This window comes from Canis lupus, chromosome 21, assembly GCF_003254725.2.
Source record: "Canis lupus dingo isolate Sandy chromosome 21, ASM325472v2, whole genome shotgun sequence".
NCBI lineage: Eukaryota > Metazoa > Chordata > Mammalia > Carnivora > Canidae > Canis > Canis lupus.
In genome coordinates, this window is record NC_064263.1 from 29,289,433 (window position 1) to 29,552,500 (window position 263,068).

At 37.3% G+C, this 263,068-nt stretch overlaps 17 protein-coding genes and 3 pseudogenes across 20 annotated transcripts; 12 read left to right on the plus strand and 8 right to left on the minus strand.

Annotated features, from left to right (window-relative positions):
* Positions 1 to 19,329: 19,329 nt before the first annotated feature.
* Positions 19,330 to 20,292, minus strand: LOC112667523 (olfactory receptor 52N1). Its single transcript, XM_025459257.2, has one exon. The coding sequence runs from the start codon at positions 20,290 to 20,292 to the stop codon at positions 19,330 to 19,332; it is 963 nt and encodes a 320-aa protein (XP_025315042.2).
* A 5,616-nt stretch (positions 20,293 to 25,908) lies between these two features.
* On the plus strand, positions 25,909 to 27,093 carry LOC112667377 (pyruvate dehydrogenase (acetyl-transferring) kinase isozyme 1, mitochondrial-like). Its single transcript, XM_049098959.1, is given in 1 exon segment — positions 25,909 to 27,093. A coding segment is annotated over 1 exon segment (1,059 nt). The 3' UTR covers positions 26,968 to 27,093.
* Positions 27,094 to 50,835: 23,742 nt separating this feature from the next.
* LOC112667913 (olfactory receptor 52N2-like) lies at positions 50,836 to 51,837 on the plus strand. The gene has a single exon (XM_025459972.3). It carries the CDS (start codon positions 50,875 to 50,877, stop codon positions 51,835 to 51,837), a length of 963 nt encoding a protein of 320 aa, XP_025315757.3. The 5' UTR covers positions 50,836 to 50,874.
* Positions 51,838 to 62,787: 10,950 nt separating this feature from the next.
* Positions 62,788 to 63,998, plus strand: LOC112667915 (olfactory receptor 52N2). The gene has a single exon (XM_025459973.3). The coding sequence runs from the start codon at positions 62,833 to 62,835 to the stop codon at positions 63,802 to 63,804; it is 972 nt and encodes a 323-aa protein (XP_025315758.1). The 5' UTR covers positions 62,788 to 62,832; the 3' UTR covers positions 63,805 to 63,998.
* Positions 63,999 to 77,523: 13,525 nt separating this feature from the next.
* On the plus strand, positions 77,524 to 85,895 carry LOC112667379 (olfactory receptor 52N1-like; annotated as a pseudogene).
* A 7,861-nt stretch (positions 85,896 to 93,756) lies between these two features.
* LOC112667916 (olfactory receptor 52E4-like) lies at positions 93,757 to 94,809 on the plus strand. Its single transcript, XM_025459974.3, is given in 1 exon segment — positions 93,757 to 94,809. A coding segment is annotated over 1 exon segment (1,053 nt).
* Positions 94,810 to 98,844: 4,035 nt separating this feature from the next.
* Positions 98,845 to 100,973, minus strand: LOC112667917 (olfactory receptor 52E8-like). The gene has a single exon (XM_025459975.3). It carries the CDS (start codon positions 100,920 to 100,922, stop codon positions 99,981 to 99,983), a length of 942 nt encoding a protein of 313 aa, XP_025315760.2. The 5' UTR covers positions 100,923 to 100,973; the 3' UTR covers positions 98,845 to 99,980.
* A 10,981-nt stretch (positions 100,974 to 111,954) lies between these two features.
* Positions 111,955 to 171,867, minus strand: LOC112667529 (olfactory receptor 52E8-like). Of its 4 annotated transcripts, none has more exons than XM_049099033.1 (4): positions 171,551 to 171,867; positions 128,198 to 128,273; positions 114,227 to 114,259; positions 111,955 to 114,132 (listed from the first exon to the last, which is right to left on the minus strand). In XM_049099033.1, the coding sequence occupies exon 4, from the start codon at positions 113,197 to 113,199 to the stop codon at positions 112,261 to 112,263; it is 939 nt and encodes a 312-aa protein (XP_048954990.1). In that variant the 5' UTR covers positions 113,200 to 114,132; positions 114,227 to 114,259; positions 128,198 to 128,273; positions 171,551 to 171,867; the 3' UTR covers positions 111,955 to 112,260. The 4 variants fall into 4 exon arrangements, with proteins under 4 accessions (XP_048954990.1, XP_048954989.1, XP_048954992.1 ...); XM_049099032.1 differs by having other exon boundaries at positions 128,120 to 128,273; XM_049099035.1 differs by lacking the exon at positions 171,551 to 171,867 and adding an exon at positions 169,277 to 169,333.
* Positions 123,506 to 124,794, minus strand: LOC112667527 (olfactory receptor 52E8-like). The gene has a single exon (XM_025459261.3). The coding sequence runs from the start codon at positions 124,682 to 124,684 to the stop codon at positions 123,731 to 123,733; it is 954 nt and encodes a 317-aa protein (XP_025315046.3). The 5' UTR covers positions 124,685 to 124,794; the 3' UTR covers positions 123,506 to 123,730.
* On the minus strand, positions 134,645 to 135,586 carry LOC112667533 (olfactory receptor 52E8). Its single transcript, XM_025459272.3, has one exon. The coding sequence runs from the start codon at positions 135,584 to 135,586 to the stop codon at positions 134,645 to 134,647; it is 942 nt and encodes a 313-aa protein (XP_025315057.3).
* Positions 141,013 to 142,354, minus strand: LOC112667531 (olfactory receptor 52E4-like). Its single transcript, XM_025459269.3, has one exon. It carries the CDS (start codon positions 142,281 to 142,283, stop codon positions 141,348 to 141,350), a length of 936 nt encoding a protein of 311 aa, XP_025315054.3. The 5' UTR covers positions 142,284 to 142,354; the 3' UTR covers positions 141,013 to 141,347.
* Positions 147,081 to 148,025, plus strand: LOC118349915 (olfactory receptor 52E8-like). Its single transcript, XM_035704145.2, has one exon. The coding sequence runs from the start codon at positions 147,081 to 147,083 to the stop codon at positions 148,023 to 148,025; it is 945 nt and encodes a 314-aa protein (XP_035560038.2).
* On the plus strand, positions 154,615 to 155,626 carry LOC112667528 (olfactory receptor 52E4). The gene has a single exon (XM_025459263.3). The coding sequence runs from the start codon at positions 154,659 to 154,661 to the stop codon at positions 155,592 to 155,594; it is 936 nt and encodes a 311-aa protein (XP_025315048.3). The 5' UTR covers positions 154,615 to 154,658; the 3' UTR covers positions 155,595 to 155,626.
* On the plus strand, positions 167,532 to 168,473 carry LOC112667532 (olfactory receptor 52E5). The gene has a single exon (XM_025459270.3). The coding sequence runs from the start codon at positions 167,532 to 167,534 to the stop codon at positions 168,471 to 168,473; it is 942 nt and encodes a 313-aa protein (XP_025315055.1).
* A 12,902-nt stretch (positions 171,868 to 184,769) lies between the features above and the next one.
* LOC112667918 (olfactory receptor 56A4) lies at positions 184,770 to 185,711 on the plus strand. Its single transcript, XM_025459977.3, has one exon. The coding sequence runs from the start codon at positions 184,770 to 184,772 to the stop codon at positions 185,709 to 185,711; it is 942 nt and encodes a 313-aa protein (XP_025315762.1).
* Positions 185,712 to 192,428: 6,717 nt separating this feature from the next.
* On the minus strand, positions 192,429 to 193,387 carry LOC112667920 (olfactory receptor 56A3-like; annotated as a pseudogene).
* A 15,296-nt stretch (positions 193,388 to 208,683) lies between these two features.
* On the plus strand, positions 208,684 to 209,643 carry LOC112667380 (olfactory receptor 56A3-like). The gene has a single exon (XM_025458957.3). It carries the CDS (start codon positions 208,684 to 208,686, stop codon positions 209,641 to 209,643), a length of 960 nt encoding a protein of 319 aa, XP_025314742.3.
* Positions 209,644 to 220,408: 10,765 nt separating this feature from the next.
* On the minus strand, positions 220,409 to 221,356 carry LOC125753286 (olfactory receptor 56A3-like). Its single transcript, XM_049099102.1, has one exon. It carries the CDS (start codon positions 221,354 to 221,356, stop codon positions 220,409 to 220,411), a length of 948 nt encoding a protein of 315 aa, XP_048955059.1.
* Positions 221,357 to 238,686: 17,330 nt separating this feature from the next.
* Positions 238,687 to 239,634, plus strand: LOC125753259 (olfactory receptor 56A3-like). The gene has a single exon (XM_049098960.1). It carries the CDS (start codon positions 238,687 to 238,689, stop codon positions 239,632 to 239,634), a length of 948 nt encoding a protein of 315 aa, XP_048954917.1.
* A 16,595-nt stretch (positions 239,635 to 256,229) lies between these two features.
* Positions 256,230 to 257,173, plus strand: LOC125753279 (olfactory receptor 56A3-like; annotated as a pseudogene).
* Positions 257,174 to 263,068: the final 5,895 nt, after the last annotated feature.

Genomic DNA, 263,068 nt, shown 5'->3' on the forward strand with positions numbered 1-263,068 from the left:
AAAGAGACTATATCTTGTCTAATTCTATTAAATAAAGTTTAAAAAAATACAAGGGAGTCTATGATGCTGCGAAGTTGTGGTTATCTTTGGGAACCAAATGAAAGTCACTGCATGTCACTGCACTCCTGTAGTTGGGTCTGTCAGTATAGGTATACTTAAGATCTGTGCACTGTACTCTACAGAAGTTATATTTTAATTAATTTATTTATTTTTTTATTTACTTATGATAGTCACAGAGAGAGAGAGAGAGGCAGAGACACAGGCAGAGGGAGAAGCAGGCTCCATGCACCGGGAGCCCGATGTGGGATTCGATCCCGGGTCTCCAGGATCGCGCCCTGGGCCAAAGGCCGGCGCCAAACCTCTGCGCCACCCAGGGATCCCTATATTTTAATTTAAAGAGATGCATGACAATAAAGACCTCATAGAAATGGTTGACATAGCTGAATTTACTCGTATGTATTAGATCAGCAATTCTTAAAATTATTGGTCTTACTATTCAATTTACACTATTAAATCTTACTAAATTCTAAAGTGCTTTCGTTTTTATGGTTCACATCCACAAATATTATATACGTTCAAAATTAAAACAAAAATTTTTGCATTTTACATATTAATTTTTAAATAGAAATAAAACTATTACCACAAAACTATTTATGAAAAATAATATATTTTTAAAAACAAAAGTAGTAAGAAGGGTCATATTATTTTATATTTTTGCATGTATTTTAACCCCTGGCTTAATAGACAACTAGATTCTCATATCTATTTCTGCATGCAACCTCCTGAAATAAGTTTTTTGTTTGATATTTATGGAGAAAGTATGACTTTGCATAGATATATATTTGTAAGAGGGAGGAGTTGAGATTTTAATACCTTTTTCAGTTAATTGTGGATATTCCTCTTTGATACTACATCTCAAATCAACAACGGTAGTTTTCTAAAGATTAGTTGCAATGTAATAACTGAAACTTATCCATGAACTTTGGTACTCTGTTGCATTAAAACCCATTGGTCTATAAGAGACATCCGTATTAGAAAAGAAGTTAAATTGTCACTATTTGCAGATGGCATGATATTATACATGGAAAGTTCTAAACATTCCAGGAAAATGCCACTAGAAATAATAAATTAATTCAGTAAAATTATAGAGTACAAAATCAATCCCTAGAAATTGGTAGCATTTCTATACCCTAGTAACAAATTATCAGAAAGAGAAATAAAAAAAATAACATTTAAAATAGCACCAAAAACAATAAAATACCTACAAATAAATTTAACCTTAGAGATGAAAATCTGTACTCTGAAAACTAAGAAACCTTGTGAGGAAAAAAATTGAAGATGACACAAAGAAATGGAAAGACATTCCATGCTCATGAATTGGAAACATGAATATTGTTACAATGTCCATACTACCCAAAACAATCAACAAATTCAATGTAATTCCTATCAAAATGCCAACAACATTTTTCACAAAACTATAACAATCCTAAAATTTGTACAGAACTTCAAAAGATCCTGAATAGCCAAAACACTCTTCAGAAAGAAAAACAAAACTAGAGGTCTCACAATATGAGATATCAAGATATACCACAAACCTGATTAATCAAAATATGGTACTGACACAAAGACAGACACATAGATCCAAAGAACAAAATAGAGAGCCAAGAAATAAACTCATGCTTATATGGTCAGTTAATCTATGACAAAGGAGGCAATAATATACAATGGGGAAATTCAATCTCTTCAGTAAACAGTGCTGGGAAAACTGGTCAGCTACATACAAAAGAGTGAAAATGGGCCACTTGCTTACGCCGAGTTCATACACAAAAATGAACTCAAAATGGACTAAATACCTAAATGTGACACCTGAAACCATTAAGATCCTAGAAGAGAATACCAACAATAATTTCTCTGACATTGGTCTTAACAACATTTTTCTAGACATATCTCTTCAATCGAGAGAAACAAGAGCAAAAATAAAGTATTGGGACTACACCAAAATAAAAAGCTTTTCCATTTGCACAGTGAAGGAAACAACAAAACAAAAAGGCAACCTACTGAATGGGAGAAGATATTTGAAAATGACATATCCAATAAGGTTAATATTTGAACTATATAAACAACTTACACAATTCAATACCATTAAAAAATGGGCATGGGGGACACCTAGCGGTTGAGCATCTGCCTTCAGCTCAGGGCGTGATTCTGGGATCCGAGTCCCACCTAGGGGTCCTTGCATGGAGCCTGCTTTGCCTTCTGCCTAAGTCTCTGCCTCTCTCTCTCATGAATGAATAAATACATCATTTAAAAAATGGGTATGGGACCCGAATAAAATTTTTTCCAAAGAAGGCATACAGATAGCCAAAGAACACACGAAAAGATGCTCACCATCACTAACCATCAAGGAAGTGCAAATCAAAACCACAATGAGATATCACCTCACACTTGTCAGGTGGCTGAAATAAAAAAGACAAGAAATAACAAGTGTCAGTGAAGATGTACAGAGATAACAACCCTCATACACTGTGGGGGGATGTAAATTGGTATAGTCTCTGTGGAAAATATTATGAATTTCTTTAAAAAAATCTAAAAATAGAATTAGCATATGACCCATTAATCACTGGGCATTTACCCCGTGAAAATGAAAAAACTAATTTGAAAGGATACACACACCCCTCTGCTTATTGCAGCATTAGTGACAATAGCCAAGATAAGGTTAGCAATCTAAGTGCCCATTGATAGACAAAGGGGTGAGGAAGGGGAGTGTGTGTGTGTGTGTGTGTGTGTGTGTGATAGTATATTACACAGCCATAAAAAAGGATGAGATTGTGCCATTTGCAATCAATAACATGGGTGGACCTAAAGAGTATTACGGTAGGTGAATTAAGTCAGACTGAAAAAGACAATTACCATATGATTGCACTCATACGTGGAATCTAAAAAACAAATGAATAAACAAAGGTGGAGTGAGTAGAGGAACCAGTGAAATAGGTGATGAGGATTAAAGTCTACAATTATCGTAGTGAGTACTGAGTAATGTATAGAATTGTTGAATCACTATATTGCACACCTGAAAATAATGTAACTCTGTATGTTAACTATACTGGAATTAAAATAAAAAAGTTAATAAAAACAAATGAATAAACAAACAAAAACCAGAATCAGATCTATAAGTACAAAGAGTACAAACAAACAGCATAAGTAATACAGTCATGATATTGTAATAATGTTGTATGGTGACAGATGGCAGTTGTGATTGTGGTGAGCGTAGTACAATTATAAACTTCGTGTGTCAACTATCCTAAAAAATGTGAAATAAATGCAAAAAATTGGTCTACCCATGCATTGGAATCAATCTTTACACATTCATCATCTTATAACACCAATCATTTGTTATTTAGAAATATTGACCTCTGAGTTATACGGATCTTCCAAATGTTGGTATAGTTTATTTTACAATGTGGACTCTGAAAAACTCATTCTAAAGGTAAAAGGATGAAACTGAAAAACCAAATAATAGTTTAATATTACTGTGAAAATTTTTGTGACTTCCTAGGTTCTCCAAGATGGTCTTGAAGCCCTCAGGGTTCATAGCTCAAAGTGCTTTAATTATTACTCTATCCAGGTCACTTCAGCAAGTCTATTACCTATTACTTGTCTTCTATTCTCAGACAAGACAAGACTTCTATTTTTTTAATCCAGAAATATTTCTAATACTGGCCCTTCCTAACACCACTCTTACTGTCTTTGAAAGACCACCTAGAATATCCACCTATTTCTTGTTTTGCCTCTTGTATTTTTCAATTCAAATTTGTCCTATAGCTAATTTTGAAGACATTTTAATCCATGGCTAAACAATCTTCAATGTTTTCCCATCAGTTTGATGGTGGGGCTCAAATTTCTTGGTATGACATTTAATAAGATAAAATTTAGGTTTTATTCTGTCTTTCCATTTTATTTCTTTACAATCCTTAAGCACCCAAAGCAAAAGTGGTCCTGCTTTGGACAATAAATTATATGGTCCTTGTATCCTAGTTTTTCATGCTTAGACTTTGATAGCCCACATCTCAATCCCCAAATCCTACATATACTTCAAATTTATGTGACTTTGCTCAATTTCTTTTCCTTATTTGCAAATTTTTGTCCTGTACTTATCTTGATAAGTCTTTGAATATTGCATGAGAATGTTCCTTCTTTCCTTGATTGATTGATTTTGTCTTTTTCAAGTTTTTATTTAAATTCTGGTTAGCATACAGTGTAATATTACTATCAGGTTTAAAATTAAGTGATTCATCATTTATATACAATAACCAGTGCTCATCACAAAGACCTTCCTTGATAACTATCACCCTTTTAACCCAACCCCCACCCACCTCCCTTCCAGCAACCCTCAGTTGATTTTCTATAGTTAGGAGCCTATTTTCTGGTCTGCCTCTCTTTTTCTCCCTGCACTATATTCATCTGGTTTGTTTCTTCCTTTAAAGAAGCCTGTGCATCCTGGAGTCCAGGGTAAGCTACTGTCACTAAATTCCAACAGGTCCTGGATGTATATTTGCTTCCAAAGGTATTAGTGATTAATTCAGAGTGAAAACCAAGTTTCTCTACCTCACACTTTTCATCTGTTCCATTAAAGCCAAATCCTTTATAAGGATAACAAGGAGTACATCAGTGAGTTTTTTTTCTCACTTATTTGTTTTTGTGTTTATTTGTTTGTTTGTTTCTCTTGAAGAATATGAGGTTTCATGTTTCTAACTTGAGATGTCTACAGCTCTTGCTTCTTATCATTTTCCCTGCCCAGTACTCCAGCTATCTTTAAGATAAAGAACAGGGTTGTGTGGGTTGATCCATACTTTATCTTTCAAAGAGGGAGGTAATTTGATTATAAGTACCATTCAGACTTAGCTTGGAACTCCCCTACCTCTTTATTCTGCCTATGATTCTGGGGGATTAATAAGCAGACAGAATATAGAAAAGGATTGAAAGTACAATAATTACAATGGTACAGGAAGAGAAAACCACCTCAAGGTCTTCATTCAATCTTCTGTGAGCCTTTTGAAGAAACAAAGCAACACACTCTACTACCAAAAGCATACTACACCATATATACTGTACCAAACAACCACACATCAGTCATAATTTCTTTTCTCTCCTTGATGATATAGACTTCATTAACTGGCCCAGGTGCCTAAGACTCCAGAATCTGATGGACAGTACAGTGATTAACACTATCACTGCTGCCTCTGTGTTCCCTCATCCCACACTGGGCAGCCATTTGACACAAAGTGTATGTAGCACCCATTGTTGCTTCTGGCTGTTTAAAAGAGAAAATGGCCTGCTTGGTATCATCACTTGATCCCAGCAAACCCCTAGAAAAATCTGGATGAATCAAATACTGCCTAGGATGTAGGAAGGCCAAGAAGCCTGACTTTTTCACTTTCTTCTTCCTTCCATTCTATGCTTCCCTAGAAATGGCCAATGTGAAGTGTTTTGTTGTTGTTGTTGTTGTTGTTGTTGCTTTTAGGAATTCAGGGTCTGGAATACAAAATAAAATCCTATCCAGAACCTGAAGAATCCTCTCCATGATCCTCTGGAAAAGAATATCAGGAAAAATCTAGATCCAGAAAAGAAAGTTCTAGATTCTTTGAGACTGTTTCAACTTTTTTGCTGTTGTTATTGTACTCAAATGTTTTCCTTGAAATATCAAATTCAATTTTTTGGTGATATATGGTATTATCACTGAATATTTCAAGCATGAATATTTCAAACTATGGAATATATAATTTAAGCAATTCTGTATGTTACATTTTTAAATTTTCCATTAAGCACCCAACATACATCAGGCAATGAATGCTTTGGCAATGAGAGTAAGACCTTTCTGTGCCTGTGCTCTGGTTTTTTTAGGTTTACCTTGTGCATAAACAGTCAACGTGCACAGAAACTCAAATATTTACTCACTTGCCTTTAGAAAAAACAGCAACAATATCAAATGGTTGTCTATACCAAATGGTTGTCTATATTTACCTATTTAAATATACTTACCTGCTGGGAGGTGGCGAGATGGCAGAAGAGTAGGGATTCTCAAAATCCAATCATGAAATGGGCAGAATATATAAACAGAAATTTCACCAAAGAAGACATTCACATGGCCAGCAAGCACATGAGAAAATGTTCCGCCTCACTTTCCATCAGGGTAATACAAATTAAAACACAATGAGATACCACCTCACACCAGTGAGAATAGTAAAAATTAACAAGACAGGAAACAACAAATGTTGGAGAGGATGTGGAGAAAAGGGAACCCTCTTGCACTGTTGGTGGGAATGTGAACTGGTGCAGCCACTCTGGAAAACTGTGTGGAGGTTCCTCAAAGAGTTAAAAATAGACCTGCCCTACGACCCAGCAATTGCACTGCTGGGGATTTACCCCAAAGATTCAGATGCAATGAAACGCCGGGACACCTGCACCCCGATGTTTCTAGCAGCAATGTCCACAATAGCTGTGGAAGGAGCCTCAGTTCCCATCAAAGATGAATGGATAAAGAAAATGTGGTCTATGTATACAATGGAATATTACTCAACCATTAGAAACGACAAATATCCACCGTTTGCTTCGATGTGGATGGAACTGGAGGGTATTATGCTGAGTGAAGTAAGTCAATCGGAGAAGGACAAACATAGGGTGTCATTCATTGGAGAATATAAAAAATAGTGAAAGGGAATAAAGCAGAAAGGAGAGGAAATGAGTGAAAATACCAGTGATGGTGACAAAACATGAGAGACACCTAACTCTGGAAAATGAACAAGGGGTAGTGGAAAGGGAGGTGGGCGGGGGGTTGGGGTGACCGGGTGATGGGCACTGAGGGGGGCGCTTGGCGGGATGAGCACTGGGTGTTATGCTATATGTTGGCAAATTGAACTCCAATAAAAAAAAGAACGAAGCTAATTGAAAGCTGGCTTCAAGACATACTTTAAAAAATAATAATAAGGGGGGAGGAGCAAGATGGCGGAAGAGCAGGGTCTCCAAATCACCTGTCTCCACCAAACTACCTAGAAAACCTTCAAATTATCCTGAAAATCTATGAATTCGGCCTGAGATTTAAAGAGAGACCAGCTGGAATGCAACAGTGAGAAGAGTTCGCGCTTCTATCAAGGTAGGAAGACGGGGAAAAAGAAGTAAAGACACAAAGGCCTCCAAGGGGGAGGGGCCCCGCGAGGAGCCGGGCTGAGGCCGGGGCGAGTGTCCCCAGGACAGGAGAGCCCCGTCCCGGAGGAGCAGGAGCTGCACCGACCTTCCCGGGCGGAAAGGGGCTCGTGGGGAGGTGGAGCAGGACCCAGGAGGGCGGGGATGCCCTCGGGCTCCCGGGGACAGTAACAGACACCTGCGCCCCGGGAGAGTGCGCCGAGCTCCCTAAGGGCTGCAGCGCGCACCGCGGGACCCGGAGCAGCTGGAGGGGCTCGGGAAGAGGAAGAGGCTCCGTGCGGAGGGGGCTGCGCGGTTCCAGGAGCAGCTCGGAGGGGCTCGGGCGGCGGCTCCGCGGAGGGGGCTGCGCGGCCCGGGAGCGCGAATCCACCAGCGCAGGCTCCGGAGCACAGGGCGCCGGGACACAGCCCAGGATCCGGCCTCCCCCGGGACAGGCAGAGGCCAGGAGGGCCCAGGACAGCAAGGACGCTCCTGCCCCAGCTGAGCAGATCAGCGGCCCCGCCCCGGAGCCTCCAGGCCCTGCAGACGGAGAGCTCCGGAGTTCCTGCGGGGGCTGAATCCAGGTTTCCAGAGCTGCCCCGCCACTAGGGCTGTTCCTCCTGCGGCCTCACGGGGTAAACAACCCCCACCGAGCCCTGCACCAGGCAGGGGCACAGCAGCTCCCCCAACTGCTAACACCTGAAAATCAGCACAGCAGGCCCCTCCCCCAGAACACTAGCTAGACGGACAACTTCCAGGAGAAGCCAAGGGACTTAAAGAACACAGAATCAGAAGATACTCCCCTGTGGTTCTTTTTTTTTTTTTTTTTTTTTTTGTTTTTGTTTTGTTTTGCTTTTTGATTTGTTTCCTTCCTCCACCCCCTTTTTTTCTCCTTTCTTTTTCGTTCTCTTTTTCTTCTTTTTTTTTCTTTTTTCTCATTTTTTTTTTTCTTCCCTTTTTTTTTTCTCTTTCTCTTTTCTTTCCTTCTTTCTCTCCTCTCTTTTTCTCTTTTTCCCAATACAATTTGCTTTTGGCCACTCTGCACTGAGCAAAATGACTAGAAGGAAAACCTCACCTCAAAAGAAAGAATCAGAAACAGTCCTCTCTCCCACAGAGTTACAAAATCTGGATTACAATTCAATGTCAGAAAGCCAATTCAGAAGCACTATTATACAGCTACTGGTGGCTCTAGAAAAAAGTATAAAGGACTCAAGAGACTTCATGACTGCAGAATTTAGAGCTAATCAGGCAGAAATTAAAAATCAATTGAATGAGATGCAATCCAAACTAGAAGTCCTAACGACGAGGGTTAACGAGGTGGAAGAACGAGTGAGTGACCTAGAAGACAAGTTGATAGCAAAGAGGGAAACTGAGGAAAAAGAGACAAACAATTAAAAGACCATGAAGATAGATTAAGGGAAATAAACGACAGCCTGAGGAAGAAAAACCTACGTTTAATTGGGGTTCCCGAGGGCGCCGAAAGGGACAGAGGGCCAGAATATGTATTTGAACAAATTCTACCTGAAAACTTTCCTAATCTGGGAAGGGAAACAGGCATTCAGATCCAGGAAATAGAGAGATCCCCCCCTAAAATCAATAAAAACCGTTCAACACCTCGACATTTAATTGTGAAGCTTGCAAATTCCAAAGATAAGGAGAAGATCCTTAAAGCAGCAAGAGACAAGAAATCCCTGACTTTTATGGGGAGGAGTATTAGGGTAACAGCAGACCTCTCCACAGAGACCTGGCAGGCCAGAAAGGGCTGGCAGGATATATTCAGGGTCCTAAATGAGAAGAACATGCAACCAAGAATACTTTATCCAGCAAGGCTCTCATTCAAAATGGAAGGAGAGATAAAGAGCTTCCAAGACAGGCAGCAACTAAAAGAATATGTGACCTCCAAACCAGCTCTGCAAGAAATTTTAAGGGGGACTCTTAAAATTCCCCTTTAAGAAGAAGTTCAGTGGAACAGTCCACAAAAACAAAGACTGAATAGATATCATGATGACACTAAACTCATATCTCTCAATAGTAACTCTGAATGTGAACGGGCTTAATGACCCCATCAAAAGGCGCAGGGTTTCAGACTGGATAAAAAAGCAGGACCCATCTATTTGCTGTCTACAAGAGACTCATTTTAGACAGAAGGACACCTACAGCCTGAAAATAAAAGGTTGGAGAACCATTTACCATTCGAATGGTCCTCAAAAGAAAGCAGGGGTAGCCATCCTTATATCAGATAAACTAAAATTTACCCCAAAGACTGTAGTGAGAGATGAAGAGGGACACTATATCATACTTAAAGGATCTATTCAACAAGAGGACTTAACAATCCTCAATATATATGCTCCGAATGTGGGAGCTGCCAAATATATCAATCAATTATTAACCAAAGTGAAGAAATACTTAGATAATAATACACTTATACTTGGTGACTTCAATCTAGCTCTTTCTATACTCGATAGGTCTTCTAAGCAAAACATCTCCAAAGAAACGAGAGCTTTAAATGATACACTGGACCAGATGGATTTCACAGATATCTACAGAACTTTACATCCAAACTCAACTGAATATACATTCTTCTCAAGCGCACATGGAACTTTCTCCAGAATAGACCACATATTGGGTCACAAATCGCGTCTGAACCGATACCAAAAGATTGGGATTGTCCCCTGCATATTCTCGGACCATAATGCCTTGAAATTAGAACTAAATCACAACAAGAAGTTTGGAAGGACCTCAAACACATGGAGGTTAAGGACCATCCTGCTAAAAGATAAAAGGGTCAACCAGGAAATTAAGGAAGAATTAAAAAGATTCATGGAAACTAATGAGAATGAAGATACAACCGTTCAAAATCTTTGGGATGCAGCAAAAGCAGTCCTAAGGGGGAAATACATCACAATACAAGCATCCATTCAAAAACTGGAAAGAACTCAAATACAAAAGCTAACCTTACACATAAAGGAGCTAGAGAAAAAACAGCAAATAGATCCTACACCCAAGAGAAGAAGGGAGTTAATAAAGATTCGAGCAGAACTCAACGAAATCGAGACCAGAAGAACTGTGGAACAGATCAACAGAACCAGGAGTTGGTTCTTTGAAAGAATTAATAAGATAGATAAACCATTAGCCAGCCTTATTAAAAAGAAGAGAGAGAAGACTCAAATTAATAAAATCATGAATGAGAAAGGAGAGATCACTACCAACACCAAGGAAATACAAACGATTTTAAAAACATATTATGAACAGCTATACGCCAATAAATTAGGCAATCTAGAAGAAATGGACGCATTCCTGGAAAGCCACAAACTACCAAAACTGGAACAGGAAGAAATAGAAAACCTGAACAGGCCAATAACCAGGGAGGAAATTGAAGCAGTCATCAAAAACCTCCCAAGACACAAGAGTCCAGGGCCAGATGGCTTCCCAGGAGAATTTTATCAAACGTTTAAAGAAGAAATCATACCTATTCTCCTAAAGCTGTTTGGAAAGATAGAAAGAGATGGAGTACTTCCAAATTCGTTCTATGAAGCCAGCATCACCTTAATTCCAAAGCCAGACAAAGACCCCGCCAAAAAGGAGAATTACAGACCAATATCCCTGATGAACATGGATGCAAAAATTCTCAACAAGATACTGGCCAATAGGATCCAACAGTACATTAAGAAAATTATTCACCATGACCAAGTAGGATTTATCCCTGGGACACAAGGCTGGTTCAACACCCGTAAAACAATCAATGTGATTCATCATATCAGCAAGAGAAAAACCAAGAACCATATGATCCTCTCATTGGATGCAGAGAAAGCATTTGACAAAATACAGCATCCATTCCTGATCAAAACTCTTCAGAGTGTAGGGATAGAGGGAACATTCCTCGACATCTTAAAAGCCATCTACGAAAAGCCCACAGCAAATATCATTCTCAATGGGGAAGCACTGGGAGCCTTTCCCCTAAGATCAGGAACAAGACAGGGATGTCCACTCTCACCACTGCTATTCAACATAGTACTGGAAGTCCTAGCCTCAGCAATCAGACAACAAAAAGACATTAAAGGCATTCAAATTGGCAAAGAAGAAGTCAAACTCTCCCTCTTCGCCGATGACATGATACTCTACATAGAAAACCCAAAAGTCTCCACCCCAAGATTGCTAGAACTCATACAGCAATTCGGTAGCGTGGCAGGATACAAAATCAATGCCCAGAAGTCAGTGGCATTTCTATACACTAACAATGAGACTGAAGAAAGAGAAATTAAGGAGTCAATCCCATTTACAATTGCACCCAAAAGCATAAGATACCTAGGAATAAACCTCACCAAAGATGTAAAGGATCTATACCCTCAAAACTATAGAACACTTCTGAAAGAAATTGAGGAAGACACAAAGAGATGGAAAAATATTCCATGCTCATGGATTGGCAGAATTAATATTGTGAAAATGTCAATGTTACCCAGGGCAATATACACGTTTAATGCAATCCCTATCAAAATACCATGGACTTTCTTCAGAGAGTTAGAACAAATTATTTTAAGATTTGTGTGGAGGGATCCCTGGGTGGCGCAGCGGTTTGGCGCCTGCCTTTGGCCCGGGGCGCGATCCTGGAGACCCGGGATCGAATCCCATATCAGGCTCCCGATGCATGGAGCCTGCTTCTCCCTCTGCCTGTGTCTCTGCCTCTCTCTCTCTCTCTCTCTCTCTCTCTCTCTGTGACTATCATAAGTAAATAAATAAAAAAATTAAAAAAAAAAAAAGATTTGTGTGGAATCAGAAAAGACCCCGAATAGCCAGGGGAATTTTAAAAAAGAAAACCATATCTGGGGGCATCACAATGCCAGATTTCAGGTTGTACTACAAAGCTGTGGTCATCAAGACAGTGTGGTACTGGCACAAAAACAGACACATAGATCAGTGGAACAGAATAGAGAATCCAGAAGTGGACCCTGAACTTTATGGGCAACTAATATTCGATAAAGGAGGAAAGACTATCCATTGGAAGAAAGACAGTCTCTTCAATAAATGGTGCTGGGAAAATTGGACATCCACATGCAGAAGAATGAAACTAGACCACTCTCTTTCACCATACACAAAGATAAACTCAAAATGGATGAAAGATCTAAATGTGAGACAAGAGTCCATCAAAATCCTAGAGAAGAACACAGGCAACACCCTTTTTGAACTCGGCCATAGTAACTTCTTGCAAGATACATCCACGAAGGCAAAAGAAACAAAAGCAAAAATGAACTATTGGACTTCATCAAGATAAGAAGCTTTTGCACAGCAAAGGATACAGTCAACAAAACTCAAAGACAACCTACAGAATGGGAGAATATATTTGCAAATGACATATCAGATAAAGGGCTAGTTTCCAAGATCTATAAAGAACTTATTAAACTCAACACCAAAGAAACAAACAATCCAATCATGAAATGGGCAAAAGACATGAACAGAAATCTCACAGAGGAAGACATAGACATGGCCAACATGCATATGAGAAAATGCTCTGCATCACTTGCCATCAGGGAAATACAAATCAAAACCACAATGAGATACCACCTCACACCAGTGAGAATGGGGAAAATTAACAAGGCAGGAAACAACAAATGTTGGAGAGGATGCGGAGAAAAGGGAACCCTCTTACACTGTTGGTGGGAATGTGAACTGGTGCAGCCACTCTGGAAAACTGTGTGGAGGTTCCTCAAACAGTTAAAAATATACCTGCCCTATGACCCAGCAATTGCACTGTTGGGGATTTACCCCAAAGATACAAATGCAATGAAACGCCGGGACACCTGCACCCCGATGTTTCTAGCAGCAATGGCCACGATAGCCAAACTGTGGAAGGAGCCTCGGTGTCCAACGAAAGATGAATGGATAAAGAAGATGTGGTTTATGTATACAATGGAATATTACTCAGCTATTAGAAATGACAAATACCCACCATTTGCTTCAACGTGGATGGAACTGGAGGGTATTATGCTGAGTGAAGTAAGTCAGTCGGAGAAGGACAAACATTATATGTTCTCATTCATTTGGGGAATATAAATAATAGTGAAAGGGAAAATAAGGGAAGGGAGAAGAAATGTGTGGGAAATATCAGAAAGGGAGACAGAACATAAAGACTGCTAACTCTGGGAAACGAACTAGGGGTGGTAGAAGGGGAGGAGGGCGGGGGGTGGGAGTGAATGGGTGACGGGCACTGGGTGTTATTCTGTATGATAGTAAATTGAACACCAATAAAAAAATAAATTAAAAAAAAATAATAATAATAATAAAATTTCCTAATGAGTAAAAATAAAATAATAAAATAAGTGTTTAGTGCTTTGTTACTCAAATTTCTAAAATACTACACTTCTTAGTTTAAAATGAGAAAAATGTAACAATTAAAACCTTTATAAATAACGTATACTTCTGACACTAAGAAATACACGCTACTATGATTTAGTGGTTCTTTATTTCCTGTGTATGTAATTTTTAAAAATCAGGATCCTAGGATTCCTGGTGGCTCAGTGGTTAAGTGTCTGCCTTTGGCTCAGGTCATGATCCCGGGGTCCTGGGATCAAGTCCCACATGTGGTTCCCCATAGGGAGCCTGCTTCTCCCTCTGCCTATGTCTCTGCCTGTCTGTGTCGCTCATGAACAAATAAACCTTTAAAAATATCAGGATCCTAATTCACAGGCTATTTCAACACTGAATGGTGTATTTATATATACATGATGGAATATCATTCAGCCATAAGAAAAAAAAAAAGAAATCTTGCCATTTGTGACAACATGAATGGGCCTTGAGGGCATTATGCTAAGTAAGACAAATCAAAGAAAGACAAATACTGTATGATTTTATATGTGGAATCTAAAATAGTCAAACTCATAAAAGCAGAGTAGAATGATGCTTACCAGAGGGTAGGGGAGTGCAAAATTTGGCATATGTTGTTTGACTAATTAATAAATCCTGGAGATCTAATACACAGCATAGTGATTATAGATAACAGTACTGTACTCTAAACTTCAAACTTACTGAGAGAATGGATCTTAAGTATTACCACATAAAGTAATGATAATTACGTGAGGTGACAGAGGTGTTAGTGAACACTTTAGTGATAATCATATTACAACATATAAAGGTATAAAATCAACACGTTGTAACACCTTAAACTTGTACAATTTTATATATCACTTACATCTCAAAAATAATTTTTTTAAAAAAAGAACAAATTAATTCTCAGTGACTTACACATTAACTTAAGTGAATATATTCTAATAACTTATAAAATTTATATAAGACAGTCTTTCTCAAGAAAATGTAATAAAGATGTGATTATTGGGACGCCTGGTGCCTCAGCAGTTGAGCATCTGTCTTCAGCTCAGGGTGTGATTCTGGGATCTGGGATGGAGTCCTGCATAGGGCTCCTTGTGAGGAGTCTGCTTCTCCCTCTGTCTCTCTGTCTCTCTGTCTCTCTCTTTCTGTCTCTCTCTCTCTCTGTTTCTGTCACAAATAAAGAAAAAATATATTTAAAAAACTATGTGATTATGTGTTAAAACAAAAGAGAGTGTTGTCTTCCTTCTGACATTCCACCTATCATATTGCAAGGAGATACTAATAGCAAAATATATTTAAGAAAAGCAAGAAAGAGGAGTGATTAGTAATGGATGAAAGATTTCAACCTTTGAAAGAAATAAGATTTCATCCTTGGAAGAGATAAGATGGAAAGATGTTAATGAATGAAAGGATGCAATCAACAGAGTGAAAAAGCAATCTACAGGATAGGAGAAGATACTTGCAATCTGTAGGCTAATATTCAAAATATGCAAGGAACTCCTACTCAACTCAATTTGAACCAAAAATGAGAAAATGGGCAAAGGTCTTTAACAGACATTTCTTCAAAGAAGACATACAAATGGCTAAAAGGTATATGAAAAGATGCCCCATATCATTAATCATCAGATCATCAGGGAAATACAAATCAAAACCACAATGAGATGTCATCTGATATCTCTCAGAATAGCTGTTAATTGAAGAAACAAGAGGAAAATGTTGCTGGCAAAAATGTAAAGGTATTAAAATATTTGTGTGCTGTTGCTAGGAATGCAAAATATTTCAGCAATTATGGAAAAATATAGATGTTTCTCAAAAATTTTTAAATGGAGCCACCATATATTTCAGCAATCCTGCTTCTGATGTTTATCCAAAAGAACTGAAATAACGATGTCAAAGGGATACCAGCATTCCCAAGTTCACTATATCATTATTCATTATAACCAAAATGTGGAAACAACCTAAATGTCCATTGAACAGATAAAGAAAATGTGGTGTGTGTGTGTGTGTGTGTGTATAAAGAAGAACATTTTGCAATATACACAACATAGTGTTATAGATAACAATATTTTACAGTAACACGGATGAATGTGAAGACATTATGCTGAGTGAAAACAATCACAGAACAACAAATACTGCATGATTCCATTTATATGAGGTATCTGATATAGTAAAAATCATAAGAATAAAGAGTGGAATGGTTGTTTCCAGGAACAGAGAGACGAGAAAATTACTAAATAAAAATCATAAAGTTTCAGTTAAGCAAGATGAATATGCTCTGGATATCTGCAATACAACATTGTACATATAGTCAACAAAATGTATTGTACACTTAAAATGTTTTAAGAGTATAAATTAAAAGTGAAGTGTTTTTACCTCAATAAAATAACATTTGAAAAAAGAAACAACATGGATTTTCTGGGTTCAAATCCCAGATCTCTACCTGAAAATCATTGTAGCCTACGGCAAATTAATGAACCCATCCAACTCTCAATCTCCTTTAAAAAATTAAATGAATAATGATAATCTGCAGAATTCATTCAAAATTAGAGATAACTCATGTAAAGCATCCAGAATAAATAAAATCCTAGTTGTGTCTAAATAAATGATACTTAGTCTTGTCCAGGAGAGAGAGAGATAGAGAGAGAGAGAGGGAATGTATAAGAAATCTCAAAAGGAACTACAATGATCTTTAGAACTGATCTACTTAAACTGCCCTCGAGATAGGTTGTGGTAATAATGGTTAAGTTTCCAGTAATGTAATAAAAATAAATTACTGAACACAAGAATAATCATTAAAAGTTGGTCTACGAGCAATTATTCTCATCTTCAATCTTCATTCAGAGTGGCAGGAATACTTTTTTTTTTCCTTTTCTTAGACTGAAACCATTAACTCAGGAATTCCATGTATCATTATATATTGGTTTATTTTGGTATTTTACTGGAGTACATACTCAAATAACTTTGTAAGAACAGTTATGCAGATCTCATTTCTTCATTTTTTTGCATATCTAAAATAACTTCACCATTCACATAATTATAAATTGAGAACAGAGTTGTAGTCTAGTAATTATTTTTTATGATCTTCCAACATCAATATTTGTTGGCAGAAATCCTTTTCAATTCTGTACATATGAATTGATCTTTAAAATATTTTAATGTTTGTTGTCCACTTGAAATTTTTAAGGGTTTTAAAATTATGTTCTTTAATTTCACAGTAAATGTCCAGGTGTAAGTCTTTTACAAACAATATTCTAGCTATTTTGGTATTTCTTGATATTTTTTAAGCACACATTTTTAATTTTGTTATAGAAAATATTATTTTATAGTTGTTTGGAAAAATTCTGCCTTTGCCTGAACAGTTACCACTTTTAATGTAAATCTTGGAAGTCAGACTTTTACCCTCCTGGACAGAACTTCTATATTTCTTGTTTTTCTTTCATATTTGATACTGCCTTGTATTTTTTTCTCTTTCTGTGAGACTTTGCAGCTCTATTTTCTTTCCTTTACACATTTTTGCCATTGTTCATTCTTTTCTATTATAAAAGGCATTTTCTAATTGTCTGCTTATCCCCTTTCCCAAATCCTTTAATTGTTTTATGGGTGAAATACATTATCAGACATCTCTGAAAAATATTGATGCTGGAAATAGTCTTCTGTAAAGATAAGATTGGTGACATTGGACAGATGTAGAAGCGAATGTAATCCTGATCTGGTTGTAAAGTAGTACATATTCATACTCAATATTCATATCAATATTTGTGTCGTTAGTGGTAATGATCTTAAGGACAGGAAATTAAAAATATATCTGATTAACACTGAGGTTGGAAGTAGTAGGGAAAGAAACTACAGACACATACATTTGAATATATATAAATATGTACAAATTTATGTATATACATTTACACACCATATCCACACACACATACATAAATCACACACACACAGCAATGTATATAAATCACACACATTGACAGATACTGTAATTGAGTTACAGTCCTTATTGTCTATAACAGGGTAGTTTGTAGTCAAATTAAAGTTCAACTATAACTTGCAGGAAAAGAAGAAATCATCAAAAAGAAAAAAAGCCATACACATACACACACAATATTTTTAAGAGGCTATTATGCTGAGTGAAGTCAATCGAAGGACAAACATTATATGGTCTCATTCATTTGGGGAATATAAATAATAGTGAAAGGGAATAGAAGGGAAGGGAGAAGAAATGGGTAGGAAATATCAGAAAGGGAGACAAAACATAAAGACTCCTAACTCTGGGAAACGAACTAGGGGTGGTGGAAGGGGAGGAGGGCGGGGGGTGGGGGTGAATGGGTGATGGGTACTGAGGGTGGCACTTGATGGGATGAGCACTGGGTGTTATTCTGTATGTTGGCAAGTTGAACAACAATAAAAAATAAATTTATTATTAAAAAATAAAATAAAATAATAAAATAATAAAATAAAATAATAAACTAAAATAAAATAATAAAATAATAAAATAAAGTAAAATAAATAAAATAAAATAAAATAACATAAAATAAAATAAAAAAGAGGCTATCTCTGGAAAGAAACTAGAAGATATTTTCAAGATGGAGGTTTTTGAGTTTTTTATGATTATCTTTTCTGTGTTGTTTGATCACAATTTGTACAAATATACATGTTATTTATACTAAATTTCATATACTCTGGAAAGAAAATAAAGTAGATATACTTCATAAGCTATGGATAGACAGCACAATAGTTGAGAAAGAAAATGCTTCAAGTTTAGAGAGATCAGGAAATCTTCTCAAGACATATTTTAGTTTTTATAAAGATTTTATTTATTTATTCATAAGAGAGACACAGAGAGAGGCAGAGACACAGGCAGAGGGAGAAGCAGGCTCCTCGCAGGGAGCCCAACATGGGACTCGATCCCGGGACCCCAGAATCATGCCCTGGGCCGAAGGCAGGTGCTAAACCACTGAGCCACCCAGGGATCCCCTCAAGACATATTTTAAATAAATATTTTGTTGAACTATAATATGCATGCCAAAAAGGGCACACATCATAAAAGTATAGCTTCATGAAATATCATCAGGTGGACACACTTTGTAATTACTGTTCAGGTCAAGAAATGAATCATTGGTGGCACACTTCAGAAACACTCCTCATACTTTATTCAATCATTCCTCAGGCTTTCATTCTCAAAGTTAAACATCAGCTTCATTTCTAACACCAAAATTAGTTTTGCAACCTTGTGAACTTTATCTAATGAAATCACACGATGCATATTACTTGGTCTTTTTCAGTCAACATTTTATTTGAATAGGCTACTATTGCTTATTTATTCAGTTTGGATGTTAATGGAAATACATTCTGGGTATTATGAATATGCTGAAACTTACACCTTTTAGAAGTTTTCTGGTGGACATATGTATACACTGCTAGATATACAGTTGATAAACTTGTGAAAGAAAGGAGAAAAGAACTTGGGAAAGAAGAATGAACGCCAAATGGTTTTGGCAGAAGAATGTTGAGATAAATTAATTAACACAGACATTGATGAACACAGCTCCTGTTTTGCCAGGGATTTAAATTTTTTAAAAAGTTCAGAACTCCAGTCCTAGTGGTCCAATAATTGTCCCCAATGAGTAAGAGGCTTTTAAGAACACAGAATTTCAGGAGAGAAAGTCTGCCTAATGGGCATAGTGGTACCCTTTAAAGGAAGTAAAAGAACTAAAGTTCCATGGAAGTATTTCCTGTGGCCAGATATCTGTTTTCATTTGGAGAATTCCTTATAGACTTGGTGATTTCAGCCTGGCTAAGAGAATCAAACTTCTCAAAAGATTCTACTTAAATGCTATGAGAATTGCCCTTTCCCTTAAGCAAGAATCTAATGACACTTTCTCGTATCTGCTTGGTTTTCACCCCATACACAATAGGGTTCATTGTGGGAGGCATGAGCAGATAGAGATTAGCCATAATAATGTGTATGTGTGGAGGAATGGTGTGTCCCCCAAACCGGTGGGTAAAGAAGGTGAAGAAGGCTGGGACATAGGTGATGACAATGGCACAGATGTGGGCAGTACATGTGCTGAAGGCCTTCTGCTGAGCATCTGCTGATGAGAGACTCACAACTGCTCGAAGGATCATTGTGTAGGAAATTGTGATGCATAAGATATCAAAGCCCCCAATCAGAAGGGCAACCATTAAACCATAGATGGCATTGATCCTAACATTGCCACAGGATACCTTGGCCACAGACATGTGGTCACAGTAGGTGTGCGGTATGACATTGCCCCTGCAGTATGGCAGGCGCTTGGTAAGGTAAGTGAAAGGGATAACAAGCATTACACCTCTAAGAAAAGTGAGGAGTCCAGCCTTGGCAATGACTGAATTAGTGAGGATAGTAGCATAGCGCAGGGGGTAGCAGATGGCCACATAGCGGTCCAGAGCCATGAGCATGAGCACCCCAGACTCCATCCCTGTAAAAGTGTGCACAAAGAACATTTGGGCCAAGCAGGCCTTAAAATCAATCTCCTTGAGGTTGAACCACAATATGCAGAGTGTGTTGGGAAGAGTGCTGGTGCACATGAGCACATCTGTGAAGGAAAGAAGAGCTAGGAAGATGTACATAGGTCTGTGCAAGGTCTCTTCAGAGTAAATGAGGTACATGAGGCCAAAGTTCCCTGTGATGGCAATGCTGTACATGGTGCACAAGGGCAAGGAGATCCACAAATGTACTTCTTCCAGCCCAGGGATGCCATTTAAGATGAATGAAGCTGGAGTTAGGTAGGTACCATTTAGGAATGACATAACATCTGTTGGAATTTCATGGTACATCAGTTACAAAATTGCTCTGTAAGCAGGAAAAGAAAATGGTTCAAAGAGTAACTGACCAGCAGGATTTTGTTCCTAATAATGGCAAATTTGTTTTTCTTGTAGATTAATCACTAGATATGGTCTTTTATGTTGACTTTTATGTTGACTATGTGACCCACTGATTGAGTCCATGTCTTAAGCATTAGATATTGACAAGATAAACTGACTGAATTTAGTGGATGTGCTGGATCTGGATGTATCTAGGGTGTTTGGTTATCATGGTTTTGTTATCACAACTTGCTGTCCATTCTCCCAGCTGAAGCTGGTTACAAACTGACCAATTGGATGATCAAGAATTGATTAAATATTTGCCATGTGCTAAGGGCTCATCATTTTAGTCAGAGATACCTATTCCATTCTGAAATGTTAACAATTTTCAATGCTTCTTGTAGGCTCACCTTTCTAAAATAATCAGTTTTATTAGTGGACACCATGACAATGATTTCAAGGCATTAATTTTAGCATAAATTTCTCCCCTTTTGGTTTAAAGGAAACTTAAATTCAGAAAACTACAAATCATAGAATGATCTTAAAGGTAAAACAATAATTATCTTATTAATATCATTAAATAGTCACCTATTATTGATTTTGGATCACTACCACTGTAAATAGTGGGTGAAGAATCACTGAGAATGCAGTAACTTATGAGACATTAATGTTGTTCTAAGGTTAGAGTCTAATCCAATGTGAATAGAGATACTCATCACTTTAAAACAATGGACATTTACTTTAAGCACATAAAACTTTATTTTCTCTCTGTATTACAGTTTTAGGGAGCCATAGAATTGAATATTTCTCAGCCTATATAATTTTCAAAACTTATACTTTTTCTAGTATAAGGGATATATTCAATACATTTTTAAAGCCCATAAAAAAGGAAGCTGTGGAAGAATAAGAACTGACAAAAACATTTAAAAATAGTAAGGAGGATATTTGGTGTGATAGTATATTGTGAGGAGATAAGAACAAAGTTATGAGCATGTGGTGGATGCAAATAGGATGGAAAAGTCTGATGAAGTGGGCTATGTGGGGCTGGAATATGCTAATTTGGAAAAAAAATGTACGAGTAGTGAAATAAGAGGGTAGTCCTATCAAGGGGTGTTGAAGGGAAAATAGTCTCTGAAAAAAAAAAAAACTCCAAAATTTATAGTGTCTCCTAAACATATGAGAGGTGACCTCCCTGCCACTTCAGAGGTGTCTCTGTTGGAAGTCTAAGATTGTAGGTATTTGGCTCTGCTCTCCTCATGTCTTTTATAAAATTTTATATCTTTATTTTTTAAAAGATCAAGGCTGAGTACATGAAATCTAGAAGCGCTTAGAGTTGAGAGATAATTCAAATATCATAACTATGAGATGAGATGAAACCAATTTCCTGAAAGGAAAAGTGGACCAGAAACAGAAAACTATGGAATAAGGCTGTATCACTCTTCTGTTTCCTTCCACTGCATCTTGGAAATACTCGTTTTAACTTCCATAGCCAGTGGGACTGATTACCTCTCTTTAGAATACTCCTCACAAGGATTATATCTAAATAGCTGAAACACTAATGTTTTAATCAAAAGTGAAAATGGACCAGATAAGCCAGTATGTAAAAGCAGCTGTATGGTAGGGTACACTGTATCTTTTCAAAAGTTAGGGGAATAACTCTACCTGACAACTATGTTATGCCTCATCTCAGCTCAGCTTTCATAATTTGCACCCATTCCCTTAACAAGAATGCACCCCAAATTCAGAAATCTGCTCACCCTGAAAGCTACTGGAGTTCTTCAAGGAACTGAAGACATATCCACAGATTAAGTCATATTCATGTCTATGTGATGTTTTTGGTCCTGCAGGAAGGATCTGAGACCTATATTGAGACCATGAGGAGGTAGGAGGAGGGAAGTTTTCTATTCTGCATGTCTGTGTGTGTGTGTGTGTGTGTGTGTGCATGCAAGTGCATGTATGTGTGTGTTAGGTGTGTGATATAGTCTAAAGTTGGGAGCTGGGAAAACTTAATTGCTACTATCTCTTTCTACTATAGTCTCAGAGGAGAATGATTTCTTGTGTGTGTTCATAAGAAAAAAAAAGACTTAGGAATCAGATATATCTGGGTCCTAAGGACCCTGGCTCAGCCATTGGGAATTGTCTTAGGGATTATTTTCTCCCAAATTATAGATTAAGGCTTTTGAGGGAATATTTTTACAGGTACAACAAAGCATATGTATATCTGAAATAATTTAGACTTTCAGAATGAAATCTTTTTGGGAGAAAGACCCTGTCTTCTACCTTTTTCAAAATTTAGAACAATGTCATGCACAAAATTGGTATGGAAAAAATATTTTGAGGGAAAAATTAAATAATCTTGGTATACAAAAATTGAGCTTTATATGTGATCTTGTATTTAGTGTTCTTGATAAGTTTACTTTTTAATGTTAACATTTTATATAGATTATTTTGAATTATCTAGATATATAGCATCTCTTTGTGAATGATGAACATTTTATTCCCCCTTTCTTGTATTTTTTTGGTATTTTTTTCTTTCCTTATGACACTAGCTACAACACTCCTCTTGTGCAATATTTAACAGGAGGAGTGATCAAGGACATCTTTGTTTCTTCTAGTACTAAAGCCTACTAGGGCTAGAGAAACCTGGTTCTAAACAATCATGTGAAAACATGAATTTATACTATAACTCAAAAGCACAGCAGTACAACAATAAAAGTTATTATAAAATAAAAAGAGGTCACTTGTTTGGAATAAATCTTATTTGGCTAACTACTTATAGTAACATACAATAATTTATAATAATGTGCCTGTGCTTGCTGGTTGATAAATTCACTTGGACTTTCAGGTGTACCCCCATACCCTCCACACACATATACCTTGATACAAACATTTGGGATGTTCAGGAGAGTGTAATTCATTGCTGAGAAGAAAATTCTGGATTAATATCAAATAACTCACCATCATGAATATCTGCTATAGATTTTTATAGGTATGTTTTTTTTCCAGCTCTATTGAGATATAATTGACATATTGTGTAAGTTTGTGTAAGATTAAGGTGTACAATGTGATTATTTGATACAAAATATTTGCCACAATACTATTGTTTAACATGATTAGCCTCATATAGTTACCATTCTATTGTTGTTATTGTGGTGAGAACATTAGAGCTCTACTCTCATAGCAACATTCAAGCATACGATACAATATTGTTAACTACAGTCATCATCCTGTACATTAGATTCTCTAAAACTTCTTCATTTTACAACTGTATAAGTTTGTACCCTTTGATCAACATCTCCCAAATTTCCCTAACCTTCCCCACTGGCATCCACCATTCTACTGTTTCAATGAGTTTGATGTTCATAGATTCCACACATAAGTGAGATCATAAAATATGTGTTTCTCTGCCTGACTTACTTCACTCAGCATAACGCCATAATCTTATCATAAATGGCAAGATTTCCCTCTTTCATATGAATGATATTCTGTCAAATACATATGCTACATTTTCTTTACCCACTCATTCATCTCTGGACACTTTAGTTGTTTCCATGTCCTGGCCTGTTGTGATAATGCTACAATGAACATGAGAGTGCAGATATTTCTTTGAGATAATGATTTTATATCTTCAGATATAAACCTAGAAGTGAGATTGCTGGATCATATGGTATTTCTATTTGTAATTTTTTGAGGGAACTCTATGCTGTTTTCCACAGTGGCTGCACCAATTTGCATTCCCACCAACAGTGCACCAGAATTTCCCTTTCTCCACATCCTCTCCAAAATTTGTTATCCACTGTTTTTTGATAATAGCCATGCTAACAGATTTAGGATGATCTCCTTGTGGTTTCAATTCACATTTCCTTGAGGATTAGTGATGTTAAGTATTTTTTTTTATGTTCTTGTTGTCGATTTGTATGTCTTCTTTGAAAAACATCTATTTAAGTCCTCTGAACATTTTAAATAAAATCATGAGGGTTTTGCTTTTTTTCCTGAGCTATATAAACTGCTTATATATTTTGGATGTTAATCCCTTACCAGATATATGGTTTGTAAATACCTTCTTCCAGCCTTCAGGTTGCCTTTTCATTTTGTTGATTGCTTGTTTTGCTGTGCAGAATTTTTTTAGTTTAATACAATATCACTTGATTTTTGCTTTTTGTGTCATATCCAAAAAATCGTTGCCAAGACTTAAGCCAAGGAGATGGTCCCCTACATTTTCTTCTAGAAGTGTTATGGTTTCACATCTTGCATTGAAGTCTTTAACCATTTTGAGTCCATTTTTTGTGAATATTGTAAGATGGAGGTCTAGGGCTCTTGATTATGTCCAATTGGTCTAGTCTGTTTTTATGCCAATCCCATACTGTTTTGAGTACTATGTTTTGTGACATAATTTGAAATTAGAGAGTGTGATGCTTCCAGCTTTGTGAGTGTTGGCGACTTATTCTTTTTAATTTGCTTCTTTTATATCATTTTATGGATTTATAATTCATTTATTCACTCACTTGCATTATTGGATATTTTTTTTGTTTCCTTTTGGGGGCTATTATGAGTAAACCTGTTCCTGACATTCATAGGCAAGTCTTTGTATAGACATATATTTTCAAATTTCTTATGCAAATATCCCAGGAGTAGAATTGCTGAGTCATATAGTAGGTGCATGTCTAAGTTTTGAAGCTAGAATTGAGGAACTCCGGGAAGTTCAATATGGTTCTAGATTTATACTGCAATGGACACCAGACAGTTCCTATGTTCCATCAGAGAAAGGTTGTTAAAATTTGGAAATAATTATTGAGGATTTTCCCTCTGGCTCAAATATATTCTTTTTTTTTTAATTTTTAAATTGGAGTTCAATTTGCCAACATATAGCATAACACCCAGTGCTCATCCCTCCAGGTGCCCCCCTTAGTGCCCATCACCCAGTCACCCCAACCCCCCCCCGCCCACCTCCCTTTCCACTACCCCTTGTTCATTTCCCAGAGTTAGGTGTCTCTCATATTTTGTCACCCTCATTGATATTTTCACTCATTTTCTCTCCTTTCCCTTTATTCCCTTTCACTGATTTTTGTATTCCCCAAATGAATGAGACCATATATTGTTTGTCCTTTTCCGATTGACTTAATATATTCTAAATTCGTGTATCCTCCACTTTTTGAGAGTTTGTGTTATATCACTTCACTTTTACAAAAGATCTACATTAGTACTGTTTTTACTAAATGAAAAAAAAATGAAGGAGATTTTCCCTTGTACCTAAAATGGCTAAAACCAAAACTAATGGTCAGTGTTTGCTGTGCAATGAGGTGTTATAGAGGCAGCGCACACCTGAGCAGCCAGAGCAGCCCCACTTGCTCCTTCCTCAGGAAACACACTCAGCATCTCAGCATCAAGCCTTCATGGCTTTGGAGTGTGTCTAGGAGCATCTGTGTTTTGTCTCCATGTATCCTGTGCACCCATTAACAAGATGTACCTTAAAGTATCAGAAAAGCTCAAGAGATCATCTCAGGGTCTGGAAATGCTCACAAAATTTTCTATATAAATTAGTGGCAATTGTCTCTTTGTTTTATGCCACTAAGTCTTCTCCCAGATTATCTTCTCAGGACTCCATCAGTTCAATTGGTACAAAGCTGGTATATCCAGAGTCTTCATGAACTTCTTGAATTTAAAGGCAAAAGTGCCGAAGAGGCTAAAACTATTTATGACTTTACAGATACTGTGATTCAGATCAGGAATCGACACAACGATGTTATTCCCACGATGGCGCAGGGTGTGATTGAATACAAAGAGAGCTTCGGGGTGGATCCTGTCACCAGCCAGAATGTTCAGTACCTTTAGGATCGCTTCTACAGGAGTCGCATTTCAATTAGAACGTTACTCAATCAGCACTCTTTATTGTTTGGTGGAAAAGGCAAAGGAAGCCCAGCTCATCGAAAACACATTGGAAGCATGAATCCAAACTGCGATGTAGTTGAAGTCATTAAAGATGGCTATGAAAATGCTAGGCGTCTGTGTGATTTGTATTATATTAACTCTCCTGAACTAGAACTTGAAGAAAGAAATGCAAAACCACCAGGACAGCCAATACAAGTGGTTTATGTACCATCCCATCTCTATCACATGGTGTTTGGACTTTTCAGGAATGCGATGAGAGCAACGATGGAACACCATGCTGACAAAGGCGTTTACGCTCCTATTCAAGTCCACATCACACTGGGTAATGAGGATTTGACTGTGAAGATGAGTGACCGAGGAGGTGGTGTTCCTTTGAGGAAAATTGACAGACTCTTCAACTACATGTACTCAACGGCACCCCGGCCTCGTGTTGAGACGTCTCGAGCAGTGCCTCTGGCTGGTTTTGGTTATGGATTGCCCATCTCACGTCTTTATGCCCAATACTTCCAAGGAAACCTAAAACTATATTCTCTAGAGGGTTATGGGACAGATGCAGTCATCTACATTAAGGCTCTGTCAACAGAATCAATAGAGAGACTGCCAGTGTATAACAAGGCTGCCTGGAAGCATTACAATACCAACCATGAGGCTGACGACTGGTGTGTCCCCAGCAGAGAACCAAAAGACATGACAACATTTCAGCAGTGCCTAGATACACTTGGGACACCGTGAACATCCAAATGTGGCTTTTGTATTAAATTTGGAAGGGATGACGTTCAGAACTACATTATACCAAATACTTCACGTGTTATTTTCAAAATTAACTATTTGGGTAGAATAAATGGGAAGTGAATTCCATTTATGTCTGTTAAACCTCCTAAAGGATGAAATTGCACCTATTTTGCACTTATATTTTCACAATTAATTGAACATATTTTTAAACAACTGTAGTTTTGGTCAACTTTCCTCTTTATGGTAGACTTCAGAAGCATGGAAGTCTTTGGGTTTCTAACAGAAAGCTGTGTGGTTTTTAAAGAACTTTTCATTTATGTGTGCTAGAAACATTTTCTTAATGATACTGATTAAGCTAGTTAGCCATCCGTTTTTTGGAGTTGTGACCTCCATTATTAATGCGTAATGACAATTGTAAAAAGATGGTCCTCAGATGTACCAGTGACTAACTATAAGTAAAGCAAAAGATAGTTGCTCTGCAAGTCTAGCATCAGCCACCTTTCAGCATCTACATGCATCATCTTCACTCTGAAGTTGACTTACCATTTTTTAATTTCATTGCAAAGGATTGCAATAGGTTCCCTATGTAGCTAAGCCAAGATGGTGGGCAATCTACTCTTAATATGCATGTGATTAAATGCAGGGAGAAATTTTTACACTAAAAACAAACTAGCAGCTGCTAAAATTCTAGAGAAGAAATTGAGGTCAAAGTAGTGAGTCCTCAAACTATCAATTATTGAGTTTACCTGGGGGATATTTTGAACAGAATTTTTCTGGGTCTTACTCCAGACATATATATAATCAGACTCTACAGCTGGAGCCCAGAAATCTCAATTTTTAGAATGCTTCCTAGATGAGTCTGATGCCTCACCTAGTTAGGGAACTACTCCTTTAAAGTGAGTAATGTTACCACATTTGCTAAGGTAACAGAGATCTTTAGATTTTGATTCTTACATATTGAAAGGTCAGACTTCTAGACTCCAGGAGAGACCAACAGTCTCAGGCCTGGTGCAGTTAAAAGCAGGAGACACAGTGACTACCTGCAGACAGTCAGGTAACTGAAGAATCAGAACCACAAATGCACAAGGATTGACGAAGTACATTTATTTTATGAGAAATACCTAGACTTGGTTATCAGGAAAAATTCACCTAGGACTTAGCAGCAGTTCTTTGCATTCATATGATAATTTGCATTTTACAAATACTTTGGTATAATATGATCGCTCCCTTGGGCTTTAAAACAGGTACAGAGCGGGTGGTATCATCCTTGTTTTGAGACTCAGAGTGTGGCCAGAAGTTGCACAGCATTGGAGTCAGGGCCTGAACTCTGCAGATCACTGCCAGCCGCCAGCTCTGGGAGACCATGAGGACGTTAGGGGAGTATGGGGTCAGTCACAACTCAACTTTTAAAGTGACAGGGAAATATATCAAAAATAAATTTTAAAGTAAGATTTTGAATTTTTAAAGAACAGCTTTACTACTTAAATGTGGGAACTTTATCTGGAAAATACATCCGGTGGCAACACCTCATTCTCAAAAGGATTCCATGAGTTTAACAATTCTATATAAATTTATAAATTAGAAGGGTTGTAAAAGGGCAGTCCAGGACCCTCATTTGAGAGGTGACAGCCCTGAGACTCAGGGCTTCTTAGCTAATTTGACCAAATGTTGGAAAAAGATCCTTTACCTAATCGATTGTTCCTTAATTATGGATTTTGTGAAAAATAATAAGATATGCTAGTGGATGATTTATATTAATTCAAGGTATTACCGTTTTTTAGCTTTAAATTACACTTTTTTTTGTAATGATGAAATATTTTAGAATTGTTTGAATCAAAATACTTTCTTTCCTAAATGAGACATTTGTACAACTGACATAAACTTGCTGTTTTACTTCTGAAACACTTCCCCTCCCCCCAAATTAAAGCTTTTCTCTATTTATGAGCTAAGAAATGATGTTTTTAAAGCAAAAGTGAAATGTTTTCCTTTAGCTTCTTTTTAAGGTATAACAGCTTTTTTACTTTATTATGTGGTAATGGACAGAAGATTACATACAAAAATGTCTGGGGGGCTAGCATTCTCCTCGGTGGTTTCAAATCATTGCGTTTTTAGATCCTTAGGTTGTTTTGTCCACCAGCATTTAGTGTGCTGCCATGTAGATATAAAAATATACAGAAGGATAAGAAGTGGATACTAAGTGATTTTTATACCTGGGCATTGAATAAATGTGCCAACATTTTTTAGGAAGATTCGCAAAAATATTCTGACCTATACTTAAATTACTGGCTGGCTTTAGATGCCTTCATACTAAATAGTGATCACTTTCTTGCACTGTGAAGTTTTTACATGAAGATGTTGATGTGGAAGTCTACCATATTATTTTATAAAATGTTTTGTGTGTGGCAATAAACTGAAAACATGGGTCAAAAAAAAAAAAAGCTAAATTTTACCTCTTGTCCATTAGAAGAGACCCACAGGACATCTATTTGTGAAGTGTCAAAAAAAAAAAAAAGTTTTCTTTGGCTTAGAAAATCCCCAGAGAAGCCACTAAGTGCTGATATATGGGGTTCCTAACCAATGTTATACAACTTCCTGAACAATACCACTCAAGAATGGAGACTTAAAAGCATCACACATCAGGGTGAGTTTGGGCAATTCAGAGGAAAAAAATATATAAGATGCACAGAAAATCTGCAACTAAATAGCAGGGATTTGAGTCAGAAAGTGACTGAATGTGAAGGACTAAATTATCTCACTCTAGACTTCTGAATGAATTTACAAACTGCCTGGAAGAGGGAGAAGTGGGGAAAAATAAAGTGCAATTAATAGCACCATAGTCTAATGTGCTAAGGACCAGAAATAATGTTACGAACAAGCAAATATCTGCACCATAATAGAAAAACTCTTCTCTTTGTAAATGGAAGAGTCTTCCTTAGGAAGTGCTAAGATCTCTATGAATGAAAATGAAATAGTCCAAGAGTTGAAAGGAATTCCTGTGACTATGTACCCCAACTTCTTAACAACATTCATGACACATGTTATTCCCCCTTTGATGATAGTAATCTTGTTACCTTATTAGAGATGTATGTATGCATGAATGAATAACAATATTTGATCCCAGACCCATTTTCCTATAACTTTTCTTATTCATCATATGTGTGGTTAAAGTGTGGAAAATAATACAAAGGGCAATTACTTGCACTCCATGTACTCGTGTCAGTTTTATCTCCAGTTTGACTAACAGACAAACAAAATACCTGTAGGATTCTAGATATCTTGAAGTCATATTACCCACCCTCCAGATATTCTGATTTTTCAATATGCGCACTAGTTTGTTAAGGTATTTATATTCAATCAAGAAGACCAACCAAAAAGGACATTTTTAAATTAATTCATTCATTTATTCTAAAACTTTTTTCTTGTGCCAGTTACTACATTACATGCAAGAGACAGAGCAGTGAACAAAGTAGACAGAAATTCTGAGCATATAGATGTTATATTCTAGTGAGGGATTAAGTACAATACTATTTGCTGTGGAATACAGAAAATCTGGAAAGCAAGATGTTATGCCAAGATTGCCAAGATTGGCAGAGGTCTGGGGCTTGCAATTTTGAATTAAGGTAAGGAAAACCTTACTTTGAGTCTGACACTGAAACTATTAAAGGTATGTACCATGGTATCTGTGGAACAAGAGCAGGTAGTGAAAGTGGTGAGTGGAAATTCTTCAGAATTTCAGTTCACTGTGTTCATTTTTGCTAAGTTTGAGAAGCCTCCAGTAGGTATGGATAGACTGAGAGGATCAGAGTTAGAGCAAGGGGAGATTGAAAAGAGTTCTAATTTTACAGGATGTTGTAAACAAATATAGAAATGCTGGCTTTTGCTCCGAATGTGATGTAAGGCTACTAGAGGTTTTGAGGGGTGCCTAGACATTGTTTTGTTTCATTCATTTTTTAAAGCAAGATAATGTAATATTACTAAAGGTAAGTACGATAGTATTATATATATTGCTTATTATATTCTAAGTTGTGAAAATTTCCGCGATTTACTTAACTTTTCCAGGGTTTGTGTAATGTACAGTCAAGCAAATTGCTTCAACAAAATCATCAGTTCTAATCTTTTTCCGTTTCTTAGAAAAAAAATGCTTTTATCTTTTTTTAATATGTTGGTATTATTTATACAGCATCATTTGAAAAGTTTTCCACTTGTTAAAAGTAATGAGTAAAAACAAACAAATTACTTATATAGAAAAATCTTAGGCTAAATTATCTCCTTTTCTCTATCTCTCACATACACAGACATGCGTAAGACAGAGAAAACAGAAGTAATCAAAATTGCAACTTTGGTAAAGACTGTTATACAGGGGAGATTAAAATATAACAAAAAAATAAAATAAAATATAACAAAAGAATATATATTTTTGAGAATGCAATAAAATATACAACATAATGTTGTGGAAAATGAATAACTCAAGTTGCAAACAACTTGAGAAGGACTTTTAAAAAATAAAAGTTAAAGATTTTTTCAAAACAAAACAGAGAAAAAGATCATGGAGTCATAATTTTAATCAAAAAGCTTTCAAGTTAAATACATACCCCAGAACATAGAAGAAAGGTAGAAAACTAACTGTTAAAAAAAAAAACAAATTAATAAAGAAAGCTTTCACTACATAGAGCTTAACAAAGCAATTGGCTAACTGTAAAAACTAAAATCTTTCATGTTTACCAGCAACTATCAGATATACAGTGTAAAATGAACATGGCCATGATTTGTAAATTGTAACTTATTATGTAATTTTTAGCTCATCAACCCCTCTGTGACTATTCTGACTTGGAAAATCCAGACTCACAAAGCTTAGACTTATAAAGTCTAGATCATACTAAGCCCCACAACAGCTGTGTGTAATAAGTAGGTGCTCACATTTCTTAATTGACTATAATATAGTAAACACATCTACAAAGAAAGACCTCTTAGAAGAAGAGAAATTATGTGAGGAGTTTAAAAAATCAGTGTTTAAACAGGGCCTATACATTGAAAATCTTTCAAGGGGGCAAAAACAAGCACTAGTGAATGGCCTGAGAATATGAACACATACACCGAGACAGTATACAGTATAAAACCAAGGGAGATCAGGTCTCTATTATAATGTTTGCATCATTTTTAGTATTCTTTTGATTCATTAAGAGGCCCCAGACTACTTAGTAGGATCACATAACATAGTGTGGGTACAAAAAGATTATTTTTCTCCTAAGTTTATAATTTATGTCATGTAAAATATTTGTTCATCTTTGATCTCAAACTGAAATTAATCTCACTACTATATTCTTGTGTAGGACATCCATTTTTACTGGCACAGAAGTAACATGCTTAGCAGTTGACTACCATGCATGGAGCCAACAGCTCCAGCCTGACACCAAGATACTTCATCCTTAATGGGATTCCTGAACTAGAAGCCTTACACACTTGGATCTCCCTGCCATTCTGCTTCATGTACATCATCACTGTCCTGGGGAACTGTGGGCTCATCTACCTCATCAGCCATGAGGAGGCCCTGCATCGGCCCATGTATTACTTCCTAGCTTTACTGTCCCTTACAGATGTTAGTGTGTGCACTTCATTTGTTCCTAATATGTTATGTATCTTTTGGTTCAACCTCAAAGAGATTGACTTTGATGCCTGCCTTGTGCAGATGTTTTTCATCCACATGCTGACCGGTATGGAGTCTGGCGTGCTCATGCTTATGGCCCTGGACCGCTATGTGGCCATTTGCTACCCTCTACGTTATTCTACCATCCTCACCAACATGGTAATTACCAAAGTTGGGTTTGCCACCTTCAGTCGAAGTGTGTTGCTCATGATCCCATTCACTTTCCTGATTAGGCGTCTTCCCTACTGCAAGGGCAACCTCATTCACCACACCTACTGTGACCATATGTCTGTAGCCAAACTGTCTTGTGGCAACATCAAGATTAATGCCATCTATGGTCTCATAGCTGCCATACTGATAGGAGGATTTGATATGTTCTGTATCTTCATGTCTTACACCATGATTATCCGTGCTGTAGTGAATCTGCCATCTTCAGATGCTCGGCACAAAGCCTTCAGCACCTGTACATCACACATATGTGCTATTGTCATCACCTATGTCCCAGCCTTCTTCAACTTCTTTACTCATCGTTTTGGGGGACGCACCATACCTCACCACATTCACATTTTTATAGCCAATCTCTACCTGTTGTTGCCTCCCACCTTGAATCCAATTGTCTATGGAGTGAAAACCAAGCAGATCCGTGAAGGAGTGATCAAATTGTTTTTAGAGAGAAATATTTTGAGGATGAGCTAAATTTATGGTATATAATTCTGTATGTAGCATAAAGGTAAAGAAAAAAGTTATGAAGAAAAAGAATAAATGAAAAATTCATAACCATGAGGTCAGAAGAAAACACTTGTCGATAGTCTGTTACAATATTTATGAAACAATCTCAAAGAATTTATAATTCAAGACCTCTAACTTGATAGAAAAAATAATATATGAAACGATTGTATTTCCTATATAGTTTAACTTTAGTTAAACCTGGTGGAATGAATTCACAGAATGGGAAATCTAGAATTTGAAGTAAGCTCTTGATTACTCCTCTTTGGTCTAGGGCATTCTGAGGGAGTACACAGAAAAGAAAAAAGCAGGTCAGACAGCTGAGAGACTCCAGAGTATTGGAGAAAGCACTTATACTAACTGTCTTGGTTATTGTAGGGAAGTCAGAAATATTTCCCCAGAATGTTTGTGTTGAATTCCATAGGTCCTGTCATCTTTTTTTATTTAATATTTAAGTGCAACTTGTATAACTTAAGAAAAAAATCTTCCTTGTCTGCTCATTTATTTCTGACATTTTGCTGCCCCAGTAATTATTTGTATTCTTAATAATGTAGTCATGTATATACAAATGCAGCTGGAGTAGATATGATCATGGGAGTTCATCACAATCTGTGAAGTACCCCTTGGAGTTTATATCAAGAAGAATTTTGGAAAACATAGTAGATATATTTGATGGGTATTTTAATAAAGGCTTTATGAGTAAAGGAAAGGAGACTTAAAGAAAATTTATATAATTTTCCAAACAAGATGTCTGGGCTTACCAGCTTTACTTGACTTTAATACAGGAGAAGAAACAGTTGAGTGATCAGGGACAAAGAAGATTGAATGAAAAGTGAAAAAGAGCATTTTCGCATGTGCGTGTTGGCCATGTCTATGTCTTCCTCTGTGAAATTTCTGTTCATGTCTTTTGCCCATTTCATGGCTGGATTGTCTGTTTCTTTGCTGTTGAGTTTAATAAGTTCTTTATAGATCTTGGAAAGTAGCCCTTTATCTGATACGTCATTTGCAAATATCTTCTCCCATTCTGTAGGTTGTCTTTGAGTTTTGTTGACTGTATCCTTTGCTGTGCAAAAGCTTCTTATCTTGATGAAGTCCCAATTGTTCATTTTTGCTTTTGTTTCTTTTGCCTTCGTGGATGTATCTTGCAAGAAGTTACTGTGGCCGAGTTCAAAAAGGGTGTTGCCTGTGTTCTCCTCTAGGATTTTGATGGAATCTTGTCTCACATTTAGATCTTTCATCCATTTTGAGTTTATCTTTGTGTATGGTGCAAGAGAGTGGTCTAGTTTCATTCTTCTGCATGTGGCTGCCCAGCCATCAGGGAAATACAGATCAAAACCACAATGAGATACCACCTCACACCAGTGAGAATGGGGAAAATTAACAAGGCAGGAAACCACAAATGTTGGAGAGGATGCAGAGAAAAGGGAACTCTCTTACACTGTTGGTGGGAATGTGAACTGGGGCAGCCACTCTGGAAAACTGTGTGGAGAGGTTCCTCAAAGAGTTAAAAATAGACCTGCCCTACGACCCAGCAATTGCATTGTTGGGGATTTACCCCAAAGATACAGATGCAATGAAACGCCGGGACACCTGCACCCCGATGTTTCTAGCAGCAATGTCCACAATAGCCAAACTGTGGAAGGAGCCTCAGTGTCCATCGAAAGATGAATGGATAAAGAAGATGTGGTTTATGTATACAATGGAATATTACTCAGCCATTAGAAATGACAAATACCCACCATTTGCTTCAACGTGGATGGAACTGGAGGGTATTTTGCTGAGTGAAATAAGTCAATCAGAGAAGGACAAACATTATATGGTCTCATTCATTTGGGGAATATAAATAATAGTGAAAGGGAATAAAGGGGAAAGGAGAAAAAATAAGTGGGAAATATCAGAAAGGGAGACAGAACATGGAAGACTCCTAACTCTGGAAAATGAACCTGGGGTGTTGGAAAGGGAGGAAGGTGGGGGGTGGGGGTGACTGGGTGGCGGGCACTGAGGGGGGCACTTGACGGGATGAGCACTGGGTGTTATTCTGTATGTTGGCCAATTGAACACCAATAAAAAATAAATTTATTATTTAAAAAAAGTGAAAAAGAATAAGAGCATAACACAAGAAGTGATTGGAGTAATAGAATGTGATCAGGAAATAAATAGAAATAGATAATGAGGTAGAAAACTTAATTATATTAAGATTATATTCTTATTACCTGCTAATATGAAGACTATATTTTAATATTATGTTATATATAGTCAAATGACTATAGAATGTATTAATCACATCATATATTTTTGCAATATAATTTCACATTTGTAAGAAAAATTGTTTTTTTAATACTAACATTATGAAAATGCCTCTATGTAATGTAAAATTTAAACTTATAATCATTAAAGTTGCTATATCTTTGAATTATGTTTTTGGATTTTGCGAATTTTATTCAATTCAGGAATTTTGTTTAAGAAATACTAGCAATAAAATACTAGCAAACAGATCATGAAGTTGCCTTTCCTAAACTGCCATTTTAAAATATATTGTGTCAGGTGTTATAATAATGATGCATATACAGTATTGCATTGAATTTTTAAGTTAAAACTATGGGATAGAGGGAGGAGCAAGATGGCGGAAGAGTAGGGTCTCCAAATCACCTGTCTCCACCAAACTACCTAGAAAACCTTCAAATTATCCTGAAAATCTATGAATTCGGCCTGAGATTTAAAGAGAGACCAGCTGGAATGCTACAGTGAGAAGAGTTCGCGCATCTATCAAGGTAGGAAGACGGGGAAAAAGAAATAAAGGAACAAAGGCCTCCAAGGGGGAGGGGCCCGCGAGGAGCCGGGCTGAGGCCGGGGCGAGTGTCCCCAGGACAGGAGAGCCCCGTCCCGGAGACGCAGGAGCTGCACCGACCTTCCCGGGGGAAAGGGGCTCGCGGGGAGTTGGAGCAGGACCCAGGAGGGCGGGGATGCCCTCGGGCTCCCGGGGACAGTAACAGCAACTGCGCGCCCAGGAGAGTGCGCCGAGCTCCCTAAGGGCTGCAGCGCGCACGGCGGGACCCGGCGGGACCCGGAGCAGCTGGAGGGGCTCGGGCGGCGGCTCCGCGGAGGGGGCTGCGCGGCCCCGGGAGCAGCTCGGAGGGGCTCGGGCAGAGGAAGAGGCTCCGTGCGGAGGGGGCTGCGCGGCCCGGGAGCGCGAATCCACCAGCGCAGGCTCCGGAGCACAGGGCGCCGGGACACAGCCCAGGATCCCGCCTCCCCCGGGACAGGCAGAGGCCGGGAGGGCCCAGGACAGCAAGGACGCTCCTGCCCCAGCTGAGCAGATCAGCGGCCCCGCCCCGGAGCCTCCAGGCCCTGCAGACGGAGTTCCTGCCGGAGCTGAATCCAGGTTTCCAGAGCTGCCCCGCCACTGGGGCTGTTCCTCCTGCGGCCTCACGGGGTAAACAACCCCCACCGAGCCCTGCACCAGGCAGGGGCACAGCAGCTCCCCCAACTGCTAACACCTGAAAATCAGCACAACAGGCCCCTCCCCCAGAACACCAGCTAGACGGACAACTTCCAGGAGAAGCCAAGGGACTTAAAGTACACAGAATCAGAAGATACTCCCCGGTGGTTCTTTTTTTGTTTGTTTGTTTTTGTTTTTGTTTTTGTTTGTGTTTTATTTTGCTTTTTGATTTGTATCCTTCCCCCACCCCCTTTTTTTCTCCTTTCTTTTTCTTTCTCTTTTTCTTCCCTTTTTTTTTTTTCGTTTTTTTTTTCTTTTTCTTCCCTTTTTTTTCTCTTTCTCTTTTCTTTCCTTCTTTCTCTCCTCTCTTTTTCTCTTTTTCCCAATACAACTTGCTTTTGGCCACTCTGCACTGAGCAAAATGACTAGAAGGAAAACCTCACCTCAAAAGAAAGAATCAGAAACAGTCCTCTCTCCCACAGAGTTACAAAATCTGGATTACAATTCAATGTCAGAAAGCCAATTCAGAAGCACTATTATACAGCTACTGGTGGCTCTAGAAAAAAGTATAAAGGACTCAAGAGACTTCATGACTGCAGAATTTAGAGCTAATCAGGCAGAAATTAAAAATCAATTGAATGAGATGCAATCCAAACTAGAAGTCCTAACGACGAGGGTTAACGAGGTGGAAGAACGAGTGAGTGACCTAGAAGACAAGTTGATAGCAAAGAGGGAAACTGAGGAAAAAAGAGACAAACAATTAAAAGACCATGAAGATAGATTAAGGGAAATAAACGACAGCCTGAGAAAGAAAAACCTACGTTTAATTGGGGTTCCCGAGGGCGCCGAAAGGGACAGAGGGCCAGAATATGTATTTGAACAAATTCTAGCTGAAAACTTTCCTAATCTGGGAAGGGAAACAGGCATTCAGATCCAGGAAATAGAGAGATCCCCCCCTAAAATCAATAAAAAACCGTTCAACACCTCGACATTTAATTGTGAAGCTTGCAAATTCCAAAGATAAAGAGAAGATCCTTAAAGCAGCAAGAGACAAGAAATCCCTGACTTTTATGGGGAGGAGTATTAGGGTAACAGCAGACCTCTCCACAGAGACCTGGCAGGCCAGAAAGGGCTGGCAGGATATATTCAGGGTCCTAAATGAGAAGAACATGCAACCAAGAATACTTTATCCAGCAAGGCTCTCATTCAAAATGGAAGGAGAGATAAAGAGCTTCCAAGACAGGCAGCAACTAAAAGAATATGTGACCTCTAAACCAGCTCTGCAAGAAATTTTAAGGGGGCCTCTTAAAATTCCCCTTTAAGAAGAAGTTCAGTGGAACAGTCCACAAATACAAAGACTGAATAGATATCATGATGACACTAAACTCATATCTCTCAATAGTAACTCTGAATGTGAACGGGCTTAATGACCCCATCAAAAGGCGCAGGGTTTCAGACTGGATAAAAAAGCAGGACCCATCTATTTGCTGTCTACAAGAGACTCATTTTAGACAGAAGGACACCTACAGCCTGAAAATAAAAGGTTGGAGAACCATTTACCATTCGAATGGTCCTCAAAAGAAAGCAGGGGTAGCCATCCTTATATCAGATAAACTAAAATTTACCCCAAAGACTGTAGTGAGAGATGAAGAGGGACACTATATCATACTTAAAGGATCTATTCAACAAGAGGACTTAACAATCCTCAATATATATGCTCCGAATGTGGGAGCTGCCAAATATATCAATCAATTATTAACCAAAGTGAAGAAATACTTAGATAATAATACACTTATACTTGGTGACTTCAATCTAGCTCTTTCTATACTCGATAGGTCTTCTAAGCAAAACATCTCCAAAGAAACGAGAGCTTTAAATGATACACTGGACCAGATGGACTTCACAGATATCTACAGAACTTTACATCCAAATTCAACTGAATACACATTCTTCTCAAGCGCACATGGAACTTTCTCCAGAATAGACCACATATTGGGTCACAAATCGGGTCTGAACCGATACCAAAAGATTGGGATTGTCCCCTGCATATTCTCGGACCATAATGCCTTGAAATTAGAACTAAATCACAACAAGAAGTTTGGAAGGACCTCAAACACGTGGAGGTTAAGGACCATCCTGCTAAAAGATAAAAGGGTCAACCAAGAAATTAAGGAAGAATTAAAAAGATTCATGGAAACTAATGAGAATGAAGATACAACCGTTCAAAATCTTTGGGATGCAGCAAAAGCAGTCCTAAGGGGGAAATACATCGCAATACAAGCATCCATTCAAAAACTGGAAAGAACTCAAATACAAAAGCTAACCTTACACATAAAGGAGCTAGAGAAAAAACAGCAAATAGATCCTACACCCAAGAGAAGAAGGGAGTTAATAAAGATTCGAGCAGAACTCAACGAAATCGAGACCAGAAGAACTGTGGAACAGATCAACAGAACCAGGAGTTGGTTCTTTGAAAGAATTAATAAGATAGATAAACCATTAGCCAGCCTTATTAAAAAGAAGAGAGAGAAGACTCAAATTAATAAAATCATGAATGAGAAAGGAGAGATCACTACCAACACCAAGGAAATACAAACGATTTTAAAAACATATTATGAACAGCTATACGCCAATAAATTAGGCAATCTAGAAGAAATGGACGCATTCCTGGAAAGCCACAAACTACCAAAACTGGAACAGGAAGAAATAGAAAACCTGAACAGGCCAATAACCAGGGAGGAAATTGAAGCAGTCATCAAAAACCTCCCAAGACACAAGAGTCCAGGGCCAGATGGCTTCCCAGGAGAATTTTATCAAACGTTTAAAGAAGAAATCATACCTATTCTCCTAAAGCTGTTTGGAAAGATAGAAAGAGATGGAGTACTTCCAAATTCGTTCTATGAAGCCAGCATCACCTTAATTCCAAAGCCAGACAAAGACCCCGCCAAAAAGGAGAATTACAGACCAATATCCCTGATGAACATGGATGCAAAAATTCTCAACAAGATACTGGCCAATAGGATCCAACAGTACATTAAGAAAATTATTCACCATGACCAAGTAGGATTTATCCCTGGGACACAAGGCTGGTTCAACACCCGTAAAACAATCAGTGTGATTCATCATATCAGCAAGAGAAAAACCAAGAACCATATGATCCTCTCATTAGATGCAGAGAAAGCATTTGACAAAATACAGCATCCATTCCTGATCAAAACTCTTCAGAGTGTAGGGATAGAGGGAACATTCCTCGACATCTTAAAAGCCATCTATGAAAAGCCCACAGCAAATATCATTCTCAATGGGGAAGCACTGGGAGCCTTTCCCCTAAGATCAGGAACAAGACAGGGATGTCCACTCTCACCACTGCTGTTCAACATAGTACTGGAAGTCCTAGCCTCAGCAATCAGACAACAAAAAGACATTAAAGGCATTCAAATTGGCAAAGAAGAAGTCAAACTCTCCCTCTTCGCCGATGACATGATACTCTACATAGAAAACCCAAAAGTCTCCACCCCAAGATTGCTAGAACTCATACAACAATTCGGTAGCGTGGCAGGATACAAAATCAATGCCCAGAAGTCAGTGGCATTTCTATACACTAACAATGAGACTGAAGAAAGAGAAATTAAGGAGTCAATCCCATTTACAATTGCACCCAAAAGCATAAGATACCTAGGAATAAACCTAACCAAAGATGTAAAGGATCTATACCCTCAAAACTATAGAACACTTCTGAAAGAAATTGAGGAAGACACAAAGAGATGGAAAAATATTCCATGCTCATGGATTGGCAGAATTAATATTGTGAAAATGTCAATGTTACCCAGGGCAATATACACGTTTAATGCAATCCCTATCAAAATACCATGGACTTTCTTCAGAGAGTTAGAACAAATTATTTTAAGATTTGTGTGGAATCAGAAAAGACCCCGAATAGCCAGGGGAATTTTAAAAAAGAAAACCATATCTGGGGGCATCACAATGCCAGATTTCAGGTTGTATTACAAAGCTGTGGTCATCAAGACAGTGTGGTACTGGCACAAAAACAGACACATAGATCAGTGGAACAGAATAGAGAATCCAGTTGTGGACCCTGAACTTTATGGGCAACTAATATTCGATAAAGGAGGAAAGACTATCCATTGGAAGAAAGACAGTCTCTTCAATAAATGGTGCTGGGAAAATTGGACATCCACATGCAGAAGAATGAAACTAGACCACTCTCTTGCACCATACACAAAGATAAACTCAAAATGGATGAAAGATCTAAATGTGAGACAAGATTCCATCAAAATCCTAGAGAAGAACACAGGCAACACCCTTTTTGAACTCGGCCATAGTAACTTCTTGCAAGATACATCCACGAAGGCAAAAGAAACAAAAGCAAAAATGAACTATTGGGACTTCATCAAGATAAGAAGCTTTTGCACAGCAAAGGATACAGTCAACAAAACTCAAAGACAACCTACAGAATGGGAGAAGATATTTGCAAATGACATATCAGATAAAGGGCTAGTTTCCAAGATCTATAAAGAACTTATTAAACTCAACACCAAAGAAACAAACAATCCAATCATGAAATGGGCAAAAGACATGAACAGAAATCTCACAGAGGAAGACATAGACATGGCCAACATGCATATGAGAAAATGCTCTGCATCACTTGCCATCAGGGAAATACAAATCAAAACTACAATGAGATACCACCTCACACCAGTGAGAATGGGGAAAATTAACAAGACAGGAAACAACACATGTTGGAGAGGATGCGGAAAAAAGGGAACCGTCTTACACTGTTGGTGGGAATGTGAACTGGTGCAGCCACTCTGGAAAACTGTGTGGAGGTTCCTCAAACAGTTAAAAATATACCTGCCCTACGACCCAGCAATTGCACTGTTGGGGATTTACCCCAAAGATACAAATGCAATGAAACGCCGGGACACCTGCACCCCGATGTTTCTAGCAGCAATGGCCACGATAGCCAAACTGTGGAAGGAGCCTCGGTGTCCAACGAAAGATGAATGGATAAAGAAGATGTGGTTTATGTATACAATGGAATATTACTCAGCTATTAGAAATGACAAATACCCACCATTTGCTTCAACGTGGATGGAACTGGAGGGTATTATGCTGAGTGAAGTAAGTCAGTCGGAGAAGGACAAACATTATATGTTCTCATTCATTTGGGGAATATAAATAATAGTGAAAGGGAAAAGAAGGGAAGGGGGAAGAAATGTGTGGGAAATATCAGAAAGGGAGACAGAACGTAAAGACTGCTAACTCTGGGAAACGAACTAGGGGTGGTAGAAGGGGAGGAGGGCGGGGGGTGGGAGTGAATGGGTGACGGGCACTGGGTGTTATTCTGTATGTTAGTAAATTGAACACCAATTAAAAAAAAAATTTCAATAGGGGAAAAAAAAAAACTATGGGATATCTATAATTATCCTCATTTTATAGAAGAGGAATATGAGCTACACAAATCAAGACTGGGTGAATCTGAAAACATTAAGACTAAAATGTAAATATAATCATGTTGATAGACTTATGCTGTAGGGTCGGGAGCAACAACAGCAATAGCAACAAAGCAAAACCAGAACACAAACATAAAAATCTGGAGAAATAAAATGTAATAAAAAACATTTATTTAAGGCACCTGAGTAGCATTCCCTATTAATTTTATGTCATCTTCCCATTACAAACTTAAAAATGGGTTTTATGGAAACAACAACAAAACATTAACTCTGAAAACTAAGACTCGCAATCTAATATGAATGAGCAGGCCAAAATAATTGAGATTTTTTAAAAATTAGAAGGTAGACTTGATAGAAATAAATTCTATTCAGTATTCATGGGGAGAGAGAGGAAGAAGAGGAGTAAAAGAGAGGAAAGGGGTGCAGCCAGAGTGGCTCAGCGGTTTAGCACCACCTTCAGCCCAGGGTGTGATCCTGGAGGTCCGGAATCGAGTCCCACATTGGGCTCCCTGCATGGAGCCTGCTTCTCCCTCTGCCTGTGTCTCTGCCTTTCTCTCTCTCTGTTTCTCATGAATAAATAAATAAAATCTTAAAAAAGAGAGAGAAGAGAGGAAAAGATGGGAAAAAATGGTGGGAGATTATTTTATTTCAAAATTCCATCTCCAGCCCTAGAGACCAAGTCATGAGCAAACCTCAATGGGCTTGGTAGAAAGGCCTAGCCCTCCCACATCAACCTCACACAGTTTGATTAGCTCTAGAACCGAGGCAGCAGGTATTAAGTACTCACACTTAGATTTCAATTTAGTTAAATCAAATTCCTTTTCAAACTAGGATATATTATTATTCCCAAAGGAAAGAAAGTAGAAGGAAATTACAAGATAATACAGCATAGTGAAAATTATTCTGTTCCTGAAGAATCTCCAGAACCATTGGCCAACCATTTCAGACTGGTCATATGTGCAGATGTATAGAGATAAAGACAAGGTAATGATAAAGCAAACCATACAGATGGGGGGACACAGAGTACAGTGAACATTCTCTATGCCCTCTTCATAAGACTCCAGTAACAATTGTGTTTCTGTCTTATTGAACTGGTGAAATTAAGCCAAAATATAATTAGAATCTTATCTCATCCTTTCCCTGAGTTCTGTCTCTCCATTAGCAATGAACAGCAAATTTACTTTTCCTTGAAATAAAAATGCTAAGGACATAGCTTGTGTTTCAAAATAACTTAAAACTATTTTCAAAGCAGTTTTATTATCTTTTTTTAAAGACTTTATTTATTTATTTATTTATTTATTTATTTATTTATTTATTTATGAGAGACACAGAGAGGCAGAGAGAGAAGCAGGCTCCATGCAGGGAGCCTGACGTGAGACAGGATCATGCCCTGGGCTGAAGGTGGCACTAAACCGCTGAGCTACCCGGGCTGCCCTCAAAGCAGTTTTATAAAAAGTCTGAAAAATGAACAAGATTGCACAAGATTTGTTTAATCGTTTTGTGAGATGATTATACATAAGAATTTTGAATTCAACATTTCTATATTTGAGATAGGAAGTCAAAGACATTTCAGTCAGTTGAAAAGAGGTTTCATATGGGTCTGGAATTTTCCCCTGATTCCTTTGGAGCAATAAATATCAGTAGAAACTAAACAAGTATGCACATCTATCTACCTGTTGGTTACTTTTATGTTAAATAATAAAATTTATTATGTTAAATAATAAAGATTGATTTGTCCAGGCAATGCCATCTTCATGCACCTGAACATACCTGGAACCTTTGGATAACAATAAGGCATAAAGAGTTTGTAAGCTAATGTGCACAGTATTGAAGGTGAAAAATGATGCCAGATGCACTGTGGAGGAAGAGTCGCAGATATGGAAAGTGGTATTTTGCTAAATATAACTCTCAAAGGTAAAACACTGCAACCTGCTGTAGTGATAAAAACTCTGGTTGCAATTAGAGCTGGAAATTTTGTGGTCATAAAAAAGGAAAATCAAGAAGAAAGAGAATAAGAAAGAAGGATAGGAAGAGAAGGAAATGGAGAGAGGTTATCACAATCCGAATATTGCACAGGAAGACATAGTATGATGAGATAGAGCAAACAGCAATAATCTTAAGGAAAGAAAAAGGAGAGATTAGGAGGAGGGGTGAAATTATTCTCCTCTTATTATTATTTCAAGTTTAGGTACTCCATTTAGAGTAACATCATAACTCATTATTTTAAATCTCATGCCTCCGAATAGGAAAACCTCTAGTTATGTGCTTCATAAAATTGTTGACATTTTGGTGTCAATTTCCTTGCCTCCTATGTGTCTCAGCACTGAACTGGAGAAGAAGGAATGGAGTTGTTAAGAATAGACCATTGCAGGGGCATCAGGGTGGTTCAGTGGGTTAATGTATGACACTTGATTTCAGCTCAGGTCTTGAGTTCATGGTCATGAGTACAAGCCCCACCTTGGGTCCTATGCTGGGCATAAAGCCTACTTAAAAAAAGAAAAAAAGAGAGAGGAAAAATAGGCCATTGCAAAACCAAAGTTTTAAGATGAAATTAGGACAAGATGGAAAGATACATGAGTAAGATAAAGAAAAAATCAAATAAAGCAAAAATATAATTAGCATAGTTAATTTTACAGATGCAATGATGTCTCCAGCACAAATTACAAACATAAGATGTTTCCAGAAGAAATTAGTGTCGAAGTTGATGCTGAAGGATAAACTGGTGGTAATTAGGTGGAGTGAGGCTAGGAGGTGACAATTGATCCAAGAAGAAGAAATGGCCTGTATAAAGGTCTGAAAGGAACTATGGATCACACTCAAGGGACTGGGAAAAAGAGTAAGTTGGTTCAAAGGAGGGGCCAGTTCTTTATAAGTTTATAGCATATAAACACTAAAAGAGATCTAATGCATTACCTTTCTGTTGTTAGTTATTGTTTCTGTTTTGTTCCATATAAAACAAAGTCCTATGCATAGGAAGTCAAATGACTTCATGGAGTCATTTTTTAGACTCCATAGTAAAAACAAGAGAGAAAACAAAAGTTCTAAATAGATAACACAGGCTTTCCATTGGGAATAACAATTTTTCTGTGATGCAGAAAGTTGAGGATTTTTTTTCCAAAATAAGCTATTGACAAGAGTGGCTAAAAATATAGGAAACATATTAAAAGTATTTGTAGTAGGTGCACCTGGAAGGCTCAGTGGTTGAGCATCTGCCATTGGCTCAGGGTGTGATTCTAGGATCCTAGGATGGAGTCCTACATCAGGCTTCCCACAGTGAGCCCACTTCTCTATCTATCCATGTTTCTGCCTCTCTCTGTCTCTCATGAATAAATAAATAAAAACCTTTTTAAAAAAGTATTTGTAATAGATGTAAATTAAATCTTGGCCTCAAGATTTCTTGTGTGTGGGAAACAGGCCTACTGTATCATAAATAGATCTAAGAAAAGAGGCTGTTAATATATGATCCTGAGAAATGCATCCCATGGTGTGACAAAGAGAAGCTTCTAAATATAGAAGAACAGTAAGTCCTTAAGGCAGGATGTAACCAACTGGAACACGAGAATGCACTGTTCATCATACTTGAAATGTCCTTGTGCACTCTATATGGGAGGGATGTTTGTTAGAAGTTATTTTCATCTTGCCTCTTTGTATTACCCAACTTATCTAATGTAGATATCTCTCTTTCAAACACATAGGGTTAAGCAATGTACCTAATAAAAGCAGCAACCTTTATGAGCTCAGGACCTTCGCTCCTTTGTGTTGGTCCCTGATCCCAACACTATTTTGTATCTGTCCCTTCTTTTATTCCTAGCACACATTGCTCTTTCAGTTCCTGAAACTTCCAAGCTGAACTTGGAAGCAATACTTGTGTATATAATAAAATATAAAATGAAATTCATAAAAAATGGAAATGAAAAACAACTTTATTAAGAATGGTTAGTTCAAAAAAAAAAAGAATGGTTAGCTCTGTCAATTCCTAAACTCAAAGAAAATATTTTTTAGCAAAGTGATAGATTATAGGATGCCCTATTACATCTCTTTCTAAAAGTCCCCTAGATTTTGATGCAGTTTAGTATAACCAGTTTGAGGACCACAGTCACCAAGTTAGGAATCCCTTCTCTGTAGTTAACTAACATTCATATTAATTCTTATTTCCCTAAATTTCAAATCTAAAAGGAGAGGATTTATATTGAGACCCATATGTAATTTTGGAATATAGTTGCATCAATTTAAATTTTATCAAAATAATTTTATGTGTGTTCTATTGCTTTATAACAAAACCAAACTTGTTATTGAATTGAAATCTGTCTTTCCAAGTAGTGAATTTGAGAGTTTCTTACAGTTGCCCCCCCCTTATCCATAGAGGCATGCATTCCAAGACCCCCAGTGGAGGCCTGAAGCCATACATAGTACCAAACTCTATGCATACAATGTCTTTTTCCTATACACAGATCTATGATAAAGTTTAATTTATAAATTAAGCACAATAAGAGATGAACAACAGTAACTCATAATTAAGTAGAACAATTATGATAGATAGTGATAAAAGTTATGTGAATGTGGTCTCTCTCAAAATATCTTATTGTACTGTACTCATCCTTCTTCTCGTGATGATATGAGATGATAAAATGCCTACCTGATGAGATGAAGGGAGGTGAATGATGTAGGCACAATGAATGATGCATTGTTAGGCTCCAACTGACCTTTTGAGGATCATCTGCTTCTGGACCACAGCTGACAGGTAATTGAAATAAGAGAAAGCAAAACTGCAGGTAAGGGAGAGAATTTCGGTATTCTTTTCTAGCAATATTGAGAATGCAAAAAGCTAAACAAAACAATATCAACTATACAGTTAAAGGATGTCCTGGGTGGCTCAGCCGTGGAGCATCTGCCTTTGGCTCAGGGCATGATCCTGGGGTTCTGGGATCGAGTCCCACATCGGGCTCCCTGAAGGGAGCCTGCTTCTCCCTCTGCCTGTATCTCTGCCTCTCTCTGTGTCTCTCATGCATAAATAAGTAAAAATAAAAAAAAACACAGTTAATACACTAAAATTGTGTTAAATGCTTAATATAAGAAAACTTCTGGAAATATATACACCAGAAGTTAGACCTTAATAGCATTCACTTTAGGAGTTAGGTGAGATGTGAGTTTTTGGAGTAGTGAAACTTTATTTTCTCTGTATGTCATTGCACATGGAGGGGTTGAAGCATAGAAAAATTTTCCTTCAATAAAAGAGAGGAAAGGGAAAACATTTTAATCTCTGTCAACCATAAACAAAATTTTAAGGCCAAACACTATTTTAGAAAAATATTTGCAGACTATGACAGCAAATGGGTTTGTGTTTCAATATTGAAGGTGCCTAGCAAGCAATAAAATACAGACTAACACCTCCACTAAAAATGGATAAGGAAGATGAGATGCCTCGGTGGCTCAGTTGGTTCAATGTCTGACTCTTGGTTTCTGCTCTGGTAGTGATCTCAGGGTCATGAGATCAAGTTTAGCAGCAAGCTCCATGCTCAGCAAAGAGTCAGCTTGAGATTCTCTCTCTCCCTCTTCCTCTGATCCTCCCTCGCTCATTCTCTCTCTCTTTCTCAAAGTACAATAAAATCAAATAAAAACTTTAAGAAAAAATGGATAAGAAGGTGAATTAATAATCAAAATATGAGAACAACTACTAAGCAAAATCACTTGAAAAAAGTTCATAATCACCACAAAAGAAGTTAATTTTAATTGAAGCTAAAATATCAAAGAGATGTATTCTCACCAATCCAGCTGGGGAAACGAAAACATATAATAATCAATAATCAATATAATATAGAAGGGGTAGCCCACTAACACTGTATGGAAATAAAAATCAACACAGTTGTATGAAGATGATTTTTTTCCAACATTTATAAATATAATTAAAATTGTCCATGCCTCTGGTCCCACAAATTTCAATCCTATTTCTTATTATCTTTTTTTAAAAGATTTTATTTATTTAATTTAGAGAGAGAAAACATGAGCAGGGGGAGGAGAAGAGGCAGAAGACAACTGGCCACCCAGCAGGGAGCCTGCCATGGGCCTCAATGTCAGGACCCAGAGATCATGACCTGAGCTGAAGTCAGACACTTAACCAACTGCCACCCAGGCGCCCCCTATCTCTTATTATCTTAAGAGAGGAAAAATCAGTAATGCAGAATGGATTACAATATCCATAGAAGAATTATTTTTTTGTAAAAATAAGAGAAATAATTAAATATCCAGGAGTAATGAAATAATTATATTGGGTATAGCTATTAGGTGAAAGAAGTTTAGCTATTGAAAACTTTGATTTCAAAATATACAGAATGACATAAGAAAATGTTCACAAAATAATATTATGTAGAGAGGAAAAACTATTCAAAAGCCCATATACCCTGAAATTTATACAAAAACAGAATATTACACATAATAATTATAAAATGAGTAAATGCAGTACAGAAAACTTTTTAGAGTGGCTATTCCTCTATGTTGGATTTACAAGTCATTTTCCAACTTTTTATACTTTTCTGAGGTTTTCATATTTTTCACAGCATGAATGTATTTCTTTTGTAATAAATTTTTTTTGCATGATGTTCATATCCACCAGGTTTGGTGGTCATATTTCCCACTTGGGAAAAGGCATTAATTTTAATGTGGTTTGTTTTTGTTTTCTTTTCTAATCAAAAGCTTCTAAATATAGATCTGTTACTACTAGGCTGAAAGTTTCTTCTCTTTCAATGAGAATCCTTCCGAGACATCTACTTCTGGAGACTCAATCCACCTGGGACATCCTGCTGGAGATTCTCCAGGGAAACTAAAAGTCCTATGTAAGAAGATGCCATCCCAGATTTTGAAGAACTCCTAAATATTCTCAGCCATGAATAGAATTGTGTCTAACACTGAGGTGAGTTTGGGCTTCATAACCTTTGGGCAAAAACAGTTATTTTAGGAAAAATAACAATATTTATGGCTAACAATATAATGGCCTAGAATATGCAGGCAGTTTTTTAAAGGCAATATTAGCAAGAGGCAATGTATTTCTCTATCCCTTTCACTTCTGCAGAGGTAATGAGTCTCTTTCTTCCTTGGTGGCTTCCACATGACTTGTTCTCACTTTCCAGTCACCCATTCATTTCACTGTGGCATTCATATAAAAGACGGTGGACACTGGAGATTGTAATCTTTACATTCCTCTGGTCTAGGATTATGAAACAATAGTTTCTCTACACAGGGACATTTCTGGAGAGGTCTGGGAGATCTCTCTCATAAAGACATTTATTTATATAAGAGGCAATCACCTTAGGAACCAGAAACCATGAGCCTGTGTAACTTGTATTCTTTTGTATCTTCTTTCTGTGGTGACTTCTATGTATCCTGGCTAGTAAGATTGTACACAACTGTGATTTCCAGGTTATTTAGGTGACAGGAACCTATGTCTGTTGTCTTCACAGCCATATAATACATGTCATCACACCGCAAGTATCTATATAGTTCTGTTGGATGGTAGGAATGTTTGGCATTCACCTTGATCCATGGAAAGGTGCCCATCCTGAGCTTTATTTTTCTCAATTGAAAAAAATATTTTAATCATTTGGTGACTTCAACGTTTTTCAAACATCCTTGAATCTGTAAATTCCTTCAACCATCATTCAGTTCTTTCTACTACCTTTACGAGAAATTGCAATCCAAAAATATGATATTGTCTTTTCTACTAATAATATGTCCACTTATAACAAAAGAAATACTATTTAAATTAAAGCATTACAGACAATTAGTAATCCTTAGAACTTCAAGGGCTTCTTAAATGCAAGTCTTGCATTGAAAATGGATAGAAACCTAATTTTTAAAAAGTAGAAAAGCAGAGAAGCCAAATAAAAATGATACTATACCTGATTGAATTCACCCCTTTAATAAAATTTTTACTAAAATTCCATAAAACTTGCTAATGATTTAGAAGTATACTTTTTTTTCTCAAGATATGTCTTTAAAATACCATAGTGTAAAAAAGCATGATAAAGATGTCAGATACTAAGTCCTTACTAATTCAAACATTCATTTATTCATATATATTTTATTGTGCATCTACAATGTATCATCTTAAGCAAGTTATGTGGAACATTACTGGGAAATTTTACATGCACTAATAGCTTTTTCACAATCTTCAAGGCAGGATGAAAGTCCCTTGTTAGGGACTGGTCATATTAGGGTGATCCTCTAAATATACACATATGATTTTAGTGACAAGATTCAGGAGGAATCTGTGGGATAAAAATAGAAATGGCTTATTGGGAGGAGGAGATCATTATAGCACAGTTCACTGGAATGTGGTGGAAAAAAAGAGATATACTGGGGGGAAATTTAGAAAGTGAGTGTAGTTACTTAAAGAATATACCAATGAGACATGGAGTAATACTGTGTAATTATTTTTAGATACCATAATTCAAAGAATCTCCAGCTAGAGTAGGAGGGAAAAAACTATCCTATCATGACCAGGTTCATGGAACTTGTGGGTATTATTATCCAAACCACTCTCTCTTATCTGGTTTTGAATCCCATTTTTCTCCTATGTAGAAAGCAATCACTGATAAAGCATGTAAAATGCCTACCTCCTATCAGCCATTATGTGTGGGGAAAACAGCTCCAGCCTGGCCCCAGGATTCTTTGTCTTGAATGGTATCCCTGGGCTGGAAGCTGCACACACCTGGATCGCCCTGCCATTCTGCTTCATGTACATCATCACTGTCCTGGGGAACTGTGGGCTCATCTACCTCATCAGCCATGAGGAGGCCCTGCATCAGCCCATGTACTACTTCCTGGCCCTGCTCTCCTTCACAGATGTCACCCTGTGCACCACCACGGTACCCAATATGCTGTGCATATTCTGGTTCAACCTCAAGGAGATTCACTTGAATGCCTGCCTGGCTCAGATGTTTTTTGTCCATATGCTGACTGGGATGGAGTCTGGGGTGCTCATGCTCATGGCCCTGGACCGCTACGTGGCCATCTGCCACCCCTTACGTTATTCCACCATCCTCACCAACCCTGTCATCACCAAGGCAGGTCTTGCCACGTTCCTGAGGGGTGTGCTGCTCATCCTCCCATTCACATTCCTCACCAAGCGTCTGCCCTATTGCCGAAGCAACTTTATTCCCCATACCTACTGTGACCACATGTCTGTGGCCAAGGTGTCCTGTGGCAATTTCAAGGTCAATGCTATCTATGGTCTCTTGGCAGCCCTCCTGATTGGAGGCTTTGATATGTTCTGTATTTCTGTGTCTTACACTATGATACTGAGGGCAGTAGTGAGCCTGTCATCTGCAGATGCTCGTCACAAAGCCTTCAGCACCTGCACATCCCACATATGTGCTATTGTTATCACTTATGTTCCAGCGCTGTTCACCATTTTTACTCATCGTTTTGGGGGACAAAGCATTCCCCACCATGTGCATATTCTTATTGCTAATCTCTATTTGATGTTGCCTCCTACTCTGAATCCCATTGTTTACGGAGTCAAGACCAAGCAGATCCAGGAAGGAGTCATCAAGTTATTTTTTAAAGAGAAAGATGTCTTAGTTATGAAATAGATTCATGAGTTAATTATCCAAAATCAAGGAAAGACAAGAAATATTTCAGAGGAGATTCTTGAGCGTAAGTTCAAAATCAATGGATTCAATGCAGAAAACAATATTTATTGAACACCTATTATAATATTAACTGAATTATTTTTTTGTAAAATTCATCAACGATAAAAATTTGTTTAATAAAAAAGTATCTCCAGAACTTGAGACTTTTTTTTCTAGAAAGGAATTTCACATCAATGTAATTTCAATGTTTACATGCCTAATGTGTTTTACACATGAAACAAATTGTAAATGGGAAAAAAAATCCTGATCCCATATTGAGGATTCATTCATTCTTGGCAGGAAACCCACTGTAAAAAGAAGTGTCAGCATCTGTTTTCTAAAGACGTTTCACACATGTTTTAGTGACTTCATTAACCTCTATTCTTTTCACTGCATAATTTGGTGTGACTTGTTTCAGTTACAGAAATTATCTCATATCTATCTAACCATATTGAATTTCCACTATCAAGGAGAATAATTTTCATGTATTTCTATCAATACTATCTAAATAATAGATGGGATGATAAGCAAGGGAATAAACCATAAAATCTTAAGTCAATTTCTTGAGGATAATTCTGGGACACTTTTGAAGCAGACGTAGAATAAGTCTTATAAATGTTGTGAAGTAGTAGTAGAAAATAGAGGAGATTCTCCAGCAAAACTGGTAAGCATTTGGGTTTGGCTGACTTCATAGTTTTTTCCAACCTTAGTAACTACAGCTGAAAATGTTCTCCTATAATTTGACTCCCAAGTGAAGTTGGTCACTCAAAGAAAGTTTATATAATGGACAAGCCATTTACAAACATTGGCCTTGTCTCTTGTAACCAGGCCCTGTTCCTACACAGTAAAATATGGAGAATTAAGAACCTGCATTCATGTCACTGTGGGGCACTTAACAAGCCTGAATATACCTTGCATACCGGTTTCTGGTCTCTGTATCCTTCTGCACACTAAGGAAATCTAGTTTTGAATGAAAACTTTCTGAATTTTATAAGGTTATTGCCAAATCAAACCTTATACCAACACTGGCAGATGTGAAATGCACATTTATTATTTAAGTGCACGACTGAAAGTAAGCAAAGTATGCTATCCTTCCACTAGAATGTTGAAAACAGTGATATGTAATATGGAGTTTTCTGACGTTATATCGCACTAAAAATGCTAGTTTGTTATTACATGATACTAAATTGGTAGTTTGAGGGTCTCTAGCCAGAGTGGCAGTTTGAATATAAACAGGAATGTACAGTTTCCCCAACACTGCAAACACAAGGAAATGCTAAATTAAATACACTTATGAAATGATAGCAAGTAAAACTAAAATCAAATGAATTAATAAAGAACTTTAAAAGATAAAAGAGGGGAATCCCTGGGTGGCTCAGTGGTTTAGCGCCTGCCTCCGGTTCAGGGTGTGATCCTGGATCCTGGGATCGAGACCCATATTGGGCTCCTTGCATGGAGCCTGCTTCTCCCTCTGCCTGTATCTCTGCCTCTCTCTTTCTCTGTGTGTCTTCCATGAATAAATAAATAAAACCTTTAAAAAAATAAATAAAAGATAAAAGAAAATCACAGAGGCACTCAGGAATGAGAACTCACAGCCAATACAAAGACTTTTACTCAAATGACTTCAGTGCTGAGACCCTATTGCCTGTGTGTAAAGGCTGGACAAAGTGAGAAGTCTAGAATCTGGGATCACTACACAATATTTGTATGGGAACTAAAATATCTATGCCTGGGATCCCTGGGTGGCGCAGCGGTTTGGCGCCTGCCTTTGGCCCAGGGCGCGATCCTGGAGATCCGGGATCGAATCCCACGTCGGGTTCCCGGTGCATGGAGCCTGCTTCTCCCTCTGCCTGTGTCTCTGCCTCTCTCTCTCTCACACTGTGTGCCTATCATGAATAAATAAAAATTAAAAAAAATTAAAAAAAATAAAAAAAATAAAATATCTATGCCTGACAGCCTAAAGACACAGAAAAAAAAAGTACTACTATTATAATCTGATAACACATCTGTGCAACACATCACTAGAGATGAATCCAAACAAGATAAAAACATACAAAGACATTTTCTGGCAATAGCCTTTCTCTATACATTCATTGCATCTCTCTTAACTGCTTACCTCCACATGGACAAACATACACACATCTTCAACATAATGAGAAAAATTGCAAATACAGAAAACAATTATATTGGAAGTGGGTATCAAAAGGGAGGGATAAGCATAAAAGGGTTTATATTACATTTAGTCCACAAGTCTTCTAATAATTACAATAGGTGGGGTTATGGGTGTGATGGACCTTGATTTTAGTAACTTCTGGGAATTGTATATTGTGCATTAGCAGAATGATAAGAGAAAAACGCTCCAAGTCGAGAGAGACACTGATCAAACGTGGCTAGAAAATAACCTTTGGTGTAGGAATCTGTGTATTATCCTCCTCTTCATGTCTACATATGAGAAGGATGAAGGAGAAAGGAAACAAAGATATTTATACTCAATGCTTTGTTTAAAAACACCAAGAATAGGGATCCCTGGGTGGCGCAGCAGTTTTGCGCCTGCCTTTGGCCCAGGGCGCGATCCTGGAGACTCGGGATCGAATCCCATGTCAGGCTCCTGGTGTATGGAGCCTGCTTCTCCCTCTGCCTATGTCTCTGCCTCTCTCTCTCTCTCTCTCTCTGTGACTATCATAAATAAATAAAAAATAAAAAACACCAAGAATAAACAAATCCAGTTGAAGATGAATAAAGAGAGGAAAGCAACACCATCATAGACAAAAATAATTTTATTGTGTCTATAGTAACATCCTGGTAAATAAGAGGAAATGACAAGAGTATCATAGTTATCTAAATTCTTTACTATTAGATTAAAAAGACTAAACAATGTTCCAAAAATGGGGATGATTTCATATGAGCCACAAAGAAAGTAGAAAAATATCATAAAGACAGAAATGCTTAGGTGATAAGATTAGAGAATGAAATAATAAGGTAGCAGAATGGAATCAAACAATGATAAATGAGTAAAAGAAAACTTAATTAGGAAAGTAACATGATAAAAATTAAAATATATGATTAAAGAGTAAAGAAAATGTTATGCTTTTCAATCAGTAATTACTATAAATTAGTAATTAGCAAATATTAGAAGCTATTATACAATGCATGAAGAGGAAACATAAATATCCTTGGTATAGATAAAGCAGAATTCAGAATAACCAGAACAAACAATATTCAAAGCCATAAAGAAAATAATGGGTCTAAAGTTAATATTGATGCATGTATGCAAGTTTAAAGTCTATCACAGGGATCCCTGGGTGGTGCAGCGGTTTGGCGCCTGCCTTTGGCCCAGGGCGTGATCCTGGAGACCCCGGATCGAATCCCACGTCGGGCTCCCGGTGCGGATCCTGCTTCTCCCTCTGCCTATGTCTCTGCCTCTCTCTCTCTCTCTCTCTCTCTCTCTGTGTGACTATCATAAACAAATAAAAAAAATTTTTTTTTAAATAAAGTCTATCACAGGGCACCTGGGTGGCTCAGTGGTTGAGCTTCTGCTTTTGGCTTTGGGTGTGATGCGGAGTTCAGGGATCTAGTCCCTCATCAGACTCCCTTCAGAGAGCCTGCTTTTCCTTCTATGTCTCTCTCTCTGTGCATCTCTTATGAATAAATAAAATCTTTTTTAAAAATAAAGTCTATCACATACAAAGAAAAAAAAGCACTCCAAGAAACTCATTATAATACACAGTTTAGCTTTTTTTTTAATTTTTTATTTATGATAGTCACACAGAGAGAGAGAGAGAGAGAGAGAGAGAGGCAGAGACACAGGCAGAGGGAGAAGCAGGCTCCATGCACCGGGAACCCGACGTGGGATTCGATCCCGGGTCTCCAGGATCACGCCCTGGGCCAAAGGCAGGCGCTAAACCGCTGCGCCACCCAGGGATCCCTAATACACAGTTTAATAGCTGAACTATAACAATGATAAAAAATACAGTTCACATATAAACAGGAAATAACAGGTTACACGTAAAGAAAATAAAAGATAAGAGAAGATTATGGTACTGGAGAAACAAAAGAGAGGTAAGGAGAAGAGAAGGGAGTTAAGGGAAGGAAAAGGGAGGAAACAGAATAAATAAGAAATGTCTAGTTATATGCTGCAACACCAAATTTTGGAAAACTGGTATAAGTTGTTCAGAATTTTTTAAAAGACAATGATTATAATTAAAATTACCCATGTTATATTAAGCATTTGTTTGATCACTTTCTTTCCTAAATAAAATGTCAATTTATGAATATGCAATAATTATACTCTCAAAGAACATCTTTGATATGCTCCTATGAATAACGCTACTCTGAACATTCTTTTATATGTCTTTGGGAGCAAATATTTGTACATGCCTTTGGTTTAATATCTAGGAGTGAGATTCTGGATCACACTGTAGTTTTAGGTTCTCTCTTGGTGTACTATATCAACTGTATTCCAAGGCAGGTTGTACCAATTTAAACTCTTGTCAAAACTATAAAACTATTTACTCTATATCCTTCCCAACATTTGGTATTGAAAGTGTTGCAGCAGCTCATTTTCATTTTAATTTGCATTTTCCTGATGACAAAGATGATGAAATATGTTTTTATCTGTTTAGATACCTTTGTAGGGATGGCAGCTAAAACTTTTACCCTTTTCTCTTTAAAATTTTCAATTCATTATTGATGTATAAGATTTCTTTATATATTTGGGATGGGATTTTGTCAGTTACATATGTTGGCATATATTTTCTTCCAATCTACTTCCATTTTTTAAGTTATTTTGATGGGAAAATTTTCTTTATCTTACTGTAGTCCAATTTTTATTTTTATTTTTATTTTTTAAATTTCTATTTAACTTCCAGTTAGTTAACATACAATGTAATATTAGTTTCAGATGTGGAATTTAGTGATTCGACATTTGCATATGTTACCGGTGCTCATCACAAGTGTACTCCTTAATCCCCACCAACTATTTAATCCATCTCCCCACCTACCTCTCCTCTGGTAACCATCTGTTTGTTCTCTATAGTTAAGAGGCTGTTTTCTGGTTTGCCTCTCTCTTTTTTCCCCTGTGTTCATTTGTTTTGTTTCTTAAATTGTACATATGAGTGAAATAATATATTTGTCTTTATCTGACTGACTTATTTCACTTAGCATGATATTCTCTGGTTCTATCCATGTTATTGAAAATGGAAAAATTTCAGTCTTTTTATGGCTGAGTAATATTTCAATATACATGTTTATATATAAATATTCAATATTTATATTCAATATATATGTATATATATAAACATGTATCCCTTCAAATTACTATTTTTATATTCCTTGGGGAAATATCTAGCAGTGTAATTGCTGGATCTTAGAGTAGTTTTATTTTTAACTTTTTGAGGAATCTCCAGACTATTTTCCAGAGTAGCTGGACCATTGGCATTCCCACCTACAGTGCAAGAAGTTTCCTCTTTCACTACATTCTTACCAACATCTGTTTCCTGTGTTGTTAATTTTAGCCATTCTGACAGGTGTGAGGTGATATTTCATTGTAGTTTTTATTTGTATTTTCCTGATCATGAGTGATTTTGAGCATCTTTCCATGTGTCTGTTGGTCATTGTAGGTCTTCTTTGGAAAAATGTCTATTCACATAATCTGGCCATTTTTAAATTGGATTATTCATTTTTGAGTGTTAAGTTCTTTACATATTTTGGATTCTAAGCACTTTATTAGATTTGTCATTTGCAAATATTTTCCCCCATTCTATAGGTTACCTTTTAGTTTTGTCAGCCGTACCCTTCACTGAGTAGAATGTTTTTATTTTGATATAGTCCCAATAGTTTATTTTTGCATTTGTTTCCATTGCCTCAGGAAACATATCTGGAAAGAAGTTGCTACAGCTGATGTCAAAGAGCTTACTGCTGTGTTCTCCTCACAGATTTCTATGGTATCAGTTTTATCTTTTAAAGTGGCATTCCTCTGAACCTTACCATCTCTGAGGTGGGATGCAGAAGAAGAGCACCAATTTGGGAGTAGGAAGACCTGTAGGGTTTCAGTTTGGTTCAGCCTGCTAACAGCAAGGTGACCTTATCAAGTCAGTAGGTATCTTCAAAGTGTGGCTTCTTCATCTGGCAAAATGAATGCCAGGTTGTGTGCAGAAGAGTGGAGGAGACAGGTATGGGAAATGACTTTCAAAAACTCTGTGAGTAGAATGGTTGTTATTAAAATAGTATATAGTCACCCAAAAAATTAGCTCTTAGTTTCATTGATCTTTTCTAATGTTTTTATAGTCTCTGGTTCATTTATTTCTTCTCTGATTTCCTCTGATTCCTGCTATCTCCTTTTTTTCTGCTAACTTATATCTTAATATACTCATCATTCTTCTAGTTCTTGAAGTGTAAAGTTAGGTTATTTATTTAAGATCTTTCTTTCTGGGCAGCCCAGGTGGCTCAGCGGTTTAGCAACGCCTTCAGCCCAGGGCGTGATCCTGGAGACCTGGGGTCGAGTCCCACCTTGGGCTCCCTGCATGAAGCCTGCTTCTGCCTCTCTCTCTCTCTCTCTCTCTCTCTCTCTCTCCAATAAATAAATAAAATCTTTTTAAAAAATCTTTCATTTTTATAATCTTTCTTTTTTCTTAATGTAGGCATTGATTACTATAAAATTCCCTCTTATAACTGTTTTTTCTGTATCACTTGTTTTGATAATTTGTGTTTATACTATTATTTGTTTCCAGGCATGTTTTGTCTTCATCTTTGACCCACTGCTCTCCAGGAGTGTATTGTTTAATTTCTACATATTTGGAATTGTCCAGCTTTTCTCCTGTCACTGATACCTAGTTTTATACCATTGTGCTCAGAAAAGATACTTAATATTCTTTTAACTTTCTTAAGTTTGTTTTTTAAAGATTTTATTAATTATTTTATCTATCTATCTATCTATCCTATCTATTTATATAGAGAAAGCAGGATCAGGAGGAGGGGCAGAGGTAGGGGCTCCCCACCGAGCCCAGAGCCTGATACAGGACTCAGTCTTAGGACCCTAGGATCATGACCTGAACGGAAGGCAGACACTTAACCAACTGAGCCACCCAGGTGCCCCTCTTAAGTTTTCTCAGACTTGTTTTGTGGCCTAACATGTCATCTATCACAGATAATGTTTCATGTGTGCTTGGGGAGAATGTGTATTCTGCTGCAGTTGGATAGAATGTTCTGTATTTGTCTAAGTTTGTTTGGTCTAAAATGTAGTTCAAGTCCAATTTTTCCTCATTGCCTTTATGCCTGGATAATGTATCTATCTTTAAAAGTGGGTAGGGAATTTCCTTACTATCATTGTATTGCTGTCTCTTTTTTCTGTTTGTTAATCTTTGCTGAATATATTTAGATGTTCCAATATTGGGCACATATATACTTATAACCATTATATCTTGTTTATAAACTGACCCCTTTATCCTTATATGATAACCTTATTTGTCTCTTGTAACAGTTTTTGACTTATAGGATATTTCAAGTGTATGTGTGTGTGTGTATGTGTATAATGAACATATATGTAATATATGTTATATGCATTGAATATACACACAGAGACACATAGACATACTCAGGGTGGTAAAATGAACCATTTACTTAGGGGCTAAAAGGAAACATTGATATTATAGGTGTTTTAGTGCATTTTTGGAATTTTATAATTATGTACTCAGACCATTATTTTATAAATCAATAAAAATGGAAAGCACATCATTTTTTGAATATCAGATCTCTTAGAGTCCACATCAGGAGGAAGACATTTAACTTTGATACACTTATTGTTTTATAGTTTCACTCCTGCTTAAACAGCTGATCAATGTAAAATAACCTCAAAAGTCCCAAAGGACCTTTACTTCAGAGCCCTCTGAGACATCAACTATAGAGATCCAATCAGATGCAGACACTCAAATCTGGAGAATCCTCAAAGGGCACAGCAATACTATGTAGAGGCGGAAACTGGTTGTTATAGAACACTGACATGCTCAGGAGTCTCAGTCATGTCTATGAATCTGGTCTTTGCTGATACTGAGGTGAGTTTGGGTGATTCCCAAAGACTTACATTTTCCCAAAATATAAAACTTATAATCCAAGACATATCACTGTTTGAAATGTGGTTGATTGTAGGCTCAGTATTTCTTCTTGACTCCAACCAGAATAAATGACCATTTACTTAGAGGCTAAGAGGAAAAACAGCATACCCCTACTCATGAAATAAATTTAAAACTACCTCAGAATTCATTCGATAAAAAAGTTTCAACAATAATGGGCTCCAATGGGAGGAAAACAAAAGCTTTTGCCTTTATAGATATCTGTACTCAGAACTACTTCTGGTGGAAATGGTCTTTGCAAGCAAATGGAAAGTAAGAATAGACTTGAATCCTAGAAGGCATTGAGAGGAATTTCTGAAAAAAGGATTTACTATGGAAAGCTTCTTGTACAACCCCCCTACCAGGTGCCATACAGTGTTTATGTGAACAAGTCCAGAAATAGGAATCCAGCTATCTCACAGATTCTCTCTTACAGGAAGATTTCCTCTGCAAAGATACCTCCCTTGACTAGAGACTGGTTTTCTGTAACTTTATACATTTATACATTTATTCTTTCTCTTCCCTAAGACACTGTTAAGAACAAGTTTTCTCCTCTTCCTATATCATAATGAACTGTGTAAGCTAGTTAGGCCCAGAAACTTTTCCTCAGGATTATGCCCAGAAACTATTCCTCAGGATTAGGATCACTAATTTAGGACAATGGATAGATATTAATTAAACATATGACTTCAAAGTCAAACCAACTTAAATCTTGGCTCTATCAGTTTTCAGTGTTGTCAAATTACACATTCTATTGAGTTATTGTGCACTTACCTTCACTTATATATAAAATATATCCACACATTTCCCCAAATGAATGAGAACATATAATGTTTGTCCTTCTCCGACTGGCTTACTTCACTCAGCATAATACCCTCCAGTTCCATCCACGTTGAAGCAAATGGTGGGTATTTGTCATTTCTAATAGCTGAGTAATATTCCATTGTATACATAAACCACAGCTTCTTTATCCATTCATCTTTCGTTGAACACCGAGGCTCCTTCCACAGTTTGGCTATCGTGGCCATTGCTGCTATAAACATCGGGGTGCAGGTGTCCCGGCGTTTCATTGCATTTGTATCTTTGGGGTAAATCCCCAACAGTGCAATTGCTGGGTCGTAGGGCAGGTATATTTTTAACTGTTTGAGGAACCTCCACACAGTTTTCCAGTGAACACCAATAAAAAATAAATTAAAAAAAAAACTACATATATCCATGGCATTATTATAGGTTTGAATACAAGAGTCAACCCTGCTGAAATAATAAGTCCATTAGTGGAGCAGATGTTGTTTGTTTTTTTCACTAATGTATCCCCAAAACTAGAATGATACTTGGCATGTATATCAATCAATAAATACCTGTTAAGTGAATAATATGTATTTTAGCATATAATCTGACAATTATTATCTATTATTATAATAGATCACATATACTGATTACTTACTAAATGCCAGGCAACACTTAAAGGATTAGCTCTCATTTAACCATTCTAATACCTCTAGAGTCTATACTATTATCACCTTTACTTTAAAAATGATGAAAATTGTACAAAGCTTTGAGATTTGTTCAAGACCATCCAGATAGTTAGTGTTGGAAGCTCATGGAGCCCCAGGGTCTATTTTTCCATAAGCAACCATAGAATAAGACTCTGCTCTCACATTATCAGATGGCAGACATGTATACATCTAATTTTCTTCCTTTTTATGTCTTGAGTTTAAAAATAGAATTGAATATTCTATTCTAGAATAGAATACTCAATAGAATTTACTCAATAGAAGAATTCACATGCATCTTGGGGAATCATCTGAGAGGGATGGTATAGACAGAAATCTTTTCCTGACAGGGAAAAAGAGCTGGTGCTGTTTGATTATTTATGCTCAATGATTATGGAGTAATTGTTGAGTTATATGGTGTTGATGCTTAGAAGAGCCTGAGAATTTTCCATGACATAATTCATTTTAATTTATAAGCCAGTTATGCAGAATGAAATATTCTTCCTCCTTTGTTATCTTAATATCTTGGTCTTTTAATCTTGTGGCTGTAGTGTTCCCTTAGAAGGAAGTAGGCATCAGTAGTGACCTCCTATGGATACCATTCTCCTTGAAGAGGTTCCAATGGCCACATGCTTAGTTACCTAGAGTTACCAGGAGACTTGCAAGGATATAGCTAGAATAGATGTCCCTGGATATCATTCAAATGACAATAGATATTTATCATTTTTCTGCCTAAAATACAAATTTGAGATATGAGAATATATTTGCTTGTCTTGAAGGCTGTACTAACAAGTATTTTCTTTCTAAAGTTCGATTCTCAATCATCCAATATAACTAAGGTTTTCAAAATCTAATACTACCTTCACACCCTAAGTGCACCGTGACACTTGAACTACAGCAGGGCTCAACAGCTCCATTTGAATTTATGTATATTAAATAAAATAAATTTGATCACATAGGATGCCTTATACAGAGGTGAGAATAGTAATAATAGTAGTATTATTGCTAATATTCATTGAGCATTCACTATATACTATGAACAGTTTTAGCACATTATATAAATGTATGATAGAATAATTCCAACAACTTTCTGGGGTTGGCACAATTATTGTCCTCATCTGAGATTTAGAAAACTGAGGCACTAAAATGACTAAACAATTTGTCCATGTCACATGCAATGTTAAGAACCAAAAGCAGAATCTTATGATACATATGACTGTAGAGGAACTTACTACTTTTCATTAAAAAAAAAGTGTTGTACTCAGTTTCCAAGCCCCCTACTCACTTTTGAGTTATTTTCTTATCCAGGAAATCACCACTTTTAAAGAATATAAAATGCCTACCTCCTATCAGCCATTATGTGTGGGGAAAACAGCTCCAGCCTGGCCCCAGGATTCTTTGTCTTGAATGGTATCCCTGGGCTGGAAGCTGCACACACCTGGATCGCCCTGCCATTCTGCTTCATGTACATCACCGCTGTCCTGGGGAACTGTGGGCTCATCTACCTCATCAGCCATGAGGAGGCCCTGCATCGGCCCATGTACTACTTCCTGGCCCTGCTCTCCTTCACAGATGTCACCCTGTGCACCACCACGGTACCCAATATGCTGTGCATATTCTGGTTCAACCTCAAGGAGATTCACTTTAATGCCTGCCTGGCTCAGATGTTTTTTGTCCATATGCTGACTGGGATGGAGTCTGGGGTGCTCATGCTCATGGCCCTGGACCGCTACGTGGCCATCTGCCACCCCTTACGTTATTCCACCATCCTCACCAACCTTGTCATCACCAAGGCAGGTCTTGCCACGTTCCTGAGGGGTGTGCTGCTCATCCTCCCATTCACATTCCTCACCAAGCGTCTGCCCTATTGCCGAAGCAACTTTATTCCCCATACCTACTGTGACCACATGTCTGTGGCCAAGGTGTCCTGTGGCAATTTCAAGGTCAATGCTATCTATGGCTTAATGGTTGCTCTCCTTATTGGTGTGTTTGATATATGCTGTATTTCTGTGTCTTACACTATGATATTGAGGGCAGTAGTGAGCCTGTCATCTGCAGATGCTCGTCACAAAGCCTTTAGCACCTGCACATCCCACATATGTGCTATTGTCATCACTTATGTTCCAGCTTTTTTCACATTTTTTGCCCACCGTTTTGGAGGACACAATATCCCCCACCACATACACATCATTGTAGCCAACATTTACTTGCTACTGCCTCCTACAATGAACCCAATTGTTTATGGAGTTAAGACCAAGCAGATCCGGGAAGGTGTGATCAAGTTTTTAGTTGGAGATAGGTTGTCTTTACCCAAGACAAATAAATCATAAAATAGACATATTGTTTAGGAAGAGGGGGCTCAAGAAGAGTGGAGAATACATTTGTAAATGCTGTGAGTAAAATTGTATTAAACATATGAGTCCCTCTAATATGTAGATTTTCTGAAGCCTTTGTAAATTTATATTATGAAATGTTTCTTCTGTGTAAAGATCTGCCAAAGAAGAGAATGCAGAATAAAAAAGAAATGTACCCATTCCTTACAAGTTTTATGTCTTACAAAGGGATTATGTATTTCTATGTCTAGTGAAAACAGTCAGGGAACAGAATGAGGGATGCAGGCATGGTGTTGATGAGTGCACCCTAAGTGAGAAGAGGAGACTATAGTGATGGGGATGTCCTCTCCATAAAGAACAAATTTACACAAATGAAGCACATTGCCATGCATAATGTGGGCCTGCTGTTGCAATATTCTTCAGTATTCTTTTAAAGATTGTATTTATTTATTCATGAGAAACACAGAGAGAGGGACACCTAGGCAGAGGGAGAAGCAGGCTCCTTGGGAGCCCAATGGGGGACTCTATCCCAGGACTCTCAGATCACACCCTGAGCCAAAGGCAGACACTGAACTGCTGAGCCACCCAGATGTCCCTCTTCAGTATTTTTTTTAAGATTGTATTTTACTTGAGAGAGAGAGAGATGGAGACAGAGACAGAGATAGGGAGAGAGAACACGAATGGGGAAGAGAGAAGCAGGCTCCCTGCTGAGCAGGAAGCCCAACATCAGGGTTTGATTTCAGGACCCAGCACACAGGACCCTGGGATCATGACCTGAGCCAAAGGCAGACACTTAATCCACTGAGCCACCCAGGTGCCCCTATCTTCCAGTATTTTTAAAGATGATCTAGATTTAAATATTTTCTGACATCTCCTGATTTTGATTATTGGATAAATGGTTTTTTTAAAAAAATATTCTAATTTCATTCAAGACATGTCTTGGAATTGTTTTTTGCCCTTTTCATCAGTTTAGGATTTCCATTTAAAATGGTACAGTCAGTTGAGCATCTGACTCTTGGTTTTGGCTCAGACCATGGCCTCATAGTCATGAGATGGAGCCCCACATTAGGCTCTGTGCTCAGTGTGGAGTCTGCTAGAATCTCTCTCTCCCTCTCTCTTCACCTTTCCCCTTACGCATTCTCTCTCTCTAAAAAATAAATAAATAAATAAATAAATAAATAAATAAATAAATAAATAAATAAAGCAAGCAGGAGGAGCAAGATGGCGGAAGAGTAGGGTCCCCAAATCACCTGTCCTCACCAAATTACCTAGATAACCTTCAAATCATCCTGAAAATCTACGAATTCGGCTTGAGACTTAAAGAGAGACCAGCTGGAACACTACAGTGAGAAGAGTTCGTGCTTCTATCAAGGTAGGAAGACGGGGAAATAAAGGAACAAAGGCCTCCAAGGGAGAGGGGCCGCGAGGAGCCGGGCTGAGGCCGGGGCGAGTGTCCCCAGGACAGGAGAGCCCCGTCCCGGAGGAGCAGGAGCTGCACCGACCTTCCCGGCGGAAAGGGGCTCGTGGGGAGGTGGAGCAGGACCCAGGAGGGCGGGGATGCCCTCGGGTTCCCGGGGACAGTAACAGCAACTGCGCGCCCAGGAGAGTGCGCCGAGCTCCCTAAGGGCTGCAGCGAGCACGGCGGGACCCGAAGCAGCTCGGAGGGACTCGGGCGGCGGCTCCGCGGAGGGGACTGCGGGGCGGGAGCGCGAATCCAACAGCGCAGGTCCCGGAGCACAGGGGCCGGGACACAGCCCAGGATCCGGCCTCCCCCAGGACAGGCAGAGGCCAGGAGGGCCCAGGACAGCAAGGACGCTCCTGCCCCAGCTGAGCAGATCAGCGGCCCCGCCCCGGAGCCTCCAGGCCCTGCAGACGGAGAGCTCTAGAGTTACTGCGGGGGCTGACTCCAGGCTCCAGAGCTGGCCCCGCCACTGCGGTGGTTCCTCCTGGGGCCTCACGGGGTAAACACCCCCACTGAGCCCTGCACCAGGCAGGGGCTGAGCAGCTCCCCCAAGTGCTAACACCTGGAAATCAGCACAACAGGCCCCTCCCCCAGAAGACCAGCTGGACTGACTGACAACTTCCAGGAGAAGCCAAGGGACTTAAAGTACACAGAATCAGAAGATACTCCCCCGTGGTTTTTTTTTTTTTTCTTTTTGATTTCTGATTGCTTCCCCCACCTTTTTTTCACCTTTCTTTCTTTTTCTTTCTCTTTTTCTTCTCTTTTTTTCCTTTTTTTCTTCCTTTTTTCTTTTTCTCTTTTCTTTCCTTCTCTCTCTCTCTTTTTCTCCTTTTCCCAATACAACTTGTTTTTGGCCACTCTGCTCTGAGCAAAATGACTAAAAGGAAAACCTCACCTCAGAAGAATCAGAAACAGTCCTCTCTCCCACAGAGTTACAAAATCTGGATTACAATTCAATGTCAGAAAGCCAATTCAGAAGCACTATTATACAGCTACTGGTGGCTCTAGAAAAAAAGCATAAAGGACTCAAGAGACTTCATGACTGCAGAATTTAGATCCAATCAGGCAGAAATTAAAAATCAATTGAATGAGATGCAATCCAAACTGGAAGTCCTAACGACGAGGGTTAACGAGGTGGAAGAACGAGTGAGTGACATAGAAGACAAGTTGATGGCAAAGAGGGAAACTGAGGAAAAAAGAGACAGACAATTAAAAGACCATGAAGACAGATTAAGGGAAATAAACGACAGCCTGAGGAAGAAAAACCTACATTTAATTGGAGTTCTCGAGGGCGCCGAAAGGGACAGAGGGCCAGAATATGTATTTGAACAAATACTAGCTGAAAACTTTCCTAATCTGGGAAAGGAAACAGGCATTCAGATCCAGGAAATAGAGAGATGCCCCCTTAAAATCAATAAGAACCACTCAACACCTCGACATTTAATAGTGAAGCTTGCAAATTCCAAAGACAAAGAGAAGATCCTTAAAGCAGCAAGAGACAAGAAATCCCTGAATTTTACGGTGAGGAATATTAGGGTAACAGCAGACCTCTCCACAGAGACCTGGCAGGCCAGAAAGGGCTGGCAGGATATATTCAGGGTCCTAAATGAGAAGAACATGCAACCAAGAATACTTTATCCAGCAAGACTCTCATTCAAAATGGAAGGAGAGATAAAGAGCTTCCAAGACAGGCAGGAACTGAAAGAATATGTGACCTCCAAACCAGCTCTGCAAGAAATTTTAAGGGGGACTCTTAAAATTCCCCTTTAAGAAAAAGTTCAGTGGACCAATCCACATAAACAAGGACTGAATACATATCATAATGACACTAAACTCATATCTGTCAATAGTAACTCTGAACATGAATGGGCTTAATGACACCATCAAGAGGCACAGGGTTTCAGGCTGGATTAAAAAGCAGGACCCATCTATTTGCTGTCTACAAGAGACTCATTTTAGACAGAAGAACACCCACAACCTGGAAATAAAAGGTTGGAGAACCATTTACCATTCAAATTGTCCTCAAAAGAAAGCAGGAGTAGCCATCCTTATATCAGAAAAACTAAAATTTACCCGGAAGACTGTAGTGAGAGATGAAGAGGGACACTATCTCATACTTAAAGGATCTATCCAACAAGAGGACTTAACAATCCTCAATATATATGCCACGAATGTGGGAGCTGCCAAATATTTAAACCAATTAATAACCAAAGTGAAGAAATACTTAGATAATAATACACTTATACTTGGTGACTTCAATGTAGCTCTTTCTTTACTCGATAGGTTTTCTAAGCACAACATCTCCAAAGAAATGAGAGCTTTAAATGATACACTGGACCAGATGGATTTCACAGATATCTACAGAACTTTACATCCAAACTCAACTGAATATACATTCTTCTCAAGTGTACATGGAACTTTCTCCAGAATAGACCACATACTGGGTCACAAATTGAGTCTGAACCGATACCAAAAGATTGGGATCGTCCCCTGCATATTCTCAGACCATAATGCCTTGAAATTAGAACTAAATCACAACAAGAAGTTTGGAAGGACCTCAAACACATGGAGGTTAAGGACCATCCTGCTAAAAGATGAAAGGGTCAACCAGGAAATTAAGGAAGAATTAAAAAGATTCATGGAAACTAATGAGAATGAAGATACAACCATTCAAAATATTTGGGATGCAGCAAAAGCAGTCCTAAAGGGGAAATACATCGCAATACAAGCATCCATTCAAAAACTGGAAAGAACTCAAATACAAAAGCTAACCTTACACAAAAAGGAGCTAGAGAAAAAACAGCAGATGGACCCTACACCCAGCAGAAGAAGAGAGTTAATTAAGATTCGAGCAGAACTCAACAAAACCGAGACCAGAGGAACTGTGGAACAGATTAACAAAACCAGGAGGTGGTTCTTTGAAAGAATGAATAAGATAGAAAAACCATTAGCCAGCCTTACTAAAAAGAAGAGAGAGAAGACTCAAATGAATAAAATCATGAATGAGAAAGGAGAGATCACTACCAACACCAAGGAAATACAAACGATTTTAAAAACATATTATGAACAGCTATACGCCAATAAATTAGGTAATCTAGAAGAAATGGACGCATTCCTGGAAAGCCACAAACTACCAAAACTGGAACAGGAAGAAATAGAAAACCTGAATAGGCCAATAACCAGGGAGGAAATTGAAGCAGTCATCAAAAACCTCCCAAGACACAAAAGGCCAGGGGCAGATGGCTTCCCTGGGAAAATCTATCAAACGTTTAAAGAAGAAATCATACCTATTCTACTAAAGCTGTTTGGAAAGATAGAAAGAGATGGAGTACTTTCAAATTCGTTCTATGAGGCCAGCATCACCTTAATTCCAAAACCAGACAAAGACCCCACCAAAAAGGAGAATTACAGACCAATATCCCTGATGAACATGGATGCAAAAATTCTCAACAAGATACTAGCCAATAGGATCCAATAGTACATTAAAAAAATTATTCACCATGACCAAGTAGGATTTATCTCTGGGACGCAAGGCTAGTTCAACACTCGTAAAACAATCAATGTGATTCATCATATCAGCAAGAGAAAAACCAAGAACCATATGATCCTCTCATTAGATGCAGAGAAAGCATTTGACAAAATGCAGCATCCATTCCTGATCAAAACTCTTCAGAGTGTAGGGATAGAGGGAATATTCCTCACCATCTTCAAAGTCATCTAGGAAAGCCCACAGCAAATATCATTCTCAATGGGGAAGCACTGGGAGCCTTTCCCCTAAGATCAGGAACAAGACAGGGATGTCCACTCTCACCACTGCTATTCAACATAGTACTGGAAGTCCTAGCCTCAGCAATCAGACAACAAAAAGACATTAAAGGCATTCAAATTGGCAAAGAAGAAGTCAAACTCTCCCTCTTGGCTGATGACATGACACTCTACATAGAAAACCCAAAAGCCTCCACCCCAAGATTGCTAGAACTCATACAGCAATTTGGTAGCATGGCAGGATACAAAATCAATGCCCAGAAATCAGTGGCATTTCTATACACTAACAATGAGACTGAAGAAAGAGAAATTAAGGAGTCAATCCCATTTACAATTGCACCCAAAAGCATAAGATACCTAGGAATAAACTTAACCAAAGAGGTAAAGGATCTATACCCTAAAAATTATAGAACACTTCTGAAAGAAATTGAGGAAGACACAAAGAGATGGAAAAATATTCCATGCTCATGGATTGGCAGAATTAATATTGTGAAAATGTCAGTGTTACCCAGGGCATTTTACACATTTAATGCAATCCCTATCAAAATACCATGGACTTTCTTCAGAGAGTTAGAACAAATTATTTTAAGATTTGTGTGGAATCAGAAAAGACCCCGAATAGCCAGGGGAATTTTAAAAAAGAAAACCATATCTGAAAACCAATTTTAAAAGAGAAAACCGGGGGATCCCTGGGTGGCGCAGCGGTTTAGCGCCTGCCTTTGGCCCAGGGCGTGATCCTGGAGCCCCGGGATCGAATCCCACATTGGGCTCCTGGTGCATGGAGCCTGCTTCTCCCTCTGCCTGTGTCTCTGCCTCTCTCTCTCTGTGTGTGTGTGACTATCATAAATAAATAAAAATTTAAAAAAAATAAATAAAAGAGAAAACCATTTCATATGGTTCAGAAATTTCAGATTTCTGGCTGAAATCTACAGCCAGATTTCAGGTTGTACCACAAAGCTGTGGTCATCAAGACAGTGTGGTACTGACACAAAAACAGACACATAGATCAATGGAACAGAACAGAGAACCCAGAAGTGGACCCTGAACTTTATGGTCAACCAATATTCTATAAAGGAGGAAAGACTATCCATTGGAAGAAAGACGGTCTCTTCAATAAATGGTGCTGGGAAAATTGGACATCCACATGCAGAAGAATGAAACTAGACCACTCTCTTTCACCATACACAAAGATAAACTCAAAATGGAGGGAAGATCTAAATGTGAGACAAGATTCCATCAAAATCCTAGAGGAGAACACAGGCAACACCCTTTTTGAACTCGGCCACAGTAACGTCTTGCAAGATACATCCACGAAGGCAAAAGAAACAAAAGCAAAAATGAACTATTGGGACTTCATCAAGATAAGAAGCTTTTGCACAGCAAAGGATACAGTCAACAAAACTAAAAGACAACCTACAGAATGGGAGAAGATTTTTGCAAATGACCTATCAGATAAAGGGCTAGTTTCCAGGATCTATAAAGAACTTATTCAACTCAACACCAAAGAAACAAACAATCCAATCATGAAATGGGCAAAAGTCATGAACAGAAATCTCACAGGGGAAGACATAGACATGGCCAACATGCACATGAGAAAATGCTCTGCATCACTTGCCATCAGGGAAATACAAATCAAAACCACAATGAGATACCACCTCACACCAGTGAGGATGGGGAAAATTAACAAGGCAGGAAACCACAAATGTTGGAGAGGATGCAGAGAAAAGGGAACCCCTTACACTATTGGTGGGAATGTGAACTGGTGCAGCCACTCTGGAAAACTGTGTGGAGATTCCTCAAAGAGTTAAAAATAGATCTGCCCTATGACCCAGCAATTGCACTGTTGGGGATTTACCCCAAAGATACAGATGCAATGAAACGCCGGGACACCTGCACCCCGATGTTTCTAGCAGCAATGTCCACAATAGCCAAACTGTGGAAGGAGCCTAGGTGTCCTTCGAAAGATGAATGGATAAAGATGTGGTTTATGTATACCATGGAATATTACTCAGCCATTAGAAACAACAAATACCCACCATTTGCTTCAACGTGAATGGAACTGGAGGGTATTATGCTGAGTGAAGTAAGTCAATCGGAGAAGGACAAACATTATATGTTCTCATTCATTTGGGGAATATAAATAATAGTGAAAGGGAATATAAGGGAAGGGAGAAGAAATGTGTGGGAAATATCAGAATGGGAGAGAGAACATAAAGACTCCTAACTCTGGGAAAGGAACTAGGGGTGGTGGAGGTGGAGGAGGGCGGGGTTGGGGGTAAATGGGTGACGGGCACTGAGGGTGGCACTTGACGAGATGAGCACTGGGTGTTATTCTGTATGTTGATAAATTGAACACCAATAAAAAATTAATGTATTTTAAAAAATAAATTAAATAAATAAATAAAGTTTAAAATGCACCTACAAAATGTAATTGTCATGTTGTCAGTGAAACAGACAAATGCAACAGTTAAATGATGAGTATGTGTTATAATTCATTCACTTATTCACTCATATTGAGATACTTATATAGGTCATATTATCTGTTATACCTTAGGGTTAATGAGAGAGAGAGGCAGAGTCGACTATGAAGTAATCCCTGAGTTCAGGGTGCTCAGAATCTGGACTCAAGCCAGGAACACTTGAGAGGAAATGTAAATGAAGTAAAGAGGATAGATGATAACAATGGACACAGTATAGAGAGAATAAAATGTTAGTTAGGAAAGAGTTGGGGGAAACATAAGTTTTGTATTCAGATAGTCCCAAGATTTAAATCTTATGTCTTCATTTCTAGGCACTAGACTTTAACAGGCTATTTAATCTGTCTAAATTTCAGCTTCTATACTTTTAATAAAATGTGAGAAAAACATACTACAAAGATTTATCTGGCTTGTTAAATGCTTTAATGCAAGAAAAAAGAGCACTTAGCATAATATACGTACTAACCACTTCAGAAATTATAGCTGAGATTATTGTTATTATTGTAACTTAAATGTTTCAACTCTGATTCATTCCGAACATTATAGTTTGAGGAGAAATCTTTCCAATTATAAAAGTAGTAGATAATCAGTTTTATTTTATCTCCAAAATTATAAAAATCAGCCCACACAGTTCTCTGGATATATTCTATGTGACTAACTCCATGTTATGCACTGAAAAACATAAGTGAATACAAACACACTAATGAATTTCTAATATAGTATAAGATATAAAATGCGATGGAATCATTATTATAAAATGGTAACAGGGTATTGTACAAAAAAATGTTACAAAATTCATGAAAACTAAATTATTATCAATAGCCATTGTGGTGGTAAGTAAAGATTTTACAGAGAAAGTAGCAGATGAGATGAATCTTAATAAGTGTATAAGTATTTAAAGAGAAAGCCTGGTGGGGATTATTATTTTTTAAAAATGAAAAAATATATGCACATTATTAAGGCTAACCAAAGCATAGCCAATTTAAGCCTAGAAATGTTTTGGAGTGACTGGAGATAAAAGAGAAAGGAGGAGGAACAAAAGACTCAGAAAGACAGATAGAGGTTGGACCTAGAAGTGCTCTGTCTGTGAGTTTCTGTGTGACCTCAGGCATGACAACCTCTGTTCTTGGACTTTGAGAGATACCAAGTTCTTAGAACTGCCCTTCATCTGAAAGTAGCTGCCTGGCCTGTCACCTGCCGGACTGATCAGATCTCCAGCATAATCTCTGCCCCTGAAGCCTTTCTCCCTCTCCTTCCTCCTCCATCTTTCTTCTCTCATTGCTGGAAACTCAGTTTTTTCAGTTTCTACTCACTTCTCCAGCATCTCACCTGGCTTCTCAGTCTTTGAGTCTTTCTGGCAGAGTGAAGATTCCTTACAAATTCCTCCTGAGTAACTCTTTGTTGAAGGGTTGACAGCTTGCCTCCACAAAAAACAGTTTTCCAGAAAATGATAGTAACAACAAAAACATACACGTTTATTTTCTAGGTACTTTTCCAAAAAGTATATCCTTATTTGATCCTAAAATAACTATGAGGATGATGCTATTTTAGGCTCAGTTTGTAGACAAGCAAACTGAGGTACAGAGAGATTAATGACTAAATGAAAGTTACGTATCCAGTGAGTGATAGAGAATGGACTCAAACCCAGCCAGCTTGGTTCCAGAGTCTTTGATCGTAATGTCTATGATATACTGCATGATGGGGAGGAAGCAAGATACCGGAAGAGTAGGTCCCCTATGTTTTACCAGGTACCCTGAATTTATCTAGATAACCATCAAACCATTTTGAACACCTATGAATTCAACCTGACAAGTAAGAAAAGAATTGCTGGAATTCTACAAATAGAAAACCAAACACTTTTTGCAAGGTAGGAGTGCTGAGAAGGAAAATGAGGGAATATACTGGAAGATAAATGGCTGTGGTTGGGGTGGGAGCCTCTGAAAGCCAGCTACTAGAAAGTGATATAGTACCAGAGCACAAAATCGGAACCTTTAGAAATCTACTCCAGTGAGAGATGTCCCTGGCTGAAAGATGCTCAGTGGTGAAGCAGGCCAGAATCTTAGGTGGGACTATGTGGTCTCAAGACCCCAGAGTCACAGAAAGAACAGGGGTGCCTGATCCAGCAGGGATGGGATAGCAATCCTTGTATCAGAAAAATTCGATTTTTTTAAGGTTTTTAATTTATTTATTCATGAGAGACGAGAGAAAGAGAGAGAGAGAGATCTGTCTCTACACAGGCAGAGGGAGAAGCAGACACCATGCAGGGATCCAGACCTGGGACTCAATCCCTGGTCTCCAGGATCACTCTGTGAGCCAACGCCGGCGCTAAAGCGCTGAGCCACTCGGGCTGCCCAAAAAAACTAGATCTTAAACCAAAGACTATAGTACTGGATGAAGAGGAGCACTATATCATACTTAAAGGGTCTTTCCAACAAGAAGATCTAACAATTATAAATATTTATGCTCCTAATGTAGGAGTAGCCAGTTATATAAACCAATTAATAACTAAAATTAAAGAAATACATTGATAGCAATAAAATAATAGTACAGGTTGTTAACACCCCACTCATAGCAATGAACAGATCATCTAAGGAGAAGATAACAGGGAAACAGGGCTTTGAATGACACATTGGACCAAATGGATTTAGGAGATATATTCAGAACATTCCATCCTAATGCAAAAGAATACATATTCTTCCCTAGTGCCCATGGAACATTTTCCAGAATAGACCACATACTGCATCACAAATGAGGTCTCAACTGATACCAAAAAATGGGATTATTCCCTATATATTTTCAGATCACAATGCTTTGAAACTTGAACTCAATCACAAGTATAAATGTGGAAGGAACATAAACACTTCAAAGTTAAAGAACATCCTACTAAAGAAAGAATGAGTCAACCAGGAAATTAAATAAGAATTTTAAAAATTCTTGGAAATAAATGAAAATGAAAATGAAATTGTTCAAAACCTTTGGAATACAGCAGAGTACATTGCAACACAAGCCCTTCTCAAAAAATTAGAAAAATCTCAAATATACAAGCTAACCTTACACCTAAAGGAGCTAGAGAAAGAACAGCAAATAAAGCCCAAACTCAGCAGGAGAAGGTAAATAATAAAGATTAAAACATAAGCCAATGAAATAGAAACCAGAATAGTAGAACCAGTCAGTGAGATTAGAAGCTGGTTCTTTGAAAGAATTAAAAAGATCAATAAATCCGTAGCCAGACTTATTGATAAGGAAAGAGAAAGGACCCAAATTAACAAAATCATGACTGAAAGAGGAGAGATCACAATCAATGCTAAGGAAATAAAACAATTTGAATAATATGTTATGAACAATTATACGCTAACAAATTAGGCAATCTAGAAGAAATGGATGGATTCCTAGAGACTTATAAACTACCAAAACTGAAACAGGAATAAATGGAAAACCTGAACAGATCCATAGCCAGCAAGGAAACTGAAGCAGTCATCAAAAACCTCCCAACAAAAAGGAGTCCTGGGCCAGATGGTTTCCCAGGGGAATTCTACCTATCATTTAAAGAAGAAATAATACCTATTTTTTTGAAGCTGTTTCCAAAAAAATTAAATGGAAAGGAAAAATCCAAACTCATTGTATGAGGCCAGCATTATCCGGATCCTAAAACCAGTTAAAGACCCCATCAAAAAGAAGAATTCATCTCTGATGAATGTGGATGCCAAAATACCTACCAAGATACTAGCCAATAGGATCCAACAGTATATTAAAAGGATTATTCATCATGACTAAGTGCAATTTATTGATGGGCTGCAAGGGTGGTTCAACATTTGCAAATCAATCAGTGTGATACAGCACGTTAATAAAAGAAAGGATAAGAAACATAAAGACTCCTAACTCTGGGAAATGAACTAGGGGTGATGGAAGGGGAGGAGGGTGGGGGGTAGGGGTGAATGGGTGACGGGCACTGAGGGGGTCACTTGATGGGATGAGCACTGGGTGTTACTCTGTATGTTGGCAAATTGAACACCAATAAAAATAAATTTATTATTAAAAAAATAAAAAAGGCTAAATAAATAAATAAATAATCTTTAAAAATGTAAACACTTCTAACTTCATTTAGAAGATGTTATTTAGGGCAGCCCAGGTGGCTCAGCGGTTTAGCGCCTGCCTTCAGCCCAGGGCCTGATCCTGGGGACCTGGGATTGAGTCCCACGTCGGGCTCTGTGCATGGAGCCTGCTTCTCCTTCTGCCTGTGTCTCTGCCTGTGTGTGTGTGTGTGTGTGTGTGTGTGTGTGTGTGTGTGATGAATACATAAATAAATAAAATATCTTTAAAAAAGATGTTAATTAAAAAAAATACACCCCTACAGAATTGTTCTAAGAATGAAGCAAAATAAAGTATTATGCCAAAAAAAAAAAAAGAAATATGCAATCCTCTCAATTGATACAGAAAAAGCACTTGACAAAATACTAGCATCCTTTCTTGACTAAAACTCTTCACAGTGTAGGGATAGAGGATCTGTACTCTAAAAGCTACAGAACACTTATGTTCCATTTAACAAAGAAATGGAAAAACATCCCATGCTCAGGGATTAGAAGAATAAATATTTTTAAAATGTCTATGCTACCCAGGGAAATTTACATATGCAATGCAATTCCTATCAAAATACAATTGACATTTTCCAGAAAGCTGGAACAAAGAATCCTAAAATTTGTATGGAACCAGAAAAGATCTGAAATAGCCAGAGAAATGTTGAACAAGAAAACAAACCTGATGGCATCACAATGCCAGACTTCAAACTATTACAAAGCTATGATCATCAAGATAGTGTGGTACTTGCACAAAAACAGACACACAGGTCATTGGAACAGAATAGAGAACCCAGAAATGGACCCTTAATTCTATGGTCAACTCATCTTTGACAAAGCAGGAAAAATATGCTCTGGAAGAAGGACAGTCTCTTCAATAAACGGTGTTGGAAAAATTGGATAACCACATGTAGAAGAATGAAACTGGTCCATTTTCTTACATCTACACAAAGATAAACTCAAAATGGATGAAAGACTTAAATATGAGACAGGAATGCATCAAAATCCAATAGAATAACAGAGGCAGCAACCTCTTTGACCTCAGATGCAGCAATTCCTCCTTAGACACATCTCCAAAGGCAAGAGAAACAAAAGCAAAAATGAACTATTGGGGCTTCATCAAGATAAAAAGCTTCTGGGGGCCCCTGGCTCAGTCTGTTAAGTGTCTGCCTTTGGCTCTGGTCATGATCTCCGGGTCCTGGGATCAAGCCCCATGTGATGCTTTCTGCCCATCAAGGAGTCTGTTTCTCTGTCTCTTCCTCTGCCTCACCCCACCACTCATTCTCTTTCTCTCAAATAAATAATTTTTTTTAAGGATGAAAAGCTTCTACACAGCAAAAGAAACAGTCAATAAAACTAAAAGGCAACCTACAGAATGTAAGAAGTTGTTTGCAAATGACATATCAGATAAAGGGCTGGGATCCAAGATCTGTAAAGAACTAATAAACTCAACACCCTAAAAAACAAATAATCCAAAAACAAAACAAACAAACAAAAAAACAAATAATCCAATCAAAAAATGGACAGAAGTCATGAACAGACATGTCATCAGAGAAGACCTACATCTGGCTAACAGACACATGAAAGATGTTCCACATCACTTGGCATCAGGGGAATACAAATCAAAACCACAATGAGATACCACCTCACACCAATCGGATGGCTAAAATTTACAAGACAGGAAACAATAAATATTGGTGAGGATGCAGGAAAAGAGGAGTCTTCTTACACTGTTGGTGAGAATGCAAACTTGTACAGCCACCCTGGAAAATAGTATGGAGGTTCCTCAAGAAGTTAAAAATAGAACTACTCTATGACCCAGCAATTGCACTATTAGGGATCTACCCCAAAAATGCAAATGTAGTGATCCGAAGGGGCACCTGCACCCCAATGTTCATAGCATCAATGTCCACAATAGCCAAACTGGGAAAGAACTGAGATGTCCTTTGACAGGTGAGTGGATAAAGATGTGAGATATATATATATGTGTGTGTGTGTGTGTGTGTGTGTGTGTGTGTATATATATCACATATAGAATGGAGTATCATTCAGCCATCAGAAAAGATGAGTCTTTACCATTTACATTGATGTTGGTGGAACTGGAAGGTATAATGCTGAGCAAAGTGGGTCATTCATAGAAAAACAATTATCATATTGTTTTATTCATATATGAAATAGAAGAAACAGTGCAGAGGATCATACGGGTAGGGAGGGAAAACTGAATGGGAAGTCACCAGAGAGGGAGGAAAACCATGAAAGACTTAACTATAGGAAACAAACTGAGGGTTGCTGGAGAGGAGAGGGATGTAAGGAAGGAGAGATTAGATTATGGGCATTAGGGAGGGCACATGATGTGATGAGCACTGGGTGTTATACACAACTGATAAATTATTGAACAGTACATCTGGAACTAATGATGTACTACTGTATGTTGGTTAATAGAATTTAAATTTAAAAAAAAATACTGCATGATTTCTCCAAGAGATTAAAAACTTAAGGGTTTGTGGCCCATTCTTTATGACTGGGATGGTGAAAAGTCACCTGTTGACCCTGTACTACTTCAATGGATTCTTTTAAATGGCTTATTAAAATACAGAGGGTCTGACATCAGATTCTTCAGGTGCATCGTAGGACAGTCTCATGCACCAACACTATTATTGCCTCCTTTCTGGTTCATCCTGACAGAAGACTCTTTCAAAGGGTCAAAGGGCCTGAAGACAAATATTAACAATTAAATACTTACATTGTAGCTACTGTAACTTTCTCTCATCATGAATGGGAATATCAACCTCTTGTTCAAGTGCAATCATATCAAAGATATCCAGTCTAACATCATATTAGGAAAGTCCTATCTAGCACTTCCTGATTTTCTTTGTACTGCTCTCATTTTTTATAGTGCATAGTTCTCTCTGTTTTATAATACATCTTACCTAGTCACTATGTTACTGTTTATTAGATGCCCTCTCCAACTCTGCTCTTTAGGATTTTAGTATCATAAGACAGTACACCTTATTTGTTTACTGATGTGTCTCAAACTCCAGAGTGATTGCCTGCCATATGGTAAGTACAATGAAAGCATTTTGTCAGGGACTTAATCTAGAAAAAGTGAGTAGGAAACTATGCTGAGAAAGAGACATTTAAATTGCCATGTGAAAGTAGAAAAAGAGCCAACTAGAAAATAGATAAAGAGGGAAAAAAAGATCCATATCTAACATGTCTTAAAATGTGTTTATATCATAAAAATTTTTAACTCTCGTTTTATTTCATAACATATTATGAACATTTTCATGCCAATAAATATATTCCCAACTTATAATTTGTGTTTTAGATAGTGGTCATATATTTTGTTTTGTAGGGGATGGGGAAGTTTCTTCTTAGGTTCCCTGACAGGTCTGAAATTAAACTGAGAAAGAGAGACAAACAGAAGAAAAGTATGCACATTTCATTGAATTTTTACATGTACATGGGAGCCTTCATAAGAGAATGAAGAAATGACCAGAGTAGGAAGCTTTTAAACTTTTTTAAAGTTTTATTTTATTTTACTTATTTATTCATGAGAGGGAGAGAGGCAGAGACACCAGCAGAGGGAGAAGCAGGCTTCATGCAGGGAGCCCGATGTGGGACTCGATTCCAGGTCCCCAGGATCACACCCTGGATGAAGGTGGTGCTAAACTGCTGAGCCACCTGGGCTGCCCTATACTTTTTTAGACAAAGAAACAATAGAGTTGGGGAGAATTGACACAGATGTTTGGGTCAGGGAGAGTAAATGGTAAAGAAGTAACACGGAAGGTAACAGTGTCACAGGTTTGTTTGTAGGTTCCTTTGGTGCCATTGCTGGGCTGGTGAGAGTCTGTTTCCACAAATAATTTCTTTCTTGCTTCTAGGCAAAAAAGTGGAAACTTTTTCTGTGCTTGCTTCTTAATTGCCTTCAGCTCAAAATAAATTTTATGCCACAGAGGCATATTATGAGTTTGCAAATTCTGGTTTCCTTCAGTTTCATACATATTGGACATATATGCATGAAATTCAATATTCCAATTTACCAAACATCATATAGTGAAATAAATCTCTCACAACCCAAAAAATCCTCTCTGGATGCAATCACCATCAGCAGCTCTTATGTATTCTTTCAGATTATTCCATGTATATAGACTTAAAAATCTAAGTGGTAGCATATTCAATACTTCACTACTTTTTACTTTATATGTTGTTATTCCTGCATCTCAAATCTCTTTATGTACAAGTTCTTTCATCTTTGTATGATAATTTCCCTTTTTTACATTTGGAATATATCTAAACTATGTTGGGGGGCATAAACTTTGCAAACCTCATCTTTTCCATTTAAGTTTAAATGGAAACTTAAAAATTATTTCTGAGAGGAATTGTTGGATCTTAGGACATCTTCCCTCTCTTCAGAGAGGTGATATCAATTTGCACACGCATGAAAAAAGTACAAGATCAACTATTTCCCTATGTCCATCAAAAAATGTTGTTGGTTTTCAAATATTTGCCATTTGCAGGTGTAAAGCAATGTCATTTACACATTTTCTTATATAAATGGGACCATATGGTATATATTCTTTTGTGCCTGGCTTTTATTGTTCAACATAAGAATAATCCATGTTGTTGCATACATCTGTGATTCTACAATGTCTATTGCTGCTTTGTAATTCATTATGTGAATATACTACATGTCTTTCAATTACCTCTACCATCAATAGACATTTAAGTTCATTCAGGTTTGAGCTATTATGAATAACATTTTTACACATTTCTTCCTGCTAATATGCATATAATTACCCTGATCCAGGTTGATTTCTTAACAGTTTCTCCAGAATGCTCAGCCATCCAAAAGCAGAGACCAGTTTTTGAACCTCTGATATGAGACCATTTTCTTGGGAGAAGTGCCCAGCCAATTGTTGGTGGATTCCATGATGATGTGAGTAATAGCATGAGTGACATTTCTTTATGTGAGGAGATATGAATGTCAAATGCAAATATGTCTTTATTGTCTGCAATACTACTCATAGAACCACAACATGTGGTTAGGGGTTCATATAACATTATTCTGACTCCAAACAATTGATTTCTCAAATACAGAGTTGTAACACTCTAATTACACCCATTGAATTCATGGTATTTGCAATGTATTTATCACCCAAAGCATATGGGCTAAGAGGATAATGGGATAGATTATACAGGATAAAGAAAACTGCCAGTTGGGAAAAAAAACACCTCCAAATGGAGGTGCTATCCTACAGTATGTGGCATATGCTTGAATAAAGAAGATGTGGTTTATGTATACAATGGAATATTACTCAGCTATTAGAAATGACAAATACCCACCATTTGCTTCAACGTGGATGGAACTGGAGGGTATTATGCTGAGTGAAGTAAGCCAGTCGGAGAAGGACAAACATTATATGTTCTCATTCATTTGGGGAATATAAATAATAGTGAAAGGGAATATAAGGGAAGGGGGAAGAAATGTGTGGGAAATATCAGAAAGGGAGACAGAACGTAAAGACTGCTAACTCTGGGAAACGAACTAGGGGTGTTGGAAGGGGAGGAGGGCGGGGGTGGGAGTGAATGGGTGACGGGCACTGGGGGTTATTCTGTATGTTGGTAGATTGAACACCAATAAAAAATAAATTAAAAAAAAAAGGTATGAAGGGAAAGGAAATTAAACTGGGTTATACTTCAAAAAATAAAAAAATAAAAAAATAAAAAATAAAAAAAATAAAAAAAAATAAAAAAAATAAAAAAAAAAGAACAATTGGACAATTTATGGTGCCATATCCTCTCCAGCCAGATTTCTAATTCTAGTAGTCAAGGGATAGCATGCAGAGTAAACTTTCTATTACATGCCATAACTGAGGGGGTTCAAGGCAGGCAACCACAGTATATGCCTCTTTGGCTTGTGGATTATTTAGAGCTAAAAACAATCAAGGCCCAGTAGACTCAGGAAGAGCTTTTTACCAAACCCTTAACTTCCTAAAAGAATTTAGATGACAGGTCTGTACTAGGAAGAGAGCTATGATCAAAAATAACTTCTTATATGGGAAAGACTTATTTGCATGATGCAGCAACCTTTGTTTACCAACCATCTATTTTCAGCTTCCTGTGAATTCCTCCCCTTTGAGACCTCATCTCCCTCTCCCTTTCTGCTTAGCTCAGCATGGTATATAGGTTTCCCTTGCTTTCCAAAAGTAGTGCATTTCTGTAACATCTTTGGTAAGCTGAAAATGGCATAAAACAAAGAAGCAATAACCTTTAACTTATATGAAAATTTTTTTGAGTTATTCCCAGAATATATCTTCCTATCTTCATAACTATGGATTTGAAAGGTTGGAAGTCTTAGTTACCAAGAGAGATATACTTCTACTAGAAAATACAGCCATGATTCTATTTAATTAATATTTAAGATTCCACGCCCCCCCCCACCCCAGTCATTACGGATATGTCATGGCATCTTCCTAGTTAGGATAGTTAAGCCTGATTATCAAGAAGAAATTGTATTGATTTTACACAGGTTTTAAAAGATGAAGTTAATTTATGGCTGTATTGGAAACATTGCATATTTATCTCTGGAGATATTGGATGTATAGTTTTTAATTCATGAATAAGCTAAGGACGGTAGGATTTATGATGTGTCATTTAAAGTCTGAGTTTTCCCTGGTGACTCTAAGGTCAGTTTGCAACAGTTCTCACTGATTAACAGACACTTCTTAAAAGTAGAAATTTATATAAGAAATAGTAAAAGGGATTAAAAGGGAAAGGAGGGGAATGAAGTGGGAAAAATAGAGAGGGAAACAAACCATGAGAGACTCCTACTCTGGGAAACAAAGAAAGAGTTGCAGAAGGGGAGGTGGGCAGGGGGTTGGGGTAACTGGGTGACAAGCACTAAGGAGGGCACTTGATGGGATGAGCACTGGGTCTTATACTATATGTTGGCAAATCGAACTTAAATAAAAATAAATGTAAAAAAATAGAAACTTAAATAGCCAAGAAATAAATAACAGGATTTGAAACCTCATTAATAACAGAGAAATGCAAATTAAAATCACAATGACATATCTTGACATGTGTACCAGTTTGCTAAATGAAAACACTTTCAATATGAACAGTTAGAAAACAGAGCAATGGAAACTTCTATTCTGTGAAGTCCAAGGTATAAATTGGTATACTCCACTTTGGACAATATTTTGAAATTATTAAATAAATAAATAAATATATATATATATATATAATCTCACAGACAGAATTATGAATTTCATTAGAAATGAATATATATGCATATATATATATCTTTATATATATCTTTAACTATATATAGTTATATATATATATCATAGAATCATGAATTTCATTAGAAATGTATATATGTATATATGTATATCCTACGACCCAAAAAACTTCACCCTCAGGGATAGATTCTAATGAAAGTCATAATTCTGTCTGTGAGCATCTGGTTTTACTAAAGAGGACTGCAGATTGCAACATAATAATCAAAAGCCATGATGATCAATATAATGATTTATCTTCCAGTGAATGTATGGTTGAAGATCATGTGTGAGGCAACCCTCAAAACTGATCCCCGCTGGGGTACCTGGGTGGCTCAGTCAGTTAAGAATCCAACTCTTGGTTTCAGCTCAGGTCATAATCTCAGGGTCCTAAGATGAACCCTGTGTCAGGCTCCACATTCAGGACATAGTCTACTTGAGATTCTCTTTCCTCCCTCTGCTCCTCCCTCTTGTGTTCTCTCTCTGCTAAAAACAAAACAAAACAAAACAAACCAAAACCAAAACCAAAACCAAAACCAAAACCAAAACCAAACAAAACCCACCTGATCTCCATCAAATGAATTAGAATATTCTCAGCATCCTGGGGATAGTAAAAGTGAAGAGTCAATAGTGGCTACATGAGAAAAAAGGAAAACCAATTCAGATATACATTGCTTCTAACCCTGGAACTTCTACTACTAAAAAAAGAGTTGTGAATCTGAGTGGCATTCAAAAGAGATATCTTAGCTTTCTCTTTTGGAATTTGGGAGGTAGAAGAGGCGTGGAAACAATGACAAAGATAAATGATCACACACAGTAGTCATTGAAGAGTTACAGATCAACTAAATATTTAAGGAGACTATATGCTAAGCTATATAGTTTGGAATTGTTCAATTTCAACAAATAATTGTCAAATAATAATAGTTTGTTGAATAGCTGTTGAAATTGTTAAGTAATTATTGAAATAATAATCTCTACAAACTTAGGGAACAAAACAGGAAATGAAGGCAATTTGGAGTCTGTAATGCTTCAGTTGTCCAGGAAAGAGCTTTGGGGGCCTAAAACATGGTAAAAGAAAAGATAGGTTATAAGAAACATTTTTAAAAGTTAAAATTGGTGGGGTGGGGGGAGGGGCAGGGTGGCTCAATGAGGTGTGTCTGCCTTTGACTCAGGTTATGATCCTGGGATCCCAGGATGGAACTCCACTGGGCTCCCAATGGGGGAGCCTGCTTCTTCCTCTGCCTATGTCTCTGCCTCTCCCTCTGGATCTCTCATGAATAAATAAATAAAATCTTAAAAGTAAATAAAAAATATTTTAACATGTAGAATGTCCTATCTGAAATAAAGTTCTATTATTTTCAGAATGAAAATATTTAATTTTGTCAATTTCTTTCTTCCAAAATGAAAATTCAACCCCTTCTTTCCTCTTGGCTTACATTTTTGTTCACTTAGAATTCCACTCTTTCACTTTCACACACCTTGGACTTTAACTGGGTAATATGAATTAAAATTTTATTTTCAACCCCTGCTCCCACATGCCATCACCCAAATGGAAGTAATTAATTTGCTCTTCATGCCTTGAGGGACAAAATGAATGAATACTTGTTTTGCATGAATTTGCTCAATACTTAACAAGATAACAGAGATTCCTCTCCTTGTGAGATGCTTGAAGGACTTCAGTACAGTGGTGTAACCTTTTCTCTGGATTCCATGGAATACAATAAGCCAGTCCAGTCTATAGTCCTGCAAGGAAACTTTGGACATAATCACTCTTATAGCAATGACTCTTCAGTTTCAATTGTTTGTTATTAGGCATATTTTCTACCACTTTCTTAGGAAGAAATATTGAATGAAAAAAAATAAAAATTGAAGGCAGAATACAGAGATCAGACTAAATAAAAGGTAGCTTTTAGTAACAGGTATAACAGACAAGATTATATTGATCTCTTTCTCCTCCTGTTAATATGTCCTGCCACCTAAATTTATGGTACCATGAAGTGAGGGGAGTGTATTATATACTTTGAAGCTTCATACAAGTGAAGTGAGACCCTACAGGTAGGGTGGCAGTGGGAAGGAATTATGGAATACCTGGCTTAGCAGTGCTTCTGCTTTAAACACTGGGGAAAAATTAGAGAGGAAGACAAACCATGAGAAACTCCTAACACTGGGAAACAAACAAAGGGTTGTGGAAGGAAAGAGTTGGGGGATGGGGTGACTGGGTGAGGGGCACTAAGGAGGGCATTTAATGGGATGAGCACTGGATGTTATACTATAAGTTGGCAAATTGAATTTAAATTAAAAAAATAAATAATTAAATAAAAAGTAAATACTGGGGAAAATAGTTTTTGGAAATGGAGGTCATGATCCAGGGATCCTTAACAAAATGCTGTCAGCTTCAATGCTTGTCTGATCCAGATGTGCTTTCTCTACGCTGTCACAGCGTTGGAATCTAGGGTGCTCATGCTCATGGCCCTGGATTGCTTTGTGGCCATCTACTTTTCCTCTTCGCTATGCCACTATCCTCACCAATTCTATCGTTGCCAAGGCCAAGTTTCTCACCTTCCCTCTAGGTGTGATACTTGCCATTCCATTTACATTACTCACCAAACATCTTCCCTATCGCAAGGGTAATATAATTTCCCATACCCACTGTGATCACATGACTGTGGCCAAGTTGTCCTGTGGCAATATCAAGGTCAATGCCATCTATAGTCTGATGGTTGCCCTTCTGATTGGGGACTTTGACATCCTGTGCATCACAGTCTCCTACTCCATGATTCTCTGGGCAGTGGTCAGCCTCTCCTCAGCAGATGCTCAGCAGAAGGCCTTTAGCACCTGAACTGCCCAAATCTGTGCTATAGTCATCACCTATGTCTCAGCCTTCCTTACTTTTTTTTACTCACCATTTAGGGGGTCATACAGCCCTCCACAGCTTTCATATTTTTGTGGTTAACCTAATACCTGCTCCTGCCCACCCACTCTGTATCTTATTGTCCATGGGACAAAGACTAAACAAATACAAAAAGGAATCAGAAAGGGAGACAGAACGTAAAGACTGCTAACTCTGGGAAACGAACTAGGGGTGGTAGAAGGGGAGGAGGGCGGGGGTGGGAGTGAACGGGTGATGGGCACTGGGGGTTATTCTATATGTTAGTAAATTGAACACCAATAAAAAATTAAAAAAAAAAAACAAATACAAAAAGGGATACTCAAATTTTTCCTTAGCAAAAGACCACTGAAGAAGGAGATATAAGTAAATCCCAATGTAACAAAAGGAAAATGATTTCAAAGGATGAAGAGGGCATCTATACTAGACAGACAGTGGATATGTGTTTTGACAGTGACTAACCAATCTTCTTAATTGATTATTCCTATACTTTTCTAAGACTTTATACATCAACTTGAAAACTTTTCTTTAAAAAGGACCCAGAAACCAATTTGATGAAATCCAAGAAAACTATTCCTAATGCCTTTTTATTATTTGCATGATACCAGACTTGGTGCCATTATAGTAATACATGAGATAGAGTTTTGTCCTGAAGAATTTCCCAACTAGTAGATAAAACTCAAGAAAGGGATTATGCCAGTTATTAAAAACACTGTTAATTTCTAGTAAAAGCACTGGCCCTAGTACTTCATAGATTTTTGCTAAACTAGAAAATATATTTTCCATCAAGGAATAAACATGCAATATTACCATTCATTTGTTTATTAATATATACCATAAATATATTTTGAGCACTTACTTTCTTAGGACATTGTACTACAAACACTGATAAAAATGGATATTGCTACATATGTATACACACATGAAACCATCATTAACTTGATTACAACAAAGTTAATTAACATATTCATCACCTTCAAAATTTCCTTTTACATCTTTGTGATCCAACCATAGCCTGAACCTGACACCACTGACATGCTTTATTTCACTATAGATTAGCTTCACTCTATAAAGATTAACTCTATAAAATTCTGGAATTTTATATAAATTAAATATTACTGAATGGGATCTTTTTAGCCCTGGCTGCTTCCATGACCACTTTGTTTCATCAAATTATCATTGTGTTAATCACACATACATTTTTCTTGGAAATACCAAAATAAATCTGTTATCTGTTGTTGAACATTTTGTTTGTTTCCAGTTTTTGTGTATTACAAATAAAGCTGCTATGATCATTCATGTGCAAGTATTTGAACAAACATATACTTTCATTTCTCTTGGGTAAATATCTAGGAGTGAAATAGCAGATATATATATAAAGATTTTTTAAGAAATTGACAAAATTATTTCTAGAATAGGTGTATTTTACATTCTCACCAGTGGTACATAAAATTTCTTGTTCTGCACCCTCACAAACATTTAGTATGGTTAGTTTTTTTATATTTTAGTCATTTTAGAAAGAGTCTATTGATATCTTGTGTTTTTGAGTTATGCTTACCTAATGACTGAAGATGTGGAGCATGCTTATGTGTGCTTATTTGTCATCTGTATCTGCAGAAAATTTGTGAGATTAGAAATATTTGTTTTAAGCTGCTAAATTCTGGGGTAATTGAACTATATTTTTATTATTTTTGAAAAATCACCACAGTGCCTATAGTTAATACCACATTGTATAATTAAACATTTGCTGAGAGGGCACAGTACATCTCACATGAAATGCTCTAATTGAGGAAAACATACATATTAAGTAAAGAAGTTAGGATAAAAATTTTGGAGAAGTGATAGATATGTTTTTTTCTTTTTTTTTTTTTTTTTTTAGAGAGAGAGAGAGCATGATTAGGGGAAGTGGCAGAGGGAGAAAGAGAGACAGAGAATCTTAGGTAGGTTCCACTCCCAGTGTGGAGCCCAACATGGGCTTGATCTCAAAACCCTGAGTTGGTGACCTAAACTGAAATCAAGAGCCAGATGTTTGGGGTGCCTCAGTGGCTCAGTCAGTTAAGCATCTGCCTTTGGCTCAGGTCATGATCTCTAGGTCCTGGGATCAAGCCCTGTTTCAGGCCCCCTCTTTAGCAGGGAGTCTGCTTCTCCTTCTCTGCTTATTCTTTCTCTTTCTCTTTATCCCCCCCCCCACCTCTGTCAAACAAGTAAACAAAATCTTCTTTTTAAAAAAAAGGCAGATGCTCAACTGACTGAGCTACCCAGGCACCCTGGAAGTGATAGATATGGTTAGGTCATTGGTTGTGGTGATGGTTTCACAGGTGTATATTTATTCCTAAGCTCATTGTCAGATACATTAAATATGTCTGGGCTTTTTATGTCAGTCATGCTTCAATTAAGTTAAAAAAGAAAACTTAAACCAATTAAAAATAAATTCTCACATGGGAGTTTATAAAGTGTACTTTCTATCACTAACTTCCATTCTTCAGATCTCTTCCAAGAAAAAAATGTCCAATGTTAGTTTCTTGTGATCCTTTCCAGAACCAATTTATGTCTTCATTTCCTTTGAAAGCTACATAGCATCACGTTGTATTGATATAGAATAATTAAATGTAAATAATTATCATTTAATAATCATGTAATTTTTATCATCTCTACAAAAAATTATAATATATGAAGTCATTAATGTTCAAGATGCTAACTTCTTGTCAAGTAAACAGAAAAATAAAATTGTTTTGAGCACAGAGACATTAGCACCAAGTACAGAACTCATTAAAGGGAAAGAAAACCACTATAATAGCATGATTTTTTTGTTCAGTAGATAATTCTTAGAACATATCAGGTGCTAAATAAATATTTATTGGAAGGATGAATGCATGGATGGACAACTGCTAGTTTATGAAATAGGAGTTCATTCACCAGCTGGAAAGTCAAATAGATTGAAATTAAAAGAAGTTTTAGAAGACTTTCTGCATCATAGATAATAAGATAAAGTGGAATATTAAGGAAGTTTGAGATCTACAATCAAATAGAGTTTTAAAATAAGGTTTAATTGAAGGATTTTCTCCACGCATGCATTCCAGAAATACAGTTGGCATTTAACACACTGCCATGGAAAACAGTCACTGTTAAGTGCTCAAGTTTGATATTGGTAGTATCCTAAGAGGCAGATTAGAGCACTTGTCAGCCATATTATAATCAGCAACAACAAGGTTTGGCTGCAAGCCCTTGGGTAGTGCTAGAGAAGTGTTTGATTCTCATCCCCTGATACTGAGTGGCAGAAAGGGGTGAGTGGTTAAGTCTCTCACATGGCATACTGCTAAATCAGCATTACTTGGAGCCCAGCCCTCTAATGACTCTAGTAATTATTCCCCCAAACAATGAATGTAAGCTGATGGAATAAAGTTAGAAGCCAATGGTCTAGCTCACCTTATTCTCTTAGGTCCCAGTCTCTGCTTATCCCAGGCAAGGGATAGGTGATTTAATATAATTTAAGATCCCATAGCCCAAGGGTCAAGGTTCTTTTCTTAGAGTCTAACATCTGGCCTCACAAAGTATCTGAATATTACTCTAGAATACAATTGACAAGGAAAAAATCCACATTCATGCTACAACTCTTTCCTCTATAAATGTCTTTCATTAATTTTTTTATCCTAAAGGCCTATCAGTATGCTGTCTGTCACCATTAGTTCAGTGAGTTAGGTATCTGGTCAGTCAACTCTGTGCCTTTTGGAAATGAACCAACTGAATGGATATTAGAGAGCCACTTTAGAGGTAGGAACAGTCTGCTTAAAGTGGCAGTAACAGTCAAAGTTAAGGAATGGAATGGGGAGGATGGTCATCAAATATTTATGGAAACTTGTTTTCCAATATGTGCAATTTTGCAGTAGTGAATCTCTCATAAACAGAGACAATATTCCAATATTGTTTTATCATTATTATTTTTAATGGCTCTGAAAGGACCTAACCAGGTTGTCACAGATTTATTGACAGGCTAAACTAGCATCTCAATGTGGGAAAAGGCTCCATGGTGCAGAAGAAAATATAAAGATCCAAATACAAGGAAGAGACTCCTGATGAAATTCCCTTGTATCTCTATATCATAGCAAGGTGACATGAACAAGTGAATTCCCTGAGTCTCATCCTGAGACTGAGAGGAGCATCACTCAGATAATGCGTCATCCCTGGGCTGCTATTTGTCCTCATTAAATGGGAATAAGGAGAGAAGTTTACACATATGGATGTATGGTACTGTGATTTCTCATATTCTTCCTCCCATCATGTAATTGATAATTGTGAGGGTACCAAGCAAGTTTATTGAATTAACAAGTGAGCTTCCCTGATTCAGGGAACACATGTGATGAGATTTACTGTGTTCTCAACTCTGTTTTATGGCAAAAACACTGGGCTGTAAGGGCCCTCTCCATGATTGTCAAAGATTATGGAGCCAAAAACCTTGGATGGATCATTCACTTATCACTTAGCTCATGGCACACAGGGGATATTAATGGAGAATGTGAACCATCTAGAAGATGAGGGCAATGAGAATTACAAAATTATACTCTATTCCTAAGAGATGAGAATTGTCAAGCAGTTCTTCCACAGATGTGATTCTGGAGGATACATATCAAAGGTCCTCCTAGGGCTCTGGAGTTATCTAATGAGTTGAATGACAGATCAGAGATAGTGACTTCCAACTATAGACTACATTGCATATCCCTTTAAGCATTGCAAAAATAACTCACTACCATTAAGGTATCCAAACCTTATTTAATTGTTATATCATGCCTTACAGCTTCCAAAGATCTGGAAGCAAGAGAACACCATAAAGGCTTGTATAAAGACAAATTGTGTGTGCCCAGTGCCTGCTTCCTCTGAAGGATAAAATGAAACACTTGCACTATGGCATAAACACCCTGAATAAAGTCATTCCTCATAAACTGCATGTTGGTGGGGTTCATGAACACAGTGTTATCTTCAATGATGTCAGTGAGGAGACTCTCAACATTATAGATTTAAATGACCTGAGTTTCTGATGATATTGGATAGGACAAATAGAAGCTATTTGTTGGAATAAGCGGTTAGTCTGTTAAGAAAAGGTTAATCTTTCAGATTCCCTGCAGTTGGTCTCCTACAGAACACCATGAAAACTGGCTACAGGTAAGTCATAACTTCAATACTGGAAGAATGTTGAGAGGTGGATCATGCTAGTAGTTCACTAAATCACATATGGCAGTAAATTATTTAGTTCTCTGACATTCCTTCCTCTTGTCTAATTCTCCCATTTGTCATGGATTTTTCAGATTTCCATATCGCATCCATCAATCTGTATCCACTAATCTATGGGGGACTTCTAGCCTCTTTACACCAATTATTTTGTTGTTCTGCTTGAGTAAACCTATCCACCAGTGGTGTAGCCTACACCCTGCAAACTTAATATATATTGATCTGAACAAAAAGGACATAAAGCTTAGCATGAGAAGGAATGTCTAAGCTCTGAATTCTGACTTGCTAGAATAGGGCTGCTACTTCCACATCACAGGGATGTTGGATCCTAGGTGAGGATATATTGGATTCCTGTGTATGAATCCAAAATGCAACATGTAATGGAAGCCCTAAAAACCAGCTACTGCTACAATCTCTGTGAAATTTCACTAATTACGTAATTCTAAAAGATTTGGCATGTGCATTGTCTAGCCATTCCCCCTAATTTAAACTAGAGTAGAAATAACTCAGAGGGCCTTGGAGCCCTCCCCCTCACTGCTATTCAGTACCACTTTTACACATCGTGGCATTAGCATTATTTTTATAGTCACTATTTCTCCGGGCTGTGTTATACATTACCAATTATATTACCTTACTTCTATTATTGTCTTTTTTAAAAAATATATTTTATTTATTTATTTATTAGAGACACACACACACACAGAGGCAGAGACACAGGCAGAGGGAGAAGCAGGCTCCATGCAGGGAACCCACTGTGGGACTCGATCCCGGGACTCCAGGATCACGAGCTGAGCCAGAAGGCGTATGCTTAACTGCTGAGCCACTCAGGCATCCCTATTATTGTATATATCTATTATTGTAAATAATTATAATTATAAGATATATTGTATATATCTATTATTGTAAATCAAAACCAAAATTTCTAAAAGTTTAATTATGTTAGGCTAAAGGTAAAGCTGGGGGATAGAGTCTGTGGGGGTGATCAGAGTAGAGAGTAATAATGCAAGGTAGCAACCATAGATCCGTAGTTCATAAATAAAATCACAGGAGAATTAACTATCTTTTCTTCAGGAAGAGGAAACTTCCAGACCCTGGGGATTAAGCATTCTGTGGGAGATAGGCTGGGGTTTGGACAGCTGTTGTAGCACAAGTATAAACTGTCCTTTGTAGGCATGACAAATACAATGAAGTCTGAAGGGGAGATATTGCTGTAGTCTGATCCTAAAAGAATCATGGTCATGGCAAAGCCAGGTGGTGCTGCTCAAGGCTGGGTTCTGGGAGCCAGGCCCTGGAAATGAGGGATAGATCTGAGAAATAGTTGCGAACAAGACATCTCTGGAATAGGGTTGAAGCTGTGAGGAATAGAAGAGCATAAGGTCAGCATTTACGTATTTTTGATAGGGGTAAAATCTCCTACTTTGTTTCTCCTTAATTTCAGTTTTTTTCTTAAGTATAGATCAAACAGGATATTTTTAATATAAGGTACATTCTTTTGGTTTTCTTTTTGCTATTCATAATTTTTAGAGTAAATTTCAATAGAAATTTCCATAGAAAAATTGAGAAAGCCCTCAGAAATAAGCACTTTCTTGATCTGTCCATCTCACCTCATCTCAGTCTCACTGAGCTGATGGGCTTGGGGAACCTCTCAAGCAGAAGCACCTCACTCCAACTTACCACACCAACCATGGATCATAAAAAAGGAGGAAAATAAACTAAGGAGGAAGAGTTCAATTTCCTTCTTTACTCCTCACAAACCTGCTGCCCAATGCCCCCAGAGAGAGAAAGAGATAGAGAGAGAGAGACACTAGCTTTCCTAAAGCCCTATTTCACAGCCTTATCAGAGAAGAGCAATTATCACCACTTCCAGTTCATGGCCCACAAGGCTGAAGGAGCCTCCTTTCCAGATTCAAATCCAAGTATCATCCCATGTCTCAAATGTGTTTAATGTTGATGGTTGCCAGAGGGGAGATGGGTGGGGGGATGCGCAAAACAGGTGAAGGGGAGTGGGAGATACAGGTGTCCAGTTATGAAATGAGTAAGTCATAGGAATATAAGGCAAAGAATAGAGAATATAGTTAATAATATTTGTAATAGTGATGAAAGGGGACAGTTGGTAGTTCTACCTGTAAATATAGAAGTACACTTAAAACTAATGTAACATCATGTATCAACTATACTCAAATTAAAAAATATATTTAATGTTCATTATTAACTTTATACTGAATTATCCCCATATTGCATTCATTTATCTGCTTAATTTTATCACTTTGTTAGAAGGAACTTCCCTCATGGTAAAATTAAATAGATACCAACTTCATTATTATCCAATTGTCATGCTTGGTTTCTCTTTTTTTTTTTTTTGCTTTGTTTCTCTTTAAGCCAGTTATATTCCTTATATCTACCTGTGTGTGTGTGTATATATATTTATATATTTGTATATTTATAAATATATATATGAATGTATATATATATGAATGTATACTATATGACATCTGCACATGTATATGTATAAACCCATATACTTTTTATTTATTTATTTGGATACTGTCTCATCCTCAAGATAATAACATTATAAAATCAGATTTTCTTAAATTTGTTTGCTACACTTAGCAGAATTATTATTTTTTAATGTCTGAATGAAAGGCTAGCATAAAATCTCCCTCACAATTTCCTGATAATAACCACTCCAAGTTTATTGTATTCTTTTATTAGATGTGGCTTGACTTTTTAAATGTTTAATAATTTGTTTTCTCTGCAATTCCAAAAGAACAGAGAGAGGATGTCCCCCTCAAATGATACCAAGTCTCATCCCTCCTATTTCCTCCTACTGGGAGTTCCAGGCCTTGAAGAGATGCACATCTGGATTGGGTTTCCTTTTTGTTTTGTGTATTTGATTGCCCTTGTGGGAAACATCATTATCCTGTTTGTGATCAAGAATGAACACAGTCTTCATCAGCCTATGTTTTACTTCTTGGCCATGTTAGCCTCCATTGATGTGGGTCTATCGACATCCACTATCCCCAAAATGTTGGGCATATTCTGGTTTAATTTAAAAGAGATTAGTTTTGATGGCTGTGTCACCCAAATGTTCTTTATTCATATATTCACTGCCATGGAGACTGTTGCATTGGTGGCCATGGCCTTTGACCGCCATGTTACCATCTGCAATCCTCTGAGATACAGCCTGATTCTCACGAACAGGATGATTTGTCTCATCCTTGTTGTGGTGTTTGGTGTCAATTTCATTTTGGTTATCCCTCTGGTGTTTCTTATTTTGAGGCTTTCCTTCTGTGGACACCATATAATCCCACATACATACTGTGAGCACATGGGAATTGCTCGGCTGGCCTGTGCCAGTATAAAAGTAAATATGATATTTGGATTATTTCTTGTATCAGTGGTGTTTGTTGATGTTGTTCTGATTGTCATTTCCTATGTGAAAATACTCTGAGCTGTCTTCTGCCTTTCTTCTCAGGATGCCAGACTCAAGGTACTTAATACATGTGGCTCCCATATCTGTATTATTCTAGCCTTCTTCACTCCAGCTTTTTTCTCTGTCTTGACCCATCGTTTTGGCAGGGATGTTCCCATATACATATACATTCACATTCTCCTGGCCAATCTATATGTTGTTGTTCCACCTGCCCTCAATCCTCTCATCTATGGAGTAAGGACAAAGCAAATTCGGGAAAGGGATTTCAAGTATCTTTTGGAAAAAAGACTGATATTAGCTCAGATATATTCATTTAAATCTAGGGAAAGAGATTCTGTTTTTCAACTGAAGAATCTCACAACAGAAAAAAAAATTCAGACCTTACTATTATTTCATTGAGAATTTCTCTAAGTATACCATCTAGAACATATAATAAGATTAATGTCACAGCAATCACTGTGAAAATATATGGAATACCTAAAAGTTTTGGACACTTAGTTATGAAATTTTATTACTTTCCTGTATAACCTTTACAGAGCAGGTCTTGTATTTCTACAATATATTTTCTACTATGTGGAATGAAACACTTTTTATTTGCAAATAGTTAACTCTGTTGGCCAGATTACTATATATATATAATTATATATATATAATCTCCTATATATATACATATATATCTACATCAAGGACTACAGGTATTTAATACTTGTGACAGATTCTTTCATTCCTTTCTTAATTGCTTAATTGTTTTTATCCATAATTGTATTGATACTATATTATATGCCAGACACTGACATCATAAAATATAAAAATAAAAATACACATTAGATTTCAAGGTCTTATAGGAGGAAGAATTTGGAGAAATTTACCCTGTGACTCACTCTGTGTGCAATCTTCCCAGGTTCATCACATCTATGCAGATCTCCAATAAGTGTCTTACTGTTCAAAGTGAACCAGTAAGTCTTTAGATGTATGTATATGCAAGATGGTAAAACTTATATAATATAAATATATCTCTATCTCTGTTGTTAAATGGGAATTTCATAGAGGCATCAGTATGATAAAGAATTTAAGATGCTCAGGAATGAACACCTCTAAGTGAGTGAATTTCTGGATATGTCAATTACATTCTCGAAGGTTGAATCTAATGCCATAGATAGTAGTTACTCTCTGATTCACAAACTTTAGTTATTTTCATTTATCATTTATTAAGTACCTTGTCCAGCACTTTTTAATTTGTACTTCTTCCTTGTGTCTTATCACATAAGCCTGAGTATCCTACCCATATTTTATAGTTTTTGATCAATGATATGTATTTGGCCAATGTTTACTTCATGACATCTTGCAACTCATATAGTAGGTGCTTAATAATTGTTTACTTAAAAAAATTATCTTCCAAAGGTACATGAAAATGTGCTTAGCTTAACTAATCATCAGGTAAATGCACATCAGAACTACAGTGAGATAGGGGTGCCTGGGCGGCTCAGTCAGTTAAGCATCTGACTCTTGGTTTTGGCTAAGGTTATAATTTCATGGGTGGTGGGATCGAGCCCCAAGACACACTCCATGCTCAGTGAGTGGTCGTGGGTGGATTCTCTCCCTCTACCTCTCTCATATTCATTTTCTCTCTCTGTCTCTCTCAAATAAATAAGATCTAGAAAAAAAAACTACAGTAAGATATCACCTCAACTGTTAGAATAATTATTATTTTAAAAAGACAAGAAATAACAATTATTGGTGAAGGTATGGGAAAAAAATGAACCCTTTTGCTCTGTTGGTAAGCATGTAACTTGGTGCAGCTTCTAAGGAGAACAGTATGGAGTTTCATCAAGAAATTAAAAATAATTTAATTTCTTTTTTTTTAATTTTTATTTATTTATGATAGTCACACAGAGAGAGAGAGAGAGAGAGAGAGGCAGAGACATAGGCAGAGGGAGAAGCAGGCTCCATGCACCGAGAGCCGACGTGGGATTCGATCCCGGGTCTCCAGGATCGCGCCCTGGGCCAAAGGCAGGCGCTAAACCGCTGCGCCACCCAGGGATCCCCAAGAAATTAAAAATAGAACTACCGTGTGATCCAGAAATTCCACTTCTTGGTATTTATCTGAAGGAAAGGAAAACACTAACTGGAAAAGATATCTTCATCCTCATGTTTGTTTCGACATTACTGACAATAGCTAAGATATGTAGAAATCTAAATGTCCATCCATGAATGAGTAGATAAAGAAAATGTACATACACACACACACACACACACACACACGTAAAAATATTATTCGGCCATAAAAAAAGAAGAAAATCTTGTCATTTGTGGCAATACAGATGGACCTTGACAGCATCATGCTGAGTGAAGTAAGTTAAAGAAAGATAAATACTGCATGATCTCACTTATATGTAGAATCTAAGAAACAAACAACAAAACAAAAAGAACTCATAGATCCAGAGAACAGACTGTTGGATGCCAGAGGTGGGGGAGTGAGCGAAATGGGAGAATAATATGTTATAGGGATGTAATGTACAGTATAGGGACTATAGATAATAGCATTGTATTATATATTTGAAAGGTGGTAAAAGAGTAGATCTTAAAAGTTTCCATCACAAGAAAAAAAGTATAACCATGTGATGAATGTTACCTAAATTTATTGTGGCATCACTTCACAATATGCTCAAATATTGAATCATTATGTTGTTCACCTGAAGCTAATAAAATTTACGTGTCAATTATATCTCAATAAAAAACTTAAAAGATATTAACAAAAACTTATCAAGTACAATATACACATAGTAAAATGAAAGAATCTTACACATATCATTTGATATATTGATATGCCATTGATATTACATTTGTAATGTTATTATGATATGGATTTTTATGAATGCACAAACTATGTATGGTCCTATACTTTGGAATACCATTCTTGAAAGTTTCTAAGTCCCTTTCCAGTGGTTGGAACTAGCAACCATTCCCCAAACTCAAAGTAACCCTCTTAAGCTCCTTCTCTGTTTCTCCACTTTAAGAGACTCCCTTTTGGGCCACTCCTCAGCCTAATGTTCTGCATTGATGATGTTGAACAAATGCCCAAAGAGCTCTAGGGGTAATGCCTATAGTTTCCCAAGGCCTTCTAAATGGCCCCTATTCTAGCATGGTGGCTTGTTTCACTGGGTAGTACAGTATTTATTTCATGGATTGCTAAGGGCCAGTTTACCAAAATGGTGCTGGCATGCTGAATTAGAGTGATTCAAATTGTATATGTGGTCAGAAGGCCCATATAAAGTATTTGCTGAACACTTGTACACCTTGTGGGCAGCCCAGAATCTATGTAATTACTGCTCAGATGAAAATACATGGCACTACCAACAATCTAGAAGAAGACTTTATGCCCTTACCAGTGAATAATTTCCAGAGTACATCATTTTTTATATCTAGTACTATAGATTGGATGGTTTATGACTTTAATATTAATATTAGTATTAATTAAATCATATGATATATGTCTTTTGTGATGCTTCACTTAAAATTATATCTGTGAGATTAACTCATGTGACTGCATTTAATTGTAACATAACTTTTTATTATTGCATAGTATTACATTTTATAAATGTGGCAAATTTAATTATTATTTCTGGATGGACATTTGAGTTTTATCTCATTTTGACTATTTTGAATAAAGTTATGTGTATTTATTTGTTTGAGAGACATTTCCCATTGGTAATAATTCATGTATATGATTGCTGAGTGACTGAGAGGGTATGTTTTTATCTTTATTAGAAAGCTCCAACAGTTTTCTGAAATTATATGTATAATGTTACATTTTCATCAGTTATATAGAAGCCAGTTGCTGCGCATCCTCATCAGCACTATTGGTTTTGTATGTGTGTTGGTGCGAGGGTGGATAGGTATATTTATTTTTTTGCCATTATTTGTTAGCATCATGTAATGTTATTGTGATGTGGCTTCAATATACATCACCTTACCATTAATGATGTTGTAAAAACTATAACTATTGGCCATTCTCTTTAGTTCTCTTTAGTGGAATACCATTTTATTTAAAGTCTTTAGAATTGTGTTATCTTTTCCTTAGGAAGTGGTACACGTTCTTTTTATAGTCTGTGAATAATTCCTTTCTCAGATATATATCCTGAAAATAACTGCTCCCACTAGATGAATTGGCTTTCCACTCTCTACAATGTGTTTTTGGAGGAATACTAGTTTTCATGTTCAATAAAGATCAAATTTATTAATATTTTACATTAAAATTATTGATCTTTGTGTCCTTTTGAAGAAATCTTTGTTGAACTCAGTAACACAAAGACACTCTTTCATGTTACCTTTAATATTCTTTTTTTAAGTTTTTATTTAAATTCCGACTGGTTAACATGAAGCATAATATTAACTTCAGGTGTTCAATTTAGTGATTCAACATTCCATACAATATCCAATACTCTTCATCAGTAAGTTCACATCTTTTGAAAATAAGTATACATATTTCTTATTTTGATAAAGTTCTTACAGTCCCAATAGCAACTTTGTAGGTCAGGTGATCAGTGGATCTCCTAATCATCTTGTGGCTATTTCCCCCCATTCTAGAATGTATAATTGGAATAAATATACTCAGCAATTGCCATAATCCCTCTTGCTCCATGAAGGTCAGTCTTTTTTCTGTACAAGGCTTCAACTGATTGGGTAAGGCCCACACATATTATGAAGGTCCCAATTTTGCTATGTGACCAGTAAGTTTAAAAAAAAATTTTTTTCATTAAACTTGTGTGTTGGCTTGGGTGAAACAAAGGTATCTTTCCACATTTTTAGTGGTTCACAACAAAGATGAAGTTCATTGTACAACTGAGAAAAGGTCCTAGGAGTTGTGCCTGAATTTTTTTTATCTTTCTGTTTACCTGTTCTATTTCTTGTTCCTGCTATATTTTACTTTGACCTTACTTAAAGCCTAAATGAGTATATCCTGTGAAGACCCATGAATCAAATATTTAACTCTTTGTAGTTGTTGTAGTTGTTATTTTAAGACTTATAAAAATGGAGTACACAATGCTGTCTACGCTGTTTTATTGATTATTTTCTTCCATGTGGTTACATGATTAAGGAAGTCAACTGTGCCAAGGGAGAAATAAAATTGATATTTGATGTCTTTAATTGTTGCTCCTGGAACCCACTGCTCTACAGCTTGTCTAATCAGTCTCATAGCTATGATGGTTCTTGGCAGCTCAGTACTCCACCATAATCAGTGAACTCTGTAAAGAGACTAATTGATAGTACTCCAAAAAAAAAAAAATAGTACTTGAATTGCACTAAGACTTTATCCTTGGATCCGAATTTTAGTATGATTTACATAAATAAGTGACCTGTATTTATTTAACAATAATATTTATAGTTAGTCTAGGAACAATTATCTGTCAATTTATCTCTAATTTGATGCTGCACATAAATGAGGAAACATTGTGTTTAACATCATATACTGTAAAGCATTTACTCTAAAAAAGCTTAACAACACTTGCCTCTTTTATGGATGAAAAGGAAAAAGATTTGAAGACTCTTTCCAAATCAGGTGTTTGTAGTCAAACTTCCTTAAAAAGGAAGATCATCACTACCTGCTCTCGGATCTGCTTGGTTCTCACCCCATAAATAATGGGGTTAAGAGCAGGAGGGATGATTACATACAAATTAGCCAAGAGGATGTGGATGTAACGTGGAATATTGTGGCCAAATCGATGAGTCATAAAGGAGAAAAATGCTGGAGTGAAAAAAGCTAAGATGACACATCCATGGGAACCACAGGTATTAAGAGCTTTGAGCCTAGCCTCCCAGGAAGGGAGTCTGAAGACAGCATGTAGAATCTTCACATAGGAGAGAGCAATCAAAACAACATCCAAAAGTATCATAGAGATGAGGATTAATCCAAATAATACATTGACCTTTATGCTGACACAGGCCAGGCGGGCAATGCCCATGTGCTCACAATAGGAATGAGGTATAATATTATTCCCACAGAATGAAAGCCTTAGAAGGAGAAACACAAGTGGAAGCACCAAAGCAAAATTTTTCAGCATTCCTACTCCAGCAATAATACAAATAGTTCTGTTGGTGAGGATTGTGTTGTATCGAAGAGGGTGGCAAATGGCAACATAGCGATCAAAAGCCATGGCTACAAGCATGAATGTTTCAAAGCCTGTAAACAGGTGTATGAAGAACATTTGAGCTAAGCATCCCCCAAAGGCAATCTCACTGAAGCCGAACCAGAAAATGCTCAGCATTTTGGGAATGGTGGCAGTGGAGAGGCCCAGGTCAGTGAGAGCCAACATGGCCAATAAGTAGAACATGGGTTGGTGAAGGCTGTGCTCAGTCTGAATCACAAAAAGGATGATGACATTCCCCAGGAGGGCAATCAGATACACCGTACCAAATGGGATACCAAGCCAGAACTGCATATTTTCCAGTCCTGGGATTCCCAACAGCAGGAAGGATGAGGGGTGAATACATGATGTATTGGCTGGAGACATACTGGCAAAGGCTTCTAATTGTTACACTCTCCTCACTTGAAGGAATCTTTATTTCTGTATGAGGCTTCCCAATGCCTCATCAATACTGCTAATGCTGAATAAAAACAAAAAAAGATGTAAGTACTACATTTCCTCTAGGAATACAGATCATGTTTTCCCTCATACATCTTTTCCTCTTTCTTTTTTTCCCCAACCATTTCGTTTTATTTTAATTAGCTAACTAATTAATTAAGTAATTAATTGTTTCAGAGGTAAAGTTTAGTAATTTGTCAGTTGCATATAACACTCAGTGCTCATTCCATCAAATGCCCTCCTTAATGCCCATCACCCAGTTACCCCATCACCCCCACCTATCTCCCCTCCAGCAATCCTGTTTGTTTCCTAGAGTTAAGAGTCTCTTGTAGCTTACCTCCCTCTCTGATTTTTTTTTATTGGAGTTCAATTTGCCAACATATAGCATATCACCCAGTGCTCATCCCATCAAGTGCCCCCAAGTGCCCACCGCCCAGTCACCCCAACCCCCCCGCCCACCTCCCTTTCCATACCCCTTGTTCGTTTCCCAGAGTTAAGAGTCTTTCATGTTCTGTCATCCTCACTGATATTTTCAGTCATTTTATCTCCTCTCCTCTTTATTCCCTTTCATTATTTTTTATATTCCCCAAATGAATAAGACCATATGTTTGTCTTTCTCCGATTGACTTATTTCCCTCAGCATAATACCCTCCAGTTCCATCCACGTCGAAGCAAATGGTGGGTATTTGTCATTTCTAATGGCTGAGTAATATTCCATTGTATACACATACCACATCTTCTTTATTCATTCCTCTTTACTTTCATTGATACATACATATGACAAATGAAGGAGAATATTGCTTAAGAAATGATGGAAATCCCTGGGTGGCACGGCGGTTTAGCACCTGCCTTTAGCTCAGGGCGTGATCCCGGGATCCTGGGATCGAGTCCTGCATCAGGCTCCCTATGGGAAGCCTGCTTCTCCCTCTGCTTCTTCCTCTGCCTATGTCTCTGCCTCTGTGTGTGTGTGTCTCTCATAAATAAATAAAGTCTTTAAAAAAAGAAATGAATGGTTATTTAGATATTGTATGAGATCATCTAAATTAATTTTAGTGAGAACAATGACTAAGCCATTTGATATAAGATTCTATATTAGGCTCTAGCTTTTAAAAAATACTTATAGATTGGGAAAAGATATACACATTGATATCCCACTGATAAAATAATATAATCTATGAGCACTGACAATATTGTAGGTTTCAGAAGCATTTTTAAGATCATCTATTTAAAAACAATCAAAAAGCAGAAATAGGCCCATAAATACAGAGAACAAACTGATGGTTGCCAGAGGGCAGGGGTATGGGAAAATGGACAAAATGGATGAAGGGTAGTAGGAGATACAGGCTTCCAGTTATGGAATTAACAGAGATAAAAGGTACAGCACAGGGAATATAGTCAATGGTAATGTAATAGCATTGTATGGTGACAAATGGTACTTACACTTGTGGTAAGCACAGCATAATGTATAAATGTGTCAAATCACTATGCTGAACATCTGAAACTAATGTAACATTGGGCATCAGCAATACTTCAATAAAATAATAATAATAAAGTTAAAGAACATTTAACTAGAAATATGAATCCAATATATTCCTCTGTGCATTTCCACTTACAACCTATGGACTTTTATTTCTGATACTTAATATGGCTTGTCTTTCTTTTTCAACTTGTTTGTAGATAACTCTCATCAAAATCTCAGCATATCTTTTGCTTTTTCTAAATTAATGTTACTTTTGTCATTAAGGGATGAAGACATTTGCTTCCTTCTTTAAAACAAAGACCTTGCTTGATGAGGCCACAGAGTTCACAAAATTCAATTAAACATAATTAATCTTAGATATAAAACCTTTATTAAAATATTGACTGAGGCTTAAAGCACTGGCTAAACCATTCAGGCTCCTCATTTATGTACCTTATTCCTCATAGCAGACAAGTTGGGTTCACTTCACTTCTAAATAACCCATACTATTTCCAAGTTTGTCCCAAAATGGGAATTCATCAATATTGTCATTGCTATTAGAAGGCAGAGAAGAGGTACAGAAATAATAGTGTTATATAAGCATTTAACACTATTTATTTGAATTTCACAAAGAAATTTCAGACAAATTATACCACTTGCTACTCACATCAGCCACGTGGGGACAACAGGACAGATTCTAGCTCTTGAATCAGTAGATTTATTTTATGTCTGGATCACAGGAACACATCTCCATCCTCAAAACAACTGCTTGGTTGCAGTCACCACCCTCTGATCTCCTCGTATTCCTAGGGTTCTACTCAAATTCATGTATTAATGGGATTTTCATATTGTCTCAAGCATTTAGCCCTTTATTGGGCTTCTTGAATTACTTACCCTCACAGTCAGCATTCCAAATTTCCTGCCACCTTCCTCTTCTTCATTCTCTACTATTTCTCGCATATTTTACTAATATAATTTCTCTAAATTTACATTTCTAAAAAATGAGAACCAAAGATAAATGTGTTCTTAATTATAATCAATAAAGAATAGCTATTTGAAGAGGATGAAAATAGCATTAATATGAGACATGACTGCTTCCTACAAGCCAAGGAAGTTTGAATATTGCACAATATACTATGTACTTGAGATTGCGGACAATCGAGGTCAATTTTAAGAATAAAAGAGGACCTGAACCTGTGAGTATGCTGAGAAAGATGAAATCTCTAAAAGTGGAAATGTTTAGGAGAGATCCTCCAGACAGGTGTGAGGAAAGGGAGGAGGAACAAGTATCATTCTCCAGTTAATCCTCCACATCTTACCTAAGGTATCCACTCTCAAAAAGGCCATCACTGAATTCAGTGTATTAGCTGGTAAGAGTCTCTTCTAAGACCCTCTTATCCTACTACACAGCTTTCTGTCTATCTACTTTATCAACGTCTGAGTTCCCATTTAATTGTAAGCTTCTGCAGGTTGCAGAGGAGGCCAGAGAGCACTTCGGTCATCATTATTTCTCTAGCATAACATCTGGCAGATAGCTGCCACTCAAAACATTTGTGAATGGAAGACTGGATAAGGAAGTAATTGTTAATTCTAACTCCTTGTCAAAAGTCATAATGTTAGAAGGACGAGAACAGAAAACACTGTGTATGTGGCAGTTAAGGATAGAGAAATGAGATTCAAAACCATGATCCTTATCAGGAAACTGCAAATATATAAAATAACTTCTTGATCAGAGGCTTTCCTGACAAGGGGTCTATTAATGGGTCTCTGGTATAGCAAAGAGAGAATACAAGGCAGACACTGTAGGAATACTTAGCAAAAGCAGGTGGTATGACAATCAAAAGTAGGCAATAACATATGAATGATAACTTTATTTTGTATATCTTATACTTCACATGGAAACCCTTGGCTATTGTGGTGCTCAATGGCATTAACTGATATCAATATAAAAGTTTCATAGTAGTGCATTTTGCAAAATCTGAGCTATTCAGTCTTTTACAATGCCAAGTGTTTTCACATAAAATCATTATTTTGTCTAACCTAGAATGCCTAACTAAATCGAATTTTTCAAGGGCCAAAAGGATGAGGCCAGAGACTTGTGAAATTTGTAATCAAAGCCTTAGTATTGCAAGTGAATTTAAGAGACCTCAAGAAAAGAGACTAGGACAGGAGGTGGAAAAGGAATGACCGAAAGACAGCCTCATTCTGCATGCCACCTACCCCGGAGATGCTTATGCCATCTATCCAGGTCTTTATCCATGTGTAGAATAAACAATAAAAACTCAAGAACTATGATAAAACCAAAAACACATTCTATCGGGTATTCTACAGTGCTGAGTAAAGTGAGAGCCTTCCCTGAGATAAGAATTGTTCATTTGCAAACCATGGAGCAAGACTAGTTTAGGAGCAATTACCATGTGCCAGATTCATATCAACACAAATGATATCCACCCTCCTAATCCAGACCAAATAGGCAGATAGATATCTAAATAAATACATACATGTTCATGATGTGGGGGATGGAAAGAAGATCATCTTATTTTTTTTTAGATCATCTTATTTTTACCAAACTAGGCCCTAGTATTAGGAAAATAGTAAAAGATAGATAGACTGGAAGAGTCAGTGAGTAATGACTGAGTTTTGCTATTAGGAAAGTGATATCTTTAAATGAACATCATTTTTTCAAATGTTTTGCATTTTTATCCACAGCTTATATATGTAATGCTAAAATTGCTTGATAATAGGGAAGACTAAAATAAGAGTGAATATATATATCTAAACATCTAAACATGTGGCCATATAATATGCACAGATCAGAATAAAAAATAAAAAATGTATTGAAAAAATTGAGAATATAATTTTTTGATATTAAATACAAAAGAAATTCTGAAATAGGCAATCACATAATAAAGTTAAGTAGAATTAGGCTTAAAGAGCTTTAGAAATGGGAGGGAAAGGAAGAGAGATAGAGAAGAAGAAAGACGGAACAGAGAGATTGGGAGAGATAGGAAAATGAGGCAAGACGGGGCAGAATGGGAAAGAGAAAACAGGAGAGAGAAAGGTCATAATACCTCCACAACATAAGTTTTTTGCTTAGTTTATTCCTTATCATTAAGGTAGGTATGCTTGTTGTGAAAAAAAAAATTGTAAAACACTAAAATATGCAAAATTACCTGAAATTCTTCCAATTAGAAATTCCATGTAAAATATTTTGATTTATGGCTTAAAATTAATATTTATATCATATATAACTATATATCGTAAATTTAATGAGGGGATTAGATCAATAAACCCAAGCCCAAATCTTCCTAACCTATATGTTTAAATACACATAGCAGCCAAGCATATATCCAACTTACCAGCTTCAGGAAAAGCCAATATTGAAGAATCTACAATCCTGACCAATATCTGCTCCAAGTATGTCTTAGCACCATAACTTGGATTCAAGGACAAAAGTTTATACTGATATTGAAAATCTTCTAACTGAGAGTAGCTGTTCTTCTGGGGCCACACCAGAGAGAACATGAACAACAGTGAATTCACAAGTTCTCAACACAGGTTTATGGGTAGAAAAAAAGCACAGGGGCAACAGAATCCCTTGGGACTTTCAAGTTTCTCCTCTTAGATTCCCAACTTGAAAGAATTTCTCATTCTCTACAATCCACTCTCTCTAATTATTCTCTTGCCATCAGCCCCACAAGAATGATATATAAGCCAGCCTGTAATTTTTCCACCTCATTACCCATGGCTGTTCTAATGATTGTACCACTTTTTTTCCAGCAAATATCATTTACTTAATTTAGAAGTCAAGTTAGCCACTGAGCACTTATTTAAAATTAAGTATGTGATCAATAATATCTTGCATCCATAAATCTTTTCCCCAAGAAGTTTATATTCTGGTTGCATAGTTAATACTAACCACATATGACTATACAAATAACTAAGTTTTAACATATATGGGGCATTTTAGAATTACAGAAATTCAAGGAACTGATGAGTTTTCTAGGCTTCCTAACTCAATTTCCTTCAGAGGAGGCTTTGAAAGTGGCACAATAAAAACTGCAAAGCAAAGTAGCAACATATATCATTAGAGGACATCACAGAAAGATTATGTACTGTGTTTAGCCTGGATAAGTACAAAATCATGAAAGACTGGCTCTCTTCTGAGAAAGAAAAAAGTAGCTCTAATATCTGTCAGCTGATAGCTATCCAGACACCAATATCTTGACCATGATGATGTCCAGTTAATATAAACAATTTCACTAAGTATGAGCATCAGGCAAGGTCACTTTGTGTTTGTGCTGATGGAGTGTAACAAAAACTCTTCTTTTGGGGATCCCTGGGTGGCTCAGCAGTTTAGCACCTGCCTTTGGCCCAGGGCATGATCCTGGAGTCCCAGGATCGAGCCCACATCAGACTCCCTGCATGGAGCCTGCTTCTCCCTCTGCCTGTGTCTCTGCCCGCCCCCCTCTCTCTCTGTGTCTCTCATGAATAAATAAATATTTAAAAAAACAACAACAACAACAAAAAACACTCTTCTTTCTGTAAGTATGTCTGAGCAGAGACAAAAGATACAGTTAAAAAAAAAAGTTTTCTCCTAGCTAATGTGAGTGACTGTGGCTATTTTAATAAAATATATCTTGAGCCCCACTCCATTTCTCCTAATTTCTATTTAAAAGTTATTGATAACCTATAATAGAATTAGTCCTTTTTCTTAAAAGCATCTGCTTCTGAAAAATGTCCCCTAAAGAAGTACAAATCCAATATCAAGCCCTTCCTTGAACACTCTTACTGAGATCCCTAACATTTCACTACAGCATGTAGCGTCTCTTGTGCAACAGGTGGTAAACTCTCCTTTTTAAAAAACTATAATCATATTCCTGGTGACTGTTGGCTAGAGATCATTAATACTTCCTATGTATGAGAGTATCAGCTGGTCCACGTGCTTACCAGTAATTGGCGTTCTTGGGATTTTTCATCTGAATAGGTTCTAGTGCTCCCTCATTGTATTTTAATGTGCATTTCCCTGAAGTCTAGTGATGACAAGCATTTTTCATGCATTTATTTACCATCCATACAATTTTCTTTGCTGAAGAGTCTGTTCAAATCATTTGTCCATATTTTAAATTGGGTTGTTTCCTTAATTTTGAGTTTTGAGAGTTCTTTATATATTCTGGATACAAGTCTTTCATGACATATGTGTTTTGCACATATTGTCTCCTACTCTGTAGTTGGCTTTTTCCTTCCCTAAATAGTAACTCTTTTTTATATAAATTTATTTTTATTGGTGTTCAATTTGCCAACATATAGCATAACACCCAGTGCTCATCCCATCAAGTGCCTCCCTCAGCGCCCATCACCCAGTCACCCCCATCCCCCGCCACCTCCCTTGCCACCCCCCCTTAGTTTGTTTCCCAGAGTTAGGAGTCTCTCATGTAACTCTTAAGGAGAAAAAAATTTTATTTCTTAAGTTTTTGTTTTAATTCCAGTATAGTTAACATTTAGTGTTATATTAGTTTCAGGTGTACAGTATAGTGTTTCAAAACTTCCATACATCACCTGGTGCAATTCACAAATGCACTCCTTTTTTTTTTAATTTTTTTTTATTTATTTATGATAGGCACACAGTGAGAGAGAGAGAGGCAGAGACACAGGCAGAGGGAGAAGCAGGCTCCATGCACCGGGAGCCCGACGTGGGATTCGATCCCGGGTCTCCAGGATCGCGCCCTGGGCCAAAGGCAGGCGCCAAACCGCTGCGCCACCCAGGGATCCCACAAATGCACTCCTTAATGCCCATCATCTATTCCATCCATCCTCCCCCACCTCCCTTCTGGTATCCATCAATTTGTTCTTTACAGTTAAGAGTCTGTTTCTTGGTTTCTCTCTCTCTCTCTCTCTCTCTCTCTCTCTCTCTCTGTCTCTCTCATGAATAAATAAATAAAATCTTTTTAAAAATTCTATATGTAGAAAATCCTAAAATTGCCACCAAAAACTACTATAACTGATAACTGAATTCAGTAAGATAGATTGGTAAGAAAGAAGTAATGTTTTCATTATTTTCGAATGATATAATACTATGCATAGAAAACCCTTAAAGATTCCACCAAAAATCTACTATAACTGATAGCTGAATTCAGTAAGATAGCAAAATCAGCATACAAAAATCTGTTGCATTTCTATATACTAATAATGAAGCACCAGAAAGTGAAATTAAGAAAACAATTTCATTTTTAACTGCACCAAAAATGATAAAGTACATAGGAATACACCTAACCAAAGAATTTAAAGACCTATACTCTGAAAACTATGAAACAGTGATGAAAGAAATTAAAGGTGACACAAAGAAATGAAAAAGCATTACATGCTCATGGATTGGAGGAACAAATATTGTTAAAATATCCATTTTTTTTTCTCTTGCACTCTTGGTGGCTCAGGAAAAACAATTGCTCTAATTAATTTCTATTGTAAGTTTACTAGTAACTAGACATCCTGGTAAGGATAAGTCACTGCTATTGGTTTATATGAATCTACTTTGACACTTCCGCCCTTGTAGTAACACTCTGTTCTTGAAGTTTAAAAGATGCATGTGTATAGATGTAGGTAGATACATGTGTGTATATTTTATTCTACTTGACTTATTTGTTGTTTATACTCACAGTTTTCATTCTCATTGGTACATAGTATTTCACTGTTTGAATATATCACACTTTCTTTATACATTCTAGTATTTTTTTTTTAATTTTTATTTATTCATGATAGGCACACAGTGAGAGAGAGAGGCAGAGACACAGGCAGAGGGAGAAGCAGGCTCCATGCACCGGGAGCCTGACGTGGGATTCGATCCCGGATCTCCAGGATCGCGCCCTGGGCCAAAGGCAGGCGCCAAACCGCTGCGCCACCCAGGGATCCCTATACATTCTAGTATTAATGTACATTTGAGCTGTCTCAATTGCTTATTGTTACATATAGTGCTTCTATGATCATTGATGTACATGTCTTCCAGTGAATTTATGTAATACTTTTATTGGGTATTATTTTAGGAGTGGAAGTTTGGGATCATGGCATATGCACATGACTAGTTTTCTGTGATTCTGCCAATTTTCAAAACTTTTTTAAAGATTTTATTTATTCGAGAGAGAGAGAGAAAGAAAGGCAGAGAGAGAAGCAGGCTCCATGCAGGGAACCCAACGTCGGACTCGATCCTGGGTCTCCAGGACTGGGCCCTGGACTGAAGGCAGAGCTAAACCACTGAGCCACCCAGGCTGTCCCTAGTTTTCTAAATTGATTTTACCAATTTACCTTCTCACTAGCAATGTCTGAAGATTCTAGTTGCTCTGGATGTGTACTGCTACTTAACATTTCTAATTTTATCCATTCTGGTCATCCATAGTAGACCTAGTTGGTAACTTCAAATGCATTTACTTTATGTTTAAGGAAGTAGACCATCATTTTGTGTTCACTGGCATATCCTCCTTTATGAAATCCTATACAAGTCTTTTACTAATTTTTCTATGTGGTGATGTTCTTTTTCTTTTCTATCTATAGAGGAGTCCTCTATATATTCTTTAAAACAAGTCATCTGGTTTGCCTACTTTCTCTGTTAATAGTGTCTTTGATGAAAGATAATCTTAATTTCCTTTCAAGCTTACACCTACAATTCATTTGGGAAGGATGTTTGTGTGATAAATATCAAGATTCATTATTTTTTCATGACTCTCCAATCAATCCAGTATCTTTTGTTGATACTATATTTTGTCATGGTAGTGCCATGTTATCTCTGCCATAATTCAAATAAATATGTATCTTGGGGTCTGTTTCTGGACTCTGCACAACCTCACTGGACTGGTTTTCTACAATTGAGTCAAAAGCAAACTATTCAATTACTTTAGCTTTGCTATTGGTCTTTATCGCCTTTCAGCAGGTCTTGTGTTCTGTCAGAATAAATCTTCTAACTTTGTTCTTCAGGAAAAACTTAGTTAATCTTAGCTAAGCATATATATTTGGGCTCTTTCTTGTCCATGAGTGTGATATCATTCCAGATACTCTTGATTATGCTGAGGTAACACCCATCGTCTCCCAAATTTCAGTGTGCTAAACAATCAAAGGTTTAATTCTTGTTTAGATTACACAACTAATAGAGATTTTGGGGGTGGGGAAAGATTCTATTGTAGTCACTCAAGGATCTATTCTGATGAAGGCACCAGAATTTTTGATAAAGCATATTAACAAAAGCCTTCAGGGTACACAAGAGTAGGGGGAGGGAAATGGAGAAGTACATAATCACTCTTAAATGGTTCCTCTCATAATATATATATGTCACTGATATAACAAGTCGCATGGCCAAGTGTAACTGCAAGAATTTGGACACATGTAATCCACTCATGTTCCTGGAAGAAAAAGAAAGCTGGAAATATCAGTAAACACCAGTCATGTCTAACCTAGATGTGCCAAACAAATATTTTTAACCTTTATCCTCTTATTACTAAAAAAAAAAAAAATTGTAAGCTAGATGTCCTTCCTCAAAGGAAGAGAGGCACCCGAGTGTCTCACTCAGTTAAGTCCCTAACTCTTGACTTTGGCTGAAGTCATGATCTCAGGGTCTTGAGATAGAGCCACACGTCTGGGGTCCTCACCCAATGGAAAGTCTACCAGAGATTTTCTCTCCTTCTCCCTCTGCCCCTTCCCACCACGTGCATCCCTTCCCTCTCTCTAAGGAAAGAAATCAAAATGAAACAAACAAAAAATAAAACCTCCTTTATGACTAGGGCAATAATTTTCCATATGACTATTTTAGAAATTGAAAAAAAGTCAAATACAGTTCTAGTTTCATGTGGCTATTTTTAATATATTAGCCCAGCTTCTGAATATTTATTTAATATTATTACAAAGTTTCTATAAAGCGCCTCCCAAATATAGGTTAATATGTAATCCTATATAGCATGATGTTCTTTGCCTTAGTAGCCTAACTGCCATCATTGGTTTCTTAGAATATTGGATCCTGTCTTTCCATCTGTCTATCACCAACCAGCCACGTATCATTCAGCACATGCAGAAGTTAATAAATATTCACTTAATGAATGTATCTTTCATAATCATGTACCATTATTTCCTGCTCTCTTTATTTCATTTCTAAATGCATGCCTTCTATTTCTCTAGATGCCTGGGGCCAAAATATCAATCATACCTTTTTATGGAGAAGTTTTTCATCTACAGTTTATTTATATGAAAATACAAATATTAAGTGATTACATCATGGGATTCACATAAGAAATAGGTGTCTTACTGTAAGTAGATTATTTAGAACAGTAAATCATAGTAAGTTAAATAATGTCATTAGTGTTTTAAGAATTCTGTCACCAAAATTATGTATAATCCTTGAACAAATTTCATTCTGTTGCTTTCATATTTCTTCTGGTGATTCAGAAACTAGTATAATTCTAAAACTACCTGACTTAAGAATCTATTCCTTTTTTTTTTAAGAATCTATTCCTAACAGCTGAATTTTCAGATGAATAATTTAGCAATACTCAGCATCAAACTCTCACTTGAAAGCTTGTGAATATAGTAATGACTTTATAGGACTACCTTGATTATCAAATAGTATAAGTATAAGCATTTTGTAAAAGATGCAATACTTAAAAATTGTAATATTATCACCAATAAATTTATTATTATCTGTAAACTCAATGGATTACAGAGAAAGAAATGTTCATATTCACCTTTGCTACTTCTATCTTTTAAAATGATAACCCCCTTCTAATGAGTGAATGGAGCAAATATGAACTGTAATTCTAGGACTACCAATGGTTAAATGTCTTTAAAAAAAATCCTCAAAACCCGCTCTCTAATCTGCTTGGTCCTGACCCCGTAGATTGCAGGATTGAGAGCTGGTGGAACAACGATGTATAGATTGGCTAAAAAAATGTGGATATACTGGGGGATGTTGTGGCCAAAACGATGTGTCAAGAAAGAGAAAAATGCTGGAGTGAAAAAGGCTGAAATAACACCAATGTGGGAGCCACAGGTGTTGAGAGCTTTGAGTCGAGCCTCCTTGGAGGGCAAGCAGAAGACAGCATGGAGGATCCTGACATAGGAAAGAGTAATAAGAAGCACATCCAATAATAAAATAGACATATCCCCAAGACCAAATATTATGTTGACTTTGATGCTGGCACAAGCCAGACGGGCAATGCCCATGTGTTCACAATAGGTATGAGGGATGATGTGGTGCCCACAAAAGGGCAGCCTCAGGAGGAGAAACACCAGTGGGATCACCATGCAAAGACTCCTCAGAATAGCAATGCCTGCAATGATGATGATGATTCTGTTGGTGAGGATCATGGTGTACCGAAGAGGTTTACAAATGGCAATGTAGCGGTCAAAGGCCATGGCCACCAACACAATGCTCTCCATGGCAGTGAAGAAATGGATGAAGAACATCTGAGAAAGACAGCTTTCAAAAGATATATCTCTGAGGCTGAACCAGAAGATGCCCAACATTTTGGGGATGGTGGCTGTGGATAAGCCCAGGTCAATGCAGTCCAATATGGCCAGAAAGTAGTACATGGGCTCATGGAGATTATGCTCAGTCAGGATCACAAATAGGACAGCAGTATTCCCCAGGAGTGCAACAAGATACACAAAGAAAAAGGGAAATCCGATCCAGAAATGCACATCTTCTAGCCCTGGTATACCCAAGAGTAGGAATGAAGAAGGGTGAAATTGGGTATCATTAAGAGTGGACATTGTCTCTGTTATTGTTGGTGACTGGATATAACCATGTTAGATGTCAACTTCCCATTAGTGACTCTTGCTCCAATTTCATCTTTTTCCTGACTCTTGGTTAAATGCAAAATGAGTGTGCAGTATTCATTTTCTCCCATTTCTTCCAATATTATCAAAACTTATCTGTCATCCTTAGCAGAACATCAGAGGGCTCCAGGAATAGAGCAAGTCTCTCTATTCCTCAGATCATTCCCCTATATTAAAGATTGAACAAGAGAGGGAAGAAGAATATCCATCTATCAGGTAGATATTCAAGGCAGGGTTTTGTTCTTTGTATTTCATGGAGTTACAGGCACTGCATTTAATTTATATGAAAAATGCTTTACCATATGTAATTCAACCCATTCTCTTATTGGGGAATTTGAGGACTATTAATGTGAGTTTTGTGTGTGCTTATGTATATGTATGTTATACATATATATGTATATGTGTGTGTTTGTGCATATACCTCTCTTTGATTCTGAAACAGAGACAACAAATTTAGTTTTGTTTACTCATGCACCTGAAACTATTGTATGTGTAATACAAATTCTCAGGGAAAAAAAAGTTTAAGTGAAAGTCAGAGGAAAGTCATAAAAACAACCAGCACTCAAGTGAACTAGATTGTAAGATTGTAGAATTGTAGATTGATATTTACATCCAAAGAAGGAAACCAATCTCATTCCCACCCCTAATTTTCTGGGAGCATTAACCTCCTATGAGTATGTATCCTCCTGAGTGCTTCAACAGCCACATTTCCAAATCAGTTAACCAATAGTCATTTATTCATTCCATAAGTTTGTGTATACTGATATATTCCATCAATATATATTGACATATCCTCAAATATTTGCCAGGTAGAGTGATGTGACTGGGCCCCAGCCTCTCCTCCTGGGGACCATGATTTCTACCTTCCTGAAACAAATTGTACAAGACAATCATTTTCTCAATTCCACATCATGTTACTCATTACTTTACCATATTCCACAGCCTCCACCTACCCACTTACCTTGCCCCACATACATAAATACCATTTCATGTCCTGTAAATGATAAAGGAGAAATGATTATTCCAGTGTTTTTCAACCAGTGGTCATTTTCTCCCTAGGGTATACTTGTTAATGTCTGGAAATATCTCTGACTGTTAGAATTTGAGGGAAGTGTTACCAGTATCTATTGGGTAGGTGCCAGAAATGCTGCTAAACATCCCACAGTTCATGGAACAGCCCCCACTCCCAGAACAAAGAATGATATGCCCCCAAATATCAATAGTGCCAAGGTTGAGAAACTCTACTGTGCACCTTTTCATCTTATCCATCCCTAATTCCCAGTCCCATGGTATATGCTACTCCGAAATAACCAGAACTACCCACGTGCTATCCCATGACTCAGCTACCTTTTCACCTTGGTTTTGGACCCTATTCAAGATAAGACAAGACAAAATGAAACAAACTCTACCAGCATTCATAGTTATCCTTCATGATGTTTCATCCATGAATTTCACTGTTAAAAAACATACCTGTTTATCTAATTTATTAGGCCTGGAAATGTGTCAGTTACCAAGGAAATGTGGTCATTGATCTCTTAATATTCACATTAGTTTCCTAGTATATAAGGTAAGAAAAAGTAGCTGAGATGATACAGAATTTCATTCTGCATGTCTCCTGGGGCTGCATGGATGAGACTAAAAAGGCAAAGAGATATATATACTCATAGGAATATCTGTGACCATGATTGTTTATGAGTATAAAATTTGGTAATGCCCAAATCTTGTTTGTGTATTCTCTTTACCTTTTTCCCTATATTTATGCATTTCCTGCATTTATCTGTATTATGTCCTTACTTTCCTTCCCTCTCCCTATTCTGGGTAAGCCTGAACTCATTTCCCATTTCTCATGCTATTTCCCACAGCCCTAACCAAGGACAACACAGCCTTACCTAGCTTTCCAAATGTCTCTGAGAGGATGGACTTTGGAAACATTGTCCGACATTTCTCTGGATCCACACTTTCCTATGCAAGGAGTAGGCATTTATATTGATGCAGCTGCCCTGCTTCCAGTGGGATCCGGCTGTAGTCTCCCCTGTTTCTTAGCATCAACTGTGATATTCACTGGAGGGTTCTAAAAGACCTCCCCATCCTCACTGGAACTACAGGGCAAGAACCATCTACTCTTTCCTTTCAATTGAGATTCTGTATCTTTTCTGCTTTCAAAATTAAAAGTCTAAGCTCCTGATTAATACTTGAGCTGTCAAGATGTTTATCAGCTACCTTCGCCAATGTTATATTCCATCAGTCTGCCCTTGCTCTTTTGGTTCTACATCATCTGTGTTATAGCCTAAATCGATGTTTCTATAATTCCTTTGCCCCACTCCTCATGACCTATTCTTGTGAAAGACAAGATAAAGCAAAAATATATGAGGAGACAAGATCCTGTAAAGAAGGAAGCTCAAAAGTTGAGCTAAACTTCTTACTTATCATTACCCCCACTAATTGTTTAATGATTACAGGAGCAAGGAAAGGGACTGATGATCAGGGTAGAAGGAAAGCCACTCAGACACAAGGAAATTTACAGAGCTTAGCTCCATATAAGAGTGTTAGCTGAGCCCATCTATCCACTTTCCTAGCCTGGACCCCAGACATCAAAGTGAAGAGACTAGTTTAGGGTGACCTACTCCACCTATTGAAGTTCTTTAAAACAACTTTATCCATTTCAGCTACCCTAACTTATACTCTTAACTTTTGTAGAGAAAATAAAGAACTTTCCTCAATATGTTTTTTTTTTTAATTCCTGAACTATACAATATGTGAGCCTCGGTGTCCATCGAAAGATGAGTGGATAAAGAAGATGTGTTTTATGTATACAATGGAATATTACTCAGCCATTGGAAATGACAAATACCCACCATTTGCTTCAACGTGAGTGGAACTGGAGGGTATTATGCTGAGTGAAATGAGTCAATCAGAGAAGGACAAACATTATATGCTCTCATTCATTTGGGGAATATAAATAATAGTGAAAGGAAATAGAAGGGAAGGGAGAAGAAATGGGTAGGAAATATCAGAGAGGGAGACAGAACATGAAGACTCCTAACTCTGGGAAATGAACTAGGGGTGGTGGAAGGGGAGGAGGGCGGGGGTGGGGGTGACTGGGTGACGGGCACTGAGGGGGGCACTTGACGGGATGAGCACTGGGTGTTATTCTGTATGTTGGCAAATTGAACACCAATAAAAAATAAATTTATTATTAAAATATGTGAACATAATAAAATATATATCTGTTGACTGTATACCATTAAGTTTCAGGATGATACATACAAAAGAATAGAAAACCAGAAGAAACTTGGCTACCTTAAACCTGGTTCCATCTTATTAAAACCTAAAACATGTGTCATTGATTTGACAGCTGTGCATAGAGATGAAGACTGATGGGCCTTTCTTTTTTTAATTTTTATTTATTTATGATAGGCACACAGTGAGAGAGAGAGAGAGGCAGAGACACAGGCAGAGGGAGAAGCAGGCTCCATGCACCGGGAGCCCGACGTGGTATTCCATCCCGGATCTCCAGGATCGCGCCCTGGGCCAAAGGCAGGCGCTAAACCGCTGAGCCACCCAGGGATCCCAAGACTGATGGGCCTTAATAGGACTGCCAATGGGGACAGAAGAAAGGTGAGGAAGACAGAATTGCAAGCTAAGGTAAAAAGGATCTTTTCTATATAGAGATATAGAATTTGGCCAAGCTATTGCATTCAATAACTGGAAAAAAATACTTAAAATGAACTGGTGGATTTGGCCAAAGAGATTTCCAGGCAGGGTGTCAGAAGTACTAGGTAGTTTCTTTTAGCTATGTATAATAAAATTTGGATAGATAAAGAAGAGTTAAAGATTAGATTATTTGGCTTTCAAACAAAATTTAGAGAAAATAGAGATGTACTGCTTTTTAAAATCAAGTCTATTTCCATTCTCATCTTCTCTTCACTGCAAACCATTCTCAAAACAAGAAACAGCTCCAAGGCAAAGATCATACCAAGAGTGTGACTATAAAATCTTTAAGATCTCAAAGACTTAAGGTACTTTCTCATACATCATTTCTGACAGAATGTTAAGGGCATGCCTCACAGACTCTATTAATCTAAAGCTACTAAGAATCTTAATGACATTACTCCTAAGGAAGCCTCACAGAAGGAGTGAAGTAGAGAAAGATGTATCTTAAAGGGAATTCTAACTGTGGCTTTTGTTTAATAGTCCAGATTTGTAAACTGACACATAAGAAACCCCACAAAACTTTAAGGAACTTATATCAGCTTGGAATGAAAGAGACAGATACAATACAAAAGGAAAAGAAGACTTTGAACAACTTAATTTTGACAGGCAAGAAGGAAGTGGAGAACAATTGCCAAGGGGCAATATAACCTGCTTTCTATTAAAAAGGAAGTATGTCTCCCTCTGCCTGTGTCTCTGCCTCTCTCTCTCTCTCTCTCTCTCTGCCTCTCATGAATAAATAAATAAAATCTTTAAAAAAAAAAAAAAAAAGGGCAGCCCCGGTGGCCCAGCAGTTTAGCACCGCCTTCAGCCCAGGGTGTGATCCTGGAGATCCGGGATTGAGTCCCAAGTTGGGCTCCCTGCATGGAGCCTGCTTCTCCCTCTGCCTGTGTCTCTGTCGTGTGTGTGTGTGTGTGTGTGTGCCTCTCATGAATAAATAAATAAAGCATATAAATAAATGAATAAATAAATAAATAAATAAATAATAAAAAGTATGACTTAGGTGGTAGAACCAAGACTACAGAAGGCAAAACCAAGAGCAATAGGGATCACTTCCAGAGCAATAATCAGCAATTATGTTCTCCATGGCCATGGGCCAATGATCACTGTGTCCCTCTCATTTTCCTCTTTTGAATTGAAATGTCTTGTATACTTGTGCTGAGCCTGTTTCATTATTTTATGTTGGATGTGTGTGGGCCAGGATACTTTCTGCATGAGATCAGAGGTCTCTATACAAAGATAAATCATACTCAATGAAACAAACACACAGTCTCATGTGCACCTGAAACTGATTTAGATAGTGAGATAATGTCTCTTGAGACTAAGCATTAGAGTATAACAGGATAGGAACTTCTGTATGTATGTTTGATTTACATGAAGGAGGAATGTAAATAAATGTAGGCAGAATAAATGTGATATTATTTTTAATTTTTTTAATTGTGGGAAAATATACATAAAGTTTACCATTAGTGACATTTAGAGCATATATAATGTTTTGCTACCATCACCACTATCTAGTTCCAGAGTATTTTTATCACTTCAAAGGAAAACCCTATATTCATGAAGCAACCACTGCACATTTCCCCCTTTCCTCAGACCCTGGAAACCATCAATTGCTTTCTGTCACTGTGGATTTCCCCAGCCTGAGTTTCATACAACCTGTAGCCTTTTGTACGTGACTTCTTTCACTTTCCATAATGTTTTAAGTTTCAGACATGTAGCAGCATGTGCCAGTATTTCATTGTTTTTATGGAGGAATATTATTCAATTCTATGGTTATGCTACATGTTGTTTATCCATTCCTTAAAGGATGAACACTTGAGTTGCTTCCACTTTTCATCTAATGTAAAACATCTATGTATACAATGGAATATTACTCAGCCATTAGAAATGACAAATACATTTGCTTCAACGTGGGTGGAACTGGAGGGTATTATGCTGAGTGAAATGAGTCAATCGGAGAAAGACAAACATTATATGCTCATTCATTTGGGGAATATAAATAATAGTGAAAGGGAATAGAAGGGAAGGGAGAAGAAATGGGTAGGAAATATCAGAAAGGGAGACAGAACATGAAGACTCCTAACTCTGGGAAATGAACTAGGGGTGGTGGAAGGAGAGGAGGGTGGGGGGTGGGGGTGACTGGGTGACGGGCACTGAGGGGGGCACTTGACGGGATGAGCACTGGGTGTTATTCTGTACGTTGGTAAATTGAACACCAATAAAAAATAAATTTATTAAAATAAATTAATGTGCCATTAAAAATGGTAGCATAGGAGTTTTTGTTTGGACACCTATTTTCACTTCTTCCAAGTATATATCTAGGAATAGAATTATTGGGTTATATATAAGTCTAGTTTTGAATTTTAGAGGAACCACTCATTTGTTTTCTACAGCACTTGCACTATTTTATGTTTCAAACAAAAATATATGAGGAATCCCATTTCACATTCTCATCAATACTTGCTTGTCTTTTAAAAAATTATTACAGCTTTCATTGTATGTATTATGATATCTCATGAATTTGATTTGCATTTCACTAATGACTAATGCTATGGAGCACATTTTCAAGGGCATGTTGGCCATTTACATTATCTATTTAAAGAAATGTCTACTCAAGTTCCTTGCCCATTTTCTGATTGAGTTGTGTTTGATTGTTGACTTGTTTGTATATTCTGGGTACTATACCCTTTTTAAATATATGGTTTGCAAACATTTTTTTCCCATTTTACAGGTTCTTTTTTCACTCTTGAGGTGTCACTTGATGCACTTTTTAAATTTTGATGAGGTCCAATTTATCAATTTTTCTCTTGTTACATAATTGGTATTATACCTAAATAATTATTGCCAAATTCAAGGTCACAAAGATTTACTCCTTTGTATTCTTCCAATATTTTCATATTTATTGTTCTTGTATTTAAACCTTTGATTCATTTTCATTCCCTTTGTGTGTGTATGTGTGTGATATGAGGCAAAGATCCAACTTAATTCTTTTGCAGTGGATATCTGGCTGTTCCATTGTCATTTCATTTTTTTTATTTTTTCAAGATTTTCTTTATTTGAGAGAGAGAGAGAGTGAGCACAAATTGGAGGGAGGGAGGCAGAGGAAGAAACAGACTCCCCACTGAGCAGGGAGCTGAATGCAGGGCTGGATCCCAGGATCATGAGATCATGATCTGAGCCTATGGCAAACACAAACAACTGAACCACCCAGGCACTCCTCCATTACTATTTTTAAAGAAACTTTTTGTTCCTCTTTTGAATAGTCATGAACATAGATATTTGACTATATATACTTGAGTTTATTTCTTGAATTTCATCCCTATTCCATTTATCTATATGTCTATCCTTATGCCAGCATCATAGTGTATTAATTACCATAACTTTGTAAGAGGTATGAGTCTTTTAACCTTGGTGGGGTTTTTTAAGATCATTTTGACTATTTGGCAATCCTTGAAATTTAGTATGAATTTTAAGATCTAGGTTTCTATTTCTGCAAAGTCTATTGAAATTTTAATAACAATTGCATTAAATCTATAGAATGCCATGGAGAATATTGCCATTTTAACAATATTAAGTCTTCAATCTATGGACAAAGGATGTATTTTCATTTACTTAGTTCTTTCAAAATATCATCAATGTTTTATAATTTTTGTTGTGCAAATTTTGTTTAAATGTGTTTCTGGGTATGTTATTCTTTTAAGATAGTATAAAGAGAATTGTTTTAACTTACTTTTCATATTTTTCATTGAGAGTTTATAGAAATATATTGTTGTTGTGTGTTTCCTTTTTTCCCTGCAACTTTGCTGAATATTTTATTATAAATAAATATGAAAATATTAATATATTCATTAAGTCCAATAGTTTTTTTTATGTGTATTGCTAATTCCTCTGGTTAGAACTTTCAATACTGTGTTGAATACCAAGAATGAGAACAGGAAGTATTGTCCTATTCCTTATTTTAGGGGAAAACTGTTCAGTCTTTTATCATTAAATATAATGTTAGTGTGGATTTTTCAAAAATGTCCTTTGTGGTGAGAAGTTCTCTTCCATTCCTAATTTGCTGAGTGTTTTATTTTGAAAGAGTAGCTTGTATTCTTTAAAAAGTATTGACACTTCACTCATCAAAAAGTGTGGTTTTTCTGTGTGTTTGAGGAGGCAAGTGGCTATTTAAAACAGTACAGTATGGTCAAAGTAGTGCTATATAATTTCCCAGAATTGGTTTTAATAGACCATGCAACTCCCATCTTATACTGCTGGGACGACTATTTGTTAGGGCCTTTGTAAGAAGCTTGATCCTAAGACCACCATACTGGAAAAATCACATGCAGATTCCAGATAAGGGTCCGAGGTCAGTCCTTCAGCTATGCCTAGAAACTAGACATGAAAGTAGAAATTAGTTGAATGCCCACTAGTTACAGCCACCAGTCATACAGGTCACTCTCAGCAATTTGAATGATTATACCTCAGGTCTTAAACATTATGAAGCAGAGAAAAGTAGTTTTTGCTTAACCTTTCTAAATTTCCAGTCAATAAAATTTATGAGATGAATTAGTTTGTTTTATGCCTTCATGCCTCTAAACAACAAGTTGACAAAACAGTAATAAATAATCAAGCCACTTACATTTAACTAGAATTTAACACGAGCAAGGAGATAGAAAATGACATAGAAGCAATATTTTAAAGGATTTCTGCTCTTTATATTTTTTTATAAAACTGCAGAAAGACATAATTTCATCTAAAAAGAAATACATTTCACTATACAAAAGCTTTTTATTTTGATGCAACATTTTGTTTTTGCTTTTGTTTCTCTTCTCTTAAGAGACATACCTAGAAAAATGCTGCTATAGCCAATGTCAAAGAAATTATTGCATATGTCATGGTTTCAAGTCTCACATTTACGTGTTTATCCATTTTGAGTTTAAAAGAAACCATGAACAAAACAAAAAGCAACCTACTGGATGGGAGAATATATTTGCAAATGACATATCCAATAAGGAGTTAATATCCAAAATATAAAGAATTTATGCAATTCAACACCAAAAATAATCCAATTAAAAAATGGATAGAAGACACAAGTACATTTCTAAAAAGAGGAAGATATACAAATAGGCAACAACCACATGAAAAGATGCTCACTATAACTAATCATCAGAAAAATTCAAAGGAAAACAACAATGAGATGTCACCTCACACCTGCCACAATGGTTAGAATAAAAAAGACAAGAAATACAAGTGTTAGCAAGGATGTAAGGAAAAATAAACCTTCATGCATTGTTGATGGGAATGTAAATTGGTGCAGCCATGTGGAAAACAGCACAGAGTTTTCTCAAAAAATTAAAAATAGAAATACCATATGATACAATAATTCCACTACTGGGTATTTACCCAAAGAAAATGAAAACATTAATTTGAAAATATATATGTATCCCTATGTTTATTGAGTATTATTTACAATAACCAAGATATGGAAGTGTTAAATCACTATATTGTATACCTGAAACTAATATTAGACTGTATGTTAACTAATCATAATTTAAGTAAAAACTTATAAACATATAAATAAAATAAATTTACCAAAAAAAATGATACAAGGTTTTGTAAACTTTTGTGTAGTAACATGTGGGAGTAGCCTTATGCTTACCTCTGTAAAACTGCAGTGTGTATTAAAAAAGAAGAAAAAAGGGCATCTGGGTGACTCAGTGGTTGAGCCCCTGCCTTCGACTCAGGTTGTGATCCCAGGGTCCTGTGATTGAGTCCCGACTGGGCTCTCCACTGGGAGCCCGCTTCTCCCTTTGCCTATTTTTCTGTCTCTCTCTGTGTCTCTCATGAATAAACAAATAAAATCTTTTAAAAAATAAAAAAGTCCAGAAACAAACAAACAAACAAAAACTTAAAGTAAAAATATAAAGCATGACACAAAAATGGTGAAAATACATCATAAAGAAAGAAAACCATTGTCAACTTTGTTCTATAGAAATAGTTTCTGAGATAGAGAGGTTCATGTAGAAGATAAACTGAGAAGTATTCTCAGTAAGTAGACCTTTAAGGAAGTTTGTATTGGACAGAGAGAGGGGTTGACATTCAACACTATAGTTTTAATATGCGTTATCCATAGTGATGAATTATAAAGATCATTTATATGCTCCTAATGACTAGTTATTTAGGTTTTAACAAATGTATGTATGTTACTTTTCTATTTTAATTAATTTGACTCTTCATAATTGAATTACAAGAATTCTTTATTTTTTATATAACCCCTTTATTGTACACATGAGGTATAAATATTTTCTCTCAGATTATGACTTCCTTTTTCATTTTATTACTAGTATCTCCTGAAGAAAAATATATATATTAAGTTTAGTGAAGTCTAATCAATCATTTAAATATATTTCTTGCTATTATTGTCATAAATATAAAATTTTATGTGAGAAATATTACAAATAATTTTAACACTGGATTTTATACTTTACCAGAGACCTAGTCCATTGCACGTTAATTTTTTCTATGATGTGAAGTAAGGATCTAAATTAACTTATTTTGCAAGTGGATATCAAATTTTCCCAATCTGATATCATCAATGATACATAACTTTAAATATAAAATTCCACTCAAAGATAATTAATGTTACTGGTCACAATATTCCCCCTCTCAATTCTTCCTCTTTTCTTTTGGGTTAGACATAAGGTAACTCTACTTTTTATAATGCAGGACACATGAAATATAACACAGACCTTCCAAGACCTCTGACTGATTAGCTCTCTGTCCTAAAGAAAACCCTCAGGACTCGCTCCCTGATCTGCTTGGTCCTGACCCCATAAATTACAGGATTGAAAGCTGGTGGAACAACTACATACAGATTAGCCAAGAAAATGTGAATATATTGAGGAATATTGTGGCCAAATCGATGTGTCAAGAAAGAGAAAAAGGCTGGAGTGAAAAAGGCTAAGATAACACCAATGTGGGAGCCACAGGTGTTGAGAGCTTTGAGTCGAGCCTCCCTGGAGGGCAAACAGAAGACAGCATGGAGGATCCTGACATAGGAGAGAATTATAAGGAGCACATCCAATAATAAGAGAGAAATGTTGCCAAGGCCAAATAGAATGTTGACTTTGATGCTGGCACAAGCCAGACGGGCAATGCCCATGTGTTCACAATAGGTATGAGGGATGATATGGTGCCCACAGAAGGGCAGCCTCAGGAGGAGAAACACCAGTGGGATCACCATGCAAAGACTCCTCAGAATAGCAATGCCTGCAATGATGATGATGATTTTGCTGGTGAGGATCATGGTGTACCGAAGAGGTTTACAAATGGCAATGTAGCGGTCAAAGGCCATGGCCACCAACACAATGCTCTCCATGACAGTGAAGAAATGGATGAAGAACATCTGGGAAAGACAGCTTTCAAAAGATATATCTCTGAGGCTGAACCAGAAGATACCCAACATTTTGGGGATGGTGGCTGTGGACAAGCCCAGGTCAATGGAGTCCAACATGGCCAGAAAGTAGTACATGGGCTCATGGAGACTATGCTCAGTCTGGATCACAAACAGGACAGCAGCATTCCCCAGGAGTGCAACAAGATACACAAAGAAAAAGGGAAATCCGATCCAGAACTGCACATCTTCTAGTTCTGGGATACCCAGGAGGAGGAACGAAGAGGGATGGAACTGGGTATCATTAGGTGTAGCCATTCTTTCTGGCATAACTTTTGCACAATTCTGTTGTGCATATAATCATTGACTTCTCATTAGTGAATTCTTCTCCTCTTTTCCCTTTATTCAGATTCCTGGTAAAATGTAAAACAGCAAGGTAACCTTTCTTTGTTTCTACTCAGAATTAACATAAACTATTTTCCTCATATTCTGCTAGCCCCACTTAAGTGTAAAACAGCCTCAGAATCAACCTGACTCTGCAGCCACTTCCCATACTAGAAAATGTTAGACATGAAGAAGGAATAGGAGAAAACCATCTCTCTGCTATACAGAAGTTCATAATCAGAAATTTATATAAAATCAGGTTGGAAAATAAAGTTCCAGGCTCTGCATATCTGGTACTTTTAAACACACTTAAAGTGCATGGTGATTTTTTTTAGTATTTATAATCTCAACTATTCCCTTATTAGGTACATGCAAACAATAAAGGTAAAATTTATTTTACCTTATTTATTTTACCAGGGCAGCAGCTCTTCCAGCCCATGGGTCCTGTCACCATGCTTTAGTAAAACCACTATTTTTCACCAAAGACATCTCAAGAATTCTTTCTTGGTCATTGGCTCCAGACCTCACCTATATTCCAAAACTTCATCATATGGACTCTTCAGTGCTCATTATCTCTTACTTACTTTTAGAGCTGCATAAAATACAAACAAAAAATAAAATAGACCATATCCCATATCCCTAGAAAATCAATTTATTTCACTTATAATTGTGGATTTTCCAAAAGATTTTTTAAATATTTATTTGAGAGAGAGAGAGAGGGAGGGGCAGAGGAAGAGAATCCTCAAGCAGACTCCTGCTGAGTGCAGAGCCTGATGACTTGGGCTTGATCTCATAACCGTGAGAGATCATGATCTGAGCCAAAACCAAGAGTCAGATGTTTAACCAACTGAGCCCCCCAAAAGATTCCTTGTAAATGGACCTTCTTTTCTTCAGAGAAAACATCATTTCTAAGTCTACAAATATTTCTGAAAGCACCCAGTCACTTAATTCTACAACTGTGTACAGATCTATTATTTCAACGTTTATTTATATAACCTACAGCCTGGATTGTGTTCAGAAAGAAGACTAGATTCCAGTCCTTCCTCTCTGATTTTGTTTTCTTTAATCATGAGAGACACAGAGAGAGAGAGGCAGAGACACAGACAGAGGGAGAAGGGAAGAAGACACAGACAGAGGGCCCCATGCGGGAAGCCGGACGTGGGACTCTACCCCCGGGTCTCAGAATCATGCCCTGGGCCAAAGGCAGTGCTAAACCACTGAGCCATCCAAGGCTGCCCTTCCTCTGTAAATTCTTAATTCTAAGGCCCTCCCTGTAATTCTCCAGCAGTCATTTCCTCAACCTTAAATCTTCTTTTTCTACCATATTCCATTTATCTCCACCACAGTCCACATAAATGCTTCCTTCCTTGTCACATATCTGAAGAGGGTGAGAAGAGATAATATGGATGCTCTCATTTAATCTCTACTAAACCCTTAATCTCATGGTCATCATTCCCTTTATAACCTTAATCTTGGGTTCTGTTTTTACAAAAGTATCCCTTAAGTCCATGCTTCATAAATAACTTCACAAATTTTTGCATTCAAATATATATTTGATATTCTTTAGTTACTTAGTACTTTTTAGAAGAAATATAGTAGTCCCTTTCCCTTTTGCTATCATATTTGACACTTATAGATGGATTCAGAAACAATAGCTAAATGGATACAGGATATATCAGTGCATTTTATTCCTCATTGGCTTTGCAGTCATATTGGTTTTGCCTATGAGACTTTAGTTGGTCATAGGTAAACACATATTTAGGAAAACTATTTTATTTATTTAGAAAATCATGAGTGTAGTCCTGGGAAGTCATGAGTGTGATTGTGCTTTACATCTTCATACTTTGACCTGACTTCCATCTATCTATACAGATTTGGCATAGCCCTTTACCCATCTCTTCCACTGTATTCCACACTTTAATCTTGATATGACTTACCTTGATGTCTAAATCTCTAAGAAGCAACACTTTGTAACACCACATGGTGTCTTTGCGGAGCACACTACTTAATATGCTGAAGAGAAAGTATTTATGTTTTTATTAAAGCCCTGCTTCCCTTGTGATAGGTATTATTGTATCTTTGAGACTTTAACATGGTTTAATTAATAGCCACTAGGGAATCTCTTTTGCAAACTCTTTATCTCTACATTGAGACTACAGGACAAGATTTTTCCATTGATTCTGTATTTTCCTAACTAATCAATCCTTTTGCCAAGATGATATAATTGTATGATTTCTTCTTTCAAAATTACATTTTCTGCTGAGTGAAATAAGTCAATTGGAGAAGGACAAACATTATATGGTCTCATTCATTTGGGGAATATAAAAAATAGTGAAAGGGAATAAAGGGGAAAGGAGAAAAAATGAGTGGGAAATCTCAGAAAGGGAGACAGAACATGAAAGACTCCTAACTCTGGGAAACGAAGTAGGGGTGGTGGAAGGGGAGGTGGGCAGGGGATGGGGGTGACTGGGTGATGGGCACTGAGGTGGGCACTTGATGGGATCAGCACTGGGTGTTATTCTATATGTTGGCAAATTGAACACCAATAAAAAATAAATTTATTTAAAAAAAAGAAAGAAAAGTTACATTTTCAAAGCCACTATTAGAAATCTAGTTTATTAGCCTTGATCTTTTCTTATACTCTTCATTATCATGTCCACCAATCCTTTCTCTCTCTCCTCCTCAGTTCATCAGTCTCTCTCTTTCCTTTGCTCTCTCACTCCTCCTTATAATAATATTCATGCTTTTACCATTTAAACAATCTCCCTGATACAGTTACTCCATTGGATGAAACTCTGCTAATCTATTCATCCTCTTCCTTCTTTATTCACATAACCCAGTCTAAACTTCTTCGGATGGCCAGTTGGCCTTTGAAGTGTTCTTCAAAGCCATCTCCCACCACTCACTCCTTCCTTCATTTCATTCTAGCCACAGGATACTTGGTACCTTTCCTCAAATATTATTAGGTCATTTTCATCCCAGTTTTTTTTTTCTTTTCTGTTTACACAACCTGGAACACCCTTTTCTAATGCTTTCAAAAGTCTTATTCTCTCTTTTCATTCAATTTGTCCTCAAATACACCTGCCTCAAAGAAGCCCTTCATGAAATTTGTATTTAGAACTCTATTTCTTTACTTAGCCTGCTAATTTTGCTAGAATACATTTGTACCTATGTAAGACTATATTTTATTCATTCCTTTTTTTCTCATTCTCACAAGGTTAGGTTCCTAGAAGGCAGAGACCATGAATATCATCATAGTTGTATGCTCAGTCACTAGAGGAGTATCTGGAACATAGCGATAACAAAATAATATTCCTCAATGAATAAATAATAAAACAATGCCAAAGAGGGGAATGTTAACATATTGGAATATACTCTTACTACTTGCTGTCTTCTCAATGTCTTAATGGGACACCTATTCTCATAACTGAGTATGAAATGATCCTTTATTCTTCTCACTCTTTTTCGTGACTTCTCTTGCATGTCACAATATTGATCACTCTCTCCTTCATAATATTGTGTCCTCACCAAATTTCTGAAAGGAAATTTTATAAGATGGACAGTGTTAAGGAGATAGATGGTGGTGTTGGTTGCAAAACATTAAAAATGTATTTAGTAACACTAAATTGTACACTTAAAAATGGTTATGTGCATTTTTCCAAAATAAAAATGAAGGGATAAAAGGTAAGAAGTATGAGACAGTGAGAGCCATAGTCATCTCAGTGTTCATTGGGGGACACGCACCACAAAGAAGCCACATGGCCATTGAAAAGCCTCATGCACTCTCAAGCTCTTGGTCCATATGTACTTTCCTTGCCTTGTGAGTATATCTAGGAAACAGCTAACATTGTTAGCCCTTCTCAGGGGGAGTGGACTAGAGAGAGCAAAATAAGTTGCTCAAAATAAAAGCTGTCACATTAATAAACAAACTTGGCTTTTAATATTTTTTTTAAATTTTTTTATTTATTTATGATAGTTACAGAGAGAGAGAGAGGGAGGCAGAGACACAGGCAGAGGGAGAAGCAGGCTCCATGCACCGGAAGCCCGATGTGGGATTCGATCCCGGGTCTCCGGGATCACACCCTGGGCCAAAGGCAGGCGCCAAACCGCTGCGCCACCCAGGGATCCCAAACTTGGCTTTTATAAGAAGCAGATAACCATGTCCAGAATCAGGTGCAGCTAAAATGAGCTTTACAAAGAAGTCACACTGTCACTTTATCATTAATCAAATCTAGCATCATTAATAAGGGAATAATGAAATTTTCTGTATATCCTAATGTAACTCAATATTGAGCTCAGAGCACCACTTATAGAGTATTCTTAATAAGAGCTCCTTAATCCATATATAATAAAAAATATAAAAAATGATTTAATACACAGAAAACTACCTAGTGCCTTCAACAATTTCACATAGATACACAAAGACACATACATATACAGAGGCACATATAGAGGAATAATAGCTATATTGCAAAAATATGTTTTATAGATAAGTCTACTAAAGTATTTAGGGGTGCAGTATCATAATATTATTTACTTTAAAATGTTTCAGAAATTACATGCATATTCACATGTGCATGTGTGAAACATACATGTGAAAATACTAATAACTCTTGAATGTGGGTATATGGTTGTTTGACTCCCTATTTTTCAACTCTGTATGTATGACAAATGTTTTATAAAACATTTTTATTTAAAAAAAGATTTTAATTATTTATTCATGAGAGACACATAGAAAGGCAGAGACACAAGCAGAGGGAGAAGCAGGTTCCCTGTGGGGAGCCTAATATGGGACTTGACACCAGGACCTTGGGATCATGACCTGAGCCAAAGGCAGATGCTCAACCACTGAGCCACCCAAGTGTCCTTTTTTTCTTTTTAAAGATTTTGTTTATTTATTCATGAGAGACATACACAGAGAGAAGCAGAGACATAGGCAGAGGGAGATATAAAACATTTTTAAATGACAAAGCACTACTAATTTTTTTTGAGATACTGAGAAAATAAAATAAGAAAAATTATGGTGTATTAGTAGACCTGTTATGAAACAACGGAATCAAGTTAACAATTATTAAAAGGAAGAGACATAAGATACATAAAAATCAAGAATATCCACTTCAAAATATAACTTCAAAAACATTTGTAGCAAAAAGTAATCAACAGACAGAATGACTAAAACAAGTGTGGATGAGTATGCTGAGAAAGGGGAACACTCTTGCAGTGTGGTGGGAATGCAAACTGGTTCAACCACTCTGGAAAACAGTATGGTGGTTCCTTAAAAAGTTAAAAATAGAGGGCACCGGAATGGCAGAGTCGGTTGAGCATCTGACTCTTGGTTTTTGGCTCAGGTCTTGATTTGAGGGTCATGAGATCCTGCCCTAGATTGGATCTTAAGACTTTCCCTCTTTCTCTGCCCCTCCCTCTGGGCATGTGCTCTCTCTCTCCCTCTTTCCCTCTTGCTCTAAAATAAATAAATAAATCTTTTTTAAAAAATTAAAACTTGGACTACCTTACAATCCAGCAATTGCACTACTGGGTATTTAACCTAAAGAATACAAAAATACAAAAAATAAATTAATTTAAAAAAAGAATACAAAAATACTAATTCAAAGGGATACATACATCCTGATGTTTATAGCAGCATTATCAACAATAGCCAAATTGTGGAAAGAGCACAAGTGTCCCTTAACAAATGAATGGATACAATGGAATATTACCCATAAAAAAGAATGAAATCTTGCATTTATAACAACATGGATGGAGCTAGAGAACATAATGCTAAGTTAAATAAGAGAGACAAACACCATATGATTTCACTTATATGTGGAATTTAAGAAATAAAACAAAGGGGAAAAAGAAAAATAGGCAAACCAAGAAATGGACTTTTAACTACAGAGAACAGATTGATGGTTAACAGAGGGGAGGTAGGTGAGGGAGTTGGGTTAAATGGGTGATGGAGATTAAGGAGTGCACTTGTGATGAGTACCGGTTGATATATGGAATTGCTGAATCTCTATATTGTACACCTGAAACTACTATTACACTGTATGGTAAATAATGAATTTAAATAAAAACTTAAATCAATAAATAACAAATTTAAAACAAAATAGATGAAAAATAATAAATATGAAATTCACCTTAATGAAATCAAAAATACAAAATAATCTGCAGGATTGAGATTAAATATACAAAGTATTATAAAAAATGAAGATCTCAGAAATATGTTTTTCTTACTTCCTTTCTTCCACCCATTTCTATACAACTAATCTCTTCTTGCACTCTAAAATTCACTTGAAGATATAAAATAATGTCAATTTCTGAGGAAGAAGAGCTTTATGTTCATCTTCAGAGACACTGTAGTGAGGAGACAGATGATTGTTTTAGATGAAAGCACAAAATGCAAAGGATAAGGTACCTGATCTCACATAAATAAATAATTAAGGAATTTCTTCACAGTCAGGGGTTTCCCAAATAGAAAAACACTGCCAGAATTCTGGAACTGACATAGTAATTCAGGCTCAAGTATCTGAGTATCAATCCCTCTCTAGCCAAAATAATTTTCTAAAATTTAGGTCAAATTACCTTTGCTCTCTGCTTAAAGGGATTGTTAGGCCTATATCATCCACAGGGATAGGTACAGTTCAAATTTATCAGCTTTGCTTGTAAAGGTATCTATCCTTTGGCCAATGCCAGCATCTAAAAACTCAACTGAGAGAATTTATCTTTTACATCAATCGATCCATTAGAAAAATCCTTGAATCTGCAGTGTTATTTCATGTTTCCTCAGCCTGGAGCACCCCTATCCTGCCAAACTTTCTCTGTTCCTCATTACCACCATTAGAATGTTTAGTGACCATTTATTTATAATTTTACCAGAATGGTCATAATGTCCAAGAATGCTTCTCAATGACTCCTAATAAACTCTCCCCCCCCATTAATAAATGTTGTGCCCCAATAAATCCCATGGGTTTAGAATTATTTTGGAGAAATAATTCATTCAGAGAAAAATCTTGTTCGTCACAATTTAGATGTGCTGGTTGAATGGCTGAGACATAATTAATATACATTCAATCCACACCAGTCAATTTAAACACCATCTGCTCTTTCTATGAACACATCAACAGAATCATTCTTAAAGACACACATAAGCACTCATACACGTACAGAGAACACACATTTTTAAACTGTTATAACTAGCAATTCTGAGAGAGAAAGACAAAACAAAACCAGAGGAAGATACAGAGACAAAAACAATAATGAAAATGTATTTGGGATCTCTGGGACTTTTCTCTGAATGTGATTGAGAAAGAATACGTATCTACCAATTCACTCTTGCAATCCTTTTTATTTATCCATTTTACTTTTCACCAGGTGATTTCTTTCTCTTTTTTTAATAATAAATTTATTTTTTATTGGTGTTCAATTTACCAACATACAGAATAACACCCAGGGCTCATCCTGTCAAGTGCCCCCCTCAGTGCCCGTCACCCAGTCACCCCCACCCCCCACCTACCTCCCCTTCCACCACCCCTACTTCGTTTCCCAGAGTTAGGAATCTCTCATGTTCTGTCTCCCTTTCTAATATTTCCCACCCATTTCTTCTCCCTTCCCCTCTATTCCCTTTCACTATTATTTATATTCCCCAAATGAATGAGACCATATAATGTTTGTCCTTCTCTGATTGACTTATTTCACTCAGCATAATACCCTCCAGTTCCGTCCACGTCGAAGCAAATGGTGGGTATTTGTCATTTCTAATGGCTGAATAATATTCCATTGTATACATAGACCACATCTTCTTTATCCATTCACTATCCACATGCCTTGATAACTCTTCTCTCTGTACCCTCCCCCACCAGGCTGAGCTCTATCTTTCTCCAAATTCCTCTGTAGCTGCCACTTCCACATAGGTTCCTTTGGAGTAGACTCAGTCACATTACCATGGTCTGAGAATATTCTCTAAGAATGGAACCATCAAGTACTTCTACAATCTCCCAGCCTAAACTTCATCAATAACTGCCTGTTCTGTGTCACTGAGCCAGCTCTAAGGAGAGAAGATTCACATAACACTTAGAGCCAAAAGAGTGAGGTGCCATGTCATCACTCCCTGAAACCTACCACAGGAAAAGGACAGAAACTGAGCCTAAATACTCGGAAGTCTTTGGACAGAGGACAGGATGCAATGATCTAAAAATGCCTTCTAGTCTCCCCGTTCCTCACACTAGCCTCAGCATTGGTCTCTGCCAATTCCATTAGTGTTTATCTTTTTTTTTTTTTTTTTTTTTTAATTTATTTATGATAGTCACAGAGAGAGGGAGAGAAAGAGAGACAGGCAGAGGGAGAAGCAGGCTCCATGCACCGGGAGCCTGATGTGGGATTCGATCCCGGGTCTCCAGGATCGTGCCCTGGGCCAAAGGCAGGCGCCAAACCGCTGCGCCACCCAGGGATCCCCCATTAGTGTTTATCTTACTTCCCCCTCAGGTAGCCAATTTGTGATTTGGAATTTTTGACAACTGTACCAAGTCTGGTTTGGCACACATTCCTATTAAGGACACTCAAAAGCAAAGAGACATAAATGAAGCTGTTTTTTCAACTTCCCATTTGTGAATTAAAGCCTTGGGGCTTCTGTGCTTCCAGGGCAGAGAGTGCTCTATTATTTTATAGTGTCTATGGTTAGAAGGCACAGATATTTCTGCATAGTGCATCCTGCTTTCATCTGGTCATCTAATAATTGACATAATGACTGACTGCTCCAGGAGATCACTGAATCATAGTTGAATTAAGTATTTTACTTTATATATTCCTCAGCATGCCACCAGTATAGTCTACTGCCTGTTTCTTTATCTTAACTATATAAAAGGCATAGAAAGTAGATATAAAGAGCATTTACTCAAGATATTCTTAAAACAGTCTTCCTCCAAAATTTTACAGCCTTCCATGAATGGAACAGTTAATGACCACACCTTTCAAAAAGTTTATTTCTCTGAAATTTTTATTTCTCTAAACTAATTCAGAACTAACTTTCCTAATATAAGTACTTAAAGACAATAGATTGTGTCCTTACCTGTTTTAATGTTTTAAAATAGACACATGCAGCATTCCAAAATTTAATATAGATGGATAGATACATATAATGATTATATTAACTAAATATCATTTATAGAAATAGTTCAATAAATTAAATATATTAATTTAAGAATGCATAAGCCAGTCTAAGTCTCCATTATTTTCTTTTTCTTTTATTTAATTTCTAAATTCATGATTATGCTGGCTTCCCTATATACATGAGGAAAATGATATAACTACTGAGGATTGTAGTGAGCACTATATGCATATACGTTTATAAAATAATGACATCTACCTCTATATATACTGCATTCACAATGCATAGGTATGTTATATTAGTGTAAGATATTATTATTTTTTATACTTCTAGCTACCACATTACTTCTTTATAACCTATTAGATATTATCAATGGTAACCTACATTTTGTTCAATTAATAAACCCCTTGGAATATAGGAGGGTTGCAACTTGAAAACATCTCTTTGGCTTATATGACAACTTCCTACTAATGATGGAATGAATTTGAATAAATCACTTATGGTTTTTAAATATAAATATATTCATCTCAAAAGTGGAGGAAGTGCTATATATTTTAAAGTACTATCTTGAGAATCCAACAATATAAATGGAAATACTTATAAACTAGATTTGTATAAATTTTAATATCATCACCAACATTCTATTATTACTATTAAAGAAAGTTTCAGTTTCTGGATAAATAATATTATTGGTCTTAATATTCCCCTATAATTCATCTCTTTCCTACTGGGTTAGAATTAAGGTAACTTTACTTTTTATAATGCAGGACACATGAAATATAACAGAGACCTTCCAAGACTGATTAGCTATCTGTCCTAAAGAAAACCCTCAGGACTCGCTCCCTGATCTGCTTGGTCCTGACCCCATAAATTACAGGATTGAAAGCTGGTGGAACAACTACATACAGATTAGCCAAGAAAATGTGAATATATTGAGGAATATTGTGGCCAAATCGATGTGTCAAGAAAGAGAAAAAGGCTGGAGTGAAAAAGGCTAAGATAACACCAATGTGGGAGCCACAGGTGTTGAGAGCTTTGAGTCGAGCCTCCCTGGAGGGCAAACAGAAGACAGCATGGAGGATCCTGACATAGGAGAGAATTATAAGGAGCACATCCAATAATAAGAGAGAAATGTTGCCAAGGCCAAATAGAATGTTGACTTTGATGCTGGCACAAGCCAGACGGGCAATGCCCATGTGTTCACAATAGGTATGAGGGATGATATGGTGCCCACAGAAGGGCAGCCTCAGGAGGAGAAACACCAGTGGGATCACCATGCAAAGACTCCTCAGAATAGCAATCCCTGCAATGATGATGATGATTTTGCTGGTGAGGATCATGGTGTACCGAAGAGGTTTACAAATGGCAATGTAGCGGTCAAAGGCCATGGCCACCAACACAATGCTCTCCATGGCAGTGAAGAAATGGATGAAGAACATCTGGGAAAGACAGCTTTCAAAAGATATATCTCTGAGGCTGAACCAGAAGATGCCCAACATTTTGGGGATGGTGGCTGTGGACAAGCCCAGATCAATGGAGTCCAACATGGCCAGAAAGTAGTACATGGGCTCATGGAGACTATGCTCAGTCTGGATCACAAACAGGACAGCAGCATTCCCCAGGAGTGCAACAAGATACACAAAGAAAAAGGGAAATCCGATCCAGAAATGCACATCTTCTAGCCCTGGAATACCCAGGAGAAGGAAGGAAGAGGGATGGAACTGGGTGTCATTAGGTGTAGCCATTCTTTCTGGCGAACTTTTGCACAATTCTGTTGTGCATATAATTATTGACTTCTCATTAGTGAATTCTTCTCCTCTTATTCCTTTGACCAGATTATGGCAAAATGCAAAAGAACATTTTGATCTTCTCTCATTCTAATTCAGAAAGGAATTAAGTAATTATTTTAGTCAATGATACCATATTATATACTTCAAAATTGCTCAAAGACTATATCTTAAATGTTCTCACCAAAACAAGCAATTGATAATTAAGTGATATGATAGGAGTGATAGCTAAATCTATGGTTGTAATCATACTGCAATATATAAATCCATTGAATCAACACACTATGCACCTTGAATTTACATAGTTTTTTATGTCAATTATATTTCAATTTTTTTAAGAATGAAAGGAGATTAAAGACACTTCACTTTGTGCTCTTCTCTCCTGAGCATCACACATTACCAGGAACAAAACCAGTCTTAATCTGCTGCCACTATCCCTAATAAGAAAAGCAACATAAAGACAAGAGGGCAGAAGAACATCCTCTGTACAGTTGAAATTCAAACTCTGGAGTGTAATCAGAAATAAACAGGAAAGGTTAAATTCCATAGATTATGTATTTGATCGAGTCCACATATTTTTACTTAATGTAGATAGTGCTTTCTTTGGTAATTATAATCCCAATCATTCCCCTATTTGGGAATCTAAAAACCCCAAAATGTAGTGTACATGATTCTGTGTTTATGTGTGCATATGTGTGTTTATACGTTTTATGGGTGCTTGTGAATATTAGGTGGTCTAGTTTTTAGAGCAGAAGAAACCATTTGTTTGTTCATATGCTTGAAAAAAATTCTACCACATAAAAGTTCTTAATTTAAGAAATTCATAAAAGAGGAACTAATTAAGAAGAGACAGGACAAAAAAAGAAGAGACAGGACAGCAAATAATTTCAATGTCATATTTTAGAAAACAACTCAGTTGTTCTTGAAAAAAAGTTACCTATTGGATTTAAAAAATAAACAATGACTAAGAGGAGATATTTGACAAAAAGTATTTTGTAATGATGATGAAACTAAATTGAGAGATTATTTTGATCTAGAAAAACTTATCATAAGTAAAAGTATCCAATAAATAACATGTCTAGATATAGGCCATCTGGGGGAAGGAAGATGAAATATTCCGGGCTTTCAAATTATCTCTCCCATATATCCATGGGGGGAGATCAGGAGCATCTTAGACATCCTAAAATTCAATTTCTACCAAGATTCTACCCTGCCACTCATGTCTTTACAGATGTCTCCCTTAAAGTAACATTGAAAGAGGAAGTATCAAGTGATTTTGTTTTATAGCACTCATTCAGAATATGTGGGAATTCTGAATTTATTTATAGTAAATTAAAAATTTTAAACAAACAAGGAAGAGTTTCATTACTTCACAGTTTATTTGGGAAAAACTAGTCATATAGAAAATTTAGAACTGATTGTGACTTGTCTAACTGCAGAAAGCTTTGATTCAACTTTAGGATTACTTGGGTGTTGGTGTAAGTCAGAAATGACAGACATCCATTACAGACAAATGCATATAAAGGTCAGTACATTCTATTTTAAACCCATGCCAAAATAAATACCTTTCTAACTGCGCCTAATTGAAATCTATGAAGAGTAGTAAAGAAAGAGAGAGAGAGAGAGAGAGAGAATTTCAAAATTGGGGAAGTTTTCTCAGGAAATAGATATCTGTATGTGTATACATGTGTAAGTAAACTTAGGGCTAGGGAGGAGATAATTGAAGTTCTCAATTTTGTAATGTGTAACTATCAGAGGCAGTTTTCTGTCTTCCATTAGTGGAGAATATACAGGTTAAGTGAAGAAGTGTTCTTCACAGTTTATTCCAACAAATATTTAGGAGATCCTTTATGCACCATCATTGATTAGGAAACTTGTCACAAGCCCTCAAGGAGGCCATTAAGTGGTAAGGGAGATAAAATTCTAAAGATGAAATTTAAAAATTGGATAGCAAGTGCTATGTTAGAAGTGTGTACAGAATGTTGTGGGTGTGGAGGTGGACCAAGAAAAATTCCATAAAGAAGATTAGACTAATGCTAAGACTCACAGAACAATTATTCAGCTAACAAAGAACATAAATTTTGTTCTAGATGGGGTGAAGAGCAAGGAGAAAGTGGAAATACAACCAGAGTGGCCAGTGGGGGCACAAAAAAGGAATCTGTTATCATCTTGATGACCTTTTCCAGAAATTCAGTAGGTTGATGAGCAAACTCTGAATTGTCTGTTGTCTCTATCAGTCCTGGGGCTCCCTACAATAGAAACTAAGAATATAAAATAGGGCTACATCCCTAGGAAAACCTATCCCAAGTATTTCGTTAGATTTTCTAGGAAAGCTTGAAAATTAGTCCTTCTGAGAAAACCTCATTTTCAGTCAGTAAACATTGATCAAAGCAACCAATCACTTATCATTCTGTAACTATTTCATTATCTATCCATATATCTTCCAATCTCTTCCGGATTTAGAAATAAGACTCCATCTCAGTCCCTCATTTAACCTCTTAACTCTAAGGTACTACATGGCATTATATCCACCTAACCAGCAGCCATTTCCTCCATGTGTCATCTTCTTACTTGATGTTATTCCATCAAGCTCCACCACATCCTAGTATCCACATTTTACCATTTCCTGGAATTGTCAGCAGAAGGAGGAGAGATGGTGGACACCTGCTTCCCTATCCTTGCCTAATCTTGTAGTCTCGTGGCCATCCTGCTTTCCTGCATCTTATCCTTCTTTCCTTAGACACTTCATTTTCCTAGGTGTTATTTTCAAAAAAAAAAAAAAAAGTCTATCCTTCAGGGCCATTCTTCATTATTCACTTATTCACCAATTTATTAATTCAAAAACACTTATTAGTTACCTTTACTATACCTGACAGAGCTTTAGTCAATTTAATCATGATATGACTTACATTGGTCTCTAAATCTCTAAGTAACATTCCAAGGTATCTTCTTAGGACATGTCTCTTATTATGCTGAATAGAAGATATTTATATTTTTCTTACAGCCCTACTTCCTCTGGGGTTGGGATAAATAATATCCTGGAGATCTACTCCCAGAGGACTGTAATTATTTGACCTGCCTGGCAGTTGCAGGAAGCATCCCCTTAGAGGGTGCATATTTATTTGACCTGAATTGAAGCTCTTTTCCTATGAACAGTCTTTTCCCTGGGCTATTAGTCAAAAAGAAGAAATAGAAATTATTTAACACTATAGCTTCCTGAAGCAAAAATATTAGTTCGAGCTAAAAGGAGATTGACTTAAAAGGAAAAGGTGGGGAATGAATTGATCTACAGAGTTTTTCGAAGTTCTGAAATATTCCTAAACAATAAAGCCATGAACATGTACATGACTATGCGCATGCCCAGGAAGAAATCCCTAATCTGTCATCTTTGGGTGACTGAGGAAATAATATTAAAATGCAGAATGCAGTTCATTACGATAGAAAATATCTGGTATACTCAAGAAGTCATTTCTCTCTCTCTCTCTCTCTCTCTCTCTCTCTCTCTCTCTCACACACACACACACACACACACACACACACATCACGGGATGGGTGAGGTTGTTGTTACTTTGCAGATTGTACATATTTTTAATTTAAAAAATTATACAAAAATATTCCTATGAATATAGATTTTAAAATCTTCAACAAACTACAGCAAACCAAATGCAACAGCGTAATAAAAGGATAATCTAGCTTGGTTTATCACAAAAATGCAAGGTGATTCAAGATAAGAGAATCAATAAATATATTACCTAACATTAATGGTATAAAGGAAAAAGAAACATGACTCTCTCAATGATGCAGAAAGAACATTTGATAAAATCTAGAAACCTTTCATAATAAAATTCCTCAACAAACTAAGAATATAAGGAAATTCCTCGACATGAAAAAGGGTATTCATTGGGGAGGAAAAAAACAGAAAACTATAGTTTGTATCATACTCAATGGTGAAAGACTAAAAACATTCTCCCTAAGTTCATACACAAGAATGCTTCCTTTCAACATTGCTATCTAAAAATTTTCTGGGAGTTCTAACTACAGCAATTAGGCAAGAAAAACTCATTAAAATATAAAAGGAAAGAGTAAACTATCTCTACTCGTGATATAATCTTATGTAAAGGATTTTATTAAAGCTAATAAATGAATTCAGCAAAGTTACACAATACAATTTCAACATACAAGAATCAGATATATTTCCATATACTAGCAATGAATAATCTAAAAAAACAGATTAAGAATAAAATTCCATTTACAACAGCAATTAAAAATAATAACATACATACTTACGAAAATTGAAACCAAGGAAGTATATGTTTTTTGGTCTTGGGTTTTTTTTTTAAGATTTTATTTATTAATTCATGGCAGACACACAGAGAGAGGCAGAGACATAGGCAGAGGAAGAAGCAGGCTGCCTACAAGGAGAATGATGAGGGACTCCATCCCAGGACCCAGATCACTCCCTGAGCCCAAGGCAGATGCTCAACCACTGAGCCATCCAGATATTCTGTAAGTATGATATTTATATATTAAAAGCTATAAAACCCTGCTCTAGGAGGAAACTGTATTCTCTAGCTATATCCAGAGTTTAGGAATAGGACTATATTTTGGAAATCTACAGGATTAATAAATTACACTGAGATTATTCTGAGTTTAATACCAAGACTGCCTTTGTGTTTAAATCATATAATGATCCTAATTTCCTTTTCCAAACTTTCCAAAATCTTGAATATAAATTGTAGCAAACAAGGGAAATTTTAGGTATAATTCAATTGGAACTAGACACAGAACTCATACAATTATTCAAATTTAATATGACTTAGCTTCAAGTGAGAAAATAATATTATGTATCCTTAATCCTAAACTGTAGTCTCTTACATTCCTCGATCCAAAAGGCTGAATATATTGGATAGAGTGAGGAAGAGAAAGAAAAGAAAGAAAGAAGAAAGAAAGAAAGAAAGAAAGAAAGAAAGAAAGAAAGAAAGAAAGAAAGAAAGAAAGAAAGAAGAAAGAAAGAAAGAAAGAAGAAAGAAAGAAAGAGAAAGAAAGAAAGAAAGAAAGAAAGAAAGAAAGAAAGAAAGAAAGAAAGAGAAAAAGAGGGAGAAAAAAACAGAAAGAGGAAAATTGGAAGAATCATATTACGAAGAAAAAGGGAGCAAGAATGCCAATAAGAACAAGATGGGAACATTTAAATAAAAATAAGAAATGATATTTTTAAAAATGAGTAATAACTCTAAAGAAAGAAGACAAAACTTGAGGACTAATATACAGAATACAAATCTATAGAACAGATGCTCTAATTTAAATTAAACATCGTCACTGAGCCAAGGCTTACACTTTATTATTATTTTTCACCTGAAAATGACATTATTAGATCAGGGTTCCTACAGGGTCTAAACTTACCTAAAGAAGAGACACATGGAAAAATGAGAGAGTTCTCACCCTTTCTCACCAGTCATTCTACTCCCAAACCTCTGCTGCCTCCAGGACATCTTCCCTTCCCTTCAGTGCTTTGCCTTAGTCTGGTTTCATGGGGTGGGTGAGCAAAATGGGCAGCAGAGGTAGCTTTGGCTTGTCTCCCAACTCTAAATGAATTTCCAATAAAAAATAAAAATATGGCTGCTACTGTCTACTCTAACAGGAAATCTAAAACAGGGGTGAGGTGAGACTATTAAAATGTGGGTGGTAGGTGGCTATGCCTTCCAATGTTGACACAGAGCTCTTATTTCTGTACAAATATCTTCACAACTGTCTCTCGGATCTGCTTGGTCCTGACTCCATAGATGACTGGGTTGAGGGCAGGTGGGACAACCACATATAGATTAGCTAAAAGGATATGGATATAGCGGGGGATGTTTCGACCAAAACGGTGTGTCATGAAAGAAAAAAATGCCGGTGTGTAAAAGCACAGCATGACACAGACATGAGAACCACAGGTATTGAGAGCCTTTAGTCGGGCATCCTGAGAAGGAAGGCGGAAAACAGCTTGAAGGATAAGCACATAGGACGAAGCAATCAGGATCACATCCACAATGATATTGGAAATCACCATGAGCCCATAGATAATGTTGACCTTGATGGGTGCACAGGCCAACCAGGCAAGACCCATGTGCTCACAGTACGTATGAGGGATGACGTGATGCCCACAGAAGGGCAGCCTCAGAATGAGAAACACAAATGGAGTCACCAGAATTAAATTTCTTCCAACAACAACAGAGGCGAGGATGCCGATTGTTTTATTGGTGAGGATCATGGTGTACTGGAGAGGGTTGCAGATGGCAACAAAGCGGTCATAAGCCATGGCCACCAGGAGAACAGTCTCCATGCCTGTGAACATGTGGATGAAGAACATCTGAGTAAGGCAGCCCCTGAAGCTGATCTCTTGGAGGTTGAACCAGAAGATGCTCAGCATTTTGGGGATGGTGGACGTGGACAGACCCAGATCGATCATAGACAACATGGCCAGGAAGTAGAACATGCGCTGGTGGAGACTGTGTTCAGTCTTGATTGCAAACAGGATGGAGATGTTCCCCACGAGGGCAATCAGATACACAACACAGAATGGGAAAGCAATCCAGATGCGGACAGTTTCCAGCCCTGGGATTCCTAGCAGGTGAAAGAAGGGGGGATGGAACTGAGTGTCATTGATGAAAGTCATTCTCCTAGCAAGTGTCACTGAATTCCCATTAAGGTGTAGGGAATCTCAGTCTCTTTATGGTCTTTTCTTATCAAGGTCCTAGAAAGTGAAAAAAAATTTAATTGGTATGCTAGAGGTAATGGCGGGAGTGGTTGATTACAAACATTAGAGAGTCCCTTCTTTCCAGAAGGTAATTGAATAACTTTCTTAATACACATTATTGTTCTGAGATTCTTCATGGTGATATTATCTGTACCTTAGATTTATCATAATATGAGATCTTTGAAGGAACCGAGAGTATTTCACATTGTAGTACATACCTATTTTCATTCAATTCGATGTCCTCCATGATGGTCTTCTGTATGAAATATTCAGTTATGATCTCTACATCTCTTGTATTTTCGTATTAGTGTGCACTGCTATCATATAATACACATTTTTTCTTTCGTTTAATCTTTACTATCTTTTTATTTTTCCCAATTTTTTCTAATTTTATTGTGATAGAATATACATAACATAAAATTTACTATCTTAACCATTTTTTAATTTAAATGGAATTAATAAAAATATAATGTATATTTGTTTCAGAGGTAGAGATCAGTGATTCATCAGATTTATATAATATCTAATGCTCATTACATATCTTAACCATTTTTAAGTATAAGTTTCAGTAATATTAAGGACATTCATATTGTTGTACAACCAATACCACTATCTACAGAACTTTTTCATTTGGCAAAAGCTGAAAATCTTTACCCATTTACAATAATTCCTCACCATCTCTAGTCACTACCATTCTACTTTTTTTTTTTTTAATATCCTCTTTTGACTCATGTGCCAGGCTCTGCTAACCAGCATTCTACTTCCTATTACTATGAGTTTGGCTTTTTTTTTTAATATTCCATAAAAACTGAGATCTTCAAATAGTTGTCTTTATGTGACTTATTTAACTTTAGTATGATGTCCTTACGTTCATCTATATTGTTACAATGGCAAGATTTCCTTCTTTTTTAAGGCTGGTTAATATTCCATTGTATATGTAGACCACATTTTGAAAATTTCTATCCCTAAGTAGGAATTTAAGATAAGTTGGTAAAAGTGGATGTTAATCTGTGAAGTTTACCATATGAAGTTCTTTTTCAATAACTTTTGACTTCTGTAACTGTTAAGAGAAATGTGACAGTATATCTGATCTGGTGCCTAGAGGTGGAAGAATGAGAATTAATTTCTTATTGGACACAGGATTTCCTTCTGAAGTGATGAAATTTTATAGAAATAGATAGTGGTAACAGTTGTACAGTGATATAAATGTACTAAGTGCCACTGAATTTTAAACTTTAAAATGGCTAAAATGGTAACTTTTATGCATATTTTACAATAAAGAAAGAACTGCTGGTTATATATATACATAGATAGGTAGATGATAGATAGATAGATAGATAGATAGATAGATAGATAGATAGATGATTGATAGATAGATAGATAGATAGATAGATGATAACTAACAAAGTCCAAAGAATTAGTCTAAGCGTTTCATAGAATAAAGCCAGAGAATAAGGAAAAAGGAAGGAGAAAAAGAGAAAATACTACCTATCATAAATATATATATTTTTAAAATTTTATTTATTTACTTATTCATGAGAGACATAGAGAAAGGCGAGACACAGGCAGAGAGAGAAGCGGGTTCCATGAAGGGAGCCTGATATGGGATTCATTTCTGGGACTTCAGGATCATGCCCTGGGCAGGCGCTCAACAGCTGAGCCACACAGGCACCCCTATCTACCATAATTATGTGAAATAACAAGAACTGGCAGTTGACTGAGTAGCAGACAGCAAGGTTCACTGAGATTTCCCTAGACTGTCTCAGCTGGTGTCATGACCAAAGGGAATTTCTACTCATTTTCATTTCAATTTCTCAGACTCTCTGGCACCTGGAGATTTCATTATAAATTCGCTTAACACACACAACAACATTTTGTTAATACCTCTTACTGCATATTGAAAGTATATATATACATATGTAAATTTCAGTAACTGAATTGAGTTGCCAAATGACTCCCTAAGATAGAAGATAGGGAACTTGGTAAGTGTTTGTGATCAGTGAGTTTGCAATGTATGCTTAAAATAGTGAAAGGGAATAAAGGGGAAAAGAGAAAAAGTGAGTGGGAAATATCAGAAAGGGAGACAGAACATGAGAGACTCCTAACTCTGGGAAACGAACAAGGGGTTGTAGAAAGGGAGGTGGGCGGGGGGTAGGGGTGACTGGGTGATGGGCACTGAGGGGGGCACTTGATGGGATGAGCACTGCGTGTTATTCTATATGTTGGCAAATTGAACACCAATAAAAATGAATTTTTAAAAAGACTGGAATTGGTTTCACAGAAATTGAGTTAAGACCTAGAGAATTGAGGTCGGGAATAAAGTGGCACAGATCACTGGTCTGGGCAGAGGTAGGAAGAAGACTAAAATAGCAAAAAGTTGGAGAGGAAATATCTGCTAGCACCTACATTGTTTCAGGCACATTAAACCACATCTAGCAAGAACAGAATCAGGATTGCATCCATGCCACAACGCCAGTGATATTAAATGCTATCTACTTTTGCCTCTTTTTTCTATCCATATTGCCTTGATAGTGACTGAGACGTAGAGAAAAAAAAAAAAAAAAAAAAAACAAGCCAGAGTAGGCAAGTAAGGATAGAGTAATGAGCTTGAATTCCTTTATAGTTAGACTGACTCTACACATTAATATAAAAAAGGATAAAATATGGTTATCAGCTGTTGATCTCTCTCTATGCTTTGTATTTCAAAAAGATTAAACTGAATTCAAACTTCATTATTGCGAGACCTGACTTTATGACTGTTACCATGACCCAAGATAAGCCAGGAGGTAGAAAGCATAGCTACAGCAAAACCAAAAATATCTTTGGAACTAAATGAGTAGATGTAGAGTAAGTAATTTTGCCTTATTCAAAGAGGGGTTTGGCTTTTGTTCTTGGCTTCTAGAAAGTAATCTTGTCATATCTGATAGGAATTTAGGGTCGGGGGGGTGGTCAAACCAGATCTTTTTTTTTTTTAAGATTTATTTATTTATTTATTTATTTATTATTTATTTATTTATTTATTATTTATTTATTTATTTATTATAGACAGAGAGAGAGAGAGAGAGAGAGAGGCAGAGACATAGGCAGAAGGAGAAGCAGGCTCCATGCCGAGACCCCGAGGCAGGACTCCATCCCGGAACTCCAGGATCGCGCCCTGGGCCAAAGGCAGGTGCTAAACCGCTGAGCCACCCAGGGATCCCCCAAACCAGATCTTAACATAAGAGCTAGCCATGCCATAAATACTAACAATATAACTTTAGGTGAGGACTTTGGGTCATGTGGTATCATTTAATCTGAAGATTAAGTTCAACCATCTGCGCAATCAATCAATCATGTATGCTTAATGAAGCTCCAGTAAAACTCTGGACACCAAAGCTCAGGTGAGCTTCCTGGTTGACAGTATGACTCTATACATATTGTCACACATTAATGCCAGGAGGTAACTCATCCTGATTCCATGGGGGAGGACAAAGGATGCTTCATATTTATAAACTTCACACTCTGTCCTCAGTATCTCTTCCTTTGTTTGATTTTAATCTTTCCCTAGAATAAACTGTAACCATGAGTATAATAGCTTTCAGTGAGTTCTGTGACTCCTTTTAGTAGATTATTAAACTTGGGGGTAGTTTGGGAACCTTCCTGAACTTGCAGTTATAAACTCACTTATCAGAAATAAGGACAGTATCAAGAACTATGCCCTCACACTGCTGTGTAACCAGCTCCAGGCAGCAGATGAGATCTGATATCACATCTACCTCTCAATAGTTATAGAGGCCAACAGGTTCTTCAGAAAGAATTTCATCTGAGGAAGATTATCATTCCTCCTTGCCAATTTATCTTAACTTCCTACTTGGAAATACCTTAATTTTAGATATCTGGACCCTAAGAATTGTGTGGATCTGCCACTAGATTCTCAGTTCTGTTCCATTGTCTCTTTTTCTTTTTCTTATTTTTTTAACAGTAACACAGTCATAATCATCATAGTTTTATAGACAATCTCAATAGTTGATTTGCAAATATTCCAAATTCTTCTTTGAATTAGTTTGGTTATTCTAGGTCCTTTATTTCCCTTCTTATTTTTCTTTCTCCCACTTTTCACTACTTCCACTAACAAATTTGCAAAGGCAGGTCCACATCAGTGTTACAAAGCTTAGTTTCACCTAATTTCACATCTTGATTCTGCTGCTTAATAGCTTAGTAAGAAATAGGAAGTTAAAGGACTTATCAAAACCTCTCTATTCCATAAACCAGATACCAGCAGAACTTGTGCCATGGAACTGTGGGGGAGAACTAAATGAGATAATATATACAAATAATGACAACAATGTTTGAAAAATCATTGGTACACAATTAATGATAGCCATGATTAGTGTGGTGGTTATTATTATTTTCAATTTTTTTTATCTCCTAGTAGTTTTTATTTAGTGCACTTAATTCTTCTAAACCTATAATTTCACGAAAGACACAATGTTAGCTTCTACATGACACATTAGGCTCTTATGGTGCTGGTCAGGAGTGATACTGGGATTATTTATGAAGTGCTGAAAAGGGGAAAAGAATCAAAGGCCTTTAGAAAAACTTATTCCCAAAATCAATCCTTTGTTAGGAAATATTTTTATTTTCAATTTTTATAGATCTCGGTTCAACGTGGATGAATTGTCCAATGGGAAACAGCGACTACTTTTAAAAATCATTCCATCATCAGCCCACAAAAGAATGTCTTCTCTCAATGTCACTGAATTCCACCCTTCTTCATTCCTATTGTTGGGGATTCCAGGGTTGGAAATTGCACAAATCTGGCTTGGATTTCCCTTCTGTGCTGTGTATCTGATCGCCCTTATTGGAAATGTTATCATTCTGTTTGTTATCTGGACTGATCATAGCCTTCACCAACCCATGTTCTACTTTCTGGCCATGCTGTCAGTGATTGACCTAAGTCTCTCTACAACTACCATCCCCAAGATGCTGGGTATCTTCTGGTTCAACCTTCAGGAGCTATGCTTTGGGTGCTGTGTTGCTCAAGTCTTTTTTGTCCACTTTTTTACAGTCATGGAGAGCATTGTACTTCTTGCCATGGGTTTTGATCGCTATGTGGCTATTTGCAACCCCCTCAGGTACAACATGATCCTCACCAACAGAGTCATTGGTGTGATTGCTGTGGTGGTGGTTCTAAGAAGCGTATTCATGATTGCTCCCATCATTTTTCTCCTCCTGAGGCTGCCTTACTGTGGACATAGAATCATCCCTCATACCTATTGTGAGCACATGGGAGTGGCACGTCTAGCTTGTGCCAGCATTAATGCCAATGTCTACTATGGTCTTGGGAATATTTCTATCTTGTTTCTGGATGTGTTTCTCATCATTATCTCTTATTTTAAGATCTTATATGCTGTCTTCCACCTCTCCTCCCAAGATGCTCGCCTGAAGGCTCTGAATACCTGTAGTTCCCATATTTGTGTCATCTTTGCCTTCTTTGGTCCAGCTCTCTTTTCCTTTCTTACTCACCGCTTTGGTCATAATGTCCCCCAGTATATCCACATACTCCTGGCTAATCTCTATGTAGTCATACCCCCTGCCCTTAACCCAGTCATTTATGGCATCAGGACCAAGCAGATCCAGGAGCGGGTACAGAGTTTCTTTGTTGAAAAAAAGATTGAATGAGGGGTAATTCATTCGGGTTATGAAGGTATAAGGTCTGAAAAGACTAACATTCATAATAAAATTAATATAAATTTCTTTCACCAAAATTCACTTTGTGTGTATCAGAAAAGCATATTGTCTGTAGTTGTTGGAGGCATGTATGTTTCTGTGTGTCTGAATGTGTACTTGGAATGATATCCTCCATTGACCACTGAGATAGAATACTACATACAAGAGTAAATTTCAAGAACTTTGATTCACTGAAATAACCTTCTGTTAAAACTGTATGGTGTTCTAGATCTCTTACAATTAATAATAAGATTCCCTTCATAGAGGTGTTCAACTAGAGATCACATAGCCAATGACAAGTATTGAGTGAAATGCAAAAAGTTTCTATAAATAATAAAGTACTGCCTAAAAATAAGTAATACAATTTTTACTAAATCTTCTGCAAGAAAAATATGGAAAACTAGATCTTTTGGTGTTTTTCTCCCCTTTCTCTGCTCTCAAATTCCAGATTCTATGAAGTTCCTTATAACCCTAATCCCTATATTATACACACTGATTCTTGAACTGACAAATTTAATACTGTATCATTTGGATAGCTCTTCTTGGAGTTAAAAAATGCTTATAGAACAAATGAAAATTGTAAAAGGGAATATTTTTCAACAACTAATAAGGCCACTTAGTTAAAAATATGGACAATAAAAAGAGACAATGTTACTTAACAATTGGAGCCATATTTTGGAAAGTTTAAAAGATGCATTCAGTGGCCTGAATTTATTGTATAGAAAATAGCGTGGAGTCTATGAAGTGGTGAGTAAAATGATTGTGTGGAATTTTAGAACATCTTATCTCACACTAGATATAGAAATGATAAGATATCAACAATTAGTGAAACACAAAGTTAATTTTTAGATATTTTTATGATTCAGGAAGAACTAGCATTTGGATAGTGGTAATGCGAACAAAGAGGAGGTATCTGGTGTGATAAAGGAGAGATACAGAGGGTACCCTTTAGCTACAAAGTAGCAAGAGACAGCAAGGATGAATACCTATTAATCTGTTCTTAATGGGATGGCTTTGGTTGAGCATTGAAATATGTAAGAAGAAAAAAGAAAATTATTCATGAGCATCAAAAATGCAAATATAAGAAAGGGGATGGAAAAAGAAATTGAATTGTAAAGAATCTTAGAAAACTTGTAATGGTAAAAAGTGAATACAACAGGCTTCTAAAATGGATGAAGTCAATAGAAACAGTGCATTCTTGGTTTTCAAAAATGGCAACAGAAAAAAAATGGTAAATAAGATACAATAAAGTCAAATTTAACTTCAAAAGTTACCATATAATCACTTCACCGAATTCTATGACATTCTTCGTGATTTTTGTTAATTTAATATATAAAACAAATGTTTCTAAAGTATATTATTAATGATGATCATTCAATCTGAGTGTGAAGCGTTAATATTGAGGTAGCAGTAGAAGTCATAAGAACTAACACATCCACAAGTTTTTATAATCATCCATTTAATTACACATGTATGATTTAGTTTCATATTCTTTATCCCTTAAAGTAATGAGGTACCAAATATCCCTTGACATAGAAGTGGAAACTCTCTGGTCACTCCCTAGTATAAAACTAATGGAATATTATCCTGCCTTAAAAAAAGAAGGAAATCCTAATTCTGCTGCTGAAACCAATATTGCACTGCATATTAACTAAAATTTAATTTAAAAAAATAAGGTAATCCTGCCATTACAAGAACATGGGTGAACCTGAAGACATCAAGCCAAAGTGAAATAAGCCAGTGAGATAAAAATAAATATTACATGATCTCAGGTTTATGTGGAATGTTTTCAATCCAAACTCATAGTAACAGAGTAAGAGGGTGGTTACCAGAGGCCAGGACATTCGGGAAAAGAAGAGATAAAAAAATTAAAAGTAGAATGGTAGTTGACAAAGGATGGAGTGAGGGAGCTATGGAGAATTATTTTTGAATGGATACAGAGTTTTAGTCTTTGCAAAATGAAAAAGTTCTGGAGATAAGTGATGGTTATAGATGCACAAAAATATAAATGTACTTAATACTACTGAACTGTGCACTTAAAAATGGTTGAGATAGTAAATTTTATGTTATGTGTATTCAACCACAAAAAAAAAGTGGAAAAAAAAAAAACGGGAAAGGGATGGAACACAAAACCCAAGGGGAAAAATGTATACATTATAATAGCAGTACACACTGGTATAAAAATAAGAGACCTAGCAATAGTATCTGGATGGTTTGTACAGAAGGCCATTGTGGGAATCTGGAGAAAGTTGAAGAAAAGTGGAAATGAGCAGTAGTTATTTCCTAAGTAGGATTTTTGGTCACCTAAGACAGTGTAATGTTTTGGAGAGTCATGAAGTAGAATTATCGTTTGGTTGGACATTCACTGAAGTACTTTGGCAACAATGGTGTCTATACTTTATCATATAAAGCCCAGAGTATATAATGGAGAAGCAGAGAGCATAAAAATAAAGTAGAAATTAGTCAGATTTGATCCAGAAAGATAAATGTTGATACAGAGGGGAGGATGGATACCATGAGCGAGTGACCAGAAAGAGGCTAAGGAGTAAGCTTTTCATTCATCAAAAAGAGAAGCAATGCAAGGGAGAACATATCAGATCTAACCATAATTCTTTTGGATCACAGATATTATCTTCCCTCCTAATCACTCAGAATTATCTGAACTTCAAAGATAAAAAACTATTTTTCTAATGTATTCAATTGCCAATCAGTCTTTTCCTGTCTATATTCAGAAAATTCCTGAGATATGGCATGCCCTGGTACTAGCAAGTCTATTCCATCATCACCCAGGGCAAGAGACTTCAAGAAAACTAGACTTTGAGTTCTAGTTAAATTCTGTTTTCTCAGGATAATATGGAGTTTCCTTCACCTCCTGCCAAAAGAACTAAAACACATGAAAGCCCCTATCCAAAGTTTACTATTAGTTATAGGTCACCAGGAGATTCTTGTCAAATTGGAAGAAAGTTGAAACTATTGTCTACAGGTATGACCTCTTAAAAAATAATAATAATAAGAGTTGCTGCCACGGAGTGTAATGTATCTATTTTAGGGGCTCTCATCTTTTAATACAACAATTATAACCCCAGACTGCAGGGATTCACACATTTATGTTAAAGCAGAAGAGTCACTACTGACAATTTCCTAAGAAGTCACACTTTGAAGACTTAATGGTGTAAACTTAATATTTTCATGGCTTCTGAGAGGAACAGAAACAATATTATCTCCCATACAGACTCCCCTTCAGGATATTTCCCTTCCTAACAGCTCAGGAGACATGATCTCCCCTGAGCTAGGAGTTATATCTGGTCTGGTGATCTATCTCTGCAGATGCAGTAGGGAGGAACAAAGAGTTAGGTGGGCTTAATGACCCATGAGTCCAAGTTTATGCCCAGAGGACTCTGAAGGAAAAGCTCAGGGATTCTGGGACATGCCTAGACTTAAGGATATCCTTCTCATTATAAAGATTTTCTCCATGTGACAGGATGGAGCCCCTGAGGCTTGAAGGGGCTCAGGTCACCATGTGTAAGCACCTGGGATCATGCTGTGATACTGCTTCAAGCAAAGGCTGAAAGAGGAAATATTAGAAAGGTAAGGATACATGGACAGGGGAGATGAGATACTATAGTCAGGAGAAGCAGAGGTAAATGAGGATAGAAAGGGAGAATGGCCTCTCCCCTACTTAGGCATTACCAAAGCCCCATGGTCTATTCTCTTCACAAAAGAACACTACAGAGGACATGGGATTGATTGGAATAAACATCAGAAATTGAGCACAGAGATACACCAATAGGTAATATGCATAATTTCTCTCTTGTCTCTGTCTCCCTATTTCTCTTTCTCCCTGTTTCTCTCACCCACACATAGTACACCCCTCACAGCCAGAAAGCCACATATAGTTTTACAGTAGCATTACCACATCTTCTATCACCAAAGAATGAAGATTGCTCTGGCTACCAAACTGTTGGCAGGGAAGCAGATCCAACAACTAGGCTTGCTGTGGTTCATAGGAAGCATAAGGAGGCTATTGCAGGCCACTATCATATGTTTGAGGTTAGATGTAGAGGTGTAACTGATGTCACAGCCAAATAGATGATATAGACATTACGCACTTGGTCTGCATTATCATCTCATTTTTTCTTCCTGGTTTAGAGATTGTCAATTCTAATTTGGCTACTTCGTGGACCTACTACTTTATGGTAGCATATCCAAGCCCCTTTTTATTGGAGCCCAATGCATCTGTTAGCTCAGCCATATCCAATTCTTCCCTCTAATTTTCTGCCAAGTTGCCCATTCATTTATCACAGTGCCTAAAAAGAAGGTATCCACTCCCATCCACTGCTTGATTCCACCCAGCTCAAGAAATCTGTAAGAATGAGAGAGAACACAGTTTGCTTTCAGACTGAACTTCATCAGTTTATGTGTGCATAAAGTTTATGTGTATGTAAAGAATTCTAGATATAAGTCTAAATATGAAACCCTGTGCTACTCATTCACTTTGGGATATCCTGTACCATCTTCTTTCATCTTACCTTATAACCACCATGAGTTATTTATAAATAATAAATTCTTTACAATTAAGTAAGTTACTTGTGCTAATAGGTGACATTTTTAGCTGTTTAGAGTTAAAAGAAAAATTGGGGAAGGATTAATAATTTAAATAACTACTATTATTTAATATATCCTAAAAGCTGGTCATTTATATGCTTTGGTCTTATTTGTGCTTAAAACAAATCATATTAGATAGAACTTATTCACCCAATTTTACAGAAAAAAAAAGTCTGATCTAGAGAGTAAAGGAATTTGTCCAAGGATCTCCAGCTAGTAGATGGTATAGCAAGATTTCAAGACATGTTTTAATGAATCTAAACTCCATATAAGTCATCTATAATATTGTAGTATTAGAGTCAAAGAAAAGAAGAACCAGTAGGATAAAAGAAAAATCACAATTTCAATAAACTGAGAGTTTGTGAGCACTAAAAGGGAAAGATCTCTAACATTATCAATTGGGCTTTTAAAGTTGGCTCTGGGTCTGGGCTTTTTGTCAATGTGCACATCTAGAAAAAGATGAACCTATTTCCGTGTTCACCAGGAATAATCCTTGAGCTTATTGCCCCCACATTATCTACCATTATTTGTGGCACATAGCTGCAACAGAAAGAGGGTAAGTTTTCTGATCAAAATTGTGAGAGGGTAGATGTCCTGTTGAACTCTATTGTCAGAAAAGAGTCCCCTCTGTCACTCCCCTGGAGATCTCCCCCTCAGCTGGCAAAGAGTTCCTGTAAAACAGCCACCCTGAAGATGGGGCTAACTGCAGACTGTATCTCATGATATGTCCTTCTAGCTACTCCCTCAGACTTTTCTAAGCTCCAGCAACCACAGCCCTCTGATTTCTCAATCTTGCATCCTCCCCTAAACACTAGCAAACATTGTTTTCTCCCTATATACAAACAATTTTCTGCCCATCATCTTTGGGGACAAGAAATGCTCCTCTTACTCACATAGAACAGGGGGTTATTAACTACTTGTTACTATTCTGCAATAACTAGCCAGCAGAGTTCTGTACAACCACATATATGAAATAATTAGTTTTAATAACTCTCCTGCTCTCTCTCTCTCTCTCTCTCACACACACACTCACACCCATGCTTTCCCACATACACACAATAAACATACACAAATCCTGATTCTATTCAACAGCTGAATTCTGAAAAACTTGGAACCATACCCTCCTGTGGCACTGTTGGAGATATTTTCATAACATCTTCATTTAATTTGTCTTTGAAATTTGATCTTATTAAATTATTACACTTATTTGATCTATTCATACCTGAAGCTAAGTGCAACTTTAGGACAAGGTGTAATTTTTATGCTCCTTATTCGTGTTATATGTTGTAAGGAAGATGAACATAATTTACCTGATAAGCAAATGGCCATTTATTAGAAGAATATCAGGGAACAGCAGAGTAAACTGGAGCCTGAAAGTGTACAATGGCAAACCAAGCCATTCTATAAGAATAGGAAGCATCAAAAACAACAATGGTCTTATAGTAGAGATAGAATGAGGGAAATTCAAAGAAAGACCATCATATTATCCTCCCTTATGTCACATAACTGTATAGGAACCATGATGCAAATCCCTACATATATTAGATCAAAAGACAGACAATGGTGTAAGTCAGTCACTCTCATTTCGACTTTGGATTCTTTAACAATTTATATAGCAATGTCCCAAAAGTAACATTAGACTATTTTGAAAAGAAATGGAAGAAAATAGCAAACAGATAAGCACACACAACTGTGCAAAATACTCTCAGGTTCCTTCAAAGATCTCATATTATGATAAATCTAAGGTACAGATAATATCACCATGAAGAATCTCAGAACAATAATGTGTATTAAGAAAGTTATTCAATTACCTTCTGGAAAGAAGGGACTCTCTAATGTTTGTAATCAACCACTCCCGCCATTACCTCTAGCATACCAATTAAAAATTTTTTTCACTTTCTAGGACCTTGATAAGAAAAGACCATAAAGAGACTGAGATCCCTGCATCTTAACGGGAATTCAGTGACACTTGCTAGGAGAATGACTTCCATCAATGACACTCAGTTCCATCCCCCCTTCTTTCACCTGCTAGGAATCCCAGGGCTGGAAACTGTCCACATCTGGATTGCTTTCCCATTCTGTATTGTGTATCTGATTGCCCTCGTGGGGAACATCACCATCCTGTTTGCAATCAAGACTGAACACAGTCTCCACCAGCGCATGTTCTACTTCCTGGCCATGTTGTCTATGATCGATCTGGGTCTGTCCACGTCCACCATCCCCAAAATGCTGAGCATCTTCTGGTTCAACCTCCAAGAGATCAGCTTCAGGGGCTGCCTTACTCAGATGTTCTTCATCCACATGTTCACAGGCATGGAGACTGTTCTCCTGGTGGCCATGGCTTATGACCGCTTTGTTGCCATCTGCAACCCTCTCCAGTACACCATGATCCTCACCAATAAAACAATCGGCATCCTCGCCTCTGTTGTTGTTGGAAGAAATTTAATTCTGGTGACTCCATTTGTGTTTCTCATTCTGAGGCTGCCCTTCTGTGGGCATCACGTCATCCCTCATACGTACTGTGAGCACATGGGTCTTGCCCGGTTGGCCTGTGCACCCATCAAGGTCAACATTATCTATGGGCTCATGGTGATTTCCAATATCATTGTGGATGTGATCCTGATTGCTTCGTCCTATGTGCTTATCCTTCAAGCTGTTTTCCGCCTTCCTTCTCGGGATGCCCGACTAAAGGCTCTCAATACCTGTGGTTCTCATGTCTGTGTCATGCTGTGCTTTTACACACCGGCATTTTTTTCTTTCATGACACACCGTTTTGGTCGAAACATCCCCCGCTATATCCATATCCTTTTAGCTAATCTATATGTGGTTGTCCCACCTGCCCTCAACCCAGTCATCTATGGAGTCAGGACCAAGCAGATCCGAGAGACAGTTGTGAAGATATTTGTACAGAAATAAGAGCTCTGTGTCAACATTGGAAGGCATAGCCACCTACCACCCACATTTTAATAGTCTCACCTCACCCCTGTTTTAGATTTCCTGTTAGAGTAGACAGTAGCAGCCATATTTTTATTTTTTATTGGAATTTCATTTAGAGTTGGGAGATAAGCCAGAGCTACCTCTGCTGCCCACTCTGTTCCCATGAAACCCCATGAAACCAGACAAAGGCAAAGCACTGATGGAAAGGGAAGATGTCCTGGAGGCAGCAATGGTTTGGGAGTAGAATGACTGTTGAGAAAGGGTGAGAACTCTCCCATTTCTCCATGTGTCTCTTCTTTAGGTAATTTTAGACCCTGAAGAAAACCTGATCTAATAATATCATTTTGCAGGTGAAAAAATAATAATAAAGTGTACGCCTTGGCTCAGTGACGATGTTTAATTTAAATTAGAGCATCTGTTCTATAGATTTGTATTCTGTATATTAGTCCTCAAGTTTTGTCTTCTTTCTTTAGAGTCATTACTCATTTTTAAAAATATCATTTCTTATTTTTATTTAAATTTTTCCATCTTGTTCTTATTGTCATTCTTGCTCCCTTTTTCTTTCTAATATGATTCCTCCCATCTCCTTTCTTTTCTCCTCTTTTTCCCTTTCTTCCTCCTTTTTATCATTCTTTTTTCTCTCCCTTTCTCTTTATCTCTATATCTCTCTACTTTGTCTTCACTATTTCTCCAATAAACTAAGCATCTATGAATTGTGGAATGTGAGAGACTACAGCTTAGGCATTAAGGATACGTGGTATTATTTTCTCACTTGAAGCAGGCATTTTAGATGTGAATAATTGTATGAATTCTGTGTCTAGTTCCAATTGAATTATACCTAACATTTCCATTCTATGCTACACTATTTACCTTCAGATATACAAAATTTCTTAAAATTTGGAAATCAGCATTTTTCTGTGGTTTAGGCACAAAAGCAGTCTTCCTATTAAGCTCATGTGGCTTGCTTCAAACTAGGTGAAAGAAACACTGAACTTTAATGTATGACTGACCAGGGCAATCCCTCTAAGAAATCAGAAGTCTCCATCATATCCTCTGTTTTAGAACCACTCTCTACTTTTTCATGATGATAAACAAAATAGTCAAAAACACCCCAGGGTAAAATCAGAAAATCAGGGTAGATAGAACCAAGAATACAAAGAAAGCAACAATCAGACTGTTGCAATCTGTAAATTGGACAATTTCTCTGAATCTGGGTAGCTTTTGGCCTGAAATTTGACACTGGCAAAGCAAAATTCTCGTATTCTATAGTACCCTATGTGTGAATAAGTTGAGTCCTGTGAGTATGAATAAGTTGTTTGTTTTTTAGCCTATCTCATGGCTCTAAAATTTTATAGGAACAAAGTGTTTTAAAGTCAGAAAGAGGTTAAAATTCTTCTGATCTTTCCCCTTTATTTTACAAATAAGAAAACCAAGGTCCAAAGAATGGCAGGAACTAGTGTACATAAAATATATGCATATTTAACATTATTTTGATGTAACAAGAGTAGATTACTGATATAAAACTATTTGACAACAAACTCTTAGCTCTTGTAAGACATTTTTTTAGATTTTATTTATTTATTCATGAGAGACACAGAGAGAGAGAGAGAGAGAGGCAGATACACAGGCAGAGGGAGAAGCAGGCTCCACGCAAGGAGCCTGATGTGGGACTCGATCCCAGGTCTCCAGGAGCACACCCTGAGCTGCAGGCAGCACTAAACCACTGCGGCCACTGGAGCTGCCCTTGTAAGACATTTAAGTCAAAAACATTTTATGTATGTACTTGAGGCTCAACCATTGGTCTCATGTGGAGATATGCAGAAAAGTGTGAGAGAGAAAGCAAGTAGCCTAGCACTGGTGTGGGTGATGAGAAAAAGGAGACTACAGAAACTCTAAGCACAGGAGCAAGTAGAAGAGTAACAGTGACTAAAGGTGGTTCAATCCTCGTTGGTGTGGTCCATCAGTGGTAAGTGGTAAGGACTGGCCAGTTCCCTGGTCATCCATATCCGTATCACATATAAGCATGCTAAAGACAGTGTTTTCTTCTGTAAATGATATGAAAGGCATGTATAAAGTAACTTTCTGGTTGAATCCATATATGATATTTAGAAAATTCAATGTAAAAGTAATAGTGCACACAATGTGGATTGGGATTCACAATAACGCTAGCCCTGAGATGGATCATGAGCAAACTACTTAGACCTTATTCAGCAGAGTCCCTGTCTTAGGCTCCCTTTCCAGGGAACTTCTGTGCTTTGGAGTAGCATCCTCAAAATTTTCTAAGTCTGCTTCTGGTACATAGAGGCTGTCTGGGAATAGCAATGCTGTCTGGGCAGGGTGTTCTGAGCCTAGACAAGACACATATGGACCCAGTCCTCAATTCTCCTCTTTGGAGAATTCTAGGATTCTCTTTTTCCTATATCCACCAGCTTATGAAATCAGCCATTTTCCCTAAGGAGCTTTGTGACCCACATCTACAGGATTGTCCTGAGATCTCATGGCTCAAACCTGGCTTGGTAAACAGCTGAGATTTTCCAGAGACCAAAGTTTTTCTTTTATGGAATTACATGAGATGGAGGCACCACAATAGTGCTGACATGATGACTCCCAGTCATCACTTATGTCAGACATAAGAGAAGTTCAGGGCTCTGGTTTAACCAATGGTCTTCTCCTGAATGTTGGGATGGACATACATGTTAAAGCTGCTCACTGACTCCCACTCATCTGTGTTCAACCTTTCATGCTGCCTCCCAGAACAAGCACCAGAGGATATCTGTGGGAGCAACATATATCCTCTACCTCACTGCCTCCCCTACCTTGGTGTTGGTACCCAGAATGATAATCCCGTTTGCTCCACAGGCTCTATACCACCCATCAGGTATTCCTCCAGAATTGGTTGCATCTATCTATTCCAGAGGCTTTTGAGACCATTGTTCTGCAATGCCACCAAGTACTTTCAATCTGTCTTATTTTATCTCCAATTGATATGATGACATGCTTTCCTGGGTCAATGTTAGGTAATGTCAGATGAGATAGAGGTATTCCTTGTATGAATGGGAATGTTCTTCTCACTCTGCCCACATGCTTCACCCACACTCCAAGTTGGTGACACTGTGAAAGGCAACAATGCAATCAGAACGGAAAAAGATCACGTTCTACAGAGAAGTGATGAGGGCATAAATACTTCAGGTGGCTGAAAGATGCACTTTTCTACATTAATGTTATAAAATTAAAAAAAATTTAACACAAACAGAAAAATATTACCATTCACATTTTCCTGAATGATCTGGTTAAGCCTAACATTTATGGTCATCATCAATGAAGGACAAAAAGAACCTTCAAGAGAGTCATTGGAAGTTGTTATTCACAAGTAATACAATGGATGATGTAGCATCTTAAGTAATGATGCAAACAGAATTAAATAAATGGAATTTGAAAATGCTAGAGGCAAAATAATCTATGGTTCTGAAGAGCCATGGCACTGTAAGTAATAATAGAGTTAGTACCTTCCTTCTGTGTCAGGGAAAATGAAATGGCCAGAAATGGCCTATTTGGGATTATAAAAAAAAAAAAAGATAGTTCATGGAATTGAAGAGAAAGAAGAAATTACCTGGAAACTACAAAGAATCCTCATTTTCAGTGATTGGACCACTACCAAATATGTAATTAATTCTTTACCCATTATCCTAAATCTTCACTGATAAATTATTATGTATTACATAAGATCGATGATTATTATAATACATTCATGGTCAGATTGTTAATATATTCAAGAACCCCACAAAAATGTTTGTCCAGGCACTGCATACAGGGTAGGGCAAGCCCTGCATACATTTTTACATCCAGCCTCAGTGTGTCCAATTTCTTTTTTTTTTTTTTTCCAATTTCTAACTTCCCTTCTCACTCTCGTGATCTATGTCAAAGTTATACTGTGCTGGACTTGGAGCATGGCCCCAGTTTTCTGAGAATAACATGTATGCAGTTTGAATATTGGTTTGTGTATGAAGCTGTGTATATGTATATATATGCACACATGCTTATTTTTGTGTTAAATATGGTATAAATTTACTAATATCTGTGAATATTAAATGCATTTACTCATAGGCTTAATAGTAAATATTTATGACATAAGAAGAAAAAATACACAAAAGATAAAATAATTGAGGAAATGAGAAAAATACAATTTCATATTTAATTATATTTTATTAGATTAAATGTTCCAAGACAATGCCATTTTCTATAAACTTTGCTCTCCTAGACACTCCACCCTCCTAGAGACTCCTCCTTGGGAATGCTTTATGCATCACTAGGTACTTTACAGAATACAGAAGCCAGTCTAGCTCATTAAATATTAATGCTGCTTATCTCTAACCCTGTTATCCACCAGCACCTTAGGAGAATACATAACCTCAAATAGAGAAGTAAACTTTCATGAAATTTAGTCCAGATATACTATCTTCTTAAATCTGTTCTAACAGTGGCCTACTAAGTGGTTTATCAATTTAAAACTCATAATACTTAGAGTATTAATATTATCCTGGTCCAAAAAAAAAAAAAACCCCAAAACAAACAAAATAAACATTGTAAAAAATGCTAGATGCCTGGAGACCCTTCCATATTCCACATGTCAAGTTTTAAGAAAATTCCCAACAGTTTTCCCAAGTAGTTTTGTGATTTTTATACTTCCATCAACAAATATGAGTTATATAAGGGCTCCGAATGCCACACATCCTTAGTTGGCAAACTTGGTCTGGGCCCCTTATATTATGACAAACTTTTGGCACGATGTAGGAAAATTATAAGGATAGTACAAGTGTGGGATATTTACAACTTATTCACCTGAAGACAAGAAGTGGCTCCTGGAATTTAGAGGCTCAGAGAGTATTATGAAGAATGCTACCTGATAGGAGTGGATTTATTTTGAGGAGTTCACTCAGCCCATAATGGCCAACAGGTCACCTGCAAGGAAAGAACAGGTGGAACCCAGAATATACTGACTTTATTTCTGTCCTATTCTCTGATGGTACTTTCTGTTTTTTTTTTTTTTTTTTTTAACCCAACTAGATTCCAAAGGGCAAGGGATGATGTTGATGCAGTGCATACTTGTGAGTCCTCCATGATACGGAGTATGCATGGTCTTAGAAAGGCAAAGAGAAGACATCCAACACATTGGTCCACATAAATCAAGAGCTGGGGGAAAATTCTGAACAAAATCTTGAGAGCCTGAATTCTTATATATTCTCCTTTCAATTACTAATCTATATTTTTTTCAGTATAATATCTGTGATATTAGATACGGTCTCTTTTTCTTCCCAGGGTCCCCTTAAAAGAGATTTGAATTTCCTTTTAACCTTTTAATAAAACCCAGAGTTATCCAAAGTAATCCTGATTTTTAAAAAATAATGTGGCCTAATACACTTTGAAATCAAATCTAATATGTTTGCCTTGAAGGTTAGAATTTAAAAAAATAAGAATGAAATAATCATGTAATTGCCGCCCACATGCTATGTTTGTGTTCCTAGGTATTCTTACATGATTTAAGAACCACAGTGAAATTTAAAGTGTAAGTAGAAAGCCATTAAGCCTCTGACTGGCTAGTAATCTGGGACCTGTTTGATGATGGCATTTGCTAGAGGATGTAGTTTGCAGATCATCCGTAACCAGAAGGTATCTCTAACCAGAAAACATAAAGCTCTATCCTCAGGGATATGGAAATTTTCTATCCCATACTTTAGGTCCAGAGACATGGCTCACTGAGAGAGGCCTTTCCCTGGAGACTAGTTCTTGTATAACTCCTTGGCTCTGGCTACTGGGAACTCAATCACAAGCAGCTTGCAGTCTGTGGCATCCAGTTCTTGGCAAACAATTTCTCAGATGCTGAGCAGAGGTAGGTGAGTTAGTCCCTGTTTATGCTGGAAAAGAGTTCACAATGGCAGTAACAAAGTGGTCCATGGGACAAGAGAGCTCTGGTGGCTCAGTCACAGTCTCTGTAGCTGGGGCCATCTCCAACTGGTACAGCAAGAGAGAGAGAGGGGAGGTGTGTTGAAAACAACTTGGATTCATAGCTGCACATCAGTCACTCACACAAAAATACACAGCAAAACTCTCACAGTGATGAATAACAAACTGACATCTATGAACCCAAGAACCTATATCTAGATACAGACATATAACAAAGAATGTCACATGCAAACACAAAGGAAAATACCAATGATAACCCTCATTATCTGGCCCAAATGAAGCCTTTTCTTCTCTACGTCCTTCTATTTTGTTATCTCAGAGGGGAACCTCTTATACTGGCAACAGACATCCTAGCGGGAAGAGGTTACAACACATCTGAGAAAAAGGAACAGACAGGTTGAAAGATGAGAAGCCTGGGAACCTGATACAGAAATTATTTAATCCTGTGGCAAAGAATAGAAGCTAGTCCCTGGAAGAAATACAACAGTATAGCAGAAAGTTGAGTGCCTGAAAAGAAAGAAAGAAGTTCAGAAAGCGAGAGGAAGAAAGAACCTCAGAGAATTACTGTGAAGATAAACTTAGGAAATATGTATGGAAATGCTCATTAAACAGAAAAAAAATGATTAAGTACACAAAAAGGAAGGGTGACTGCATAAGTAATGATAACGGTTACAGTAGAGGCAGTGACCCAAACAGACAATAATTTTTGCCAACGGTAATAAGCTTATTGACCAGGAATATTCTGAATCCAGAGTATATTTAGAATGCAAAGCACATTTTTGAAAAGTTTCCCCATAAATACTAGTTTAAACAAATGGAAGGAAAACTATGACAGTAGAAACCTTGCATAAACCAAGAAGGAAAATACTGACATTAATAGAATTTAAACTCTGTGAAATTGGGTCTTCAGTTCAGTCCCTGCTGCATGCCCACATTTGGAGCAATGCGTGGTGGGTAGTAAGTACTCTATAAATGAATTAAATTTGTCAAATGAATTAAAGGATTCAGAACTGGGGACTTCTATAATAGATGAGAGCAGAGGGTATAGTAGTGGTAAGTTTGCTGATGATATTAAACATAGAAGGTGAAAAACTTAAAATGTAAGTCATTGGGAGAAGTTATTAGAACATGTAACAGCCTATAAGATTTTAGAACCTTGATACACGAACTTAGTCTTTTATTACAAGAATAATACAACAAACACAACCCAGCTTGGTGAAATAATCATCGCCCTGCCCACTGTAGGTGCCACCAAGAAGAGTGAACAGAAAACTTCTCAAACTGTAAAGGAGCTCTCAATCCCTCTGCCATAGCCCTGCATCGAGCCCCTTTTAGGATGTGAATCACTGCTTCTCGATCACATTTTATTTAACAGGACTATATTGTTGAGATACACGTTTTTCAAAAGGAAAAGTATTGAGAGCCATTGGTGAAGAGATAAATTATAGAAAAAGTTACGTTAAAAGAGGATGGAAGTTTTAATCTACTCAGTTGCTGCAAAGGGGAAGAAAAATAAATTTGACAGCTGTTTCTGAAGATTAACCTTATTAAACTGTTATAAAGTCGATCAACTGCAATCTATCTCCATCACTAACAACATGGTACAGAATACCATCATTTCTAACCTGGAAGTCTGTGATAAATTTCTAATTGACCTGGCTACAAATGTACTTGCTGCCTTTTATTACACACTTTTGACAGTGAACCAGAGTGATTTTTTGAAATGCAAATCAGGTCATGTTACACTGTACTTTATAATCCTATAGTTTCTTCTCATTGTTTCTATTTTTATTTTTAATATTTTATTTATTTATTCATGAGAGACACACAGAGAGAGGCAGAGAGACCTAGCCAAAGGAAGAAGCAGGCTCACTGCAGGGAGCCTGATGTGGGACTCAATCCCCCGACCAGGGATCACGACCTGAGCCAAAGATAGACATTCAACCACTGAACCACCCAGGTGCCCCTCTTCTCATTGCTTCTAGAATGAAAAGAAAAACTCCTTAAAATTAACCACAAGCGTTTACATGATTACTCAGTTTTTGCCCCAGCTGTTCCCATTAACTAGAAATATTTTTCTATACTCATTCCTCACTTCCACTTACTATTACTGGACTCTTAGCCTTCAGCTATCAATTAACACTTCCTCAGGAAAACATTCTCCATGAACCCTGGCCAGGTTAAATAAGCTCTTAGTCTATAGTGACTCTTCTTGGAGCCTGACTGATACTTTGCACTTATTAAGTATATATGATAATATTTGTCTGTCTCAACAGACTACATGAATCATGAGAGCAGAGCTTGGATTTGATTTTCACCATCCAATATTTTAAACACTAATACTAGGCATCTACTGGTTGCCCAATTATAGTTAACTGTGTTCAAATGGAGAATTGCTAGGAATTGATGACTAGATGTGAAGCAGGCAGGAATATGGAAAAGAGAAAGTATTAAAAATATCTTCAAGATTTCTTGCCTGGGATGTTGTGTACATAGCATCACTACCTAAAATTGAGGAAAATGGAACAGAAAAGTTTTCAGAGTAGAGAACTACAGAACCTGTTGGATAAGAAGGGCTTCAGTTATCCTGTAAAGTACTTGGAGATACATAGAGAATTGGGGAAGAAAATTTCTAGAAACATATTTTTGAGAATCACGAGGGAAAAAATGTGTTACTTGCAGTTAGGAAAGTGAACGGAATCATCCTTAAAAGGCACCTGGATGAGGAGAGACTACAGACAAGGACAGAATACTATTGAAAAGAAAGATGAAGAAAAGAAGTAAACACATTTCAAAGAGTATTCTGAGATTTAGAAGGAAAACAGAAGAGGTGTTCAAAATCCAAGAGAGAAGAGCATTTTATGAAGATGAGAAATATATTAGTAGATGAAGAATTTATCACTCCCTGTTTGTAGCCATGCCCTAACCAGTTATTATATTTAGTTATTTCTAGTCTTCATGCAATGGGAACATTGGAGTTATAAGGACTGCATAAGATTCAGTATCAAGTCCAGAAAAAAAAAATCAGAACGTGCATTCTCAAAGAACAGTTAATTGCAGTGCATGAGATTTGTAAGACTTTCTGCAGTATGCTAAAATGTGTGTGTCTGTGTGTGTGTGTGTACATGTGCCTGCATTGGCAGTGGGGATTATGTCTGGTGAGTCTCCGAAGGATTGTTTTGTTGATCTAGGAATAAACATGAATTTTTTTTTGGAATAAACATGAATTTTATTCCAAGCCTCAGATAGTAGCAAATTAAAGTTTTGTTTCAACCACAGAAATATAGAGAATATTTGCAAAGGAAGAAAGAAGACAAAATGATATGTGAAGTTCAAATGCAGAAAAATAATTAGGAAAAGACTATATTTCCCAAGGCTAAAGGATAAGATAAGGCCAAGGGAAAACAAAGGCACAATGCCATCTGTAATATCTACTATGGCATCCCTCCTGGGTTTGCTTTTTAGGACCTATCCACCTATTCCTCAGTTGCTGGAGATATCAGATGCTGAGAATTCACATCTACATTCCTCCCTAGAAGGAAAATCTCATCCAAAATTGTGCCCCATCACACAGGGTGGCCCATGGCTAGTGACTAGACACCACAGGAACACAAATAACTAGCTTCCTTGCCTCTTTGTGGAATAACTTAGAAGGGCTATTCCAGCTCCAGAGCTTCCCATTGTATCACTGGAAGTATCGGATGCAATCTCATGAAAGGTCAGTTTCTCCTTTGAACTGATCCTACCTTATTGACTTTTTTATAAGTATATTTCTCTAGAGAACTCAAAATTCCTTCTGCACACCATGTTATATCTCAGTTCAGTTTCAACAGAATCAAATTAAAACACTATATATGATCATAGGAAAGATTGTCATTTCTACTCAATTTTAATTTGCTAATTAGGGCCTGTCACTAATTCATGATCACTACCTATCACTATATAAAGTATCATGATATGGGATGCCTGGGTGGCTCAGTGGTTGAGCATCTGCCTTTGGCTCAGGGCATGATCCTGGACTGGGATCAAGTCCCACATCAGGCTCCCTGTGAGGATCCTGCTTCTCCCTCTGCCTGTGTCTCTGCCCCTCTCTCTCTTTCTCTGTCTCTCATGAATAAATAAATACAATCTTTAAAAAAATAAAAATTAAAAAAATAAAGTATCATGATATCATGGAGATAAATCTGACACTGGTTTTGACCTCAAGGAAATTATACCCTAGTAGTTCATGTCTACCAGTTTTTCAAGCTGGAGTGAGATCAGAATCACCTGGAGGGTTTATTAGCAAATTATTGGGCCCCATTCACCCCCAGAGTTATTGGTTTAGTGAATCTGGAGTAGCGTCTAAGAATTTGCATTTATAACAAATTACGAGATGATGCTCATACTCCTGGCCTAGGAAACATTTTGAGAACTACTAATAACCAATGATAGCTAACATAACAGAGAGATAAATAGACCTACAAAAATAATAAATAATCCTGGAATAAGCCACTTAGAGAAAGCGCTGATGATGGTATGTCATTAAATCTGGGCTAAGAACTATTTTGTTGATTGGAGCTGGTAGGGAAGATTTCCTCATCAGAAGAAATAAGAAGAATGACATGGAGAAGAAAGTATGCAGAAAGTCTGAAGTTCGGTTTGACCGAAGCATAGAGGTAAGATTACATAAATAGGTCAGAATTCGTGTTTAAGAGTCTTTGGTGCCATTTTATAAAATATTGGCTTTTTTCACATAGGTAGGGCACTCTTGCTAGTTTTATTCTTATGAATCAGAGTTGACAAACTTACTCTAAAGGGAGAGAGAATACAAATTTTTAGCTTTGCTGGCCAGAAGGTCTTGAATACAGATGCTCAGTTCTGCCATTGTAAAGTTGAAACAGCCATAGAAAATATGCCAATTAATAGGAATGCTTATGTTAAAAAAAAAATCTTCATTTACACTCAAAGGAACATCAAGGCAAAACATACAGCACTGTCTTAGATGTAGCACTACCTAAACTCAACAAGCCCAGTCACTGTAGGTATTCCACCCACGGACCAGAGCACCCCATAGAATACATCCTATAACAGCAAAGCTTGTAATGGTTGCACTCATTTGAAAATCACACAGGCTCCACCATGTCACGGATTGCATGCATGGCACAGGGCCAGTTACAACCCAGACTCAATCACAAGGCACACCAGACAGATGCCATTATTATAGTAAAAAAAGTCTGCTGCTAACTTCAACACATTAGCTTCTATCACTCTTATCAGGGAAACTAACTACAGCACTAATATAGCCTACACTCCTCCTAAATTGAGGTAAGTATCTGGCCTTGGTAATTCTCTAAATTTAAGAAAGATAGACATATTGTCAGTATTCAGGCAGCATGAAGGATTATCCATTAATATTATGCAGCATGAAGAAGGCAGGAAAGAAGGTTAAAAATCACCAAAGGCTCTTAACAATATCTAAGAACAACCGTGTTAAACTGCCTAGGAATGGGAACGTAATATAACCTAGTAAGTGATAAGACGTGGTAGTTCGAGGAGGGATATTATTTTGGTAGAATCACATAATGGTCTCCCAATACGTCTAAATTTCTTAATTCCATTACTTAGCTCAGACCAAAACACCAGGTATCCAGTCCTCCACCCTTATGGTAAATATACTTTATCTATTCCTTAGATACTGAAAGGGAGAAAAATGTGAGACATGTAGGAATTTGCTATATTTGAAAATGTTCTACGTGGTTTTCTATGTAGATGAGGCAAATACTTTGAAGTGAGTGTCTTTTTAATTGTGCCTCATATTGCCTCTCTAGGTCTCCACTGCTATATTATGGAATTAAAGAATGGATTTTCTGTTTCTTCAGAAAACAGACAACATGCTATAAAAAAGATTAGGGTCTTTCCCTGGAAGCCAGAAAACTCCTGCAAGAAATGTGTCTATAACCAATTCCTAGCAATATGCTGCATTCCAACAATACACAGTTCCATCCTCCCTCCTTCCTTCTGGTGGGGATTCCAGGACTAGAAGATGTGCACATCTGGATTGGCTTCCCCTTTTTTGCAGTGTATCTGATAGCCCTTCTGGGGAACATCACTATCCTGTTCGTGATCCAGATGGAACATAGCCTCCACCAACCCATGTTTTACTTCCTGGCCATGTTGGCCTGCACTGACCTTGGCTTGTCCACAGCCACCATCCCCAAGATGCTGGGCATTTTCTGGTTCAATCTCAGGGAGATTGGGTTTGGTGCTTGCATCACACAGATGTACACTATCCATATATGTACCGGCCTGGAGTCTGTGGTGCTGACAGTTATGGCCATAGATCGATATATTGCCATCTGCAACCCCTTGAGATATAGCATGATCCTTACCAATAAGGTGATAGCTATCCTGAGCATAGTCATCATAGTCAGGACTTTGGTGTTTGTGACTCCATTCATATTTCTCATCCTGAGATTGCCTTTCTGTGGTGTCCGGGTTATCCTTCATACCTACTGTGAACATATGGGCTTGGCAAAGTTGGCTTGTGCCAATATTAGGGTCAATGTTGTGTATGGATTGATTGCTTTCTCAGTGGGATACATTGATCTATCTGTGATTGGATTCTCCTACGTCCAAATCCTCCGAGCAGTCTTCCACCTCCCCTCCTGGGATGCCCGGCTCAAGGCACTCAACACATGTGGCTCGCATGTCTGTGTCATGTTAGCTTTCTACCTGCCAGCCCTCTTCTCCTTCATGACACATCGCTTTGGCCACAACATTCCTCATTACATCCACATTCTTCTGGCCAATCTGTACGTGGTTGTTCCCCCTGCTCTTAACCCTGTTATCTATGGGGTCAGGACAAAACAGATAAGAGAGCGTGTACTAAGGATACTTATCCCTAAAGCCTATTGACATTTAGATCTAGGAGGATTTTCCATGACAATTAAGGGAAATAATAATATAAAAGTAGAAGTAAACATTGGAAATATTTTTGTAAGACTTCAGCACTCCCACACAGGCCAATCACCTATATTTCCCCCACTCTTCCTATTTGTACACCCACTAGAAAGCATAGTTCAAAGCTTCCCAAACTATTTCTCTACTTTACCACAAGAAAAATACAAAACAAAACAAAAAACACTCACATTTAAACCACATTGATATTACAAAATTTTTAGAGAGAAAAAGGTTGGCAAAAAAGTGTGGCCCCAGTAAAAAGCCTTGAATAATTTCCTTTATATGGAGTTTCTCTTCATTCACATGTCAGAAGGGAAAGTTCATGTCTTAAAATGATGTGGGATTTCATCAATATCAAGCAAGATACAGTGGCAAGAGAAATTAACTGGAAGTCGTAAGATCTACATTTAAATTCAAGACCTGGCCCTGATTAGAAGATATGCCTGAAAATTTCATTTAGAGCTCTTTGAAATTCAGTATTCTTGCCAATAAAATGCTGTAAAGCAATACTAGTCTGGCACTGTGAACTCAAAAAAAAAAAAAAAAAAAAACCTGTTGAAAAAATCTTTGCAGTTTGTAAAACATGAAAAGATTTGGAAAAAAATAAACAAATGTATTTCTAGCATGGTTGTTACTTCTACCATATGTAGGTTTAGCCTACTAAAACCCATTCTAATATATAGTCTCTGTTATGAAGTGAGGGCACCAGCTCCAGATTACCCCATTGCTTGGTGTTCTTTACAACCCTCAACCCTTACCTTAGTAAGAGGGTCTGTTCATCAGGAGGCTAGAAAGCCCAAAGAATTAAAAGGGCCCAATCTAGAATCCTCTTACACTATTAGTGGTAATGAGAACTGGTGGTCACTCTGGAAAGCAGTATGTCAGGTTCCTCAAAAAGCTAAAAGTAGAACTACCCTACCCAACAATTGCACTGCTAGACACTTACACAAAGGACACAAAAATACTGATAAGAAGGAGCACATGTGCCCCAATAGTTACAGCAGCATTATCAACAGCCGCCAAATTGTGGAGTGAGCCCAAATGTCCATAAACTGATGAATGGATAAAGATGTGGTGTTCAAATATATATACACACACACACACATATAAAATATGGAATATTATTCAGCAATCAAAAGAATGAGATCTTGCCATTTGCAATGACATGGATGGAGCTAGAGTGTATTACACTAAGCAAAATAAGTCAAAGAAAGACAAATACTGTATTATTTCACTCCTATGTGGAATTTAAGAAACAAAACAGATGAGCATACGGGAAGGGAAAAAAGAGAGAGGGAAGCAAATCATAAGAGACTCTTAACTATAGAGAACAAACTGAGAATTGATGGAGGGAGGTGGGTAGGGGATGCCCTAAATGGGTGATAGGTGCTAAGGAGGGCACTTGTGTAATATGTGTTACATGCAAGTGATGAATCACTAAAGTCTACTCCAGAAATCAATATTACACTATATGTTAACAGAACTTAAATAAAAATTGATAAGTAAAAAAACAAACTATTTTGGTAAATAATAACAATAATAAAAGAGGGCTCTATCTGGACTTGAGGCCTCAGGGAAATCCCATCGCCTACAGTTCTTATTAGAGTGAGCTTTAAGACAGCTATAATAGAGCCACACTCAGTAAGAGCAGAAAAGGAGAAATGACATCCGCTTGCCTACATGAAGGGGCTCTCAATACCCTCATGCTTGGCTCTCATTTCCTCAAGCCAAAGCCATAGGTGTGACTCAGCATTTGTCATTTTCCACAAAAGAATTTTCTCACAGGCTCCCCTCCATCTCACAGCTGCTGGAAGAGTTTATCTACCACCACCTTCGTCCTGTCCTCAGAAGACAGAAGGGCCAACTTCAACACTGATGACCTAAATGATAGTAATAATCTCAATGTCCTTACATACTGATAACAGTGATAGTAATGACAAAGAAAACAAAAGCTCACATGTTTTGAACACTTGCAGTATAATAGTATCTGGGCATGATAACATTAATTTTCATAAGACCCTTGTGTGAATGATTATAAAAATTAATTTTAAAAACATCTAACAGAAAGGATGCAATTCATAGGAATAAGATACATATTGTTAGGTGATATTGCCCAGCATTTCGTCTACTCCGTTGGTCTCTCAAGGAGTGCTTTCCCTACCTCTGCTATGCTTCTCCCAGGTGCAAATCCAGAAGGGACTCAAAGAAGAATTCCTGTTAGTCATATTCAGACCTTAATTCCTCCACCAGGTTTCTCTAGATCAGTGCAAACGGCTACTATAATTATGAGAAGCTTGATTCAAACTACAGGTACATGGTTATAGAAACTACAACTTGTTATTGGGGTTTTATAAGGGATGTAGGGTCCAGTACACCTTTTGTCATTCTCCGTAGTGATGAACACAGCCTCTGGCACATCAGGGGGCTCAGCAAACATCCCCTTGTTTATGATATTGAAGTGGCTAAGAGAAGAGTTAACCAACTGCATCTACAATGCATCTTTAGTTCCCAGTAGTAGATCCCTAAATAAAGAATGGACAAAACATATACTCGAGTTTCATGTTAAGAGGATGAGTTTCTCACAGAATTGTCAAGCCCAGTGCAGGTGGCTCAAGGAACTGGGCACAGTGGTCCTAAGATAGGCTTTAGGGTGAGTCCTCTTACACGCAAAGGGGAGAGAGGAACAGAATTACCCAAAGAACCAGCTCATGAGGGACAGACACAACTTTGCCACGAAGTTCTTATAGCAAAAAAACAAAACAAAACAAACAAAAAACAAAAAAGAAAAAACAAAGCAAAACAAAACAAAAGTCCTTTTTGTACAGTCTTTGGACATACCTTGTTAGTAGAATGAAGTAGTATAAACTAAAGCCATTTCAAATTGGTAGAGTACAGATGTTATGTCAGTTTAATAGAGAAACTCTGTGGAGTCATTTTGCTACCACAGGCTGACTATGATCCAGTTGTACTGGAAGGGAGTGTATTAAAAACCTGAAAAGGAGGAAGAGAAAAGCCAACCACCAGCCACTCACCTCACTGCCTGGTTTGCAGGTTAGTCACATTAGAAGGGGAATCTGCATAAGGAACACAGCCTTTGAGAAAGAGATCTATACCATTTGAACCAAAAACTACTATTGAACACTGCCACTCAGGATCAGTGAAGATTTAAATCAAGATCCAGTAGCAAGAGAGAGCAAAAATTAAATATCTGGAGGAAAAGGGGAGTCTGTGCTGGTGACCAATGCTCAAAACAAAGACCTAAATATTGTTGAAAAAACAAAACTACATTTTACATATAGAATAAAGTAGTGTTTGGGAGCCTCTTAATACATAGTCATCCTGATATGCTAATTCTAAACCTTTTAGTGTTAACAATGAGAGCTGTGACCTCAGAGGCCCAGTGTGGGACATCAAAATTCTGTAACCTTGGAGTCTACACAGCCTAGAGTTAGTCAGGAGAAAAAAAAAAAAAGAAGAAAGAAAAAACCTTCCTAGCTACAAGTCAACACTGCTCTCTTGTGGCTACTAACAGGAATAGAAATACTGGGATGAATTCAGTTCTCAATCTCTTCATGGTGTTTGAAGGGGGACTAACAACTCTGTGTTACGAAAATTCCTGGGACCTCCAACACTTAGGGGACGTTTAGTGAGTGGCTTCAGGAAGAAGACATTGTGCTTCCAGCTCATTAGGCACGTGGGGATTTGAATGATTAATTTAAAACTTAAAAGAGATATAACAATTATTCTGTGATTTTCTCTTTGTCAATAATATCTAAGATCAATATCAAATCAATGACATGGGCCAGGTATTCATATTTACCCATATATCTATATTTAATAAGATATTACATTAGCACTATTTGTAATAATAACATTTACTAATATCTTTATCTACTCAACTGAAATTATCAAGTGCTTTACTCATGATCAGCACAGAATGAATGAGCATACATAATTACCAAGAGGTAAACTACTTTTAGAATGATTATAGTCAAAAGAGACCGTGAATTATTATTATTTTTGCAAATTGGGCAACTGAGGAAAAAAGATGAGTTACTAATGGTTATTCAGCTACCAGGGACCAGAGATTGGAAAGAAAAATCAGGCATGTTTGCTGATTTAATCCATTTTTCCTAGCACATTGTCTAAGGATTGAGCTACATTTTTGTACTTCACCTGAACAGCTTTGTAGCTTTCTGAAGTTTTTCATACTCCAGATTATAGATAGCAGAGGTAGTGCACATCAAAATCCATCATACACTGAATTACTCAAAGCAAGTAAAGTTAGTTACTATAACAAAGATACCACAGTAACTTAACATAATAAAAGTTTACAACTGCTTCATATCCTATTCCAGTGCATGGGGGTTTTGCTTCATGTCAACACTGAGGGGTGCAAGCCTCTTCCATATGTGGATCCTCCATGTATTAAGCCCTTATGGATCTCCACAGGTATTTCTGAATCTGGCTGTCATGAGATGGAAGGGAGACAATGTTCAGGATCTTGTAGGAGGTTTTAGTGGCTCAATCGGGAAGAGATTTACATCACTTTTTCTGTCGTTCCTTTGGCCACACTGCTCACATAGATCCAGCTTCCTGTAAGTGAGGCTGAGTCACTGAATGTTCATTTCTTAAGAGAAATGATATGAGAGACTCTCACATGTAAAATATACTTACACTCTTCTTAAGGGAGACCAGCCAGGCTCTCATGTAGTCACTGTATGCAGCACAAAGCCCAAGATCTCAAGCAGTGAGCGTCTTCTGCATCAGGTTCCGACGTGATTCCTCATGGTCCAATCCTTTTTCTCCTCTCACTGCATAGATAATGGTGGAACAGACACCGCTACAGGTCATTAGAATTCCCATTTGGAAATAAGGCATATAATTCATTCAGTAGGAACTTGTCCATGGTAAGGCTGGAATACTTTGGGAGCAGGTGCTACCACATTTTTATCCACTGAAGTGGTGGAAGTTCTCTGACTAGACATTGGTTATGTTCTCTGGGAGGAACTTGCCATTGTTTCTATAACCTCTTGTGCTGCCTTTGCAGGACTGTGTCTTCTTCATTGTCCCTCATGACATTATGCCATGCATGTGGCTTCTTTTGCATTACTGCATTTGGACTGGGCTTCCAGCTGATAAAATATTAAAATCAATCATTGTTTTAATTCTTTGTTTAAGGATTTATTTATTATTTTTATTTGAGAGAGAAAGAGAGAGTTGTAGAGGGGCCGGGCAGTGGGAAAGGGATAGAGAAACTAAAGCAGACTATGCACCAAGACAGGGGCCCACGTAGGGCTCAATTCCATGACTCCGAGATCACAACCTGATCCAAAATCAAGGGTTGGTTCCTCAACCAACTGTGCCACCCACGTGCCCCAATAATTGTTTTAATTATTAATCAAAAAACTTCTTTAAAAGCCAGGCTTAAGTGTTTTTGGCAATACACAGTCTCAAAAACCAGATTTCTAAAAAAAAAAAAAAAAAAAAAAAAAAAAAAAAACAGATTTCTGACCTGTTTGTATCAGGGCATTTCCAAGCACTAGTAATTACAAGCACATATTTTCTTAAACATAATTTTAAATTTTTCTTTCATTTCTCTTGTCTTTTCCAGTTCACCCTGCCACTCCTTTTCAGGTAATGGTGTCTATCTAAGGCAGTGGATTTGAGTAAGACAACTATACACATAATCTACTCTTATCAGTGCTGGTTGCTATGAGTCTGTGTTTTTCAAAAATAATGTAAAACATTCTCTTAAACTTTGATCTCCCAAGCAGTAGGATAAGTCTTCAAAACTCTGTATATATGGACTTTCTCTACTATCATTAATTTCTACTTGAACACCTGCCAACTTTATGCTAAGCTCATCTATTTATCATAATAACTTTGTTTTTGTTTTTGTTTGTTCAATTTTTTTCATAATAACTTGTAAATGGAATCAATAATTGCAAACACACACAATTACTTTAAGTTGTACCAACCATTTCCTCTAGATTTACTATTTAGTAGACTTATCAGATCTCCTTGTGCCGTGATTTTTCTAACATTGTTATCAATTTTCTCAGTGTCTGTGGTGTTAGGATAACTTGATGGCTGTTGAAACAAACAATTCCAATTTGTCAGTGGTTAATATGTACAATTTAATTTTTTGATGACATCCATCCAATGCATTTAGGAGAGGCTGTCCTCCATGCTGTCTTTCAGGGACCTAGCTTCTTCAATTGTGTGGTTCCACCATTTCTAGGGCTTCATATCTTCAGTGGATTAAGTGCAACTGGCAAATGTAGAGGGGGAGAGAGTATAGAGGACTTCAAGTAGACTGTAAATATTGTACCTAGAAGGGGTGTGTGTCATCTCCTTGGCCAGACTCCGTCTTATAGCTCCACCTAACTATAGGTGAGCCTGGAAAATGTAAATTTATCTTGCATCTAAGATAGGAGAGAACTCTGTTTAGTAAACTTAACCTTGTCTGTGTCATTTGTACATATTGATTGTCAGCTGAACTCCAGGCTATACAGTGGGAAGAGTGAGAAGTGGTAGGAGACCTCTGGTAATTTTATGGTTCTCATCTCTCTGAGACACTGTCAACCAGATCCTGAACTGCTGCTTGTTTGCCTCCTCCAGGTGAACATTAAGTAGATCATCAGGTTTTGTTTTAGATTCCTAAGAGAGAAGAAAGGGGCCCTTTTGTGTCCCTTCCATGTTTTCCAACCATTCTTGTATCAGTGTTAATAATGGAGAGGGATATTGGTACACTGCATCTCAAGACTAGAAGCTCAGTGAATAGGTGCAGGGATTTGAACCCAGACCTGCTCCCTAGCCCAAGACTGTTTAAACATATTCTTAGAATCCTCTTTGACACTTGATAGGATGGCATCGGGAACCTGACATGGGACTTAAATGAGTAGTGCACTCTCTGCTCAGTCCTTGAATTTGTGCAGAGTTCTTCTGGTCTGTAAAGAGACATTGCTGTTAGGACACAGCAGGAAGAGGACCTGATGAGTTAATATTCCAGAGAAGGACTGACCTTGGTGGATTTCCTCCACAAAGTCACTGATATTATTGCCTTTACTTGGATGTTTATAATAGAATTAAGAACTGTGTCCTGTTTGAGAAAGAGGCTATGAGTTTCCTCAGACCCATTCTTGCTCCTGAAAAAGTAAATATTGATTTGTCTGTAGGTGGAGCCAAAAGAGGTCTGTTTATGGATCCATGTTCTGTGCTTCCTCAGAGCTAGGTGAGAGTGCATTCCTCGACTTTCCGGGTATGCTGCTGCCTTTGGAGGAGTCTAAAGAAGTTTGTATGCTATGTTTATCCAACCAACTACCCTCCACTATAACATATTTCTAAGACTGTAAGATTACATTTCTCAACATGTCTTTTTCCTGTTGTGGGGCAAATACTGCCTTGCTTAATATTACCACTTTCACTTTCCTTCTGCACCATGTTGTAATGATCATTGTACCTCATTCTTCCTGGTCCCCACACAGTGAAGGAATGATCCATGTGCCCAAGCGCTCATGAGAAAAAAACCTCTGATACTCACTTTTAGCATAAAGCATCTTGGATTTCAACTGTGAAAGTCAGATTTAGGTCTTGACAAGGCTGCTCAGCTGTTTGCATTGTGTATATAATTTTCAGTTTCACTGCCCCACAAAGATAAGACGATTATTTCACTGTGAGTTTTTGCTCAATCATATACATAAAAACATTAACCATAGTCACTCAATATCTTTGTTCTTTTTCCTTCCTTATCTTCTGCCTACCTCTTTGCCTTTTACCCCTTTTTCCTTCCTTCCTTCCTCCCTTCCTCCCTTCCTTCCTTCCTTCCTTCCTTCCTTCCTTCCTTCCTTCCTTCCTTCCTCCCTTCCTTCCCTTTCTTCCTTCCTTCATTCTTCTTTCATCCTTCCTTTTTTCCTCTGCTCCTTTCTTTCTCTTTCCCATCTATGTTCTCCTCCATTTCTCCTTCCTTCTATTCTTTTCACAAGAAGCTCAGGTAAGCTATTCTGCTCTAGATTGTGACACCAGGGCTTTAATCTACCTTTTCATAATTTTTTTCCTCCAAAGTGGGTCACCAATATAACAATTCAGGATCAATGATTGTTTCAGATAATCTCAGTACATGTTTTGAACTCAGGTAGATAAAGAACAGGTAACCAGCTTTATTACCTGTCCAGCTGGATCCAGAAGGAGAGAAGATAATTACACAAACAGAACTAACAAAGTTACAGAATTCAAAGACTTGTTTTTTATAAAATTTTCTCATGTTCCACACTGAAGGTTTATTCCATATACAACATGAATAATTTAGTCTTGTTTCTCTCTGTAAAAAACATTTCTGACTTCCATTTCATGGTAGACCATGTAGCCTAAAAAAAATCCTTACGTTGCTAAATAACAAAGTAAAATACAATAAACTTCCTCTCAAATGCATATGTTTAAAAGAAAGTAAGAAAATTTGAAAGTACATGAAAAGCAATTGGAGATGAAAAAAGACTGTTAAATAGGCCTGAATCTATGGCTGTAATGGGAACATTTATCAGTTTTTACAACAAAGGGCTTTGCATTTTAAATGATCATACAAATTAAGAACACAAAAGTTGGATACTCACAAGAGTAGGAGCAGAATTAAGACACACAGATCCCACAGCACCAGGAATCTTGAGGGGACATAACTTTAGTAAAGGAGTAGATAAGAAACACATACGTGTGTGTGTGTGCGCGCGTGTACACACCCCCCCACACACACACATATTTTGTCCTGAACTAGATTTAGGAAGACTAAAACAAGTTTCCTTTATGTAGGTTTAATTTGGAACTTACAATATGTGCTGTGGGGAATGTGCAAGTGGATAAATTTATATAAAGTTTTGTTAGGATGGCCTTCAAGAATCCCACAAAAATAGCTCTGTTGATCATGAGTTCACAATCAAAAATTATTAAACATGGGGAGAATCAACAGGATTATATATAAGAATTTTGAAAAATGAGGTTTTCAGATATAAATTACAATGATTACACTTAAAATGGTTATAGAAACAAAAATAGGCGTTAACAATACATGTAAAAAGAGCATTAACCTATCATGTTTATTTGAATGAAACAAAACCATAGCTTTAAGAAATTTTAAAAGTATAGTAACTAATTAAAAAAATAGATTACGCAAGATTGACACAACTGAGTTGACAATTTATAAAATGAAGCTGAAGTGGCAGAGCTTAACCTGAAAGCAGTCCAATTTGAAAGACAATAGAATATAAAATGGGTGAAAAATAAAGGCAATTGAATAAGGAAAGTCCCAATATACACCAAACTGGATTTGCATAAAAAATATAGAAAATGGGGAAAGGAAAAAAAATACTCAAAGGGATCATGTCTGAATTATCTTCAGATTCAAAATGCTGAAATAATCATAAGCAGAATAACCTTTCAAAAAAATAATCTATACACTTTTGTTGACACTCCAACATTCCAAGGAAAAAAAGAGTAACGGTATAATTCTCAACAACAACAATAGGTGGGGCAGCCCGCGTGGCTCAGTGGTTTAGCGCCACCGCCAGCTATCACCTGGGTCTGATCCTGGAGACCTGGGATCGAGTCCCACATTGGGATCCCTGCATGGAGCCTGCTTCTCCCTCTGCCTGTGTCTCAGCCTCTCTCTCTCTCTCTCTCTCTGTGTCTCTCATGAATAAATAAATAAAATCTTAAAAAGAAAACCAATAGATAACAGAAAGTTGTGGAAATATACATATATATGTATATAGTGTTCTTTGTTTTTTTTATACATTTATTTTTTATTGGTGTTCAATTTGCCAACATATAGAATAACACCCAGTGCTCAGACCGTCAAGTGCCCCCCTCAGTGCACGTCACCCAGTCACCCCCACCCCCCGCCCACCTAACCCTTCCACCACCCCTAGTTCATTTCCCAGAGTTAGGAGTCTTTCATGTTCTGTCTCCCTTTCTGATATTTCAGTGTTCTTTATTTGTATGATCATTTAAAGTGCAAAAAATATTATATGTTGTACATATTATATGTTAATGCATACTTATTATATGTTATATATAATGTATATATTATACATTATATGTATATAATGTATATATTATATATAACATTCAATTACTATATGTAAAAAACAATTGTTGATATTCAAATCCTACCCAGCTAAATTTTCACTAATAAAAACCTGTTTGGAATAATAAAATAAATATTTATATTTTAAAGCACGAATGAGTTAAGGAGGAAGAGTCAAAATCTAAGAGAAGATTAAAAAAAAAAAAAAGAAAGGAAAACCCAGAATTTAAAGCTTCTTCTACTCTGAGGACTTTGCCAATCCTGAAAAAAAGTCAGTAAGAAATGGAGTAAAAATTTGGCAATTTCCTGACAAGAGAAGATAAAAATTAAAGATCCATCATCCTTTGATGGCTGGGGGTCTTCCTCTGTGACCTCCTCCACAGAGTTATAGGGTTGAGGATAGTTTAGTCAGTTCTTCCCCACAGATGCATCCATATAAATTTCACCAAAGAAGATTCTCCTCACACAGTTTTCTTAACCTTCTCTTCCTAGAGTTTCTTTATTTAGATTCCCCTAGAGCCTTTGATCTCTCCTGCCCTTACATTATTGACAATGCTGCAGTAAGCCTTTTACAATATATTCTCTTGGAAATAGACCAGAGGGCCTCCAGGGCCCAAGTGCTTAACAAGGACACCAACTCCTGTGATGGGGAGTGGGGACCATAGTGGAGTCAGAGTTCATAAAACCAGCCTCAGAGATGCCAGTTCAGTGCTTTCTCCAGCAGCCAGAAACAGCAGCAGTGCAGCCTTCTAAAACTGGTGAGTTTCCAGCTGGACTCAGCAGGATGATTGTGAGGAAGGAGATAACGAGGAGGGGAGAAGAGTCCAGGAGCCTAGTATGTAAAGGAAAAGGAACTCTTTCAATAGGGCCTGGTGTACATGCCGACGCTGCCAACATGCTTAGATCAAGTAAAAGGCTGAGTGGAAGGGACCGACCTATGCTGTGATTTCATCAGAGATGGGGCTGAGTCATTTTGTGTCCATCCAGGGTTTGCAAACTTCTGTAGACTTAAAGACCCCCCACCCATATCATGGCTGGGAGACCAAGGCCCTGTGACTGGCTGGATCAGATTCTTCCTTTCTACACTAGTCTGCACTATGAGCCAAGGTGATTGGTCTGTTTTCTTATGTGGGTATGGGTCTTCTGTCATATTTTATTTATTCAAGGCTTATCTGACCTTTCCAGACTGTCAATCATTGCCAGAGACCATGTTTGTTCAATAGCACTTAGAACAAGGTTAGCCCTTTGTAAATGTGAGTCCCCCAGTACAAATGAATGGAACTGGATACTAAATATCAGAGCAATGCTCCAGATGGCCAATGAGTCCTCATTTCTCAGATTAGTCCTCAGTTTCCCTAAGGAGAATACAGACAGAGAGGAAGAATGGTCTCAGCTCTTGAGGAATTTACTAAAACTAAGCTGAAAATATGTAACCACCTGGGAGAAAATATCAGTGTTATAGGAGGTCTGAAACTGGTTCTTCTCTGTATCAGTTAAAAGATCCTTGGTAACATTCTGGACTCCAGTCTCTCTGCCCACTCATCTTTTCTCACCATGCCTCAGATACATCCTTCTTCTCTACCTGCATGGCCTTCCTTCAGATCTTAATCACTTTTCCTTTGGATTCCTCAGAACTCTCCAGAAGCCTCCCTCCCCTCCATGTAATTCTCTGTGTTCCATCTACAGCACATCATTTCCCCATTCAAATCCTCTGTGCTTCCCTTATAGTGCATACTCTACTACTCTCAGGGTGACCTCACATGACTACCTCTGTATACCTTAACCATGTCTGGTGACAGTCTACTCTCCTTCCTGCTTCCCCAAAGAACTAGGATCTACCATCCCCTAGCACCCCATCATACTGAACATCCACATAGAAGTTTCTTCTTTTACCATTGCCTACAAAGAGAGTCCCCTCCTCCTGGTGAATGTTGCCTCATTTTTGTATGCTTCTCTGATATTCTCAGCTTATCGTGTCTCTGGGCCTAACAGGATCTCTGTTTTTTGTTTGTTTGTTTGTTTTGTTTTGTTTGATTTCCTTTTTTATTTTTTTTTATTGGAGTTCAGTTTGCCAACATATAGCATAACACCCAGTGCTCATCCCATCAAGTGCCCCCCTCAGTGCCTGTCACCCAGTCACCCCCACCCCCCACCCACCTCCCTTTCCACCACCCCTTGTTCGTTTCCCAGAGTTAGGAGCTCATGTTCTGTCTCCCTTTCTGATATTTCCTACCCATTTCTTCTCCCTTCCCTTCTATTCCCTTTCACTATTATTTATATTCCCCAAATGAATGAGACCATATAATGTTTGTCCTTCTTTGATTGACTTATTTCACTCAGCATAATACCCCACAGGACTTCTGGAAATCATAGCCTTTGTCTCTCTGCAGCAACACCTAAAGTTAAATATCATTTATCTATTTCATAAATGAGGAGTGTATATATCATAGAGTGTAATAGTTCTCAGGGCCTTTAATGAGTATAAGAGCCGGGTTTCATTTCTGTCTGAAGCCAACTTCTCAACCATATAACATTGCTTTGTTCATCTGCACATTTGTCTCTTTCCCACTGTTTGTTTCTAAGATGATCTTTATTACCACAACCGTATTGTGTCTTCCTCTATTAATTAGGATACCAATTTTTGCTATACATTTGTATGCTTAATTAAGACCAGGTACAGGGAAGGCACCAACTCTTTTGTTTATTCGGTAGATCAGGTCATTCTCAGGATATAGAAGAGCTTATGGAAAGGACACAGCTTTTCCAAAAAAGTGGATATTTTTTTTTAAGGTACCCAGTGGATATGTTTTCTATCTTCTTATTTCACTATTTCATACTAAGAGTCATTTTCCTGATCACACATGTAAATGCATAAGAGATCTATCTCTACCCCATATTTAACCCATGAGTCTTTGGTTTGCTTGGAAATCTACAAAGGTAGAAAGATGTGTGTGTGTGTGTGTGTGTGTGTGTGTGTGTGTGTGTGAATAATCTGTATTTGTAAAACCTGGGATATTAAAAATGAAAGTCCTTGAATCAAATCAATACCTTCATTATCTTCTCTGGCAGTAGTCTCATACCTTCTCATGCACACATCACTCTCCTAGAGGAGACTTGTCAATGGGACAGCTGAGTAGTGATTCCCAACTATACTAATTATTTGCCTCCTGGGCTCCTTCTCTTACTTAGTCTGCCATGACTCCCCAGCTCTTTTCTGCTTCTTTGGCTATGACAGCCTTTACTGTCATCCTTCTTAGTACTTACTTGGCCATTCATTTCTTTGTTTAGCAGTGAGGGGGAAAAAGATAGTACCCACCACCACCACCCACCAAAGAAACCCCGGAAATTCATCAAAGCAGATTATAGATTATAGATTCCACATGCTAGGATAATTTGATCTGAGCCACAAGGAATCACAGACAATCCTGCTTACCAGGTAAAAAATTCCTACCTGGCAGCCCTGGTGGCGCAGCGGTTCAGCGCCACCTGCAGCCCAGGTGTGATCCTGGGGACCCAGGATCGAGTCCCACATCGCGCTTCCTGCATGGAGCCTGCTTCTCCCTCTGCCTGTGTCTCTGCCTCTCTCTTCGCTATCTCTGAATGAATAAATAAATAAATCTTAAAAAATAAATAAATAAAAATTCCTACCTACATAGGTTTACATGCCAGAACTGACTTATTATCTAGCTTCCATTTTACCTTTGGTCAACTTCAACTATTTTGAATACTTTTCCTAAAGGTATCTAGCTCTATTTCTCAGTGATGTCTCTTATATGACAGTGATGATTCCATTAGCATTGCTTTTTAAAATTAATTTTATGGGATGCCTGGGCAGCTCAGTGGTCGAGCATCATTGATTTGGCTCAGGTCATGATCCCGGTGTCTGGGGATGGAGTCCCACATCAGGCTTCCTGTGAGAAGCCTGCTTCTCCCTCTGCCTGTGTCTCTGCCTCTCTCTGTGTGTCTCTCATGAATTAAATATATACAATCTTTAATAAAAATTATTTTTTTTATTTCAGTATACTTGACACAATGTCACATTAGTTTCAAGTGTACAAAATGATTCCACAAGTTTCACATTAGGCTATGTTCACTGCCTCTTTACCTTATTTCTTTTTAATCTTCATTTTGAGACTTGAACTTCCTATTGGACTCCAAGCATATTATATTTTGAATGATTGCTTGAAAACTCTACTTGTATATTTTACAAATATCTCCTGCATAACACTTCAAATGTAAATTCATATGCTTACTCTGAAAACCCTTTCCTTTTTTATTCCCTTTTCCTATTTTTCAGGAAATATTTCATTCTTTCTGTCACTCAAGTTCAAAAACATAAAGTCATCTCTAACACTGTGATGTGAAATTCAAGACCCTGCTTTATTCCATTTTCTTCTATCACTTGGCCCAATATGAGCAGCAAGTACATTTTGGGGCAATTTTTGAGTGATTAATCCTCAAATGTTTTTCTTTACTCATCCCCTACATGTAATTCTTACTGATTCTGATTTTGAAATGTCTGTCTACTCCATTGCTTCCTGTCCATCCTGAAACAAGGAATGGCTCTTGGTATAAAGGAAAGACCACTGTTCCAGGAGCAGGTAGATGTTTGATACAGTTTCAGCAACACAAGACAATTCAGAGGACTCTACCAACTCAGCCAGAGAATAGAGCAGGAAGTGGCCTCCAAAATGATTCATAGGTTTACATGCCTTACAGTTTTTGGCAGAGTAAACTGTTTAAGCCTGGACTCCCTCAGAGTGGGAAAGGAAAGGGTTAACAGTGCCTCAGTCAAGGCCCCATGATTAGAGTGGCTCAACTTTGGATGGAATTCTTGTGACTGGTTAGTTTGTTGCCACTATAGCAAGGGATTCCAAAGTCCTTCTAGAGTCCTACAAGCCAAGGAACCCACATGGGGGAGGTGGAGATAACACCACTCTACTCAATCCTCCAGACATGGAATAGTAGCTATTTTTAGGCCTAAACTCTTCATATTGCTGTGGCCTCCAGGCCTCTCTCAACTTCCTGCCCAGGCTAACAGGATATTTATCCTTCCTTCTAAGTTTCAAAATGTATTTTTCTTTTGGACCCCCTCAAAGACTTGTTTTTTTTACTTAAAAAATAGTCATTTTTAAGTCATTTTAAAAAATAGTCATACAAATTTTTAAGTTTTTACTTAAATTCCAAATAGTTAACATACAGTATTATATTACTTTCAGGTGTATGCTACAGTGTTTCAACAATTCCATATATCACCCAGTGTTCATCACAAGTATATTCCTTAATCTCCATCACTTATCTAATCCAGTACTTGACAATTTTTAAACCCTCCTAGTGTACCCCTCAGTACTGACTGCCTCTGTCACCAGAATATAAAACGCAGGCTCATCTGAAAGGGCTAAATGAACAAAACTACTCTTTAAGCTTCCAAAGAAAAACAACGGCAAATAATCCAGTAAGAAAGAGATAAACATTATGCCCCAAAGTGAAATCCCCTTGAGGCTGGAGGAAATTATTGCTGTTGGGTGCAGTCAAGGATGTTGTACCTCTAATCCAATTATTTCCTGAATAAAAATATCTATGGAGTAGGGAGCTGAAGTCAGACTATGTCCATATCTATGGAGTAGGGGGCTTGGTTTTTCTAGGACCTCCACACAATCCGCTAAACATAGCTATTCCTTCTAAACTCTGAGGGAAGGTAGGGTCAGTTAATTGTGCTTGTTGAAGCTAAATAATGTGTAGAGACTGAAAACAGAGACTCTACAGTCAGACTCTTGTCACAGTCCTGGTCTCACCACTTACTGGTTATCAAATTTTGATTAAACTCTTCTGTCCCCCTTTTCCTGTACACTTTCATTATCTGTGAAATTAAGATAACTATTAATTACTCATAAACGGTTTTTTGTAAAGGATGAAATAAGGTAATCATTATAAAGCATTCAACTTAGAACTGGCACATAGTAAGTATTTGGTTAAATATCAGCAATGATTGATGATGATGATGATGACGATGATGGCAATAATAATGATGATTTGAAAATTTCATTAAATAGGTTTAGCACCCCCAATGGAAACCTGAGTTTTGCTATATCTAGAACACATAGTCTTTTAAAATATATTTTGTCCTATATTTTTAGAAACTCTGTATTTCCAGTGTGATCAGGATACTTTACATGGCTTCATCCAGCAACTACTCCACTGCTCCAGTCTCTGAATTCCTCCTCATCTGCTTCCCTAACTACCAGAGTTGGCAGCATTGGCTGTCCCTGCCTCTCAGCCTCCTCTTCCTCCTGGCCATGGGGGCCAACGCCACCCTCTTGATCACTATCCTGCTGGAGGCCTCTCTGCACGAGCCCATGTACTACCTACTCGGCCTCCTCTCCCTACTGGACATTGTGCTCTGCCTCACTGTCATCCCCAAGGTCCTGGCCATCTTCTGGTTTGATCTCAGGTCCATCAGCTTCTCAGCCTGCTTCCTCCAGATGTTCATCATGAACAGTTTTTTGACCATGGAGTCCTGCACATTCATGGTCATGGCCTATGACCGCTATGTGGCCATCTGCCACCCACTGAGGTACCCATCCATCATCACTGACCAATTTGTGGTTAGAGCTGCCATATTTATTGTGGCCAGGAATAGTATCTTTTCTCTTCCTGTTCCTGTTCTTTCTTCCAGGCTTAGATACTGTGCAGAAAACATTATCAAGAACTGCATCTGCACTAACCTGTCTGTGTCCAAACTCTCCTGTGATGACATCACCTTCAATCGGCTCTACCAGTTTGTGGCAGGCTGGACCCTACTGGGCTCTGACCTCATCCTTATTGTTTTGTCCTACTCCTTCATCCTGAAAGCTGTGCTAAGGATCAAGGCTGAGGGTGCTACAGCCAAGGCCCTAAGCACATGTGGTTCCCACTTCATCCTCATCCTCTTCTTCAGCACAGTCCTGTTGGTTCTGGTCATCACTAACCTGGCCAGGAAGAGAATTCCCCCAGATGTCCCCATCCTACTCAACATCCTGCACCACCTCATCCCCCCAGCTCTGAACCCCATTGTTTATGGTGTGAGAACTAAGGAGATCAACCAAGGAATCCAGAAGCTGCTGAGAAGGTTGTAAGAGGTAAAAGGATCATATCCACCTTTGGAATTATTAATAAAAGTCAGGAATTACTTTTATATTGGAAAGTAAATTTTACTTTTTAATCCCAGAATGAGTTCTGACTCTTTTATCTCAGACAACAATGAAAACATTCTGTGATTCCTTGTTTCCTATTACTTCAAAGGAAATCTTCCTTTCCTGGATTTTGTGGTCACTTGGGAATTTGCCTTGACTGATTCCTTATCTGAGAGTCCTGCCAAACCTTAGCCAGATGGAGCTCAATTGGAGTGGGAGTATTTGGCCACTAAAGAAGTAAACTTTATACTTAAAGAGATGTCTGCCCTCTGATTTACAAAGAGCATAGATCCCTCTCCTGCCTCCTCTTTCAGACATGACTTTTGTGTCATGAGGAGTTGGTTGGGCAGAAGTATATATGTTACCCCAGAACTTTGGCTTGGGTCAAGTGCTTTACTCTGGACAATCCCCATACACTCACGGCAGATGTGCCATCTTCTGGGTCCTCAGATCCTCATAGAGCCTGTTAAGATTTTCCATCTGTACAGTCTTATCTGGATGGCTCTTTCTCTTTTCTTTCTTTTCTTTTCTTTTCTTTTCTTTTCTTTTCTTTTCTTTCTTCTTTCTTTCTTTCTTTCTTTCTTTCTACTAAGATTCTTCAGTTTTGTTTTTTGTTGTTGTTTATTAAGAAGATTGACACTTTTTTAGGGCTTTTGCAGGGAAGGGGGAGGAGTTGTACTATATAATGTGCTATGTGTCCTTTTCCTCATTATCTTCAGCCTCATGACCCTGTAATCCTCACTTTATCCCATATGCCTCCTATAAGGAACTTAGAACTTCCCATCACATCACAGGCACACCTCTCCCAGACTCTACCATGTCCACTAACACCCCATTCTGGGCTGTGGCTGGTGTAGCTGTTGACAGTTTTCCAGGCATAGAAACTTTAGTGTTTGATTTTTCACAGATAAGTGCATTGAACTATCTTTCAATCCCCTCTTTAATTATGTCACACATTAGTTCTATGTTTCTGAGGATTATTTTCTAGTAGTAACTTAAGACTTCTCTTTTAAGAATTTGTGGTCCATCATTTTTCCAAACATCATTTGAATGACATTCCCCATTAGACTCTCCTACTTTCTTTTGTACTGAAATTTGATTTTGATGAATGTCTTGTATTGAAATTAATATTTCTACAGTATTTCTCCTTATGTATCATTTTATCTTTTATTTTTCCAGTTTTGTTGAGATATAATTAATATTTAACACTGTTTAAAATATACAACATGATGATTTGATATATGTGTATTGCAAAATGATTGCCATAATATGTTTAGTTAATATCCATCAATTCAGATGCTACAACTTTTTTCTTGTGATGAGAATTTTTTCTGGGGGGTGAGGGGAAGGAAGTCTTTCTTTGGCACTAGATACCTGGTACTTGTCTGTTTTTGGAGGGTGCTACATTTCTGCATGTGTTTTTGAAGTGTTGGGTTTTGAAAGACCCTTCTTAGGGTCTATTATATCACATTTCATAACATTGATCTCATCAAAATATCAAGGAATTAAGTTGGCTGAGTTCTCTTTTTCTTTTATTTCTTCCAATTTCTCCTTTCCACAGAGTTACTTTTAATTGAATACCTACTATATGCCAGACACTTCTTATACATTCTTACTTTACCTATACATTTTCCATGAGAAGTTTTTCTGTTGGCCCTAGATGAAGAAACTAAAGCTCATAGAAGTCAAATGATTCTAAGATTACAGCAATTAAGCCAAGGTAAATCCATGTTGCTTGGATTCCTGAAGCCTGAACTTTTTCCACACTACCATTCTCAACCTTGGCTGTGCGATAGCATAACCTAGTAAGTTACAAAAAACTCTTGAGTTACATTCCAAATTTCTCATATTCCCAGCCCAAGCTTAGTGTCTGGCACTTAATAAGCACATTAAAAATGTTAATTTGATGCCCATAAGTTTATGGCAGAAGTTAAGCTCAATATGGTTGCTGAGAAGAGACATGTCCTTGTTTCATGTGTCACCACATTTTTAAAAAATCACTTTGCTAATTTTACGTAATTGCTTTATTAAAAAAAATTTTAACTTAAAATTTGACCACCTTTACCCATTTCCACAACCTCTCTACCTTGTATCTTTGGCAACCACAAGTCTGTTTTTTGTATTTGTGAAGTCTTAAATTTTCTATTCTACATATAAGTGAGTTCATGCAGTATTTGTCTTTCTCTAAGATGATAGATAGATAGATAGATAGATAGATAGATAGATAGATAGAGCCTCAGATGGGACTACAGTCCTGGCGAAAAATTGAATGTAATATGAGGAGACCCTGAAGAAGAAAACCAAACTAAGCCATGACTTGACTTCTGACCCACAGAACTAAGCTCTAATTCAAAAAGCTAAAGAAAACAAAACAAATCAGAAAATTAAACCCCAAAAAGTAGAAGATAAAAAAGAATACAAATACAAAAAACAATAAAGCAAAAAAATATATAATAGAAAATATCAAAGTCAGAAGTTATGTTTTGAAAAATAATAAGATATAAACTTTTAGAAACATAAAACATAAATTTTAATTTTTTAAAAATACATTTGAATTAGAGATATTTTAAATGTAATAAAACTATACTATGAATCCCTATGATAATTAATTTGACAGTTACATAATGTAAAAATTCCTTAATAAATACAACTTTTCAAAGATGGCAAAAGACAAAAAGAAAAAAAATCTGTGTTGTTCCATATCCATTAAAGATTAAAGCAAATTGAAAATTTTTCCATAGAAAAAACTCTGGGCCTAGATTACCTTCATGGTGAAATATTCTAAAGAGTGAGAGAAGAAATACATAAATGCTTTCAGAAAATAGGAACTGAGAGAATATTTTCCAATGTATTTTTGAGGTCATCATAAACCCAGCATCAAATACTGACAGGAATTACAAGAAAATTATAAACCACCATCTCTCATGAACATAGATATACAAATTTTAACGAAATATTTGAAATTGAGTATAAAACAACAAAAATTAATACATTATGAACAATGAAGTCTATTATGGGAATGAAAAGTCAACTTTAATCATTAAAAATTGATCTACATTTAATTCACCTCTTTAAACTTAAATAATGGATGGGGAAATATAAATTTCTCAGTAGATTCAAAAAAATCATGTAAAAAAATTCACCATTCCATTGATAATGAAAATAATCTCAGGAATGTGCAAATAGAACGGAATTGCCTTATCTGTTAAAGGTTATCTTCCCAAAATCTATAGCCAATATCATACTCAGTGCTAAAAATAGTAAATGCTGAGAAAAAAAAAAGGGGAAACATGTATAAAGATTGGAAAGGAAGAAGTAAATATGTCATTATTTGCAAATAATTTCATTCTTTGGATAGAAACATCCAAAAGTACCAATAAACAGAATATTTGAATTTATAAGTAAATTTAGTAAGTTTGCTACCTAGAAATTCGATACACAAAAATCGATTACAAGTCCCAACTAGAAACAAACAAAAAATGGAAAATGAAATTCATAAATCAATACCATTTTTAATTGCATCAAAAATACCAAATACCTCAGAATAAAGACGTCCCAGTTGTCTGCACTGAAATTAGAATATATTGGTGAGAAAAATAAATCAAGACTTAAAATAAATAAAAAAATATATCACGTTTGTGGACTAGAAGTTTCAGTAATGCAAATCTTTCCAAATTGGTATATAGATTAAATGCAATTCAAATAAAGATGTCAACAGATATTTTGGCAAGTTGATTTTCAATGCACAAGGTAATGCAAAGAACCTAAAAGAGAAGACATATGTGGTTACACACTTCAAGAATTTTTATGAAACTGCCTAATTAAGATAGTGTGATATTGAAAGATAGACCAACTAACCAGAATGGGGAGTAGAAGAAAAAGCAAATGTTATATTTCAATCTGATTTATGACAAATATGATTTTGCAAGGAATCTCTTTTCAGTATATGCTCCTGGAGAAATTAGAAATCCAGATGATACTGATTCCTGTCCTGAAGGCCTTTTCCCTAGTTTTTTTTTTAATAATGAATTTATTTTTTATTGGTGTTCAATTTACCAACATACAGAATAACACCCAGTGCTCATCCCGTCAAGTGCTCCCCTCAGTGCCCGTCACCCAGTCACCCCCACCCCCCGCCCTCCTCCCCTTCCATCACCCCTAGTTCATTTCCCAGAGTTAGGAGTCTTTATGTTCTGTCTCCCTTTCTGATGTTTCCCACACATTTCTTCTCCCTTCCCTTCTATTCCCTTTCACTATTATTTATATTCCCCAAATGAATGAGAACATACACTGTTTGTCCTTCTCCGATTGACTTACTTCACTCAGCATAATACCTTCCAGTTCCATCCATGTTGAAGCAAATGGTGGGTATTTCTCGTTTCTAATGGCTGAGTAATATTCCATTGTATACATAGACCACATCTTCTTTATCCATTCATCTTTCGATGGACACCGAGGCTCCTTCCACAGTTTGGCTATTGTGGACATTGCTGCTAGAAACATTGGGATGCAGGTGTCCCGGCATTTCATTGCATCTGAATGTTTGGAGTAAATCCCCAACAGTGCAATTGCTGGGTCGTAGGGCAGGTCTATTTTTAACTATTTATAAAACATCATGATGAGCGCTGAGGAATGTGTATAATTGTTGAATCACAGTATTATACACCTGAAACTAATATGTATGTTAATTAAACTAAAACTTAGAAATAAATAAAAATAAAGACAACAACACATTCTTTTAAAATTCTTTTATTAAAAAAATCATTTAAAACATTCTAGGTTCTTTAAGTCTATATTGTGACAAAGATAAGAACAGTTACTGTAGCTAGAGAAAGTCCTTGAATTTGCACCGTTGCCTTGGTAGAATTCAGTACAAACTGCTCTTGGGATATTTTCTTGGTGGGGAGTAACTGATGGGAACACATCAGCCAGAACAATATCTGCATAAGAAATGCTAGAGACCTTGTGTATTTAAGATGCCACATCTGGCACAGTAGTTGTTACTGAGGATACAACTTGGTAAAATTTACTTTTATCCACCTTTATCTGCCATGAGCTATGGCTTATGCAGGGACTATACTACGAATTTAAATAGACATGTGTTTGCAGACCACCACCTTATACCCCTTTAGTTTCTATGCCAGTTCATCACAGGATGCAGAATCGGATGTGATTCACTATATTGACCATGATGAGGGAAGTTGTTCTTTTTTGGTTCAGGGGCAATGCAGGATGCATGGATGAGTAAGTTATTGCTGTGGACAGCTGGGGCTCATTCCCATTGGCAACAAATAAGAGACTGATTTAAAAAAATGTGCTATCTATGTTTATGTTTTAATAGCTAACAGAATTCTCAGAACACAAGGTGTGCTTAGAAACTACCCGGTTTGGGGAGCATGGGTTGCTCAATCAGTTAAGTGTGTGCCTTTGGCTCAGGTCATGATCCCAGGGTCCTGGGATCTAGTCCTACATCAGGTTCCCTGCTCAGTAGGGGAGTCTGCTTCTGCCTCTCCCTCTGCCTCCTCCCCCTGCACAGGCTCTCTCTCTCTCTGTCTCTCCCTCTCTCTCTCTTTCAAATAAATAAAGAAAATCTCTATGAAAAGAGAAAAAAAACCTGATCAATTTGGAGTGCCTCGCTGGCTCAGTTGGTTAAAGCTTCTGACTCTTGGTTTCTGCTCAGGTCATGATCTCATGGGTGGTGAGAACCAATCCCTGTCTGGCTCCAGGCTCAACAGAGTCTACTTAAAGGCTCCCTGCTAAGCATGGAGCCTGACTTGAGGCTGAATCCCAGGGTACCAGGATTATGACCTGAGCCAAGGGAAGACTCTTAATCAACTGAGCCACCCAGGTGTTCCCAAATAAATCTTTTTAAAAAGGAAGCTGTCTGATTAATACAAAACTATGCTCAGATATTATATTTTTGATACTTAGATTCATTACTGGATCTTATATTACAATCCTTACAATCTGTATTTAATTCATTACTAGAGCTATGTGTGCATACAGTAAACTATGACACCTTGGATCCAAAAGATATATGTCCAAAGCACAAAGCCACTTTGGAGGAGAATTTAGGAGTCTCATAAGTCTAATGAAACTCATTGATAATTGTTGCACAGTAAGAAATCCATGTGAAGTCCCTGTCCTCTTGCAATGCACATTTTGAAAGACCACCCAATTGCAAAACCAATAATAGGTCACAAGCAAACTTCCAACATTCACTGACTGAAATTTCACTCTTAGTTCTTTGTCTCCAATATACTCACTTCTGCTGAAAAAAGAATAAGAACCCGTTACTCGCTACGCAACTCTACCCAAAAATATCTGTAGCTGTATATTCAAGAATATAAAGACATGACATATTAACAGGCTGTATATTCAGAAATATGGATTTCTCACTTTAGAACCTACCTAGGAAATTCCAGTTTCTTTTAAAATATGATCGTATGGATGGGAGAAAGCAAAAGGGGTCAGGGATAGTTTTAAAGGAGAAATAAGAGGAAGCAAAACTAACTATTAAACCTTAAGTTTTATTAAAGAAGACCATATCACATGTACCCACTTTGAATTATAACTCATAGACATGACTTTCAGCCCACTCACCCATTATTGAGTCAAAACTCATCCTGTATTAGGAATGCAGAGATCTAGTTGTCCTCACTACCATCCCTTCTTCAGTAATCTCTGGATTCCTTGTTTGATCTCCTGGGTGTGCACTCCATAAACAATGGGGTTCAAGGCTGCAGGGATGACATGGTGGAGGACATTGAGCAAGACTGGAACATCTTGCTCAATGGTGGAGACACCTTCTTTGTCACCATATGAGTGAGCACAAAGACCAGAAGGACGGTGCTGAAGAAGAGGATAAGGATGAAGTGAGAACCACATGTGCTCAGGGCTTTGGCCATAGCACCCTCCGCCTTTAATCCCATCACAGTTTGAAGTATGAGGCTGTAAGAGATGAAGATGAGGACGAGGTCAGATCCTAGCAGTGTCCAGCCTCCAGCAAACTGGTAGAGACGATTGATGGTGACATCATCACAGGAGAGCTTGGAGACAGACATATTGGCACAGATGCAATTCTCAATGACATTTCTCCCACAATAATGGAGTCTGGATGAGAGAATGGGGATAGGCAATGTAGAAATAGCATTCCTGGCCAAAATAAAAATGGCAGCCTTAGCTACAAATTGTTCTGTGATGATGGATGGGTACCTCAGTGGGTGGCAGATGGCCACATAGCGGTCATAGGCCATGACCATGAATGTGCAGGACTCCATGGCATAGAAGAAATTCATGATGAACATCTGTAAGAAGCAGGCATCAAAGCTGATGGACTTGAGGTCAAACCAAAAGATGGCCAGGACCTTGGGGATGACAGTGAGGCAGAGAACAATGTCCAGGAGGGAGAGGAGGCTGAGCAGGTAGTACAGGGGCTGGTGTAGAGAGGCCTCCAGCCAGATGGTGATCAGGAGAACACCATTGGCCCCCATGGCCACGAGGAACAAGAGGCCGAGGGGCAGGGATAACCAGAGCTGCCAAGTGGGGGACCTGACAAAACAATTCAGGAGAAACTCTGAAGCCCCAGTGGAGATGGTGCCATTTTGGTGTGCTGTCATATTTTGCCAAATATTTCTACAGTTTTCTTTCAGTGATCTGTAAAATTAGGATAAAAATTAGCTAGTAACATGATACATGAATTTAGACTAATTGGCTTTGCTTAGCTGACAGTGTGAGTTCTAGAAGATCATCCAGAGCCATGTGAATTCATCTGTTTATCCTTTGTGTGGTGTTCCCAGGTCATTCCTCTCACTTTAAGCAGTATAGAGGACTCGAGAATGGTTTATTTATAGATGTTTGATTCATTCAAGTTTCACTCTTAATTGAATTGCTATTTCTTTACAGTAGGGTTCAGATGTGGAAGAAATAAAAGGATCAAACCAGTGAATATGTGATAACACCTGTGTCCTGTGTGACCACAGTGATGTAGAAATGAATATCTTATCTGGCATTTTGTTTTATATGTTTTTAGGTTTCTCTCTCTTACCTCCAATCACGCATGTTCCTGCAATTCTTGGACAGTTTTCTAGAAATCTCGAATCTCCCCCTTTCTTACACGTACAACTATGACTCCTGCTTTCCCTACTCGGAGTACAATTGTCTTTCTGTTTTCTTTTATGTTGTGTCTCTTATTCTTGATGATGATGATGATGATGATGATGATGATGATGATGATTGTAGGGACCGCCTAACTCCAGAAATTCAGACAGGACTTGGAACAGCTCTCTCAAATAAGGTTTAGGACATTAATGAGTGCAACCCGTCACAGGTACCTCAGTGACTTTCCGGGCATAGTTTTCTGTTTTTACAGCATAGTTTTTAGAAATTCTCTAGATTGACCTTACTCTGAAGAACTGCTTGCTGACTCCACCGACCCCAACTGTCAGCTCTGTCTTCAGCCTCTAATGTTATTTAGATGAAATTTAATTCTTCCCCCATGATTCATGCATTTATGTACAGATTCTTTGCTCTACAGCCCTGACACTTTAATATGTACAGTTGACAACTCCAAATCATCTAGGGGTGCCTGGGTGGCTCAATAAGCTAAACATCTGACATCATTTCAGTTCTTGATCTCAGGGTCCTGGGATATAGCCCAGGTCTGGCTTCCTGATCAGTGATGAGTCTGCTTCTCCCTCTCCCTCTATCTCCACCCAACACCCACCACCACTTGCATGCACACTCTCTCCTTCTCTCTCTCAAATATATAAAAAAAATCCTAAAAACAGAAAAGAAAGAAAACTCCAAATCATCTAAATTAAGCTCCACAAGATGTACTTTCCAGGCTCCCTACTTTAATCTCCTATGGATAAATTTCTGCTTCTCTGCATCTCCTTCTTCACCACCCAGCAAAAGATCAGGAAAAGGCAAAAGGCAAAAAGGGCAGGTCCCAGAACACAGATTCTCACATGTGCTTCCTGACCTGGGACAGGAGGCAGTCTCTACTACCCCATTTTCCAAGTACTTCAGCTGTACTGACTCAGGAATGGAATGGAGCACAGATCTGGACTGAAGAGAGAGATGTTCCCCATGTTCTGGCTAATCTTGGTATAGTTGCCTCTCAGGCACCCTCTTACCAGACTCACCTACAGAGGATGTGAGCAGGGGGGCTGGCCCCAACAATACTGGAGTTCTGGTTAGTTTTTCAAGTATCTGGTGTAGTTATAGCTCCAGGGCTTGAGGGACATAGGCATCTGGGAACTTTTTGCCATCCCTACTCTTTGGGATTAAAATGTCCTCCTGGGACAGACAGGCAGGCAGGTGTGAGAAGGAAATTATTTTCTTTCTCTCTAAAAGTGAGGAGCTCTGTTAATCTAGCCCAACATTGACTGGGTGCTCTGTAGGCAGCTAGTCTCCTGGATGTAGGGGTGCTACATCCATTTCCTGGATGTAAAGTTGTTATATCCATCTGTCCATCCACATTCACACTCCTTTGCACATGAACACTCAGTGCCTTCCATGGGTCCAATAAGCTCATTCAGAAGTTCTCATGAGCTTCCTGCACGTAATCGTTTGATAAACCCTCCCAAACCATGCTATGTAATGCACTGATGTTAATTATCATGATTTTTATGATGGCATCATAATGATAATAATGCTAGAGTAACTTGAAAAACATATTAATGAGAAAATGCAGTATGTTTTTAAAAGAGAAAATGTTGGGCAGCCCCGGTGGCGCAGCGGTTTGGCGCCGCTTGCAGCCTGGGGTGTGATCCTGGAGACCTGGGATGGAGTCCCACGTCAGGCTCCTGGCATGGAGCTTGCTTCTCCCTCTGCCTGTGTCTCTGCTTCTCTCTCTGTGTCTATGAATAAATAAGTAAAATCTTAAAAAAAAAATAAAAGAGAAAATGTTATAGTAATTTTTTGTAGATGAAAGATTTTTTAAATGCAATATATTTACAACTGTATACTTCAAAACACAATTTGTTTCTTTTTCATTTTCATTTTGAACCTCATGTGAATTATTCATATCCTTCAAATTATGGGAGCAAGCATCATCAGTTTCTTTAGATTTTTTAGTTTTCATTATTTTTGAGAGGATGAAAGAGGAACCGTCTTGCACTGTTGGTGGGAATGTGAACTGGTGCAGCCACTCTGGAAAACTGTGTGGAGGTTCCTCAAAGAGTTAAAAATAGACCTGCCCTACACCCAGCAATTGCACTGTTGGGGATTTACCCCAAAGATACAGATGCAGTGAAACGCCGGGACACCTGCACCCCGATGTTTCTAGCAGCAATGGCCACAATAGCCAACCTGTGGAAGGAGCCTCGGTGTCCATCGAAAGATGAAGTGGATAAAGAAGATGTGGTGATTCGATTGTGTATACAGTTATGCTCTGCTAACCACAGGTGGAGCTACCGTCTATCACCACAAACTGCTATTACAGTACCATTGAGTATAATCCCTGTGCTGTGCCATCATCATCAGTTTCTTTATTGCTATTTTTATTTTTCTGTCTTTGTCATATCCCAACATTATTCCTATTTCTTTTCTCTGTAGAAAAGTGAAAAATCCAGTGTTTTTAAAATATGTGTAATTAATCATAAGTTTGCTAACATAACTATATGTCCACCTATGAAAGAGTGATCTGGATATTGAATTTTATAAATGATATTGGATCATAAATCAGACGTTATCTTAGTTTTCACTCAACACTAATTTTTTTTAACACTAAATTTATTTTAAATAAATTTATTTTTTATTGGTGTTCAATTTGCCAACATACAGAATAACACCCAGTGCTCATCCCGTCAAGTGCCTCCCTCAGTGCCTGTCACCCAGTCATCCCGACCCCCGGCCCACCTCCCCTTCCACCACCCCCAGTTCGTTTCCCAGAGTTAGGAGTCTTCATGTTCTGTCTCCCTTTCTGATATTTCCTACCCATTTCTTCTCCCTTCCACTATTATTTTTTCCCCAAATGAATGCAACCATATAAAGCTTGTCCTTCTCCGATTGACTTATTTCACTCAGCGTAATGCCCTACTGTTCCATCCACGTTGAAGCAAATGGTGGGTATTTGTCATTTCTAATGGCTGAGTAATATTCCATTTGTATACATAAACCACATCTTCTTCATCCATTCATCTTTCGATGGACACCGAGGCTCTTTCCACAGTTTGGCTATTGACTCAACACTAAATCGTAACAACCATTCCTGTTGCTCTGTGTATATCATTTTTTTGATTGCTATTCAATTTCCATGATATGCATTTTCTATTTTATGTGAGTAGACAACACACAAATACCTATAATCCATTGTAAATAAAAATACTATTATTGTCAATATCCTCGGATATTTATCTTCTAGTCCTAAAATAGGAGTGTGTGTAGGAGTGGGAATTTTTAAACTCACGGTGCATAAAAATATTTAATTCCTGTAGAAATTACCAAATCTATTTCCAAAATATTAATAAAATAATTTGTTAGCATAACTATAAAATTTTTATAGTTTCTTCATTTTTCACATTCCTCGTACCGTTTGATGCTACCTTTTTTTAAGTTTGGTGGAAATAACATAATATCTTTTTATTTTTGTTTGATTTTCTCCTCATAACTGAATGGTGTTCATATAACTGAGTGGTGTTAGCCATTTGTGATTTTCAAGCTGTGATTTATATCTTGATACCCTTTGCCTGTTTTTTCTACTAATTTTTGTTTTTCTTGCATATTTTTCAAAATCTGTGCATATTTTAAGTCTTAGAGTCCCTTTTTGACTAGATATTATTAGTATTCCTCTAGCCAGTCATATATCTGTGAATTTTAGTGTACACTTTCCATTATTCAATGGAAATTCTTCAATTTGTTTAAGTCAAATTTCTGTTTTACTATGAATAAATTTTCTTTGGGAATCCTATTTAAGGAACATTCCACAAGATCACAAAAGTGCTTTTATTTTCATTTATTTTAAATTTTTTGAAACTGTGTGTTATATTTCATACTGATTTCTTATTTCTCTCTTCCATTTCAACTCTTTACTTATTTAAATAGCAGTTAAGTAACAAATAGTGTAATATTGGTTTCGAGAGTCAATTTAGTGATTCCATCATTTTCATACAACACTCCGCCGTCATCACAAGTGGTCATCACAAGTGTCCTCCTTAATGCCCATAACCCATTTAAACCCTCAGAACCCTCAGTTTGTTCTCTATGTGAAGTCATGTGGTATTTGTCTTTCTCTGACTGACTTACTTCACATAATACACTCTAGCTCATCCACATCATTGCAAAAGGCAAGATTTCATTCTTTTTTATGGCTGAGGAATATTCCATTGCATATATATATCTTCTTCATCCATTTAGCAGTCAGTGGACATTTGGGCTTTATACATAATTTGGCTACTGTTGATAATGCTGCTATAAACATTGGGATGCATGTACCCCTTTGAACCAGTATTTTTGTATTCTTTGGGTAAATACCTAGTAGTGCAATTCCTGGATCATAGGGTAGTTCTATTTTTTAACTTTTTTAGGAGCCTCCACACTGTTCTCCAGAGGGTTCTCTTTACTTTGCATTCCTGTAAAAAATACAAGAGGGTTCCTTTTTGTCCACATCATTGCCAACACAATGTTGTTCATATTGTTGATTTTAGGTTTGCACATATTTCGAAAATATATTGCTTAATATTATATTGTAGCACTCTTTAAATGCTTTAAAAGTCCATTTTCCAATTGTTAATTAATTTTTAATTATTAATATTTGCTTCTAATATATAGAAATAAATGTGATTTTTATATGTTGACCATGTATCCCTGTACCTTTCTGTATTTACTTTTTAGTATGTATAGTTATTTTAATTGACCTTGTAGGATTTTCCACATTAAATTAAATTCCACATTAAATTTTCCAATTAAATCTTTTTAAAAACACTTCTTTAAAAATTTACTTTTTAATGATAAACCAACTTGCAACCCAAAAATTGATCATGATTTATTATCCGTAGTATATATTTTGGAGGATTCAATTTTCCAATAATTTTTAAAGTGCTTTGTGTCTTTATTCCTTTATTTTTTTAAAAAATGATTTTATTTACTTATTTATGAGAGACACAGAGAGGCAGAAACATAGGCAGAGGGAGAAGCAGGCTCCCTGGGGAGAGCCCAGTGCTAGACTCCATCTCAGGACCCAGGATCACACCTCAAGCCTAAGGCAAACAACCACTGAGCCACGCAGGCATCCCATGTGTCCTTATTTCTGAGGGACATTGATCAGTGGTTTCTATAGCACCCCAAAATTCCTCTTCTTTGAAACTGACCACACCTGTCTCTAATGGTTCAATGCCTACCACTCCCTCTACACAATTACACTCTCTACTAAAGGTTCCTTATAATATTTGCAAAGAACTATATATCAGGCACCACATTTAGTCCTGTATATGTTACCTCACTTAACATACACCATAAACGTGAGGTAGATGATGCTATAATTATTTTTCCACGGGAGGAAAAGGATGCACAGAAAGATAAAACAACTGTCAAATGATTCATGTATGGCAAGTAATGAGGCCAAAGTTCTAACCAGCTAGTCTAACCTGAGCATCAGTATATTAACTACCACTCTACATTCATTTATGAAAACACAAGACCATGTCTTTCCTCTTTGTCAAGTCTGTTGGGCACATAGGAGATGCTCCATAGATATTTACTGCATGAAGGATATATCCATCACACATTTTTCACTAGTAATTTCAATCACAATTCTTAGTTTCAAGCAATGATACATAATTGTAGGTGTGTTGAGTAAATAAATAAATAAATAAATAAATAAATAAATAAAACCTAAAAGAGAAATAATGGCTCAAAGAATCACTGGGAAGATTAAAAAATAAAACACAAACAAAGCAGAGGACAAAACTTCTGTAAATTTAGTCCAGAGAACTAGTTCTATGCTGCACGGTTACTGCAACTACTGCTAAACTCTGGATGATTTTTTTTGCATAAAGCCCTCTTTTGTTTTTATTTCAGATGGTTTTGAAACATTCACCAGATAATTGCATGTTATGAAATAGTGACCACTGTGAACAATAATAATGATTTAACATCTCAGCAGCTTTCAGAGACAGAAGGGAGAAGGTCATGGGGAATTTTTCTTTAATACTTACAGAGTTTTAGTTTTGCAAGATGAAAAGAATTCTAGAGGTAGATGTTTATGCTCACTCAGCAATACGAATGTGCTTAATACCAATAAACTGTATATTAAAATGGTTTTCATAATAAATTTTGTGTCATCTCTATTCCACCACAATAAATATTTGGAAAAAGAAAAATAATTTTAGAAGTTAATATAAATAGTTCAGGATTATTTTAGTAGTATTTAAGTTTGCCATCTTCAAAATTTCTATCAAGTTCAACCTAAAGAATTGTTAAAGTCATCTTGACTATTGTCTTCATTCTATGTTTTAATAAAATGTATATTGCAGTATATCTTAATGAATTAATTATTAAAAGGTATTTTTTCTTTTTTAAAAGATTTACTTATTTATTTTAAAAAGAGAGAGAGCATGAGAGACAGAATTGGAGAGGAGCAGAATGAGAGAGAGAAGAGAGAGAATCTCAAGTAGATTCCCCACTGAGTGCAGAGCCTGATGGGGGACATGATCCCATGACCATGAGATTGTGACCTGGGCTGAAATCAAGAGTCTGGATGCTTAAACTGACTGAGCCACCTAGGTGACCTAAAAAATGTTTTTTTTTCTCTAAAAACCAATAAACTTAATGTGTTTTTACTTGAGAACTCTTTATTCACATGGGATGGAATTCATTGGCAAGTCAGAGCACGCAGTAGGCACAAACAACAAACAAATTTTTACTAATGTGTGCACATTGTTAGCAACTAGGCACAAATTCTGACATGTATTTTTTGTATTTATACTCATAGCATGGCCTTTCATAAGTTTTTACACATATCTCAAACAATGTGTATGGATTTCTATTAATAATAGCAAAACGTTTGAATGCATAGCTCTTGCTCCCAGTAAGCAGTTTTTGAGGATCTGATATGTGTAGGTGAAATTGAATCAATACCTACATCATCTCATTGACTCTCCCAAGATGCTTGAAGATGACATTATTATTCTCATTTCATAGCTGATGAATTTGACATTCAGAAAGAATAGGCACCTTGCCCAATATTACACAAGAAACTGATTGATGGAGATTGGATTTAAACTCAGGCGGTCTGACTCCAAAGGCCTATCTTCCAATACATTCTTCCTTTGCAACTGGCAAATCACATGTTTTCCCTTTTTCTCTCTTGCATGAGCTGAGATGAGCTGTCTTCTCAGTCTCTCCTTCTTACTATGGGTACTGATGTAACTGAAGTTACATAACACTCTATTCCTATTTTAAACTTCTCTGTGGCAGCAGTAGGCTGCTTATAGATCCCAACATAACTAATGTACTTCTTTGACCCAGGCCTCTGCTTTTACTGCTCATAGGTCTAAAAGTTTCATTTTAGCCTCCAGTCTCCATGGCTTCTACTTTTCAAATAAGCTATGGTCCAGAAACTTTGAGAAGCCTTCCCCGGGGTAACACTTCCACCACTCTAGGTTGATTTGGGGCACCAAATCTGTGTCTCTAGACTTCCCATGTATGGATTATCATTTAACTCACCACATCCATTTGGAGTTATACCTTTACTTTTTGACTCAACACCAATTCTCATTCATTTCTGTATCACCAGCACCCAGCACTATGTCTGATACATATTACATACTCAAATATTTTATTAAATGAACGAATGTATAACCAGAAATAGTAAAATATAGCCCAGAGCACTATTGGAAAAATGGAATACACATTAAAACTATTAGGACTGTCAAGTAAAAGGTAAGGTTAGTCTAACATGTGGCATACGTATATCTCAAGGGCAAGCAAGACTTACTCACTATCATTGAATTCTGCTATTTGGACTTTAGATGGTGATTCTCAACTAGTGTGGGATCTGTAATTTTAATATTAGGGGTTTATTTCAAAACATTTTTCTTCAAAATGTATTTTAGGAAATGTACATATAAACATAATTTGTTAAAGCAAATTTAAGTTTTAAAAAGCTTTGAAGTGCCTGGGTGGCTCAGTCAGTTTAAGCCTCCAATTCTTAATTTGGACTCAGGTCATGATCTTGAGGTCATGGAATTGAGCCCCATGTCAGGCTCTGTGCTCAGTGTGGAGTCTGCTTCACAGTCTTTTTCCTTCCCTCCTGCTTACTCTTTTACAAATAAATAAATAAGATGTTTAAAAATTTTTTAAATTAAATTAAAATGTTTTAAAGTCCTTTTAAAACTGTAAAAGTCCTTTAAAAGTCTATTTGGTAATAGTGATCTACCCTCTTTTGGATTATTTTTGTTCCCAATGACTCCTTGTTCCATAGGCACTGATGATGATGATGCAGTGTTACTATAGAGTTCTGCTCTGGAATTACATCTATCTTCTTTCTAACCCTGTCTTCTCCAATTATTAGCTTTTTGAAGGTCAATTTACTTAACTGCTTTGAGCATTAGTAGTCTAGTCCGTAAGCTAACTCAGAGCATTTTTGTGAAAATTAAGGGGGGAAAAAGTATGTGAATAACATAAAATATTCAAGAGGGGCATCTGGGTAGCTCAATTAGTTAAGGATCTGACGAGGTCATGAACTCAGAGTTGTGAAATCAAGCCCACCACAGAATCTGCGCTGGGTGTGGAGCCTGCTTAAGATTCTCTCTCTCACTCCCCCCGTGCCTGCCTCTGTGGAACACATGCTCTTTCTTAAAAGAAAAAAAAATAGTATTCAATAAATGTTGGTAGAATAAGGCATTTTTTATATTGTCAATCCTTTATTCCTTCCTAGTAAATAATAAAACAGGGCCTGCTGGTGTTTTGAGATGTTATTGAACTGTACAGTGGGAACGTCTTAAAGGAACAGTTGGTAAGTCACAGGAGTTATTACAATGAGGAGAAACCCTCTGTTACTTTTTTTCTCTCTGGTTCATAGCAACATTGGCTTTCATGCTGGAGTTTCCAGATGTCATGAAATCCTTCTCTTAGTCCATATGTTGACCATTCACTTGTGGCTACTACCTATTTCTCAGTCTTATTTCCCAAGTTATTCAGGAGGACATCTCTCAGCTACGTTGCTTCTGCCTTATCAAACTTATACCTTAGCTTTGCCTTTCCAATAGTTGTTTCCAGCCCACAACTCTCCATTCTTTGATAAATTTTTTAATTACTTGTTCAATTCTTTGTGGAGATGAGGCTAGAAGTATAAGTAAGAGCAGAAAAAAATTGCAACCTCTAACTATAGTTACTGAAGTCTGGGAAAATAAAAGTATTACGCTACAGGAAACAAGCATTCTTGTTTAAGGCAGGGTGTAAAAGGATTGAATGGGAACTGAAGAATTTGTGCATCAGAATTCTAGAGGATTTTGTTAGTCATGTGAAGGCTAAGCACCATCTATTGTTGAAGGGAAGTGAACAGCTCACCTTTCAAGTTTTATCTAATACTGTGTTCCCCAGTGACATGTCGGTGCTAGAACAGTTGTTAGCCATATGTGGAAGACAGAATTCTGATGTTGAGATGACTTCCATAGAAAGCAGTAAATATTGGCAGCCCCCTGAGCCTCTTTCCAACATCAAGATCTCCTAAGGGATATGGAAAGGTTAATAAATAGTTTTTATGCTGAGAATAAACTCTCAGAAAACATTCAACAAAGCTTGCTTTTACAGGGAAGTATCATAATATGATAATTGAATAAAAAAATAATATGATACGATAAATGTTTAGATCACAAAAAATGTGCAACGGACTTTGTATTGGAAAGAGCATAGAAGAGAGGAAATGGTGATTACCTAAAGCTTCTAGGGACCCAAGTGTTCATTTGTTGCCCTGAAACTGACCTTGTTAGAGGGTTATGGGCATGAAAAGCACTCCAATCCCAACCACCCAACATGAATCAATTCAACACAATAAAAAGAAAGCCTATATAATTTAAATTTCATTGAATTAAGTTTATCTTGGTTATCGACCAAATGAAAATAGCTCTACAGGCACTGGGATGTATGAGTTAAAAAAAAAAAAAAACTAGCTCTTAGGCATATACAGAATTGACTTTGGAGGGGTGGTGCATGGAGGGTCATCCCCAAGAGGCAGGTAATAATATAAAAAAGATGAACCAAAGCTACCCCAGAGGTGCTTGTGACTGCTGGTGTCTGAAACATTTATTAAGATGGTGTGAGCAAAGAAAATTATAAAAAGAAAATGAGAGTAAAACCAACAGTTGTAAGTAAAGGTGCTCCAAATAGTAGGCACCTGTTTGAGATCAAACAGCTTCTGACAGGAGCAGTTCTATGTAAAAGGCTCCAAGAAGATTAGCAGCAGGTATGTAATCATTTATTGTTGACTAATGGTTTTCTACGTACATGCATGAAAAAATGCTGGCAAACCAAATTTTATAGTAATAGTAATTGTAATAATGTAATAACCACTACGTGCTTTGCTAACATGATCATATTTACTCCTCACAACAAATAACAAATGAGGAATATGAGGCAGAGATTTTAAGCAGCTTGTCAAGTGACACAGCTGGGAGTTGAATTCTGCTCCCTCTGATCTCCAACCTTGGCCTGTTGGCCACAGGGGTGGGGAACAGTTAGAAAAAGTCATTACCACAACATCAACCGTATCTTTGACCTGCCAGGCACTAAGAGGGTATATCATGAAGGAAGTTAGATATAAGCAATCCTCTTGGATTTTTGTATTAAGAGTGTCACTAGAAGAGGGCTCTTGAAAACATTTCTCAAAAGAACTACTGGTCATAAACAAAAATCAAGGAGGAGATCTGAGTGTCTCATACTTTCTACAAAGTATCAATATAGGAGTACACATGATTGGTTTCAAGTATCTTATGCAAATTTTCTAACAATAAGTTTCTGGAAAATCAGAATTTGGTTCACTGACATTTTGCCTTGATCCTTCTTGCCCTAAGGTTTCACTTTTGTATCATTAACTACAGTTTCATTTCCTAAGGATCACATTCTACCCATTCAGCTGGTGTAGGATAATTAACTGTGAGCCTGTCCCTATGTCTTCAAGGGCAGTACTGCCTCTGGTTAAGGACTGCAGAATGTGAAGAGCTGAGAGGAAAGCACTTCCCCTGAAGGATAAGTAAATGCTGGGCTGCTGATTCTGGGCTCCTTCAGGGCCGGCAAGGCAGTCTTTCCCTGGGGAAGCAAAGAAGCTGAACCTCAGGCATAGACTCTCCTTTCTGAAAGCCAGAGTGTAGGAGATTCGGACAGAGCCAGGAATATCTTTCCAAAGCCAAGGTCACTGTCTCCATCCAGTAAGTTTGGCTCCAGCAGAGAATGGAGGTGCCATATTAGACACCTGACCAGAGCAAGGGTTGCAGTGGGACTAAAGCCAGGCTTGCAACTGTAAAAGCTACGGGGTTGAGGTTTGAAGATAGAAGGCTGAAGGGAGGTGAGAGAGAGGAATGACACAGGGCCAGATGGAGATGATTGTGCCAATGCTGAGCCAGACTTCCGTGCGCTCTGCAGAGAGGTCTGGACCAGATAGGGGTTCAAAGATCCGCAGCAGGGTATCACGGGGGATCAGATGTCTTGAACTTCCTTCATTGAACACTGTGGGAACGCAAAGGAGAATGCAGGTTAGGAAGGGAAAGAAAGTTTCCAATCACACTTCTTGACTTGCCACTACTTGGAAATCTTTGCTAATCTGCCTTGTACTGCCTTTCTCATTCCCTAGAAGTACCTGCTCTGCTTTCTGTTCTGTCCTTTACTTCTTTTGTTTCCTTCCTCCTCTGTATTCTCCCTCTAATCTCTTCTGCTTTAATTTCAGTTTTTTCTTCTCTGTTTCCATCTTCTGTCCACCATCTATTTTCTGTGCATGCATGCTTCTGTTCTCCTGAACCCTTCTACTTTCTCTCAGCCTATCCTTCATCTGAAAGGCCTACATTCACCCCCACTGTATCTTCCTCCAGATCAACAGAGCCCCTAAGGGAAGCAAGCTTAGAGCCCCAATTTCCACTCAATGACTTTCTCCATTCCCCTCATCATTATTTTTCACTTTTCATCCCTTTCTCTTGCCTCCAGGCCCCACTGACAGCTTTGGCATCAGACCCAATAATTTTTTGAGATTAACACAGATTTGTATCCACCTTCTACATACTCCAACATAGTACCCAAAAAGATTATTTAGAAAAGTCTCTGCATAGACGTGGCCCCTATTGACACCAAGAACAACAATCTTACAGGCTGAGACACTGAGAAAGGTCCCTTGTGCAATGGCCCCTTAGAAGTCATAATTGCTGCCCCAGAGAAGACTACCTGGAGTAGTGCACAAAATGGACATAGAGACCTTATTAACCTGGTTAAAGAAACCTAGCAAATGGGGAAACAAGGGCAGAATGGTACAATTACATGGAGTTAGGAGGAAAGCATGAAAGTGCTGTGACAGTAAGAGTACTCTTCAAAAAAGAGGCCAAGAATCCTGTGGTGACTTTGCAGCCCTTAAGCTGGAATTCTAGTACAGATGGCCCTACAGACACCAATTTTTTTTTTCTTTTTAAGTAGGATCCACACCCAGCATGGAGCCCAAACCCATTTAAACTCACAAGATCAAGAACTGAGTTGAGATCAAGAGTCACACATAACACATAACAAATTGAACCATTCAGGTGTCCTCACACCCATTCTGATTGTAATAATCATACTGATCTTTAAGATTGTCTCCTTGTCTCTGGTACTTGAAGTTAGACCATGATATCTAGGTGTGCATCTATTTTTATTTATCCCATTTCAGATTTATTGAAATTCCTGAATCTGGTTAGTGATGTATTTCATCTCTCCTGAAAAGTTCCGATTTCTCTGTCTCATTCTCTTTCTTCTTCAACCTGGAGTTTTGATTCTATGTGTTAGATATTCCCATTCCACCCACTATTGCTCTTATATCTTCTTCAGTATTTTCAGTCTGTTTTTATTTTCTTTCCATCTTCATTCTCAGTAGATTCTTCTGACCACTCTTCTGACAATTTACAGACTTTCCCATTAGCTGGCCCTAATCTACTGTTTAATTCATCACTGAATTCTTATTCTTTATATTCTTTTTTTTATTTCAAATATATCTGGTTTTTATTCAAATCTGCTTTGTTACTTTTTACAGATGCCAGTGCCCAGAGCAAAATATTAATTCGTGACTTCATCTTCTTAATCCTAAGAAAATAAAAAACCTGAGAACAACTCTGTCTATTCAAAATCCCATGCTCTTGCTCTTAACTACACATTTGCATTATCAGTGTTTCCTTGGGAAGCTTCATTCTAAAAAAACTTCTTAAGTTCTATAATCTAGCTTACTAATTATCTTTTGGAAGTGTGGCTAACCTACCCCTAAGTCTATATCTTGTCTTGTTAATTTTAACTATTATATATAATATTTTGTTTCTAGGATATAGGACTGATTCTTCTTTGGTATGTATTTATTTCTTTGTGTTTATTTTCAAGCTTTTTTTAACTTAAAACTTAGCTAAAATAATGTTTTTCAATATTCTTTATCAAATAACTCCAGTGTTTTAAGTTTCTGTAGCAGAGATTTGGCTGACACTCTTGAGGCCTTCCACTTATAATTTTTTTCTCTTTAAATAAATTGTCTTTTTACTACAAGCAACTCAATTTCTTCAGCTGTTTCTGTGTTAAAATTTTTTGAGGCATGAGATGAAAGTTTCTTCCTCAAGAAAGGAGTTGGGTTTGTTTCTGTTATTTTCTGAAACGGCTACGAATATAGGATGATTTCAAATTCTTTCTGAGACAAACAGTGTGAACTCAGCCTGCAAAGTCACATGAGGACCAGCCTATGGTTCAGTATTTATGGGGAAGTTTTCTCTCACATAACAAGCTTTGAGGTAGTCAGTTGTGTATGAAGTTCCAGGTGAAAGTGAGAAATCAAGGTAAAGAAATGGGTTCATTTCTAGTGCACAATGTTTTATTCAGGATGTACTTTTGTAAAGTCCTATCTAATTGGGAAACCCCCTACTACATTCTCTACCTGCTTAAACCTAGATTTATCTTCTGTCCCTGGATTTTAGATTTTCAAGCTCCCCAGGTAATGGAGATGGGTGATTAAGTTCATGGAATGCTACAAGTGCGCTCAGGTTGAAAGCCAACACCAATATTTGATTTCAGTGTTTGGATTTCATTCAATCCTTAGCCTGAAAATTCTTTCTTTTTTACCTGCTCATAGGTGTATTCAAGACAGTCAAATATAAAAATAGGCGTAGGAACAGGTATATGTGTGGGTATGACTATGGGATTGGGTATTGATAAAGAGAGATTAGATACAGACATAATCATAGAAATGAATTGATGCATTTTCAATAGGACATTTGTTCTAGGTACCCCAGTTCATCATACCACTGGATACTATCACCATTTACTTCCTTAAAAGCTTCACTGTGGATCCCACCTAGCCCTTGGAATGCATTTCTGTACATTTTAAATTTTAAACTGAAATGTACTCTAAGATTTTGATCTTATGTGTCTCATTTAAGTAACATTTGTTGCTGAAATTATTTTTGATTCATTAAATATTAATCAGATCAACAAACTGAAAAGACACATTCACACAAGAAAAAATGTGAGATGAAAAGTAGATGAAAGAACAAAAGAACAATGATGGAGCCATTATATATTCAATAATTGTCTATTAGCCACCTCTTATGTGTCAAAAAAATGTTCTAGGCACAGGGCTGTAGAGTAGATGTTACCCTCATAGATTTTACAAGCTAAGTCCATAGTCCTCAGAGTCTATGATGGACTAACTCCTTATCTCTTCTTCAGCTACTCAAAGACATCTGCCTCACTAAAATCACTGCTAATGCTACCTTATAACAGCAGCTGCCTCTCTACTGAAGTCTCAGACTTCATCCTGAATTGCTTTGTCAGGTCTCCCAGCTGGCAGCACTGGCTATCTCTGCCCCTCAGCATCCTCTTCCTCGTCGCCATGGGGGCCAATGCCGTCCTCCTGATCACTATACAGCTAGAGGCCTCTCTGCACGAGCCCATGTACTACTTGCTTGGCCTCCTTTCCCTTTTGGACATCGTGCTCTGCCTCACTGTCATCCCCAAGGTCCTGGCTATCTTCTGGTTTGATCTCAGGTCCATCAGCTTCTCTGCCTGCTTCCTCCAGATGTTCATCATGAATAGCTTCCTGCCCATGGAATCATGCACCTTCCTGGCCATGGCCTATGACCGCTATGTCGCCATCTGCAAGCCTCTGTACTACCCAACCATCATCACTGACCAGTTTGTGGTAAAGGCTGTTCTCTTCATCGTGGCCCGGAGCACATTTCTTACTACACCTACTCCCATCCTTTCGGCCCGGCTGCATTACTGTGGAAAAAATATAATTGAGAACTGTATCTGTGCCAACCTCTCTGTGTCCAAGCTCTCCTGTGATAATGTTACCCTTAACAAAATATACCAGTTAATTGTGGCCTGGACTCTGCTGAGCTGTGACCTCATCCTCATCTTCCTCTCCTATATCCTCATCCTAAAAACTGTTCTTAGACTCAAGGCAAAAGGGGCAGCTGCCAAAGCTCTGAGCACATGCGGCTCTCACTTCATTCTCATCCTCTTCTTTAGCACCATCCTGCTGGTTTTGGTTTTTACCCACATTGCCAAAAAAAAAGTTTCCCCTGAGATTCCCATCTTACTTAATGTCCTACACCATGTAATTCCTGCAGCTCTCAATCCCATTGTCTATGGGATACGAACCCAGGAGATTAAAGAGGGAATTAGGAAGTTACTGAGGAGGGTAGTAGAGAGATGCAAGTAATTGTACTCTAGCTTGACTTCTCTCAACCACCAATGTTCAAAATCACTGCTGGAAGGCAGGGACTTGGAGATAAAATTACAGTCCTAATTCTCTCTCTGGACATGCCTGAAGATATGAACTGTATGGTTTCCCTCTTACTGCCCCCAGCCATGATGCTGAAGACTGAGCATTACATCTCATTGTCTGCTCCTGATTAAATCCCTTTAGACTCAGTGTGATAGAAAATAAATACTTATTTAAAGATGTGTGGCTGATAGGAAGAAGCATCGGTATTTACTGACAGTGCATTGACTTTAGAAAGGTAAAATGAGATTAAAAAGCAACTGTTAAAAAATATTGACAGTAACCATTATGCTTTAACCTTTCCCTCAGGCATTCAAACATATTTACTGAAATTTATGTTATATCCAGCACAGAACTAGAAAATGAGACTCTAACATACATAAATCTTGATCCCATTATTCTAATAGGCCTGGTGGAAAACCCAAAAACATGTAAAATCAATGTAGAAGGGTTAGGTTAAAACTCATCAATAAGCCCAGAGGAGAGAGGAATTTGTTTGTGTAGGTGGGATTCCTTGCATATCGGATCTCCTCCTTCAGTCCCTTAGTCAGAGCTGCCTCCCTAACAGCTTCTCAAAACCATGAACCACTGTCTCTGGGACTTTTTGCTTGTTGTTCCTCCGACCACTTAGCTCGTTCCCTCCTTGGGTCTCCCTGACTACAGTATTTAAAAATAGTGTTCAACAATATTCCCCCAAAGCACAGATGATATTCTAACACTTTCTCTGTTTCCCTGTTCTGCACAGCATCAATCACTATATACTGACTGTATATTTTGCTCATCTATTTATTTAGTCAGCCCACATGCACTGAAAGGTATATTTTGCTCATCTATTTATTAAGTCAGCCTACATTCACTAAAATATAAGGAGCAGAAGGGCAAGAACTTTTGCCTGATGTGCTCATTGTTGTATTTCCAGTGTCCAAACAGTGCTAGGTGTACAGGAGAGACCATAAATGCTTGTGAAATCAATGACTGAATACAAGTTGAATAAATGATTAAATGTATGCTAGTTACTAAGAATATAATTCAGATACGGTCCTTGTTCTCTGTGTTCTTACATTGCATATTAAAAGTGAGGGAGACTATATCTCATGCAAGAATCCATGGTCTGAAATCTGAAGACTGTATAAAATATTGCCTTGGGACAGATGGAGGCTTAGAGGTAAGATCAGAAGTACATTTTTAGGTACTGAGTTTGAATACTCATGAGAAACACAAGTATAAGTATATAGTAAGCACAGGTTACTACACACGGGTTTAACACTCAAATAAGATGTACACTTGAGAATTGACGACAGATCATACTTGAAGCAATGGAGTAGGTGGAAGGGCCTAAGGAAATAATAAATAAGAAGAAGAGAAGGAAGCCCAGCAAAAGCCCTGCTGAATCCCTATATCATCCCTACTTCTGCTGTGCGGACATTAGCATGGAGATTACAAAAAGATGTAGTGGTCAGGTTAAAGGGAACAAAAATACGAGAGTCGCAAGAAGAAAGCCCTCAATGGGTGCCTAGGTGGCTCAGCCTATTAAAAGGGTGCCTTCAGCTGAGGTCAATATCTTGGGTCCTGGCATCAAGCCCTGTGTCAGGCTCCATGCTCAGTGGGGAGCTTACTTCTCCCTCTCTCTCTGACCCTCACCCCTACTTGTGCTCTCCCTCTCTCAAATAAATAAATAAATAAAATATTTTTAAAAAAGCACTTCAAAATGACTGTGATCACTTAAGAAGTTATGATTACCTTCATCCAAGGCCACCTGTAGTTTTCTATATAAGTAACTTCATGTTTAAAAGACATTGAAAATGGATGGGCCTATGTGGCCCATTATAAAACATAAACCATATAAATGAATAGTTTAAACAGGTAAAGAAGAAATTCTTACATATGTTTTTACTGTCCTCTTAGCGCACATAAAGATATTTGCTGTGTTAAAGCAACATCTCTTGACAAAAGAGGGAGATAAAATATATTTTAAAAGGAATTGTTGCAAGTTTCCAAATCTGTTAAAAATTATAAACCTTTAGCTCCAAGAAGCTCAAGAGACCCAAGATTAAGAAACTTGAGAATATACCAGAGTACATCATAAACCAATTGTTCAGAAGTAATGATAAAGAAAAAAATTGTAAAATCCAGAAACTAAAGACACATTACATACAAAGGGATTAAATTAAGCACAACAGCAGATTTCAGAAACGATGCAAGTGAAATGACAGTAAAGGAATATTTATATAAAAACTGGGGTAAAATGTACACAAAACTCATCACCAGTAGACTCACACTACAACGTTTTCAAAGATTCTTTTGAAAGGGAAATTATCAATGTGACAATGGATCTACACAAAGGATTGAAGAGCATCAGAATATATTACAACATGGGTAAATAAATAATTGTCAATATTTAAATGTATTTTAAAATAACTGTCTGTAACAAATGTGGTTTCTAAAATGTATGACAATAATAAATAGCACAAGCCAAGAGGGAAGAAATGAAACCATATCATTGTAAAACCTCACTATATATGTGAAATGATATGCTGTCACTTGAAGGAGTACTCTAATTAGTTACAGAGGTGTACTGTATATACGCAGGGAAAAAGAAACAATCACTAAAACGATATACTTAAACACATCCGTAAATCAAAGTAAGTACATATAGACTAAACATCCAATTAAGCCAAAGCTTGTCAGATTGAATGAATAAGAAAGACTTAATAAATGCTGCCAACACAAAATGCACATCAAATATAAACACAAACAGGGAAAAGTAAAAGAAAAAAAAAACGGAAAACTACACCATATCAACACTTCACAAAGAAAACTGGAATACCTAAAACAATGTCAAAAAAGATGAGTTTGAAAGCCAAGAACAACACTAGAATATGCATTATGCATTTTTTTAACCAAAATAGACTATGCTCTGGGACATAAAGATAAGCCCAGGACACCTGAATAGATTAATACAAAGTATATTCCCTCACCACAGTGAAATTAAATTAAATATCAACTATAAAGTGATGTCTGAAAATATTCCCAAACATTTGAAAATTAACCAATACACTCCTTTTTAAAATTTTTATTTATGATAGTCACAGAGAGAGAGAGAGAGAGAGAGAGAGAGAGGCAGAGACACAGGCAGGAGAAGCATGCTCCATGCACCGGGAGCCTGACGTGGGATTCGATCCTGGGTCTCCGGGATCGCGACCTGGGCCAAAGGCAGGCGCCAAACCGCTGCGCCATCCAGGGATCCCTAACCAATACACTCCTAAACAATTCATGAGAAAAAGAAATCAAAATGGAGAGTGGAAAGTATTGTGAACAGAAAAAAAATTGAAATACAACACATCAAAATTCTTGAAATGCTGTCAAAGCAATTTAGTTGAACCTTGAACAACAAATGCATTAGGGGTACTGACCCACTACAAAGTCAAAAATCCATGTGTAACGTTGGATCCTCAGAAAACTTAACTAATAGCCTGCTACTCACTGACACACCAATAACCAGATAGTTGGCTAACTCACATTTGGTATATTTATTATATAATGAACTGTTACAATAAAGCAACCTAAGAAAAGAAAATTTTAAGAAAATCATTACCCCAGGGACATATGCATATACAGGATATAAAATAAGAAAATAATAACACTATTGAATAAGGCAATGAAGGCAGCCCGGTGGCTCAGTGGTTTAGCACCGCCTTCAGCCCAGGGTCTGATCCTGGGGGTCCCTGGATCGAGTCCCATGTGAGGGTCCCTGCATAGATCCTGCTTCTCCCTCTGCCGATGTCTCTGCCTCTCTCTCTCTCTCTCCCTCTCTGTGTCTCTTATGAATGAATAAATAAAATCTTTAAAAAAAGAAAAGGGAATGAATTGAACAACCATATCATAACAATTAGAACTAATGTGCCAGAAAGAATAACAATTAAGGATAAATTAGGAAGACTTAGCATATAAGCAGAAAGTACTTGTTAGATAAACAAAAGCATTAAAATCCTCAAAAATTTAATAAATACTGGAGAGAATAGGTTGGATATTCAGTTATAAAGAAGAACCAAATGTTTCAAAAAATAAAACAGTTGCAAAGAGAAGGTTTTGTTTGCAAAGAGAAGGAGTTAAGATGGTGAAGTAGAGAGACTCTAAGCTTATGTTGTCCCTCAAACACAGCTAGATAGTTATCAAATCACTCTGAACACCCAAGAAACTAATCAGAGGTCAGAGAACAAAAATTGGAAGTCTACACATCAAAAAGTGACCACCTTGTAGAAGGTAGGAGGGGCACAGATAGTTGAATTAGGGGAGATACAGCTGTGAACATGTCTGTAGGGAAGGGAACTGCCTACTAAGTTACCCCAAGATCCAGGAGTGAGAGCATGGTCAGAGGATACCTTGAGTCACAAGAATATCAGTTGGCACCAACTTGTTGCACTGTTTCTAGGTATAGGAAGAGGAAAGACAGTTGGGAGCAATGGGGCTTGGTGCCAGTTTTCTCGTCTGTGTTGCCATAAACTGTGAACCACTGTGCAGTGAAGTAAAGGCTTCCCTGGGACTAGCCAGCAAATGGTAAAATCACAGGAAGACCATTCCCAAGAACAGTGAGGGGGTCCCTAAAATTTAGAGTTTTGAACCTCAGTCATACACCTGGGATAAAGAAGCTCAGTCACAGGGAGGGTGAATCCAGCATTCAGACAGAAACTAGGAACACAAGAGGGGTGACTGACTGCTCTTCTGTGAGTGCTCTCTGAAGAGTGTGTTGAGCAGGGCATCAAGAATTTCAGCTCCAGGGCTAGAGAGCAGAGTGCTGCCATATTCATCCTGCCCATCAGCATTGAAAGACTTCTGGGAATGAAATGGCACCACATCATGGAGGGAAGCCACTCACATCAAGACCACCTCCATGTGCCCTGGAGGCATACTTTCACTGAAACAAGTTATCTTGAAAATCAGCAAAACAGCCCTCTCCACCAGAAGACCAGCACAAACAACTCACTCATACCAGGTCTACTGAACACAGTGCTGCAAAGCTTTGGCTCTAGGGGAAACAGGATATAGATTCCTTTCTAGTTTTACTCTTCATTTTATTGCTATTATTATTTGTTCATTTATTTTTATCTTCAATTCATTTTTATTTTTAATTTTTAAAAATTTTTGTGTTTAAGTATTTTTGACATATATTTTTCTTATTTTTATTTTCATAACACATATATAATATTATATATAGAATCATATATATACACATTTATATAATATATATGTGTATATATATATGTGTATATATATTCTTTAACAAATTCTTTAACAAACAGATGAAAATACATCCAAGAATTAGAGGTTTTGTTTTGTTTGGGGGAGGGTTCCTTTGTTTTTTTTCCTTTGTGTTTTCTTTCGTTTTTTGTTGTTGTTGTTGTTGTTGTTTTGTTTTGTTTTTTTTTCTTCTTGTCTTTTCTGGACAAAATAACAAGACAGAGAAATTCACCACAAAAGAAAGATTGGGAAGTAAAACTCAAGGCCAGTGATTTAATCAATATAGACATAAGCAAGATGTCTCAACAAGAATTAAAACAACAATTATAAGGATAGTAGCTGGGCTTAAAAACAGCATAGAAGACACAAGAGAATCCCTTACTGGAATAATCTCTTACTGGTGAGTTAAAAGAACAAAAATACAGTCAGGCCACAATTCAAACTGCTAAAACTAAGGTGCAAACCCAAATGGAGGCCATAAAGAAAAAAGGATAGATGAAGCGCAGGAGTGAATCAGTGGTATAGAAGATAAAATAATAGAAAATAATAAAGCCGAAAGGGAGAGGGAAGGAAAAGTAGTGGACCATAGAGGTTGCCTTAGGGAACTCAGCAACTTATTAAGACATAATAATATTCATATCATGGGAATCCCAAGAGATGTAAAGAGAGAAACTGGGGTAGAAGGTTTATTCTAACAAATTATAGTTGAAAACATCCTTAATCTGGGGAAAAATACAGACATCAAATCCAAAACCATGGAGAATCCGATTAAATTCAACAAAACCCCAACATGTCAAAGTTAAATCACAGTCAAATCCACAAACTATACAGAAAAGCGAAAGGACCCAGAAAGCAGCAAGGGGAAACAATGCTCTTAAACTATAAGGGAACAGATTAGGCTTCCAGCAGATCTGTCCATAGAAACAGGCAGGCCATAAGAGAATGGAAGGAAATATTCAATATATCGAATGGAAAAATACCCAGCCAAGGATTCTTTATCCACAGAGACTATCATTCAGAATACAAGGAGAGATAAAGTTTCTCAAACAAAAACTAAAGGAATTCATAAACTAGTCCTGCAAGAAATTTTAAAAGCAATTTTTTGGAGTGAAGAGAAAGACCAAAAGTACCAAAAACTAAAAAAAAAAAAAAAAAAAAAAAAAAAGGACCAGAGGGGGTGGGTGTCTGGGTGGCTCAGTCAGTTAAGCATCTCCTTTGGCTCAGGTCATGATCTCAGGGTCCTGGGATTGAGCCCCTCATCAGGCTCCCTGCTCAGCCCTGAGTCTGCTCCTCCCTCTCCTTCTCCCTCTGTGATCTCTCTCACAGTTTCTCAAATAAATAAATAAAATCTTAAAAATAGATAGATTATAGGTAGATAGAACCAGAGAACATAAACAGAAATATTCACTCCACAGGGAATACAAGGGCACTAAATTCACATCTTTCAATAATTACTCTGAATGTAAATGGACACTAAATGCTCTAATCAAAAGACACAGGGTATCAGAATCAGAATATCAAAAAATAATATCCATCTATATGGTATCTACAAGAAACTCATTTTAGACCTAAAGACACTGCAGATTGAAAGTGAGGGGATGGAAAACCATCTATTATACAAATTGACATTTGAAAAAGCCAAAGTAGCCATGCTTATAACAGACAAACTAGATTTTAAAACTAAGATTAGGGCAGCCCTGGTGGCTCAGCAGTTTAGTGTCGCCTTCAGTCCAGGGCCTGAACCTGGAGACCTGGGATCCAGTCCCACATCAGGCTCCCTATAAGGAGCCTGCTTCTTCCTCTGCCGGTGTCTCTGCCTCTCTCTCTCTCTCTCTCTCTCTCTGTGTGTGTGTGTCTCGTGAGGAAATAAAAATAAAATCTTTAAAAAATAATCAATCAATAAATAAAGATTGTAGCAAGAGATGAAGAGGTGCATATATCATAATTAAGGAGTCTATCCATCAAGAAGATCTAACAGCTGTAAATATTGATACACCCAGCATGGGAACACCCAAATGTATAAAACAATAACAAAGATAAAGAAACTCAGGGATAATAATACAATAAAAGTAGGGGACTTCAACACCGCACTTACAACAATGAATAGGTAATCTAAGCACAAAATCAACAAGGAAACAGTAGATTTGAATGACACACTGTATGCAATGGATTTAATGATATATTCAGAACATTTAATCCTAAAGTAGCAAAATAAACATTCTTTTTGAGTGCACATGGAACATTTTTCAGAATAGATCACATACTGGGTCACAAACCAGCCCTCAATGAGTACAAAAATATCAATATCATACCATGCATATTTTCACACTACAATGCTATGAAACTTGAAATCAATCATAAGAAAAAATCTGAAAAGACTTCAAATACATGGAGGTTAAAGAACATCCTGCTAAAGAATGAGTGGATCAACCAGAAAATCAAAGATTTAAAAAAAAATACATGGAAGCAAATGAAAATGAAAACATGACAGTTCAAAACCTTTGGGATGAAGCAAAGGTGGTCCTAGGTGGGAAGTACATCGCAATGCAAGCTATCCTCAAGACACAAGAAAAGTCTGAAATATGCAACCTAACTTTACACCTAAAGGAGCTCGAAACACAGCAAGTAAAGCATAAACGCAGCAGGGGAAAAGAAATATTAAAGATCGATAAATAATAAGGTTGATAAACCCCTAGCCAGACTTACCAAAAAGAAAAGAGAAAGGACCCAAATAGACAAAATCATGAATGAAAGAGGAGAGATCACAACCAACACCGCAGAAATGCAAAGAGATTTGTATTGAATATGACAATACTATAAGCAATTATATGCCAACAAACTGGGCAACCTGGAAGAAATGGGAAAATTCCCAGAAACTTATAAACTAACAAAACCAAATTGGAAGAAATAGAAAACTTTAACAGGCTGACATCCAGCAACGATATTGAATCAGTAATCAAAAATCTCCCAACAAACATAAGTCCTGGGCCAAATGACTTCAAATGAGCCAGACATACACAGAAAAGATAATAGCTTTTCTTCTCTACTGTTACAAAAAAACAGAATGGAAGGCAATTTCCAAACTCATTCTATGAAGTCAACATTACCATCATTCCAAAACAAGAGACCACAGTATCTTATGCTTCTGGGTGTAATTGCAAATAGGATTGATTCCTCAATTTCTCTTTTTTCAGTTTCATTGTTAGTGTATAGAAATGCCACTGATTTCTGGGTATTGGTTTTGTATCCTGCCACACTGCCGAATTGCGGTATGAGTTCTAGCAATCTTGGGGTGGAGTCTTTTGGTTGTCTATGTACAGTGTCATGTTGTCTGTAAAGAGGGAGAGATTGACTTCTTTGACAATTTGAATGCCCTTGTTTCTTTGGTTGTCTGATTGCTGAGGCGAGGACTTCTAGTATATGTTGAATAGCAGTGGTGAGAGTGGAGATGCCTGTCATATTCTTAACCTTAGGGAAAGGCTCCCAGTGTTTCCCCCATTGAAAATGATATTTGTTGCGGGCTTTTCATAGATGGCTGGTAATATGCTGAGGAATGTTCCCTGATCCCTACACTCTGAAGAAATTTGATCAGGAATGGATGCTGTATGTTGTCAAATGCTTTCTCTGCATCACAGGATGCAGAATTGGTTGTGATTCACAATATTGACCATGATGAAGGAAGTTGTTCTTTTTTGGTTAAGGGGCAATGCAGGATGCATGGATGAGTAAGTTATTGCTGTGGACAGCTGGAGCTCATTCCCATTGGCAACAAATAAGAGACTGATTTAAAAAAAATGTGCTATCTATGTTTATGTTTTAATAGCTAACAGAATTCTCAGAACACAAGGTGTGCTTAGAAACTACCCGGTTTGGGGAGCATGGGTTGCTCAATCAGTTAAGGGATCTAGTCCTACATCAGGTTCCCTGCTCAGTGGGGAGTCTGCTTCTGCCTCTCCCTCTGCCTCCTCCCCCTGCACAGGCTCTCTCTCTCTGTCTCTCCCTCTCTCTCTCTTTCAAATAAATAAAGAAAATCTCTATGAAAAGAAAAAAATAAACTGTCCAATTTGAAGTGCCTCGCTGGCTCAGTTGGTTAAAGCTTCTGACTCTTGGTTTCTGCTCAGGTCATGATCTCATGGGTGGTGAGAACCAATCCCGGTCCGGCTCCAGGCTCAACAGAGTCTACTTAAAGGCTCCCTGCTGAGCATGGAGCCTGATGAGGCTGAAACCCAGGGTACCAGGATTAAGACCTGAGCCAAGGGAAGACTCTTAATCAACTGAGCCACCCAGGTGTTCCCAAATAAATCTTTTTAAAAAGGAAGCTGTCTGATTAATACAAAACTATGCTCAGATATTATGTTTGTGATACTTAGATTTATTACTGGATCATATATTACAATCCTTACAATCTGTATTTAACTCATTACTAGAGCTATGTGTGCATACAGTAAACTATGACACCTTGGATCCAAAAGATATATGTCCAAAGCACAAAGGCATTGGGGAGGAGAATTTAGGAGTCTCATAAATCTAATGAAACTCATTGATAATTGTTGCACAGTAAGAAATCCATGTGAAGTTCCTGTCCTCTTGCAAAGCACATTTTCAAAGACCACCCAATTGCAAAACCAATAATAGGTCACAAGCAAACTTCCAACATTCACTGACTGAAATTTCACTCTTAGTTCTTTGTCTCCAATATACTCGCTTCTGTGGAAAAAAGAATAAGAACCCGTTACTCGCTACGCAACTCTACCCAAAATATCTGTAGCTGTATATTCAAGAATATAAAGACATGACATATTAACAGCTGTATATTCAGAAATATGGATTTCTCACCTTAGAACCTACCTAGGAAATTCCAGTTTCTTTTAAAATATGATCGTATGGATGGGAGAAAGCAAAAGGGGTCAGGGATAGTTTTAAAAGAGAAATAAGAGAAAGCAAAACTAACTATTAAACCTTAAGTTTTCCTTCTCCGACTGACTTACTTCACTCAGCATAATACCCTCTAGTTCCATCCACGTTGAAGCAAATGGTGGGTATTTTGGGGAATATAAATAATAGTGAAAGGGAATATAAGGGAAGGGAGAAGAAATGTGTGGGAAATATCAGAAAGGGGGACAGAACGTAAAGACTGCTAACTCTGGGAAACGAACTAGGGGTGGAAGAAGGGGAGGAGGGCGGGGGGTGGGAGTGAATGGGTGACTGGGCACTGGGGGTTATTCTGTATGTTAGTAAATTGAACACCAATAAAAAATAAATTAAAAAAAAGAAATAAATACCGATCACATAGATAAAAAATAAAAAATAAAATAAAAAAATAAACCTTAAGTTTTATTAAAGAAGACAATATCACATGTACCCACTTTGAATTATAACTCATAGACATGACTTTCAGCCCACTCACCCATTATTGAATCAAAACTCATCTTGTATTAGGAATGCAGAGATCTAGTTGTCCTCACTACCATCCCTTCTTCAGTAATCTCTGGATTCCTTGTTTGATCTCCTGGGTGCGCACTCCATAAACAATGGGGTTCAAGGCTGCAGGGATGACATGGTGGAGGACATTGAGCAAGACTGGAACATCAGGAGACACATTCTTTGTCACCATATGAGTAAGCACAAAGACCAGAAGGACGGTGCTGAAGAAGAGGATAAGGATGAAGTGAGAACCACATGTGCTCAGGGCTTTGGCCATAGCACCCTCCGCCTTTAATCCCATCACAGTTTGAAGTATGAGGCTGTAAGAGATGAAGATGAGGACGAGGTCAGATCCTAGCAGTGTCCAGCCTCCAGCAAACTGGTAGAGGCGATTGATGGTGACATCATCACAGGAGAGCTTGGAGACAGACATATTGGCACAGATGCAATTCTCAATGACATTTCTCCCACAATAATGGAGTCTGGATGAGAGAATGGGGATAGGCAATGTAGAAATAGCATTCCTGGCCAAAATAAAAATGGCAGCCTTAGCTACAAATTGTTCTGTGATGATGGATGGGTACCTCAGTGGGTGGCAGATGGCCACATAGCGGTCATAGGCCATGACCATGAATGTGCAGGACTCCATGGCATAGAAGAAATTCATGATGAACATCTGTAAGAAGCAGGCATCAAAGCTGATGGACTTGAGGTCAAACCAAAAGATGGCCAGGACCTTGGGGATGACAGTGAGGCAGAGAACAATGTCCAGGAGGGAGAGGAGGCTGAGCAGGTAGTATAGGGGCTGGTGTAGAGAGGCCTCCAGCCAGATGGTGATCAGGAGAACACCATTGGCCCCCATGGCCACGAGGAACAAGAGGCCGAGGGGCAGGGATAACCAGAGCTGCCAAGTGGGGGACCTGACAAAACAATTCAGGAGAAACTCTGAAGCCCCAGTGGAGATGGTGCCATTTTGGTGTGCTGTCATATTTTGCCAAATATTTCTACAGTTTTCTTTCAGTGATCTGTAAAATTAGGATAAAAATTAGCTAGTAACATGATACATGAATTTAGACTAATTGGCTTTGCTTAGCTGACGTGTGAGTTCTAGAAGATCATCCAGAGCCATGTGAATTCATCTGTTTATCCTTTGTGTGGTGTTCCCGGGTCATTCCTATCACTTTAAGCAGTATAGAGGACTCGAGAATGGTTTATTTATAGATGTTTGATTCATTCAAGTTTCACTCTTAATTGAATTGCTATTTCTTTACAGTAGGGTTCAGATGTGGAAGAAATAAAAGGATCAAACCAGTGAATATGTGAAAACACCTGTGTCCTGTGTGACCACAGTGATGTAGAAATGAATATCTTATCTGGCATTTTGTTTTATATGTTTTTAGGTTTCTCTCTCTTACCTCCAATCATGCATGTTCCTGCAATTCTTGGACAGTTTTCTAGAAATCTGGAATCTCCCCTTTTCTTACACGTACAACTATGACTCCTGCTTTCCCTACTCGGAGTACAATTGTCTTTCTGTTTTCTTTTATGTTGTGTCTCTTATTCTTGATGATGATGATGATGATGATGATAATGATGATGATTGTAGGGACGGCCTAACTCCAGAAATTCAGACAGGACTTGAAACAGCTCTCTCAAATAAGGTTTAGGACATTAATGAGTGCAACCCGTCACAGGTACCTCAGTGACTTTCCGGGCATAGTTTTCTGTTTTTACAGCATAGTTTTTAGAAATTCTCTAGATTGACCTTATTCTGAAGAACTGTTTGCTGACTCCACCGACCCCAACTGTCAGCTCTGTCTTCAGCCTCTAATGTTATTTAGATGAAATTTAATTCTTCCCCCATGATTCATGCATTTATGTACAGATTCTTTGCTCTACAGCCCTGACACTTTAATATGTACAGTTGACAACTCCAAATCATCTAGGGGTGCCTGGGTGGCTCAATAAGCTAAACATCTGACATCATTTCAGTTCTTGATCTCAGGGTCCTGGGATGTAGCCCAGGTCTGGCTTCCTGATCAGTGACGAGTCTGCTTCTCCCTCACCCTCTATCTCCACCCCACACCCACCACCACTTGCATGCACACTCTCTCCTTCTCTCTCTCAAATATATAAAAAAAATCCTAAAAACAGAAAAGAAAGAAAACTCCAAATCATCTAAATTAAGCTCCACAAGATGTACTTTCCAGGCTCCCTACTTTAATCTCCTATGGACAAATTTCTGCTTCTCTGTATCTCCTTCTTCACCACCCAGCAAAAGATCAGGAAAAGGCAAAAGACAAAAAGGGCAGGTCCCAGAACACAGATTCTCACATGTGCTTCCTGACCTGGGACAGGATGCAGTCTCTACTACCCCATTTTCCAAGTACTTCAGCTGTACTGACTCAGGAATGGAATGGAGCACAGATCTGGACTGAAGAGAGAGATGTTCCCCATGTTCTGGCTAATCTTGGTATAGTTGCCTCTCAGGCACCCTCTTACCAGACTCACCTACAGAGGATGTGAGCAGGGGGGCTGGCCCCAACAATACTGGAGTTCTGGTTAGTTTTTCAAGTATCTGGTGTAGTTATAGCTCCAGGGCTTGAGGGACATAGGCATCTGGGAACTTTTTGCCATCCCTACTCTTTGGGATTAAAATGTCCTCCTGGGACAGACAGGCAGGCAGGTGTGAGAAGGAAATTATTTTCTTTCTCTCTAAAAGTGAGGAGCTCTGTTAATCTAGCCCAACATTAACTGTGTGCTCTGTAGGCAGCTAGTCTCCTGGATGTAGGGGTGCTATATCCATTTCCTGGATGTAAGGGTGTTATATCCATCTGTCCATCCACATTCACACTCCTTTGCACATGCACACTCAGTGCCTTCCATGGGTCCAATAAGCTCATTCAGAAGTTCTCATGAGCTTCCTGCACGTAATCGTTTGATAAACCCTCCCAAAAAATACTATGTAATGCACTGATGTTAATTATCATGATTTTTATGATGGCATCATAATGATAATAATGCTAGAGTAACTTGAAAAACATATTAATGAGAAAATGCAGTATGTTTTTAAAAGAGAAATGTTGGGCAGCCCCGGTGGCGCAGCGGTTTGGTGCCGCCTGCAGCCTGGGGTGTGATCCTGGAGACCTGGGATGGAGTCCCACATCAGGCTCCTGGCATGGAGATGCTTCTCCCTCTGCCTGTGTCTCTGCCTCTCTCTCTGTGTCTATGAATAAATAAGTAAAATCTTAAAAAAAATAAAAGAGAAAATGTTATAGTAATTTTTTGTAGATGAAAGATCTTTTAAATGCAATATATTTACAACTGTATACTTCAAAACACAATTTGTTTCTTTTTTCATTTTCATTTTGAACATCATGTGAATTATTCATATCCTTCAAATTATGGGAGCAAGCATCATCAGTTTCTTTAGATTTTTTAGTTTTCATTATTTTTGAGAGGATGAAAGAGGAACCGTCTTGCACTGTTGGTGGGAATGTGAACTGGTGCAGCCACTCTGGAAAACTGTGTGGAGGTTCCTCAAAGAGTTAAAAATAGACCTGCCCTACGACCCAGCAATTGCACTGCTGGGGATTTACCCCAAAGATACAGATGCAGTGAAACGCCGGGACACCTGCACCCCGATGTTTATAGCAGCAATGGCCACAATAGCTAAACTGTGGAAGGAGCCTCGGTGTCCATCGAAAGATGAGTGGATAAAGAAGATGTGGTGATTCGATTGTGTATACAGTTATGCTCTGCTAACCACAGGTGGAGCTACCGTCTATCACCACAAACTGCTATTACAGTACCATTGAGTATAATCCCTGTGCTGTGCCATCATCATCAGTTTCTTTATTGCTATTTTTATTTTTCTGTCTTTGTCATATCCCAACATTATTCCTATTTCTTTTCTCTGTAGAAAAGTGAAAAATCCAGTGTTTTTAAAATATGTGTAATTAATCATAAGTTTGCTAACATAACTACATGTCCATCTATGAAAAATGATTTGGATATTGAATTTTAAAAATGATATTGGATCATAAATCAGACGTTATTCTTTATTTTCACTCAACACTTTTTTTAAATAAATTTATTTTTTATTGGTGTTCGATTTGCCAATATATAGTATATCACCGAGTTTTCATCCTATCAAGTGCCCCCTCAGTGCCCGTCACCCAGTCACCCCCATCCCCCGCCCTCCTCCCCTTCCACCACCCCCAGTGCGTTTCCCAGAGTTAGCAGTCTTCACGTTCTGTCTCCCTTTCTGATATTTCCCACACATTTCTTCTCCCTTCCCTTCTATACCCTTTCACTATTATTTATATTTCCCGAATGAATGAGACCATATAATGTTTGACCTTCTCCGATTGACTTATTTCACTCAGCATAATACCCTCCAGTTCCATCCACGTTGAAGCAAATGGTGGGTATTTGTCGTTTCTAATGGCTGAGGAATATTCCATTGTATACATAGACCACATCTTCTTCATCCATTCATCTTTCGATGGACACCGAGGCTCTTTCCACAGTTTGGCTATTGACTCAATACTAAATCGTAACAACCATTCCTGTTGCTCTGTGTATGTCATTTTTTTATTGCTATTCAATTTCTATGATATGCATTTTCTATTTTATGTGAGTAGACAACACAGAAATGACCTATAATTAATTGTTAACAAAAATACTATTATTGTCAATATACTCGGATATTTATCTTATAGTCCTAAAATAGGAGTGTGTGTAGGAGTGGGGATTTTTCACTTACGGTGCATAAAAATATTTAATTCCCTAGAAATTACCAAATCTCTTTCCAAAATATTAATAAAATAATTTGTTAGCATAACTATAAAATTTTTATAGTTTCTTCATTTTTCACATTCTTCGTACCGTTTGATGCTATCTTTTTTTAAGTTTGGTGGAAATAACATAATATCTTTTTATTTTTGTTTGATTTTCTCCTCATAACTGAATGGTGTTCATATAACTGAGTGGTGTTAGCCATTTGTGATTTTCAAGCTGTGATTTATATCTTGATACCCTTTGCCTGTGTTTTCTACTAATTTTTGTTTTTCTTGCATATTTGCAAAATCTGTGCATATTTTAAGTCTTAGAGTCCCTTTTTGACTAGATATTATTAGTATTCCTCTAGCCAGTCATATATCTGAATTTTAGCATACACTTTCCATTATTCAATGGAAATTCTTCAATTTGTTTAAGTCAAATTTCTGTTTTACTATGAATAAATTTTCTTTGGGGATCCTATTTAAGGAACATTCCACAAGATCACAAAAGTGCTTTTATTTTCATTTATTTTAAATTGTTTGAAACTGTGTGTTACATTTCATACTGATTTCTTATTTCTTTCTTCCATTTCAACTCTTTACTTATTTAAATACCAGTTAAGTAACAATAGATAATATTGGTTTCGAGAGTCAATTTAGTGATTCCATCATTTACATACAACACTCCGTCATCATCACAAGTGGTCATCACAAGTGTCCTCCTTAATGCCCATAACCCATTTAAACCATCCCTGGCCCACATCCCCTCCAGCAACCCTCAGAACCCTCAGTTTGTTCTCTACGTGAAGTCATGTGGTATTTGTCTTTCTCTGACTGACTTACTTCACATAATACACTCTAGCTCATCCACATCATTGCAAAAGGCAAGATTTCATTCCTTTTTATGGCTGAGGAATATTCCATTGCATATATATATCTTCTTCATCCATTTAGCAATCAGTGGACATTTGGGCTTTATCCATAATTTGGCTACTGTTGATAATGCTGCTATAAACATTGGGGTGCATGTACCCCTTTGAACCAGTATTTTTGTATTCTTTGGGTAAATACCTAGTAGTGCAATTCCTGGATCATAGGGTAGTTCTATTTTTTAACTTTTTAGGAGCCTCCACACTGTTCTCCAGAGGGTTCTCTTTACTTTGCATTCCTGTAAAAAATACAAGAGGGTTCCTTTTTGTCCACATCATTGCCAACACAATGTTGTTCATGTTGTTGATTTTAGATTTGCACATATTTTGAATATTTATTGCTTAATATTATATTTTAGCACTCTTTTAAATGCTTTAAAAGTCCATTTTCCAATCACTTGTTAATTAATTTTTAATTATTGATATTTGTTTCTAATATATAGAAATAAATGTGATTTTTATATGTGGACTGTGTATCCCTGCACCTTTCTGTATTTACTTTTTAGTATGTATAGTTATTTTAATTGACCTTGTAGATTTTCTACATTTAATTAAATTCCACATTAAATTTTCCAATTAAATCTTTTAAAAACACTTCTTTAAAAATTTACTTTTTAATGATAAACCAAATTGCAACACAAAAATTGGTCATGATTTATTAGCCGTATTATATATTTTGGAGGATTCAATTTTCCAATAATTTTTAAAGTGTTTTGTGTCCTTATTCCTTTTATTTAAGAAAAGGGATTTTATTTACTTATTTATGAGAGACACAGAGAGAGAGGCAGAAACATAGGCAGAGGGAGAAGCAGGCTCCCTGGGGATAGCTCAGTGCTAGACTCCATCTCAGGACCCCAGGATCACACCTCAAGCCTCAGGCAAACAACCAATGAGCCACCCAGGCATCCCATGTGTCCTTATTTCTGAGGGACATTGATCAGTGGTTTCCTCGTTTGTAATGTTGTCATCTCGTTATCAGTATCAGGATAAATCTGACTTCATAAAATGAGTTGGAATTTGTTTGCAATGCATCTATTTGCTCAAAGATTTGGGGCAGGATTAAAATTATTTTTCCTTTAATTGCAGTCATAATATTCATAAGTGAACCCACTTCATCTGGAGGCTTTTTTCTTTTGCTTGTGATTTTTGCTCTTTAATATATACAGTTAGTTATAAGCTCACATTCCTTAATTGACATATAGTTGTCAAGAATTTCCATATCTTCTTGAGTCAAGTTCAATATTTATATCATCCAAGGAATTTATGTTTAACACATAAGTTTTCAAATTTATTGACAAAAAGTTGTTCATAATAATTCTATATCACTGTACTGGCTAGAACCTGTAATGGCATCCCCTCTTTATTACTGATGTTGATATTGTAACACTTTTAATTTTATTGACTGACTAGTGGGGAGAGGTACATATTGATACAATGATTTTGTTTCAAAGGAGCATTTTTTGGTTTATTTTTCCTTCTTTTTCTGTTTATTTTCTATTTCATCAAGTTCTGCTCTTATTTTTATTCTTTTCCTACTAGCTCCATTGAGTGTATTTTGCTCATCTTTTCCTAATTTTATAGGAAAATAATTTTATAAGGTAGGTGCTTATTTAATCAATTGGAGAACCCTTTTTTCCCAATACAAATAATTAGTGCTATATTTTTTCTTCTAATACTGATAAACCAATATTGAAATAAGGATAGCTACTACCCTAGACAAAACCAACCTCACAAGATATAACCTGTATTTCAAGCAGAACCACAGAATAGAGACTTTACTTTTGTAAGGTATGGAACTTTTCTTCTTGAACTCTCAATTTGTACAACAAATCACCCTCTTGTGCTTCCATCACACCGTCAGCATGTCTTACCATGGTGAGCGTCACTGATAGTTTCCTGTCTGACATTTTTGTGCCCTAATTTATTGAGTGAGTTCTCCCAAATGCAGAGATGAATCATATTTGATCTTTTCTCCCAAAGCCAAGTATGGCGATGAACAATCTGACTCAGCAGATTATTGCTATTCCCAGCCTTTAAAAATTATTTTGATGCACCAATACTTTCCACAAAGCTTTTTACATGGTTCTCCACAAACTTAAATGATTTATTGATAGAACATTCCTTTTTTTTTTTAAGCTACTTGATGGCATCTTCAAAGACAGGACCAAATGTCATGTTATTCTCCAGAAACATCTACTCTATTGAGATCCCCAAGTTCTTCCAGAACTGTTTGTCAGATTCCCAACTGGCAGCACTGGATACCTTTCACACTTTATTCCTCCTGCCTATGGGGCCACTGTCATGTTCCTGATCGCAGCCTTGATTTCAAATAAGTAACCAGGTCCTTCGTAGTCCCTCACCTAGTAGTTAGTTGACAAGGTTAGAAAGTCCAGATCCTTCTCATCTCTTGGCAAAACCTATAGTCTGTAGGGTTTATGCAAAGCAGACAGTGTGGAGTTACAAAAGATACTGCTTTTGAATTTGGAGGAGAGATGGTACATCCTACCTCACAAAAAAAAAAAAAATGATGGAACGAAGAATAGGAGAAAGGGAGTTGGTCACTTGAAGTTATGATACCACAAGGGAAAAAATACTGCTTAGGAACTGGAGGGGTGTGTTGGATTGGTGGAACCTACCAGGTGCCTCCTATTACACAAGACTTTAGAATATTTGAACAAACATGGATTTCATGGGGGCATAGTTGGATCAGAGAAGAAATAATAGCCTACATTCAAAATTCTTTTATCCTTCTGGATGAAGACTCAAATTGATAGTTAAGTTGATTTCAATGAAGAATGGAATGTGCCTCAAAGCTATACACTACATAAAGCTATATTGTCCTTCTCTGTGCTTCTAAGAAACACTATACTTTCTCTCTTAGTACAGAACCTCTTTATGTGGAGGTGTCACTTTTTGATATGCCTTTTCTACCTTGCTTTGATGCTTCTCTTTCTCATTCAATCTGTAAATTTACTCAGGATATCTTTACATGATCTTCAAAACTATCATAGACTCCACTTTCATAGGCTTCTATAGCACCCCAAAATTCCTCTTCTTTGAAACTGACCACACCTGTCTCTAATGGTTCAATGCCTACCACTCCCTCTACACAATTACACTCCCTACTAAAGGTTCCTTATAATATTTGCAAAGAACTATATATCAGGCACCACATCTAGTCCTGTATATGTTACCTCACTTAACATATACCATAAACGTGAGGTAGATGATGCTATAATTATTTTTCCAGGGGAGGAAATTGATGCACAGAAAGATAAAACAACTGTCAAATGATTCATATATGGCAAGTAATGAAGCCAAACTTCTAACCAGTTAGTGTAACCTGAGCATCAGTATATTAACTACCACTCTACATTCATTCATGAAAACACAAGACCATGTCTTTCCTCTTTGTCAAGTCTGTTGGGCACATAGGAGATGCTCCATAGATTTTTATTGCATGAAGGATATATCCATCACACAATTTTCACTAGTAATTTCAATCAGAATTCTTAGTTTCTAGCAATGATACATAATTGTAGGTGTTTTGAGCAAATAAATAAATAAATAAATAAATAAATAAATAAAAAGTAAAAAGATGAATAACGGCTCAAAGAATCACTGGGAAGATTAAAAAATAAAACACAGGGGATCCCTGGGTTGCTCAGCGGTTTGGCGCCTGCCTTTGGCCCAGGGCGTGATCGTGGAGTCCCGGGATCGAATTCCGCATCGGGCTCCCGGCATGGAGCCTGCTTCTCCCTCTGCCTGTGTCCTTGCCTCTCTCTCTCTGTGTGTCTATCATAAATAAATAAATAAATCTTTAAAAAAATAAATAAAACCAAACAAAGCAGAGGCCAAAACTTCTGTAAAATTATTCCAGAGAACTAGTTCTATGCCGCACGGTTACTACAACTACTGCTAAACTCTGGATGACGTATTTGCATAAAGCCCTCTTTTGTTTTTATTTCAGATGGTTTTGAAACATTCATCAGATAACTGCATGTAATGAAATAGTGACCACTGTGAACAATAATAATGATTTAACACATCAGCAGCCCTCAGAGGCAGAAGGGAGAAGGTCATGGGATATTTTTCTTTAATGCATACAGAGTTTTAGTTTTGCAAGATGAAAAGAATTCTAGAAGTTTATGTTTATGGTTACTCAGCAATACGAATGGGCTTAATACCAGTAAACTGTATATTAAAATGGTTTTCATAATAAATTTTGTGTCATCTGTATTCCACCACAATAAATATTTGGAAAAAGAAATATAATTTTAGTAGTTAATATAAATAGTTCAGGATTATTTTAGTAGTATTTAAGTTTACCATCTTCAAAATTTCTATCAAGTTCAAACTACAGAATTATTAAAGTCATCTTGACTATTCTCTTCATTCTATGTTTTAATAAAATGTAAATTGCAGTATATCTTAATGAAGTAATTATTAAAAGGTATTTTTCTTTTTTAAGAGATTTACTTATTTATTTTAAAAAGAGAGAGAGCATGAGAGACAGAATTGGAGAGGAGCATAATAAGAGAGGGAAGAGAGAGAATCTCAAGTAGATTCCCCACTGAGTGCAGAGCCTGATGGGGGGCATGATCCCATGACCGTTGAGATCATGACCTGGGCTGAAATCAAGAGTTGGATGCTTAACTGACTGAGCCACCTAGGTGACCTAAAAAATGTTTTTTTTTTCTAAAAACAAATAAACTTAATGTGTTTTTACTTGAGAACTCTTTATTCACACTGGTTGGAATTCATTGGCAAGTCGGAGCACACAGTAGGCACAAACAACAAACAAATTTTTACTAATGTGTGCACACTGTTAGCAACTGGGCACAAATTCTGACATGTATTTATACTCACAACATGGCCTTTCATAAGATTTTACACATATCTCAAACAATATGTATGGATTTCTATTAATAATAGCAAAACGTTTGAATGCATAGCTCTTGCTCCCAGTAAGCAGTTTTTGAGGATCTGATATGTGTAGGTGAAATTGAATCAATACCTACATCATCTCATTGACTCTCCCAAGATGCTTGAAGATGACATTATTATTCTCATTTCATAGCTGATGTATTTGACATTCAGAAAGAATAGGCACCTTGCCCAATATTACACAAGAAACTGATTGATGGAGATTGGATTTAAACTCAGGCGATCTGACTCCAAAGCCTATCTTCCAGTACATATTTCCTATGCAACTGGAAAATCACATGTTTTCCCATTTTCTCTCTTGCATATTCTTCTATGAGATGAGCTGTCTTCTCAGTCTCTCCTTCTTACTATGGGTACTGATGTAACTGAAGTTACATAACACTCTATTCCTATTTTAAACTTCTCTGTGGCAGCAGTAGGCTGCTTATAGATCCCAACATAACTAATGTACTTCTTTGACCCAGGCCTCTGCTTTTACTGCTCATAGGTCTAAAAGTTTCATTTTAGCCTCCAGTCTCCATGGCTTCTACTTTTCAAATAAGCTATGGTCCAGCAACCTCCAGAAAGCCTTCCCTGGGGTAACACTTCCACCACTCTAGGTTGATTTGAGGCACCAAATCTGTGTCTCTAGACTTCCCATGTATGGATTATCATTTAACTCACCACATCCATTTGGAGTTATACCTTTGCTTTTTGACTCAACACCAATTCTCATTCATTTCTGTATCACCAGCACCCAGCACTGTGTCTGATACATATTACATACTCAAATATTTTATTAAATGAACGAATGTATAACCAGAAATAGTAAAATATAGCCCAGAGCACTATTGGAAAAATGGAATACACATTAAAACTATTAGGACTGTCAAGCAAAAGGTAAGGTTAGTCCAACATGTGGCATACGTATATCTCAAGGACAAGCAAGACTTACTCACTATCATTGAATTCTGCTATTTGGACCTTAGATTGGTGATTCTCTACTAGTGTGGGATCTGTGATTTTAATGTTAGAGGTTTATTTCAAAACATTTATCTTCAAAATGTATTTTAGGAAATGTACATATAAACATAGTTTGTTAAAGTAAATTTAAGTTTTAAAAAGCTTTGACGTGCCTTGGTGGCTCAGTCAGTTTAAGCCTCCAATTCTTAATTTGGACTCAGGTCATGATCTTGAGGTCATTTAATTGAGCCCCATGTCAGGCTCTGTGCTCAGTGTGGAGTCTGCTTCAGAGTCCTCCCCTCCTGCTTACTCTTTTAAAAATAAATAAATAAGATATTTAAAAATTTTAAAAATTAAATTTAAAATGTTTTAAAAGTCCTTTTAAACCTGTAAAGTCCTTTATTTTTTATAATAAATTTATTTTTTATTGGTGTTCAATTTGCCAACAGACAGAATAACACCCAGTGCTCATCCTTCAAGTGCCCCCCACAGTGTCCATCACCAATTCACCCCCACCCCCCGCCCTCTTCCCCTTTCATCACCCGTAGTTTGTTTCCCAGAGTTAGGAGTCTGCATGTTCTGTCTCCCTTTCTGATATTTCCCACACATTTCTTCTCCCTTCCCTTATATTCCCTTTCACTATTAATTATATTCCCCAAATGAATGAGAACATATAATGCTTGTCCTCTCTGATTGACTTACTTCACTCAGCATAATACCCTAAAGTCCTTTAAAAGTCCTATTTGGTAATAATGATCTACCTTCTTTTGGATTATTTTTGTTCTAATGACTCCTTTTCCATACGCACTGATGATGATGATGCAGTGATACTATAGAGTTCTGCTCTGGAATTACATCTATCTTCTTTCTAACCCTGTCTTCTCCAATTATTAGCTTTTTGAGGTCAATTTACTAAACTGCTTTGATTATTAGTAGTCTAGTCTGTAAGCTATCTCAGAACATTTTTGTGAAAATTAAGGGGAAAAAACATGTGAATAATATATAAAATATTCAATAGGGGCATCTGGGTAGCTCAATGGGTTAAGGATCTGACCAGGTCATTGTCTCAGGGTCATGAGATCAAGCCCACCACAGAATCTGCTGTTGGGTGTAGAGCCTGCTTAAGATTCTCTCTCTCCCTCTCCCTCTGCCTGCCCCTGTTTCACATGCTCTTTCTTAAAGAAAAAAAAATAGTACTCAATAAATGTTAGTAGAATTGGCCATTTTTTATATTGTGGATCCTTTATTCCTTCCTAGTAAATAATAAAAGAGGGTCTGCTGGTGTTTTCAGATGTTATTGAACTCTACAGTGGGAACGTCTTGAAGGAACAGTTGGTAAGTCACAGGAGTTATTGCTATGAGGAGAAATCCTCTGTTACTTTTTACTTACTGGTTCATAGCAATATTGGGTTGTCATGCTGCATTTCCAGATGTCATGAAATCCTTCTCTTAGTCCATATGTTGACCATTCACTTGTGGCTACTACCTATTTCTCGATCTTATTTCCCAAGTTACTCAGGAGGACATCTCGCAGCTACTTTGCTTCTGCCTTATCAAACTTATACCTTAGCTTTGCCTTTCCAATAATTGTTTCCCAGCCCACAACTCTCCATTCTTTGATAAATTTTTAAATTGCTTGTTCAATTCCTTGTGGAGATGAGGCTAGAAGTATGAATAAGAGCAGAAAAACATTGCAACCTCTAACTATAGTTACTGAAGTCTGGGAAAATAAAAGTATGAAACTGCAAGAAACAGGCATACTTGTTTAAGGCAGGGTTAAAAGGATTGAATGGGAACTAAAGGATTTGAGCATCAGAATTCTAGAGGTATTTGTTAGTCATGTGAAGGCCAAGCACCTTCTATTGTTGAAGGGAAGTCACCAGCTCACCTTTCATGTTTATCTAACACTGTGTTCCCCAATGACAAGGCTGCACTAGAACAGTTGTTAGCCATATGTGGAAGACAGAATTCTGATGTTGAAATGACGTCTATAGAGAGCAGTAAATATGGAAGGGATCACTTGGCAGCCCGTTGAGCCTCTTTCCAACATCAATATCTCCTATGGGATATGGAAAGGTTAATAAATAGTTTTTATGCTGAGAATAAACTCTCAGAAGACATTCAAAAAGCTTGCTTTTACAAGGAAGTATCATAATATGATAATTGATCAAAAAATAATATGATACGATAAATGTTAGATCACAAAAAATGTGCAATGGACTTTGTATTGGAAAGAGCGTGGAAGAGAGGAAATGGTGATTACATAAAGCTTCTAGGGACCCAAGTGTTCATTTGTTGCCCTGAAACTGACCTTGTTAGAGGGTTATGGGCATGAAAAGCACTCCATCTCCCAACCACCCAACATGAATCAATTCAACACAATAAAAAGAACCTTAAATTTCATTGAACTAAGTTTATCTTGGTTATCGACCAAATGAAAATAGCTCTGCAGGCACTGGGATGTATGAGTTTAAAAAAAAAAACTAGCTCTTAGGCATATACAGAATTGACTTTGGAGGGGTGGTGCATGGGAGGGTCATCCCCAAGAGGCAGGTAGTAATATAAAAAAAGATGAACCTAAGCTACCCCAGAGGTGCTTGTGACTGCTGGTGTCTGAAACATTTATTAAGATGCTGTGAGCAAAGAAAATTATAAAAAGAAAATAAGCTCAAAACCAACAATTGTAAGTAAAGGTGCTCCAAATAGTAGGCACCTGTTTGAGATCAAAAGCTTCTGACAGGAGCAGTTCTATATAAAAGGCTCCAAGATTAGCAGCAGGTATGTAATCATTTATTGTTGAGTAATGGTTTTCTACATACATGCATGAAAAAATGCTGGCAAACCAAATTTTATAGTAATAGTAATTGTAATAATGTAATAACCACTATGTTCCTTGCTAACATGATCATGTTTACTCCTCACAACAAATAACAAATGAGGAATAAGAGGCAAAGACTTTAAGCAGCTTGTCAAGTGGCACAGCTTGTCAAGTGGCACAGCTGGGAGTTGAATTCTGTTCCCACTGATCTCCAACCTTGGCCTGTTGGCCACAGCCGTGAAGCAGAGTTAGAAACAGAAAAAGTCATTACCACAACATCAACCGTATCTTTGACCTGCCAGGCACTAAGAGGGTATATCATGAAGGAAGTTAGATATAAGCAATCCTCTTGGATTTTTGTATTAAGAGTGTCACTAGAAGAGGGCTCTTGAAACCATTTCTCAAAAGAACTACTGGTCATAAACAAAAATCAAGGAGGAGATCTGAGTGTCTCATACTTACTACAAAGTATCAATAAGGAGTACACATGATTGGTTTCAAGTATCTTATGCAAATTTTCTAACAATAAGTTTCTGGAAAATCAGAATTTGGTTCACTGACATTTTGCCTTGATCCTTCTTGCCCTAAGGTTTCACTTTTGTATCATTAACTACAGTTTCATTTCCTAAGGATCACATTCTACCCATTCAGCTGGTGTAGGATAATTAACTGTGAGCCTGTCCCTATGTCTTCAAGGGCAGTACTGCCTCTGGTTAAGGACTGCAGAATGTCAAGAGCTGAGAGGAAAGCACTTCCCCTGAAGGATAAGTAAATGCTGGGCTGCTGATTCTGGGCTCCTTCAGGGCCGGCAAGGCAGTCTTTCCCTGGGGAAGCAAAGAAGCTGAACCTCAGGCATAGACTCTCCTTTCTGAAAGCCAGAGTGTAGGAGATTCGGACAGAGCCAGGAATATCTTTCCAAAGCCAAGGTCACTGTCTCCATCCAGTAAGTTTGGCTCCAGCAGAGAATGGAGGTGCCATATTAGACACCTGACCAGAGCATGGGTTGCAGTGGGACTAAAGCCAGGCTTGCAACTGTAAAAGCTACGGGGTTGAGGTTTGAAGATAGAAGGCTGAAGGGAGGTGAGAGAGAGGAATGACACAGGGCCAGATGGAGATGATTGTGCCAATGCTGAGCCAGACTTCTGTGCACTCTGCAGAGAGGTCTGGACCAGATAGGGGTTCAAAGATCCGCAGCAGGGTATCACGGGGGATCAGATGTCTTGAACTTCCTTCATTGAACACTGTGGGAACACAAAGGAGAATGCAGGTTAGGAAGGGAAAGAAAGTTTCCAATCACACTTCTTGACTTGCCACTACTTGGAAATCTTTGCTAATCTGCCTTGTACTGCCTTTCTCATTCCCTAGAAGTACCTGCTCTGCTTTCTGTTCTGTCCTTTACTTCTTTTGTTTCCTTCCTCCTCTGTATTCTCCCTCTAATCTCTTCTGCTTTAATTTCAGGTTTTTTTCTGTTTCCATCTTCTGTCCACCATCTATTTTCTGTGCATGCATGCTTCTGTTCTCCTGAACCCTTCTACTTTCTCTCAGCCTATCCTTCATCTGAAAGGCCGACATTCACCCCCACTGTATCTTCCTCCAGATCAACAGAGCCCCTAAGGGAAGCAAGCTTAGAGCCCCAATTTCCTCTCAATGACTTTCTCCATTCCCCTCATCATTATTTTTCACTTTTCATCCCTTTCTCTTGCCTCCAGGCCCCACTGACAGCTTTGGCATCAGACCCAATAATTTTTTGAGATTAACACAGATTTGTATCCACCTTCTACATACTCCAACATAGTACCCAAAAAGATTATTTAGAAAAGTCTCTGCATAGACGTGGCCCCTATTGACACCAAGAACAACAATCTTACAGGCTGAGACACTGAGAAAGGTCCCTTGTGCAATGGCCCCTTAGAAGTCATAATTGCCCCAAGAAGGCTACCTGGAGTAGTGCACAAAATGGTGCTATGCACTATTGCTCTTATATCTTCTTCAGTATTTTCAGTCTGTTTTTATTTTCTTTCCATCTTCATTCTCAGTAGATTCTTCTGACCACTCTTCTGACAATTTACAGACTTTCCCATTAGCTGGCCCTAATCTACTGTTTAATTCATCACCGAATTCTTATTCTTTATATTCTTTTTTTATTTCAAATATATCTGGTTTTTATTCAAATCTGCTTTGTTACTTTTTACAGATGCCAGTGCCCAGAAGAAAATATTAATTCCTGACTTCATCTTCTTAATCCTAAGAAAATAAAAAACCTGAGAACAACTCTGTCTATTCAAAATCCCATGCTCTTGCTCTTAACTACACATTTGCATTATCAGTGTTTCCTTGGGAGCTTCATTCTAAAAAAAACTTCTTAAGTTCTATAATCTAGCTTACTAATTATCTTTTGAAGTGTGGCTAACCTACCCCTAAGTTATTTCTTGTCATGTTAATTTTAACTATTATATATAATATTTTGTTTCTAGGATATAGGACTGATTCTTCTTTGGTGTGTGTTTATTTTCTTGTGTTTATTTTCAAGCTTTTTTTATTTAAAACTTAGCAAAAATAATGTTTTCCAATATCCTTTATCAAATAACTCCAGTGTTTTAAGTTTCTGTAGCAGAGATTTGGCTGACACTCTTGGGGCCTTCCACTTATAATATTTTCTCTTTAAATAAATTGTCTTTTTACTACAAGCAACTCAATTTCTTCAGCTGTTTCTGTATTAAAATTTTTTGAGGCATGAGATGAAAGTTTCTTTCTCAAGAAAGGAGTTGGGTTTGTTTCTGTTATTTTCTGAAACTGGCTACAAATATAGGATGATTTCAAATTCCTTTCTGAGACAAACAGTGTGAACTCAGCCTGCAAAGTCACATGAGGACCAGCCTATGGTTCAGTATTTATGGGGAAGTCTTCTCTCACATAACAAGCTTGAGGGAGTCAGTTGTATATGAAGTTCCAGGTGAAAGTGAGAAATCTAGGTAAAGAAATGGGTTCATTTCTAGTGCACAATGTTTTATTCAGGATGTACTTTTGTAAAGTCCTATCTAATTGGGAGACCCCCTACTACATTCTCTACCTGCTTAAACCTAGATTTATCTTCTGTCCCTGGATTTTAGATTTTCAAGCTCCCCAGGTAATGGAGATGGGTGATTAAGATCATGGAATGCTACAAGTGCCCTCAGGTTGAAAGCCAACACCAATATTTGATTTCAGTGTTTGGATTTCATTCTATCCTTAGCCTGAAAATTCTTTCTTTTTTACCTGCTCATAGGTGTATTCAAGACAGTCAAATATAAAAATAGGCGCAGGAACAGGTATATGTGTGGGTATGACTATGGGATTGGGTATTGATAAAAAGAGATTAGATACAGACATAATCATAGAAATGAATTGATGCATTTTCAATAGGACGTTTGTTCTAAGTACCCCAGTTCATCATACCACTGGATACTATCACCATTTACTTCCTTAAAAGCTTCATTGTGGATCCCACCTAGCCCTTGGAATGCATTTCTGTACATTTTAAATTTTAAACTGAAATGTACTCTAAGATTTTGATCTTATGTGTCTCATTTAAGTAACATTTGTTGCTGAAATTATTTTTGATTCATTAAATATTAATCAGATCAACAAACTGAAAAGACACATTCACACAAGAAAAAATGTGAGATGAAAACCAGAAAAAGAACAAAAGAACAAAGATGAAGACACTATATATTCAATAAATGTCTATTAGCCACCTCTTATGTGTCAAAAAAAATGTTCTATGCACAGGGCTGTAGAGTAGATGTTACCCTCATAGATTTTACAAGCTAAGTCCATAGTCCTCAGAGTCTATGATGGACTAACTCCTTATCTCTTCTTCAGCTACTCAAAGACATCTGCCTCAGTAAAATCACTGCTAATGCTACCTTATAACAGCAGCTGCCTCTCTACTGAAGTCTCAGACTTCATCCTGAATTGCTTTGTCAGGTCTCCCAGCTGGCAGCACTGGCTATCTCTGCCCCTCAGCATCCTCTTCCTCGTGGCCATGGGGGCCAATGCCGTCCTCCTGATCACTATACAGCTAGAGGCCTCTCTGCACGAGCCCATGTACTACTTGCTTGGCCTCCTTTCCCTTTTGGACATCGTGCTCTGCCTCACTGTCATCCCCAAGGTCCTGGCTATCTTCTGGTTTGATCTCAGGTCCATCAGCTTCTCTGCCTGCTTCCTCCAGATGTTCATCATGAATAACTTCCTGCCCATGGAATCATGCACCTTCCTGGCCATGGCCTATGACCGCTATGTCGCCATCTGCAACCCAACGATTATCACTGACCAGTTTGTGGCAAAGGCTGTTCTCTTCATCTTGGCCCGGAACACATTTCTTACTGCACCTATTCCCATCCTTTCGGCCCGGCTGCATTACTGTGGAAAAAATATAATTGAGAACTGTATCTGTGCCAACCTCTCTGTGTCCAAGCTCTCCTGTGATAATGTTGCCCTTAACAAAATATACCAGTTAATTGTGGCCTGGACTCTTCTGGGCTCTGATCTTGTCCTCATATTTATCTCCTATATCCTCATCCTAAGAGCCATTCTTAGACTTAAGGCAAAAGGGGCAGCTGCCAAAGCTCTGAGCACATGCGGCTCTCACTTCATACTCATCCTCTTCTTTAGCACCATCCTGCTAGTCTTTGTTTTAACCCACATGGCCAAGAAAAAAGTTTCCCCTGATATTCCCATCTTACTTAATGTCCTACACCATGTAATTCCTGCAGCTCTCAATCCCATTGTCTATGGGGTACGAACCCAGGAGATTAAAGAGGGAATTAGGAAATTACTGAGGAGGGTAGCAGAGAGATGCAAGTAATTGTATTCTAGATTGACTTTTCTCAAACACGAACACTCAAAATCACTATTAGAAGGCAGGGACTTAGAGATAAAATTACAGTCCTGAAGCTCTCTCTGGGCATGCCTGAAGATATGAACTGTATGGTTTCCCCCTTACCCGGGCAAACCACTTACTTTCCATCATTTGCTAAAAGTGACTAAGGATATAGATGTAAAATTCTCATCATGGTAACCAGACCAAGCATGGTCTTCAGCTATGCTGCTGAAGACTGAGCATTACATTTCATTGTCTGCTCCTGATTAAATCCCTTTTAGAGTCAGTGTAATAGAAAATAAATACTCATTTAAAGATGTGTGGCTGATAGGAAGCATCAGTATTTACTGACAGTGCATTGACTTTATAAAAGTAAAGTGAGATTAAAAAGCAACTGTTAAAAATTATTTGCAGTAACCATTAAGCTTTAACCTTTCCTCAGGCATTCACACATATTTCCTGATCGTTACGTTATGTCCAGCACAGAACTAGAAAATAAGACTCTAACATACATAAATCTTGATCCCATTACTCTAAAAGGCCTGGTGGAAAACCCCAAAACATGTAAAATCAATGTAGAAGGGCTAGATTAAAACTCATCAATAAGCCCAGAGGAGAGAGGAATTTGTTTGTGTTGGTGGATTCCTTGTGTATCTGGTCTTATTCTTCAATCCCTCAGTCAGGACTGCCTCCCTAACAGCTTCTCAAAAACATGAACCACTGTCTCTGGGACTTTTTGCTTGTTGTTCCTCTGACAACATAGCTCGTTCCCTCCTTGGGTCTCCCTGACCACAGTCTTTAAAAACAGTGTCCAACAATATTCCCCCAAAGCACAGATGATATTCTAACACTTTCTCTGTTTCCCTGTTCTGCACAGCATCAATCACTATATACTGACTGTATATTTTGCTCATCTATTTATTTAATCAGCCCACATGCACTAAAATGTATATTTTACTCATCTATTTATTTAGTCAACCTACATTCACTAAAATATAAGGAGAAGAAAGGCAAGATATTTTGCCTGATGTGATCATTGTTGTATTTCCAGTGTCCAAACAGTGCTAGGTGTACTGGAGAGACCATAAACGTTTGTGAAATCAATGACTGAATACAAGTTGAATAAATGATTAAATGTATGCTAGTTGCTAGGAATATAATTCAGATATGGTCCTTGATCTCTGAGTTCTTACACTGCATATTAAGAGTGAGGGAGACTATATCCATGGTCTGAAATATGAAAACTGTATAAAATATTGCCTTGGGACAGATGGAGGCTTAGAGGTAAGATCAGAAGTGCATTTCTAGGTACTGAGTTTGAATACTCATGAGTAACACAAGTATATAGTAAGCACAGGTTACTACACACAGGTTTAACACTCAAATAAGATGTACACTTGAGCATTGACTACAGATCATACTTGAAGCAATGGAGTACGTGGAAGGGCCTAAGGAAATAATAAATAAGAAGAAGAGAAGGAAGCCCAGCAAAAGCCCTGCTGAACCCCTATATCATCCCTACTTCTACTGTGCGAACATTAGCATGGAGATTACAAAAAGATGTAGTGGTCAGGTTAAAGGGAGGACAAATAAGAGAGTCAGAAGAAAAAAGCACCTCAACAGGTGCCTAAGTGGCTCAGCCTGTTAAGAGTGTGCCTTCAGCTCAGGTCATGATCTTGGGGTCCTGGCATCAAGCCCTGTGTCATGCTCCATGCTCAGTGGGGAGCTTGCTTCTCCCTCTCTCTCTGACCCTCACGCCTACTTGTGCTCTCTCTCACTCAAATAAATAACTAAATAACTAACTAAATAAATAAAATCTTTAAAAAAAAGAAAGCACTTCATAATGGACTGTGATCACTTAAGAAGTTATGATTACCTTCATCCAAGGACACCTGTAGATTTTGTGGGGCCCTGTCTAATTAAGTAACTTAATGTTTAAAAGACATTGAAAATGGATGGGCCCATGTGGCTCATTATATAACCTATACCCTATAAATGAATATTATAACAGGTAAAGAAAAATTCTTACATATGTATGTATTGTCCTCTCAGTGCTCATAAAGATATTTGCTGTGTCAAAGCACCATCTCTTGACAAAAGAGGGAACATAAAATATATTTTAAAAGTAATGGTTGCAAGTTTCCAAATCTGATAAAAATTATATACCTGCAGTTCCAAGAGCTCGATGAGACCCAAGATTAACAAACTTGGGAATATACTAAAGTACATCATAAACCAATTGTTCAGAAGTAATGATAAAGAAAAAATTGTATTCCAGAAACAAAGACACATTACATACAAAAGGATTAAATTAAGCACAACAGCAGATTTCAGAAATGATGCAAGTGAAAAGACAGTAAAGGAATATTTATATAAAAACTGGGGTAAAGTGTACACAAAACTTGTCACCAGTAGGTGCACACTACAACGTTTACAAGGATTCTTTTGAAAGGGAAATTATCAAATGTGACAATGGATCTACACAAAGGATTGAAGAGCATCAGAATATGTTACCTCATGGGTAAATAAGTAACTTTGTCAATATTTAAATGTATTTTAAAATAACTGTCTGTAACAAAAAACAATGCAAAGCATTATTTTTGCAGTATGTGGTTTCTAAAATGTATCACAATAATAAATAGCACAAGCCAAGAAGGAATAAATGGAACCATATCATTCTAAAACCTCACATTATATGTGAAATGATATGCTGTCACTTGAAGGAGTACTGTAATTAGTAAAGAGCTGTACTGTATATACACAGGGGAAAGGAAACAAAGAACAAACACCGAAATGATACAGTTAAACTCAAACACATCCATAAATCAAAGTAAGTACATAAAGACTAATCATCCAATTAAAAGCCAAAGCTTGTCAGATTGAATAAATAAGAAAGACTTAATAAATTCTGCCAACACAAAATGTACCCCAAATATAAGCACAAACAGGGAAAAGTAAACAAACAAACAAACAAAAACAGAAAACTACACCATATCAACACTTCACAAGGAAAACTGGAATACCTAAAACAATGTCAAAAAGATGAGTTTGAAAGCCAAGAACAACACTAGAATATGCATTTTTTAAACAAAATAGACTATGCTGTGGGACATAAAAATAAGCCCAGGACACCTGAAAAGATTAATACAAAGTATATTCCCTCACCACAGTAAAATTAAATTAAAAATCAAGTATAAAGTGATGTCTGAAAATATTCCCAAACATTTGAAAATTAACCAATACACTCCTAAACAATCCATGAGAAATTCAAAATGGAGAGTAGAAAGTATTGTGAACAGAAAAAAAAAATCGAAATAAAACACATCAAAATTCTTGAAATGCTGCCAAAGCAATTTAGTTCAAATTTAGCAATTTTGAACAACATATGCATTAGGGGTACTGACCCACTACATAGTCAAAAATCCTTGTGTAACGTTGGATCCTCAGAAAACTTAATACCTGCTACTCACTGACACACCAATAACCAGATAGTTGGCTAACTCACATTTGGTATATTTATTACATAATGAACTGTTACAATAAAGCAACCTAAGAAAAGAAAATGTTAAGAAAATCATTACCCCAGGGACATATGCATATACAGGATATAAAATAAGAAAATAATAACACTATTGAAAAAGGCAATGAGGGCAGCCCAGGTGGCTCAGTGGTTTAGCACCGCCTTCAGCTCAGGGCCTGATCCTGGGGGTCCCTGGATGGAGTCCCATGTGAGGGTCCCTGCATAGATCCTGCTTCTCCCTCTGCCGATGTCTCTGCCTCTCTCTCTCTCTCTCCCTCTCTGTGTCTCTCATGAATGAATAAATAAAATCTTTTTTTAAAAAAAAGGCAATGAATTGAACAACCATATCATAATAAGTAGAACTAATGAGCCAGAAAGAATAACAATTGAGGATAAATTAGGAATGCTTAGCATATAAGAGAAAGTATTTGTTAGATAAACAAAAGCATTAAAATCCTCAAAGATTTAATAAATACTGGAAAGAATAAGTAGTATATTCAGTTATAAAGAAGAACCAAATGTTTCAAAAAATAAAACAGTTGCAAAGAGAAGGAGTTAAGATCGTGAAGTAGATAGACTCTAAGCTTATGTTGTCCCTCAAACACAGCTAGATAGTTATCAAATGACTCTGAATACCCAAGAAACTAATCAGAGGTCAGAGAACAAAAATTGGAAGTCTACCCGTCAAAAAATGACCACCATGTAGAAGGTAGGAGGTGCACAGATAGTTGAATTAAGGGAGATACAGCTGTGAACATGTCTGTAGGGAAGGGGACTGCCTACTAAGTTACCACAAGATCCAGGAGTGAGAGCATGTTCAGAGGATACCTTGGGTCACAAGAATATCAGTTGGCACCAACTTGTTGCAGTTTCTAGGGATAGGAGCAGAAAAGCCAGTTGGGAGCAATGGGGCTTGGTGCCAGTTTTCTCGTCTGTGTTGCCATAAACTGTGAACCACTGTGTAGTCAAGTAAAGGTTTTCCTGGGACTAGCTAGCAAATGGTAAAATCACAGGGAGACCCTTCCCAAGAGGAACAGTGTGGGTCCACATCATGGGAGTCCCTAAAATTTGGAGTTTTGAACCTCAGTCATACACCTGGGATAAAGAAGCTCAGTCACAGGGAGGGTGAATCCAGCATTCAGACAGAAACTAGGAACACAAGAGGGGTGACTGACTGCTCTTCTGTGAGTGCTCTCTGAAGAGTAGGGGGAGGGTGGTCAAGAACTTTCAGCTCCAGGGCTAGAGAACAGAGTGCTGCCATATTCATCCTGCCCATCAGCATTGAAAGACTTCAGGGAATGAAATGGCACCACATAGTGGAGGGAAGCCACTCACATCAAGACCACCTCCATGTGCCCTGGAGGCATACTTTCACTGAAACAAGTTATCTTGAAAATCAGCAAAACAGCCCTCTCCACCAGAAGACCAGCACAAACAACCCACTCATACCAGGTCTACTGAACACAGTGTTGCAAAGCTTCAGCTCTAGGGGAAACAGGATATAGCTTCCTTTTTAGTTTTACTCTTCATTCATTGCTATTATTATGTATTCATTTATTTTTATCTTCAATTCATTTTTATTATTAATTTTTAAAAATTTTTTGTTTAAGTATTTTTGACATATATTTTTTATTTTTATTTTCATGACATATGTATTTATATTATATATACCAAAAACACACATATACATGATTATATATATATGTATGTGTGTATCATATATATATATATATATATATATATATATAAAATTCTTTAACAAACAAATGAAAATAAATCCAAGAATTAGAGGTTTTTTGTTTTGTTTCGGGGGGGTTCCTTTGTTTTTTGTTTTTTTGTGTGTGTGTTTTGTTTCATTTTCTGTTTTTATGTTGGTTTTTTTTTCTATTTCTTCTTGTCTTTTCTGGACAAAATAACAAGACAGAGAAATTCACCATAAAAGAAAGAGTGGGAAGTAGAACTCAAGGCCAGTGATTTAATCCACATAGACATAAGCAAGATGTCTCAACAAGAATTTAAAACAACGATTATAAGGATATTACCTGGGCTTAAAAACACCATAGAAGATACAAGAGAATCCCTTACTGGGAGAATGCCTTACTGGTGAGTTAAAAGAACAAAAATATAGTCAGGCCACAATTTAAAATGCTAAAACTAAGATGCATGCCCAAATGGAGGCCATAAAGAAAAAAAGGATAGATGAAGTGCAGGAGTGAATCAGTGGTATAGAATATAAAATAATAGAAAAAAATAAAGCCGAAAAGAAGAGGGAAAAAATACTAATGGACCATAGAGGTAGACTTAGGGAACTCAGCAACTTATTAAGACATGATAACATTGGTATCATGGGAATCCCAGAAGATGGAAAGAGAGAAAAGGGGTAGAAGGTTTATTCTAATAAATATAGTTGAAAATGTCCTTAATCTGGGGAAAAATACAGACATCGATTCTAACAACCATGGAGAATTCCCATTAAATTCAACAAAACCCCAACATCTCAAAGGTATATCACAGTCAAATTCACAAACTATACACAAAAGGGAAAGGATACTGAAAGCAGCAAGGGGAAACAATGCTCTTAAACTATAAGGGAACAGATTAGGCTTCCAGCAGATCTGTCCATAGAAACAAGGCAGGCCATAAGAGAATGGAAGGAAATATTCAATATATTGAATGGGAAAATACCCAGCTAAGGATTCTTTATCCACCAAGGCTATCATTCAGAATACAAGGAGAGATAAAGTTTCTCAAACAAAAACTAAAGGAATTCATGACCACTAAACCAGTCCTGCAAGAAATTTTATAAGCAATTTTTTGGAGTGAAGAGAAAGACCAAAAGTACCAAAAACTAAAAAAAAAAAAAAAAAAAAAAGGAGAAGAGAGGTGTGGGTCTCTGGATGGCTCAGTCAGTTAAGCATCTCCTTTGGCTCAGGTCATGATCTCAGGGTCCTGGGATTGAGCCCCTCATCAGGCTCCCTGCTCAGCCCTGAGTCAGCTCCTCCCTCTCCTTCTCCCTCTGTGATCTCTCTCACAGTTTCTCAAATAAATAAATAAAATCTTAAAAATAGATAGATTATAGGTAGATAGAACCAGAGAACATCAACAGAAATACTAACTCCACAGGGAATACAGTGGCACTAAATTCACATCTTTCAATAATTACCCAGAATGTAAATGGAAACTAAATGCTCTAATCAAAAGACACAGGGTATCAGAATCAGAATATAAAAAATAATAATCCATCTATATGGTATCTACAAGAAACTAATTTTAGACCTAAAGACACTGCAGATTGAAAGTGAGGGGATGGACAACCATCTATTATGCAAATTGACATTTAAAAAAGCCAAAATAGCCATGCTTATAACAGACAAAGTAGATTTTAAAACAAAGATTATGGCAGCCCTGGTGGCTCAGCAGTTTAGTGTCGCCTTCAGCCCAGGGCCTGAACCTGGAGACCTGGGATCGAGTCCCAAAACAGGCTCCCTATATGGAGCCTGCTTCTCCCTCTGCCTGTGTCTCCGCCTCTCTCTCTCTCTCTCTCTCTCTCTCTCTCTGTTGTGTGTGTGTCTCGTGAGTAAATAAAAATAAAATCTTTAAAAGATAATCAATAAATAAATAAAGATTGTAGCAAGAGATGAAGACGTGCATTACATCATAATTAAGGAGTCTATCCATCAAGAAGATCTAACAGCTGTAAATATTGATACACCCAGCATGGGAACACCCAAATGTATAAAACAATAATAAAAACAAAGAAATTCAGGGATAATAATACAACAATAGGAGGAGACTTCATCACCCCACTTACCCAATGAATAGGTAATCTAAGCACAAAATCAACAGGGAAACAGTAGATTTGAATGACACACTGGATGTGATGGATTTAATGATATATTCAGAACATTTAATCCTAAAGTAGCAAAATAAACATTCCTTTTGGGTGCACATGGAACATTTTTCAGAATAGATCACATACTGGGTCACAAACCAGCCCTCAATGAGTACAAAAATATCAATATCATACCATGCATATTTTCACACTACAATGCTAAGAAATGTAAAATCAACCATAAGAAAAAATCTGAAAAGACTTCAAATACATGGAGGTTAAAGAACATCCTGCTAAAGAATGAGTGGGTCAGCCAGAAAATCAAAGATTTAAAAAAAATACATGGAAGCAAATGAAAATGAAAACATGACAGTTCAAAACCTTTGGGATGAAGCAAAGGTGGTCCTAGGTGGGAAGTACATTGCAATGCAAGCTATCCTCAAGACACAAGAAAAGTCTGAAATATGCAACCTAACTTTACACCTAAAGCAGTCCAAAACACAGCAAGTAAAGCATAAAAGTAGCAGGGGAAAAGAAATAGTAAAGATTGATAAATAGTAAGGTTGATAAATCCCTAGCAAGACTTACCAAAAAGAAAAGAGAAAGGACCCAAATAGACAAAATCATGAATGAAAGAGGAGAGATCACAACCAACACCGCAGAAATGCAAAGAGATTTGTATTGAATATGACAATACTATAAGCAATTATATGCCAACAAACTGGGCAACCTGGAAGAAATGGGAAAATTCCCAGAAACTTATAAACTAACAAAACCAAAATAGGAAGAAATAGAAAACTTTAACAGACTGACATCCAGCAAAGACATTGAATCAGTAATCAAAAATCTCCCAACAAACATAAGTCCTGGGCCAAATGACTTCAAATGAGCCAGTCATACACAGAAAAGATAATAGCTTTTCTTCTCTACTGTTCCAAAGAAACAGAATGGAAGGACAATTTCCAAACTCATTCTATGAAGTCAACATTACCATCATTCCAAAACAAGAGACCACAATATCTGATGCTTCTGGGTGTAATTGCAAATAGGATTGATTCCTCAATTTCTCTTTTTTCAGTTTCATTGTTAGTGTATAGAAATGCCACTGATTTCTGGGTATTGGTTTTGTATCCTGCCACACTGCCAAATTGCGGTATGAGTTCTAGCAATCTTGGGGTGGAGGCTTTTGGGTTTTCTATGTAGAGTATCATGTCATTGGTGAAGAGGGAGAGTTTGACTTCTTTGCCAATTTGAATGCCTTTTATTTCTTTTTGTTGTCTGATTGCTGAGGCTAGGACTTCCAGTACTATGTTGAATAGCAGTGGTGAGAGCGGACATCCCTGTCTTGTTCCTGATCTTAGGGGAAAGGCTCCCAGTGCTTCCCCATTGAAAATTATATTTGCTGTGGGTTTTTCGTAGATGGCTTTTAAGATGTTGAGGAATGTTCCCTCTATCCCTACACTCTGAAGAGATTTGATCAGGAATGGATGCTGTACATTGTCAAATGCTTTCTCTGCATGTATTGAGAGGATCATATGGCTGTTTTTTCTCTTGTTGATAAGATACGTCATCTTGAATGCTTTTAGTGTTGAACCAGCCTTGCATCCTGGGGATAAATCCCACTAGGTCATGGTGAATAATCTTCTTCACGTACTTTGGATCATATTGGCTAGTATCTTGTTGAGAATTTTTGCAACCATGTTCATCAGGGATATTGGTCTATAATTTTCCTTTTTGGTGGGGTGTTTGTCTGGTTTTGGAATTAAGGTGATGCTGGCCTCATAGGACGAGTTTGGAAGTATTCAATCCCTTTCTATCTTTTGGAACAGCTTTAGTAGAATAGGTATGGTTTCTTCTTTAAACGTTTGAAAGAATTCCCCAGAAGCCATTGGCCCTGGATTTTTGTCTTGGGCTGTTTTGGATGACTGCTTCAATTCCCTCCCTGCTTATTAGCCTGTTCAGGTTTTCTATTTATTCCTGTTCCAGTTTTGGCAGTTTGTGGTTTTCCAGAAAAGTGTCCATTTCTTCTACATTGCCTAATTAATTGGCGTATAGTTGATGACAACATGTTTTTATAATTGTTTGTATTTCCTTGGTATTGGTGGTGATCTCTCCTTTTTTATTCGTGAATTTATTCATTTGAGTCTTTTCTCTTTTGTTTTTAATAAGGCTGGCTAATGGTTTATCTATCTTATTAATTCTTTCAAAGAACCAATTCCTGGTTTTGTTGATCTATTCTACGTTCTTCTGGTCTCTATTTCATTGAGTTCTGCTTTAATCTTTATTAACTCACTTCTTCTGCTGGGTGTAGGATCTATTTGCTGTTCCTTCCCCAGATCCTTTAGGTGGAAGGTTATCTTGTGTCTTTGAGGTTTCTCCAATTTTTTGAGTGATGCATGTATTGCGATGTATTTCCCTCTTAGGACTGCCTTTGCTGTATCCCAAAGATTTTGAATGGTTCTATCTCCATTTTCATTAGTTTCTTTGAATATTTTTAAATCTTCTCTAATTTCCTGGTTGACCCTTTCATCTTTTAGCATAATACACTTAAACCTCCACATGTTAGACTTTCTTCCAAATTTCTTCTTCTCATTTATTCCAAGTTTCTGAAAATATTCAGGGGATGATCTCAATCTTTTGGTATCAGTTAAGACCTCATTGGTAACCCAGTATGTGGTCTATTCTGCAGAAAGTTCCATGTGCACTTGAGAAGAATGTGTGATCCCATTTACAATTGTCCCCAAAAGCATAAGACACCTAGGAATAAGCCTAACCAAGAGGTAAAGGATATATACACTAAAAACTGCAGAATACTTCTGAAAGAAATTGAGGAAGACACAAAGAGATGGAAAAATATTCCATGCTCGTGGACTGGAAGAATAAATACTGTGAAAATGTCAATGCTACCCAGGGCAATTTACACATCCAATGCAATCCCTATCAAAATAACATGGAGTTTCTTCAGAGAGTTGGAACAAATAATTTTAAGTTGTGTGTTGAATCAGAAAAGACCCCAAGTAGCCAGGGAAAAACTGAAAAAGAAAACAGGAGCCAGGGGCATCCCGAACCCGGATATCAAGTTGTACTACAAAGCTGAGACTATCAAGACAGTATGATACTGGCACAGAAACAGACACATAGATCTTGGAACAAAACAGAGAACCCAGAAATTGGCTCTCAACTCTATGGTCAACTAATATTTGACAAAGCACGGAAGACTATCCACCAGAAAAAAAGACAATCTCTTCAATAAATGGTGCTGGGAAAATTGGACATCCAACGCAGAAGAATGAAACTAGACCATTATCTTACACATACACAAAGATAAACTCAAAATGGATGAAAGATCTAAATGTGAGGCAAGATTTCATCAAAATCCTAGAGGAGAACACAGGCAACACCGTTTTTGTACTTAGCCACAGCAACTTCTTGCAAGATAAATCTATGAAGGCAAGGAAAACAAAAGCAAAAATAAACTTTTGGGACTTAATTAAGATAAAAAACTTCTGTACAGCAAAAGAAACAGTTAACAAAACTAAAAAACCATCTACAGAATGGGAGAAGATATTTGCAAATGACCTAGTATCCAAGATCTATAAAGAACTTATTAAATCAACAGCAAAGAAACAATCTAATCATGAAATGGGCAAAAGACATGAACAAAAATTTCACAGAGGAAGACACAGACATGGTCAACTGGCACATGAGGAAAACGCTCTGCATCACTTGCCATCAGGGAAATACAAATCAAACCCACAATGATATACCACCTCACACCAGTGAGAATGGTGAAAATTAACAAGACAGGAAACAACAAATGCCAAAGAGGATGTGGAGAAAGGGGAACCCTCCCTCCCTCCTGTTGGTAAGAATCTGAACTGGTGTAGCTACTCTGGAAAGCAGTATGGAGGTTTCCAAAAGCTAAAAATAGAACTACCCTATGATCTAGCAATTGTATTCCTAGGTGTTTACCCAAAGATTAAACAAAGTATTAGGGATCCCTGGGTGGCGCAGTGGTTTGGCGCCTGCCTTTGGCCCAGGGCGCGATCCTGGAGACCCGGGATCGAATCCCACGTCGGGCTCCCGGTGCATGGAGCCTGCTTCTCCCTCTGCCTGTGTCTCTGCCTCTCTCTCTCTGTGACTATCATAAATAAATAAAAATGTAAAAAAAAAAAGCAAAGTATTAGTTCAAAGGGATACATGTACCCTGATATTTATAGCAGCATTATGTACAATAGACGAATTATGGAAACAGTCTACGTGTCCAACAACTGAAGAATGGATAAAAAAGGTGCGGTGAACACAATATACTGTGTTCAATATCGTATATTATACAATACTGTATAATATATTATTATATACAATATATTGTATAATATTATTCAATATTGTATTCCTCAATATATATACAAATATATATTACTCATCCATAGAAAAGAACATCTGGCCATCTGCAACCACATGGATGGAGCCAGAGTATTATGCTAAGTGAAATAAGTCAGATAAAGACAAAGACTATATGATTTCATTCATATATGGAATTTAAGGAACAAAAGAAATAAATGGAAAAAGAAACAGAGAGGGAAACTAAGAAACAGACTGTGGACTAAGAGAGCAAACTGATGGTTACCAGACAGGAAGGAGTGGGGGATGGGTGAATATGCAGATTAAAGAGTGAACTTGCTGTGATGAGCACTGGGTGATGTATGGAAGTGTTGAATCATTGTATTGCACACCTGAAACTAAGATTACACTGTATGTTAGCTAACTGGAACTTAATTTCTTTTTAAAAGTAAAGCAAACAAACAAACAACCTAGGGCAGTTTATATAGTGTACATGGGTCAACAAGGTGGGTGGATACTTTAAAATCTAGAGCATAATTAAAACAACTTAGGCAACTATGTTTAAATTTAGAGAAAAAAGAGATTTAGTAAATGGCGCACCAACTCTTTCAAGAAAATAGAAGCTATTCAGACTATGCACTGTAGCTGCCATTGACGGGCATACTCTGGGACAGTTTCCACACTTCATGAATCATGGGGAGGTCAAGGAGACACCATGAGAGTGCCCAAGGTAGTGCTGAGGTGATAGGGGACTCAGGGTAGAGGAAATTTATAAAACTAGCAACACGTTACTTAGTATTTTCACAGCTGTTATGAATATAGCACTGCATACTAACTTAATACCACTCCCTACTCTTCACAATGTAACCACAAACAGATTTAAATATATCAGTATGAAACATAATGCACTGATTTACAAAAAATAAAACAAACAAAAACAAATAAATAAAAGCTCTTTGTGATCTTGTGAAGTGACCCCTAAATAAGATCCACAGAGAAAATCTATTCACAGAAGAATAGAATTTGACTCAATCAAAGTGAAAGATGTCTGGACAGAAGACACTAAAACTGAGAGCTTCATAACAAACTTGAGGAGAGACAAGAAATATCTAACCAACAAGGAGTTCTAATATTTGAAATATGCATAGATATTTTGACAATATGCAGGAAAACAAAATTAATAGAAAAAGCAGATAAAGGATGTCAACGTATAATTCACAGTATGAAGAACACAAATGGCTCAACAGTATATGAACAATGCTCACTTATTGGGAGAGAATCAAATTAAAAATAGTAACATAGTATTTTACATTCTTATACATTTTTAACAAATAGCATCTAATGGTGGAAAGAATGTGAAAAATAAAGAAACTTTAGGAATTTCTAGTAATATTTTATAAATAATTGGGGAGAAATTTTTATAATTTCTATGGAAATTAAATCCTTTTATAGCTTTCACTGAATTAAAAATCCTCCACATATACCGGTATTAGATCAATAAAGAGAAGTGTACAAGGATATTGAAAGCAACATTATTTTTGGTAACAATTATGGGTCCTTAGGGCCTAAACTACTTACATGAAGAGAAAAAATGCACGTAATGAGAATCGAACAGTTAAAAAGATGAAGTGGACTTTCACAGAGCAACGTGGACAGATGCTTACAAATTTCTGTTAAGTATAAACAAAGAATACCATCAGATTTATAAACCAATGACATTTTTACAATTCCATTTCCAACCTTTCCTACCATCAACAAACATGTAACTAATAAGCATGCTTAAGTTTAATTAGACATATTTTAAGAACACCAGAGTTTCTACATCCCCGAAGGAAAGAGGAATAGCAGTGTTGAGATCTATGGAAGAAAGAGAGGTAAAAATAGAGTAAAGGAAGGCCTGCAAAGAGACTGAAGGTGGTGGCACTGCCCAAGGAACATAGTTAATGATACTGTAATAGCTTTGTATGGTGACAAACTATAGCTACACCTAAGATGAGCATAGCATAATGTATAGACTTGTCCAATCACTATGTTGTATATCTGAAACTAAGGTAACATTGTGTGTCAATTACACTCAAATTTTTAAAAATTAATGAAAATAAATAGAAAATATAGAAACTGATCATGTTTGCTCCCAATATTGGAGAGATAGGAATAATTCACATGAAGGTCAAAATAAAATTTTTATAAAAGGAATAAATTATATTTCCTAGTATACAGTTGTATATACATCGCATTTGAAACATCTTTCACTATAGGAAAAAAATTCTATCGGATTTTCTCTCTGAAAAATACATTGTATTTTTTCAGGAATTTTTTTTAAGTTTCTCTTGTATGTTTATCATTAAAATGTAATGCCAAAAGCCATGATATGTTAACATCAATCCATTAGATAGGATGGTTTGAGAGGGCTTATCAAACAGTTTTGTGCAGGAAGCCCATGAGAACTTCTGAATGAGCCTTTTGTACCTATACAAGGCAGTGAGCTTGTATGTGCAAAGGAGTATGAATATGGATGGACAGATGTGTGTAACACCCCTACATCCAGGAGACTATTCCTGCAGCACACACAGTCAATGTTGGGCTAGATTAACAGAGCTCCTCACTTTTAGAGAGAAAGAAAATCATTTTCTTCTCACACCTGCCTGCCTGTCTGTCCCAGGAGGACATTTTAGGCCCAAGAGTAGTGATGGGAAGAAGTTCCCAGATGGCAATGTCCTTGAGGCTCTGGAGTTATAACTATACCAGATGCCTGAGAAACTAATCAGAACTCCAGTATTGCTGGGGCCGGCCTCCTTGCTCACATCCCCTGTAGGTGCGTCTGGTAAGAGGGTGTCTGAGGAGAAACTAGACCAAGATTAGCAAGAACATGGGGGAGATCTTTGTCTTCAGTCCAGATCTGTACTTTGTTCTATTCCTGAGTCAATACAGCTGAAGTACTTTCAAAATGGGGTGGAAGAGGCTCCATCCTGTCCCAGGTCAGGAGGCACATGTGAGAACCTGTGCTCTGGGACCTTCCCTTTTGCAGTCCTCTGTCTTTTTTGGATCTTTTGCTGGGTAGTGTCAGAAATGCAGTTAATATATTCTTAAATATTGATAATCTAATATACAATGATCATTATCAATATGCATATGTTCTTAGAATTTTTCTGTATTTTCATGAATAATTTGTAAGGTATCATATGACTCAAACTTTACTATGACAATATACAATGCAAATCAATGTCTTAAATGAAGACTTTTAATTTATAAGCAAGAACTATAATTATTTCCTAATAGAGGATATTTTGGAAATTCTACTTTTTAAACATTAACTTACCTTTACTCTATTTTTAAATATAATTTTAACAATTCCTCATTCTTCTTCTTCATTCATTGTGAAAAGCTTAAAAATTTACAGATTTTATGTACTACTATTGAATTAAATCATATCTCTTTAAAAAATGGTCCTGTGGAGTTCTCAGAAATTTCACCCTAGGGCTAGAAATAAGTATCCCAAACTTCTTCAGGAGACAAAGAGAACATGCTTCTTTCTCTATGAATACTGCATGGACACTCGTGCCTGAATTTACACTTCTTCCGTTTGGCTGTATCCTCCAATTCTCATTTCAATATTTTCCCTCCTTCCATGCAATGAATTCCTAATTCCTCCCAAGAATACTCTGAATTACCTGAAGAAGAAAAGCTTCTCAGACATGATGATATTTAGAGCCCTAACTTATAAGAATTATATGTCAAAATTTTGCAGAGTAGGATCAGAGGATGCAATAAGCAAGAACAAAAGGCAAAATGCAAATGATAAAAGTGGTGATTAGAAAGAGTATTTAGATTTTAGAGGCATGAGGCATCCAACTACAAAAATGGAAAGAAGAGTTGAGTGAACATAGTGCTCAAGACAAGAGAAGGTCCTTTGGTCACCAACTGAAGACTGGACATTATTTTTCTATGGGTTTTTACCATCACGACTTCCAGCTTGTACAGCATCGCCCAATCTTTGTGAGCCAAACACCGAGACAAAGCATAACCACTAGACAGGAGGACCTGGATCATTGTATTGGAGGTAGAAGGGGAAATGGAAAGGAGATGAAAGTACATAAAAGTACATTTCATCACTCTCACACGATTGCAATGAGAATTATCAATGATTAGCTTCTTCAATGACACATATGCCTCCTCCATACATATGTGCAAATGCACATTCTACTTTTATATTGTTCCATTCCTGAAGTCAAGAATCCCACACGTATGAAGATGTATTTGCAATTACTTGGCAGGATCCATACCACCAAATTAAAATGACTTTTTAGAGAAACATGCCAGGATATAGTATTTTTAATCTGTTATTAAAGCCAACTATAGCTGAAAATTCAGAGCAGGGGTGGCATGGAAAACTAGGAATCTGTACCTAGTCAAACTTTGTGACAGACTCTGTTACTCATTTCTGTGTGTTGTTACAGTTAAATTGTCATGTGTTATATAGGTAAGTAGTCATTAAAGAACAAAAAAACAAAAAGGAAGAAACTTATAAAGACAAATCTAGGGACTCATTGTCCCAAAGTACTTTTCAAAGTAATTTTATCCTTTCTTTTGTTGCTACAAAGACATAACATTCTCTCAAAAGCAGAACTTGAACAAATCAAAAATGTATAAATGAACCATATACCTTAGTCTTCTACACTGCTTAGTGATAGAATTATCACAACAAGATCAGAACACAAAGAATAAAGACATGAATTTACATGGCTTGATGACCTGCTAGGACTCACACAAGTTTCACCTAGGTGAAGCAAATTGTAGTGAATTTATGTGTCTTGATTCGGTAGCTAATTTTTACCCTAATTTTACAGATCACTAAAGGAAAACTGTAGAAATATATGACAGAAGATGACAACACATCAAAATGGGACCATATCCATTGAGATTTCAGACTTTCTCCTGAATTGTTTTGTCAGGTCTCCCGGCTGGCAACTTTCTTTCTCCCTGCCCCTCAGCCTCCTCTTCCTCCTGGCCATGGGGGCCAATGGTGTCCTCCTGATCACCATCTGGCTGGAGGCCTCTCTGCACGAGCCCATGTACTACCTGCTCAGCATCCTCTCCCTATTGGACATCGTGCTCTGCCTCACTGTCATCCCCAAAGTCCTGACCATTTTCTGGTTTGATCTCAAGTCCATCAATTTCTATGCCTGCTTCATTCAGATGTACATCATGAATTGCTTCCTTGCCATGGAGTCCTGCACATCATGGTCATGGCCTATGACCGCTATGTGGCCATCTGCCACCCACTGAGGTACCCATCCATCATCACAGAACAATTTGTAGCGAAGGCTGCCATTTTTATTTTGGCCAGGAATGCTATTTCTACAGTGCCTATTCCCATTCTATCATCCAGACTCCATTATTGTGGGGGAAATGTCATTGAGAATTGCATCTGTGCCAATATGTCTGTCTCCAAGCTCTCCTGTGATGATGTCACCATCAATCGCCTCTACCAGTTTGCTGCAGGCTGGACACTGCTAGGATCTGATCTCATCCTTATATTCCTTTCCTACAGCCTCATACTGCGAGCTGTGCTGAGACTCAAGGCAGAGGGTGCTATGGCCAAAGCCCTGAGCACATGTGGTTCTCACTTCATCCTTATCCTCTTCTTCAGCACTATCCTTCTGGTCTTTGTGCTCACTCATGTGGCAAAGAAGAAAGTCTCCCCTGATGTGCCAGTCTTGCTCAATGTTCTCCACCATGTCATTCCTGCAGCCCTCAATCCCATTGTTTATGGAGTGAGAACTCAGGAGATCAAGCAAGGAATCCAGAGATTACTAAACAAAGGGTGATAGTGAGGACAACTGGAGCTCTGCCTTCCTAAATTAGAATGATTTTGAATCAATAATGGGTGAGTGACCTGCAATTTATATCTATGAGTCATAATCTCAAACTGGGTAAATTGGATATTGTTCCTTCTTTAATAAAACTTAAGTATCATTATATGTTTCCTTTATCTCACTTCTCTTTTAACAATATCCTTAGCCTCTTTTGCTATACCCACGCATATTATCCTATTTTGACAAAATACTGGATTTCCACTGGGCAGGTTCTAAAGTGAGAAATTTATTTTTTCCAGATAGTAAAAGTGGTTTGTTTTATTTTTTATTGGAGTTCAATCTGCCAGTATTTAGCAGAACACCAAGTGCTCATCCCACCAAGAGCCCCTCTCAGTGCCCATCACCCAGTCACCGCAACACCCCGCCCACCTCTCTGTTCACTTCCCCCTGTTCATTTCCCAGAGTTAGGTGTCTCTCATGTTCGTCACCCTCACTGATATTTTCACTCATTTTCTCTACTTTCCCTTTACTCCCTTTCACTAATTTTTATATTCCCCAAATGAATGAGACTATATAATGTTTGTCCTGCTCCAATTCACTTACTTCACTCCGCATAATACCCTCCAGTTCCATCCACGTCGAAGCAAATGGTGGGTATTTGTCATTTCTAATGGCAAGTAATATTCCATTGTATACATATAGCACACCTTCTTTATCCATTCATCTATTGATGGATACTGGGACTCCTTACACAGTTTGGCTATTGTGGACATTGCTGCTATAAACATTGGGATACTGGTGTCTCAGGGTTTCTTTGCATCTGTATCTTTGTAGTAAAACCCCAGCAGTGCAATTGCTGGGTGGTAAGGCACATGTATTTTAACTGTTTGAGGAACCACCACACAGTATTCCAGAGTGGCTGCACCAGTTCACACTCCCACCCACAGTGCAAGACTGTTCCACTTTCTCTACATCTTCTCCAACATTTGTTGTTTCCTGTCTTATTAATTCTCACCATTCTCACTCGTGTGAGGTGGTATGCATTGTGGTTTTGATTTGTATTTACCTGATGGCCAGTGATGTGGAGCATTTCCTCATAGGCTTCTTGGCCATGTCTCTGTCTTCCTCTGTGAAATTTCTATTCAGGAATTTTGCCCATTTCATTATTGGATTGTTTGTTTCTTTGCTGTTGAGTTTAATAAGTTCTTTGTAGATCTTGGATACTTGCCCTTTATCTGATAGGTCATTTGCAAATATCTTCTCCCATTCTCTAGGTCGTCTTTTAGTTTTGTTGAGTGTTTCTTCGGCTATGCCGATGCTTTTCATCTTGATGAAGTCCCAGTAATTCATTTTTCCTTCTGTTTCTCTTGCCTCTTGTATGTATCTTGAAAGACATTGCTGTGGCCAAGTTCAAAAAGGGTTTTGCCTGTGTTCTCCTCTAGGATTTTGATGGAATCTTGTCTCACATTTAGATCTTTCTCCATTTTGAGTTTATCTTTGTGTATGGTGTAAAGAATGGTCTAGTTTCATTCTTCTGCATGTGGATGTCCAATTATCCTAGCACCATTTATTGAAGAGATTGTCTTTTTTTTCCCAGTGGATCGTCTTTCCTGCTTTGTCAAATATTAGTTGACCATAAAGTTGAGAGTCCACTTCTGGATTTTCTATTCTGTTCCACTGATAAATGTGTATGTTTTTGTGCCAGTACCACACTGTCTTGAAGACCACAGCTTTGTAGTACAACCTGAAATCTGTCATTGTGATGCCCCCAGCTATGGTTTTTTTTTTTTTAATATTCCCCTGGCTATTCGGGGTCATTTTTGATTCCACAAAATCTTAAGATGATTTATTCCAACTCTCTGAAGAAAGTCCATGGTATTTTGATAGGGATTGCATTAAATGTGTAAATTGCCCTGGATAACATTGACATTTTCACAATATTAATTCTTCCAGTCCATGAGCATGGAATAGTTTTCCATCTCTTTGTGTCTTCTTCAATTTCTTTCTGAAGTGTTCTGTAGTTTTTAGGGTATAGATCCTTTACCTCTTTGTTTAGGTTTATTCCTAGGTATCTTATGCTTTTGGGTGCAATTGTAAATGGGATTGACTCCTTAATTTCTCTTTCTTCAGTCTCATTGTTACTGTATAGAAACGCCACTGATTTCTGGGCATTGATTTTGTGTCCTGCCACACAACCTAATTGCTGTATGAGTTCTAGCAATCTTGGGGGTGGAGTCTAGTGTTTTCTATACACAGTATCATGTCATCTGCAAAGAGGGAGAGTTAGACTTCTTTTCCAATTTGAACGGCATTTATTTCTTTTTGTTGCCTGATTGCTGAGGCTAGGACTTCTAGTACAATGTTGAATAGCAGTGGTGAGAGTGGACATCCCTGTCTAGTTCCTGATCTTAGAGGAAAGACTCCCAGTGTTTCCCCATTGAGAATGATGTTTGCTGTGGGCTTTTAGTAGATGGCTTTTAAGATGTTGAGGAATGTTCCCTCTATCCCTACACTCTGAAGAGTTTTTTATCAGGAATGGATGCTTTATGTTGTCAAATGCTTTCTCTACATCTATCAGAGGATCATATGGTTCCTATTTTTTCTCGTGCTGATATGATCAATCACATTGATTGCTTTACATGTGTTGAACCAGCCTTGCATCCTGGGGATAAATCCCAGTTGGTCATGGTGAATAATCTTCCTCATGTATTGTTGGATTCTATTGGCTAGTATCTTGATGAGAATTTTTCCATCTGTGTTCATCAGGGATATTGGTCTATAGTTCTCCTTTTTGCTGGGGTCTTTGTCTGGTTTTGGAAGTAAAGTGATTCTGGCCCCATAAAATCAGTTTGGAAGTATTCCATCTCTTTCTATCTTTCCAAACAGCTTTAGGGAGAATAGTTTCTTCTTTAAATGTTTGATAGAATTCCCCTGGGAAGCCATCTGGCCCTGGACTTTTGTGTCTTGGGAGGTTTTTGATGACTGCTTCAATTTCCTCCCTGGTTATCGGCCTGTTCATGTTTTCTATTTCTTCCTGTTCCACTTTTGGTAGTTTTTGGTTTTCCAGAAATGTGTCTGTTTCTTCTAGATTGCCTAACTTATTGGTGTATAGCTGCTCATAATAAGTTTTTAAAATCATTTGTTTTTCTTTGGTATTGGTGGTGATCTCTCCTTTCTTGTTCATGATTTGATTAATTTGAGTCTTTTCTCTCTTCTTTTTAATAAGGCTGGCTAATGGTTTATCTAACTTATGAATTCTCTCAAAGAACCAACTTTTGGTTTGTTGATCTGTTCCACAGTTCTTCTGGTCTCTATTTCATTGAGTTTCGCTTGAATCTTTATGAATACTCTTCTTCTGCTGGGTCAAGGTTTCATTTGCTGTTCCTTCTCCAGCTCCTTTAGGTGCAAGGTTAGCTTTTATATTTGAGTTCTCTCCAGTTTTTGGATGGATACTTGTATTGCTATGTATTTCCCCCTCAGGACTCCTTTGTTGTATCCCAATGATTTTGAACGGTTTTATCTTCATTCTAATTAGTTTCAATGAATCTTTTTAATTCTTCTCTAATTTCCTGGTTGTCCCTTTCATCTTTTAGCAGGATGCTCTTTAACCTCCACGTTTTTAAAATCCTTCCAAACTTCCTCTTGTGGTTTAGTTATAGTTTCAAAGCATTATGGCCTGAAAATATGCAGGGGACGTACCAACCGTTTGGTATCAGTTAAGACCTGATTTGTGACCCAGTATGTGGTCTATTCTGGAGAAAGTTCCATGTGCACTTGAGAAGAATGTGTATTCAGTTGTGTATGGATGTAAGGTTCTATAAATATCTGTGAAATCCATCTGTTCCAGTGTATCATTTATAGCTCTTGTTTCTTTGTAGATGTTGTGTTTAGAAGAACTCTCATTTACAGAAAGCACCATGCTGAAGTTTCCCAGTATAAGTGTATTGTTAGGTCCTCTTGTTGGATAGATCCTTTAAGTATGATAGAATATCCCTCTTCATCTCTTACTACAGTCTTTGGGATAAACTTGAATTTCTCTGATATGAGGATGGCTATCCCTGTTTCTTTTGAGGACCATTTGAATGGTAAATGGTTCTCTAACCTTTTATTTTCTAACTGTAGGTGTCCTTGTGTCTAAAATGACTCTCTTGTAATAGCAAATAGCTGGATCTTGCTTTTTTATCCAGTCTGAAACCCTGTGCCTTCTGATGGGATCATTAAGCCCATTCACATCAGAGATACCATTGAAAGATATGATTTAGTGTTATCATAATACCTATTCAGTCCCTCTTTTTGTGGACTGTTTCCTTGGACTTCCTTTTTCTTTTACAGAGTGACCCTTAATATTTCTTGCAGACTGTTTGGTGGTCACATATTCTTTCAATTTCTGTTTATCTTGGAAGCTCTTTATTTCTCCTTCTATTCTGAATGAGAGCCTCGTTGGATAGAGTATTCTTAGCTGCATGTTCTTCTCATTTAGGACCCTGAATATATCCTGCCGGTCCTTTCTGGCCTGCCAGGTCTCTGAGAAGAGGTCTGCTGTTAACCTAATACTTCTCCCCATATAAGTTAGGGATCTCTTGTCTCTTGCTGCTTTAAGGATCTTCTCTTTATCTTTGGAACTTGCAAGTTTCACTATTAAATGTTGAAGTGTTGAACGTTTTTTATTGATTTTGGGGGGAGATATCTCCATCTCTTGGATCTGGATGTCTGTTTCCCTTCCCAAGTTAGGGAAATTCTCAGCTATGATTTGTTCAAATACACTTTCTGGTCCTCTGTCACTTTCGGTGCCCTCTGGAACCCCAATTAAATGTAGATTTTTCTTTCTGAGGCTGTCATTTATTTCCCTTAACCTATCATCATTATATTTTGTTTTTCTCTTTTATCCTCAGCTTCCTTCTTTGCCATCAACTTGTCTTCTATGTCACTCACTGGTACTTCTACCTCATTAACCCTCCTTTTTAGGACCTTCAGCTAAAGTGAGAAATTTATGTTCCAAATGTACAGCTGTTACTATGTCATGCCTTTACATTAGCAAATATATAAATATGAATTTTTCGGGTAGGGCTGTGTAATATGTACACATTATCATTCTTATTTCCACAAAAGGGAACATATTGGAAACAAAACAAGAGTGAATTTTGAGTCTTAAATCATGGCAAGTTGCTACTGGTTTGTCACTGGGTCTGCAACTGGATGGTCATTAGGAAATTTGCATGACAAGAGACACAGGGGTTTTGCATGTATTTCTAATTTGTGCAAAAAAATAGCAATGAGTTTGATTAGATTCAAGAGATTCCTAAATTCTCCCCAGTGGGTTAGTGCTTCAGACATTGATCTTTGGATCCAAGTTGTCATAGTTTATGGTATGTACATATAGCTCTGCAAATGAGTTACAGGTTGTTCAAGGTTTGTAATATATAATCCAGTAATAATAATTTAAAATATTGAAAATATAATATCTTAACTTTGTTTTCACATTATATGGGCAGGTTCTAAGCACACTTTGTGTCCTGCTATTTCTGTTAGTTATTAAGACACAAAAATAGAATATTGTTGCTGTTAGGAGCCCAAAGTTTGGTTAGGGGAAACACCAATATGAGGATGAGGAATGGAATAAGATACCTATAGGCAGTAAGATATCTACCAATATAAGAAAGCATTAGATAGAGAGTTAAAGATCTCTACTGTAAGCCATGAACAATTACCTCAAAAATGGTAGGTTCTTGGAAACAAATGAAGTGGTCTCATTGTGTTTCATGTTACTCATCTGCTACCCCTGAGAACAGTGAATAATTGTTTTAGAAGATCTTTTCTGAGGGCACTTGAGTGGCCCAATCAGCTAAGCTTCTGCCTTCAGCCCCGGTCCTATTTAGAGCCCAGGGATCGAGTCCTGCGCCAGTCTCC

Bases quoted from the DNA above. Each gene is read 5' to 3' on its own strand.
- LOC112667380 (XM_025458957.3), top strand. From the start codon at position 208,684: ATGCTACCTTATAACAGCAGCTGCCTCTCTACTGAAGTCTCAGACTTC.
- LOC112667529 (XM_049099033.1), bottom strand. From the start codon at position 113,199: ATGTCCACTCTTAATGATACCCAATTTCACCCTTCTTCATTCCTACTC.
- LOC125753286 (XM_049099102.1), bottom strand. From the start codon at position 221,356: ATGACAGCACACCAAAATGGCACCATCTCCACTGGGGCTTCAGAGTTT.
- LOC118349915 (XM_035704145.2), top strand. From the start codon at position 147,081: ATGTCTTCTCTCAATGTCACTGAATTCCACCCTTCTTCATTCCTATTG.
- LOC112667528 (XM_025459263.3), top strand. From the start codon at position 154,659: ATGACTTCCATCAATGACACTCAGTTCCATCCCCCCTTCTTTCACCTG.
- LOC112667915 (XM_025459973.3), top strand. From the start codon at position 62,833: ATGTGTGGGGAAAACAGCTCCAGCCTGGCCCCAGGATTCTTTGTCTTG.
- LOC112667917 (XM_025459975.3), bottom strand. From the start codon at position 100,922: ATGTCTCCAGCCAATACATCATGTATTCACCCCTCATCCTTCCTGCTG.
- LOC112667531 (XM_025459269.3), bottom strand. From the start codon at position 142,283: ATGACTTTCATCAATGACACTCAGTTCCATCCCCCCTTCTTTCACCTG.
- LOC112667523 (XM_025459257.2), bottom strand. From the start codon at position 20,292: ATGTCATTCCTAAATGGTACCTACCTAACTCCAGCTTCATTCATCTTA.
- LOC112667918 (XM_025459977.3), top strand. From the start codon at position 184,770: ATGGCTTCATCCAGCAACTACTCCACTGCTCCAGTCTCTGAATTCCTC.
- LOC112667527 (XM_025459261.3), bottom strand. From the start codon at position 124,684: ATGCCAGAAAGAATGGCTACACCTAATGATACCCAGTTCCATCCCTCT.
- LOC112667913 (XM_025459972.3), top strand. From the start codon at position 50,875: ATGTGTGGGGAAAACAGCTCCAGCCTGGCCCCAGGATTCTTTGTCTTG.
- LOC112667533 (XM_025459272.3), bottom strand. From the start codon at position 135,586: ATGGCTACACCTAATGACACCCAGTTCCATCCCTCTTCCTTCCTTCTC.
- LOC125753259 (XM_049098960.1), top strand. From the start codon at position 238,687: ATGCTACCTTATAACAGCAGCTGCCTCTCTACTGAAGTCTCAGACTTC.
- LOC112667532 (XM_025459270.3), top strand. From the start codon at position 167,532: ATGCTGCATTCCAACAATACACAGTTCCATCCTCCCTCCTTCCTTCTG.